Genomic DNA, 247,757 nt, shown 5'->3' on the forward strand with positions numbered 1-247,757 from the left:
ATTTGATTTGAGTTGATTTTAACAGGTTTTTAATTACAAAGCTAATGCATGTTCTCTATGAGAAGGGGAAGAAAGAAGAGAAAAGCATAATAAAAGAAAAGAAAAATCACTTTTTATCTCACTATCTAATATGTACACAGTAGTCCCCCTTTTCCACAGGGGATGCCTGTTCCAAGACCTGCAGTGAATGCCTGAAACCAAGGATAGTACCAAACCCTATATACACTATACTGCACAGTCAATCTTATAACTGAGATGACTACTAAGTGACTGCTGGGCGTGTAGCAACATATACAATGTGGAGATGCTGGATAGAAGGACAGAGGGATGATTTATGTCCCAGGCTGGATAGAACAGGACAGCATGAGATTTCATCATGCTACTCAGACCAGCATGTAATTTAAAATTTAGGAATTATTTCTGGAATTTTCCATTTAATATTTTCAGACCATAGTTGACCATGAGTAACCAAAACCACAGAAAATGAAACCGCAAACTGCGGGGGGGGGGGGGGGGGGGGCGAATAGAGTTGACAGTTTGAGCAAAGAACGATTTATCAATCAGGCAGCAGCTGGAACCAGAAAAGGTTCAGAGAGCTCCACCCAGTAGCATAAGCAGTGAGCTTTTATAGGCTGAACACATAAGTAGAGATACCACCTGATTGGCCAGCTGGGTGTTTGCCTTATTTGGGCATGATGTGATAAGGCATCTGCCTTAATCAGGCACAGTCTAATGGGAGGTTTCTAATTGTATAACCAATCAGCTGGTTGGTTCATTGTGACTGACAGAAGTTGTTTGTTTTAATCAAATCAGTTATAAGAAATGTTTCCAAGTTAAGTTTCTGTGTGCTTACCTAAGAGCTCTGGGTACAAAACAACATTATACTAATTGCCTCCTGCTTATTTTGCTTTACCAATCTGTGGATATGTACGTAATTATATGCATTTTATTAATAAAATTGGTGTCATACTTTACACAGTTGTGCAACCATCACCACTAGATTCCAGAACTTTTTGATTATCCCACAAGGAAACTTCATACCTATTTTAGTTACTTCCCCTTCCACTCTCCTCCCAACCCCTGGCAACCAGTAATTTATTTTCTGTCCCTATGAATGTGTCTATTCTGGACATTTGATACAAATGGAATCATATACTATATGTATTAGTCCATTTTGTGTTGCTATAACAGAAATACCTGAGACTGGGTAATTTATAAGGAAAAGAGGTTTATTTGGCTTACAATTCTGGTACAGCTGCATCTGGCACAGGCCTCAGGCTGTTTCTACTCATGGGGGAAAGTGGCAGGCAGCCTGCGGGTACAAGCAGATCACACAGTGAGAAGAAGCAAGAGCAAGAGAGGGGAGGTGCCTGGGTTTTTTTAACAACCAGCTCTCCCAGGAACTAATAGAGCAAGAACTCACTCAGGACCCCCACCCCACAGAGAGAGCATTAATCCATTCATGAGGGATCCACCCCCCATGACTCAAACAGCTTCCAGCACTGCCACATTGGGGATCAGAATTCCACATGAGTTTTGGTGGGGACAACACCTCCAAACTCTATCATTCCACCCCTGGACCCCCAAAACTCATGTCATGCTCACGTACAAAATAAAATCACTGTATGACCTTTGGTTGTCTGGCTTCTTTCACTTAGCATAATGTTTTTAAGGTCCATCCATGTTGTAGCTTGTATCGGTGTCTCATTGCTTTTTATGGCTGAGTAATATCCAATTTGTAGATATATCACATTTTGTTTACTCATCATCAGTTAATGAGCATTTGGGTTGTTCCCACCTTTTTGCTATTTTAAATAATGCTTCTATGAACGAACATTCATGTACAAGTGTTTCTGTGAACATGTTTTTATTCTGCCTGAATATATACCTAGGTGTGGGATTACTGAGTCATATGGTAATTCTGTATTTAACTTTTTTTTTTGCAGCTGGCTTGTATTTAACTTTACATTATCACCAGCGATGTATGAGGGTTCCAGCTTTTTAACATTCATGCCAACACTTTTTGTTGTCCATCTTTTTGATAATAGTCATCCTAGTAGATATAAAGTGGTATCTCATTGTGGTTTTGATTTGCATTTCTCTAATGACTAATGATATTGAATATCTTTTCATGAGCTTACTAGCCATTATATATATATTCTTTGGAGAAATGTCAATTCAAATCCATTGCTCATTTTTAAATTGAATTATTTGTCTATTGTTGAGTTTAAGAGGTTTCTAAATATGCACATGTTTTGGATACAAGTCCCTTTCAGATATATCATTTACAATTATTTTCTCCCATTCTGTGAGTTACCGTTTCACTTTCTTGATGGTTTTCTTCGAAGCAGTTTAGGTTTCTATTGTGATGAAATCTAATTTATCTATTTCCGATTTTGTGGCTTTTGCCTTTGGTATCATATATCAAATGCATCTGTAATATATGTTAGTAAATGATACAAGGAAGAGATCTAACTTTTAAAAAAAAATACCAATTAATACAGTAACTGTTCACACTATTATTATAGTCTAAATGCTTATATCAGGATATTTCAAAAAGTTTGTGGGAAAATAGAATTGAAAGATAACAGGAATCTTTCCATGAACTTTTGAAGTACACTGGTATATACTTAGGTCTAATATTGGGTCATTGTTGAAGCTTTGTTGGATTTTCTCAAGGTGTCCCCCAAACGGCCTGAGTATAATATTCAAAAGAAACAGTGATACCTAACAGTTTTGCTTCTGCCTCACTTTGAAAAACTAGGTATCTTGCACTCTAGAGAATTTATAAATGTTTGTTGAATTGAACTGAAAACACTTTTAGGGAGAAGTGTGAATAATCATAGGATAGCCAGCACTGTGATCCAGCACTGTGATCCAGCCTTGTTCATATTGTTTCTATTTCTGCTGAGGTCATTGCTGCTCTTGCCAAAACTGCTCTTTCAACACATTTTCAATGCATTGTGAGTAGAAGTGTCATATGTCTGGGCCAGAGTCTGCTGGACCGATACCCTCTAGAGTTTTCTTTTCCCTCCAGCAATGTTCAAAATGGTGGCTGCTCTATCAGCCCAGGTGCCTAAGTGTCTAAGGTTTACAGAGCTCCTCTGACAATCCAGTGGATGGGTGGCATGAGCAAGAAATAAAACATTTTTTTTTAACTTTTATTGTTTTGTTTTGTTTCATTTGGGAGCTAGCCAGTATGGGGATCCAAACCCTTGACCTTGGTGTTATCAGCAAACTTTTGTTGTTTTAAACCACTAAAATTTGGGATGGAACTGAGATAGGAGGTGCTCAGTCTCCCTGGGCTGGGGTTACAGGACATGCCTGTGGGTTACAAGCCATTCCCCAAGGTCTCAGGCCCCTCTTCTAAGCCCTCCCCTAGAGGAAAGTTACTGTTGCTAGTTAGACATATTTTCAGCACCAACAAGGGGAAAACGAGACCACAAGTGGCTGTTTATGCAAATCCAGTGGCTGGGAACGCTCAGTACAGAGGGGTTATATAACCCTAGTAGCTGGGCATGCTCAGTGAAGTGGAGTTTATCCTCTGAATGACCTTCCACCAGAGGTGCTAGAGAGCACGGAATATACTTAAATATGCCTGATGCATGTGACAGGATTTGACCAATGAACATGCTCCAAGAAGAGACCAACTGAGCATATGCAAGACTATGTTACATCACTGGAAAACACTCCCTTAATTGAATATGCATTAGATAGCGAAACTATAAAAGCCAGATTCCGGCAGAAGGCGGGGTTGTTGCTCACTCTCTTGGGGCCAACCCACTTCACCAGCTGAGGTGTGTGTATTTTACTTTGCATCAAACTTACTTTTAGCAGGTGCCCGCTTACTCTCTTGGCCAGCCTGCATTCTGTACTGAACTTTAAGTGTATATTTCTTACTTTTGTGTTAAACTTGGGGTGGGCTCTGCTCAGCCTCTGGGGCTAGGCCACACTCTTCCTGTGGAACCTGTATCTCTGATTCATTATATTAAACCTGTTCTCACTTTCTACTGTGACTCTGCTCTTGAATTCTTTCCTGGGGTAGAGTCAAGAACCTGGTAATAGGATGGGGTGGGTTGAGGCTGACCCAGACCGTTCCTCCAACATCAGAACATTAATGAAGCATAACACGGCCTATTCTGACCATTGTACACTGTGCTTTCTGCTTCTCCTAATTCACTGATCTGCTTTCTTGAATGGGAGGCAAAGGAAGGGTTTTAGGTAGAGCATTAAGAAATTGGCCTGGAAATGCTTTCTCACATGTGCCCTCACTCGCTCTTCTCATATGCATAACAACTTCAACTACATTTTAGGGTAAATCTACCATTTGTATATAGAGGTTGAGTGCTCCAGTGTCCAAAAGGTGAAGTGCCTGGGAAATTAACATTTCTATAGGAAGTAAAAGAAACATTTATTTAGTTACATTAAATTGGTAACAAAACACAGGTTTCAGTATGAGGCAAAACCTTCAACACAGCACAGAAAGATCACTATACAGAAATGTGAGATTAATTCACATTGATAGATATTTACCATTTTCAACCCATTCCATGGCCTTTTATGGTTCTATTAGTGGACATTTACAAAACCCTTGACATTCATGATGTGCCCATTCCTCAAATACACTGAACATTGAGGCCTCAGCAAATTGGTATAAACTTTATAAGAATTAATATTGTCAAAGTGGGCATATATAAAATATGATAAATTGATCATCTGGCAAGTTGCCGTATTGACCTAGAGCTTTTATAATACTAGAGTCTTTATAATCACGACCCAGATGATATCAGAGAAAGAGAAAAGATTAGCATCATGTATCAAAGAGTTTCCAAGAACATATTTTTTGCATTGTTTTGGGGGGTGGGGGGAGGTTTGCTAGATGATGATTAATTAGAATTTCAACATTCCTAGAAGAAATAATTTAGCAAAGGGTTTCAAAGAAAAATTGTTTATCCCTTTGACTCTGTATGAAAAAAAACCTCCTGCAGTGAGAGCACTTTCACCAGGAAAAATCATACAGCTGAGGCATAATGAATTGCTAGTATGAAATAATTACTAGCAAAAAAATTAAGACTGCTATTAAATTAACTCTAAAATTAGTCTACCAACTAAACTGCACTGCCACCATTATAGGCTGGAGACTTAAACATTAGTTGAAAATATCACTTTTATTTTTACCATGTGCAATTTTGATAACCCTCATAGTTTCCAAAAATGAATATAGTTTCAAAATACACCTGATCAGTATGCTAATAGATATATGATCAAATGCCTATACCACATCTAAAGAGTAAACGTTTTTCATAAGTCAAAAAAAAAATACTAAAATATTTACATAGATCAGTTGCTATCTTTGTCTGAAATCCATCTCTCCTCTTCCACCTTTCGTTGGACAAACACACACACACACACCCCGCACTTAAGACACTCTCATGCCATTGGTCTCTCCCAAACCCTTGCATATCTCTATTATGAGTGTTATCATCCTGTACTATGCTTCTCTATGAGAAAGTCCTATTCCCCACATTACAAATTCTTGAAGGCAATGAATATGTCTTAATTATTTTGTATATTCCAAGACCTTTTTTAAAATTTTATTTATTTATTAATATTATTTTTTTACATTCTAAGATGTTGTTGCAGAGCAGTTGGGGAAGGGGGGAAAAGGGAATGGGTAAGGAAATAGGGTGGGAGAAGGAGGGGGATGTGGTTGAGGCCTGTGGCTCCCCCCTCATTCCTGCCGGGGGGACTAGTGGGCTTCCAGCAGTGGTTTGGTCATTGCTGGGCTGGGTGTGGATGTCAGGGGGGTGGCTGAAGCCCTTGGCCCCCCACCACCCCAGCTCAGGGGCCCAGGGCACTTCCTGTGCAGCTCAGTGGTCATCACTGGGCTGGTTGCTGATGTCAGGGGGCATGATTCAGGCCCCCAGCCCTCTCCCCTCCCTGGCTTGGGAGACCAGAAGGCTTCTGGTCCTCCTAGGTGGACCAGAAGGTGTTTATAGGTGTTCTTTGGTGATGTGAGACCTTTACTAGCTAATATCAAATTTTGTCTCTGGTCTGTGGGTATTTTGTTTTTTCTTTCAGTCTGTGTTGGATTATTCACTGTTCCCACCACTTAAACTCTGCACTGAAGCTATGTGTAGTCCTTTGCTTACTTCTAAAATGGGGGAACTTCCTGTGGGGATCAGCACTTGAGCCCTGTGGTTGAGCTAAATTGTTGCTTTGCTGCTGATTCCCTGGGAAGGCTTTTTGTGCAGCTCAGGTTTTAATGGTTGACCTTGTATGTACTTCCAGGTCTTGTGAGTTCTGGTACACTGGGTTGTGTGGAAACTCTGGTCTGGGACTAAGATTTTTCAGCAAACTGCTCCCTCTGCAGATCTGTATGCCTGACCAGTCTCCACTGAGCAGTCCTGTGCTGATTGGGGGGCAAATCAGCTGTCCTTGCTGTGCCCCAGTGTTTCCCCATTGGGTCTCCCCCATCCTCCACTCCAAACACTTCCCATTGGACAGGCCATGTGCCAGACCATTGTGATGACTCACTGGCCTCTGAGTGTCTCTTTTTTTCAGTTGTTCTGGCTCCTCACTCCTGTGTGGGTCCATGGGAATCCTGTTAGTGGTCTTGCTGGCCTGGGGGCCACCAAGGCCCTCTTCTCCCCTGCTGCCTCTGGCAACTTCATCTGAAGGGCACAGTTGTGGCGTTTGCCAGCTCCTGTTCCATGCGCTCAGCAGCTCCAGACTTGAAGTGGCTGGGGCTCCAAATGGCATGAATGGTCCTTTCTTTCTCTCATCGTGGCTTCTCCTGCCTTCATGCACTCTGTAGGTCTCTCCTCCTCTTCCCCTGAGCTCTAGCAGCTCCAGATTGACTGTCATTGCTTTTTAATAGTTGTAAATTGGTTGATTTGTGGGAGAGAGTGATGCTGGGGACCATCTCTTCTGCCATCTTGACAGGAAGCCCTCCATGACCTAACATTTGGAAGGCAGTTAATGTTTGTTCAGTGAATTAATTAGTATCATGAAGTTGTCAATGCACCACTGTTTCCATAAAACTAAATGACAAAATTAAATAGAAGTTATATTAATTGACAGGTAAAATGATCACTTTCTGATTATATAACTGCATACCTGGAAAATCCAAGTGAATCAACTGAAAAAGTATTACAAATAATAGAAGACTTGAGTAAGGTGGCCAGGTACAAAATTAATGTTCAGAAACCAATAACCTTACTATATACAAACAAGAGTCCGTTAGAACTGCACTGTCCAACACTGTAGCCACTAACCGCATGTCTATTTAAATTATTTAAATTAATTAACATTAAATAAAATTTAAATTTTGGCCCATTAGTGACATTAGCTACATTTCAAGCCCTCAGTAGGCACTTGAAATTGGGGGGAAATTGACAATCTGGAACTACTTGTACTTTTAATAGCCTATATGAAGAAACAATTGTAAAAGCCAGGAAAATTCTGAAAAGGGATAATAATGAGAAATAGCCATATCAGATATTAAAACACTTTTTAAAAAACTATAATAATTAAAATGTTTGCATAGACAGATATAAATAAAACAAAATAGAAATTTCAGAAATTTACTTCAACACTTATAAAAATTTTTCTTGTACAGGAAGCCTTTCAAATCAGTGGTAAAAGATGAATTATTCCATAAATCATGTTAAGATAACTTGGTAGCCTTCTAGAAATAAAAATTAATTCGTATAACCACTTCCCTCCTTACTTTAAAATAAATTCCAGTGTAACAAATACTTAAACATAAGAGAAAACTGTATTACAGTGTTGCTTGTAATAGCAAAAGACTGGAAACAACTGAAATGCCCTTTAATGGTGAAATACATTATGGTATATCCATTCCATTTAATACGAGTTAGCCATTGGGAAAGAAAATTTATAGCTGTTTTATGTTCAGATATGGATTATAGAAGAGTATATGTTGTAAGCTGCCATTTGTGTAGAATCTATGTATAGGTGTGTGCATGTAGGAAGTATCTCTGAAAGGGAATGTAAGAAATTAGTTTCCTCTGGAGAGGAGAGCTAGGTAGTTCTGGGACAGGAGTGAGAAGGAGATCTGTTTTCACTGATAATTTCTGTACCATTGAATTTGCACAATATATATGAATTAACTATTTTTAAAATAAGTCAAATAATTTATTATAGAAAACCAAAGCCTGAAGTTTATAAAAATATTGCATCTCCCTTACCTTATTTCCTCCCCTGCCCCAAGTTTATTTTAATTTCTTATGTAAGAGCTGCAGAAAATCTATGGGCAGCAATGTCAGGCTTCAGTGCAGCAAACTCTTCTCGGGAAGGTTAGAGTTTGACAACATAATTAACAAACATTTAGCAAAGTAATGGGGACTTGATATTAATGCACTTAATAGGGGCTTGCTTAGATGTGATTTTATATTATTTAAAGAAGACTTCAAAAAGCAAGTAAACCAAGTCCCTTACTTTGTTTTACAGCAAAAAAATGAAGGGCCAAATTGATCTGTAGTCATTTCACAATGTAAAAATATAAATGGACTAAATGACGAAGTGCTGAACAAGTTCAGAGAATTCTAGGAAGAGGCGTGCATCACAGTGTAGAACTAAGATGTTCTCCAAGCTCTCCCCAGCACTGTAGTATACATGGCACTATGTGCAACTGTCACTGGTGAGATCCCACTAAGCACTGGGCGTCTTCTCCACCTACCCGAACACTTCTGTCTTGCTTTACAGTTTCTAAACTTACGCCCAACAATCTTCAACACAAATTATATCTCATTTGCCAATAGTAATGGAATGGTCTAATTTCACCATTTGCTATTTGACAGCTCATATGATTTAGATCTTTTAAAAAGCGGAGTAATTTTCTCTGGGTATGGACATGATGTTCTTAAAACCTGAAGAAATTATTCTAGAACAATTTTATTATCTGTCAGACTACCCTAGAAAACCTTTGGGTAGAAAAAATATCTGCCATGTAACACAATTTTACATTTAAACAATTTCTTTTTCTTTTTTTTTTAATTAGCAGTTGGCTTACAGTTCAAGACAACCAATTGAAACATAAAGGAAATCTACTGATAGTTAAATTTATTATTCAGTATTTATATACAGATTTCATTGTTAAAACACAGCCTTTCTGAGCCTCAGTTTCCTCATCCATCAAATGGTGATAATAACATCTGCTCTACTGACACTGGAGAATTACTATGAGAACTGAAGATGTGACAGCAATTTGAAAGATGTCAAACAATTTATTTCTGTTTCTTTGGTTGTTTTTTGATTTTGTTTTTTTAATTTTTGACTTTCATCAAACAATTTAAAATTGACCATCATCATTCCTCATTAAAAAAGAGGCAACCAGTCCTTTCTACATCTATCAGACCTGTTCGATTCTTTCTCCCTTTACTGACACTAAGGTCCAGCACTAAATCGGTAGTTTAGCTTCCTGTCCAGGAAAATGAAAATATAAAAACAAGATGCAAAATTCCTTTCTTTATCATTAAAAAATTATTGGAAAAAATTTTTTTTAGAAATATGACATTTTCTTGGTGGGTAGACAAAGTGGTATTCTTAATAAGGGGAAAACAGAAATATCTGAGTATTTGTAAAGCCTATTTCATAGTAGTTTTTGTTTTAATTTTTTGAAACAAAATTTTAGATCTACTGTCTTGGCTTCCTATCAGGTAAAAGGAAGATTTTCTTTTTTTATACTCCTCAACACACATACACACAAACACACACATTTCTTCTCGTAATTATAGCATAATTTTTAGTTAGATCAAAATTTACTGTTTCTATGACTCCCCATATACTGTAGTGGGTGCTGGGCTGAGCCACCCAGGTCCCTCTTGAATTTATCACCCAGCTGGCTGGAAGGGCTGCAGGCAGACAGCTCTCCACTGCCTGCTTTGGAATTACTTCAGCTTCAAACCATGGTCAAGACCCCTTCCCAGAGCAGCTGTCATTCAATGACTGTTCAGAACGGTGAGGAAAGGCCCTTGCTGCAACTTGGGACAATTCTGAAGGGCCAGCCCAGCTTTAGAGCTTCCTGAGGGGTCAGCTAGGGTCTTTGTTTCCCTCTGCCCAATCCTGCTTCCTTGCCTTTCCTTCCTTCCCACGGGTATTGATCCCAAGAGTACTTCCTAATTTACCTCCTGCCTGCCAGTTTCTGTCTCTGAGTCTGCTTGCTGAGGAACCCAACATGTGAAAGTTTGGTACTAGAAATGGTCTGAAAAAGCAACACTAAGATGGGATTTTTGGAGTTGGACCATGTGCCATCTGGGTGGCACTGAGAGCCCCATGGCTGGTGGTAAGGGGAGCACAGACAGCACAAGGCAACAGTGCAATTGCTAAAACTTTCACTGGCACATTGTGCCAGGTATTAAAGCAACGTGGGGGAAATAGTAACTAAAAGGACAGTCAACGTAGCTATTGCTATGCTCAACAGATGCTTTGGGAAAACATAATGAAAGACAAAGAGTGATTAATCGACTTTCAAAAGCTGCATGTGAAAGTCAGAAGGCCTCCTTGGGTAGCATAGGACAAATATCTTTTCTCCTGCAGCAGGGTGCAGAGAATGTTGAGCACCAGGCTCAGAACTTGTCCTAAGGGTGGTTCCAAAAAAGGTTAACCTCTGTTGTTTTTTGTTTTTTCTTGTTTTGATTTGGTTTTTGGCAGCTGGCCGGTACGGGGACCCAAATCTTTGACCTTGGTGTTACAAGGCGACACTCTAACCATCTGACTTAACTGGCCAGCCCAAGGTTAATCTCTTAAACTATGCTATGCTAAGGTCAGGACCATATTTGACAAAGAATAAGAGCCTGACAATAGGTTGGGGGCTGTTTTAATCCGTTTTGTGTTGCTATAACAGAAATACCTGAGACTGGGTAATTTATAAAGGAAAGAGGTTTATTTGGCTTACGATTCTGGGACAGCTGCATCTGGCACAGGCCTCAGGCTGCTTCTACTCACAGCGGAAAAGTGGCAGGCAGCTGGCAGGTACAAGCAGATCACATGGCGAGAGGAAGCAAGAGAGAGAGAGAGAGGAGGTGCCAGGGTCCTATAAACAACCAGCTCTGGCAAGAACTAATAGAGTGAGAACTCACTCATTACTGCCCCCTCCCCCAGGGAGAGCATTAATCCATTCATGAGGGATCCGCCCCCATGACTCAATCAGTTTCCAACACTGCCACATTGGGGATCAAATTTCCACATGAGTTTTGGAGGGCATGACACATCCAAACTCCATCAGGGGCATCTGGGCTGAGGCACCTGCAGAACTGGTCCATCCCTCCCTTAGTTTGGGCTAGTACTCCCCTCTTTTGGAGACAATGCAGAGGCTGCCCCTACAAAACAACACGTGCCCCCTCAGATTGACCTCAACCTCCTATCTTGGCCACTGGGCCAATCTCTAGATTTAAGTCACAAGATATCTCAGCTGGGAAGGAAAGGAACTAGGCATAATAGGAATTGAAGGACCTAGCCAGCAAGTACTGGCAAGAGCCAGGAGAGAACACATGGGACTGGATTTCTGAGGGTGTTGGATCAAGGCAGGCATAACATTGCTTTGAGTAAGAAAGTGTTTATTGTGAGCACTATCCTGGAATACAGGATTCAACACTCTGGCATGGCCCCCCGGATCAGTGTAAACATGCCATTAAGTTAGCTCCAAGAAGCCAGGGTAAAGCCATGGTCCACTCTAAGTGAGGTTGAAGGGCCAGAATTGCAGATGGCAGAAGGTGGGATTACAAGGCTCAGAGAAGTGTGCGTGCTAGAGTGGATATACTGTGTAAGGCGTAGATGACTATTCTCCATGGGAGGGTCCGGAGTATACAAGACTCACCAAAGCAATAAGGCATGTGCTGCTGAGGAGGGTTCCAACATCTCTAAGAATTCAGTGTTAGCTCTCCTCTGCAGGCCAGGGATGAAGTTCTGTCTTTACAGAAGTGGGCTCATTGATAACAATGAGGATGATAGGACACGGACACACACACACACACACACACGCCAGCTGAGTGCAATTATTGTAATGAGTGGTAGGATTGCAGTATCAGCCAAGGAGGCTTGACCTGCAGAGAGTTATGGTTAATGAATGTGGTGTTTTTGGAGAAAAACACATGAGTAGTCAAAAAACGTACTGCTTAATCCGTGTAAACAAAAGAAATCAGAGATGGAGGATAAGGGTAGTCATTCTAACAAAAAGTCAGGATGCTTTGCCTGGTTTCCAGAACTGAGCCAGTTTCTGGCTCCAGAATCCATCAAATGAAAGAGAGGCTGGGTTCCCAGAAAGGCATAGCAAGTATTTGCAGTAATATTTCTTCCCAAAGGAGTCCATGGCCATTTACTTGGGTAACTACACTGGGGAAAGCAGAATATCCAAACATTCTGAGGACTGTTGGACACAGAGCCCGGGTTGACATGAGTACCCCAAGACCTGAGCATCATTAGGGAGCCCTATTTGAGTGGGTCCAGAGCCAGCTTCATGGACATGCCAGGTGTACAGTTACACAGGACTTCACATTTAGAAGGTTCTAGGTGTGGTTTAATTCTCGGTTTAATGCTCTGCTGTGGCCCTCTTGAAATTATTATTAATTTTTTAAGGGACTCTGCATTTTCAGTTTGTGCTGAGCCTCTTGTTAAAAAAACATGCATGTAGTTGGTCCTGGTGGGGATAGATGAGGGGCCTGGTAATTCACAGAGTTCTGGCTCAGGCGTGGCTTACAGTAAATCCACTGGGTCTGCAGACCCATCCATAGTCATTTCCTGGTCTCTGAATATATGCTTGGAATAGACATTCCTGGTAATTGACACAATTCCACACTGCTTCCTTGGCCTGTGGAGTAAGAGTGAGGACAGCCAAGTGGAGAGCTCTGAATCTGGCACTCCCTTACGAGGGGGCGCACACATACACGCATACACACATACTAGGCCAAGAGAGTAAATCAAGAACAGTATTGCATTGCAGAGTGTCTGGCAGAAATTAATACCACCCTTAAAAAACATAAACAATGCCAAAGTAGTGGACCGCATAATATCTACCTTTAGTAGTTCACCAGTCTGTCCCCTACAAACAAGCAAACATACAGAAAACCACAGAATTTGATGGGTAAGAGTGGACTGCTTAAAGCTTAACCAAGAAGTAGCTCTGATTACAGCTACTGTGCCATATGTGGTATCTTTGCTAGACTCCATTTATTTTTCACCAACATTCCAAACAATGCCTCTTTTTCTTTGAAAGTCTAGGAATCCCAGATGGAAACATACATTGCATTTATATGTCAGTCTAGAGCAGTTCTGCAGCCTTTCCCTGTCTCTCATGTCTTAAGAGTACAGAACTCTCATTTTGTGGGATGATCATCCACTTGGGGTGTGTCTAATGTTTCCCCATCCCCAGCCTACAGCCATAGTTTCTTGAAAGGACACAATGATGCTGTGCTCTTTCTTAGTGCATCACATCAGACATGCAATGTCAACCCATCCCACCCCCGGTGATAGTAATCTTGACGGCTTGTCATTTGGTGTCTGCCAATTTTCTCCACTGTAGTCACCAATTCTCCCTTTGCATTTGATTGGTATTTTGTGCAGAGGTATTCTGAGATTATGCCAATAACTGTTCTGTGCCAAACCTCCACCCACCAGCCTTACCACCCATTGATGACCTCGTCTGTGTCAGCTACCACGGACCAGGTTGCCAAATGGTAGTTATCTATTTCCCTCATTCCTTCTGCAATTACTAACTGACATTCTACTAAAAGGAAAAGCTTCCTCTTTCCCTTATTTGTTTATATCATTATGGACTCGTGGATTTTTATTTTAATCAAGGGTTACAGTCCTATACTCTCATCACTTTTATGCTCAAATTGTCCTCAATTTGGCCAGGGGACACCCATTGAAGATGGCTCCTGTGTTCTTTTCTATGGTTTCATTATTCTTTGAGCATCTTAAAATTTTCTGGCACAAGAGGATAATTCTCTACCCCCTGCCCAGTGGAGAATGGTATTTAATACCAAGATGTGGGAAGGGAAGCCAGGCTGCAAACTTTTTTGAAGTTTTCGTTTGCTCCTCACAATGTTTCCGTTTTCTCTACGTCCCTTCTTGTTTCTTTTTTTATCTTTCACACTGGAGACTTTCTGCAAAAGCTTGGCCTCCCCTGTGTCTGTTTGCACGTGAGTGAGGCACTGAACACCTGTGATGAGAAGACGTGAGTGGGGAAGGGAGGGAGAGATCACTGACTGATGGACTTTACTCTAGGGGTTCAGGGTGATCTGGCCAGGTCAATTCACTAAATTTTTTCTTTTCGTGGCTTGGCAAGTTTCTTGTCAGAAGAATACTCCAGTCTCCAGCCTAGAAAGTATATATGCCTGAATTTCAGTGTTCTTAGAGATGAGTTGAGTGAGGGGCTAAGATTCCACTTTTTTATTAGATTTTCACATAACAGTCACATTCAGTGTGGAACTTTAACCCTCAGCTGTGCCTGGTGTCGCCAAGCCTGGAGTCCTCCAGACTTAGCCTCTCCAAGGAATGACTCCCTAGCAGAGGGGATATAGAGGATCTAACCTATCTCTTATATAGATTTTCAGCCAATCCTGTTTTCTGCCTGGTGCCTCTAGCTCCTGAGCTTTTTTTTTTGTTGTTGTTCTTTGATTCTTTGGTCAAAATAAGACTGCTTCTGGATTTTCCCTAGAGATACCTTTAGATTTTTCTTATTCCTTAAGTTAGTGGTTCTCAGCCAGGGGCAATTTACCACCAGAGAACATTTGGCAATAACTGAAGACATTTTTGGTCGTCACAACTGGGAGAGAGGGGGTGCTACAGTCATCTAGTGGGTAGAGGCCAGGGATGCTGCTAAATGCCCTATAGTACACAGGACAGGCATCTACAGCAAAAAATTACACGGCCCAAAATGTCGATAGTACCAAGGTTGAGAAATCATTTAGTGCAAATACTTCCAGCTTCCAGTATTCTGATACTACCTCATTTTTTTCTTCCAGTCTCATTTTATGCTTTTAAAAAATCTTTTACTGTCATTTAAGCATTATTTCCAGAGGTAGTGATAGTAAACATAACTGTTTAGTTGGCACATTTAACCAGAACTCACCTGGTGGTACTTGAATTTATAGTTGTTGGAAGTATTTCAATTCCTGTCTCAAATGCTGGCATAGACCAATGTTTAGTTTCAGGAAGAATGTAAAAGAAAGAGTAAAACAGAATGCATGTGGAATCAGCTAGAAAGGACTTTGTGTCTTATTTAACATTTCATATAGTTGTTCTGAAGGTAAGCAGTTATTTCTTTTTAAATAAAAAAATGCGTAAATAAAAGATACAGACGACAAGAACTACACATTATCAGTTGAAATGCAAAAAATACTTTTTTAATCTTCATAGGGGTTGACCAAAATTTTTGTGAAGGGCATTTGGCAACTTTCCCTGCCCCTCCTTACATTATTGTTTAAACTTCCCATGCTTTTCTAAGAGTTATTGTCATTTCTCATCAATTGTTCTGGTCAGTGGAGTTTGATTAAACTGAAGCTAGACTACACAGGAGTTGCTGATTTACTCTGAATCTTAAGGCGGGCACCTAGTAAGCCCTCGATAAAAAGGTTTAAGAAATTAAGTCTCAGAATACAGAATGAGACTCTCTAGTTTGTACTCAGAGACTCCATTTCCTCCACAGGGGTGAAATTGTCATTTTCTAAAAGCTCTGTGTGCCAACAGTAAGGTTGCACTGGGCATGTTAGTGTTTGGGTCTTTTATTGTGGCATCTCATTTAAAAGTATGATACTTACATAAAGTCCTTGACACATTAATAAAATCATTTATTTAAAGGCAATCAAAATTGTTTTACAAAGTCTAATTGGAAATTGCTCTGGACTAGAAAACAGCTTTTAAAATACCTAATTTTATCATTGTTGCTTTTCCAGTGGGCTTTGGGAAATTAATAATTCCCTATGAAGGAAGAAATATCAAATTAAGTAAAAAAAAATCAATCACTGTGATAACACGGATGACTTTTGCATACCTCTGTAAGGTAAGCTTGGTAAGTTTTTGTGGAACCAAATGTTCAAAATAAGGGTTAAAATGAAGCTTTAAGGAGTAGTTTGTAAATTTATCCTTTAGGATATTTTTTTCTAACTTTAATTCAAGCTTTTTCTTATTTTTAGTCATTAGGGTTTTTTATAGTTAATCACACTGCCCTTTTCAAAGTTTAGTCTTTGGTTGAAAATCATACACATACTTTCCTGACATTTCTGGATGTGTCCTTTTCCATGAAAAATCTCCATGGTTCTCAAAAATGCAATAGAAATACTTTAACAAATAAAACTTGATAAATTTGTAAATTCAACATTAAATAACTTTTCAATTGTGTAAATAATTCCATTTGCTATTATTTGAGGAGACAAATATTTAGGTAGCCTGAAAAGGAAAAGTAAGCCTTAGTCATTATGGTGTTTGTTATAGATAAAATGATTCTGAAACTAAATTATTTAAATAGTTCTTAATGTAAAAGTAAAGGCAAAAACATACCATTTCATGTTTCTCTGATGCCATTTCCCATTCTCATAAAAAATGAAAATAAAAACAATTACATTTCAAATAAAGTATATTGGTTGAATGGGATTCAATTAGTTTTTAAACTATCAGGAATTTTTTTGCTTTTGAGAGATTAGAAAGTCTAGCTGTAACCTAGAGCTGTGTATTTCCAATGATACAGAAAATACGTCTACAAGAGCTATGCTAAAGTCATCTCTTCCAGTCACTTTCATCTGAGACACAGACACTTCCTTAAATTCTAACCTATGGCATGGATAGGCAAAATTATTAAATAAAGGTAATATTTCTATCCTGTCAAGTGCTAGTGGAGTAAATGAGAGACTAAAATAACAAATTGAAAATGCTCCCATACGTGAAAAAAAGAACTTTTTATTATTACTAATAATACCAATTTCTTTGCAAAAAATTAGAAAATGTAGGTGAATTAAAAGAAGAAATCTGTAATCTCACCATTCAGAGAAAACATGGATGATCTGTTTCTATAGCATATATTCTTCTAAGCCACTGTATAACCTTAGGTACCTTGAAAAAAATATGTATATACGTAGGGGAAAAAAACTTTTACAAAGATAGCATTATATTCTGTCCTTTTAAAATAATCTGGGCTTTAGTCCCAGAAGTCCTGACGTGATCTTGTTCCTTTGAAAAGCAAAGCCTGTCATCTGGTTTCTGCAGTTCAATAAAGGGTAGCCTCCCTGCGATGGTCACCCTGGGAGGCAACGGCCAGCAGCTGGGCTATGGCAGCAAGCAAGTCCTGACTAGCAAGTTGGCAGCATCACATGACAACTTGTTCTAGCCTCTCCTTTGTCAATGGCTTTGGCTGCTAATGCTACACAAGACACTCCTCAAGCAAAAGACTAGAAATGTTATGCATCCCTAGCCTTGGAGAGAAACCATAGCTAGCAAGCCAATTCCTTGTCCTACAATCAAATGAAAATAATGTAAGATGACCTCCCACAGGGGTGGTTTCTGCAGTGGTAAACCTGCTTGACTTCTGAAAAGATTGTTAATAATTAAGTAATTATTTTCTTGCCCTTCCCCCTTGTTGAATGACTGTGAAATCTAATTTCTTTCCCTTCTGACAAACAGAAAAAGGAAAGCATCAAATGATCTCGAGAGAGACAGAGGCAAAACAGAGATTGGGCCAGTGACCCAGAACAGCATCTGTATTCGTGCATTCCACTTGAAGCTCCCTGTACAATCCCCTCACCTGTTTAATGCCCATTCCTGTTTCAACCCTCCTAAAAACTGGCAGAAAGAGTGGATGCAGGGCCAAAAGGGTGTTCTCTTTTATCCAGCACAAGCAAACAAGGTGTTATGAACTGAACTGTGTCCCTCCAAAATTCATATGTCGAAGGCCCTTTAAAGAGATAATTAAGGTCAAATAAGGTCAAGGGGTGGGCCCTAATCTGATATGGCTGGGGTCCATATAAGAAGAGAAAGAGAGGCCGGCTCCGTGGCGCACTCGGGAGAGTGCAGCGCTTGGGAGCGCAGGGGCGCTCCCGCTGCGGGTTCGGATCCTATATAGGGATGGCCGGTGCGCTCACTGGCTGAGCGCGGTGCAGGCGACACCAAGCCAAGAGTTGCGATCTCCTTACAGGTCACAAAAAAAAAAAGAAAAGAAAAGAGAAAGAGACACCAGGGGTCACACACAAAGAGGGACAACCATGTGAAGAGGCAGCAAAAGGTCAGCCATCTGCAAACCAGGCAGATGCCTCAGGGAAACCCAACCCTGCCAGCACCTTGATCTTGGACTTCCGGCCTCCAAAACTGTGGGAAAATAAATTTCTGTGGTTTAAGCCACCCGGTTTAAGCCGCCTGTGGTAATTTGTTATGGCAACCCAAGCAGTATTAACACAAGACAAAACAATATCCCATAAAACATTTCCCTGAAGAACTATTTAAGACTTTCCCCTTGATAAGTCCCCTTAGTCCAGCAATCTTACAAAGCACAAAAGACAAATCTAAAGAAGTTCAGTAACTACTGAATGATTAAACTTGGAGCTTGACTATTTACAATCACCACTGTCTTCCAAAAGGTTACATGTTAAAAGTTCTTGTCTGATGTGTGTGTTCTCCCTTCCAGCTCTCTGATAATGCTTTTCTGAGTCATTTCACAGCTCCCTAATTGGCTTTATATTTTCCAAGTGCCAGTTTTCTGATACAAGCTGTTTACAGCCTCACTTTTGGCAGAGGGGATGGAGGGAGGGAGGCAGACTGTTGACAAAAACTGTTTCTAAGAAACTCATCTCTTGTTTTCTCTTGATACAGTCTGTGATGGGAGAAGAGTCCTAAAGGACAAACTTAGGAAACAAAATGTAAAATACCAATTAGTGGTGTGATTCCTTGCAGGGTGACATTCCTGCATCATTCAACAACCATGGATTGAGCTTCTACTCTGTGCTGGGCTCTGTGCCAGGCACTAAGGATTTAGTCATGAATCAGTTAACATTCTAGTTAAGTGTGATGTCTTAATTAACAAACCCTGAGACTAATACTGCTTTAAAACAAAATTGTGTGCATTAAAAAAAAAAAAAAACCTCACATTCTAAATGCACCATAGAGAAGTTTGAAGATTAGAATGAAGAAAGGAGTAGAGGGGATCAAATCTCCAGAAAGTTCAGTGACAGGAGGGAGTAGTGGTTTCCTTAGGAGGCAGACAATGGCAGGCAGGAGACAAGGCTAAGGAAGAGGCAGCCTTGGTGAATAGAGGAGGCCTGGACCTGCTCTCAGTGGTAACCTCAGGGCAAGCCCCAGCTCAGCACAAATGCTGGGCTCTGGCATTTCTTTCTCTAGTAAAACAGTTTCTGACAATGAGATGTGAGGTGGGCCACTCCTCTTGGTTAATTAACACATAACCATGATCAGCACACCTTGCTGTTGTTGGGGCTCCACCAGCCCTCTAGGGAAGAGAGGTAGTTTACAAGGAAGGCTTGAGCTCTCCATTTCTGGGGCAGGAGAAAGTAGTTTTAGTGCATGAATTGCAAGCCTCAGCTAAGCAACCACATTGAATGCCACGCCACTTGCCCACACTAACCTCAGACTCTCCCTATACCAACCCCACCCACCCCCAACCGTGGGACAGAGACCAGCTCTCCAAACACCTAGGATCAACAGAATCCAAGGCTGCTTCTCTGGGAAATTTTCCAGATCTACTCACATAGAAAAGAATCAACCCATAGAAAATTAAGGGTTTTCCTGCTTCAGGAAAAGGGAAATAGAGAAAAAACAGAGAGGAAAAATACTGGCAGTGAGAGATGAAAAGAGTGACGTGGGAATGCACCTCCCGTTGGAGGCCCACCCAGAGCCTTTGTCGCTGCTGGTATCTGCCAATGGGCATCCCAATTTAAAAGCTTAACATGAGTTCAACAAATGGATTTGACCTAGAATTGAGGGAAGAGATTATTCACATTCCCAAAAGATGGGTGGGAAGAAGACACAACAATCACAATTCCTTGAAGTTGTTAAGACATGCGAGCAGATATGGGGTTGATGGGAGGGAGGGGGGAAATGGAGGGGAGAGGGAGGATTCAGTAAAGGGACACAAAAATCAACCACACTGTACATTGATAACATAAAATTAAATTAAAAAATAAAATAAAAACAAACAACAAAAAACCCCCCCAAATTCCCCAAAGACAATGGCTTCTGGGGACACTTGGCGGGTTTTCTGTCACTCCCTAGTTTGAACCTCTGAATCTTACAGTATGGGGGATATGATAGAACTCTCTTAGATCCAAATAAACCCTCAGATTCTATTCCTACTCTTCAAAACAACTACCAGTCCAGTCTCTTCGTAATTCTCATGCTCATCTTGGCTGATTCTGGTTAATTTTATTTGCTTTGCTTTTCACATCTACCATCTCCTGCAGCTGAGTGTCTGTGGTAGACTCTTGTTACAGTCTGTCCCGTGGGTGTCCCAGTGAACCACACCTCCTGATACTCATGCTCTTGTGCAGTCCTCACCTTTTGAAGCTGGGCTGGATCTGTTACTGCTTTGACTCATAACACGTGAGGGAAATGATATTCTGGGACTTCTAAGCCCAGGACATAAGAAGGCCTGGAAGTTTCTGCTTTTGTATTTTGGGGAAGCTGGCCACATTGTAAGAGGTCTGACCACCTTGAGACCATCATGATGATAGGAAGCCCTAGCTAGCCATGTGGAGAGGCCACAGGGAAAGAGAGTTGCCTGGCCAGCCCCCACCTGATATGCCAGGCACGGAAGTAAAGAGGCCAGCTTGAATGGTCCAGCCAGTAGATGCCATACGGAGCAGAGAGGAGCCACCCCTGCCAAGCCCTGCCCAAATTGCAGAAATGTGAGTAAATAAAAAATCGCTACTGTTTTAAGCCACTAAGTTTTGGGATGGGTTGTTACATAGCCATCGAAAACCATCTCTGCCAAGTCATTTCAATCACTTCTTTAAGACCTAGGTTGAGTCGCTTTCTCTGGAAACTCACCTGACAAACTCGATGCAGTTCATCTTGTTTTAGAACTTGATATAGGGTTTGGATTATGCTGTCTTATTCCTGCTTTTATGCAGTTTCATAAATTAACTTCTCCCTAAGATTAATGATAATGCCTAATGTTGAGCAACATGGAACAGGCACAATAGTTGGGAATAATATTATCCCCATTTTATAGATGTGATAACTGGAGCACAGAGAGGTTGGGCAACTTGTCCAAAGGTGGTTCTGTATAAATACATGTCCAAATGTGCTTGTCCCTCTACTGCTTTGGTGACATGAACCCTGAGTTTTAATTGCTAAAATGGAAGGTGATGTGGAGAAAACACCATTGCATCTGCATTCCAGGCAAGAAGAAGAAGGAAGAGAAGAAATTAAATTAAAAGACACAGAAACTGTAGTATATCAGTGATAAGTACTGCCTACTACTGTCATGTAGACTTGGGAGCATTAAGTGGGCTGGTTTTGTGGTTTGTGAGTTTGCGGTGAGGTCTGCGTGAAGAATGGCTCTACCTCCATTGGGATGCGTGTGAGATGACCTACTCTTTTTCATTTTGTTCGTTTTTGTTTTTGTAACAAGCTCTCTCTTATTTGTACTAACTTAGATGGGTTTCTGTCTCCTGCAATAAAATAGTCTCTGGCTAGGGCACCCTCCAAAAGATCACTTCTAGATGACCGAAGAAGACGGCCATAAAATAAGACATTTCAAAATATATTTGCTGGCTATGTAATTTTCTACTCAGTGAAACATAGATTTCCTGACAGATTTTATATTAGCAGAGAAATGAAAGACCATGCCAGGAAACATGAAGTTCTCAGGAAGTAATAATGTTGGTTATAAACATATTTCCTTAATAGGATACAATTTGATTCTAACTCTCATTACCTTTTGACAAGAACAGTAAGACACTGGTTATTTAGTCCATGATTCGTGAAGCTTTCTCAAATATTCACAGCCCAGGGGCGAGCACAGAACAGATGCCGTCATCCATCCTCATCTTACTGATGGGACTCAAAGGGGTTGCGGAAGGTCTGAGATCATGTGGGCAGGAAGTAAGATGCTGGCCTGGTCTTCGGGCTCCTGGTCCAGGACTTTCTCTACCACTGTGTTATTCCATGATGCTTTTTTTTGCTCATGTAGGTGTCAAGACTTCTTTCTGGCCATACAGATCTCCGGGTTCCATGAGAGCCTCTCTAAGGCTAAGTATTTTGAAGATAGAGGTCATTATTATATCATGGTCAGTAAGGGAACTTTTCAAAATATAATGCTTATCATAAGGCATTTGCTTGCAGATGTTTCCTTCTATGACCAAAAGTTTCAGTGCTCTGAGGAGCATTCTAGTTTTGAAATATTTTATTGAACCCACTTCTGCCAACTTTATGAAGATCACTCAAACTACTTTTGCAACAAAGGTGTCCGTGTCATTGAACTTTTTGGCGCTACTAGCAGTGGGATAGCATTCAAATGGGACAACAGGGTAATCTTTATTCACTTCCTGTGGATGTTCTAGAACGTTATTGTGTAAGCCCACACCTGCCTTCTGCTTGTGAAGTGGCAAGCTCAGGGTATTCCTTATACTGCCATAACCCCCTCCCCAAACCAAGAGGCTTATTCAATTTCTTGTATCCTTTTGAAATGTTTTCAACTTAAAATTGCCAATGGAGAAGTTATACATTTGGTTAAGCTCCAACAGAAATTTAAACTTGAGAAAAATTTTCAAGAGAATCTTGTAAACAGGAATAAGCTGTAGTGGCAGTTCAAGTGGCACCCTGACCTTGCAAGTTTGATGTGGGAAGGTCATGTGCCATTTTGCAGCGGTTTTTCCACTCTGCTTTTCTGGTAAGACATGCTATCCTCCAACCTCCCTGGCATCAACCCTAGGATTTGCCCTTAGGCAACCCAAGAATTCCAAAGCTATGGAGTGAAAGGCTGCTGGGCCTGCCAACCTGCACCCTAGAAGTTCGATTGCTGCCTAGTCATCTCTCTGCTGGACAAAGGCAAGGAGCTAGCTCCTAAGTGCATAGGTTTCCATCTATAAATACAGAACAGCGCATTGTCCATTTAACAGAGAGGCTCATAACTGCTTCTTCTGAGTTGACTAGGGAAGATGGTCACAACTTGACAGACAGTGACATTTCTCAGCCTATTTCTCTGCTTTATCTTATTATGCTTTGATCTCAAATTGAAGGCAGGAAGTTGTCAAGACATAAAGATACTCTTCTCTCTTTGGGGCTATTGTCAACAAGTATCCAAAAAGTCTTTGGGTCTGATTTGTGCAAATATGGGAGAATGACACGCAACTTGGTTCATATATTTGAATCAAAACAAGCCTTCCTGGAAGGATCCACCCTGATTGATATCTACTTTTAAACGGGCCTAAAGAATTATTAGTCAGGATACTCCCTTAGAGTGTCTGTTTTCAGGACCCAAATTAACATCAGAATTTCCTCTCCCTACCAGGCTAAGCCCTTCAGAGTGAGCCCATGCTTTCACTGGTCTGTTTCTCCCCGTGGCCTCTGGGGTCCCACCCATTCACCTCAACATTTAAAGCCTGGAACAGAACGTAGTTAAATATCAGAGTTGTCTCTAGCACTGACTATCAGGCTAAAATCTGCATTTCCTAATTCTTCTCCAACTCCCCTTTGTCAATGGAGTTTGGCCCTTAGGGGAAAAGAGACTTTTCTTTTATTCTCTTGAAACTCCATTTATAATTTACTTTCTTTTTTTTTTGCCATATAGTAAAGTATTACCTTGGACCTAAGATGTTAAAGGGACTGCACTAGGTCAGTGTTTTTTAAAACCTCTGCACAATTGGCATTTTGGGCCAGATAATTCTTTGTTGTTGGGACTGTCCTGTACAATGTAGGATGTTAAGCAGCATCCCTGGTCTCTACCCACTAGATGCCAGTAGAATTCCCCCTTCTCCCCACCCACACTAGTATGACAGCTAGAAATGTCTCCAGGCATTGGAAATGTCTGCTGGGGGACAAATTGCTCCCAGATGAAATCTGCTGTGCTTGGTACATGGAGCACAAGATATACAGGGACTTGGCATGTCAGCCTCCTCTTTTCATGACTTTCATGGAACTCTCTGTCAACGACTGGATCTTGGTTAACTTGCAGTAACTCTATCCACTGAATCACTTGCCATTCTGACTGGACTATGGTCCCTCCAGCTCCCACCACTACACTTCCCTCCTGCTGCTCCTCAAGCCTCATCACCTGCACTTATATTTTTCTTTTAATTTTCCAAACACAATTGCATTTTATATTTCAGATATTCCAAGGACCAATAATAGGAAACGCCACAGCCAAAATGCTCAGAAGGAAACCAAGTGAATCAAGAAGAGAAGGAAGAGAGTGGAAAAGGAACACCGAAAATACAAATATTTTCTAGACTCCTCAAAATCAAAGCTTGGAAAATCACAGTGCTTTGCAAAATATCACATTCAATTAAAAAAATAAAAATCATTGGAAGTGCCCTTCTGTGGTGCACCAGAGGGAGGCTCTGCCTGGCCTTGTAAGACACGCTAGCCTACACTAAGGCACCTTGGCATTTGAGATAACAGCAGAAGCAAGAAGGTCACTCTCACCTTCCTCTTCTCCCCTGAAGCAAGTCATAAAACATTCATTCGGGAGGTTCCCTCCCTATATCCAGAGGAAGGGAACGTCTTCATCTCTGAGGACTCAGGGACACAGAGAAGAACCTGAACCAACAGGCCTTGCTACGTTCCCCCAAGTTTATTACCATTAGATTATACCCTCTTTGTTCAATCATACTTCTGCATAACTACCCACTCCATTAAAACTAAGCATAAAGATCCACAGGCTTACTGTTTCTTTGGGTCTTCATTTCTGGAGGCTTCCATGTCACATAAAACTTACATGAAATAAGTTTGTATGCTTTCTCTTGTTAATCTTTCTTTTGTTATAGATGCCTCAGCCATGAACCTAAGATGGGAAAGAAAGGTATTTCTTCTCCTCTACACCTGGGAGCCTCCCAGTGTGCTGCAGTCCAAAGCCATATCAGGCTGGCCCGTTAGCTTAGTTGGTTAGAGTGCAGTGTTATAGCACCAATGCTAAGGGTGCAGATCCCCTTACTGGCCAGCTGCCAAAAACCAAAAAACAGCAAAGCCATATCAATCCCGAGTGCATCTGTGACCTCAGTTAGAACTAACACAGGGAATAGATATGAATTGTTTATAGAATAAGATTAGAAAATGAAATTACATTTAAAATTTGAAAGCAGCATGTTAACAACAGTTCAACCACAGTTCTCCCTGTTCTGTTCCAAAACCAGGGGTCTAGTCAAGATCTTGTACTGCGTGAAGAAGGTACTAGGTACTTACTACCTTTCCTGAAAGGAAAACTTGGCCCTGAGCCCTCTCCAGCCCTTCTTTGCTCTTCTTTTATCTCGTATAATAATGAGAATGGAATTCTCTGGGGAAAGAGGTAGAAGAATTTTCATATACTTAAGTTTAGAGAGAGTTTAGTGTTTTCCAAACTGCAGATTGCAACCCCTTAGAGGTTAATAAAATCAGTTCGGTAGGTTGCAAACAGCACTTTATCAAACAAACCCACTAGAATCTGCTGGCGGATATTGTCTGGAGCTTTGCATTGTGAGGCATATCTAGGAAAGGTCAACCTTGAGTCTGATTTGGAGGAGCATCCTCTCCAGGTCACTCTTTGTCACAGTCAGGTTTAAGGGTTTGAGGAAATTCAGTTTCCACTTCAAGAACTCATTAATCCAGTTGTAACCAAAGCTTTCGCTACCAATCTCATGAACAATCACACTTAGACCACAGCCTTCTTCCCCAACATGGGTGCAGATGGATAAATGAGTTTAGAGCAGTGTTTTCTAATGTGGATTCTCTGAAAAAAAGCCTTCTATAGTCAGATGTTTGAGAAAAAATCTCCATTGTAGTCCTCTCTTGTAGATTTCGGGTGCACATTAGCCTATAAAAGAATATAGTCATGAGACCAGTTTAACTTTGTCTAACCTGATATGTCCCAAACACATTTGACCTTGGAGCCCTTTATTAAACAACCTCTATTAACAGCTCCACTACCCTAGACTCAGCCCTTAGCCTGATACCTACATCCCCTTGGCCAGCCGCAGCTTGCTGCCTCTTAGCATGGCAGCTGCTGTCACACAACATGCAGCCTCAACTCAGCAGCCCACAGCTGGCCCTGACCGATATCTTGATGGAGGTAGGAAGAAAGGTTTACCAAACTACCAACTCTACAATTTTTGAACTTTGAAAATTGGAGTCCCAATCATTACTATCACGCTTCAGTTTTTATTTTGAGAGGATTTTCCATTCTAAGTTGATTTATTCCTACAACTGCTGTTTGTGGAATTAAGTTGAATCGAATCTAGTGGTTGGTTCAGTAGTGGGTGAAGTGTGTTTACTGGTTCTTAAATGGTTTTATATACATCCAGGCAAGCAACGCAGCCACTTGAAGTCCTGGGGTCCTGAGACAGGGCTCCGGTACCGCCCCCGCCCACACCCAGACAAGCAATGCAGCCAGCTGCCACCTGGGGGTCCTGAAACGGAGTGTAGGCCAGCCCTGCACCTGCCCGCAACCAGATCTTAAAATGTACTTATTAGCCACTTGTGTTTCTTTGGGGTGTGTGACCTATCTGCTCAGATTTTTCTAATTCATTTTTAAGAGTTCTTTTTGCAATAAGGATGCTAATCTCTGTGTGTTAAAAGAAGAAGAAAAAGAAAGGGAAAAATAAAAGAAGTAGAGAGTAGAATAATGGTTACCAGAGGCTGGGAGGGGCAGGGGGAAAGGGTGAACTAATGGGGACACAACTGTGCTATCTACCCTAAGCGAATCACTGTGCAGTGCATGCATGTATTGAAACACACTGTACCCCACAAAATAAATATAAATAAAATTGAGTTTTTTAAAAATAAAATGAACGGTTTTATAGTCCTTTTCCTCTTTCTTCACGTGGGCGCTGCACCGTGAAGCGTGACAGAGCACCTGCCTGTGTGAGCACAGCACTGTGAACTCAACCATTTGGGCGCTTTCTCTTTTCTTCATGTTCAAATAAGAGATAAGCCACCCTGGCTAGGCACGTGGACTCTCCCTGGGGTTCACTAATGAACTGCACTTGTGTCATTGCAAAACAGTCAACACTCCAGTCTGCCCACTAGGAACAGGTGCCAAGTGAGGAAACGTTTAATACTTTCCACGTGGTGTCCACTCTGTCAGACAGTGTTTCCAACCAAACGGAGTGTGTTTACGCAGTTAAATCATAGGTCTCGATTCTTCCCTTGCCTTCGGGGCTCTGTCTGGTGGCTGGCTCACCTTCCTCTCTGTCCCTGCATCTGCGATGCCACTGTGCTGCTGAGCCAGCTGCTACTTCTGGTTGAAAACCTAGTTCTAGTTCCCTCCGGTGTCAGCTGGTTTGACTATCTGAAAGCTACTCCTTTCAACTAACGCTTCTTTGTCACTTCAGAGACAAATCCTGCTTTCTAGTGCCTGGCTGGGCAGGGTCCTCCATGCTTGCTGACTGCAGCTGCTGTTTTCTGCCCCCAGCCAAGGGGACGCCCCCACTCACTGGGAGCTGCCCTTGGCAGGAGACTGGAAAGAGAACTGTCCCAGGACTGCAGTAAGTGGAGCCCTGCCCCCGGTTTTTTCTCAGCCCAGCCTGCTCTTTCCTCACCGCATCCCCCAGTTCCCATCTTCTCTTTCTCTTTTTCCTCTACATATTTTCTTCCTGCACATTTAAGCAGCTCCAACCAGTGAAATAATGCCAGATGTTTTTTAACTGATGGGTTCTAGTCATTATGTTCCCAAATTCTGCACATCCCTGCAAAATAAGGCTTGGCTCTCTAAAGGTTTCATTTGTTCATTTTACCAGTAAGTATTGGGTCTAACTATGTACCAGAAAGGTCCAGGATCTGTGAACCAGATTGTGTCATAACAATGCCGCAACCCCTACCCTTGTGCTTACATGCTAATGAGGGAGACATAATAAAACAAGCAAAATATACAGAAGGTTAGTGATGAATGTGCAGGAGAGAAAATAAAACAGTGAAGATGGGATAGAAATGTTGGGGCAGGGATGGGCTGGAGATTCTAGATGGGGTGTCCAGGGAAGGCCTCTCTGACAAGATGGTATTTGTGCAAAGTCTTTAAAGGAGAGTAGGAGAAATCTTTGTGAGAGAAGCGAGTTCCAGGTGATGGGATTCAAAATAGTACACCAAAATATGGCACCTTGGCATTTGAGAAAACAGCAGAAGCAGGAAGATCTCTCTTACCTTCCCCCTACTTCTCTTCTGAAGCAGGTTATAAAACCTAGGAAGGATTTTTCTGACCTTCCCTTAATGCAGGTCATAAGACCCTTGTTCGAGAGGTGCCCTCCCACAACCTGGAGGAAAGAAACACGCTCACCTCTGAAGACACAGGAACTCAGAGAAGAATCTGAACAAGCAGGCCTTGCTAGGTTTCCCCCAGTTTATTAACATTAGTTCATACCCCCTTTGTTCAATCATACTTCACCATGACCATCCACTTCATCAAACCTAAGCATAAAACATACACGTTTACCTGTTTCTTCAGGTCTTCATTTCCTTATGGAGGCTCCTGAGTCACATAAAACTTAAATATATTTGTATACTTTTCTCTTGTTAATCTGTCTTTTGTTTATAGAGGTGACAACCATGAACCTAAGATAGGAAGGAAAGACGTTTCTTTTCCCCTCCATAGTCCAAAGGGCCAGCCCATTCCAAGGCCCTGGGGTGGGAATACATGTGGCAGAGTCAGTGTGGAAAGAGCAGTAGGGCTACTGGGAAGATTAAATGTGCATGAAGAGCCTGGCATGCAGATAGCACTTACTAAATGGCAGCTATAATTATGATAGTCATTCATCAGATATTTGTGGTTGTTGGGTGATAGAAACAGGTACATAGTTACCTGGCCAAGTAGGGCCCCGTCTGCTCCTTGGCCTGAAGGGAATGTTTTATTACAGCCCTGAACACTTCCGAGTGTGACCCCAGCATCCATCCCATCAGCATCTCTAACTTTTCTCTCTCAGAAGGGTCATAAAGTCATTGCCCAAGTGAAAAAGATGTTGATGAGAGAATTTCCTTTGCCTACCAGGGGCAGTAGTCCTTGAGTGTGTTCTCTAGAGTGCAGCATCAGCATTACCTGTGAACTTGTTAGAAATGCAAATTATCAAGCTGCACCCAGCTCCACAGAATTGAAAACTCTGGAATGGGGCTCAGCTATGGCTGTTTGAACAAGCCCCAGGGTGATTTCAATGTGTGCTAAACTTTCAGAATCTCTGCCTAGATGTGTGTTCTCTAAGTCTCCTGAGGCTGGAGAAGCCTTCACTAGGTCACTCGGTCATTTCCATCTCTCTCTATGGAACTGTATTTTCAGAAGGACAGTATGTTACTGTTGTTCTTTTAAGTCTTCTGAGGTGCTCTCTAACTATGGCTGTTTCCCAGGATCTCCGGAGAAAGCCCATCTGCCTCTCTGGACTCATGTCACCGAATTCTGAATAAAAACAGCTCCAACCTGGCTCTGAGACCTACCCAGAGGACTTCCTCTACCCCGGTTTCTCCCTCCAGCATTTGTAAAAATGGCACCGACCACCTCTGAGAGCTATTTTAAGTTTTGTTATTATGGAATTTAAAAAGAAAAAACCAACAAACTTTCAAAATCAAGATTGACCAGGTTCAGATATTCAGACAAGACACAGCATTTCTTTCTTTCCCAGCCCAGGAAGATGTTATTTTGCTGTTTACTGTGAATCAGACAAAGTGTGATGCTCCAGGAACCAAGGCCACTTCCAGTAACTTTTCCATCACTGAGAGGCCAAGTGACTCAATTTTGCATAGGAAATGGGGCAGTTGACCTATAAAAACGATTCTGTTGGTCCTCCACTGTAATGATACAGGTAAGTGTGGGCTGGGGGCAGAAGAGGAAGGAGGAGGTCTTTAGAAATCTGATTTTGTTGCTCCTCAGTTCAAACCATGTGGTAACTTCTATTGGCCTGAGTAGCTATTCTCAAAATTAATTCAAAACAGAATTACCTGGGGCTCTTTAAAATGAAAATTCTTCAGACTCTAGAACAAGTGTTTCCAATGCAGGTGATCCTTCACATTTTTTAAAATACAGGAAATATACACCCTAAATTTTTCTTAACTTGACAGAAAAAGGATTTTCATGGTGCAGGAGCTGCTACCTCCCAAGAACAATCTCTTACCATTCTCCTTTACCATTTAGGATAACTTTTGTTCTTTTTTTTTTGGTAAGTTGTCTTCTCTTCCTAATTTACTTACAGATTTTTATTAGGAACGTCTGCTACAATTTATAAAAATATTCTCAGCATTGATATGATCATTTTTTAAAATTTAGCTTATTGATATAATAGATTACATTGATAGATTTCCTGATATTGGCTTAGCCTGGAATTCCTATAATAAATACTGTATGGTCAAGGATACCATTCTTTGGATATATTGCTAAATTCTATGTAAAATAAAATTTGTTACATTTAAAATTTTTTAACTTTATTTTTATTAAGGTAAATAGTTTTTAAAAGTCAAATAGCTCCATAAAACTTACAATACAAAATAGCAGTCCTTGTCTTACCCCTCCCTATCCCTCAATTTCCACTCTCTAGGAGACAAGCACTTATGACTTGTATATTTGTTTCTTCTGATATTTGCATTTCTATTTGTAGATGACATACCTATACAGCTATTTCAGTTTTTGATATCTTGCAGAGAATTCGACTATTGGATTGTGGGATTTAGCTTCTTTATACACACGAACCCTGCACACACGCACACACACATACACACACGCCCCCAGGTGTACTCATACACACAAAACTTCTCTTCCCCATTCTATGTAGTTATAATTTCAGCTGATCAATATCCAGTCACATTATTATGGCTGTGTAAATAATATTCCCAACTAAGTCATAAAATGAACTATGATTAAGTTTTCTTCATGTACATCTTGGTTTTCTCAAACAGCAGTAATTTTCTCACTTTTTTACTTTCTTAATTTTTCCTAAGTACCAATCACTAATTCACACCAAAACTCTGACAGAGTGAAATCTCATTTCAATGCTTCTAAAATCACATACTCTATCAAATTCATCTTTTTCAAATAGATATTGCAATTGTTTGAATGTACCCCCAAAACTCATATTGAAGCTTGTTCCCCACTGTAACAGTGTTAAGACAGTGACTTTGGTATTTGAAAGGTGGGGTCATTGGAGGTGATTGGATCATGAAGGCTCTGCCCTTGTGAATGGATTAGTGGGTTAATGGATAAGTGGGTTATCACAGGAGCGGCACTAGTGGCTTTATAAGGAGAGCAGGTGAGCACATTAACGCACTCATCTCCTTTGCCATGTGATGCTCTGTGCCACCTTGAGACTCTGCAGAGAGTCCTCAGCAGGAAGAAGGCCCTCACCAGATGTGCTTTCTTGACCTTGGACTTCACAGCCTCCAAAACTGTAAGAAATAAATTTCATTTTCTTTAAATTAGTCAGTTTCAGGTATTCTGTTATAAGTAACAGTGATATGGATTGAATTGTGTCCCCCAAGTTTTATGTATTAGAAGCTTGTTCCCCACTATGACTGTTAAGTGGGTGGGAAATCCTGTTATGGTGATTGAAAGGTAGGGCCTTGAAGAGGTGATTAGTTTCTGAGGACCATGCCCTAATGAGTGGATTAATAATGGTGGTCATGTGCATGGTTCTGAAGGCTTTCAAAAGAGAGCATGTGACAGTCCCTCTGTCCCTGCTGTGCCATTCTTGCCATGTGACACCCTGCATTGCTGTAGAGCCACCTCACCAGATATGTTCCCTGGACTTTGGATTTCCCAGCATCCAAAACGGTAAGCAATAAATAGTGTTTCTTTGTAAATACCTAGTTCCAGGTATTTTGTTATAAGCAACAGAAATTGACTAATACAAACAAGAAATGGACCAATAAAGATATCTGGTCTGAAGCCTTTTGTCCTACTCCTTGTTATATTTCCTCACATATCTGGTGATCCTTGGTTGTCTGCTCATATTTAAGAATGATGCACTAAATGGCTGATTGGGAGTTCAGTGGGTATGGGTGGAACCTGTTGATTGGTAGGCCTCTGGTATCACTGTCTGTTTCATCGGGCTCTTAACAGTCAGGATCTTTAGGTCTTCCCTCCTGTTATCTGGGTCCCCAAAGAGAAATCCTCTAATTTCCTTCCTGGGAGGGGTAAGCATGACTGCTAGCATTCTGGGAAGTAAGGCATAGAAGACGACCAAGGTCCAAGGGCCCACCTTTCTATAATTAATCTTCCTCCTAATCCTTATTTCAGTGTGGTATCCTTGCCTCAGTGTGCCTGGTGTCCATGAATCCAGAATCCCTCTGGTTCAACCTCTCCAGAGAGTCTTCTGTCAGGAGGCAATAGAAGTCCACGCATCATGTGTAAGGTGAGAGAGGTGACCTGGCAGACTAACTGCTCCTTATATTTATTTTTAATTAATTTCCCTGTTTTCCTCTCTTCTTAGATCCCGCATTTTCAGAGGTACTTGATTCCTAAACATTTCTGGGGTTCAACTCACTTCTGACTCAAGTTTCAGCTTTCTATAGTCTGCCAAGTCAGTTACCACTTGTACATCTGTTTTTGAACTTCTAAAATTTTATTGCTATTTTCTCCTCTCTTGTTCTTTTTGTCCTTTAATTTTATGCCCCTCTAATTGTTTTATTGTCATTTTATTAAGGTTTTGGGAGAGAATAGTAGTATATATTATATTTCTGTTCACTATGTGAAGTTTAACCAGAGGTTGCCAGTGTTTCATTTTAAAATTTGCATCCATTCTTAAGTACGATCACTTTATAATTCTCTATTCTTGTAAAATCTTTTATCAGGTTTTATATTACAATTTTACTGGCTCACAAAATGGTTGCCTTTTCATCTTTTCCTATGGCCTGGAGTGGTTTAAACAACATAGGAATCATCTTTGTTAAAGGTTAGATAAAACATGGCTATGAAACCATCTAGTTCTGATTCTTTTTTCAATGGCAGATTTTAATTGCATTTCCAATCTCCTCTATGGTAATTAATGTATTCAGGCTTTCCACATCTTCTTGGATCCATTTTATTAATTTATATTTTTCTAGAATATCACCCATTTTCATTAGGTTTTCACATTTGCTGGCCCAAGTTTTTTGTAGTTTTCTCCAATTCTTTTAATCTTTATTTGTACCGTCTTATATACCTCTTTTCTTATTCTAACTCTTGCATAGTTTTCTTCTCTTACTCTTTTTTTTTTAAGCAGATTCTTGAGGGATTTATCTATTTTATTAATCTTTTTGAAGAGCCACATTTTGATTTTTCCATATATATTTTGTTTGTTTTCTATGTAAGCTTTTTTGTTTATTCATTTCCTTATCCTTTTGATTATTCCTCTTTCCTAATATCTTAAGATGAATTTTTAGTATCCTTATTTTTCATCTTTCTTTCTTAAAAATGAATTCATGTAAAAATATGATTTCCTCTGAGTAAGCTTTCACTGTGTCCCATAGGTTTAATACGAGTTATTCTTTTCTTTGCTTTATAGTCTGCAATTTCCTTTAAATTTCCTCCTTGATCCTGGTATCTAGTAGAATGTTTCTTCATTTTCATATCATTAAGAATTTTTTGTCTTATTATAATTATTTATACCTAATTTTATTGAACTGTAATCAGGTGATCTGTTTGATCTCAGTTTTTAAAAATGTATTTTCTTTATGGCTGGGTACAGAATTGATCTTTAAATTTTTTGTACTATTTCATGGACACAACAAAAAATATTTTCTATTTGAAGAATATAATTTCTACGTATAGCCATTAAACCAATTTTTTGATCATATTAATTAATTTCTTTCTGTCCTTAATTATTTTTTATCTACTAGGCCTAACCAAGTATGGAGAATATATACCGAAGTCTCCCACCATCATTGTATTTTTTTGTTAGGTTGTTCTTGCATTTCTGACTGTTTTTGCCTTAGATTCGGTTTCAATTTTGTTTGGTACCTATAGGTTTTGATTTCTTTTAAAAAAAATTAATAGTACCTTTTTTATTGTCATTACATATTAATCCCCTGTAGTGCTTTTCCTCTAAAATTCTACCATGTGTAATATTAATATTTCTACTTCCATTTTTTTGCTTGCATTTGCCTACTCCTTGATTTTCAACCTTCCTTTATTACTGTGTTTTAATTGTGTTTCTTACATAGGTAGGTTTGGTTTTGTTTTTTCAACCCAATATATCGTTAGTCTTTTAGAGAAAGAATTCAGTTTTCACATTTTGTGTGTGACTGATATACTTCATTTTATTTCTTCCAACTTACTTTTTTCCTGTAATTTATTTTTAGTGTTGTTTTTTTCTTTCTTTCCTTAATTTTAGCTGGTTTGAACACATTATTCCTTCCTTGTTCATTCTGACCTATATTTCTCTACTAGCATTGGAAAACAGATATTAACAGCTATCCTCACCCACAACATCGTTTCCCCCACTGAGATGCTCCAGCTTCCTCCTGATTCTCCCTCACTCCGAGAGTTTTAGAATCATTGTACTTTTCTCTCTCTCCTCCCCTCCTTAGACTCCTGCAATCTCGTTTATTTTTTCCTTTCCTTCCACCACTAACAGTTGCTGTTCTTTCATTTACACACCTGTCCCTCCCCCTCCCCCACTCACACACTCCTCTCACAGCTGTATTTTGCTGGGAATGTGTTTTGCTTTTTCTAAGTGATTATCCTCCCTCTGGCTGCTGGCCCTCTCTAAAGGGGATGTTAGTTTTCTACGTAGGCTCGTCAGGTCTCAGGCTATGATGGCTTATGTGTTCTAAGGGATGAGAGCCTTACAGATAGCAGAGGAAGAAATCTCAGCCTCCACAGGCTGAACCATAGAAGCGGCCAGCACCTTCCAAGGCACTGGCAGGGACATCCTACCGCCCAGAATTCCCACACTGTCCCAGCTTCAGAGTAGAGAACTAAGTCCCCCATTCAGCTCCTCCTTGGCCTCTTGGGGTAGTGACACTGGGCCTGTGTTGACTTTAGCCCTGGCAGACCAACTATCATCAGGAGATGCTGCTGTGATGGTTAATTTTAGGTGTCGACTTGGCTAGAATTAAGGAATACATAGAAACCTAGTAAAGAATTATTTTGGGGTGTGTCTATGAGGGTATTTCCAGAAGAGATTAGCATGTGAGCCTGAGTGGGCTGCATGGGAAAGATCTGCCCTCAATAGGGCCACACACCATCCAATCCACTGGGGGCCAGGACAGAACAAAAACAGAGGAAAAGGCAAATTGTTCTCTCTATCTGCTGCAGCTGGGATACATTCTTTTCTCCTATCTGTGGATATCCGAACTCAAGACTCTTCAGTCTTTGGGTTCTAGGACTTATCACCACGGCACCTTGGTTCTCAGGCCTTTGGCCTTGAACTGAGAATCACACCATCATCTTCCCTGGACCTGAGGCTTCTGGGCTTGGGCTGAGCCATGCTGCCAGCATCCAGTTTGCAGCCTCTCATGAGAATCCTCAACCTTCATAACTGCATGAGCCAGTTGCCCTAAGTCCCCTCTCATAAATGTATATACAACTCCTATTGGTTCTGTCTCTCTAGAGAACCCTGACTAATACAGCTACCTTCCGTTCTGCACCTTTGACATCATTCCCCAGGCACTTGCCCATCCCTTTGGGAGAAAGAACCTCACAATTCTCTCTGCTTGGAACCCACCAAAGTCCAAGGCCTCACACACCCAGCTACCCATAGGAGTTAGCAGCTGTTTGGCTGCAGAAAGAACTTTTAGAGTTGGGGATAGGAAAGACAGAAATTGCCTCCAGGTTGTCATATTCCCAGAACCCCCTATTTGCACCCATGAATTATTTCCATAGCCATTAATCATGCAGGATGCAGGGGAGCCTGAATTAAAAGAACAGAGCGGGAATGAATAGCTATAGCCCTGGTTCAACACCTGAATAGATGCTCGTCCCACTCCTGAGCGTCAGGCTTGTGCATCTGGGAAACAAATGCCAACTACTGTGGACCTACCACATTTTTAGCACCACTGTACACAGAAATAAGAAAGAGTTACTGCACTTTTCCTATGAAAAAAAGCAATGAAAATGGCTTAGAGTAAAAATATAAGTCTTTCCTAACCCTGCTTAATCTGATGAGATATGTACCTGCAATGAAGAATCACTGCTGGTCTCCCCTCAGAAAGTGTAAAGATCAGGCTGGTTCTGGAAAGGAAGATTGAGTGGGCATATTATTAACCTAAATGAAGTCAGGTTTCTGTTTCAATAAAGATTCCCATTAAGGCTGAAAGCAATACAGCTACAGCAGTGCAGCAACAACTACCCGCTGCCTGTAGGAAGATGGGCTTGAATTACACCTGCATGTGCACGCTATTATCACTTTGCAAAAGGCTGTAACTTGAGGTGGACCTCTATGGTCACCATGACCTTCAGGTGATGGCTGCAAAGGAATCCTAGCTTGGATGCAATCAATACTCCCAACCTACATTACTCATGTATCAGCCCACAACAAGAGGCTGACAATGATTAATCAACTAATTATGATAGGCTTTTTTCATTCCGTGGTACATGACTTGTTGAATGTTGTATTTTTATGTTATGTTGTAATGGAAAGGGTATGACAATCATATTTCATTCAAACTGTGTCTAACAAGAAGGGTAAATAACTTTTTTCATCTCCCAGATTGCCAGGGCCTGCCACACTGGGGAAAGCAGCAATTCAAGAGTGTTAATAGATCTGCAACATAACCAGTGCCACTTTAGACAAAGCCAAGTACAAAATGGCACCGCCCACCTCCTCCCCTCCCCATCCCCCTTCCCTTCAGGAGAAGCCGCCTGACTTAAACAGAAACCCCCTTTGCTTCTGCAAGGACGCAGTTCACCACCCCAATCCACATTAGCATAATCACCCTCCTTGATGGTCTCAGCCAGCCCTTGGCACACTATATAAGCTCTACCACCCCCACACCTGGTGCTGTCCCCATTTTCAGGGTAGCCCTGGGCTGTTTCCCACTCTGAGCACAGCCCAGCAGATTTTCTTCCTTTAACAAAGCTTGAACGGTACCTGACATCTCGGCTCACTTTCTTTCAAGTCTTTGTCCTGTTTGTCTACTTCCAGTCGGATGAAAATTTCAATTCTCTCTCTTTTTTTTTAAAGACTTAGGAAAGAGGTCTCACACTGGTAGCCAGTGGGCTGCATCAGCCCTCAGATTTGTTTTATATAACCAGTAGGGTTTTTGTTTTTGTCTTTTAATGAATTCATTGTCAGCCTTTAAAAAATCATTAAATTTAACATAGAAGTCTAGACTTCTAGTTTTTCTTGGAAAAAAAGATTTTCTGGCCAACTTGGGCCCAAATTCCCGCATACTGACAACTGGCAGGACTGAGAGGTGACTGTCTCTGTTAGATGGGGCATGCTCTGTACCATCGGCCCTGGGCCCAACATTTTCTTATTTCACACCCAGCAACTTCTCTTATTTTCATCACCCAACCAGCTGCTGGCTTAGGAGTGCAATCCTGTAGAAACAGTTACCAGAAGGCCACAGTTCTAGTCCCCACTGCACTGGGAAACCCCGGGTGCTAACGTGTCACAGAACAAAATTAGAGCCAATTTAGTTAAAGATCTCAATTGGCCTTATTGCGATTCTAGAAATAGAGTAAGTGTTCCAAATAGCCAAGCAGGAAGTTGATTTCATAGACAGAAAAGGGATGAAGTAGGTAGAAACAAGCAACAAAAGGCGCATTGGTTATTTCAAAGTTACTTTCTTTGTGAGGTGGGAACAGAAAGACAGAACAATAGAAAAATAACTGACTAGTTAACATTAGATTACTTCCGGCTTTTGTGTAAGGATTAAAGCAGATGGAACTTCATTTTCATATCTATTGAAGATTGAAACTGGCCTGTTTAGAAAATTGGCTGTTATCTCTTTCTCCTGACTTCTCAGAAGGTCAGACCACACTCTAAGTAACCTGGAACTTAGCAGGGGTGACTCCATCTTGATTTTTAGTCTGGTCTGTTGGGGCCTAGTGCAGGAATTTAGTCTAAAACAATGGCCTTCAATAATTTTTATTTAACAAACATCACAATTTTCAGCCTTTATTACATATCAGGGAACTGGGGCCAGGGAGGGGAAGTGGCCTTCCTGATGGCATTAGTCCAGTGTTCTTCCCAGTGCACCTGTGATGAAGAAACTAAATACAGGGCACAGACAACAGTGTTCCTGTTGTTCAGTGGAAGGGAAGCTGAAGGGGCAGGTAGGAGGGTGCTTCCCTTACAGAAGTGTCTAGAAGGATGATCCTAATTCTCTTCCTCTTTCCTCAATAGAGAAAGAATGTCACCCACTCCACTTCCTAGTTCCTGCACACCTGTTACATTGGATCCAGATGAGACATTCCAAGAATCCCTAAGAGCTTACAACCTGACTCTGGCTTGGAAAACCTCTGTCCCGAATAGAGTGCTAAGGAAGCGACACATTCTGGATCCCATCCATTTAGTTGGGAAATCTTCCTGATAAATTTAGAGATAACAGAAGGCCCTGGGGGCCTTCCTGTTATTTGAGTCTGTCAACCCCCAGCAAATGAAAACAACATCAGCTCTGTGGATTTAATGGATATAGGAATCACCTGGGAATCTTGTTAAAATGCAAATTATGATTCAGAAGGTCTGGGGAGGGACCCAAGATTCTGCACTTCTAGCAGGCTCTCAGTGATGCTATGCTGCTGGCCCCTGCATTAAGAATGCCCAGACTAGCTAGGATGGGAGGGACCGAAATAGCAGAGGAGTTTATTAAAGCCCAAACTTGCTAATATGGGTCTTCAAAAAGTTGATGGAAAGATTTGTGTTATCTTTTAATTCCGTTTTTCCAGAAACTTTTTGAAGTACCCTCATATACCCCAATTTTTAATGTAACCCTTTAATTAAGTTCATAACTGTACACACAGAATCTATTACCAAAAAAGAAATCCACTAGCCACTCACCCAACCACGTAGAGTCTGAAGGACAAAGGCAATCTCCTATCAGTCCACACAGGTTCCTCCTCAGATGGACAGCCAGTTCCCTTCTTTCTCTCTAGTTTCTCATCCCTAATTCCACCTCTAGGATCCTTTTGGTCTATTATTATTCCCTGCCTTGTCTTCAAGAACCTACCTAAGTGTCCTGGCTTCCCACCTGGGAGCATGTACCTGGTCTTAAAACCTGTGGGACTTTGGGATTCCTCCAACTGCAGCACCTACAAGACAAACATTTCTCTTGCTTCTGTTGGCTCTCTCCCTCCTCTGGCTTTTATTAGATGTACCAAGAACATTTCCTTTTAATTCCTTCCAAGCAACCTACAAAGTATAAGGGGAATAGAAAAGGCAAGGGGTGAGGATTAGGCAAATTCCATCTTGATGCACAAAAATTAAAGAGGTCTATATTCACTCAAAAGGGAACTAGAAGAGTCAGAATTTTAAAATATGGAACAGACAGGGAAATTGGGAACAGTGGTGTGGGGGAAGGATCCCTGGCCTTTGAGTCATGAGATTTGGGTTCTAAATTTATCTTTCCGACTAACTGGCTGTGCAACCTTGGATAAGATGTGGCATTTTTCTTGACACCAGTTTCTTCATCTTTAAAGTGAGGAAACTGGATTGAGCAGTTCCTTTGATCTCTACTCTTCAGTGTCTTCCCTAGCAGCTAAAATAAAATGAACGAAAAAATAACAAAATAGTGTTGCGTCTAAGAAAATAATGTTGCATCTAAGCAGAAATTCAGACACAAACTAGATTGAGTCAATGCATGAAAATAAGAAGGTAAAGAAACAATCGATAATAAAGATAAACGAATAATAAGAACAAAAGACAAAAAATAAATAAATAAAGACAGAAATGGATGAGCTTATAGCCTAACTTTTAAAAAATATTTTAAATTTTCTACTAAAGTGGCCACCCTTTATTCATAGTTATCAGTTATTTGTAAAGTATGTTATTGGGGTAATGAATATTCTATTCTGTAGTATATTGCCATTTAAAAAAATTCTTTTCCAATAAAACATTGAATTATAAAATTGACCACTAATCACCAACATTTTTATTCTAAACAATAGTAGATAGATCAGAAATAAAATTAGGTCAACACAAATAATTTCCTTTGTGACAGGTTATGGAATTTTACATATATGGTATATTCCCTCTTTGAAGTTAACACGTAATTATGTTTGCTTTATGCCAATTCATCTGCCCCAAAATGTTTCAAACTGAAACACCAGAAAGATAAGGCCTGTTTGTAGCTAACTCTCCCTCCATACACATACCAGGCCAGAAAACAGAATTGCCAGGGGCCTACTTCCACTGGTCTCTGAATGTGTTTTGGGGAGGCCTGACCCCTAGTAGTATAATCGCAAAGAGAATATCTCTGTGTCTTGGAGCCATGTGGCTCAGTAAAAACGTCTATGTCAGTGTGCATATCTACCAGCCTCCTCGGTCCCATCACTGAGGGTGCCCTCCCGCATCTAGCCCTAAGATTCATGACCTCTCCTGATGGGTCATCACTTATTTTTCTAGGAATCACCCTTCATCAGCCCAAACCATTCCTACAGGGGGATGCCCCAGCCACTCCACTCAGGGGGTGCCTTGGCCAGGAGGAATGTTCTCTGTACTGGTGGTGTCCTCATTCTCTTCCTTCTTGGCTCCTATACTAGCAAGTGCCTTGCAGGAGAAGGAGGCAGACACCACAATATTCTGACAGCAGCTCAGTTGGACTTCTGGTAGAATTAGGCACAGAGTCCCCCATGCAGTAGAAGGAAGCAGGACCAGATGGACTTCTGGACCTGTAGCACTGCCCCAAGGTGTGAGGCTCATGGGCTTGATGCAGAGGTATACTATTCCCATGCAAGGATGGTGGGACCAAGTATGGTCTATCCAATCTCATAGCTAGAAAACTACTAGTTTAGCCAATAAAAACGTCTGTCTACATCACTTATGCTAATTGACATACCCTCTGGTATAGACTTCGATAAAAATATTTATAATGCTTAAATAACCACTTCTAGATGATGGCTTCCTGATTAGGGTCCTTCAAATGCTATTCATGATCCTTAGAGTGAATATTAGAGTTAATTTACACATATGTACATCACAGTATTTATACTGTTATTTTAAATTAGCAGAGACATATCTTACCTGCAAATTGGACATCTTTGTACAACATGGTGACTGTAGTTAATAACAATGTATTGTATTCTTGAAAATCACTGAGTAGATTTTGTGTTCTCGTCACTTAAAAATAAGTATGTGAGATAATGCTTATGTTAATAAGCTGAGTTTAGCCATTCCACAATGTATATATCTTTCAAAACATCATGTTGTATACAATAAATATGTACAATTTTTATTAGCCAATTAAAAAATTAATTTTAAAATTTGACATCTTAAACATTTCTACCACTCCTATCATATTGCTGGAGAAATTGTGGAAATATGCAAATAAAAGAATACTATTCTTTTTGAGTTTGCATTCCATCTCAATGTTCAGCCATTACATAACATGTATTTGAATAGAGTGCAGAGAAAGGAAGGCACATAAAAACAGGGTAGGGAAAGAAATGACCTGGAGTCTAGGAGGTTGTTTAAGATTGATTAATTTATTTTAGTAGAGCAGAGTTTGCTAAAAAGGACAATGAGGGATGGGACAAGGAAAGGGATGGGAAAGAGATTTGGGATGGGGCATTCTCCTCCATATGCATCCTCTCTGCAAAAGGAGGCCGAGCCATGTTATATAGAAGGGATTTCCTTCCTGGGCTTTGTAGGTTAGATACTGAGTTCATTAAGACTGGATCCTAGAATGGCTAAAATCCAAAAGACTCTGAACGATAAATGCTGGTGAGGTTGCGGAGAAAAAGGAACTCTCATACATTGTTGGTGGGACTGCAAAATGGTGCAGCCTCTATGGAAAATGGTATGGAGGTTCCTCAAACAATTGCAGATAGATCTACCATACGACCCAGCTATCCCACTGTTGGGAATATACCCAGAGGAATGGAAATCATCAAGTCGAAGGTATACCTATTCCCCAATGTTTATCGCAGCACTCTTTACAATAGCCAAGAGTTGGAACCAGCCCAAACGCCCATCATCAGATGAGTGGATACGGAAAATGTGGTACATCTACACAATGGAATACTACTCAGCTATAAAAACGAATGAAATACTGCCATTTGCATCAACATGGATGGACCTTGAGAGAATTATATTAAGTGAAACAAGTCAGGCACAGAAAGAGAAATACCACATGTTCTCACTTATTGGTGGGAGCTAAAAATTAATATATAAATTCACACCCACACACACACGCACACACACACACACACACACACAAAACGGGGGGGGAAGAAGATATAACAACCACAATTACTTGAAGTTGATACGACAAGCAAACAGAAAGGACATTGTTGGGGGGGAGTGGGGGAGGGAGAAAGGAGGGAGGTTTTGGTGATGGGGAGCAATAATCAGCCACAATGTATATCGACAAAATAAAATAAAAAAAAAAAAAAAAGACTGGATCCTAGAGCCACTGCTCAGGGAAAGAACACAGTGAAAGAGGCCATTGAGCAGAGCTAGATCCATCCCTCATCTGTTCACCAAAAGAGCAAACTGAGTTCTTCACCGGAGTCATTCACCTTTGCAAACAACTCAGACCATTGTTCCCTGGGATAGGACAAAGAGCCATTTGAGTAATAGTGGCTGCTTTATCAGTTGTCATAACTCATGCCTTGCCCGTTCTACTAACAGTTGACATTTGCTTTGAATGATAAGGTAATAGATTGAAAGAGCAGCATGGTTTTATTTGGCAAAAACTTCAGGAACACATTCAACACTATTTCCTATTATTTTACTTAATTATCAGTTGGTGGTATCGAGCTTTCATCTATGTATAGAACATAGTGGCATGGGAAAAGCAATGAGAAAAAAAAAAACCAGAAAAAAAAGAGACCTGGGTTCTCATCCCAACTCTACCACTCATTAAGTGTGTGACAGCCTGGTCCCTTCTCTGAACTGACCTCTAGACAAGATGACCTCTAGGGTCTATTCTGGGATACAGCATTCATTCCTTTAACAATTATTTGTTGGGCATCTCCTACAAGTGAAGCATTGTTCTAGGTGGTATCTAGAGGATACAATGGCGGGGCCGGCCTGTGGCTCACTCGGGAGAGTGCGGTGCTGGTAACGCCAAGGCCGCGGGTTCGGATCCCATATAGGGATGGCCAATTGGCTCACTGGCTGAGCGTGGTGCTGACAACACCAAGACAAGGGTTAAGATCCTTTACCGGTCATCTTTTAAAAAAAAAAAAAAAAAAAAATAGAGGATACAATGGTGAATAAAAGAGGCAAAGTCTCTAGCCTCATGGAACCTACATTCTAATAGGGGAAGAGAAATAATAAATAAATAAGAAAATAAGTACACGATATGTCACATTATGTGATACTACTGTGGAGGGAAATAAAGCAGAGTAAGGGGGATAAGCTGCTGTTTTATGTTGGATGGTAAGAGGAGCCCTGCTAATAAGGGGGCATTTAAGGAGAGACCAGAGAAGCTGAAGGAATGAACCAAGTGCTTATCAGAGTGAGGGGTGTGCTAGTAGGGGGAACAGCAAGTGCAAAGGCCATGAGGTAGGAATGTGTTCAGCCTGGTTAAGGCTCAGCAAGGCGGCCAGTGTGGCTGGAGCAGTGTGAGGAGGGGAGTTGTGGGGATGGTCCAGAAGGCTTGGGGCTGGGGACATGCAGGGATTGTAGGCGTGCAGATATTTGTCTTGAATTCTGAGAAACTTGGGAAACCATTAGAGGATTTTTGACCTGAGAACTGCCATGTTATAACTTATATTAAAACAGGATCTCTCTGGCTTCTGACTACAGGAGCTAAAGTGTGATGATGGTGGCTCACACTGGGTTGGTAGAGGTGGTAAAAAGTGGTCAGGTTTTGGATATATCTTAAGGATGGAACCAACAAAGTTATGAGAGAAAGAGAGGAGGCAAAGATAACTCCAGGATTTGTGCAGCTGGAAGAACACAGGATGTTTTCATTTGTTACTGTGGCGGGGAAGAGTGGAATTAAGTTTAGCTTGAGATGGCTGTTAGCTGTCCGAGAAGAGTGGTTTAGTAGCTCATTGTATATACAAGTCTAAAATTCAGTATAGGTTTGGGATAGAGACATACAGCAGGCCCTGACAGTGTCTTGCCAATATCTATTTGGCATACTCAGGCAGTCGCCTTCAACTGGTAGATAGAGCCCATATCTGCTATGGCAGACAGACTCTTAAGATAGCCACCATGACTCCTGCCTCTTGGTATTCTCACTCTTGATGATGCCCTCCCCGTAAACGTGGGACCTGTGACGTGAAGAGAATAGAGCAAAGGTGGCAAGATACGAGTGTGATTATGTGTACGTGACTATGTGATTACGTTCATAAAATGGTAGTGCCATCTCGCTAGAAGTCTTGTTTCCCTTGCTGATGATGAGGAAGCAAGAGGAAGCAAGTGGCCCTGTTGGGAAATCAAGTGTCAAAGAACCGTGGGTGTCTTCTGGGAGCTGAGAGTGGTCTCTGGCCAACAATCAACCAAAAACTGCAGCTCTCAGTCCCATGGCCACAAGGAACTGGATGCTGCCAACAATTGTGTGAGCGGATAAGCAAATCTTAAAAACGTTCCCTGGTTGTAGGACTGTTCTTGGCTTGTGTCTGGAGTGGGGCAGAAGTCCTAGGGAGTTGACCTTTAACTGATGAGTAATAAGAGCTGGGGGACAAATACCCCAGCTGCCTCAACCATTGTTGGGACAAATCTGTGATACAAAGGCCCAAGGACAAGTAGGTCCAAGGACCGGAATGGAGAGAGTCCAGAAACAGATACATACTTTTTTTTTTTTTTTTTTTTAAAGATGACCAGTAAGGGGATCTCAACCCTTGACTTTGTGTTATCAGCACCGCACTCTCCCGAGTGAGCCATGGGCCTGCCCCAAAACAGATACATACGTTAATGGACACTTGATTATAATAAAGTTGGCACCAACGAGTGGTAGGAAAAGAGTAGTCATTTCTATGAATGATGTTAGGTCAATAAGATATTCATGAGGGAAAAGCAAAATGTGACCTCTATCTCACTCTATACACAAAAATCAATTCCAGGTGTATTGTAGATCTAAATTTGAAAGGTAAAACAATAAAGAGTCTAGACAATAACCTAAGAGAATAATTTTGTAGCCTTGGGGGTAGGCAAAAATTTCTTAATCAGGAATTGTGAAGCACTAGCTATAAAAGAAAAAAATTATAAACTGGACAACCACTTAAAATTAGAAATTTCTGTTCATCAAAAGGCACCATTAAGAGAACAAACCATAGAGGGGAGAAATTATTTGTGACACATGTAATAAAGATTGTGTATCCAAGCTATATAAAGAGCTACAAATCAAAAAACTGACACAATACAAAAATGGGCAAAAGACTTGAATAGGCTCTTCATAAAAGAAAATTTAAATGATTAATAATATGTGAATGGGGCTTAAACTCTTTAGTCATCAGAAAAGTGAAAATTAAAACCATAATGAGATATTTCTATATATCCACCAAAAGACTAAAATTTTACAAGGTGTGCAATGCTGAGTGTTATTGAAGATGCAGAGCGACTGGTACAGCTGGTACTTTGGAACACTGTTTGGCAATATCTACTAAAGCCAGATGTACACATCCACTGTGCTACAGCAATTTCACTCTGAGATATTTACCTAAGAGAGATGAGTCTATTTGGTTACCAAAAGACATCTGTAAAAATGTCTTAGCAGGATTATTTTCAATAGCTAAAAAGTGGAAACAACTCACATGTTCACCAGTAGTAGAATGGATGAGCAAAATTGGTGTAGTCACATGGTGGAATGTCATTTGGCACTGAAAATGAACACATGACTGCCTCACACAACCGTGGTGAATCTCACAGTACACTGTTGAGCAAAAGAAGTCTTTGGGCGAAGGGATGGAGGGTGGAACCCGGAGAACTTCAGCTTTATCTCAGATGTTGTCCTCAAGTTACATAAAATGCATTTATATATGAAACAAAAGTGAAAAATTGCTAACATTTGTTAAGTCTGGATAATGAGGATGCGGGGGCTCATGTCATTAGTTTTTGTATTTTTTGGTTAAAAATATGCACCACCCTCCAAAAACGAAAACAAACCAATGTGTGGTGTATGAGGAGAAAGAGTCAGGAGGCCCACACTAAGGCCCATTTATCTTCTCTACCAAAGGCCCTGTTTTTAATACCACACTGTTTCATATCCAATTACTGATTATTTTTGCTTCATTGGCATCTTAGTTCAGGCTGCCACAACAAAACACCGTAAACTGGTAGGCTTAAACAACAGAAATTTATTTCTCACTGTTCTGGAAGCTGGAAAGGCCAAGATCAAGGTGCTGCTGGCAAGGCACCTTCTGAGGCCTCCCCTCTTGGTGTGCAGGCAGCCACCACAGCTCTGTGTGCTCACACGACCTTTCTGTGCACAGTTAGGGAGAGAATACACACAAAGCTCTCTGCTGTCTCTTCCTATAAGGGCACTTATCTCACCACGAGGCCCACCCTCATAACCTCATCTAACCCTAATTACCTTCCAAAGGCATCATCTCCAAATATCATCACACTGGGAGTTAGGACTTCAACACAGAAATGGGGGGGGGGATAGTGGGGAGAGACATTCAGTCCATAACAATTGGCTAATTGCTTCATGCATATAATTCTTAATACCCAGACTAGATTGTAAATTCAGGTCACAGACTGAGTTACATTTCTCCAGTATTTCCCATGGTTCTTTGTATAGTGAAGGGCACATCTTGAAATAACCAATGAACACTTGAGTGATTTATTGATTAATTGGCAGAAGTAAATCTGGTAATTTAAGACAAGACATCTAATGCTCCATGCCACATTTTCCCCATTTGTGTGATTTCTTTCCTGTGTAATTTTATATACATCCCTTATTTCCCTAAGGTTTTGCTGGAATGGGCCTCAGTAAGTATTTGTTGAACAAATGAATGAATGTAGGGGAGATCTACATACAAACTCAAATATTTTCCCCATCTGGCAGATGCAAGACATTTTAAGCTGCATATCTTCCCCTGACTGTCGAGCCTGGAAAAATGCCAAATTTTCATAGAACTAACACTTTAAAGTGTTATTAGCTATTCACACTTTAGCATGATCAAAGAAACTGAAACTAAGTACTGATAGGAGCAGTTTTGAGCCCCAGGAGTCTGAAGGAGGACAATTATAAGGGACCAGAAGGGGAGGCTTAAAGGTACCGAAGAGTAATAATATCTCCTTTGCAATTTTGCTTCAAGCTCCAGAATGTGGGTAAGCAAAATAATAAACAACCGAATTTACTCTTACTGTTTTTATTATTTTATGGCATTGATCTGAAAGGCAGGTAGTCAATTATCACCAGAGCTCTTTCTACCTCCTTCCTGTGGACTGCCTCGGAACATTTATCCTGTGTACTATTAAAGTGCCTGGTTCCTCCCTGTTGAGCCTCCCTATTCAGCCTTTCCAGGGCCAAGGCTGGGAGCCATCAGGCAGAAAGGAGCTGGGGCCAGAGAGCCCTCAAGGTTGTAAGCTGAGCCTCTGCTGAATCCTTGGAGAAACCTGCACTAGAGGTTGTGGAAATAGCACAAGTATTTCTCAGTCCTTTGCCATCTCCACCCACAGAAAATCGCTGGTAGCAGCTCAAGCCCAGCCATGGGGCCCTGGGCTCAGGCACTGTCTAGATGTTGCTGGACTGTCAAGGGCCTGGAGAAGGAAGGGCCTGTCTTGATACAAGTGGCTTCGCTAACTTGGATAAAAAACACAAAACCACAGCATTTTTGTGTATGTTTTTATTTTGCTGCTACATAAGACTGGTACGTAAGACTGGTTTATATTTGAGAAACTCACTTATTAAAAGGATGCCCCCAAGAACATGTATTCTGTGGCTCTCCCTACACTTTAAAGGGTTCAGGAACTATAAATATCAATTACCTTCTCTGTTAACCAACACTGAATTACCCATATCCTGGCCCCAAATTGTTTATTCTGGATCTAATCATGAGGAACCAATCAGGCAGATCCAAATTGAAGGATGTTCTACAAAACAGCCAGCCTAAACTCTTTAAAAATGCCATTGTTATGAAGGACCAAAATAATAATAATGATGAGAATGATGGTGGTAACTGTTCTAGATTGGACTGAAGAAATGTGACAGCTAAATGCCATGTGCAATCCTTGACTGGATACTGGCTTAGGAAAAAAAATTGTCAATATATACGCAGGTACTTCAAAAAATTTATGGAAAGAGTCATATTATCTTTCAATTCTATTTTTCCACAAACTTTCTGAAGCACTCACATAAGACATTATTAGGATGATTTGGAAAACTGAAGTTGAACTGCGTATTAGATATAACACTATCAATACAGACCTTTCTGAGTTAGTATTGTACTGATAGTAACATCATTATGTAAGCATATATAGTTACGGATGTCTTAGGAGACACAAACTAGAGAAATTAGGTGTGATAGCTAATTTTATGCATTAACTTCGCTGCCCACAAGGTGCCCAGGTTAAACATTACTTCTGGATGTATCTATGAGAGTGTTTCCAGATGAGATTAGCATTTGAATCTGTAGAATCAGTAAAGCAGACGGCCCTCCCCAGTGTGAGTGGGAATCATCTAATCCATCGAGGGTCTGAATAGAACAAAAGCTGGAGGAAGGACAGATTCATCCCTTTTGCTCGCTCCCTGCCTTCTTGACCTGGGACATCTCACCTTTTGTCCTTAGACCGGGATTTACATCATCAGCTGCCCTGGTTCTCAGGCTTTTGGACTCAATTATATCATTAGCTTTCCTGAGTATCCAGTTTGCAGATGGCAGATCATGGCACTTCTCAGCCTCGATAATCGAGTGAGCCAATTCTTCATAATAAATCAAACTTTCACTGTCTCTGTCTTTCTCTAGTATACAGAACTAATAAGAGAAAGGTGGATAGGTAGGTAGGTAAGTAGGTAGATAGGTGGATAGATAGATAGATAATCTCCTATTGGTTCTGTTTCTCAGGAGATCCCTGACTAGTACATTAGGGGTGTAGTTTTAGGAGGTCTGTAACTTACTCTCAACCTCTCTGGGCTTGTTTCCTCATCTGTAAAGTCAGGAATATAATACCTTCTTCATACAGTGTGGTAAGGACTAAATGTGAGGACAATATGTGTAAGTTGGTGGTGCACATCACTCTTACTGGGACCCTTGCTGTTGGTGAATTGAGGGCAGGCAGAAAAAGCTTCCTTTTCAGTCTCCTATTTTATGTTTACCATCTTCTTCTAGGGTTCCCCTCACCTTTCTAGCTGGAGGTTGGCATTTGAAAACACGTAGAGCTAGACTCTGGACTAGGCTTGGGTATCCCTGAATCCCTATGGACATTTGTATGAAACTAACTAAGGACCTCTTCCTCCTTGCTTCCCTGAAATGAGATTTCCTATTTTTAATTCACACCTTACCCTCCTGCCTCTACATTCATAATCCTAAACACTGAACTTTTGTTCAACTGTAACTCATTTTGCTTTGGGAAAATTCATAAGGCCCTTGAGCCTGCAACTCAGATTAAGGAAAACTAGAATGTTTGTGGACTTTGCTGATTGATGTCACAAAAGACAACTGTGCCCTTCTATGTCACCTCTCTCAGGGTCACAATCAAGTCAGCAAGCACTTATTGAGCAATCTACTGGGTGATTAGTGCTGTGCAACTAGTATTGGGCCCAAGGAAATCAAAGAGTTTTATAGGAGAAGGAGATCTAACTTATGCAAAAAAATAAAACATGAAGCATCATTCACGGGGAGAGTGAATACTGTTCAAGATTTCTGCAACAACCAAAATGTGATATGAAAATATCCATGACTTTCTATAAGTCACAGATTCTGCTAATTTGCTAAGGCTTATTGCCTACATTCATAATTGAAGGAAATACTAAATTGTAGTTAGATATGCAATTTTTCATGGACCTTTGAAAATCCTCAGATGTCTTGAGAGTCTGTGTACCTCAGGTTAAGAACTCTTGGATTGTTTAGGAAGCCTTTGGCTGTCACTTTCAGAACTCAAATTGGCTTACATAAAGAGAAAATGTATCATCTCACCTAATGGTAAGAGAACAGAGACAGGCCAGGTGTTAGAATCTCAACCCAGTTGTTTCTGATCTCTTCCCCTAACCATTCTTAGTCTATATGCTAGTTTCCCACCTGATGAAAAGATAGCTACACGGGTTCCAAGTGAAGTATCCAAACACGGCAATGTCCACAAATGAAAGAAAGGAACAGCTTCTGAAGAATGCAAAAGCCTTGCCAGAGGTCTCTGGGCAGACCCCCTTCCCCCACAACTCATTGCCCACCCCAACTAGTCATGATCAAGGGGATGAGACCACGATGATTGACTTCGCTGATTGAAACTTCCTGTGAACTGGGGTCAGGCCACCATCTCCTGAGTAGGGGAGAGCTGGGCCTCTGAACAGCACTGAGGTCCTGTTGGGCAGGGAGAAAGGGAGGCCACTGGTACAATCAGCTACAGAAGGGCTGGGTCCAAATCTGAATCTTGACATACTTGGAGGAGGAGGGAGGCAGTTAGAGAAAGCATCACAAACAAAAATGCAAAATAGGATGCAAGAACAGATATGCATTCTATTGGTTTTGCATTCTTTAGGTTGCAAAGGACACAACCTAACAAAATGCAAAAATAGAAACAAAAATCATGCCTGATGTCCAAGGGAGCCAGTAAGTTTACAGGCTGGGCTAGTGTCTATGACAGAAGTTCACAGCCATAGGAGGCAAAATTGAAGAGACAGTTTTATGAAGAGCCTAGATGAGCAAGGAAAGTTTTTTGAACCAAATCTGAAGGATATGGAACAGCCACTGTGGGTTGCTTAGCAGTGGATTGGTGAGTAGAAAGCAATATTTTAAAAAGGTAGCCTGAATTGAGCCAACAATTTTAATATTTTAAAGAGTTCAAGTTTTGTTTTAATTTTATTCCTCTTTTTGGCAAGCCTGGAGTACAGTCAATAAAGGGGTGCATTATCCACAGAGGATTGATTTTTTCGGTGTTTTTTTGGCAGCTGACCAGTACAGGGATTGACCCCTGGACCTTGGTGTTATCAGCACCATGCTCTAACCAACTGTGCTAACCAGCCAGCCCTCTACAGAGGATTTAAAAGTGGCAATAAAACCAAGTGAAAGATGATCTGCTTTTTAATGTCACCATGAATGGGCAATTTGTACATAATGACAGTGATAAAATACTCCTCCCTCACAAAATAGTTTTGGGGTTTAAATTTTAAATAATTTCTGTGGTTATTTTTGAATTTTGATTATATACATGAAAGCTTCAAATGAGCAAATTGTATTACTTATCCATTGATATACGACGTTAATTTTGGAGAACTCCCAGTGATGCTATCTCCTGACACCCACAGACTTACCTACACAGTCTCAGCTACACCAGGATTAATCCAGAAAGGTCAGAATCCTTCTGGGTTTCCACCCAGGCAATTGTTTGTCCAACTCCTGGGTACTACACATATCTGCATTTAAACAATAGAATCAAAACAAACAAGAACACAATGATTGTAAAGATGAAGAAATAGAAACTTCAGTTACTTCAATACTGTTATTCTAGGAGTTTCAAACCACTTGGAATCTCTATTTGTATTCAAAACCAAAATTTTAGCAGTGAAATAGAGCATGAACATCAAGATGCAGTGGTGTTTGTTTTGTTTTGTTTTGTTTTGTTTTACCATTTTTGGAATTGTGGTGAAATTCACATAACATAAAATTAACCATTTAAAAAACATTTTTATCATCCCCAAAGAACACCCATACTCATTGTATTAGTCTGTTTCTGTTGCTTATAAAAAATATCTGAAACTGGGTGATTTGTAAGAAAACAAAATGTATTGCTTACAGTTTAAGAGGGGGGGAAGTCCAAAGTCCAGGGAACACATCTGGTGAGGGTCGTCTTTGTGGTGACTTTACAGCAATGCAGAAATGCATGGTAGAAAATGGCAGAGCAAAGGGAGAGATATTTCCTCATGCACTCTCCTTTTAAAGCTCTCAGAACTACTCCTGTTGCTTGCCCCCCCCCATGGATTTGTCACCCCTCTTTCCTTGGGTGATGGAACCACAGAGGATTACTCAAAGCCCCAAAGCCCATCTCTTCTGAGCAGTGAGAAGCCCTGAAGTGGTTAACTTCCCTGGAGCCCTCAAGCGAGAGGCATCCCTTCCTTGGGAAATTAACCCCAAATTGGGGTTCTCTTCCTGCATTTATTCTCCAGACCAGGAAGTTACAGGAAGAGAACATAGGTGGGGTTTTAGTTTAACAGTATAGGCTGGTAACTTTCAGTGAAACAAGCCAGATGACATCCCAGTAAGGCAATTAAATGATCCACCAACAAAAGCTTGATCTAGCAAACATTCCTTTCTTACAGCAATTTCTAAGTATGTTTACATAACAATCAGTAACTAGTCTGTCCTTGAGCCAGCAACCTTGCTGTGTTAGAATTCTTTATCTTACACCAGAGATTTTATAGCCTGAGGAAAATTTCCTGTCCTTTGCAAGGTCAATATTTGAAACTGCAAGGCTTTGGAAAACCAGGCCCTGTGAAGTACATTTGCTTTAAGAATCCTCTACATACTCCTACTATTCCAAGAATGGATCAATTCATTCACAGGGTTTCAGTCCTCACAATCCAATCACCTCTCCAAGGCCCCACCTTTCAAATACCATAGTAGGATTTCCTACCCTCTCAACACTGTCACAGTGGGGACCAAGCTTCCAACACATTAAACTTTGGGGAGACAAAATTCAATCTATAATACCCATTAAGCAGTCACTTCTCATTTCCCTCTATTGTTGATAAGTACGAATTTTAGTTCAGACACGAAATATTTTACTAATTCTTAAATAATATATTTAAAATTGAAATGTACTCGTTTTTTTTATTCTTGTTATAAACTGTAATGTCATCATCCTGTACTGCAAGAAACAAATATATAGGTATAAGCTTTTCCCTTTCTTCAAAAACATTAATATTATAAAAAATATAATCCATTTTCTTTTTTCCTTTTTATTTTACTGTAATATTTGTTTCATTTAATTTTTATTTTTTAATAACATGACTATATATACAAAGATCAATGTGAATAATTACTGATTTTCTTTTCTGGACATTATTATTATCCATTCCTTTTTATGATTATTACTGAAGATAATTTTGTTGGATAGATGGGGATTGATAAAAACGATTCTGGATGTCAAATAAGGAAGCTACACACCAACTGCAGCCACAGAAATGTAGCATGGTCCCTACCAGGTCATGACTCTTGGCTGTCCCTGCTCTGCAGCTGGAGTTACTCACATACCTTCTCCTCCTTGTTCTTTATTTGTGCACGGGTAGCATAGAGGAGAAAAAGCTTTTTTCCTCCAACCCCTAGGTTCTCCAGCTGGGGCTCTGCAAATTAGACTGACAAAAGACACTCTAAGAAAACCAGAGAAAAAACAGAGTTTATTAACATGAGCAGCATGTTCACCCAGGAGAAACCCACTGATGAGTAACTTGAAGGGGTGGTAAGAACATGGGGTTTATGTAGCATCTTAACAAAGAGCAATAAATTTGTAGAGAAGTGACAAGACAAAGGAAAAGGATTTTAGGTTTCTAAATCAAAGCAAAATGTGGGAAGGTAAATATATGGGGAAACTAATGAAAGGTAAGTGTTGTTTAAATAAGGTTTGTTATGTAGATCCCAATCACACTGTCACTGGGCTGATAAAAGGGTCTGGTGATTAAGAGTTAAGCCTACTTTTAGGCAAATAGTGGGAGAAGGAGTATAGAGGGCTTTTTTTTTTTTTTTTTTTTTTGGCATCTGCTGTTTCTCCATTGTCTTCAGGTCAAATAATCCTTATGCCAAAGTGGCATATTTTGAGGTGGATTCCCTACAGTAGCCATCTCTAGAACTATCTCCACTTAGAAGAGACTGATGCTTCTCTAGCTTCTTCCTTTTCTCTGGCCACCTTACTTCACAGCGGAGCCCAGTGTTTCTGGCTTTTGCTGCCCCTCATTACAGTTTGCAGATTCCCACCCAGAAAACTGGCTGGAGGAGATGAACTGAGCACACTTACCAGAGGCACATCCAGACCCTCAGCCCACAGAGTGGAGCAAGCTCCAGCACACCCCAGCGAATTTCAAGGAGCTTTTTATTGCAGGCACTCTGTTTAGTAGACAGGCATGCCTAAAAATAAAGTGAGAAGGATTGGAAAATATTCTACCTCAACAAACACAACTGAATGTTCCTGCCGTGCCAGAGGCATAAGGACTTCCTGACTATATCTCTATGGGTCCCTTTGCATGTTTACACCCAGCAGCCCTCAGCCTTAGTGATAGATTATTTGAGTCGGTTTGGGGATCTGGATCCCCATTACTGGAGGATTACTTTTTTTTTTTAAGTTTAGGTGAATATCTTACTATTAAAGAGAAAAATGAGATAATATCACCATTTATCTATCCCTAAAGAGCCCAATAAATGTGATAACCAAAATTGGCTTAGATGCTTTCAACTCCCCACTTTGCATACACCATTGCAGTGAACCTCTCTGTATATGAGGGCCAATTCACAGAGGCTGATAAAGCCTCAGCTTTGGGGCTCCTCATTTGTACAAGCTCCTTCCAAAGCTCTGTAACTAATTTCGTATTTATAATTTGTGTTCTCTTTCTTAAACAAGTCTGACAGGAAAAAAACAAATTGTGTTTCTCCTACTATACTGTATCAACACAGAATGCTTCTTTGACCAAATGTGTGGGGGTCATTTACACACACACTAAGCAATGAATTCTCTAATTCAATCCAATCCTGGTGTGATCTACCTGGTGATAGCAACAGATCCCACAGGTTAAGGGCTCAGTCCCACAAGACTTTCCCATCCCCTACTTCAGATGCCAGCTACAAGCTGCAGGTTGTGACTTGCGCTTCTGACCAGCTGGCTATAAACTGGGGTTACCACAACCCCCTCTTTGGTTCTATTAATTTGCTAGAGAAGCTCACAGAACTCAGGGACATACTTACTATGTTTACTCATTTATTATAAAGGTTATTACAAAGGATACGGATTGTCAAGCTAGGGCTGGGTCTGGAGCTCACAGACCCCTCAAGCCTGTTGTCCAGACTGAGTCACAAACACTTTACATGCAGGCCAAGTCCCCAAACCCCTCACATGCCAGGCTAGGTCACCAGGCCCCTCACACGCAGGTCTATGAGCTTGGTAAATGGCAAACAGGTCCTTGGAGCCATAGGTTGGAGAGCATGGCCATTCTGGGCAGATGCCTGAGGCAGATGCCAGCTAGGTTGCAGTGCCACACATGTGCACTAACTCCACCCACACACACATTTGCTTACAGAGAGTGTGCCGCACCACCCCCAACCAGGACTAAGGTGAGGGGCCGTGATTAGACTATTCTATTTTCCCAACACAGATGAACAGCCGGATGGGAGAGATGCATAGGGCAAGGTGTGTGGGAAGGGGCATGGAGCTCCCATGCCTTCTCTTGGCATGCCACCCTCGGGGCACCCTCATGTGTTTTGTAATCCAGAAGTTCACCCAAACCCTGTCCTTTTGGGTTTTTTATGAAGACTTCATTGTGTAGTCATAATTGATTAAATCATTGGCCATTGCTGATCAACTCAACTGAACTGGTGATCAATTCAGCCTTTCTCCCCTCCCCAGGGGTTGGGGGGTGGGGCTGAAAGTCCCAACCCTCTAATCATGACTTGGTCTTTCTGGTCACCAGCCCCATCCCAAAACTACCTAGGGACATCCAGCAACTGGTCATCTTATTAGCATACAAAAAGACATTTATCACTTTGGAGATTCCAAAGGATTTAGGATCTGTGTGCCAGGAGCCAGGGGCAGAGAACAAATATATATTTCTTATTATATCACAGTATCACAACAAAGTTGCCCAAATTATATAAACTTCAGTCCCCTCAAATCCTGACCCCTCCTCCTATATGTCCCTTTAATGAACTTGTATGAGAATTTCTTTTTCTTTTCTTTTTTTTAAAAGATGACCGGTAAGGGGATCTTAACCCTTGACTTGGTGTTGTCAGCACCACACTCTCCCAAGTGAGCCACAGGCCGGCCCACTTGTGTGAGAATTTCTAAGGGACCTACATCCATAAGTGGAATTGTTGGGTCATAAAATATCCACATACCTAATTTGACTAGCTAGTACTAGGTCATTCTTCAGTCTGCGCTCCCACCAGCAGCAGAAAGAATCTCTTATCTCCAGACCCCTGCCAGCACTTGGCACTATCTAGCTTTCCAATTTCCCTGGACCAATAGCTATGTAATAGCCTTACAGTTTTACACAGCCTTAGACTATAAATTGATCTCTCACTGTTGCTTTAATTTGCATTTCTCTAGTTACTATTAATGGGCAGTTTCTTTCATAGCCCTGTTAGGATTTTGAATTTCCTGTTTTGTAAATTGTCTGTCTGTGTATTTTACCCATTTTTCTTTTGGTCTACTATCTTTTCTCGTTGAGTGTCAGGAGTTCTTTGCATATTCTAGAGATTGATTGATCCTTTTTCACTTTTAAACAATTTAAATTGCTTTTCCCAATCTGTTAGCCATCTCTTAAATTCAATTCAACTGTGGTGTCACTTGTTAATGGAAGCCCTTAATTTTGATATTGTCAGACTATCAATTTGCCTTGTGGTTTGTACTTTTGAAGTCTTGTTTAAGGATTTTTTATCCATCTCAGGTTATAATGCTTTTCTCCTATTAACTTTGTAATTTTACCTTTCCTATTTAGGTCTGTAATCTGTTGAAAATCTTCTTTGTATGTGGAGTTAGGGATTCAACTTTATTTTTCTCCTGTCTGTCTCTGCCTATTTTCCCGCCACCATCTACTAAACAAACCATCCACACCCCATTAGCCTGTGGTGCCAACTCTACATTATGCGAAGTTTGTAGGTTAATGCAGAGCTACCTGTGAACTCTCGGTTCCACTCCACTGCCACATTAAAAAAAACTTTGTAGAGTGTCTCAGTACCTGGCAGGTAATTTCCCCCTCTTTATTCTACCATTTCAAGATTGATTTAGCTATATGTAAAAACTTATCTTTCCCTGTACATTTTAGAATAAGTATATCAAGTTTCTTCAAAAAAAAAAAAATACAGCTAGAATTTGGATTGGGATTGCATTGAATTTATAAATTAATCTGGGGATATTTGAAATCTTTATAATTAATGTCATGTAATCCAAGACCAGGTATGTCTGAGGAGAGAAAATTGTGAGCAGAGGTTAAAACAGACATTGATGAACGTCTTTGAAAGGACCCCAAACACTGTCCTCACCACTGGCCTTGTTTGAGTGTGGGGAGGTGGGCTGATAAAAACCTATACTGGCCAAGAAGGAACCAGGTGCAGAGGGAACCATGCTTCACCTGCCCTGTGTGGGCAGGGGCTCTGCAGGCCATATGAGAAGCCCTCTTCTGACATGGCACCAGCAGGACTGAAGAAGAAGCCGAGGAAGCAAGTGTCTCAGAGTGCCACATCCATCCACAGCACGCGGAAGAGAAAGCAGCCAAGTGCACCCAAGCAGCCAAGCTCTGTGGGCTTGCAGAGCCAAAGGAACCCGAGACTGGGATCGAGAGGATGAGAACACGTGGGCCTGGTGACTGGAGGCCATGGGGGGCTTTGGTGCACTATGGTAACTGCCAGCATGTGACTGTGAGGATAGGACATGCCAAGTCTCAGCTCAGTCAATGCCTGTGGAAGGCAGAGGATAGTGGTGAGCAGAACCCCCCTCACCAGTGCCTGGGAGCTGTAGTGCCTTCTCTCTGCACAGGAACTGAAGTGGCCTCCAGGGAGAGGACCCAGGGGGAGGAGAAAACACAGAAATTGACTATTTATTTACAGGAGTCTGAGAGCAAGAGTTTTCTGGAACTGCTAAGTTCAGTTTTGTGGAAATAAGGCTGTGTTGCATTTTATTTTTACCCTGAGATATGGAACTGTGATGGTTATATAAATTTCATATCCACTAAACAGCTTTTAGTTTCTGCAGACTGGATTTCAGCAGTAGAAAAAAATCTGTTAAGGAGGGGCTTGGAGAATTAAACAAATAAATGTGATAGAACTACAGTTAGGCAGGTAAAGAAATTGAGGCATAAAGAAACCAAAAGCTTTGTTTCTCATCAAAGTGAATGAGTGATGGAAAATTGTGGACTATTGTATCATTTCCAGGCCTCACCCTGGTTCTGACTGTAGACAAGTACTGTGAGGGGATTCTGGAATAAACCCCCTGAGACCACGGCCCTGCTAATAGGGCTCTTCTAGGTCGTGGGGCTGAACTGCAGAATGGGGAACTTCTCAGTGCGGACTACTATTTCCAGGGTGACCTCACTGCCACTCAAGAAGCATACAGCACACCGAGGGCTGGCTGGATGTTCTGCTGCTGCTATGCGATGTCCTGTCTCAGATAGTATGTGCAGTCCCTCAGGCAGCCAGGCATCCTGCTGCTGGTCTGGGGAAGAGATTGGTGGGGCTTTTAAATATCCCTCCTTGTTTGTAGATAAAAATGTTCTCTAGGAAAGGCAGATGCAGCTGCCTTTCAATTTTAGTTCTGGTTCTGGAGGAGCTCAGACACACTCAGTTTTAGTTCTGGCAGTGCAGGAGCTCAGAGTGTTTTTGGAGGAGCTCAGAGTGTTTTCTGCCTACAACCTTTTGGTATCACTAGCACGAGTAGACAGAAAACCTCTCTCCTGGCCTTCACCAGCTCTAGGGAAACTGAGGAGTGGAGGCAGGCTGCTTCTCCTCTGAGGACAGCCTTGTCCCTTGCAGTCTTGAGCCATCAGCTGCTGCCCCTGCTGTCCCTTCCAAGGGGACCCTGTTCTGTCATGGCCCCTGGTTGTCAGCACCAGGCACATCTCTCCTCCAAGCCCAGCCTTCTCTGAATCTGTTGGCCGGCATCAGCCTCTTCCATGTTCCTTTCAAACAGGGGGCTCAGGAGCTTTAACTACTTTGCCCTCACCTCTCATGTGTGCTTGTCACACTGCCAGCTCCAGGCCCTTCCATCCAGGCTATTGGTCATTGTTGCTCTGATGCTCCAGTGCCATGGGGGACACAAAGCTTCTCCAGGGGCTCACAGCACCCCAGAACTCACCCTGGGGAGGGAGGCCCAAGTCTTCTCCACCCTGGGAGCCCCCCACATTGATGTGAGGCATCCGTTCCACACCCAGTTGCCTCAGCGATCAGGTGGGGCAGGAAACAGGGACCCCAAACCTACATCCATGTTCTCATCCTCTGATTTGGTACAGTCCACAGGTAAGGATAGTTTTTACATTTTTAAATGGCTGAAAAGAAATCAAAAGAAGAATAATATTTGGGGACACATGAAAATTTTATAAAATTCAAATTTTTGCATCCATAAATAAAGTTTTATTGGGACACAGCCATACTCATTCATTTACTTATTGTCTCTGACTATTTTGGCTTCCATGGCAAAGAAGAGTAGTTGCAATGGAGACCACATGGCCCACCAAACCTAAAATATTTACTGTCTGGTCCTTTACAGTAAAAGTTTACTGATTGACTCCTGGTCTAGGCTGAACCCTTCCTCTCCTGAGAGCTGTATGTAGTGAAAGCTACTAGTGCCCTCAGAATGTTGGGGACAAGCAGGTGGAACACCTCCTACCGCTAGCCTAGTAGCCACGAGAGTTGGGGTCATGGCTTTCATCATTGTACTGGGGACCAATACATATTCCTCCTATGGTAAATTATTTTCAATAGCTCCAACTTCAAAGGTTTATAACCAAACTAATTTGTATGTGTCTTTGGAAGAAAAGGTTACTGCATTCTTGCAATAAATGAACTTTTTTTCAACTTACAAAATAAGTTGATAGACAATTTCCAAGCAGGAAGATGATCTCAAACTAGTTCTAGTTCATCTTTAGATGAATCAGACAATTGGAACCATGAACTCAATTATCAAAAACATTGAGGATGGTTCAAAAATCAAAAATTGTGTGTGTGCATGTGCTGATTAGTTCAACAAACCGGATTGAGAATGCAAGTAGGAGAATTTACCCTCTAGAGGGAGATTTTTATACTTTAAAAAATTAGCAGTGCCTCTGTAACTTCATGGAATAGGAAAGGCTTGCAGGGATGCTAAGAAATGTAGCCACCTTTTGTTCAAGTTTGAGAGAGCTAAACATTACAACATAAGACAGGAAATGTGTGAACTTGTCTGCTCACGTAGGCTTCCAAAAATCCATTTATTCGACATTTGTTTACTGAGAACCCATTATTTACCACGCATTGTACTAGAGGCAAAAAGTTGCAAAGGTATATGCCACCATCTCTGCACACAAAGAAAATACAGTAAAGTGGGAGGGTTTTTTTAGTCGTGAGGAGCAGCCTCACATAGACTGGCTCAGGGGGGATTTTTGTAGGAATAAATGTGGAGCACTGATGGAGTTGGTCTTCCACAGAAGTCAGGAGCGGGCACTGAAGGAAGCAGTCCTGGCAGCAGTGGGACTGGGGACGTCCGTTGGCCTCAGGATGTGCCAGGGCAGTGGTAGAGTTGGAGGGCTGTGTCCATTGATCCAGCTCTGTCCCGTCTGAGCTGCTGCTTTCCCTTGGCCTGAAACTCTTCTTTCCTCCATCACTTCATGGTTTCAATATTTTGCAATTGGGGCTTGTTATGACTCACTGTGGCCCCAATTCTATTCTTCTTGTTTCTAAGCATCCCACCAAGTCTTTTTTTCTTGACATTTCCCTGTTTAAATTTCCAAGAAAGAAAGGGTGATTAACCCAATTTTTATATGTGTGTGCATGAGGTTATGGCTAAGTTGCCAACCAACCTACTGATTGGCTGCATTTGGTTAGGGGTCCACGCTGAACCTATTCACTCTAGGGGCAGGGTCGTCCAGGGCAAAGTCTAACCATTTAAAGCAGGTCCTTTGCGTTTCCCCTAGCAAGGTTAGTGGGAATGACAGATAACATAAATAACTTGTTTACCATGGAAAGAGACACACAGAAAATTAACCCTGTGCTGTGATAACACTATGAGCCAAATTCACTGGGTAAGCTTAGCAGCACAGATGGTAGAAAAAGAAAAGATCCCATAATCAGGTAGGATTAGAGCTAGGGGAACTTCTTGTCAGCAGGGCTTGGTCTTTCAGGGGTGACCAAGAAGACCACATCCAGAGGAATTAGGAGCTTCAGGCCATGGGTTGTATTCAAAGGGTTTCATGCAGCCAGTCAGGCAGGAAGGCATGGGTCCCAGTGATGGGGCCACTGAGAGCCAGTGATTGGTTGTACTATAGGTTCCAGTCCTACAGGGAAGAGCAACAGGAGCTAGGCAGGATCTCCAAGTTGTCTTGATTTCAGAGAAAACCACTAATCCCAGTGGGGAACTGGAGGGCTAAGCAGACATCCAAGATAGATGCTCAATCTTACAGAATGTGGAGTGTGAATGTGTGTGTGTGTGTGTGTGCATGTGTGTGTGTGTGTGTGTGTGTGTGTGTGCGCGTGTACGTGTAGGGAAGAACATTGATACAATTCGGGGGACAAATATCAGACACAGTAACACAAAGGATCAGTAGCAATACAAATAACTTGAGGCCTCCATCTGTCACCTGGCTTATGATCCTGACCAGTGTGGAGGGGGTCAGCAGTGCAGAGCACTATGTCCATGGCTGAGAGGCTGGAGAAAGGGGAAGCACAGAGGAGTGAAATCAAGGCAGTCACCACAGATGACTCTTCAGCTGACCTTGACATAAGTATCAGAAACAAAGGTAGGAAGGTGAGGAAGTTTGGTCAGTAGAACCAAAATGTTCTGGGCCCAAACGATATCTTCCCCTTGGACTTGAAATTACCTACATGGCTAAGAAGGTTGTAAGGGAACCCGAAAGGTAAATTACTCCTGGCTACAACCCACAGACTGAGGACCATGTGGGGAAGCCAGCTGATAGATCCAGTGTCCCCTGAGAGTTGGTAAGAACACGTGAGAGCCTGCAGGGCCAAGTCACTCTTCATTTTCAAAGAGTAGGGCCTATATTAGTCCATTTCTGTTGCTTATGACAAAATACTTGGAACTGGGTGATATATAAGAAAACAAAATTTATTGCTTACAGTTTCAGAGGTTGGGAAGTCCAAAGTCCAGGGAACACATCTGGTGAAGGTCTTGGTGGTGGCAACAGTGACCCAGCAGTCTCATGTGGCAGAAAACGGCAGAGCACAGAGAGAGAAATTTCCTTATGTACTCTCCTCTTAAAGCCCTCAGAACTATGCCCCTGACCACCATTATTAATACATTCACTACAACATGGTCCTACAATCTAATTACCTCTTCAAAGCCCCACCTTGCAATTACCATGATAGGATTTCCCACCCTCCTAACAGTCCCAGTGGGGATCAAGCTACTAATACATAAAACTTGGGGGACACAATCCATATCAGGGCCTTGTGGGCCTTTTTAATTGCTCTTTAAAAGTCTAAGCTGCTTTTGTTGCTTCCATTAGTTTCACCATGAAAAAATTATGTAGGTAGCTGCCCCAGGTGCTTTAACTATCTTTATCTGGAGTCAACAGCAGAGGCTTCGCTGATTAACAAAATGAACGATAGAAATAGCTTCTCATTGGTAAAATTCGTGATCTGTTAATTAACATAAAGGATGTTAGAAATGGGCTTTTACTGTTGAACCTAATGGTATTCAAGACAAACGGATTGGCTAAAACATGAGGGACAACATCTACTCTTCTGTAGCTGGGTGTACAGGAGTCTAGCTAGCCCTTCCTTTGTCTCCTTTTAGAATGGCATCAGAAGCGTGATTCTGAACTTGTCCTGTGTTCAGCCATGAATTCAGACAATTTTGGTTACCTGGTGCTAATTAAAATCTGGTCTTTAGAATATTGTCCTGTGACTCTGAAGAGAGCCTTTTATGTAATGTGTGGACAGAGCACCTGAAAGTTCAGAGAGCTGGAACTTCACTGAGCTTACAGAACCAGCTGCTCAAATGTTTTTGGGTCTTCTTACTAATAAATATGTATGTGGGACAGCATTTGGGTTGAGGCCAACTATCATTACAACATGATAGTAAGTAGGGTTATGGGGAGGTGGGGATACCATGTTGGCTGGGAATAGGCAACCTCAATGAGTAGAAATGGGATAGTCTACTGAGGCTAGACAGCATTCATTCATTCTTCCATTTGGCAAAAATTTCTTGAATATTTCTATTTGCCAGGCATGTAACTGAGGATACAATGTTGCATAAGGCAAACATAATCCCCTCCCTCTAGAAGCCTACAGTCCAGGAAGCAAGTGATCAAGCAAGTAGTAACAATCAGTGCTGAGTATTATGACAGGGAAATACAGAGCAGTGGGGACATGGAGCAGACAGAATATCCAGGAGTGGGAGGCTAATACAGTTCCTTCTTTTTGCTGGAAAAATTCAAGAGCTAGAATTTATCCACAGGCCACTGGACAAATTCCCGAGGATCACTGGTGTGGCCTCACCCTATTACAGAATTTGCACTCAAGGACATTTTTGAGGTCCCATGATCATCTTCTTCCCATCAGTCTGTGGACATCTGGTCACCTCCTATTTTTATCCCAGGGAGTACTGAGGTTCAAATCCCCACAATGCAGTTGGCAGATTCAATCCCCAGAGACAAAGGAGAGAGGCTCTGTGACTTGCCCAAGGGCATTTATTGAGTCAACAGTAGAAATGGGAACAAAACTCAGTCACCTGATGCTGGGGCCAGCTCTCCCTCCCTTGACACATCAGCTAAGGGGGAAAATAACCTTCTGACGTATCAAATAGCTCTGGTCTTTTGATGAGTGAGCAAGCCGATGAGCAAATAATGAGAAAAGAGAGTGTTGAATTTCCCTTGACATAACCCCTTTGGAAAATGCAGCGATGGATTCAAGAAGATTGTGACTTATAACAGGAGCAAAAATATTTGAAAATAGCCTCAGAGGGCTGATAAACAGTAGACCTGGCAATGAGTGTCACCCTGCAGGAAAGCAGAGAAAAAAGAATCAAACATGTAATATCCTAGAATTGTCAGCCAGGCAAGAAGACTGCTCACAATTCAGTTTTTATATAGGTGGTTCAGTGTCCTTTTTCATCCTCTTTGTCATGGAGGGATAAGGGAGAGGCACTTTTTAAACACAGATCACTTAAAGAGTAGTCCCACTTGAGACTTCGGTAAGCTGAATAATGACACATGCCTGATGAAATCACGGTTGCCCGAATTCTTGTTGAGATGAAAGAAAATGATATCTGCCTTTGGGAGTAAAGGATCTGTGATTCACTTTCCTCTGTGGCAAAGAAAGGGACCCAGGAAAAGCCTGGCCTGTGTACTGGAATCTACTGATCTCTCTCACCAAACATCTATGGGAACTAGGAAGGCATCGGCTTTTAAATTTTAGATTGTGAATTCTGGAAGGAATGCAACTGTTATGGAATTCCATATTTATTTTCTTTTAGGTGGAATTTCTATTCATTTCCTAAAAGATTGTAGCTTCCTTGGCCTGAAAGAGTGGCAATACGGTTTCCCTCCACGTGGCGCTGCCCCACACCAGAACAGCTCTGTCTGTTCCGCAGCCCTTCTTTGCTGCAGCGGCCGCACCTAGGAATAGGCTTCTCCAGTCTTCAACAAAATTTTCAAATGGGCATCTGTGACATTTACTTTTATGTGTCAGTTTGACTGAGCTAAGGGAGGCCCAGATACCTGGTATAACATTATTTCTGGTGCATATGGGAGGGTGTTTACAGAAAAGATTAGCATTTGAATCGATGGCCTGACTAAGGAAGATCACCCTCGACAGTGTGGGTGGGCATCAATCGATCTGTTGGGAGCCCAGGTAGCATGAAAAGGCAGAGGAAGGGCAAGTTTTCTTTCTGCTTGAGCTGGGTCATTCATCTTCTGCTCTCAGACATCAGTCCTCCTGGTTCTAAAGCCTTCAGACCCAGACTGGGACTTGTAAAACTGGCTTTCCTGGTTCTCCAGCTTGCAAATATCAGATTGTGGGACTTCTCAGCCTCAACAGCACATGAGCCAATCCCTAATAAATCTCTCTTTCTCTCTCTCTCTCTGTCTTGCTTTCTCTCTCTATGTGTGTGAATACATATCCTATTGGTTCTGTTTCTTTGGAGAACCCTTAGTAATACAGCATCCTTAATACCTTACTGTTTGAAAGAGAAAAGGAGGTTGGAAAGGAAAAGATTTTCCCTTGAACATTTAGTACACTAAATGGTGGACTATCCACTGAAACATTTCTATGGGCTTCATTTTATAAATGCAACCAGCACCGCCTTGTAACACCAAGATCAAAGGTTTGGATCCCCATATCAGCCAGCTGCTAAAAACAAAAACAAAACAAAACAAAAAACTGTAAATGCAACCAAACACAACCTATTAGTGTCATTAAACATATAACATCCAGGCCTCCAGGCAATTTAAGACCAGGAAACTCAGATCTGGAGCTCACTTCACTTCTCTTTTCTCTTCCAGAAGATATTCAAGTACCAATAGATGGATCATATTGGAAAAGAGGAGGGGAGAAAATGTCACTAAAGTTGGTAATACCTTCCCAGTTTTTCAAAGGTTTGTGACATGGAAACACATCTTTCTAAACCAAACTACACAAGAAGCAAATCCTATTTATATGAAAAAACATTCCACTTGACAGGACAAATCCTTTGGTTTTCTGTAGGTCAATTCTAAGGAAGAATCTGGAAGCTAGTCTACAGAGACTAAAGAAGAAGAGCTCAGTGGGGGTTTCTATCTTGAGATCTGCACACCCAACTGCCTATTGGATGTCATCTTAGATGCCTCCAAACTCAACATGTCTAAAGCAGAATCCATTGTCTCCTGCCTCCACCCCTCTAACCCTGCTCCTGAAAGTGCTCTCTGTTTCAGTGATGCCATCATCTTCCATCTGGTGTCCAAGAAAGAAACCAAAGGATCCTCTGGGAGGCCTTTCTCACCCTCTCCACTGTCCAATAAGTTACTACATTACTTCTGCCTCCTAAATCTCACCCATATTTATCCACTTTTCTTCATCACCACTGCCTGCCACTACCCTAGCAGCAGCTCCCAGCATCTCTCACCTGGATCACTGCACCAGCCTCTTAATGGGGTCGTGCCTCCTGCCTCGCCCTCCATCTGTTTCCTACAAGCAGGGAGAGCAATCTCTCTAAAATGCAAATCTGATCCCTTACTTTCCTTCTTAAGATCCTTCAATCGCTCCCCACTGGGAATAAAGGTCAAACAAGGCTTATAAAGAACTTCTTTGTGTCGGCTGGTTTATCTCTTCACAGTCTTGTCTTGCCACTTCTACCCCCGCCTACTCCAACCTTGAGCTAGGAAAACTTTGCGGTCCCAGATGAACCTGTTTTGTTTGCAGTCTCTCCTCTTGGCCTTTGCATATACTGTCCCCACTGTGTGGAGCCCTCCTTACCCTCACTCCTCCTTACCTCATGAACTGCTGCTGGCTCTTCAGATCTCAGCTTAGAAGCCCCTTCTTGGCTTAGCTTGTGTGTCCCAATAGCAAAGCTTGTGTGTCTCACTTCGAAGCTCTTGCCTCACTTGGGAATGCGAATGCCTATTTGTTTACTTGGCTGTATTTGCTACTAAAATGTATGTTCCTTGTATGACATTATAGAAAAGGCAAAACTATAGTGACAGAAAGCAGGGCCGTAATTTCAGGAGACTGATTGCAAGGAAGCCCAAGCAAACTTTTTGGGATGACGGAAATGGTCTATACCTTGATTTTGGTGGTGGTTATACTACCCTGTGCATTTGTCAAAACACATCAAACTGTGCCCTTAAAATGGGTGAATTTTATTGGATAGGATGTATACATTTACCACAATAAACTTGGTTTTAAGAAAAATTAGTGTATGATCCTTGAGGGTGGGCTTATATATAGAACCATGCCTGGCCCATCATAAGTACCTATGATAAGTAATTGTTAAATGACTGAATGGATAAACGAATGAATATTATTCCTTTTTTTCCTTTTTTCCAATTGTTTTATACCATTGGAATAAAATTTTTTTTAAAAAGATACATTAAAAAAAGAGGCTGCTTAGCTAGTTAGAGTGCAGCCTTATAATAACAAGGTCATGGATTCAGATCGCCATATAGGCCAGCCGCCAAAAAAAGGTGTTAAGTTATCACCTACTTTGGCATCCCATCAATGGGATTCAAATCTATTTCAGTGAAACATGTAAACATAAGACCTACGCATGTCTTATGGGGGAAAATGTTTTAGTATGAACTCAGGAAAAGGAGGAGAAGGCATTATACCTACAGCAAACAACAGGTCTATTTGCCCTAGGGGTGGAGCGGGTGAGAAATAAACACTTCCAGGGGGTGGCTAGAGGCAGTTCTGAGTCTCACTGCCCCGAAGCTTCTTTTCTGAAGCCCCAGGTTGATCTGGGCTCTGGATGTACCGTGTCCTGAAGGCTCTGACATTACCCACTTCTGTTCCTTAGCTTCTTAGTCCATCTTCATTCCCATATACCAGGCAGCTCAGGAAAAACAGGGTGGGAGCTCCTGCCCAGACCACTACATAAATGCCTGGACATTGGTGCAGACTACCTAAAAACAAACACCTATTTGGCTTGAGACATCTTTGAACAGAGGCACAGGTTGTACTTGCTTAACAGTGACCTAGACCAGGGTTAACCCTGGCTCACCTGTTCAAGGTTAAGAGCCCTTTCTGTTTATGGAAACTAGCATTGACAGCACCAAGAACAAAAGGATATTCTGAATTGAAAAGGTTGCTTCTTACTTCACTTTCAGTTGAGGAAACTGAGGTCAGAAAGGATGAGAGGTTTGCTGGGCTCTGATGAGATAGCTGGGCCAGGACCTCGTTCCTGTACGGGAGGGCCAGCTGCCAGCAGTCTGTTCCTGCACCACTCAGCTCCCTGGATGGGCGGCCCGTCTTAAAGTTCTCTGCAGAGTGGGAATTGTGCACTCCTTTGCAACTGGCAGTGATTAACCCGGTTTGCTTAGCTGATTTTAGGAAATATTTGGTGAATCAAAATAACAAATCTGAGAATTCAAATTTTCTATCAGATTTTATTATTTAACAAATGAAAAGAACAACAACAAAAACGAATGGACCAATTTTGTGAAGATCACACAAAACTCACCACTATCTCTCTCCTAACTGATCGTCTGCCTCGGAAGGTGGCTGCTGCTGTCCCGCCTAAGTGCACACAAAATACGTCAAGTCCTCTGTCTGTGTTGCTCAACACCACCGCTTTTCCTCTCACGCACCTGGTGCAGACTGTTGAATGAATAAACAGACAACCTCATTTGTAAGTAGGTGGCTTGGAATCCAGAATACATTTTCCAAAGGAAACAATGTCATAAGAGGGTTAGGGTTTCCTGGGCCTGCCCACAAAGCCTAATTAATTTATCACACTGCTGAAAGGCTATATATTTTCAGTAGGAAATAAGGGGGAGAAAAAAGAAGTACCATTACCATGCTAGTCATAAAATAAAACTGAACGAGAAATGCTTGCCTGGGGCAGACCACACTGCTCAGCTCCACTTGGAAGATGGACCCAGGCGGGGCTGGGGGTGGGAGTGGGGGAAGGGCTTTCTCTCTCTCTCTCTCTCTCTCTCAAATGAGTGATCATGCCTCAAAATTAGTGACTTCCTTTACTAACAGCCGAATCTGTCTCTGACAGCTGCTCAGATCAACCAGGCATACATTACTTTCATCTTTAATAAACAGGCACTCTGAAGTCAGTGGCTGGTCTCGATGGCAACCAGGTCAAGTTTTTCCACTGATGTTAAGGACAGAAAGGAAGAAGGAATAGACGACTTTGCTGAGGAGCTGAACCTTTAGATGGTAAAGGAAGGTAGGTGTGGAGTATAATGTACTGTCCTCCATTTTTTTACGAGTCCCTGGCTACTTCTCAGCAAGAACGGGAGTGGCTGTTTTTACCTTCTACTACACGCGGAGGAAGAGGAGACCTGATCAGTGATGTAAGAAACACGGGAAAGGGCTGGCTTAGAGAACATAGCACACCCCCAGGCCTGCACTTCCAAGGAGCTGCATGCAATTGGATGTGACTTAATTCTCATTTGCTGAGTCTGCCTGGTGGTGCTATGTGCTGCAGGGCTTATTTACAGTAGGACGATAGAGACAAAGTGAGGAGAGGTGCCAACACAGATGGTGGTGAGGGCAGGTGGAGGGCAGCACAGGCTTCCCAGAAGAAGTACAGCCCCTCTTCCCCAGCTGGGAGCAGCTGTAGCTCATGGCACTCTTCATCCTCAAGCTCAGCCACATCCAGATTCTGAGCTCTGGGCAGGGTGACTTTCGCATCATCCACCCAGCAGCTGGTCAGGCTGAATCAATAGTCTGTTGATAGTTCATTGATGCAGCATTCACTGGGCCTTTAACACCTGGAGACCCATAGAATTTCCACTCTCCCTAAGCCCTCCTGGGGGGTCAGCTTGGCCTGCATGAGTGGGATCTGATTCACTTTCCTAATCCAGGCCAGGCCCTGACACCCTGACTTGCTCCTGCCTACATCCACTCTCAAGCAACTGAATCATAGTTTATATCCCAAGGGAGGTTACGGCTCTAAAGAAACTGGTCACCTGGAGCCAACCTGACAAGACTTCTCGCTTAATCTTAGCTATTGCCCACTGCTAGAAATGTCTGCTTCTATGCCCCACCAGGGGACAGTTTGCTGTGGGCCCCTGAAGACTAGACTTTGGACCAGTAGTACCCTCTCATGTTACTATCCCAAGGCCTGTCAACTTCTGCTACCAAATTCCTCATTCCTACAAACAAGAGATGCTGCCAAAATACCAGCAAACTTTTTCTCTGAGTCTGAGTGGACTATCATAGAGGTGGTATTTGAAATGGGTCGGGAAGGGTGGCCAGGATTTGGACAATAAGAGAGGACTTTTTCTGTTAGAACCAGGGTCCTTGATGAGAGTCATAGGGCGATGGTGTAAACTCTTTGTTCAAATGAAGTAATCCCAATTTCCTGTCCCCACTCAGCAGGTAGTCCTGCGTGGAGAAATCATTTCTTGCTGGGGCACCTGTTGCACGGACAGGTATTTGCTCACAGCGTCCTCCTGGAGTTGGGTTGTGTAAATTTAACCGACACCCTCCTAGAGTTCTCAAAGTGGAACTTGACAGCCAAATTCTGTGAAAAGGATTGTAACTAAAACTTACTAAACATACTCACTCATTATCTGCAAAATAGATGAGGCTGGAGGAGTAAGCAGGGGTCAGGCATGAAAGGCTCTTGTAGGCCACATTAGGGAGCTTGGATTCCCCTTAAGGAGATAATGTTGAGCTATTAAATGATTTTAATCTGGGGAATAATGTGATCAGACAAGGTTTTAAGAAAACTCCTATGCTGTTGTGGGCAGAGAGGAGGGAGTGGAGGCCTTGGAAACAGAAAGGAAGGAGCCAGGAAGCCACTTCTCCAGCCTAGTTGTTCCGCAAGGGACAAGAGAGTCACAGGCTGCAGGTGCCAAGTGCACAGGGGCTCTGCTTCAGGGTCGCCTCCACTCATACCATCTGTTTTCATTCTACTTTAGGCTGGACTCCCCTTCCCTCTCCTTGTCCCTGCTGTGTCTTCTGTCTGGTCACCCACGGTGCTTTTCCACCTCCACCCTTACTTCAGCCTGCCCTTTCCTTGCCTCTCCTTTTCCTGCTTTCTGCTCTGGTTTTCAATGTGTAGGGAAAGCTGCTTGTTTTGCCCCAGGAAACTCCCCTAACCTGACTGCCAGCTTTGGGGGAAAAGACTGCCTCTTGTCTGCTGGAAACAGTAGGCTGATTTTTTCATCACAGCAGCAGAACACCAAAGGCTGTTGGCCACACCAGTGGATCAGCAGAAATGTCTACTAGGAGTTTATGATTCATTTCAGCAATTCAGTGTGGAATACACTAGAAGATTCTCTTGACCCTCCTTTGACCTAAAATACCTCCTCTACTGGAGCCTGAAAGCCTGCCATTAAGCTAGTCATTCTTTTGTGTTAATCATTACTTTCTCCCAATGGTCTTCCTTTGAACATAAAAATACTTCTGGAATGGAAAACATATTAGCTTCCTCATGCCTTGATATAAACCAAGAATAGAGGGGGAAAAGTACAAAAGGTTTTGAAAGCCTTCCGATGGGACTAGGGTATAAATCTAACTTGACTGGGTACAGAACTAACAAAATACATTTAAATTACAAAACTGCTGATGTCCATATAATTATTTTCTTATTTTATCTTTTCACCTTTTTCATTGAAGCATAACATACATGCAATGAAGTATACAAATCTTAAGTGCACAGCTTAGTAACTTTTTACATATGTATGCACTCTTGTAACTGCCACCAAGATTAAATATATTCCCAGTGCTTCAGAAGGCTCCCAGTGCTTCCTCCTAGTCAATATTCCTCCAAAGATAAGTGCTGTTCTGATTCTATTACCATTGATTAGTTTTGCCTGCTCTTGAGGTGGAGTCATGTGGAGTCCTGGCTTTTTGGCTCAATATAATTTTTTTGAGATTCATATACATTGTCGTACGTATCAGTGATTTGTCCTTTTCTATTATTGCATAATATTCTAGTGTATATACGATAATTTCTTTATCCTTTTTTCTGTTGATAAACACTTGGGTTTTTTCCGGTTTCTGGCTATTTTGAATAAAGCTGCTATAAACATCTTTGTACAAGGTTTTGTGAACATATGCACTAATTTTTCTTAGGTATATACCGAGGGTTGGAATTGTTAGGTCATAGAGCAGACATATATTTAAATTTATTTAAAAAACTGTTAAACAGATTTCCAAAAGGATTGGGCCTTTTTGCATTCCCACCAGCAAATGTGTGAGAGCTGCAGTTGCTCCACATCCTCGAGAACGCTGGGTATTGTCAGCCTTTTCAATTTTAGTTATTGTGGGAGAGAAACATTTGCCATATGTTTGCCTAAGAGAGGTAGATTCCTGAGCTAGGAGTTCTGGGCAGGAGAATGGAGGCCTCACATTAGTGCCAGCTGTGGCAGTAGAGTTCTGATGAACGTTTTTTGTTGTTTTAATAACAAGAAACTGTAGGGGCTAGAAAGCTAGAGGAATATTTTATATCAGTATCAACTAAAAGAAAGCCAATCCTGGGGGCTGTGTCATCAGTGGAGAAAAGGGCTAATTTAGGCTAATTCTAGGAGAATATTCCAGATGGGGTAGACTGAAGACAACACTGCGGATCCATGTCTGATGGCCCAGCTAGAAAGGAATCTCATACAGGCACCAGGATTCTTGGTTGTAAGCAACCAAGACCAGCTTGAGCTAATATAACCAAGTGGGAATGTACTGAAGAATAGCTAGGTACTCACAAAATTGATGGTAGAGTTGAGGGCCATGCCCAGAGATGGGCAGGAACTGAGGAGGGTCTAGAAGGCCAGGAGCAGGCAATTCAGCCTGTTCACTGTGCCTCCCTGCCAGTGGTTCCTAAGGTCCTTGGGTCACTTGTTCGAGGTTCAAAGATCTAGAACAGCTTATCAGGTTTTGTTGAGCTTAGGCCACAAGCCCACCCTCAGGACTGGAAGAGGCAGAATCTGGCCTCTTCAAGAGCTTCCATGGTGGGGAACAGGCACCTGGATTTATACCCCATTGCATTCACAGGAGAAGGTAATTCCATAAAATAAATCAGATGCCATCAGGAAGGGGGAATGGATGTAGAGTAGCCAAAGAAATAGCATATGTTCATTATAGCCCTGCCTTCAACAGAATTAAATTTACACACTCAAGTTAACAATAATAGGGGAGATGAAAGAAAACTGGCTTGGCAAGAAAAGGAAATTTGATTTGACAATAAAAGCCTAGTCGATTTGCTGTTCTCAAATGGACTTGAATAAGACGACATTGTGTGACTCAAAGTTTCCTACTTTGTCATTTTCAGCAAGTCTGAGTCACTCAGGGATCCCCTTGCATTATGGTACAATCTGTCTGAGGGGGTCCTGGGTAGAGGTGGTGGGGACGGCAGAAATTACGGTGAGAAGATCACAGCACAAGTCCTTTATCCCACAGGCCTTAAGCATAGTGCCTAGGACCTCTGAGCTGCTCAAAGACATAAGAAAATATCTGAGACTTGGGGAAAACAATTACAGGTTCCAAAATGCATAAAGAAAATTGCAAACTCTAACTTTTTTAATGCTCAATTTAGCATTGAGGTACCCTTTTCCCACTCTTTGGGGGAACTTCTACCCTCAGCTCAGAGTTCCCTGGGCCTCCAGCCCATTGTGCATTGTTCCAAATTGCAAAGTCATCAGCAAAAATTGAGAGAGACAGAGGGTATGAGTTAAACTAGGGGCAAGTGACCCGGCTTCTCCACAATAGGTTGTCACTTCTTGATCTATATCTGAAGCAAACAAAGTCAGCTCTAGAAAGGAAAAAATGACTAAAGACCTGGTTTGGGGGTCCATTCTTTACTCTGCCAATGGTTCAGTGGAAATAACTCAATGTAGATTTATATCAAGGAAAAATTATGAAAATGTTTGCGTTACCTGAAATTGGGCTATCCTGGACTTTTGGTGCATGCATTTTTCTACAATGGAAAGAATGCTGGTCTGAGTATCAGAAGACCCAAGTATAACCTAGGCTTTATCATGAATTCTCTGTATGACCTTAGGCAAGTCACAACTTTTATTCCTCTATTTCATCTTATGTAAAATGAAGGGGATTGACTAAATGAGCACTGAAGTTTGGTCAAGTTCCATGATCACTGAAATTCTTAAGTAGCTTTTTAACTAAAGGAAGTAAAAAAGGAACCACGTTAGCCTCTCTGACACATCTTCCCTGAGGCCCCACAGAAGACTAAACACATAATAAAAAACATCTCAGTCCAAAAAACCCTGCTCAGTCTCCAAGTTAGTGGAGATTCAGCCTGTGATTAGTAGAATCTATTTTGTCATAATTGAGCAGGGTAGTTCTAGGAAAAAATTATAGCAATGTTTACTAAATGGCATTTATTTCAAAGAACTTTCCTGGATAAACCAGACCACTAAGACTGACATACTGTACCGATTACATAATGGGAGTACCTTCAATCTCCTTCCATTTTAGGAGAATCGGCTCTTTAGCCATCAGTCTAGGCCCCACTATAATTTATTTTCTTTGTGGTAAGTGGCAAACATGTCTAAATTAGTTAAATTACTTTAATATGTGGTTACTTTAAGGATCAAAATTTCTTAAGCACTCTTTCCAAGAAAACATCAAACCACAACATGTGGATTAAATCTCCATTTTCATTTCTTTGTTTCATTTTTAGTTCTTCCAAATGACTTCATTTTTGTTGTTGACGCTAAATCAACTTAAATTTTGGATCTTACTAAATACTCTGATTTTTTGTGCTTATTTTTTGACCAAAATACTTTGCTTTGTTATGCACCCCACCATTAGGCAACACAACTGCGATCAACTCTAAACTGCTGGATGGTGAGCTCTTCACTTTGTCCCTAGCAAGATAAATGACTTCCTTGCCTAACCAACTTCTCAGGCAATAATACTCTGACCTCCTCTCATTCTCTGTCCTTCTCAAAGGAAGCTGGTATGAGTCACGCTGCTGATGCACGTGAATGTAATCTGAGCAGTTTGAAAATGTTCAAACACATTTTTAACGTGTTTAAACAGCACCTTTCCCTTCGGTGTTCATAATCCTTGAAAGTTATAATTACTCCTTCTGGCATCACCTGAAAATATATATGGCACACCAAGAATTACATTTGTCAAGAAACATGACAGTTATGAATAACTAAAAATTATTTGCCATGTCTCACACAGTATTTTTATTTATTTATAGGATCTGTGTATCCCTTGCCTCTTTCAGAAAGACTTTGAGGCAACTTACAAACCACTATGTATAGCATAACTTTAATAAAATAGGAATAAAACCAGGAAAAAAGGTAGTTCTATGCACAGTTTAAAGTCTTCCCAAACAAAACAAGAAGACTTAAAGGAAAATATATTTGATTACACAGAAATCTAAAAGTTCTGTGTTGCGAAGGTCAAGCAGCAGACCAACAGATAAAGGGTTAATACCCACAACAACTGTATTAAAATGCCTAAAAATCCATAGAAGACAAACCACTCAAATATATATTTTGTAAAGGGTTAATACCCACAACTGTATTAAAATGTCTAAAAATCCATAGAAGACCAACCACTCAAATGTACATTCTGTGCAAAGAACATAATTAGGCTCAGAAGAAGAAATACAAATAATAAAAAGTCTTGTGTAAAAAAAATGTGTAACTCTAATTTCTACAGGAGTTTCAAATTAAAATAAGATGACAGTTTTTACCCAATTAAGTGGCAAAAAAAATTAAAAGAGCTATAACATATAGTGTCGTATGAACATTTTGGTTGTTTAAAATTTTTTTTCTAGTTCAAATAATGCTGCAGTAAACATCCACATACACGTATCATTTAGCAAATACATAAATATGTCTATAAGATAGGTTACCAGGAGCAAAACTGAGTTAAAATTTATATGCATTTTAAAAATTGTTAAACACTTCCAATTTACTCTAAAATATTACTCTACATTACACTTAACATATGCAGAATATGAATGTGTCTATTTCTCATTAAACATGCAATTACCATGTGACCCAGCAATTGTATTCTTGTGCATTTATCCCAGAAAAATAAAAACTTATCTTTGCACAAAAACTGTACATGAATGTGCACAGCAACTTAATTCATAGTAGCCAAAAATTGGAAACAATCCAGGTATTCTTGAATGGCCAAGTGGTCCAACAAACTGTGGTATGTCCATATCATGGAGTACTACTTAGCAATAAAAAGTTGATATATGCTACAACTTGGATGGATTCCCAAGAGTTATGCTGAGTAAATAAGCCAATTCCACAAGGTGACAAACTACAGTTGACCCTTGAATAATGCAGGGGTTAGTGGCATCTACCTCCCATATAGTTGAAAATCCATATAACTTCTGACAGGCTTTCTCCTGGGTCATGGCTATGCCCCACTGTGCACCCAAAGCCCCACAGGGGAGGTGCCTTGACATTACTTACCACCTAACTACTAATAGCCTACTGTTTGACAGTCTACTTAATTGTTTTGTTGGGTATGTCATGCATTCAAAAATTTTTCAATATGTTTGTTGAAAAGAATTGACATGTAAATGGACCTGCACAGTTTAAACTCATGTTGTTCATAGGTTTGCCATATGTGATTCTGTCTACACAACAGTTTCTGAAATGATCAAAATATACAAGTGGAAAACAGATGAATGGTTGCCAGGGGTTAGGGATGGGGGCAAGATGGAAGTGGGCATGGCTATAAAGGGGTAACACAAGGGATCCTCATGATGATGGACCTGCTCTGTATCTTGACTATTATGGTCAATACATGAAGCTACACATATGATAAAATTGCATAGAACTAAACACACACACACACACACACACACACACATGACTACAAGTAAAACTGGAGAAGTCTGAAGAAGATTAATGGATTTTATCAATGTCAATATCCTAGTTGTGATATTGTACGGTAATTTTGTAAGATGTTGCCATTGGGGGAAACTAGGAAAAGGGTACATGGGGCCTCTGTATCATTCCTTAGAACCACACGTGAATCTACGATTATCTCAAAATAAAAAGTTTAATTTAAAAAAGATATAAGGTGGATGGATCTATATGATGTTATATGAAGTCTATGATACACTGCTGAGTGAAAAAAGCATGCCACAATATAATAGGAGCAGAATGATTCTATTTGTGATAAACAAAGCCATATATCAGATTGTGTGTGTAAATAAATAGAAAATCTTGGTTACCTCTGGAGAAGAGAGAAAGAAGAGACTTAGTTTTTAGTCCATATTCTCTTGTATTGTCAGTGGTTTACAACTAACATGTCTTACTTTCATGGTTTAAGGGTTTTGTTTTGGTTTTAATTTTAAGAAGAATTTGAATATGCCAATAAGGAGGGCTAATAAATTGCTCAGAGTATGGTGCTGTGGTTTGATGGTCTCTCCAAAACTCATGTTGAAATTTAATTGCCATTGTGACAGTGTTGAGAGGTGGGATCTTTAAGAGGTGATTACATCAAGAAGACTTTGCCCTTATGAATGGATCACTGCCATTCAAGGGAGTAGGTTAGTTATCTTGGGAGTGGACTCCTCATATGGGATGAAGTTTGACCCCTTTTCCTCTGTTTCTTGCACTCTGTCCTCTCTCACCATGTGATGATGCAGCAAGAAGGCCCTCACAAGATGCAGCCCCTGGATCTTGGACTTTTCAGTCTCCAGAACCACGAGCCAAATAAATCTCTTTTCCTTATAATTACCCAGTCTATGGTACTCTGTCATAGCAGCAGAAAATGTACTAAGATTTATGGGGTAATGAGCAGTGTCTCAGGCAAGCTGGTACCAAGGAGAAGCAAAAGTTTCTGTGAAGGCAACAAAGCCAAAGGAGCCTCATAGAGGAGCAAAAGGATGTGGAAGGGGAGTGGATCTGCAATGAAACAGGGCACTGAGAAGAGTATCCCAGGAAGAGTTTAGAAGGAGAAATGCAGAGGGTTGAAAGTAAGAAGGAAGCTGGTGAGGCAGGCTTTTTGGGCTGCCCAGTGGTGACAGGAATAGAACACTGCTTTGGTTTTCTATCTGGGATGAGGGCAGGGAGGTGGTGGCTAGTATCAGGGGCTTCCATTTGGTCCTTCCTTCCATAATAGTCCTCAGGGAACCAATGTGGGGAATCTACCAGTCACTGAGTATGTCTCCTCACACTACACATTCTGGGATGGGGATCACATGGGTCTGTGGTCTCATTGAACCCCTTGTTAGATGAATTCAAGCCAAGACTATCGTCTGATACCCAGAGCCCCTACTCTGAAAGTGGACCCACATGGCATTTCTGGTCTCTGAAGACAAGTGCAAAATAGTTGATGTCAGAGGTAGGGTCCAGGGGGCCTGATAGTCGACCTCAAAAAGGAATTAACTCACAATCAGAGGTCACCAAGCATTTTTGAAAGTAACTTACTGTGTGAGTTAGGGAATCATTATAATATGATCAGTGTCTAACAACCCTCAAAAGAGCTGAATATTTTTCTTTCCTCAGAATTTAGTCACTCTGATAAATGGTCACTGGTTGCATCATGCTTGGGGAAAGTTACAGAGTCCTTTCCTCAAAGGGTTCTGGGTCTGTGAACTGCCATAGGCCTGGGAAGTAGATAATAGGTCATGTATTCACACTATGAAGATGCAAGTTTGATCTCTGTCCAGCAGAGCTAGAATTTTTTTTCCCTGTATATATAAAGAAGTAACTTCGTAAATTGCACATTAGTTCATCTCTAGGAATCTGGTGATCAGTTGGCCATTGCCACATATCCCTGCAGGTAAAACACTCTGATTATGTCTTCATCCTCAGAGCTTATTAAGGAATTTGCATTTACCTTGTCTCTGGTGGTCCGATTAAGACCAGAGAAACCAGTTCCATTGCAGCATCACTACTGTCTCTTCTCTGGCCTTCAGAGGAGGAGGGTCACCTTGGAGCTTTTCAAGGATCCCCCCTTACCAATGTATTTTTTCCTGCCTTGGTGAAGTGCTCCTCAGGTCCTCCCAGGGCAGATGGTTAGGTGGCTGTTGAACAAGCTGTGGGTAATAGGTCCATTCCAGCCTTCCCATTTCTCTGAGTCTGCAAACCCCTTCCTCTCCTACAGTCTTGCCACTCAAAGTGCAGTTCACAGCATCTTGGCATCACCTGAGAGCACATTAGAATCTCAGGCCCCAACCTGGACCTGGCAATTCATAACTTGCATCTTAACAAGATCCCTAGGTGATTTGTTAGCACATTAATATTTGCTTTGCAGTGTTGGTTCCCAGACTTTCATGTTCATCAGATTCATTTTGAAAGCACAGATTCCCATGCCAGAGAAGTTACAGAATTTCACCTCAAATAACCAAAGGCCATCATTGGCTTCAGGCACTGATTAGCCAGTGTAGCAGACTACAAAGACAACTGTCTGGTGCTGGAGCCAATCCTGGATCCTAGATGATGTCCTAGGTCCGTAAATACAGCCTGATGGAGCCTTGCGTATCTTCCCCCTTGGTCTAACACCCTCAGAATCTCCCCCTACATAAGCCCCACTGGCTACTGTCTGTCAAGATCCTGTAACTGTTTCAGTGAATGGGCTATTTTATCCTGGATCATATCTTACATATTTCTCTCTGTGGGCTATGTTGGGATATAATTCTTGCTATGTGACTGGAGGCAAAGAGAGGGAGCGGGTCTGAGGAGAATAGGCATCAGCTCTTGAGGCAGCTGCTCTAGGTGTAGTCACTGAAAAAGTTTTTTGCCGAAAGATACCCAGGGGAATTGAGGATTCAAACTCTCAGCCTCATCCATGTCCCACAAGTGCCTTTCAAGGGCCTGGCAATGTTGAACCTTTAACTGTCACTACAACTTTGTAACCCTTGCCATGAGGCCCAGGGCTTTGTTGTTACCTGTAACAACTGTAGGTCGTCAAGATTCTCTCAAGGTTGCCAAGGAGCCTTGACTCTACACAGGTGTTCTTCAATATACGTTCACAGCTCTTCGCTGATCTTTTTGCCTACACAAGTATATTCTCTCTGGAGGTGTAAGAAGCAGCCAGGACATTCCACCATCTTTAACGTTATGACTTTTGACAGAAAAACTAAGTGCCACAGTCACTTGGTCTTCCAGTGTCTTGTCCACCGCTTACTCTTCATCCCATGCTCTGACCACTGATCATTTGCTTTGGTGTGATTCTACCACGTGCAGGTTATTTGTGTCCATTTCCATCCCTCAAACCTTCCCAATCCCCACAAGGTTCTCCTTTAGCTTCTCAAACATGATCAGCACAATCCCAGAATCCCATTTTGAGGATATATTTCCTGGTGCAACTGCCAGTATCAATTACTGTATCATTGAGGGTACAGCAAGAAACAGGTGGTATGCTAAAATTAGGATAATTTAAAGATGCAACTACTTACAGTGGTATAGATAGGGCACAGGGAAATCACAAGCGAGAGAGGGCAATAACCAAGAGCTAGGGGCAGCTGAGCATTACCACACTAGGAGGAGGGTCATGTGGGGAAAACCCCACAAAGAGAAGCAGTGATCTTCAGCCCAGTGACTCAGCCTGGCCACCTCACAGAGAGGGAGCTAAGGGAATAACCACCTTGACCTCACTCTCTCCCTAATTTTCCAGTCTCCTGTCAGGGATCTCCAGTGGCCAAATCCAGGTGGAAACCAGAGGCAAGTGAGCCAGTAGATATAGTCAACCAAGTCAACCAAGTCAACCTCTTGGATAAAAGTAGATCTAGAGGGGGAAATGCAAAACCTCTAGTAGGGTAGGAAAGACCACACATTTAGTTATAAAAACTGAGTATAATGTGCTTGTATAAAGCAAAAACTTGGGGGGGTTCAGGAGACTAGAGAAAAATCTGGGCTGGTGTATAAATTTGAGAGCTCTCAGCATAGAGAGGAGGCCAGGAAAGTGCATGAGATGACTTTGGCAGAGAGTGTGGAGTGAGAAAAGGTGAGGATCTAAGGTTGAACCTGAGGAACTCTAACATTTAAAGGTAGGTAGAAGAGGAAATTCTGGCAAAGAGACAAAGAGAACCAGAGAGGAGGGAGAAAACCCAGGGGAGTGTGGTAGCTTGGATGCCAAGAAAAAATACTTTTTTTCCAAAAATGAGGTCCACTTTATTGAAGTCTTCAGAGAGGGCCCGTAATACGAAGACTGAGGGGTGCCCATGAGATTTAGGTCCAGGAGGTCACTGGGTTCTTCAGTAAAGCAGACTTAGTAGAGCAGTAGGGGAGGAAGCCAGCTGGAGGATGCTGATGAGTAAACAGGGTTGAATATGGGCAAACAATGACTAGCACAACTCTTCCAACCAGTTTGGGAGTGAAGCAGATGAGAAGAGAGAGGAGAACTGGGAAGAAAATTGGGGGTCCAGGAATGGAATTTTTTAGAATGGGAGTAAGTAAAGCATGTTTAGATGCTGATGAAAAAAACCCACTAGAGAGAAAGAGGCTAAAGATGGAAAAGGGGGATGATAGGTAATATACCTTTCCCAAGAAGATTGGAATCCATGGCATGGGGAAGAGAACTGACCCCTGTAGGAGGAGAGACATCACTTCCATTTTGTTGGAAGGGAAGAGCAAAGATGGGTACAGGTGCAGCTTAGTTTATAGGTGCAGGTGGCAAGAAGTGAGGTAATTCCCACCTGAGGGCTCCTATTTCCTTTGTGAAGTAAGGTCAAAGTTGCCAAGAGTGAGGGGTGAGATAGAGGCTCAAAGCTTTGAGAAATGGACAAAGTTTGAAACGGTCATTTCAGAGACTCAAGGGTGAAGGATGAGAGAACAGTGGCATTCCCCAGGGGTTGAGTTGGTTTGAGAGTCAGTGGAGGTGACTGATAGGCTTGGGGATTCTTCTCCAATTACTTTATTGCCTAGGAGGAGACATCAGGAAAGCATACAGTTGATTGAGTTCTTCCAGGATTTTTTGTTTGTTTTTTGTTTTTGTTTTTTTTCCCAGGTGGGGGTGATGAAAGGACAAAATAGACCAGTAAATTTAGAGTATTGGCAAGATAGTGATTGACATAATGAAGCAATGGATCTAATGTGGCTTCAAAGGGAAACAAAGGACAGAGTGGGTTAATAAGGAAAAGTAGAGTGGCCAGGTGTTGGGAAAATATAGGAAAAATGGTCAGGGCCCCTCAGATGTTCAGAATCTTGCCAAGCATTTGATGTAAACAGGCATATGCACTCAGGTGTTCCTTCGTTATCGTCTAGTGTAATTGCGCATGTGCACCCAGGTGTCCTGGTTTATGGACTAAGTATAAGTATATGGGGGGACATGGGGAGGCCACTACTGCTGCTGGAAACTGCTGCTGCTAATGCCCCTGGGACCCTCTGCAAGGCCACTGCCACTGCGGGACCTGTAAGCTGCTGCTGCTGAGGAAGCTGAGGACTGAGCTCATGTCATCTGCCAACAGCTCCTAGAATCTTTCCCAATTACCTAGCATGGACCTGAGTGTGAGGGGTCTGGTGACCCAGTATGTACCATGGGTTTGGAGGGTCTGAACCCTAGCTCTGACAATATAAATGGAAACTTAGTATAACTAAAATAATAACTAAAATAATGAAACATTTTGGCTTTAGTTATGATTTGCTTTACTTTACACCAGGGGACTAAGGGCTTCAGTATGGTGAGGTGCAGAGCAGGTGGGCAAGCAAACTGGAATGAGTGGGAGATTTGAGAGATGACAAGCTTCTGAAGTATTCTTCCACACCCTACAAGAGAAGCAATGCCCTCTGCAGAGAGGCGAGTTTCACGTCAGGCAAGGAGACAGAGGTTCTCCATGGAGGAGAGGTGCCAGCCGAGAAAACATGGAAGCACCATGGCCCCTGACGTGAGCAGAGGCAGCAGAAGTAACCAGGGAAAGAGCGGGGAGGCTTCGACTTGAACATGTTTGGGTCACAGCCTGTGAAAAGAATTGCCACTAGGTGATTTTGAATCAATGTGTGTGTCCAGAAAGCATTATTACTGCTTTTCAAGGATGTGCCCATGCTCCATCTCTACTTGCCCTTCACTTTGGACGGTGACCTTCGGTGTGTGTGTGGTCTGACTCTGGAGAACAATGCCTAACCAGCAGTATTTCCTCCATGCTCAGGACTGAGCTTGGGCTTCTTTGCTTCCAGCTGCCGTTTGCTGACTCTGGCATATTTACCTTTGTCTCTTTATTTCCTAGTTTGCCAAACTCCTTGGTTTTAAAAGAATGCCCCCCACCAAGGATTGCTTTAAGCCAGCGTTCTCTGGATGGGTTTCTCTCTGTGTGCCTCTCACCCTGTCGTTTGACCTTGCACTTAATATTGTCCTCTAATGACTTTCTCTGTGCTGTCTTTCTACCCCTGCTTCACTTCTGCTTGTTTTCTAGTGACAGCAAAATTCTGAGAGATCTCTGGAATTTTCTCAGTGTCAGCACTGCCTCTAAATATTTGTACCCTCACCTCGGACCCTATTACATGTACGGAACTTTTCCTGATGTAGGGCTATCTGTGCTTTGAGTTAACTTTCTTCTATTTCTTTTCTTTCCCCATTTTCTCTAGCTCTCAGAAATCATTGTATTCCCCATCTAAATATAACATTTCCTTCAAGCTCAATTTAAGCTAGAGTCAAATCAACCTAATACTTGCAAAATGTATGGAGACCCTATTTCAGGGTGGCCTGCAGGAGGACTGTCCAGTCATTAGGTAAGAAGAGTGAACTCCAGAGTTGTTTTCTGGAGTCAGCAACTCTGAGAAGAGACGTCTAGAATTTTCTGTGTCAGCACTGCCTGTAAATATTTGTACTCTCCCCTCGGTCCCTATTATACGTATAGAAATTTTGTCCACATATTACCCTGTATCTTGTCAGTAAGTGGATGAGGCTGGGTTTAGTCAGAGACATCTAAATGGCTGAAATTATCCCACTTGGAGTTTGCTGAGATTACTGGTTTTTACCAAATTTGAAAAAATTCTGGCCAATCTTTCTTCAAATACTTTTTCTACTTCATTCTCTCCTCTCCTTCATGATCTCTCATTACATGTATGCGAGACTGCTTGATACTATCCCACAGGTTATGGAGGCTCTGTTCTTTTTCTTTCAATCTTTTTTTTTATCTCTCTGCTTAGATAATATCCATTGACCTGTCTTCAAGTTCACTAATAATTTCATACGTTGTGTTCATTATGCTGTTAATTCCTAACTAATAAGTTTTCAATTTCAGATATTGTATTTTTCAGTTCCCATTTGGTTTTTTTTCAACTGAAAAATGAAAGTTGATACAGAGGTTCTTTTTTTTAAGTTTCCATATCTCTCTTGAAATTTCCCATCTCTTCACCTATTACATGTATATTTTCCTATAGAGTCTTTTAACATATTTCTCATAGTTATCAAGTCTGTTAATTCTAACATCTGGGTTATATTTGGGTCTGTGTTTATTGCCTATTGTTTCTCTTTGCTATGGTTTTCACTTTCCTGCTTCTTTGCACAATTAGTAATTTTTATAAAATTTACTGATTATTGTAAGCTGAATATTTAGGTGATAAGTTAAGGAGACTTTGGATTCCTTCCTCAGAAGAAAGTTGAGATGTGTTCTAGCAAGCAGTTAAATTACTAGCGCAGTATCTTGATCCTATGGAGCAAGGCCATCCAACAGAACTTCTGTGATGATAGAAACGTTCCCAAGTCTGTGCAGTCCAAAACAATAGCCATCAACCACATGTAGCTATAAGCATTTGAAATGTGGCTAGTGTGACTGAGGAACTACATTTTAAATTTTATTTAATTTCAATTAAATTTCAAAGGCCCATGCGTGCCTACAGGATACTATATTGAATAATACAACTATAAAGATTTGGTTTTAGGCTTTGTTAGAGTGTATCTATTTTGGTTTTGCCTTTATTCCTAGGGCATAGCCTTTAGTCCTGGAAAGTAGTCCTTACTCCTTCTGTGGCCTCAAAGAAAAGCCTACATGTTTTCCAAACTCCTCTACCTTCATGGGAATTGAATTCTAAGTTCCGTCTCCCCAACACAAGGCAACAGCTCTTTTCAGTTTTCCTGCTGTTATTTTTCCCTCTGGGTTCCTTGAAAATGCACAGTTTAGGAGTCAGGGAAGTTTGTACATAACGTTTAGGGGATCCCTCTGTGAGGCGCTCTCCTTTGCGGGATTCCCTTCTGCTCAATTTCCTGCTGCTATGGAAGCCCCAAACTCCAATCTCTGACTCCTCAGCTCAATAGGACTGCCAATTTTTGCTGGAACTCTCCATCCACTGTGGGAAGTAGATGGTGCTGTCGAGGAAAAGAATGATAAATGTGTATCTCACCCCTTGTGATTCCCTTTTCTCAAGGGTCATGTCTTCTCCAGTTTCGGTCTGCACAACCAAACCATGTTGGTTATTTCCCAGAACTTTCAAACAGATTTTTGTTGTTATTTTCTTTTAAGTCCAGAATTTATAATTGTCTTTGGCAAGAGGGTTAGTAGATACAATATATTCTGCCATTATCAGAAGTTGGAACTCATATGAATGGCCAAAATTAGACACTAAAATACTGAGTTTTGTGGGAAAGCCCAGCTGCCTTTCCTCCTGGCATACTCTCCCCTGTCTCTTTGCACCAGAAGGGGCATAATTGCTGAGCGAATTCTGAAAACTCTCTTGAAAAAGTCATACTCTGAAACATTATCAGTTGTTAATAATTTAGAATGGACAATCCTTTCCTGAAAGCAGGCTTTAATACTTACGTGGGTTAATGAGAAAGAACAGGAGGTTCTTTGGTGTATCTGTCTTCTGACTACAAGTGGCAAAAAACCTGTCATGATTTTGGCTAAAGCAAAAAGAGAATTTATTGACTAGACTAGATTAAAATTTCATGATAGGGTTGGCTCCAGGCATAGCTGGATTTAGGGCTCATAGTATTATCAGAACACAGGATTTTTGCTTTTTGGTTTTGTTCCCAGCTTTCAGATCTGCCTATTACAATTAGAATTGATCCCAGCTTCCTGTGGCCACAAGAGAATGGTAGCAGCTTCAGCCTGCATCCTCTCAGTGTCCAATACAGAGGAAAAAGTGAGAGCCTCTTTCCCAGAAGAAGTACCTGGGAAAATCTCACTGCCTGTCATAGGTTCTGCCTGGGTCATGTTCCCACCCCTGGACCAATCTTCTGGCTGTGAAATAGGATGAAACCAGTGGCCTAGGCATGGCTCACATGCTCCACCCCACAGCCAGAGGGGTGTCAATTTCACCAGCTCCTCCAGGACTGAGTGGGGAGAAGTTCCCCTGATAAAACTCCTGGTTCTTAGTTACAAGAAGGGCAGAAACACACTGGGGCGGAAACAACAGAAGCTCACTAAAATTGGTATTGAAGGAAAATAGAACCAAGGTACCTGGAAGGGATTAAAAGTTACAAATTAGAGACACAAGGAGCCTAAAAGAGAAAAGCTGGCTCTTCTCCACTTAGCCCCTTGGCCTAGGGCTGCTGGAAGCAGGTGCTATGCTGTGTCACTGCTTCATGGTTACTGTGCTTGGGGACCCACAGTGAGGGAAATCCATGAAATGTAGATACCATGGCGGTATCTTAAAAAGGTATCAGGTAGAGAATGCCTTTTAATGTGGAATCCAGGCCTCCAATTAAAGGCTTGATCCACTTGCTAAATTTGGTTTGGGTTAAATGCCCACTGACCTCTTGTCCTTATAGCATTTCATTTCTGTGATGAATGCATGGGAACAAGTCCTCCTTTCTCCCACCCTTTCTAATGCTACACAATCTCTATACCATTAGAGGTCTGAATTCTATTTCCGGGTAAATTGGCAGGCTCTCCTCTCAATCCCTTCCATTAGTGAGGAAGCAATTGAAGGGCAAAAGAAGCCAGCAACAATGCAGCAATGCCCCCAATGTTCACTTGGCTGGACAACCTACGACCAGCATCCCCCATGGCTCCAAACCAACTAACCCAATTCTGAGGGTTAATTCTAGGTGTCAACTTGATCAGATTAAGGAATGCTGAGAAACCTGGTGAAGCTATCTTTTGGGGTATGTCCATTAGGGTGTTTCTAGAAGAGATTAGCATGAGAGCTTGAGTGGACTGGGCAGGAAAGACCCACCTTCAGTGTGGGTGGGAGCCACCCAATCCACTGGAGGCCCCAAGAGAACAAAAAACAGAGAAAAAAGGCAAATCCCTCTCTCTATCTGCTGGAACTGGGATACGCTCTTCCCTTCTGTCCATGGACATCAGAGCTCAAGACTCTTCAGCTTTGGGTTCCAGGACTTACACCAAGGGCACCATCAGCTTCCCTGGTTTTGAGGCATCTGGACTTGGACTGAGCCACGCATCCAGTTTGCAGAGGGCCTATTGTGGGACTTCTCTTCACAACTGCACGAGCTAATTCCCCTAATAAATCCTCTCTCATATATTTATAACATATGCATTGATTCTGTCTCTCTGGAGAACCCTGACTAATACAGATTTTGGTACCAGGAGTGGTTCTAAAGAAACAGAATCTTAAAGATGAATTTCTTCAATTGATTTCAGGGCTTTAAAACTAAAAATGCTAACAGCTCAACTTCTTTTTTTTTTTTTTTTTTTTTCTTAATTTTATTTTATCGATATACAATGTGGTTCATTATTGTGGCCCATTACCGATACCTCCCTCCCTCCTCCCTCTCCCCCCTCCCTCCCGACAATGTCCTTTCTGTTTGCTTGTCGTAACAACTTCAAGGAATTGTAGTTGTTATGTCTTCTTCCCCCGCCCTGGTTTGTGTGTGTGTGTGTGTGTGTGTGTGTGAATTTATTTATTTATTTTTAGCTCCCACCAATAAGTGAGAACATATGGTATTTCTCTTTCTGTGCCTGACTTGTTTCACTTAATATAATTCTCTCAAGGTCCATCCGTGTTGTTGCAAATGGCAGTATTTCATTCGTTTTTATAGCTGAGTAGTATTCCATTGTGTAGATGTACCACATTTTCCGTATCCACTCATCCGATGATGGACACTTGGGCTGGTTCCAACTCTTGGCTATTGTAAAGAGTGCTGCAATGAACATTGGGGAACAGGTATACCTTCGACTTGATGATTTCCATTCCTCTAGGTATATTCCCAGCAGTGGGATAGCTGGGTCATATGGCAGATCTATCTGCAATTGTTTGAGGAACCTCCATACCATTTTCCATAGAGGCTGCACCATTTTGCAGTCCCACTAACAATGTGTGAGAGTTCCTTTTTCTCCGCAACCTCGCCAGCATTTATCGTTCAGAGTCTTTTGGGTTTTAGCCATCCTAACTGGGTTTAGATGGTATCTCAATGTGGTTTTGATTTGCATTTCCTGGATGCTGAGTGATGTTGAGCATTTTTTCATATGTCTGTTGGCCATTTGTATATCTTCCTTAGAGAAATGCCTACTTAGCTCTTTTGCCCATTTTTTAATTGGGTTGCTTGTTTTTTTCTTGTAAAGTTGTTTGAGTTCCTTGTATATTCTGGATATTAATCCTTTGTCACATGTATATTTTGCAAATATTATCTCCCACTCTGTTGGTTGTCTTTTAACTCTGTTAATTGTTTCTTTTGCTGTGCAGAAGCTCTTTAGTTTGATATAATCCCATTTGTTTATTTTTCCTTTGGTTGCCCGTGCTTTTGGGGTCGTATTCATGAAGTCTGTGTCCAGTCCTATTTCCTGAAGTGTTTCTCCTATGTTTTCTTTAAGAAGTTTTATTGTTTCAGGGTGTATATTTAATTCTTTAATCCATTTTGAGTTGACTTTAGTGTATGGTGAAAGGTGTGGGTCTAGTTTCATTCTCCTGCATATGGATATCCAGTTCTCCCAGTACCATTTGCTAAAGAGGCAGTCTCTTCCCCAGTGTATAGGCTTGGTGCCTTTGTCAAAGATCAGATGGCTGTAGGTGTGTGGGTTGATTTCTGGGTTCTCTATTCTATTCCATTGATCAGTGTGTCTGTTTTTATGCCAGTACCATACTGTTTTGGTTATTATAGCTTTGTAGTGTAGCTTAAAGTCAGGTAGTGTTATGCCTCCAGCTTTATTTTTTTTGCTCAGCGTTGCTTTGGCTATGCATGGTCTTTTGTTATTCCATATAAATGTCTAGATAGTTCTTTCCATTTCTGAGAAAAATGACATTGGAATTTTGATGGGGATTGCATTGAATTTGTATATCACTTTGGGTAGTATGGACATTTTCACTATGTTGATTCTTCCAATCCAAGAGCATGGGATATCTTCCCATCTTCTTGTATCCTCTCTGATTTCTCTCAACAGTGGTTTGTAGTTTTCATTATAGAGATTTTTCACCTCCTTGGTTAACTCAATTCCTAAGTATTTTATTTTTTTGGTGGCTATTGTAAATGGGCAGGCTTTCTTGATTTCTCTTTCTGCATGTTCACTATTGGAGAATAGAAATGCTACTGATTTTTGTGTGTTGATTTTGTATCCTGCTACTGTGCTGAAATCATTTATCACCTCCAAGAGTTTTTTTGTAGAGGCTTTAGGCTGTTCGATATATAGGATCATGTCATCTGCAAACAGGGACAGTTTGACTTCATCTTTTCCAATCTGGATGCCCTTTATTTCCTTCTCTTCTCTGATTGCTCTGGCTAGTACTTCCAACACTATGTTGAATAGGAGTGGTGAGAGTGGGCATCCTTGTCTAGTTCCTGTTCTTAAAGGAAAAGCTTTCAGCTTTTCCCCATTCAGGATGATATTGGCAGTGGGTTTGTCATATATGGCTTTAATTATGTTGAGATACTTTCCCTCTATACCTAACTTATAGAGGGTCTTTGTCATGAATGAGTGCTGAATTTTATCAAATGCTTTTTCAGCATCTATAGAGATGATCATATGGTCCTTGTGTTGGAGTTTATTAATATGGTGTATCACATTTATTGATTTGCGTATGTTGAACCAACCTTGCATCCCTGGGATGAATCCCACTTGATCGTGGTGAATAATTTTATGTATGTGTTGCTGTATTCTGTTTGCTAGTATTTTAGTGAGGATTTTTGCATCTATATTCCTCAAGGATATCGGCCTGTAGTTTTCTTTTTTGGTTATATCTTTACCTGGTTTTGGTATCAGGATGATGTTAGCTTCATAGAAAGAGTTTGGGAGATTTGCGTCTGTTTCTATCTTTTGTAAAGAATCAGTGTCAATTCCTCTTTGAATGTTTGGTAAAATTCTGCTATGAATCCATCTGGTCCTGGGCTTTTCTTTGTTGGGAGCTTTCTGATAACAGCTTCAATCTCCTTTATTGTTATTGGTCTGTTCAGATTTTCTACATCTTCATGGCTCAGTTTTGGGAGCTTGTGTGTGTCCAGAAATTTATTCATTTCCTCCAGATTTTCAAACTTGTTGGCGTATAGTTGTTTATAGTAGTCTCGAATGATTCCTTGTATTTCAGATGAATCAGTTGTAATATCACCTTTTTCATTTCTAATTTTTGTTATTTTAATCTTCTCTCTTCTTTTTTTTGTTAGCCATGCTAATGGTTTGTCAATTTTATTTATCTTTTCAAAAAACCAACTTTTTGATTCATTGATCTTTTATATTGTTTTTTGGGTTTCAATTTCATTCAGTTTTGCTCTGATCTTAATGATTTCTTTCCGTCTGCTAACTTTAGGTTTGGATTGTTCTTGTTTTTCTAGTTCTTTAAGGTGAAGTGTTAGGTTGTTCACTTGCCATCTTTCCATTCTTCTGAGGTGAGCATTTAATGCAATAAATTTCCCCCTTAATTCTGCTTTTGCAGTATCCCACAGGTTTTGGTATGATGTATCATTATTTTCATTAGTTTCAATAAATTTTTTGATTTCCTGCTTGATTTCTTCTTGGACCCATATGTCATTAAGTAGAATGCTGTTTAATTTCCATGTGTTTGTATAGTTTCCAGAATTTCATTTTTTATTGATTTCTAGTTTTAATCCATTATGGTCTGAGAAAATACATGGGATAATTCCAATTTTTTTGAATTTGTTGAGACTTGATTTGTGACCTAATATGTGATCTATCCTGGAGAATGATCCATGTGCTGATGAGAAGAATGAATATTCTGAGGTTGTTGGATGGAATGTTCTGTAGATATCTGCCAAGTCCAATTGGTCCAGAGTATTGTTTAAATCTTGTGTTTCTCTGCTGATTTTTTGCCTAGATGATCTGTCCAATATTGACAGTGGGGTGTTCAGGTCCCCTGCTATTATGGTATTAGTGTCTATTTCCTTCTTTAGGTCTAATAGAGTTTGTTTTATAAATCTGGCTGCTCCAACATTGGGTGCGTACATATTTATGATTCTTATGTCTTCTTGATGGATCAGTCCTTTTATCATTAAGTAGTGTCCCTCATTGTCTCTTTTTATGGTTTTTAGTTTAAAGTCTACTTTGTCAGATATAAGAATAGCTACTCCAGCTCATTTTTCTTTTCTGTTTGCATGGTAAATCTTTTTCCATCCTTTCACTCTTAATCTATGTGAGTCTTTATGGGTGAGGTGGGTCTCTTGAAGGCAGCATATAGTTAGGTCCTCCTTTTTAATCCAGTCAGCCAGTCTGTGTCTTTTGATTGGGGAATTTAAGCCTTTTACATTGAGAGTAGTTATTGAAAGGTGTTGATTTATTCCTAGCATTTTATTGATTGTTGTTTGGTTGTCTTAGGTGTCTTTTGTTCCTTGCTTTCTGATTTACTGTTTGTTTTCTGTGTTCGTTGGTTCCTTAGGTTGTAGATAGCCTTTTTATTTGTTTGTTTTCTCTTCATGAATGACATTTTTATTATACTAGTGGGTTTAGATTTTTCTTGGGTTTTTTGGCAGTGGTAGTTATTTTTCAGGAACCAAACCCAGAACTCCCTTGAGAATTTCTTGTAAGGGTGGTCGTGTGGTAAGGAACTCCCGCAGTTTTTGTTTGTCTGAGAAATATACTATTTGCCCTTCATTTAGGAAGGATAGCCTTGCAGGGTAGAGTATTCTTGGTTGACAATCTCTGTCTTTTAGTATTTTGAATATATGATCCCATTCCTTTCTGGCTTTTAGGGTTTGTGATGAAAAGTCTGATGTTAGCCTGATTGGGGCTCCCTTATAGGTAATTTGATGCTTCTCTCTTGCAGCTTTTAAGATTCTTTGAGTTTTGCCAATTTGACTATAACATGTCTTGGAGAAGACCTTTTGGGTTGAATATGTTTGGAGATCGTTGAGCTTCCTGGATCTAAAGATCTGTGATTTTTCCTATACCTGGGAAGTTTTCTGCCACTATTTTGTTGAATATGTTTTCAATGCAATCTCCTTTTTCCTCCCCTTCTGGAATACCCATGACTCGGATATTTGAGCGCTTAAGGTTGTCTGATATCTCTCTCAGATTTTCTTCAATGCCTTTGATCCTTTTTTCTTTCTTTTTTTTTTTTTTTTTTTTTGTCTGCCTGTGTTATTTCAAACAGCCCATCTTCAAGTTCAGAGGTTCTCTCTTCAACTTCCACAAGCCTGTTGGTTAAACTCTCCGTTGTGTTTTTTATTTCACTGAATAACTTCTTCAGTTCGGCAAGTTCTGCTACATTTTTTTTCAGGGCATTGATTTCCTTGTACATTTCCTCTTTCAGGTCCTGTATACTTTTCCTCGTTTCATCATGATGTCTAGCTGAGTTTTTTTGTATCTCATTCAGTTTCCTTAGAATTATCACTCGAAATTCCTTGTCAGTCATTTCAAGGGCTTCTTGTTCTACAGGATCTAGAGCTTGAGATTTATTATCTTTTGGTGGTGTACTTTCTTGATTTTTTGTATTTCTGGTATCTTTTCTTTGATGTTTATTCATTGGGGCAGGGGTTTCACAGTCCACAGGTTTGACACTATTGACTGACTAAGATGTTGTTGTGGTTGCCAATTTGGTATGGCTACCTCAGTGACTCCCTGTTCCCTGCACTCTGGCCTGGACTGCTGGGATGCGCCGAGGCACCACAGAGTGTATGGTCTCTGCAGAGCTTCCCCTTCACCTGCAGGATGTCTCCCTGCTCTGTGCGCACTAGGCCGGGCTTGGGATGGAGCTGGGTGGCAGCGGTGAAGCCTGCCTGCTGCTGGATTGCACGGCAGCAGCGTGGACCCTGTGGAGTTCCTGCCTCCCCTGCCGGATGACTCCCTGCTCTGTGTGCACTAGGCTGGTCTGGGAATGAAGCCTGGTGGCAGCGGTGAAGCCTACCTGTTGGATCAGGCAGTGGCGGCCCGCAGGGCGTGTGGTCTCTGTGGAGCTTCTGCCTCTCCCGCTGGACATCTCCCTGTCTCGGCTGCTGGTTGACTCGCTTCCAGCTCCAGGGATGGCGGGTGGGGGCGGGGGGTCAGAAGCCGCGGTCACCGTTGCAGCCTGGGGTGACACACGCCGGCTCAGGCCTCCATGTTTCCACATCTCTATTTATATCTGTAAGGTCGCTCTTGCAGATGGAGTCTTCTCTGGTGCCCAAAGCTTTCCAGTTTTTGCTGATGACTGAATTAGGCTCTTGGGTTCCAAAGTCATAGAAATGAACAATGTACCCAGCAGTAAAGTAAGCAATGCTTTGTTAGAAGAGGAGATAGACTTATGCATCATGAGGTAGCAACAGTAAAGCTAGCACCTCAACTTCTAATAATACAGAGAGTAGTGATAGTCCATGGCATGAACTATTTAAAGAGATATGCAAAATAAATCCATTTGATATTCCTGATTCAATGCTTGTAAAAGGCAAGGGATTCAGTGACTCTATACATAACACCTTTGAGTATTTGTGGAAATTAAAGGAATATAATGACTTTGGCTGGGTGATCCTAGCATCACTGGACAAAGTGAGGAAAGAAAATAAGAGCTCAGGGATGTGAATTCTCAGCTCAAGTGCCGCATACATGACATAAAGTTTCTAAGTGTGTTCCAAGTCAGAATCTTCTCTTCAGTACCCACAGGGCTGAAATTGCCAAAAATCAAACACAAGTCCTCATCATAAGATTGGCTGAACTACGGCGGCAGTTGAATTATCAGCCTGGCAGGGTATCTACTGTTAAAGTGAGAGCATTGGTTGGGAAAGCATGGGATCCTGCTCATTGGGATGGGGATGTGTGGGAAGGCCCTGATCAGGCTGGGGACATGGAACTCCTAAATCGCATTGAGTCTTGTTTGCCAGAAATGAATTCTCCCCACCACCATTCCCAGAGACAGCGGCTTTTCCATCTCTGCCTGAGGGGATTAGCCCTGCCCTGCCAAAGGACACAGTAATGGCTTCCCCTGAGGCAGTAACTGAGCAAGACAATGCTGATTCTCCTCAGGACCCACCCCCGCCATCCATCTTTGATTCTAGACCTATAACTAGACTCAAGGCCCCAGCAGGCCTCTAAAGGTGAGGTACAAAGTGTGACCCATGACAAGGTGCATTATACTCCAAAAGAACTACATGAGTTTTTTACTTACTACAAGCAGAAACCAGGAGAATACATATGGGAATAGATATTAAGGGTGTGAGACAATGGCTGAAGGAACATAAAATTGGATCAAACTGAATTTATTGATATGGGCCTACTAAGCAGAGATTCTGCATTTAATGTTGCAGTGTGGGAAGTTAAGAAAGGTGCTAACAGTTTGGTTGGTTGGCTGAAATATGGATCAAAAGATGGCCCACTGCAAGTGAGTTAGAGATGCCTAATCTCCCTTAGTTAACTACAGATGAAGGGATTCAAAGCCTTAGGGAGATTGGAATGCAAGAGTGGATTTGTCACATAAAGCCTACTCACCCACACTAGGAGGCTACAGAAGACATACCTTTTACCAATACCTTGAGAAATAGATTTGTAAGGGGAGTCCCAGCATCCCTGAAGAGCTCTGTGCTGGCCCTTCTCTGTAGACCAGACCTTACAGTGGGAACTGCAGTCAGGCAATTGGAACACTTAAATGCAATGGAACTGATTGGATCCCGGGGTGGCAGGGGCCAAGTAGCAGCACTCAACTGACAAAGGCAAGGAGGGCATAGTTGCCATAATGGACAGCAGATGCAAAGCAATAGTCAGAATAGTCTGACTCGTGTAGTTCTATGGTGCTGGTTAGTTAATCATGGTGTTACTCTATGTCAAATAGACAGGAAGCCTGCTAAATTCTTACTTGATCTGTATAAGCAGAAAACTTCTAGGTCAAGTGAACAGAAGACTAACCCGAATCATAAAAACAGAGAGTCATGGCACCTCAATCAATTCCCAGACTTGAGCCAGTTTACAGACCCAGAACCCCTTGAAAGAAGTGGTGGCCAGGTCCCCTTGAGGAAAGAGCCTGGTACACTACCAAAAATTTATACTATTAATCTTTCATCCATCCTCCCCCAAGAGGACCTACAGCCTTTTACTAGAGTAACTGTGCATTGGGGAAAGGGAAATAATCAGCCCTTTCAGGGACTGCTGCACACTGGATCTGAACTGACATTGATTCCAGGAGATCTAAAATGTCACAGTGGCCCTCCAGTTAGAATAGGGGCTGATGGGGGTAAGGTGATTAATAGAGTTTTAGCCCTGGTCTGACTCACTGTGGGTTCAGCGGGTCCCCAAACTCATCTTGTGGTTATTTCCCCAGTTCCAGAATGCATAATTGGAATAGACATACTTAGCAGCTGGCAGAATCCCCACATTGGTTCCCTGACCTATGGAGTGAGGGCTATTATGGTTGGAAAGGCCAAATGGGAGCCATTAGAGCTGCCTCTACCTAGGAAAACAGGAAATCAAAAATAATACCATATCCCTGGAGGGACTGCAGAGATTAGTGCTACTATCAAGGATTTGAAAGAGGCGGGGTGGTGATTCCCACCACATCCCCATTCAACTCTCTTATTTGGCCCATGAAGAAGACAGATGGATCTTGGAGAATGACAGTGCACTGTAGTAAGCTTAATGAAGTAGTGACTCTAAGTACTGTACCAGATATGTTGCTTGAACAAATTAACATATCTCCAGGTACCTGGTATGTAGCTATTGACCTTGCAAATACCTTTTTCTCCATTCCTGTCCATAAAGTCCACCAGTAGCAGTTTGCTTTAGCTGGCAAGGCCAGCAATACACCTTCACTATGTGTCTATGTCACAATTTAGTTTTCAGGGATCTTGATCGCCTTTCCCTTCCACAAGACATTATGCTGGTCCATTACATTTGTGACATTATGCTGATTGGATCTAGTGAGCATGAAGTAGCAGCTACTCTGGACTTATTGGTAAGACATTTGCATATCAGAGGATGGGAAATAAATCCAACTAAAATTCAGTGGCCTTCTACCTCAATTAAATTTCTAGGGGTCCAATGGTGTGGGGCATGTTGAGATATCCCTTCTAAGGTGAAGGATAAGTTGTTGCATCTGGCGCCTCCTACCACCAAGAAAAAGGCACAATGCCTAGTGGCCCTATTTGGATTTTTGGAGGCAAAACATTCCTCCTTTGCATGTGTTACTCTGGCCTGTCTACCAAGTGACCCCCAAAGCTGCTAGTTTTGTGTGGGGCCTGGAACAAGAGAAGGCTCTGCAACAGATCCAGGCTGCTGTGCAAGCTGCTCTGCCCCTTAGGCCATATGACCCATCAGACACAATGGTCCTTGAGGTGTCAGTGGCAGATAGGGACGCTGTTTGGAGCCTTTGGCAGGCCCCTATTGGTGAATCACAGCAGAGACCCTTAGGATTTTGAAGCAAGGCGCTGCCATCGTCCACAGATAACTATTATCCTTTTGAGAAACAGCTGTCAGCCTGCTACTGGGCCTTAATAGAAACCGAATGCTTGACTATGGGCCCCCAAGGTACCATGCAACCTGAACTGCCCATCATGAATTGGGTATTATCTGACCCAGCAAGACATAAGGTTGGGCGTGCATGGCAGCACTCTGTCATCAAATGGAAATGGTATATATGTGATTAGGCCCACGTAGTTCCTGAAGGCACAAGTTAAGTTACATGAAGAAGTGGCCCAAATTCCCATGGTTCCAACTCCTGCTACACTGCCTTCTCTCCCCCAGCCTGCATCTATGTCCTCATGGGGAGTTCCCTATGACAAGTTGACAGCTCCCCTGAAGGACAGTTGTAAGGGGAAATCCTCTCAATAAGCAGAACTTTGGGCAGTGGATCTGGTTGTGCACTTTGCTTGGAAGGAGAAATGGCCAGATGGGCTATAGCCAATGGTTTGGCCTGATGGTCAGGGACTTGGAAGGAACATGATTGGAAAATTGGTGAGAAGGAAATTTGGGGAAGATGTATGTGGATAGACCTTTCTGAGTTGGCAAAGGATGTGAAGATATTTCCTTCCTACGTGAATTTCCATCAAAAGGTGACCTCAGCAGAGGAGGACTTTAACAATCAGGTGGACAGGATGACCTGTTCTGTGGGTACTAGTCAGCCTCTTTCTCCAGCCACCCCTGTCATCGCCCAGTGGGCTCATGAGCAAAGTGGCCATGGTGGCAGGGATGGAGGTTATGTATGGGCTCAGCAACATGGACTTCCACTCACCAAGGCTGTTCTGGCTATGGCAACCACTGAGTACTCAATCTGCCAGAAGCAGAGGCCAACACTGAGCCCCCAATATGGCACCATTCCCCAGGGTGATCAGCCAGCTACCTGGTGGCAGGTTGATTACACTGAACCACTTCCATCATGGAAGGGCAGTGTTTTATCCTTACTGGAATAGACACTTACTCTGAATACGGATTTGCCTTCTGAGCACAAAATGCTTCTGCCAAAACTACCATCTGTGGACTTACAGAATGCCTTATTCACCATCACAATATTCCACATAGCATTGCTTCTGACCAAGGAACTCACTTCATAGCCAAAGAAGTGCAGCAATGGGCTCATGCTCATGGAATTCACTGGTCTTACCATGTCCCCATCATCCTGAAGCAGCTGGCCTGATAGAACAGTGGAATGGCCTTTGGAAGTCACAGTTACAGCACCAGCCAGGTGACAATACCTTGCAGGGATGGAGCAGAATTCTCCAGAAGGTTGTATATGTTCTAAATCAGCACCCAATATATGGTCTGTTTCTCCCATAGCCAGGATTCACAGGTCCAGGAATCAAGGGATGGAACGGAAGTGGCACCACTCACCATTACCCTTAGTGTCCCACTAGCAAAATCTTTGCTTCCTGTCCCCACAACTTTATGCTCTGCTGGTCTAGAGGTATTGGTTCCAGAGGGAGGAGGAATGCTTCCATCAGGAGACACAAAAATGATCCCTTTGAACTGGAAGATAAGGCTGCCACCTAGCCACTTTGTGATCCTCGTACCTCTGAGTCAACAGGCTAAAAAAGGAGTTACAATGTTAGCTGGGGTGATTGACCCAGGCCACCAAGGGGAAGTTGGACTACTACTTCACAATCGGAGGTAAGGATGATTATGTCTGGAATACAGGAGATCCCTTAAGGTGTCACTTAGTACCATGCCCTGTGATTAAGGTCAATGGAAAATTACAACAACCAAATCCAGGCAACACTATGAACGGCCCAGACTCTTCAAGGTTGAACGTTTGGGTTACTGTGCGAGGTAAAGAACCACGACCAGCTGAGGTGCTCACTGAAGGCAAAGGGAATACAGAATGGGTAGTAGAAGAAGGTAGTTATAAATAATAACAGCTTCAGCCATGTGACCAATTACAGAAATGAAGATTGTAATTGTGCTCCCTATTGTGTTAAGAATATGTCTCTCTGTATATATACTGTACACATATTAAGCAATTATCTTTGTTTTTGTTCCTCTTATTCTTTATCATGTAGCATAAGACTTACTGACTTCATATCAGCATTTAAATATTGTGAACTTTACATCAAATATTTGCATTTAAGTCATGGGATATCGAGTGAAAGGTAAATATCATCTAAGGACTTTACCTCCTCTTCTTGGAAAGGGATTAACACATTTTACTTGTACACAGGATAATTGCATCATGTTAGATGGAACTATTACATATTGTCCCATTCAAAGATTAAGTATGATTTAAGGAGATAGTATGGACACCAAGTTGACAAGGGGTGGACTTGTGAAGGTTAATCCTAGGTGTCAACTTGATTAAAGAATGCTGAGAAACCTGGTAAAGCTATTTTTTTAGGAGTGTCCAGGAGGGTGTTTCCAGAAGAGATTAGCATGAGAGCCTGAGTGGACTGGGCAGGAAAGATCCACCTTCAGTGTGGGTGGGAACTACCCAATCCACTGGAGGCCCCAAGAGAACAAAAAACAGAGAAAAAAGGCAAATCCCTCTCTCTATCTGCTGGAACTGGGATACACTCTTCTCTTCTGTCCGTGGACATCAGAGCTCAAGACTCTTCAGCTTTGGGTTCTAGGACTTACACCAAGGGAACCATCAGCTTCCCTGGTTTTGAGGCATCTGGACTTGGACTGAGCCACGCTACCAGCATCCAGTTCTCAGATGGTCTATTACGGGAGTTCTCTTCACAATCACATGCGCTAATTCCCCTAATAAATCCCCTTTCATATCTTTATAACATATCCATTGATTCTGTCTCTCCAGAGAAAACTGACTAATACACCAACTAACCATGATGTGGCGGGGAGAGAGGGGAGAGCCTTTTCTCTTCCCCTCCAGAAAACCAGAGAAAACAAAGAAGACCCCAGAGACCACCAGAAAACACCTTGGGAGTCTCCTAACCCACTCAATCCCCATTGGTTGCTCCTAAGCACCTTCTAACTTGAACCTGATAGTTTTAAGTACCCCAGGAAAAGACTTCCCTTAGTAATTAAGAGGATCCCACCTGATTTTTAACCACTGTCTGCACTTTTTAGTATATCACATTTTTCTACAATAAACATGCCTCCCTTTTGCCACAAAAAGTAAAATAAGTATGGATTTTCAAAGTTTAAGGATTTCCATAAAGCTTTTCTACCTTAGAAGTTCCATCACTAATAAATGAGTAACTGAGAAGTAGCTGCTCACAGGATTTCAGGCTTTTTCTGTCACAACAATTATATAAAAAAGAGAGAAATACATTTTTGACAAACTTAAAAATGCAACATGGCAGGTGCCTCCTGTAAAGAATTCCTTACAGCTCCCTTCATACCCATATTCCCTTTGTGACAAACTCCTAGTCCTTTCAGGAAATGAATCTGATCCTTGCTTGTTTTATAACAGCTCAGCTCGCTTCCCTCGGTTTCACCTACAGGAGGAGCAGGTCTTTTGGAGAGCCAACGGCTCATCCTCCTGCATTAGGGTTTTGCAGATAGATTCTCCCTCCCACCAACCACCCGGCTTCTTTAGTTTATCCACTGCTGTCCCACAGCCCTTAGGACACCTGCTGTTGACCTCACTCTCAGCTTTGTTTGTTTTCCGATAAGTTTACTGGCCAGGTGCTTTAATCTTCGGTTTGCTGGGCAGTTGCGTCCGAGCAGTTCCTGTGACCTACACTCTGGCAGAAGCAGACTTCTTCTATTCACGATGGTCTGGAGGTCCAGTTACCAGCAGTGTCCAACCACCGAGGCCAGACAGAAACTTGTTTAGCCGGTTTCCTTCTTTCCCTGGGCTGTTCCGAGACTGACACCCACAGATTGACGAAAACACTGAGAGTTTCTGTGTTCCCAGGAGTGAATCCACCAGAACAAGCCTCGGTCTGTTGCTAAACTCTGACCCTCATTTCCTCCCTGCTCCTTGCCTTCCCCCTCCGCCCTGACCGCCCTTTGCTATAAAGCTATGGACCATCAAGTTTTAATGCAGTGTTGAGTTGTTGATTAAAACAACGTGTTATTTTCTGAATGTCAGACAACATATGACAATAAAGCAGGCATAAAGTATTGGGAAAACAAATGCGTGGCTACTTTTGCATTGGATGCAAGCACACAAATGGCTGAACTTTAAAAGCTTCCATGTTCACGAGAAGTCCGGGAGCATTAAAATTGATGATGGTGATTAGGTTGCCTTTCAGAGCAGCAAAATCTGTATAACTGAATCCTCCTGGGCTTAGCCATTTCCAGCCCAAGCATATTAACTTGGCTCACTGTGAGTCTGCTTTTGTATACACATGCACAATATTTAACCGTGAGTGCAGTGGGCCCCAGATTAAAACCATATTTTGTTAGCACCACATGTTCCAGCCTAGACAGTATTTATCAAGCAGGGGGGGCTGTTGGATTTATTGAAAGAAATGAACTTCACCAAGGTTTGGCAGACAACCCTGACAGGGAGTTGTTATTCCTACCCTGCCTGTCCAGCAGTCCCACCGCGGCCGGTTCAGGTTGTTCACTCACTTTGGGCCCCACTTGCTACCACTTGCTGTCCACTGGTCCAGTGTGCCGACCTCCTGACAGCCCAGGCCCTGTGGGATGTCATCAGCTCCATATCCGTTTATTTGCCAAAGCCCTGTCTGTGTTCCCTTCTTTTCTGTGAAGTCTTTGCTACCTAAACCAAGGTCATTTCTTCTTCCTCTGACCTCTCCAGCCTTGCTATGGGGACAGGCAGCATGGGCATCACTTGGCCCCATGGCAGAAATGCAGACTCTCAGGCCCCATCCCAGACCTGCTGAATCTGCACTTTGGCACAGCTCGCAGGGGATTTGCGGGCACATTGAAGTTTGACAAGTGCTGCTCTACCCCCCTTTACCTTCTCTAGCAGTGGCTCTCAGTGGGAGTCCTGATGCTCCTACAGGGGGTTTGGAAATGCACAGAGGATTTTTCAATCGTCACAATGATGAGAGCTGGGCAGGAGCATTACTGGCATCAGTGGGCAGGGCTGATGCTGGACAGCCTGCAAGTTCAGTTCCATACAAGGGAGAATTGGTTCATATATCACATATATTACTTTCTAAAGTGCTGTCAGGCAGTCAAGTAGGTGAAAAATCTACTTTTACTTATCTGAGCCTAGAACCTAATTCCTTTTTACAAATAAACACAAAGTATTGTTTGCAAAATTTTAATACACATTGCATTTTCTAAGAATTCAACTTCTGTGAAAAGTCAGGGAAAACTCTTCTTTGTTTTGTTCAGAACGTTATGTTTGTGCACCCCTTGGGAAACACACATTCTCCACACTAACACTGCTCACAGTGCAGTCTCCAGGACAACCTGTATAGTCTGCATTTGTAGCTGTCCCGGTAAGAATGATTCTATATCTGACTACTTCATTGTTTTTTTTAAAAAAGCCTGTAGCACTCAGTATTCCTAGGCAGTCTCCCATCCAGGTACTAACAGGCTCGATCTGGGTTTTTTTGGTGTAAATGTACCTGAGCATTTATGTATTGAAACACATTCTTTTATTACAAGTTGCTTTTATTTTACCTCTTCTTTGCATCAGAGTTAAGGAACTCATTATACTACTTTTGAGTTAGTTATATTGTTCCTGTGTAAGTTAGTTATAGTATTCATGAATTCTAGTTCAGGAAAATACAGAGCCCATTTACAACTACTTGTTATAAAAAGAGAGTGTTGGGTCTGATAGGGTTGGGAAGTTTGCTTGGTTCTACATCTTTCAATTGGCCCTTATTACACACTGTCTTGTAATCTTCAATATATTTTTAAGAGACCATGAATCATCTCTTCTACTGGAACATCTTTAGAGTGGGACAGTTTTATAAACTTGATATTCTACTCACCACTTAGTTCAGTGTAATGTACATTGTCTTAGTTCATTCAGGCTGCTATAACAAACTAGACTGAGTGGCTTAAACAACAAATGTTTATTTCCTAGATTTCTAGAAGCTGGGAAGTCCAAGACCAAGGTGTCAGCAGATTCACTGTCTAGTGAGGGCCCTCTTTCTGGTTTGCAGGTGGCTGCCTTCTTGCTGTATCCTCACAGGGCAGAGAGAAAGGGCTCTGGTTTTTTCTTCTTTCTATAAGGGCACTAACCCCACCCTGTGGGCCCCACCCCTCATGACTGTAACCTAAACCTAATTGCCTCCCAAAGCCCCTAAGGCCATAAACTATCACATTAAGGATTAGAGCTTCAACATATGAAATTTGAGGAGGCACAAACTTTTAGTCTTATTGAGCAATAACTAATTGATCACATGACTAGTTTGAATACTGCCCCTACACCTCACCCAACATTCCATTCCTCAAATGCTATTGAGTTCCTACTGTGTGAAGAGCACTGGCAGGCTGGTGACAAAGGTCTTCAAGAAAGGGCATGGCACTCTGTTGCTCATGGGCCAGGCACAAAACCCCAGCCCAACACATAAACTATTCTGATACAGTGGAAGCTGGAAGTGATCCACTAGGGAAACAGAAACAAAATTATATGGGATTATAGAGGAGGAAACAATTCCAGCACGTACATGCACATATACAAATGTGGAGAGGCAAATATATTCATGAGTTCCTTTCCTTAAATTTGCTTTTTTTTTTTTATTGGGTTAGCCACCATTTTCTTTGCTCCATTGAATTGTAAGCTTCTTGACAACCAGTCTCAAGTCCCCTAATTCCTTGCATTGCTGTCAAGCTTCATTTCTGTGTCAAGTGAAACCCCTTCTGTTTCTTGGGATAAATTACACAAGCATAGTCTTCTCAATCATATGTGATAATGGGATTTTTTTGTGTAGGCTAGATTGGCCTAGTAGTCAGGAGATTTAGATTTTAATCTGGTGATAATTTGGTTAGGTTATTTTGCCACTCGGGGCCTCATTTTCCTCATCAGTAGAAAAGAGATGATGGACTAGATGGATGTTTCCAAATTTAGCAGTTCCTGAAGAGATTTTTAAAAAATACATAGTTCACTGGGCTCTACTCCAAACATGTTGAAACGCCTTTGGGGAGGGAGCTGGCTATCTGTAGATTTTAAAGTATATCAGGTCATTCTGACAGGTGACCAAATTTGCTTCTCAGACTTTAATGTGCATACAATCACCTAGGAAATCTTGTTTAAATGCAGATTTTGATTCATCACATCTGGAGTGGGTCCTGGGAGTCTGCATTCTAACAAGCTCCCGGGAGATGCCAGTGTTGCTGATATATGAACCACACTTTGAGTAGCCAGGAATATAGAACTTTCAAATTTCTTTCAGCTAAATATTCTCCATCGGCATCAACTACTAGTGAGTAATGTTATACAACATAACCTATTAAAAATAGTTCCCAGTTAGTATAAGATGACCCACCTAAATTAATCTGTCATTGTAGAGTATGGAATCATTTCCTTTACTTATAAATTTTAAGTGATATTTTAATATAACCTATGAGGAATTTATTCCCCTGAAGTTAGCATCCGAGAATATAGTGCTAAAAAAGAATTTTCAAAAATCTTTAGACCAGAAAAAATTTTTTGACCAGTCAACAAACTTTGAACTGACCTTTAGTGGCACAGATAGCTCAATGCGAGGTGTGATCTGAGCGTCAAAGAAGGAGATTCCTATCCCCAAATCCTCCCCACTGGCTGGCATGTGCCCGAAATTCCTTTACAGGGGATAGAAATTTTCACTCACTTCATAATTACGAACGAGGCTTAAAATACCCTGAGGAGGGTAAATCACTGGCTTTCAATCTTAGCAGAATAGAGGAATGATGGGGTGGACTTTGGTGGAAAGAGGTTTTCATAGGACAGGGTTGTGGGTGGGGGCTGCAGCATGAGCAGAGAAAGACGTCCCAGAAAGGGAAGCGGCGCTGAAGTACACCTGCCTTTCTGCATAACTTTGTCAGAAGGAGGCCCCGCCACTAACCAAAACGATTCCACCAAACTGTCTTCCTCACCCACAGGCCCCCCACCATTCCTTGGTGCTCCGGCTTGAATGTTCGCATCCCTCCAGAATTCATGCTTAATCTTCATCTCCTAAGCAATAGCGGGAAGAGGTGGCGCCTGCAGGACGTGATCAGACCCCGAGGGCTCCTCCGTCGTGACCTGGATGAAGACCCTCATAGACAGGACTCACGGTGCAGTGTGGGGCCTCTTGTCCCTCCACCCTGGCCCGGGGAAGACGCGGCCGCAGGCGCGGGGGAGAGAAGCGTGGCGATGACAGAGGCTGCTGGGGCCTGAGCGGACGCAGGCGGCTGCGGGAGGGACACGACACAGGGTCAGGCAGGAGAACTGACGTGAACACGAGAAAAAGAGGAAGGTGGGGTCAGCTCCCCGGCACAGAAGGGACCGTGAGGCTCGGCTTGCCTCGGCCGCTGAACAGCTGCTTAGTCTCCATGACTCGGCAGCTCAATCCCCTCATAATCTATAACTCGCCAAGAGGTCAGGACTGCCAGTTGAAGACACGTAGCAAGGCCGAGGACATTTATCTTCCCTCCAGCAATTTAGACACTCAGTCTCCCTGCCCCCGCCGCCGTTCCCCCAAGACTTGTGAGCCTCATGACACCCACACCCAAGGACAGCAGCAGGCAGCTGGAGAATCTTCTAGTCTGGCTGCTGCCCAGGTCGTATTTACCTCTAGGCATAGTGACTATCTAAGATCTGGAACAATCTCCAAGAGCAGGGAACAGACTGAATGCCTGATTCATTAAAGCTGGGAAAAGCTTGATCCAGCAACTTCCCTCTCACTGTGTTTTCTTTTATCTCTTAATCACTTTTCCTGAAAAGGGAGGCACTGCAGAGGAGTACAAATCATCTGGGCTATCGAGGCCAGAGGAAAGGAGTTCCAGATTTAAATGGTATCTGTACATCTATAAACCGCATGACCTACTGAGTGTCAATTGACATGCAGAAACAAAGGTGAATGCTCAATCAAAGGAATGTGACGGGAAAACAAATTGTTCTGCCCCACTGAAGCCTGCAGGAGTGCTGCCCGGCTGAGCAGGGCATTCCGGGCTGGCCACAGAGAGATGGGTGGACAGATTGCTGTCCCTATAGAGCCAGGGCAAATGGACTTGTCTTCCTTCTTAGGGCCCTCCAGGACACAGGCTTCCCAATGTTCTTTGAGAATGAAGCCTGTTTGTGCTGAAGGGCAAACGGAATTTTACTTTTGCTTACATTAGAAGGCACCTTAACCAATGAGAGCCACATAATCTAAGAATTTTGGCACTAGAAGGGACTTCAGATCATTTCATTCACACTCACCATTTTACAGATAGAGAAACTGAGGCCCTGAAAGAAAAGAGATTTATAAAAATTCACTGGTGAATTCTCAGCAAAGTTGAGACCAGAATCTAGCTGACTCCTGGACCCACTCTCCTCCCTTCCCCTGCTGCCTCCATGGGGAACAAGGAGGGGTTCCTGGCTTGTTGCAGTTTCCTGAAAGCCCCTGAGTCCTCAGAGCCCACATTCATGTAGATGTATTTCCTCAGCCCACCAGCTGGGGCTGGAGGAGCTGCCATCCACACTGCGCCATGAGGATTAAAGACCGGTGGGAAGAGAGTTCTTGCTGAAGGGTCCATGGCGGACTGACAGAGGGGGGCCTTAGGCTCATGAATTTACACCATCTGCTTGAGAATGCCATTTTCAAGTCTGGGGGAGAAACAGAAGATCTTACTGGGCCCAACTAACCATTCAGCACATGCCAAGTCCATCATGGAAATGAGCAGGTGCAAATGAAACTCTTGGGCCATGACTGGTTCTGCCTCCGTGAGTCATGATCCCACCACAGAAAATACCAGTAGCCTCCTGTGGTTGGACATGAGTAGGGGCTGTGCATCCCCACCTGACAAACTTGCTACCAAGTGGAGCTGCTGCAATAAAAGCAAGTCTGAGCTCAGATCTAATTTCCTCAAATGCACGGATCTTTGTTCAATACCAGATAAAATTAATCTCTTACAAAACTCTATGGTTCAGAAAAGATTTTCCTCTCTCTTTTCTTCCTGCAACCCTCTGCTCCCCCAAACAAACAAACAACAACAAAAAAAAGAGAGCAGAAAAGGCAAGGCAAAAGGTATATCGCTGTCCTAGACCTTGTCCTTTAAAGGGTCTCTCTCTGGCCCTCCTTGGGCATCCTCTCCCCACAGAGTGATGAGTCACAGGGCCCAGGAAATGTGTTCAAAGTCCATAGCCCACATTCTAGACCACTCTTTGGTACCTGGGTACCAAATTCTGGATCCCAGAATTCCCTACCCAAGGGCCCTAAACCCACTTCAGGTCTCTTTCTATGGAGTCTGAGTCCAAAGGATGAACTATCCCATGCTGTGCTCACCATAGTCCGAAGGCTTGACCCACAGGGAGCTGTTCATAAAGAATGGGACATACGTGCGGCCAGGGAGGCGGAGACTCAACAGAAACCACACACCCGGTGGGGTCGCCACTGCACGATCTAACAGCCTGGGCCAGAGCACACGGAACGGGGAGAAGTCCTGTACAGAAAGTGAAAGCTCAACAGAGATCACACACCTTGTGGTACGTGATCCACCAGCCCAGCAGAGTACAAGCTGACCAGAAAGGTGGATCCCCAGAGAAGCCCAAGACCCGAGGCAACCACACACACAAGACACTAGAGGCCAACTGAGCAGTCACAGCGGGAGCCATACCAAATTGGCAACCACAGCAACATCTTAGTTAGTCATTAGTCTCAAACCGGTGGAACCCCCTGCCACAATGAATAAACACCAAAAAAAAGACACCAGAAATACAAAAAATCAAGAAAGTACACCACCAAAAGTTAATAAATCTCATACTCTAGATCCTATAGAACAAGAAGCCCTTGAAATAACTGACAAGGAATTTCGAGTGATAATTCTAAGGAAACTGAATGAGATACAAGAAAACTCAGCTAGACATCATGATGAAATGAGGAAAAGTATACAGGATCTGAAAGAGGAAATATACAAGGAAATCAATGTCCTGAAAAAAAAATGCAGCAGAACTTGCTGAACTGAAGAAGTTATTCAGCGAAATAAAAAACACAACGGAGAGTTTAACCAGCAGGCTTGTTGAAGTTGAAGAGAGAACCTCTGAACTTGAAGATGGGCTGTTTGAAATAACACAAGCAGACAAAAAGAAAGAAAAAAGAATCAAGGACATGGAAGAAAATCTGAGAGAGATATCAGACAACCTCAAGTGCTCAAATATCCGGGTCATGGGTATTCCAGAAGGGGAGGAAAATGGAGATTCCATTGAAAACATATTCAACAAAATAGTGGCAGAAAACTTCCCAGGTATAGGAAAAATCACAGATCTTCAGATCCAGGAAGCTCAACGATCTCCAAACGTATTCAACCCAAAAAGGCCTTCTCCAAGACATGTCATAGTCAAATTGGCAAAACTCAGAGACAAAGAGAGAATCTTAAAAGCTGCAAGAGAGAAGCGTCAAATCACCTATAAGGGAGCCCCAATGAGGTTAACATCAGACTTTTCATCACAAACCCTAAAAGCTAGAAAGGAATGGGATGATATTTTCAAAATACTAAAAGACAAAGATTGCCAGCCGAGAATACTCTACCCTGCAAGGCTATCCTTCTGAAATGAGGGGCAAATAGTATATTTCTCAGACAAACAAAAACTGCGGGAGTTCACTACCACAAGACCACCCTTACAAGAAATCCTCAAGGGAGTACTGGGTTTGGTTCCTGAAAAATAACTACCACTGCCATAAAAACCTAAGAAAAATCTAAACCCGCTAGTACAATAAAAATGGCATTCATGAAGAGAAAACAAGCTAACAAAAACACTATCTACAACCTAAGGAACCAACAAACAAAGAAACCAAACAGTAAATCAGAAAGCAAGGAACAAAAGACACCTAAGACAACCAAACAACCAATAAAATGCTAGGAATAAATCAACACCTTTCAATAACAACTCTTAATGTTAAAGGCTTAAATTCCCCAATTAAAAGACACAGACTGGCTGACTGGATCAAAAAGCAGGACCCAACTATATGCTGCCTACAAGAGACCCACCTCACCCATAAAGATTCACACAGACTAAGAGTGAAAGGATGGAAAAAGATTTACCATGCAAACAGAAAAGAAAAACGAGCTGGAGTGGCTATTCTTATATCTGACAAAATAGACTTTAAACTAAAAACCATAAAAAGAGACAATGAGGGACACTACTTAATGATAAAAGGACTGATCCATCAAGAAGACATAACAATCATAAATATGTACGCACCCAATGTTGGAGCAGCCAGATTTATAAAACAAACTCTATTAGACCTAAAGAAGGAAATAGACACTAATACCATAATAGCAGGGGACCTGAACACTCCACTGTCAATATTAGACAGATCATCTAGGCAAAGAATCAGTAGAGAAACACAAGATCTAAACAAGACTCTAGACCAATTGGAATTGGCAGATATCTACAGAACATTCCACCCAACAACCTCAGAATATTCATTCTTCTCATCAGCACATGGATCATTCTCCAGGATAGATCACATATTAGGTCACAAATCAAGTCTCAATAAATTCAAAAAAATTGGAATTATCCCATGTATCTTCTCAGACCACAATGGATTAAAACTAGAAATTAATAACAAACAAAACTCTGGAAACTATACATACACATGGAAATTAAACAGCATTCTACTTAATGACATATGGGTCCAAGAAGAAATCAAGCAGGAAATCAAAAAGTTTATTGAAACTAATGAAAACAATGATACATCATACCAAAACCTGTGGGATACTGCAAAAGCAGTATTGAGGGGAAAATTTATTGCATTAAATGCTCACTTCAGAAGAATAGAAAGATGGCAAGTGAACAACCTAACACTTCACCTTAAAGAACTAGAAAAACAAGAACAATCCAATCCTAAAGTTAGCAGACGGAAAGAAATCATTAAGATCAGAGCAGAACTGAATGAAATTGAAAACCAAAAAACAATTCAAAAGATCAACGAATCAAAAAGTTGGTTTTTTGAAAAGATAAATAAAATTGACAAACCATTAGCATGGCTAACAAAAAAAAGAAGAGAGAAGACTCAAATAACAAAAATTAGAAATGAAAAAGGCGATATTACAACTGATTCATCTGAAATACAAGGAATCATTCGAGACTACTACAAACAACTATACGCCAACAAATTTGAAAATCTGGAGGAAATGGATAAATTTCTGGACACACACAAGCTCCCAAAACTGAACCGTGAAGACATAGAAAATTTGAACAGACCAATAACAATAAAGGAGATTGAAGCTGTTATCAGAAGGCTCCCAACAAAGAAAAGCCCAGGACCAGATGGATTCACAGCAGAATTTTACCAAACATTCAAAGAGGAATTGACACCAATTCTTTACAAACTATTCCAAAAGATTGAAACGGACGCAAATCTCCCAAACTCATTCTATGAAGCAAACATCATCCTGATACCAAAACCAGGTAAAGATATAACCAAAAAAGAAAACTACAGGCCGATATCCTTGATGAATATAGATGCAAAAATCCTCACTAAAATACTAGCAAACAGAATACAGCAACACATACGAAAAATTATTCATCACGATCAAGTGGGATTCATCCCGGGGATGCAAGGTTGGTTCAACATACGCAAATCAATAAATGTGATACACCATATTAATAAACTCAAACACAAGGACCATATGATCATCTCTATAGATGCTGAAAAAGCATTTGATAAAGTTCAGCACTCATTCATGACAAAGACCCTCTATAAGTTAGGTATAGAGGGAAAGTATCTCAACATAATTAAAGCCATATATGACAAACCCACTGCCAATATCATCCTGAATGGGGAAAAGCTGAAAGCTTTTCCTTTAAGAACAGGCACTAGACAAGGATGCCCACTCTCACCACTCCTATTCAACATAGTGTTGGAAGTACTAGCCAGAGCAATCAGAGAAGAGAAGGAAATAAAGGGCATCCAGATTGGAAAAGATGAAGTCAAACTGTCCCTGTTTGCAGATGACATGATCCTATATATCGAACAGCCTAAAACCTCTACAAAAAAACTGTTGGAATTGATAAATGATTTCAGCACAGTAGCAGGATACAAAATCAACACACAAAAATCAGTAGCATTTCTTTTCTCCAATAGTGAACATGCAGAAGGAGAAATCAAGAAAGCCTGCCCATTTACAATAGCCACCAAAAAAATAAAATACTTAGGAATTGAGTTAACCAAGGAGGTGAAAAATCTCTATAATGAGAACTACAAACCACTGCTGAGAGAAATTAGAGAGGATACAAGAAGATGGAAAGATATTCCATGCTCTTGGATTGGAAGAATCAACATAGTGAAAATGTCCATACTACCCAAAGTGATATACAAATTCAATGCAATCCCCATCAAAATCCCAAAGACATTTTTCTCAGAAATGGAAAAAACTATTCAGACATTTATATGGAACAATAAAAGACCACGAATAGCCAAAGCAATGCTGAGCAAAAAAAATAAAGCTGGAGGCATAACACTACCTGACTTTAAGCTATACTACAAAGCTATAATAACCAAAACAGTATGGTACTGGCATAAAAACAGACACACTGACCAATGGAATAGAATAGAGAATCCAGAAATCAACCCACACACTTACTGCCATCTGATCTTTGACAAAGGCACCAAGCCTATTCACTGGGGAAGGGACTGCCTCTTCAGCAAGTGGTGCTGGGAGAACTGGATATCCATATGCAGCAGAATGAAACTAGATCCATACCTCTCACCGTATACTAAAATCAACTCAAAATGGATTAAGGATTTAAATATACACCCTGAGACAATAAAACTTCTTAAAGAAAACATAGGAGAAACACCTCAGGAAATAGGACTGGGCACAGACTTCATGAATACGACCCCAAAAGCACGGGCAACCAAAGGAAAAATAAACAAATGGGATTATATCAAACTAAAAAGCTTCTGCACAGCAAAAGAAACAATTAAAAGAGTTAAAAGACAACCAACAGAGTGGGAGAAAATATTTGCAAAATATACATCTGACAAAGGATTAATATCCAGAATATATAAGGAACTCAAACAACTTTACAAGAAGAAAACAAGCAACCCAATTAAAAAATGGGCAAAAGAGCTAAGTAGGCATTTCTCTAAGGAAGATATCCAAATGGCCAACAGACATATGAAAAAATGCTCAACATCACTCAGCATCCGGGAAATGCAAATCAAAACCACATTGAGATACCATCTAACCCCAGTTAGGATGGCTAAAATCCAAAAGACTATGAACGATAAATGCTGGCGAGGCTGCGGAGAAAAAGGAACTCTCATACATTGTTGGTGGGACTGCAAAATGGTGCAGCCTCTATGGAAAATGGTATGGAGGTTCCTTAAACAATTGCAAATAGATCTACCGTACGACCCAGCCATCCCACTGTTGGGAATATACCCAGAGGAATGGAAATCATCAAGTCGAAGGTATACCTGTTCCCCAATGTTCATCGCAGCACTCTTTACAATAGCCAAGAGTTGGAACCAGCCCAAATGCCCATCATCAGATGAGTGGATACGGAAAATGTGGTACATCTACACAATGGAATACTACTCAGCTATAAAAACGAATGAAATACTGCCATTTGCAACAACATGGATGGACCTTGAGAGAATTATATTAAGTGAAACAAGTCAGGCACAGAAAGAGAAATACCACATGTTCTCACTTATTGGAGGGAGCTAAAAATTAATATATAAATTCACACACACACATACACACACACACACACAAACCGGGGGGGGGGAAGAAGATATAACAACCACAATTATTTTAAGTTGATACAACAAGCAAACAGAAAGGACATTGTTGGGGGGGGGGAGGGAGAAGGGAGGGAGGTTTTGGTGATGGGGAGCAATAATCAGCTACAATGTATATCGACAAAATAAAATTAAAAAAAAAAAAAAAAGAATGGGACATGCAGACTGGGGTGTCATTAACATGTGGGATAGAGCTGGGGGTGACCAGAGAATGGGGACACTGAAGCGAGCAGGCAGAACTCTGAGGAGTCCAAGAATTCTATATTCAAACTTGGTATTCTGGGTCCCTCTGAAGATTTATTTTTCAAGACAAGGGGATAGAACCTATTCTGTATTATAGTTTTTTAGCTGTGTCTACAGCTTTTAAATATTAGACATATGGTATGTGGGTCTCCATTTGCACTCTTGCCCCAGCTTGCAATGCTGGAGGCAGGCTTTTTGAAGCAAACACAAGGAATAGGTTCCTACGTTTGGGTGATGGGGGTCAAGGGGAGAGTGGTCTCATCCTTGGGGAAATCACACCAGTGGGATCTAGACTCCCCAGTCCCACACTGATGTCATAATTATTGGACTTGCCAGTGTTTATCCCTTATTTATACAAGGCGATTAGTCCTATTAGATTATGCCTAACCAACCAAAAAATCTGCAGATTCCACTAAATCAAGAATTACTTCTAATGCTTTTGTATGCAAATAAAGCAACCTAAATTGTTGACACAGACTAGAACTGACTTGTTTTATCTACAAATTAACCCACCCTAAAGAGTAAAAACAGAATAGGATTAATTCGTTCACACACATATCATATTACTTATGTTAGAGTATTTAAAAATAAATTACCACAAATACAGCATGAGAAACAGCCTTCCAGGGGTCCTCCTTTTGTTCCTAAACTGGACACGCCTGGGGTGGTGGCTGTGGGCAGCAGCCCACAAGATGAGGAATATACCAGGCCCCAGGACCTCAGAACAAGGGCTCCTCTCCCCTGCAGAAGGGGCATGCCAGCCCCCAGATGTGATTTATATAGCCATTTCAGTCAATCAACCATTTTTTCACCAACAAGCCACATCCCCCAGGCCTATGCCCAGGTTTGGGGTTCTAAGATTTTTACTGCACAATGTTTATGCAGTTGCTCTTTTTCTTCGGTGCCAGTGTTACATGTTAAGCAACTTCCCTTTATCCGCACTTACGTTACAGGACCTAAGAATTTCCTGTTTGCATCCACTTAAGGGCCTCCCATGGGCAGGTCTAGCCATCACCCACACACTGATTTTTTAACTCTTTGCTATGGTTACTCTTCATAAAAACTTGGATTACACTAATAATTGCTTTTCAGCATTCTCAGGAGTTATGGGAATGCAATATTGAGCCCAAAAAACAAGATCAGCACTAAAACTTATGACACTGAAAATCTGAGTGTTCTATCTAAAATCCCCTAGAAAGTCCATTAGAACCCCAGGTAAATTAACTGGAAGAAAATCTGTATCATTTAGCACTAGTAGCAGGTACAAATTTTAGGCTACTGATATGCACATTCTTCTTTATTTTTCTATAACTCCACTTAGTTTCTATTTCAGCCTTCACTTCACCAGAGGAGTCAAAACTTACTCAACTACCCAATTCAGGGTTATATCTTTGTCCTGGGGCACTAACAAGGGTGAGTGGGTGGGTGGGTGGGTGTGTGCGTGTGCACGCCTCCAGTCCCCAGGCATCTGTTCACACTGGATTGGCTCCCACCCCAGATCCATTAAAGGCCAGCCCCTCTCTCTCTGCCCCTCTTGGCAGCATGGGAGTTGTCTGTTGCTCCCAATTTACACTGTGGCATAGAGAACTCTGTGAGCTGTATCTACAGCACTCTCTGCTGAGACATACCCCAAATCCATTTCTTTAGGGTCTTGCCACCTGCCTGGGACTCTACCACAGAAGCAAGAAAAGGTCCCCCTCTCTTTAATCTCACAAGCTAATCAATGGGTTCTGTCACTGAGTTCCATTCCCATCCTCCTGAGACACACAATCCCACATTCAAGAATCCCTTAATAACTACAGCTCTGACTTCCCCTCTTTCCAGAGTCCCTAGAGACTGGGGACAGGAACTTCGAGTGGAATATCATGCATTCTCCTAAACCTGGGGTATAGGTCAGAGTCTCTCTTCTACCCACTGCACTTTAGAAACTCAAAAGCCAGGAAAATAAGCCTCTATATCTCTGTTGACCATCTCTTCACTAAAGCAATGAGCACAGACTAACCTTGCTCAAGGGGGCAAGGAGATGAGAGTCAAGAAAGAAATATAGGAGGAGAAAAACTATATAGTATTTCAAAAGTAATACCCAACCATAGTACTTACAGAATTTTAAATGTTTCCATATAGCCTATTGATAGAATTATCTTTCTAAAATACAGGTATGATTATAATCCTCCAATGGTTCCACATTGCCCACAATGGCTATACAAGAAAGATTCTTCTCCATCAGAGAAGTGAAGATATAGGATCACTGAGATATTTGTCTAGAAGACCTACTATTCGCATGGGCAAGGATAACATTTACATGGAATATTCAACCACGAAAACATCAGCTCCTGGACACAAAACTAACAATTTCCCAAACATTTCCAAACTCTGGCTCTCACCTTTATCTACTCCATCAAAAATTCTGGCCTAATTTTAGAAGGTCATGTTCCATATCTTAAATATCCTCATCCCTTTCACACTATTGGCTGCTCCAATTCGGCCAGTAAAAACAAGAGCAACTTAGGATGAGGGCAGTTTTAACATCGGCTTGTCCTTCTCCATGACTTTCATGGGTTACCTTGGTCCTCTACTCTGCCAGACCCAAGGTTCTCTTTTTCAAAATGTGGCTTGAGCACTTCCTTCAAGAACTTCCTCATGTCTCTGATCCTATTCTAATCACACCATGGCTGGCACGAGCAGCACAGATCCTGTCTGTGTTACAGGCATATGTGTTCAGTTGTTTCTTGCTGTCTTCCCACTGGCCCATGAGCTCTACTGAACAAGGTCTGCACCCTCACATCCATAGTAACACCCCTAACCACTTAGCACAAAGTTCTGCATACAGAGGGAAACTAATAATTTATGCAGTTTGATTTCTGGGTCTCCACCCTTGCTCCTGGGTGATCATTTATCAGCAAACAAATTAGTTATCGGTGACACAGTCAAGGTTTCCAGAATGAATCATTTGTATTTCCACGGCTGGAAAAAACAACACACATCACTTTCCTTGCAAAGAAAATTTCAATAGAGTCATGTGGTCATGTCACTGGCAGATCTTGCCTGAGAGTTTTGACACTTGTAACTCTTACCTGGAAAGATGAATCAACTTTTATTTTGATCCACATGTTCTCTAGGTTCCTTTAGCCTAAAGGTGTAAAAGTCAGATAATGTGGTCAACATAATACTGGCAACAACAATGATAAATCAATACATACATAGTCACTGGCTGAGTACCCACCAGCATAACTGTGGGGAGCCAAGCTCTGCCTCGCCCTCTCGGGCCTCCAGAATGCACAGGGTGATGGCTCAGAGGCTGTGCTTACCTTGGCCCGTCCCAGGCACAGCCCGCAGGTGCCAAGGTTGCTTCTCTCTCTTGCAGTGGCCGCTGTTCCTGCTGATGCCCGACACCTGCCTCCCAGCTCTGTGCCTTCGGGGCAGCTGGGAGGGTCCTGCCCTCGGTCTGCCTTGGTCCCCTTCTCCTAGATTGGTAGCTTCATGGGGTAGCCTGGCTCTGGGAGGGGACTTCTTTCCCTCCCTAACTTCTCCCTCACCTCACCCCTAATGCACACTCATCCACCTCGTACTGACCCTTTACCAGCACCAGTTGTAATCTTGCCAGGCACCAGTGGAGGACCTATGTCTCCCCCTACCACAGGGTTTGGACACACAGTTTTTGGAGTCGGAAAGGCTGAATTTAAATTTTGACCCCACTTACACCCAATTACTTCTCTTTTCTGGACCTCAATTTTGTCATCCATGAAATGGGAAAAATAATACCTACCTTCTGGTGGTGGTGTGAGAATTAAGCATAATGTCAATAATAGTGACAACAGCTTTAATGACCAAAGGATGTCTACATGCCAGATGCTGTGCAATGTTTTATATATTTTCTTGAAGCCCAGCATGGTACCTGGCCCAGAGCAGGTGGAACAGCTTCCTTCCCCCTCTTCTTCCTTCTTTTCTTCTTCTTCCTCCCTTCCCTAAGTCAGGTAGGACCTGGGGATGCAGTCTCTGGTTGCTTGTGGGGGTTTTGCCCTCTCTGCAGTATCTTCTCTTCTTCCATGGGCCACTTGGGTACACCCAGACCCCAGACTCTCCACTCACCAGAAGAAGAAGATCTCTTCCCTCTCCTGTCCCAAAAAGGCCAGCTCCATTTCTGTTCCCAGCCAGCTTTCCAAGCTCCATCCCCATATTTGCCCCTGCACCTGGTGCCCTGTTCCTCCAGGGAATGCAGATGGCCAGAAGCTGGAGATATGGCTGGCTCTGTGTCCTCCTGGACCACAGAAGATGGCCCTGAGAGCCCTTTCCTTCTACTTCAGCACAAAGGCAGGCCACAGGCATGCTGCAACACACTTGCTGGCACAGGTAACCAGCGCTGGAGGAGTACAGTCTCAATGGAGCGGGAGAAGGGCAGGAACTGGCTGGGCACAACCACCACCCCATCCTTGGGGAGGCAGGCAAGAGAATGCATTCCTGGGAGGAGAGGGAGCTGCACCCCAGTGTCAGGGGAGGGAGCAGTGGAAGGCCAGGAGTTTGCTGGACTTCAGGGGGTGATCCCATTGCAGGCTGGCCTCTGAAGACCCTCCAACAGGTTTTGCTGCCTTGATGGCTCTGGTGCACACCCCTCTGTTGTCTCAGCAAGGCTGAGGAGCATTGTGGAGATTTTTCCTCTGTTCCATCATGCTTCTGTAAAGTTCCTGGCCAACAACTCTGTGTATTTATTCATACGCACCAAATATCATCCACAACATACTTTAGTATAGATACTTTAAATGTTACTACTAAAACCCATTTCCTTCTTCTGAACCATCCCATTTCCCTCCCACCCACTCCCAGTCTTTCCCAAAGGAAACCATGCATCAAACATTCAAGCCACCCTTATCAGTCCTTACTGCAAGTCACCAGGGCCATGTGACCAACTGTGATCTGATTCCCTGCAGGGTCATTATCCAATTCACATACTTGACCAACAGACCATAGCAGTGGCAGCTTGCACTTTCTACCTGCTCTTCCTGGGCAGGGTTAGGCTGGCTGGTTTCAGGGTACTCGGATTCTTTACTGCCATCTACAGTAAAAAATGGACACCTTTTACTATAGAGCAGTAAAAGCAGAGATAAAGGCTTCAGAATGTGCTTCCAGAGGCTCTGATGGACAGTCTTCATCTCCCTCTGGCCAAAGGAGGTGGTCAGCAGGGACTCACTACCTGGCAAAGGAGAAACAAGGTGGAATGTCCCCAGAAATCCTGAAGTCAGAGGAAGAATACTAACAAACAGGCATTGGGCTTTGACCCAGTGTTAAATGATCTATGTTCACTGAATTTTCACAATAGTCCTGGAGGTTAAGTGCTGTTACTCTCCACCCACCCCATGCAGACAAATAAGTTGAAGTTCACAATGGCTCCATGACTCGCCCATGGTCACACAGGCCAAAGTGGAAAGGAAAATGACCTTGATGCAACCCCTTTGCTTTAGGCAGGACAATCCCCAGGGCCTGGTCTGGAAGGCAGGAATAAGACAGAAAAGAGCTGGACTGCTTGGCATAATAAAATAATAGGGGGTTGCAGAATTGGCCCTAGCACTTAAAGAAAGAGGATGGTTATTGAAGAGAGAAGGGAGCTTCCAGGGAAAACAGGAGTATTTGGGACTTAAGACAACCAGTTAGAAACTTGTAAAAATTGTCTGGTGTGACTTGCTGGCATGGGTTACGCAGAACTTTAGTTCCCTTCTCCTACCACAAATCTTTAGTCAAAGTCAGACGGGTGTGCTGACACCACCCACCATAACACTGATGAACAGATGTAGGTGTCGCTTGGAGAACACAAGAAAGGAGCAACAATAGGCATGGAGGGAAGCAGTATAGAGAGAGAAGACAGTGGCTTCGGCTGGCGAGGTGACACTGGGCCAACCAAGAATCTGATCTGAGCAGGACCTAGGGGGAGGCGGAGGCCACGTGAATGTGAATGCCCTGGGAATCTTTGAACATGCTGGGGGGAGTCTCAATTCCACACATGATTTGGGATGGAGGCTTGAGCCATTTGATCTAGGTGTTAAAGAAAAGCACGATTCCCAGAAGGCTGAAGGTTTGGAACACCTTGTTATACCTCATGCAGTTCTAACGATCACTCCACGAGGTAAAACATATCTTCCCCTTTGTGCCAGTGAGTAAGCCCATGTCATTGAAGAGGTGCAACTCACCTGGAACCCAAAGCCAGGGCCATGACACAGACTGTCTGTCCCACTCTGCTCTGAGAGCTGCTCTCCCACGAGGACTTCAACCTGCCAACAAGATCCATCCAGTCCCATGTGGGCCTTGCTCGGAAGCCCTAACCTGTGCTGACTTTTACGTTCTACCTCATTCTGGGCCGCTGCAGTCTAAGCTTTTCCTGGAGGACTGGCATGTGAGAAGTCCTGGCTCTGAAGTCCAGTCGTGTGGCCTTACCTTCAATGGGACTCAGTTTCCATATCTGTAAAATGGATAATAATAATAATAATAATACCTATTTCATAGAGCTGTTGTGAGGATTAAAAAAAAAAAGTAAAGTACTTACCATACATAGTAAGCTTGAAAAACTTCAAAGTAAGTTGTACTGTGCAACACAGATATTAAAATTATCATAAGAAAAGTCTGTAGATTTTGGAAGTACTAAGAAATCCTGATAGATTATTATCTCTATTGCTATCATTCCAATAAGATTTACATTGTTAAGGAATGTTCCCCAAAACTTTTATAACCTATTAATTAAATACTTTTGTAGCCTCAAAGCAAAACTTAATAAAATCACCAATTATAATTTAGCTATCTACATATTTGATATGCTACCATTTCTCGGAACATTTTTAAATTAATAACATTTATTTATTTCTAATTATAAAAGTCAACCTGTTTATTGTAGAACATTTTAAAATAAAAAATAAAAAAGAGGTAACAAGAATTTTCTGTACTTCCACCATCTAGAGATACTCACTGTTAACATTTTGATTAGTCTTTTTAAAAATTACTTATCAAAATAAAACCTGAATATAAAATAAAAATAAAATACTGAATATATAGTTTTTACACTCATTTTCACCCAGGAAGGCTCGGTGACACCCTCTCTATCCTCTCCCCAAGGCCTGTGCTCTACTGCCCAGGATGCTGCCTCCAGGTCCCTGAAGCCAAGAAACCTTATGCGTTCCAGGTGGGGCTGTGATGTGTGTCACTCACACAGGATGCTCTGCAAGGCATGGGGAGACTGGCCATTCCCCAGCTCTGTGTCATGCTTTGCCACATGGGTCCCAGAGTAGGCTGCACCTGCCCAAATCGTACACCCCCCACCCGTCCTGAATGCAGTTCCTTTGTCTCTGGAGATCAGATCTAAGCCCTGGGGCTGGGCTGGGCAGATGATGCCCTTTGTCCTTATCTCTCAACCTCTGTCCCCCTCTGTGCAAAGCTTCTTCCTCACAGTTTTCAGTTCCCCTAGGTAAAGAGATGCCTGAAGGGCTCACCACACTCAAAGCTAAATCACAGCTTAGCCTGGGCTTGGGAGACTCACTTCTCTCAAGACAAATTTGACAGCATTATAAAAAGGTGAAATAGCCAACGTAAGCCCAGGAAGTAAGCCATCAGTTTAGTACTTTCATAATCTCATTCAAAATAAAAGTTTTACTGAGTGTAGTTATGATCAAAAAGTTTGATTATCTAAAGAAGGTAATTATCCTCTCTCACTCCCTTGTCATCTAATATAAGACGTGTTAATGGTAATTAACCTACACCTCAGAATTCAAGTTATAGGATAGCAAAGGGGGAATGTGACTTAGCTAAAAGAGGAATTAAGATCGCCCAAAGGTGGATAGAGAGACTCAAAACCTCTATGTAGGATAGGTTAGCATGTTTTAGGTAGGATAAGAAGAGTTGCACCATGTTAGGCAAAAGCATAATGTTGCCATTGTCTTTACTGAAAGTTAAACATGGCTAAGAGAAGTGTGTGTGAATGCCAAGTTGACAGGGGGTAGACAGTGGTGGCTTTGTACCGTGACAACTGAGCTAAACAGGAAGTATGTTTCCAAGAGTTTCCTTTCCTGTACAGTTCTAGCTTAGGGTTGACCACAAGAGACATTTTAAATGAGATTTGGAAGGTGGGCATGAAGCAATTGCCATATTCTTTGTACCCTGAAAGTAGCAGCCGGTGAACACTGTCGCTGACGTGCTAGCCCAGCTTATCGGTGTAGGGCAGCACCCAGAACCGCAGCTCCTCCAACTCCTGCCAGATGTCCTCCAACAGTCTCTCTGAGTCCTGGGCCAGGCGCGAGTGTAGCTCCGAGGCAAAGGGCACCAGCTTCTCCCGCAGGTCACTGCAGAACTGAGGTTGGCATTAGTGGAGAGTGATGCACATGTTCTAGTTAGTCCTCGTGGGTTCCAGTTTGTCTTTGCAGTGTGTTGCTTGTCCTTGTTGATATCCACACCTAGCTCCCTTCTCGACTCCCCATCTGGCTGACCCATGGGGACTTCAGGGTCAACACTAGATACCGCAGGGGCAAGATGCCTCTAGACCACCTCCTCCCAGCTCCCACAAGTGCAAAGGGAGGACTCCTCTGTCCCATATTCTGTAGCACTCACAGTGGCTCTGCATCTTTGATTGAGCCCTGATCAATACAGAATTATGTACTGATTACCTCTTAGAGAAGAATTTGTTGGTTGAACAGAAGATCAAATTTAGACTGTGTATTGATTGAAGAGATGGAAGATAAGCAAGAAATAAAAATGTCCCATGAAGATGCATGGAAATATATATTCTCTGCCCCGAAACACAAATCCTGGGTAATGCTGGGCTCCTCAACTCTCACACTCAAATATCCTGCCTGTTCTTCAAATGGGAAGAATGTTTACAAATGCTTGATTATTTATTTATTTGACCAATTAGGTATTGCTTACCTCTCAAGTGTGTCTGTCCCCGAGTGAATTCAAACACATACTAGGTATGGTTCAAGAAGACTGCTTAGGCATTTTCCTTTCTCCCACCCAAACCTTGACCCCAATCTCCTTTGACTTTAATTTTATCTCCCAAACCCCAAAGTCTAGGTTCTGAGGACCTGACTCAGATCCCTGCCTTCAGACTCCCCGGATTTTGCATTCACCCATGTACATCCTGGTATTTGGACCTCAGCCCTCCTGTGGATTCTGGCTTGGCTTGGCCCTTCGGGCCCTGGCAACAAGATCACATCTTGACAGGAGTTCACAGCCCCAGCTCCTACCAAGTCAACTTCTGCCTTTGACACGTGGATGGTGCTTCCCAATGAGAAGGAGGGTTGTTGACATTCAGACAGCACACCCTGAAGCCATCACTTCTTTCGTATGTAAAGAAATACAAAATAAGCATCCAAGAAGTTTGGAGGAAAACATGATCCCTTCCATCCAACCCAACGTAATCAGAAGAACCTTCCTGGATTAGGTGACCTTTGAATGATTAGTAATAATTCAGCATAAATCCAGATATATTTCAAGGTCCAGGGAAGGTAGGAGGGGAAAAATGCTTTAGATAATAGAAAAAACCAGAGAATTGGAGCATGAGGCCTTACATAGATAAAAATCAGTTAAATGATTAAAATACTGTGAAGAAAACATTAGGAAATATAAACAAGTTTCTATTTTCTGTCTAAAAAGAACTAGGAAAACTATGACCACCAAAAATAAGCCTCTGATTCATTAATCACTTAAAACTTGTCTTTCACAAATTTCTTGCTGGGGTGACAAATATCTGAACAGGAAGGAGAGGAAAAACTGGATGAACATAAAATGTTAGTCAGCCTTTCAGCCTGAACCACCATCTTCCAGTAATACACCAAAATGACAAACACAAAGGGAAAGAGGAGAGGCCCCCGAGGTATGTCCTCTAGGCCTTTTAGAAAACATGGAGTTGCTCCTTTGGCCACATACATGTGAATCTACAAGAAAGGTTATACTGTAGACATCAAAGGAATGGGTGTTGTTCTAAAAGGAATGCCCCACAAATGTTATCATGGCAAAATCGGAAGAGTCTACAGTGGTTCCCGGCATGCTGTTGGCACTGTTGTAAAAAAACAAGTGAAGGGCAAGAACTTGGAGAGAATCAACATGTGTATTGAGTATATTAAGCACTCTAGGAGCTGAGACAGCTTCCTGAAATGCATGAAGGAAAATGATCAGAAAAAGAAGGAAGCAAAAGAGAAAGGAACCTGGGTTCAACTGAAGTGCCAGCCTGCTCCACCCAGAGAAGTCACTTTGTGAGAACCTGTGGTGCCTTGGGTTGAATGTCTCCCCCAAACTTAATTCCCACTGTAACTGTTGAGGGTGGGAAATCCTATTATGGTAATTGAAAGGTGGGGCCTTGAAGAGGTGATTAGATTGTAGGACCATGCAGTAGTGAATAGATTAAAAATGGTTGTCATGGGCATGGTTTGGAGGGCTTTAAAAGGAGAGTGAATGAGGAGGTTGGTCTCTGCTCTCTCTGCTCCACCATTTTCTGCCATGTGAGACCACTGGGTCACTGTTGCCACCAACAAGACCCTCACCAGATGTGTTCCCTGCACTGTGGACTTCCCAGCCTCTGAAACTGTGAGCAATAAATTTCATTTTCTTTATAAATGGCCCAGTTTCAGGTATTCTGTTATAAGCAACAGAAACAGATTAATACAAATGGCAAGGAGCCTGAGTTGCTGAAACCTATTCCCTGTGAATTAATGGCATTGTGAGTGTAAAAAAAATAAAAGAACAAGACTGCTGTACTGTAAAAAATAAAAAATAAATAAATAAATAAATAAAATGTTAGTCAGTTGCCCCCAAATTAAGAGTGCACCATTTGCACAAGGATGAAAGAGAAGTCCAGCTCTGAGGCTCTGGCAGTGCAGGCCAGCACAACACCACACCTTCTGGATTTTGTGAGCACTCTTCACAGACTGAGCTGATGAACATTGCCTAAGAATGCATTTTTGAACCCCATAAATAATCTAGGAAAACACACAGGGAAAAATTACTGAAGATATATCTGTTATAAATGAATACACCACCACGTCTTTCTGACAGTGTATGGCATTGGAGATTTTTCTAATAAAAAAATACAGTTTGAAAGAACACCAGCAAAATCACCATTCCCTCTAAAAAACTGTTCTGACCACATTTCTGTAAGACAAGTGTGGTTTTAGGACCCTCTGGACAGAAGGAGGGAACAAACCAGAAATATTTTGCACCAGATAAGATAAAACAGGTATTATTCTAGTCAATACAATCACAATACGTTCCCATGTCCTCACTCTTTAAATATGCTCCAATTAGAAAGTTTCTCATTCACAGTAATGAAAGTTTCTCTCGGATTCATCAAATTAATTAAGCATGCTAGAGGTGAATTGTGTCTAGACTTATTGTAGACCCATCCAAACCACTGTGATCCACCTCAGAATAGCCAAATCCTCATGCTATGTAATCATAGCTTTGTACCTCTGAATAGAGCAGAGATAGAAAGCCCCAGAAATGCAAGAGACACAAGAATATTTTTCAGGAATAACCTGTAGGAAGCCAAGATCCACACAGTTCAGTCTCAGGATGGGGTGGTAGTCAAAGGAATATAGTCCTACACAAAAAAGAATGTCAAAGACTCAGATTCTTCATCTCAGGTTCTTGGAAACCATGAAGAGAAGGCAAATATAGGGCACACAGCAACATTTATGAATTTGCCTTTCTCCTGCGCCCATGTCACTCGTATCTGCTGCATCTGTTCTGAGGCATCTCTCTCTGCAGTTCCCCCAGGCCTCCCTCTACACTGGACCCCACACTTGTGCTATCCTCTCCTTACTTCCTCTCTTCTTTCTATCTCTGATTATGGACTTCACCCCTGTCCCAGTGATTAAGAAAAGGAACAACAACACTTCCTCTTTAGGAGGGGAAAAGAGAGAGGAAATTGGGCAGAGCACTAGGGCATTAGTTTTGGTTTCTGGGAAAGGGAGGAAGGCTGCAGACATTCCCATGGTAACTATCTTTATTCCACCGAGCACCCCTGTGCCAGATACAGATAAGGGACCTTCATTTGTACTGAGACCAAGGATAGAGAACCCAGTTCAGAGGCACAAATGAATCCAGGGCCACAAGTTCATAAAAATCCCATCTTTCAACCATCTTTTGTTGGCTGATGTATTAAACAGGACATGATTTTAAAATTAAGATGAGGTCACATAAAACTTGAGTTAATAAATGCAACAAATAAAAATATCAATAAAATAATAAATTATAAATACTGACATATATATGATTGTATTTCGTTAACAATGTGAAGTAAGTGTGAATTAATAGAGACTTAATGTTACATGATGTGTGGGAAGATCAGATAAGGGAATTTTCTCCCTCATATAAAGGCTGCACCCTATCCTTGACATGGGAAAACCTCATATAATTCATCCCTCATAAACCCCAGGTACTAGGGCCAAACCATAGTACTTCATAAACCCTTGGTACAGGACAGAGTTTCAACATCTGTGAAGCCAGTTTTGTAACTTTTTTTAAAAAAGCAAAATTTTAGCAAAATCTTGTTTTTGCATATTCACCCTGGAGTGGGTTTTTACTTTCCTGACCCAGGTTGTGTTGGGATGAGGCAGGACCCCCTGGGAATGAGGGTTGCTGGGCCCATCTACTCAGCTGCGCAGAAGCATCCAAACTTGTGGAAGAGAAAGGCCTAGGAAGGAACTACAGGTTGGAGCCCCCTCAAATTACCCCAAGTCAAAAAGGTATAAAGAGAGAAAATGGGAACAGCAGGAACCAAACAGCCAGAAGTGGCATTGCTGGGGTGCATTCAGGTAACCTTTTCCATCTATGTTTCCATAAAGGCCTCCCTTACTGAAAGCTCATGCATGCTTCCGTGAACTGGTCAAGCCAGGGCAAGATATGCAGTTTCTGGGAGTGAACAAGATGCCCCGTGCCCCCACCTACCAACCCTCCAAAACAATTCAGCCCAGGTGTGTTTTAAGGGCCCACAGCCTTGCCCAGAAAGCAAACTGATAAAGACTGCAGCTGTCAGACTTCATCCGCAAGCCAGCAAAGACTTTTCCTGGTGGGAAAGTGATGAGAAGGAGAAAAGAGAATAACAGTGTGTGTACACACCCACACCCACACCCACACACAGTTTACAGGCATAAGACTCTAAAATCGCAGTGTGAATTCCCTTGACACCAGCAACATTCTCTGGTCACCTGCTTATCTAAGCAGAGTTCTACCCTAGAGTCAGCGACTTTTTTAACGATAGGATACTGTGCTTTGCTAAGGAGGTATCATGGGATGAAGACAACCCCAGTGATACTACTAATTATGCTACCTTGAGAAAGCCATGTACTTGCTCAGAGCTTCACTTTCCTCATCTGAAGACTGGAGATGATAAAACCTACCTTGCAGGATTTTCATGGATATTAAATGAAATAATATATAAAAAAGCAACTGGCTAGAAGTTCTAACAAGCAAGAGTAGAATTTGGAAAAAGGGCTCAGTTGTTTAGAGAGTGGTGTTGATAATACCAAGACCAAGGTCGAGGATTTTGATCTCTGTACCAGCCAGCTGCCAAAAAAAAAAGAAGGGAAATTTGAAAAAAGGATTTGCTTGACTCTTGCAGATGTTCTCCAAAGGTGAAAAATGAGGTTGGTGAGAAAGATGGTGTTTGGTTGTTGTGAGTCTTTGAGGCCACATCCCTGTGAAGTTTGATTTTGAAATCTCAGGCTTTAGAAGCCTTTGTAAGGGGACAGGTAGTCACAATGCCACATCTTGCAGTGTGGTCTGCAAGGATGCCTGTAAAATACTCAGAGCTTGTTAAGAATTCCCCTGCAGATCTCCCTTCCTGGACTCCTCCCCATCCCGCCACCACAGCCATTACTCATCCAAGGGGAGCAAAGAAGCAATTCCTAAGTACTCAGCAGCTGCCCAGCTAGTTCAGTAGTTTTCCCCAGCGGGGAAAACGTGCTCCCAGACATGCTCGGCTGGAACTGATTGGGAACCAGGCTATGTCGACTGAACAAGTTGAGAAAATTTTGCCTCTAGCTTTGGTAAATTACGACATCAGCTTTTGGCATTTTAAATACAGTCATGCGTCACTTAACGACGGGGATTCATTCTGAGACATGTGTTGTTAGGCGATTTCATCGTGGAGCAAGCATCATGATGTACTTACACAAGCCTCCGTGGTATAGCCTATTACACTCCTAGGCTATAGGGCATAGCCACCATTGTACATGCGGTCCATTGTTGATGGACATGTCATTATGAAGCGCATGACTGTATTCAATTGCTTACCTTAAAAAGTCTCTTGCCATTAATTTCTTTTCTAGAATAAAATAGCCCATTTCTAACTTGTATTAATGTAAACCTTTGAGTAAAAAAGCCTTATGTAATCCATTAAAAAAAACCCTCATGGTATGGTATGGAGATAGCACTAAACTGTTTCTAGGTCACTCATTACTGATCACCAGAAACAATTCACAAAAGTGTTCTGGCCCCCGTTTTCTCATCTGTAAAATGGACTGAGACATCTTTAAGGTTCCTCTGGGCTCTGAGAACTACAGGACATGGGGACAAACAAACTAGAAGCTGATTCTACTAAGGGCCTGTCACCTGTGGTTTCTGCTCCTTCAAAGGAGTGGGGATTAGCTGCCATTTAGACACAAGAATGCAGCTCTCTGATTACTTTGGTATCTGTTTTCACAGGCATTGGACCTGAACTCCGCAGCCAGTGAGACCTGATTGGACCTCTCCTCTCCTTTGAAAGTAGGCAGGCCTGGATGATACCAGATACCGCAGAGGCGTGGCCCCGCACCAGACGTGGCTGCCGCTAAACCCCATCTTGTCGCTTGCTGGGTGTGTGGCCTTGGTTAACCACAAACCTGCTTTACCGCCTCACTGGCAGGCCCGCTGAAAGCCATTGCTTCTGAGCCAGCCCCTAAGGGATGTGATTAGAAGAGTTATTTAAAATGCTAAGATGTTGCATTCCTAAAGCCCTGGCTCTAACCCAGAGGGACTCCAGGCAAGGTGGCTGGTCCCAGATACTTCATTCCTAGGTGAAATCAAAGTCACCTGGTATTCTTGGGATGGCAGGGCATGGAGAATGGCGAGTGAAACTAGAGTTTCCTTGGCAGTAACCGAGGTGCTCCAAGCAGGTGGCAAAGGAAGAAAGCCTTGGCTTTATTTAAAGGGGCAATTAAAGTTCAGGGAGGAAAGGAAGTGTTGTTATTCTTAATTTTTCACACTGTCTCTGACCCCAACCTCCATTCCACAAATGACCCAGGATATCGTTTGCTGCCAGCAGAATTATATAGATACCTCTGAAAAGCTATGAATGATTTACAAGCTGGGTCAATAATTAAGTTCCCCAAGAATGTGTTCAATATATAACCAGCCTTAACTCTTTAAATCTCAGAAGACATGCTCCCCAGCCTGGCAAGAGACTAATGGTTGGAAACAAAACAGAGTCTCCACAGAGATTTGAAATGCTTGGAGGTAGTAAGATGTTTCAATCCATTCTTTGAATCTACTCTGACAAGTAGATTGTGTTTCCCACCTAGTTCTGTGATTATTTTGAAGACAAAAGAAACACGGCTTCTCTGCCAGCTCTACTATGGACGGCCGGGTGATTTTGAGGAGTCCTGGACTTCGCTGTAGCCTCCTCAAGGATCTCCTCGATGGAGATTTTAATCAATGGTAGATCCAGACTGTTCCTAAGGGAAAAATAACCGTTCATTTGGGGAGAGGAGTTTAGAGCAGGTTCTTTTTGCCTGATCTGTGAGAGGCACAGCTCCAGTGGTCTACTCTCGTTAAGGGGTCAAGGCTAAAACCTTGAAAGAGTTAGCAGTATGAGACTGAGCATATGTGTAGACTAGAGAAGTTCAGAGAAGAAATTTGCCGAGAAGAAAGAAGGCCTCTCAGGTGGGACAGGCTGGACTCGGCTTTGAATGACGGGTGGGTTAGGGGCAGGATGCCTCAGGAAGAGACAGTAGCTGCTTTCACACAGTCATTCCAGCAACAAACCCACGCTGAGTCCTACCTTCCATGTGCCAGACATGGGGCTAAGTGGTGTGCCTGTTATGGGCTGAACTGTGTCCTCTCAAAATTCATATGTTGAAGCCCTAACCCCTAGTACCTCAAGATGTGACTGGATTTGGAGGTAGAACCTTTTAAAAGGTGATTAAGTTAAAAAGAGACTGTTAGGGTGGGTCCCAATCCAATCTGACCGATGTCCTTATAAGAGGAGGAAATTTGGACACAAGGAGACACCAGGGATGCGCATGCACAAAGGGAAGGCAGGGCCACCCTCTGCAAGCCAAGGAGAGAGGTCTCAGGAAAAGCCAAACCTGCTTCATGACACCTTGATTTAGGATTTCCAGCCTCCAGAACTGTAAGAAAATAAATTTCTGTGGTTTAAGCCCCCCGTCTGTGGTATTTTGTTATGGCACCTTGAGCAGATAATACAATGCCCCTGCTCTCCTAGGTCTTGAGTCTGTTGAGGAGGACAGAACACAAACAACATTATTTAATCAATGCATTAGTGAGAACTATGCAGGGCATGAGGAAGGACAAGGACAAGGTGCTTTGAGAGTATCAAAGAGTGAAACTGGGCGGAGGGAGCACCCCTGAGCCTGGGGCCCAGCCTCAGAGGGAGGCTGGCAGAGTTCATTATTTTATTATTTTTGTACATCTCTTTTAGAACTATAGGGCTTCAAGATGCTCTATTTTGCCCTGAGTGACAGATCCGGTAAATGTTATTCTGTAATCAAAATATTGTCTGAGGACCAACAGCACTGGCAACTTCCAGGAGCCTGATACAATTTCAGAATCTTGTGACCCAGACCTACTGAATCAGAATCTGCACTTGAACAAGACCCCTGGAAGCCTCACATGCACATTTAAGTTTTAAAAGCACTGATTTGGAGCAAATTAGGCAAAAAGAAGAGCTGAGAAGGGTTATGTAGCTAAAAGCTGGCTTAGTACTATTATAGCCAGCTCAGTGCCCACTTCTACTCACTGGGCGGGAGAACAGGCCTTTGGGACACAGTGAGGTGGTTTAGGCAGTGAAAGAGGCCCAGGCTTCTGCTTCATGACTGAAAGGACAACACGGGTGCCCCTCCCTCCTAGGTGCTGTCATACATTCTCGGCCTTTATCCATGCAAGGCCAAGGCCTATATGAATATAGATTATGCAAAGAAAGCCTATACAACATAAAAGAAAAAAATATTTATTTTTCCAATGAACAAAGGGTAATTGGCACTTTCTAAAAATTGTCCTTGGTAGTATATGCCACATACGTAATTTTTCTTTTGATTACTTTTCCAAAGAGGCTGCACCAGGATTAGCCAAGATAATTTGCTTTTGAGGGTCAAGCAGCAACTGTTCATGGTACCTACGACTCCCACTTTAAGATCAGTGAGAGGTACTAAACCAAGAAAGAGATTCTGAGTAGATGAAGCCGTACTTGATGCCTTGCTATTCTAGCTATCATGTGACCCTGGGCATGTCCCTAATTTCCCAAAATAGAGAGAGTAGACTATAAAATTCTGCATGTTAGTTCTAATTAAATACTCATTATTGAGTAGAAGCATGGCAGCACAGCTTAGCCTGGCTTGACTAATAACGGCACCATTATTATCTCTGTGCCACAATTGAGGAGACTTTGAGATTTGAGAGGTATGGCCCAATGTCATATAGCTAGAAATGGCAAGCCCAGACTGGCAGCTGCCTGGTCCGTCCCTCTCAAGAGCCCAGAGATGGTTAAACCTGATATTGTGGCCTCAATGCACCCAAGGCGCACTCTCCCTTCCAGGGCCTCCCACTCTGCCTTGAAATTGATGCTCCTACCTTTTAAGACAGAATTAGAAATGAACCAGATTTACAAAGTGTCCTCATCTACAATTTATGTTAGGAGAGTAATTGATGTTCGCATCGTTTATCCACTATCCTTCCGACTCATGGCTGACATTTAAAATTGTGTCCCATTCAGTCTTTGCTCTCCTTTGCTTCTGAACCACTGGATTTTTCATCTCTTCATGTCAACAACAACAAGAAATCTCAAAGTGAGATAGTAAAACAAACATCCCACTGACTCAGACTATAAAATAACTACTTTCTCCCTCTCTTTCCCTACCCCTATTCCCCCTCCTCCCAGCTCCTTTATTCAAGTGCTTCAGGCTCCCTCCCAGTCTGGAGAATAAGTATACACTTAGCCTGGGTGAAACAGAGAAGGTTGAAACTGGAAGACTGAATAGATTTGAATTAATTCAACTTTCTCTCAAACAAAGGCATGTCAGAGAGTTCAGCAAAGGTTAGGCATGCAGAGAATGCTACATTTCCTGGTATCTTCTGATTAGCTTTTAAGAGACTTAATGGAGATGGAGTATTGCTGCAGCAACAATCACATTCCTGGAGAGAAGCAGGAAGGACAGAGCTGAGAATCCTGAGCATTAACCCCACCAGCTCACCAGCCTCCTTTGCATCTGTAAATTTCTTCTCTGGCTCCAGTGACATCTGCATAACCCCAGTGTTCAGTAACATGTAAGCTCCTAGCACTTCCCATGCATCAATTACCCTTAGCTGTGTATCATACCTGCTTCCTGGGAAAGAAATTTGTTATCCCAATTTCAGGAAAGGGAAAATTGCTGCACACACACAGTTCTCAAAACAATCTAATGTGGCAGCTACCATTATTATTCCCATTTTGCAGATGAGGAAACTGAGGTCTAGACAGATTTAGTAATTTTCCCAATAGCAAATAATAAATATTGGAATGGGAATTAAACCCAAATCTGTCTGACTCCAGAGCCAGAGCTATAACAAGAAGTAACATTCCGGCCTTACCTCACTTCTTTGTTTTACATCTACATTTCCACAATTGCAAGGTAGCAGAGAGAAGCAAAAATCATCACTATAAAAATGGCATGTGTGTTCCCAATAACCACTAGGCTTCTTTTTGACCATCTGGTTGGCCAAGCAGCCAAGCAGTTGCCACAGAAGTAAATATTCAACCAACTCTGGTTTCTTTCTTTCCTCAGACTGTGAACTCCTTCTGAATCATGTATTTTTATCATATAAAAATAATATCATTTAAATTCATATCATCTCATTTTTATATCATATTATCATATATATTTTTAAATTTTTTATATTCCTCTCAACGTTGTCTCATTGTAAGAGAAAAAAAGTGGCTTATGATATGCTGAGAATTTACCCTGGGCTATGTCAGCTATGTAGCACATAGACTACCATTTAACCCCTCCCACATCCCACCAGACATCATTCATTGATCGCGGTACCCTTCCCTAGGAAAGCCAGCAAGAGCCTCAGGATCCTTCTCAACACAATACTTCATGCAGCTACTATCAATCAATCAATCAGAGCTGATACTCTAGGTGAAACCTATTCTCTCTTCCTTGTCCAAATTCTTGGCTGGGTACTTTCCCATGGTCTTGGTTAAATGAGCGTTCACTACCCAAGTTTGAGTTATGAGATTAAAAAGAGAAAGCAAACATCATCATAACACAAAAACATTCACTAAAGGAACTGACCGCTCTTCTATTTCATCCCTCCTCAGCCATCCCTCACTCCCCTTTTCATATTAGCCAGCACCCGACATAATAATGAGTTATGCTCTCTGTCAACTATTTTGCATAGTGTACATGCAAAAATGCAAAGAGATGGCAAATCTTGGAAAATATAAACTTTTTGTAAAGCGGGTGAAAGTGTTCTTGGCCAACTGCTCAAATCAGATATATGAAGCCATTAGCAAACAAGAATCTGGGCAAGTTATACCAGTTAACAATTGAAGAAGAGAAAATCTGAGGGTGATGACAAGAAATGAGCTTCAAAAGGTATCATTTGAATATCAAAGGATTGAACTGAAACTCTTGGGAAAACCGATAAAGCCCTGGAATATTTTTGCAAAGAAATTACCTTGTTTATGTATGTACTATGAAAACCAAACATACACTGAAGGATTGTCAGAAGACAATTACGCCAAGAAAAACAATCAACACTCCAATAGTCAACATCTTTGGTTTGTTCTAAAAGTCAGAGCAAGATGTGACTATAACTTATTTCAATTCTACAACAGAAAAAATGAAGTTATTTCCACGCACAAAACTAAAGTTTTGTTTTTCAAGATGGAATCCTAATGGAACCTTTCCTCGCTGTTTGCTGAGACAGGTTGTCCCCTTATAAGAGAATCCAAGTGAGGAGCTGTCTCCCAGAACCACTGATCCCTGCGCAGTAAGGGCCTCGTGTGTCTCCTTTTACAGCCCCATGACCAGGTAGGTCACTGGCGCTTGGTTTTACAAGTGGAGAAACTGAGGTCCAAAGGACACAGCTAAGGAGTGCCCGATCCAGCGTTCCGCCCTGGTCAGCTTTGACTCCCACAGCCAAGCTCTGCCCCATCAGCTGATTCCCAGAGGACTGATGACTGTCTATTGAATAAAGCAGGGAGTGACTGGATCAATAAATCTGAATCCCACCTACCCATCCACCTGGAAGGAAAGAGGAGCTCCCACAAAGGCAGCCCTGCAGGGCCTCTTAACGCCATCACCCCGCTGGATCCTCTAGCTGGCCCAGGGCCCCTGCATCTCGCTGTAAGTCTCTTCCTCCAGTTCTGCTTCCACTCTCAGGATCTGCTCAGGGGGCCTGAACTTCCTGCTTCAGGCCCCTAGTGAATGGGCCTCTCCTGGCCTGGTCCCTTCTGTCTCCTCTCCCCAGAATATCACTTTCCCTCAACCCTCTAAAATGAACCTGATCTGTGTTCTGCTCTGGCCCCACCCTCATCTTCTGCCAGGCAGTTGGCGCCAGAAACTAGTTCATGCCAGTTTCTAGTCCCACAGGGAAGGGCCAGTGTATTGGCTGCGCCCATAGACGTGGCTCTGGCTTTTATGGTCTAACCCAGAAGAGCCGAGGGAGGGAGACAAGTCAGGCAGGGAGAGGGAAGGAGGGGCCCTCATTTGCCAAAAGTGGGGAAGGGAGGCTGGCCAGAAGACTGGCCCAAGTCAGATCTCCACTTCGGCTTTCATAGGGGATTCAGAATTTGAGATGGAATTTGGAATTAATTCAGGGAATTTTTTTCTTTCTTGCTTGCTTTCTTTTTTTATTGGTTTAAGCAGAAAAAACTCAGTCCAAACCTGTTTAACAGATGAACCAACTAAAGTTCTCAGAGAGAGTCAGTGATTTGCTGAGGTCACCCAGAAACTTAGAGCCGAGACATGGTCCCAGAGACCCTGAGGATCAGTTAATTTAACATTTTCTTAGTCACGTCTCTGATGTCACGTGTCCACATCTAATAAGGAACTAAATTCCTTAGTTTCCCAGAGGTGAGTATGAGAATGGTGAGATTGGGACTGATTAATTTTGTGTAGAATTATCTGCAAGTAAAAATTTATCAAGAATTCACAGAAAGATGTGTACCATCTCCTGACCTATCTTCTCTGGAGGATTCCTTCCAAAATTGGTTGGGGCAAGAAAGTGAAAGTCAAAGGGAGCCTTCTGGGTGAGGGCTCCTGGGGGCTATTGCTGAAGGGAGAAAACTGAGGGCATTGAGTAGACAGAATACCGAGTGCGGCTCCACAACTTACTAGCTGTGTGACATGAGCGCATGACCTAACCTCTCTGATCCTCAGTTACCTCATCTGTAAAATGGAGATAATAATAGCCATCTCAAGGTATCGTTGTAAGGTTTAAGTCAGCTAATACATGCAAAGTTCCCAGAGTAAGGTTCAATCAAAGACAGACTTCTTCCTACCCCATCTCTCTAGGGTCTCATTCCTCCACGTCTTAGTCCAGCCCTTTACAGATGCTTTCTCCTCCACCATTGTAATGCCACCAGCTTAGGGTGGAAACCATGATGCTAGAGGTAGGTAAGAGGCAAGAGGCAGAAGGAGCCAGAGTGGGCTTCTTCTGAGCCCACCCACTGTGTGACCTCATGACTGGTAGTGGAACAAGCCCTTCTGTTAACCTTAAGGAATGCTTTTCCTAGACTCGACTTCCAGGCTACCAAGCAGACCCTCTCAAAAGTCTCAGTCCCAAAATCTCATTTCCAAATAGGCTCTGCTCTAAAACCAGCTCCCACAAATGCCATCAGCATCCCCTGAGGAGGAGGAGGGGGGCTCTGGGATGCCCAGTCAAGTGGTCCCATGCCTGACTCCCAGGCCAGGGAACCAGGCGCCCGGGTGAAACCACATTCCAAGGTTTGACTGCTATTCACAGTCAAACACAAACACTGAGCCAAAGTAGGTAGACAGGTGAGATCGGGAGGGGCCCCAGGAGGAGAGGAGACACCAGGCTATAGCATTTCACTGGGACATCTACTGCTTGAAAAGAAAGGGCCTGGGCCTGGGTCAATGGCCTGGATCTGTGTTCTTTGTTGGGCCACCCTCTACCATGAGTCTGTTTCATTATCTGTAACCGCAGTTCTGAAAGTGCTGTCCACTGAACCCCGGTGGCAGATCACGAGGTCAAAACCGACTTCATAAGAATACTAAAACGGTCCTTGTTCTCTTCACTCAATCTCTCGCAAGTGTTTGGTGGAATTTTCCCGAGGCTATGTGATGCTCTGACATCATCAGTGCTCTGATGGATGATGGAATGTGTCTGCCTTTTCCTGTGTCCTCAAAATTTCCCCACTCTATTTTCTAATATTGTAAATATCCATAAATAGACCCCATATACCCTAAAGTTCTAATTTTTAAGATCATGAAGTGGCCCTGGGACCAAGAAGCTGCTCTGATAAGACCCTTACTCCGTGGCCCCTGCCCTCTGGACGAGCAAAGGAGTTGCTACCTCTTGCAATCAGGGTTCCACTTCCTTCCGCCTCCAAGAACGCAGGAGCCTGGGGAAGGGAGGCTGGGACGCATCCAGGGAAACTGGTGGAGCCATTGCAGGAGAGAATGGCGGCCCAGGCAACTCTCTACAGCAGCCAGTGGGACACCAAGCGAAGACAGGAGCAGGGTCGGCCAGAGGTTCCAGGGCCTAGTGATGACACTGAGGCCTCACCGTTTACATGTATGTAGGTCACTCGTTCCACTTGGTGGGTCAACCCCAGGCTCCCCACAAGCTCTTGATTTTAGCAGTTGTGAATTCAGTGGGCGAGACCTCGGGATGAGCCTCCGTCCGACACACCCTTACAGCCACTCCGGCTCGGGATTCCCCGTGGTCATTCTCCCCTCGCATTTCTCTAGCCTGCTCTCTTCCAGCTGCCCCCACCACCCAGACCAGCACTGTCCAACAGAGGTAGAATGTGAGCCACTCACGAGCTTTCTTTTTTTCTTTTTTTTGTCTTTTTCGTGACCGGCACTCAGCCAGTGAGTGTACCGGCCATTCCTATATAGGATCCGAGCCCGCGGCGGGAGCGTCGCTGTGCTCCCAGCGCCGCACTCTCCCGAGTGCGCCACGGGCTTGGCCCAGAGCTTTAAAATACTCTAGGAGCCACATTTTAAAAAGTAAAAAGAAACAGGTAAAATTAATTTAATAACTTTTTATTTAAACCTATATGTACAAAATATTATCATTTCCACATATAATCAATATAGACCATTAATAACGAAATATTTTCCCTTCTTTTTTATACTAAATCTTTGAAACTCAGTATGTATTTTAGACTTTCTGTACATCTCAATTTAGATATTACATTTTCATTGTAAAAACATGATCTGAATATAGATATAAGATTTATACCAGAAAAAGTAGATTCACATACCCAAGTTGTTTCAAGCATATTTAAAAGTGTTTCAATAACTTAATAAAGTACATATCAATTTTTAAATTTAAATTAATTTAAATAAAATTTATAAGTTAGTTTCTGGGTTGCAGTAGTCACATTTCCAGTGCCCAATAGCCACATGTGGCTACTGGCTAACATACTGGCAAGTACAGATTGAGACTATTATCTCCCCAAACCCTGCCCACTCTTTGTAAATTAGCTGTATTGTGTAATTAAAATAAATATGGGAAAGCAACATGTGCTTATTACTAAAAATTCAAACATTATAGAAATATAAGCAATAGGACATAATACACCCTGTATTCCCACCCCTTATAGACAACTATTGTCAACAATGTGGTATATATCTTTCCCATTTTTTCATTTCTTTTATCTCTCTCTCTCCATATATATATACTTACACTCACTGTTATTAATAATAATTTTTATAAAAATGGGATAATTCTACTTATTTCTTGCTTCACTTAAGCACCCTCGTGTCATATGCAATACTAGGAGAGTGAACAGGTTGATGAGATCTTGCCCTATGAGGCTCACATTCAAGTGAAGCAAAAAATAAAAATAAATAAATAAACAAGGAAACAAACCAGATAAGCAGATAAGGTTATTGTGTGCACTCTAAAGAATGTTAAGCAAGAAAACGTGTTGGGGAATGGCTTGGGGGCTCCTTGGAGAGGATAATAAAGTTCCCTAAAGAGGTGGCATTTGAGTTGAAAGCCAAAGGACCAGAAAAAGCTAGTCATGTGGAGATCTATGCAAAGATTTCTGGGCACCAGGAAAAGCAAGTGCAAAGGCCCTGTAGCAGGAACTACACATATACTTTTGCAACTTTTATTTTCATTGAATGCTATGTATTTGGACTATTGATCCAATAAGTGTAGTATATAAGTGTACTATTATGCTTTTTAAAGTCCATTTGTTTTCCATACAACGAAAAAGAAATTTCCCTCTCACCCAATTCCTCAGTCCACTACCCCAGATAAAACCAGTTAATTATTTTGTGTAATCTTCCAGAAAAATCTCTATGCACATATCTATCTATTATCTATCTTTTGTACAAATAAGACCAAACAATAAACATCATTTCAAACCTTCCTTCTTTTACAAGTTAATACATTATTTTCGAATGGTGATTCATATACGTGTCACTAAATTTAAAAGGTACAAATGAGTACACAGTGAAAAGCAAGTCTCTCCTTTCCACCCTGTTCCCTAGACACTAAGATCCTCTTCCCAGAGGCAGACACCATCACCATCTTCCCATGATTTCTTCTCAAGGTGCTTGCTATTACCTGAATTACGTGTCCCCCCACAATTCATATGTTGAAATCTGAACCCCCAAGGTGACAGTATTAGGAGGCAGGACCTTTGGGGCTTGATTAGGTCATAAGGCTAGGGCTCTCATGACTGGGTTTAGCGCCCTTATAAAAGAGACCACAGAGTGCTAGCTAGCCTGTTCCACCAAGCGAGGACACATCTAGAAGGCGCCATCTATGAATCAGGAAATGGGTCCTCACCAAACATGGAATCTGCCTCCCCTCCTTGATTGTGGACTTCCCAGCCTCCAGAACTGTGAGAAATAAATTTTTGTTCTTTATAAACCACCCAGTTTATGGTATTTTATTATAGCAGCCCACAAAAACTAAGACGGTGATCAAAGCATATACAAACATACACAAGTACTTCAAAAAGTTTGTGGAAAAATAGAATTAAAAGATAATATGGATCTTTCCATAAACTTTTTGAAGTACCTTCATATATGTGTCCCTATGTTTACACGCAACTAGCAGTGTGCTACACCTGCTATCATTGGTCTCCAACCTCACATCTTGGCAATGGTGCCCCATCTCTGCAGGTCCATGCCACAACCCATTTAATTAAGCCCCTGTTGAAGGACTCCTGGGCTGTCCCTCCCTCTTTTGCTACTTACAAACCATGCCACAATGACCAACCCTGTTCAGGTGTCCTTTCACAGATGGGGGACTATGTACTGTAGTCCCCCCTTGTTTCAAGATGCCTGAAACCTCGGATAGTACCAAACCCTATAAATACTATGTTTTTTCATACACATTCATACCTACGTTAAAGTTTAATATATAAATTAGGCACAGTAAGAAATTAACAAAAATAACTAATAATAAAATGTAGCAATTATAACAATATGCCAGGATCACTACTCTTGTAGTTTGGGGCCATGATTAAGTAAAATAAGGGTGACTTGAACACATGCACTGCGATACTGTGACAGTTGATCTGATAACTGAGAGGGCTACTTAATGACTGGTGGGTGGGTGGTCTCTACAGCATGGAGATGTGGAAACACAGGGCAAAGGGATGATTCACATCCCGGCTCGAGATTTCATCACACTACTCAGAATGGCACATGATGCAAAACTTAGGAATTATTTATTTCTGGAGTTTTACATTTAATATTTTTGGACCTTGGTTGACCATAGATAACTGAAACTGCAGAAGGGGAAACTGGGATAAGGGGAGGCTACCGTATCTGTATCCTGCAGTATTCCATCATGAGGAGGTGCATGATTTATTTAGCCAATTTGCTATTGAAAATCACTTAGGTGAGTCCCAACTTTTTGTGTAACAGACAGTGCTGTAATGAGCATCCTTGTACATACCTCTCTTAGAATAATTCTATACAAAGAAATGATTAGGTCAAAATGAATTTGAATTTTAAATTTTTATCAATATTGTTGATTTTCTCTCCAAAGAGCTTGTACCAACTTACATTCCTCCCAACTATGTTCGAGTGCCTCTTTCCCTGCAGCCTTGCCTAAACTGTTTACTATAAAACCTTTGTGGTCTTTGAAAAATATTATCTTTCTATTAAGTTTTAATTAGCTTTTATTTAATTATTCATGTGATTGGCCATTTTTCTTCATGCTTATAAGTCATCTGTATTTCCTTTGTCTGCTGATAACTGTCCATTACCCTGTCCTTTTTTCTATTGAGTTGTAAGTCCTTTTCTTATTGAGTTGCAAAACTATTTAAAAATATATTTAGTAAATTAGCACTTTATCTCGTGTGTGTGTGTGTGTGTGTGTGTGTGTGTGTGTGTGTGTGTGTGTACATATCTGAAATATGTTTCCTAGGCTTTTATTTGTATTTTAAATTTCTTTACGGTAATTCTTTGTTATGCAGAAATCTAAAATTTTTATGTAAACTTACTGGTCTTTTATGGCTTCTAATTATCTTAGATGCCTTTTGGAAGTCTGGATCCAGTGTGAGATTATTAAAATTTAAATTTTTTCTATTTATTTCTAACACTTTTATCATTTCACTTTCTTATACTTATGCTTGTGATCCATCTGGAATTTATTTTCGTATAAGGAATAAGAAGGCAGCGATGCATTTTTTAATGGAGTGGTTAGTTGTTTTTTTTTTTTTAACCCAACACCATTTGTTGAATGTCTTTTTCCCGTTGATTTTGAAGCACATTTGCTAGGCCCAGCCACAGTTTCAAAACAGCATCCATATTGGGGCTAGACCCTGAGACATGGCGCACACTGCGATGGCTCTGGGCGTGGAGCGGGCCTCTTCTGAACAGTGTGTTAGTGTTCGTGCTCATGGTTAGCTCTCTGCCCCGCGCAACAGCAGCAGCCTCTGGTGTGCCCGCGTGCCCCTCCTCACTGGAGCTCCACACCACCAGCCTAAGGTAGCTCCAGGTATTATGTGGCAGCCACAAATGAAACTCTTAATTAAAACATCATTCCAAAATGAACATGGTTAATGATATAGGAAAAGCAATATATACACCTTCAATCACCAATTTTGAAGCAAAAACTTAGAAGAAAAGGAATTCAGAGGCATCATAAACTGAGGCAGCCGGATATAATAAAAAGTACCCAGGGTGGAAGGCCAGAGAGCTGGCCTCTTGTTCCAGCTATGTGGCCTTTGACAATTTTTCTCCCTTCTCTGTGCCTTCCCTTTCTCATCTATTGAATATATGCCGTAATATATAAATTACGCTAGAAAACCTCTGAGGTTCCTTCAGCAATAACACTAGAGATTCCAGAACTGCCTTGGTGCCTCTTTCCAATTTTTTTTTTTTTTTTTTTTTTTAAAAGATGACCGGTAAGGGGATCTTAACCCTTGACTTGGTGTGGTCAGCACCACGCTCACCCAGTGAGCGAACCGGCCATCCGTATATGGGATCCGAACCCGGGGCCTTGGTGTTATCAGCACCGCACTCTCCCGAGTGAGCCACGGGCCGGCCCCCAATTTTTTTTTTTTTTTTTTTTTTTTTAAAATCAATTCCCGTGGAATACTTGGTGAGATTCTCAGAGATGACTCTTACCCCCTGAGGGTCCCTAGTCTTTACTTTCCTCTGAAAGCCTCGGGTCAGAACTCTAGAATAAAGCCCCTCTTTATGTTGTCATTTTCAAAAGCATTTTCAAAAATTTCTCATGAAACGGGCAGAGTCTCCACCTTCCTGATTCTTATACTGTGAAAGCAACAGTAAATTAGCATGGCCACCCCAACCTTAATAAGCTTCCATTTCAGCCAAGAGGCTAGACACAGACAAACTCAAGTGTGTGTGCTCCCTGGAGAGCATTTGATACATGGAAAAAAGGAAATGCTAAGTTTATCTCTTGCTAATGGAAAGAGGCCACTTCTCAGAGACCTTCGATGCAGGCTGTGTAACCAAGCAAAGGACGCAGAATGTAGAAAATCCAGGTTATAGTTGTTTCTACACTGAAGCAAACATATAGGGGAGTTCTCAAAGCAGTTATTTCACAAGAAGTTTTGGGAATTTGGAGCTTGGGAATCATTACTACCTTTTCTTTTTTTTTTTTTTTAAGGATTGTTTTCAAGTGTCCAGAAGTACACATTCAGCACACAAGGCAGGCTAACATTAGAAACCCAGAGCCTTCCTTTGACAAGCCTTGGCTAAGGTTCATTTGCACAATGGGCTGCACAGATACCGATGAAATTGCGGAGAAGAAATGGAGATCATTAAATACTATAAATCTGATGTATGTGAGTTTCAGAGCAAGTGAAGTTTCTCTTTAGACATATCTGTTAGGACTTTACATTTTCAGATAAGATAGAGAAGTAAAAGAAAAAACTGAGAAGAACCGAGCCTCAATGTCTATAGATCTTGAAATTAATAACCCATAACTCATATTCCAGTTTGTCCAAAAAGCTTCTAGACTCCACGTTTGTGAATATAAGCATTCAGTACTCAAAGACCTAATTTCTATTCATTCCTATTGTACAGAAAAAGGCCTGGAAGGGCTCATTTCAAATGAGCGGCATTTTGGGGAGAAGGCTAGGGTGAAGAGAGAAGAAAGGGAATGAAAATGTTCACTTTTTACTTTATCCACTTCTGTGTGTTTTATTTTTTATTACAAATATTTATTGCCTCTAAGTGTGTGTGTGTTGGGGGGGGGCTTGTTGGTTTTTTTTCTCTTTTCGTATCTGGCCAATACAGGGATCCAAACTCATGACCTTAAGGTTATAAGGCTGCACTCTAACCAACAGAGGTAACCGGCCAGTCAATTCCCTTTAAATGTTTTTAAAACATTTAAAAAGTCCACATTCAGCCATGAGATGCCATGTGTGGGGAGAAGGGTTTGGCTAGAACTGCCTCCAGTTCTCACCCAGAGCCTCTGGTCTCTGCTGAAGGCCACCCCTGTAAATGGGTCTCCCCAGCTTCTCTCCCCTCTTTCTGTAGAGATGATTTGTAAATAAAGTTCCTTTGCTGACCTGCTCTTCAGGTTGAGGTGTGAGTGGGAGGCCAGAAGGGCAGTGTAGACAATGCTCCTGGTGGGCTGGGCAGGGAGCTCGGCGGTAAGAGAGCCAAGGTTGGCTGGTAAGGTCATAGCTGGAGACGCCCACGCCTCTGTCTTGAACCAGACTCTAGAAGGGGAAGCACATTCAAAGCAGAAGACCCCTCCTTGGACAATGAGGCAGGCCCATGAGTATGTCAACCTGGCAGGTCAGTGGGCCGTGAAGCTGGTGAGTGAGAACCCAAGGAATGAGGAGGGGGTCAGTAGGAGAGTGGAGGCAATTGGGCTGTACTAACAGGAGGGCTTCCCCTGCCAAGAGGCCAGGGAAGCTCAGGGTGCAGTGGATTACTTGCTAAGAAATTCCCCAGCATGGAGCACTGAGAGGGGTTCAAGGTGAAGAGAACAAATTAAATCTCTGACTCCAGCCCCTGGTGACTGTGTGTGACTGAGCAGTCTTCTCGGGGGCCCTGCTGCCCAGCTAATGGATGTTGATGTTACTTTCAGGTGCAATAAATCTCTTTTCTCAATTCTGGGTTAAATTGTGCCCTCCAAGCAATTTTTCATTTGCTGGGAAAGAGGGAACAGAAAGGAATGGAATTTATGTGGTTTAATTTGCATATAATTAACTGGTGCCTTTCTCCCACCCTCCAAATAAAAGTAACATCAGCCATCATTCCACACGCATCTTTGGATGTTTTCAGCCTGTGCATTTTGCATGTACAGATACACACAGAATTCTCATCTGGGTTAGACTTTCCTATGCTTATGCTGCCTTGACAACCTTGCTTCTTGTCAGAGTCGTTCTCTGATACCTTCTTACTGCTTCCACCATCTTCAGCCTCAAATCCCATATCCAAATATTGAGCCTGGATATTTGAGATAGATCTGTAACTTGATACCCAATATCCATTTTTTTTTTGATACAGAAATTTCCCATATACTCCCCACCCCCCACATGCATAGCCTCCCCCATTATCAACATCCCCCACCAGAGTGGTACATTTGTTACAAGTGATGAACCTACACTGACACATCATTATCACCCAAAGTCCATAGTTTACATTAGGTTCACTCCTGGTATTATACATTCTGTAGGTTTGGACAAGTGTATAATGACATGTATCCACTATCACAGCATCAGACAGAATAGTTTCACTGCCCTAAAAATTCTCTGTTCTCTGCCTATTCATCTCTCCATCCTTCTTGCCTAACCCCTGGAAACACTGATATTTTTACTGTCTCCATAGTTTTGCCTTTTCCAGAATGTCATATAGTTGGAATGATATAGTATGTAGCCTTTTCAGATTGGCTCCTTAAGCTTAGTAATATGTACTTAGGTTTCTTCCATGTCTTTTAATGTCTTGACAGCTCATTTCTTCTTAGCACTGAATAACATTCCATTCTCTGGTATACCATAGTTTATTTATCCATTTACACTGAAGAACATCTTGGTTGTTTCCAAGTTTTGGCAATTATGAGTAAAGCTGCTATAAACATCTATGTGCAGATATTTATGTAGAAATCAGTTTTCAATTCTTTTGGGTAGATGCCAAGTTGCACGATTGCTGGATTGTATAGTAAGAGAACATTTAATTTCGTAAGAAACTGCTAAATTGTCTTCCAAAGTAGCTCTACCATTTTGCATTCCTACCACCAAAGAATAATAGTTCTAGTTCCTCCACATCCTTGTCAGCATTTGGTGCTGCCAGTGTTCTGGATTTTGGCCACCCTAACGGGTGTGTATCTTATTGTTTTAATTTGCAGTTCCCTTCTGACGTGTAATGTTGAGCATATTTCATATGCTTATTTGCCATTTATACATCTTTGGTGAAATGTCTGCTAAGGTCTTAGGCCTGTTTTTTCATTGAATTGTTTGTTTTCTTGTTGAGTTTTAGGAGAACTTTGTGTATTTTGGATAACAGCCCTTTATCAGATATGTGTTTTGCAAATATTTTCTCCCAGTCTGTGGCTTGTCTTTTCATTCTCTTGACAGTGTCATTCTCAGAGCAGAAGCTTTTAATTTTGATGGAGTCCAGCTTCTCAATTCTTTCTTATGTTGTATCCTTTTAAAACTTGAATCTGAGGTTACCAACCTTCTACTTCAACAACCTGTCTGAAACAACTACTGAAGCAGTGAGCACATGGCTGTTGACCTCATCAGTGTCGTCAAGTTGATGACACTGACCATCCTTCTTCCTGGGTTTGGGTGGACTTGGGGACTTTTAGATAGTCTCTGATATAAACTCATAAAGTCCTTGCATAGAACACCTACCTCTGACTTCTACCTCATAAGGGAGACAAGCAAAAACTGAGCAAGTGCTTGATGTCCTGCATTACCTCCATGAAACCCTTACAGATCCTGAGGACCAAATGCCCTGACAAGGACTCAGACACAGACGTTTGCTGCCCAGGATGACGGGAGGAATTTAACTTTTGTGAGGAGTTGGTACTCAACCCTACCCCATCCTGCCAAGTTCCCAGTCCCATTTCTGCCCTGTCTCTCTCTGCCATGCCCCATCCAAGCAGCAATTTAACCACAAAGTCTTGAAAGCTAACTATAAAACATCAGAGTCAGCAAGGTCTTCAGACCTCCCCCAACCCAGCATCATTGTCTCAGGTGACCAACCTCATGGTTCATCCATTCGCCCAGATAAAACCTGGAACATCGTACCCTGGTTGAATAGGTGATAAAGAATGATTTCCACCACCACCCGCCCCCCTTTCTTGTGTCTCTCAGGAAGCTGAGCTAATTCAAAAATAAAAGTTGCCAGCTGGTAAATATCTTGGAACTGTACTTTGAAGCTGAGGTAATAAGCTTTTTGAACACACTGCGAAATAAAGGACAAGGGGCAAATTCAAAAAGACTTCTGCACAGATTCTGTCTTATCATTTCATGCCATAGTTTTCACATCAGATGTCTAAGAGCTCATCAATCTGATTATGGTACCATTAGTCCCACATCCAAACTTGATTGGCCACTCTGGTCTCATTTCTTACAAAGATTAATTTTAGATTTTTCTCAATAAGGATTAAATGTCAACCAAAATGTAGTACATGAAAAGTGTTGTTAACATTATTATAATAACAATTTATGCTCCCTTTACATTAAAGCATATAACACATTTACCTACAATGTGTGATTGAAACCCTTTTCTTCCCAACCCTTAAAAAAAAAAAGCAAAATGTGCTGATGCTGAATATGAATGGAACATTCTGTCAAGAGTTTTTTTGCAAATGCTGCTCCACTTCATGCAAAATCAAATTTATCTCCACTGGATTAATTGGTTCAGGTCCACACAGTTGATAAAGATGGGATGTTAAATCCCTTTGAGAAATGATAACTTTTTGGAAATATCCATTGGATTCCCACACTCTTCTATTTGAACAGTCAAATGCCCTTTATGAATTAGCAATGAGATCTGACAGAACTGATTTTCCTTGGGAATTATATGTGATGTTCTATCTTTAACCAGAAGCTTAAAAAGTGTGATAGATCCATGCTTTAAATTAAGTCTGCCTAAGACCTCAAGAAAAAGTTCTCATCAAAGGAACCAATGAAATTGCAAAGATGAGGAACAGACTGAAGAAATCCTGGCTAAAATTCCTAATAGACAGTAGTTGCCCTGTTATTCCTCTTTGCCATGAAAGTCAGGTGTTTCTGTGATGGCTTAAAAAAGGAAAAGAAAAGAAATGACAAATACATACTTCCATGTGATCAGCCAGAGACTAGAGGAAATCCCGAGTTGCTGACACTGAAGCTAACCTAAGCTTTTACATTCTGATCCATTTCTAGAAGTGAAACCTCAAAGGCAAAGCCTGGGGTTTTATCTGACAGACAGAAAAATTAATTAGAAACATCTTCAATTTACATTTTGGAAAATGAAGGAAAGTATCAAAGAAAAAATTAAAGCCATTACAACCCAGGAACCTAGAAATAACTTCTAATATTCTAATATTATAGGTGTTTTCAATCAATATTTTCGAGAGAGATAGATCCCTGTGTGTGTGTTTTTAACAAAATTGAGATACTACCACATATAAATTTTACAACTGATATTCAGTAGAGTGCTATCGCTATAGGGCAAACTGTGAGAGGCTGTTGCCTTCCTCTCTAACAGTGATGGATGCCAGCAACCCCACAAAGCTGCAGGTGCAAAATGGCCTCTATGTTTCTCTTCACACACACAGGCTGATAGGATGAAGTAGATGCAAGAGTTAGTGTCCCAAGGTGGAAATTAACGTTGCTATGAAGCCCTTCATCTCACAATAGAGTCTCATCAGGTTTGCTATGGTCGATTAGGCAAGTCCTACACTTAGCAAGAATGGCAGTGTCTGGCCCTGGGGAGATGTGACTGAGGAACCTAGTGGCTGACACAGGAGGAAATGGCCATAAGGAAGAAAGCCCTCCTGCCTCGACTGTGAGTCTTAGGACCCCAAGTAGGGAGAAAAGAGAACCATCCTGAGCAAGGTTTACCAGGCACAGAGTCAGCCACTCCATTAATATCATTCCCTTCACCCCTTACGAAGGCCTTGGAAGTAAGTATGGCATACATAGTCTTATTTTGCTGCTAATCAAACTGAGGTTTGGAGCCCAAAGTCACCAGCTAATAAGTGGCAGAGCCTTGATTTAAACCCAGCTCTCCCAGTCACTGAGCCTCTCCCCTGCTCAACACTGTCTTCAGGTACACAAAAGTAACTCCAAGTGTCTGGAGAAACTCCCAGTCCAACACCTGATCCATTTATTCACTCAGTGACCACTAAGCACCTACGATGTGCCTGGCATTGTTCTCAGTGCTGGCAATGTAATAGCGAACAAAAACAAAGCCCTTGGTTTGCACGGGACATAGAAAATAAACATACTTATATATAAATACATATATGCCTCTATATATGTCTGTGTGTAAATACATATACTGTCTATAAAATATGATATATGTCAGGTGCAGATTTTTAAAACAGGTAAAGATAAAGGGGATAGAGAGTGACGGGGGTAAATCATCTATCAGTTTTCTGTGGCTACCATAACAAATGACCACAAACTTGGTGGCTTAAAATAACAGAAACTCATTCTCCCACAGATCTGGAGGCCAGAAGTCCAAAATCAAAGTCTCAGTAGGGCTGTGCTCCCTCCAGAGGGTTAGGAGAGAACCCTGCCTTGCCTCTCCCACTTCTGGTGGCTGTGCTGGTCCTTGTCCATCTTGTTATGGCTTCGCTCCAGTCTCTTTCTTCATCTTCACGTGGCCTTCTCTTCTGTCCCCCTCAGCCATTCTCTTATAAGGATGCTTGTCATTCGATGTAGGGCTCAGCCAAATAATCCAGGATGATCTCATCTCAGAATCCTTAACAATTATATCTGCATGGACCCTTTTCCCAAATAAGGTCACAGTCACAGGTTCTGGGGATTAGGGTGCTGACATATCTTTTCGGAGGGCACTGTTCAGCACACTACAGCTCCCGTTACCATTTCTTATGAGGTGTTCAGGAAAGCACGCCCCAATAAAAGGACACTTGAGCAGAGACCTGACTCAAATGAGGAGCATAGGGGACACCTGGGCAAGTGCTCAGAGAGAAGAGCAAGTCCAAGGGCCCTGAGGCAGGAGGGTGCCCCACATATCTGGGTAACAGAGAGGAAGCCACATAGTTGGAGTGGCAGGAACAAGAGGAGAGTATATGAAGAGAGGTCAATTGTGATGAATGACCTTGTTGCCTTGAATGACAGCGAAATGTCCTCTCTCTGAAGGTTACAAGCTATTTCCATGTGTGGCCCACAAGATGCCCATGGATATAATGCTTACTGGTGTGAGCCACGCGGGAGAGCACACTGCCAAGTTTCATCAAATATCCCAAGAACATTTGGGCAGAGTGAACTTTATTATCAAAAGATAAGTTCTAATCTACAACTATATTCCTGCTGTTTTATAAATTGACACCTCTGAAAGAATTTGCCTGACCCATGTGTCTGAGCTAAATGGTCTCCTTCTGTGTTTTCCTAAACACTTCACACGTGGTGGCCCCACTCATCATGATGTGCTGTGTCAGCTTGCCACGGTGTGTCTCCCAGCCTAATCTCCTCACTTTGTGAGGACAGGAACTAATTCATTTTTATATTCCCCACACCTATACAGCGTCTGGCATACAACAGGCAAGCAGTTAATGCTGCTGAGTGAATGAATGAATGAATGAATGAATAGTGACAGTCACATTTCATCCATGCTTGGAATGTTACCCAATCACACTCCAAAGAAACTTTCAGCACTGAAGGGTTTATTTTAACCTAGGAGTAAATGTAACTAAGAATACATTTATCCTGATACTTGGAGAGGGAATAAAAGAAGCTTCACTTCCTATTAGTTATCACAATCAGGGCACTAGGAGGTGGGAGGCCTAGGTTCTAGCTCTATCTTTGTCATTAGCTGTGTGACTTCAGGCAACTCACTTAACCTCTCTGAGTTCTGCCCCTCCTTGCCATCTCTCCCCATAGTAAGAGGAGACCGGACCTGATGAAATATAAGGTCCTTTTTCACTCTAAATGTTTCAGGCCTCTTTGGTTCCCCATACTGGCCAGCCACCAAAATAAATAAATAAAAATAAGAATAAGTGCTACAGGCCTTACATGAAGTCCTAGAAGGTAACCTGGCATTGCAATTACTTATTTAAATTCAAAACTTGCTCTGATGGTAAGTCTGTGCTCTGGCCAGTGATCTCAGCCAACCGTCCTCAACAATCCAGGCCCTTTCTGAACATCCAAATTGAGTTTGAGAACCTACTCTGTGATTTCTTTGCTTATTAAATCTCATTTGGTTCTGCTAAAGCCCTGTTTCTCAAACTTTTCTGCTGAACTATCCACAAAAGCAAAAGAAAGTGAACGATTCATTATTCCAAGAAAACCTGGAAGCAGGTCTGGGAGCTGCCCTCCAGAGACTAGAAACTTATTTAATGTTTTTTTAAAGTTTTCCTTGTTTTTTAAGAAATTTATAGTTAGATCTGTGTTGCATATTTAAAATTCATATGAATTTCGTATTCTACTCTACAAGTATCTGCTTATTTAAAAAATAACGTTTTTTTCCCCAAAACCTTTGAGGGATAAACCACTCAGCGTTTATCCTAGGTGGAGGAATGGATGATATGGCACATCAAGCCCTGAAAGAGGCATTCCACAGTCTGAGAAGAGAGCTGGAATAACCGTAATAAGAATAAATCCCAGAGGAGCATCTGCAGTCAGGAAACAGCCCCAATTGCCCTGCGTTCCCCTGCCTCCACCATGCCTGATACTCCACTCTTTGCTGCTCTGATAAAATGAAACTGGGTGGGACCTTGGGAAAAGTTTACAAAACATTAGTGAGAGTAAAATGGGAAATAAAAACAGAGAACGGGAAGTATGGACAGGCTGGGTTGGGAGGTGCTGGTCTGATCTGCTCATGGCAAGCTTGTTCCCAGACTTGGTCTGGTCCATTCACAGTGGTGATCCACATTCAGCCTCAGTCATTTTCTGAGTCCCAAATGGAAGACAACCCATGAGCATCCTCAGCTCAGTCCTGGCAGGCCCTGGCCGGCCTTGCAGCCTCGAGGCTTCTATTCCTTAACTTCTCACCTCATTCCCCTGCTCTAGGCTCAGGCCCACCCTGGGCAAAATTGCTGTGTAGACTCAAGCTCCCCTTCAGTGACTGGGTCTCCTGGTTCTGCCCCAGCCCTCTCCTGGCTTGTGTCCAGGACAGATTCCACAATTGGTTCATAGTGAGGTGGAAATGACTGGCAGCTTCACATTGAACCTTTCTCCTCTGACCAGGGATCAAAGCCTCAGACTAGAGCATTGAAAGTGAATGTGGCCGGTTAGCTCAGTCGGTTAGAGCAGGGTGCTGATAACACCAAAGTCTAGGTTTCGATCCCTGTTCCAGCCAGCCACCAAAAAAAGAAAGAAAGAAAAGAAAGCGAACCTGAAAGTCCTGTGGAAAGGGACCCTTCTACGGGACAAGTGGGGGCTGAAACCTGCCCACTTCCACCCACAAAGCCACGGCCTCGCTTGTTGTGCCATTATCTCCATGTTATCTCCATGTTGTGCCACCAGACGAGGCTGCCTGCAGAGCTACCACTTTCTGAGTTGCACTAAGGTACCCTGCAGGGTGAGGTGGTCCATTCTTTATGGATTGTCTTCCAGGAATTGTGAAGCTTTGCAGGGATTAGAAAGAGGCCTCTTCTGGGCACACACAGCCATGGCAAAGGTGTCCCCCTACTCCTGCTGGAAGCAGCCCTGCAGGCACAGTTGAGCTGGTGGAGGACAGGCTGTGTCTCTGCCCTACAAGCCCCCTCAGCTGCGGGCCCTTGTGCACATCATGACTGAACAACTGAAGCATCTGGAAGTCAGGGAGCTTTCCTGGTACCTCAGAAATCCCACCACACAGGGGCAGGTGTTTTTTCTGGTCATCCACATAGACCTCGTTCTAGGCATCCCTGAACCAATATCATGGATTACCCTTGAGTTTTTCCTCATTGTAAGAAAATCCTCTTTATGGCAGAAATGAAGTTTCTTTTTGCCTAGCTGTTTTTAGTCCTGGCTCCAAAGCAAGCTTACTTTTATTTCTTCCACTTCTCATAATGTTGGCAGAATATGCTTTTCTCATTTTTCTCTTATCTGAAGGCTTTCATCTTCTTGCCATTCCCCTTTTGTTCTTTTCTTCCTAGAAACTTCTTTTCTTCTTGCCATCCCTGAACACCTCCTCCAAGAAAAACAGGCAGCTCTCACCTCTGAGCATTTACCAAGAAGTTTCCAGGCCACATGGATGTGTCTCCTTGGGAAGGGAGGTGACCCAAGAGAGGACTGGCTCCTTGGGGGCCTAGGGAGGCCTCAGGCCTTTCCCTGGGCAAACGTCATAAGGACAGTCAACTGGGAGTAACTAGGTTTCTGGAGAAAGCCTAGAGGCCGTAGAAAGTTCTTCCAGACAGTTCTCCCCACTGTTGCCATAGACACCAGGAATAATTTCTTCAGCACTGATTTGCATAAGGCTCTGTCAAATGCTGTTTTGAATTACAAATGAAGAAGAACATTCCCATATACCTCACTAAATACGAATGTTAAAAATGGCAACTAGAAGAGGTAAGATAATTTAGAGAGTTTTGTGACCTGAACAATTTATTACTACAGTTTTGGTTGGAGATTTGGGGACTATGGTAGATAAGGTGAGAGAAAACGATGGATGTTCAGTTGTTCTGAAATATACTGAGTATACTTCTTTGCAAAGCATAATCGAGTAGAAACTTGACAGGTTCCTTGGTGTCCTTAAAATGTAAACTTTATATGAATCATGCAGAATGTTATACTGCCTTCAAGTTATTCCTGGTATGTTACACGACAGAATACCTTCATTAAGCTTGGCTTCTTGATTAGAGCAGAAAGAGAGAATTTAAGACAACTAAAATACAAATATACACTTTTTACAAATACAATGCAATAAAACTCTATAAAAAGGAAAGCATGGAAATGATAAGCAAGGAATGCAGGCTGAGGATCTTCAGGGGTGGGGAGCAGCATGGGGAGTGACATGGGGGTGGAGGAACCATACGAATACAGTTCAACATAATTTCTTTGGTGGGGAGGAGGTGGCTGATTCCTTGTATGGAGATTCCAGTATGGAGATTCCTTGACCCTGGTGTCACAACGCCACATGGGGAGTGACATGGGGGTGGAGGCACTATACGAATACAGTTCAACGTAATTTCTTTGGTGGGGAGGAGGTGGCTGATTCCTTGTATGGAGATTCCAGTATGGAGATTCCTTGACCCTGGTGTCACAACGCCATGCTCTAACCAACTGAGCTAACCAGCCAGCCCCCTTATTGTAAATTATTATAATAATCTTAGCTTTTGTTTTGGATGGTGGCTTCACAGACACTCGTCGCAGTAGTAAAATGACGAAATAACCAAGGAAACAAAGAAAAGGGGGAAAAAAGGAAACTGACAAAGTCTAGAAATGTATACATATATAAAACATTGGATTTCTAAACCAATACCTAAGTGCCCACGGTAGACAGTTTCTTGTATATCTTTCCAAAATTTTTCATCTTGGCATTTTAAAGCGTATTGTAATTCCCCATTTAAAAAAAGGAATAAAGAGTACACGGGTACACACACCCAGAGAAAACAAGGCTCTGTAAGTGAACTCACCGGTGTTAAGAGATTGTAAGAAGAGGCTCTCCAGTAACTTATAATACTTATATAAAGATTTTGAAACACAGGGTAGAGTTAAATCTTAAGCAAAGGGCCTGAAAACCATTAATAATGGAAACCCACAGCTTCCTCCTGGCTCAGTTCAGGCTGCTCTCCCCTCAGAGCTGTTGGACAGACAAGTCTCAAAGCCACTCCTGCCCGACCTAGACACCTAGGATTAGATGGGGGCAAGGCAGAGGGGCTGGTGAGGACAGAGGGCTCTGAACAAAGCTTCATCCACTTCCCTACCTTCTGGAAAACGTCAGAATCCAACAGAAGAGACACTGAAGTTTCTCTTTCTGTAAGAGAACTGGGTATAAAAACCTTTGTAAGTCTAGACCCCAAATGAGCAGAACGTATTAATTCCTCATTCATAATCTCTTCCTACAAGAAAGGTCCCGCTCAGTCCTTTCAAATGGAGACCACAGCTCTCGATCTCTCCGCAGGCTACCCCTTTAGGTCCTCCAAGGAAACGCTCACCCAGCCTGCTCCCGGAACAGCTCACTTCTTCAATCTCATCCTATGGAAGTCACATGTCTCACACAACAAGCTTGACCTGCATGTGGGAAAAGTGGGCAAGAAGTGGAGATGAAAGAGGAAATTACACCCCTAGTGGTTACAGATGAGGAAATGACACGAGGTTTCATTAAAAATTCATGGAAAGGGGCCGGCCCGGTGGCTCACTCGGGAGAGTGCGGTGCTGATAACACCAAGGCCATGGGTTCGGATCCCATATAGGGATGGCCGGTTGGCTCACTGGGTGAGCGTGGTGCTGACAACACCAAGTCAAGGGTTAAGATCCCCTTACCAGTCATCTTAAAAAAAAAAAAAAATTCATGGAAAGATTCGGCTTATCTTTAATTCTATTTTTCCATGAACTTTTTGAAGTACTCTCATATTGCTGCCTAATCCAGGTCATTGGAAGTCTGCACCATCTCCATGGGTCCCATTCCCACCAACTAAGTCGCCACCATCTCTTTGATGAGCTATTAGATTTCATTAACATTTCACCCCATTTGGATTGTAATGAGTAGTGTGCTGGTAAATATGTAATAATTGGCTCCATGGGGGAAAGTATCTGTAACATGTTGATTTCCATGGCGTAATATGCTCACTGTGGCCAGTTTGAAGCTACCCGTTTGATGTCACCAGATGCAGAGTGGGGAAATGATATCACGATCAGCTCTTGTGAGCCAGATTGAGCTGGCTCCCTCACACCACTAACTGTGGTGCTTTCATTATAATCTATTATTATTTTAACAAGTGGCTCTACAATTGGCCAATATTTTACAGCCATTCCTCAGTTTCTTCATTTTTAAAAATGGTAAAATAAGACCCACTTTTCCAGATTATTGTGAGAACCAAAGTGCCAGGCACATAAAGTTTTCAAAACATATCAGTCCTGCTTCCCTCACTTCTTCCCCCATTTTTCCCCCTTCCCTTCTTTTCACATTTCACCCTCATTCCTCTTCCCTGTTGGATCCCACCAGGGACCCAAGCCCAGGGAAGTGTTACTTGATGCCCAGGAGATGGAGACCTGCTCCAGTCAATGGCAAGCACGAATACTGAGAGGACATTTTCTCATAGAAAGATGTTGGCAAATTCTATATAACATTGAGGTCTACACGAGGAATGGGTCTACCTGTAAAAGGCTCTGTTTGTGTATGGCATTCCCCATAATGATGCCCTTAGGAATCCTTGTGAAAACAGGTTATGAGTCCTGCCTGGTGACAGATCCTACACAACTGAGAGCTCCACATTGTGGTGGATTCTACAGTAACACTGGGACCGTCTTGTACCATAGATACTATATGAGTTTAATAGGGTTTTGTGAAGTTGCCCCTTTTCCTGTGAAAGACATTTTGTGAGAAAGTGTGTTCCCAATTCCAAACCTATTTAACCCATATTTAATTTGACCTGTTAATATTTGGGGGACTATAAATATATAAAGATACAGACTTTATGTTAACAAATGAAAATTATAGGAAGTTTAAAAGTTCTTCCTACATTCTTCCTCCTCCAATAATGAAGTTATACCTCTTTTTCTTCAGAATCAAGTTTCTGGAAAGGGTGGTGTACCCTTTCCTCCACCTCACTCAGTAGCCCACAGAGGCAGGTTCTCACTCCACCCATTTCCCTGACATGCCTCTGGCAGAGATCACCCAAGGCTTTGGTAATGGTTGTGAATACAGATCAACAAATTCTTTGATACTTCTCACAGAAAGAGGTGGAGTGTGATTCCCCTCCCCTTGAGTGTGGACTGTACTTAGTGATTCACTTCTAGTGAATAGAATATGGCACAAATGATGGGTTATCATTTGCAAGGTTAGTAAAAAGACTACAGTTCTAAATTGAGTCACTCATATGGAGAAAGCTATGACTCGAGCAGTGCCTTGGAGAGGCGCACAAGGGAGGACCCAAAGCTTCCAGCCACCAGCCATGTGAGTGAGCTGTCTTGGAAGTTGAGTCTCCAGCCCAAGTCAAACCTTCAGAGACTGCAGCCCTGATTGACAACATGACCATGAACTCGTGAGAGACCCTGAGCTAGAACCACCCAGCTAAGCCACTTCTGGATTTTTGGCCTTCAGAAACTGTGAGATAATAGGCGTTTGTTGTTTCAAGCTGCTGTGTTTTGGGGTAATTCATTATACAGTAATAGGTAATACAGCTTTCTAGATAGAGGACAGATGCAGTAGCTGTGCTTTCACTCTTTACATGATTCAAGTTCTGCCATGCATGACCCTTCTAGAATCATGAATCACTCCTTCTTCTGTATAGTCCCATCTCTCTTATCAATCTCTCAGCCTCCTCCTCCCTCCCTGGGATTCCCAGTGTTCTGTCCTTGCCCTGTTCTTTTCTCCAGACCCATACATTGCCTAGCTCCTAGACAATTCCAGTTGGATATACAGTGCACACTGTATTAGTTTGCTAGGGCTGCTGTAACACAGTACCATAAACTGGGTGGCTTAGAACATACACTGCCTCATCCACTGTCGTGATTTCGATTAACACTTTCATTCCTTTGAAGGCAGGTGACAACTCAAACTCTCAGCAGCAAATGAAGGATGTATTGCTTCACATAGTTGGGAAGGATACTGGCTGAAGTAGCGCAGAGAATTCCTGGACTATCTGTAAGAGTTTGGGCCCTGGGGACTAGAAACCAGGACTCAAGACTGCCAGGACATTTTATCTCTCACCACCTCTTGTGCCTGCTTGCTTTGGTTTCTCTTTGAGTGGTTGCCAAATTCTTTTCCTGCTATAGATAGACTTTGCCTACAAGCTGGAAAAGACAGAACCTGAGATCACATGAGGTGGTGAAGTATTTCTCCAAAAGAAAGAATAGTGGTCATGTTACAGGGCACACTCAGCTCCTGGCTGAAACTCCCCCAATTGTTACTATATTCACCGGTCCAGCTGCCTGCCCCCAGACAAAAGCAAAATAATCAAAAGTCAAATGCTGGTGAAAATGGAAGTCAGCTTTTATTCAGGAATACCAGTGACTTGAGGAAAGATATTAGGCTAGCCCATCTCTCAGGTAAGCTTGAAGGAGGATGGGCAGGCTAAAGCCATCTTAAAGACTCAGGTTTACTGAGGGGTTTTTTAAGAGGGGGTCGAGGGAACGGAAGGTGGGAAATGAAAAGCAGGAGGGAGGGGCCCGTGAGCAGCGAGGGCTTCATGCAAGGTCTCAGGTACAAAGTCTCACCAAGACTCATCCTGTTTCTGTTCCTGTCCTTGCTGTTATCTCAGGTCCTGCTGGAGGGGTGGAATCAGCACAGCTTTATTGATGTCTTCCTTGGTTTCCCAGTGTCTGGATAGTATGTGCAATTCTGCAGTGCCAGGCTGGCTGGAAAACAACTTTACATACATGTAACTAATGTCATCTTGCCCCATAACCAAGGTCCAAAATATCAAATAACCATGGCAAAAGAGAGAACTCAGAGAAATACGTGCCAAGAAAAAAACTGTGTCTTTCAAAAATCTTTTAGAGCCCATGTGGTTTTAGGTCCCAACATGGCTTCAGTCCTGCTCACTCCAACGATTTCCCCACTGTCAATACTTCCTCCATTTCTATGAAACAGGACAGATGACTCACCTTACTCCTTTGAGTTGGATCAGGGCATAGTAGGAGTTAATTTGGAATGGAACTATTTGACATGACAGAGGACATAGCTTTTGGTACCTGGCTGGAGTGGCGGAAGGACCAAGGGCATTTGCTTATCGCTTATTTATTGTCTTAACAGTTGATTGACAACAGATGGCTTACTCAGAGTTAGCAAGCTATACATTAATTGGTACATCAATAGTTTTAAGAACTTACATGAATCCTTTGTTTAGGAATAGGATGTGTCATCCAGGTCATGAACCCCTCCTTCTAGGCTGTGAATACTTTTAGAGAACTACTTGTGTAGCCAAGACATTTCCTCCTTTTGATCGAAATATTCCTCATGAAAGCATTGATGATCAATTTCCTGATTGAAAAGGTCTTACTTTTCTTTGCACAGATCCCTTGGCACTGGGAAGGCCCATTCCTAGGTAGACTGATCCCTAAGTACCGGGAGTTTATTCCCAGGTCCTCATGTCCCATGTCAGGGGGAAAGGTGAAATAGCAGTTAGGCCAAATTAGAGCAACATCAAGGGGGGTTAGGAACTTAGAAGAGAAATGCTATTTTAAAACGAATGTTTCCAATTGTATCCTGTTATAGAGACAGCAAATTCTTATAAAACTTATACAAATAACCATACTGCCCCAAAAGTCATAAGGATACTCACAAACAGTTTTCAAATTTTGGAGCAATCAAATAGTGAGAAAGCAAATGCTTCCATCTTTGTTCATAAAGTATATTTTACCACATTGCTGTAAGTTATAGATAGCCTAAGAGAGAAAGTTTCCTTAAATCTGGAAAATGAAACATTTAAGTAAAGAACCAACAATGAAAGTTACAAAACATTATCAGTTATTTAACTTCATGTAATTAATTTTTGTTTTCCTTGATCTTAATTAGCAGTTTTATAAACCCGTCAGATTTCTTATTAGAGTTTTGAAAAACTTTTATTCTGTCCATTGATCTTAAAGTTATTTGAAATCTGTGTTTAAGAGTACTTGTTAGAGTCTCTTCCATGAACCTGACTGCAGATGCCGTTAGAGAAAAATCAAAACTTATTGCAGTTTTACTAAGAATCTGATCACTACTTCAAGAAAACCTTGTTCTAATGTAGGGGAAATTTAGTTCTGAATCAGTTATCTTTTTAATATCAAAGTTCAATTTTTAGAACAAATTAGCTAATTCCCTTTTAATTATAGCAAACTTAATCACACACAAAATTCTTTCATAAATTCACCCTTCACAGACCATTATTACGACTCACTGAGACATTCAATGACATGCTTTAGACTTTCTTTGTCCTATGTTTCCTCTTTCTTAAATAACCAGCCATTTTGCTCTAGGACAAAAATTTGCTACACGAGATGCTTTATTCACACAAAAGTATTCTCTTTCTAACCTTCTCAACCACAACTGCATCTCCATAACCATAGCTTTCCTCACATCTCCTCTTCTCCTACATAGTGATTCCTTTCTCATCATCAAGACTTAAATTAGTCTCATTTATCTAAAACTCGCATAATGAAAGATCATTCTGTTTTACACTGGGTTCATCACTTCAGCTTTAAAAACCTTGGTGGAGAGCTAGCCCCTTCCACCTGGAGGCAGGCAAAGAACAGAGAACACCTGGGGTCTTTATGCAGGAACTGAGGGCAGCATCCCCCACCAAGAAACAAGCAAGAAACAGATCACTCTCGGAGTCCTAAGCAGGAGCCGAGGGCAGCATCGCCTGCCAGGAAACAGGCAATGAGCATGCCGAAAACACCACTTCCTTGCAGGATACCTACCACAGCCACCGCCACTGCCATGGCTGCCACAAAAGCAGCTCAACCCCACAGCAGTAGCCACAGCTACAGTGCAGGCAGCCCACCAGACACCTGGCTACAGTGACACAAGGAGAGTCACCACTGGAGACAGGAAAAAAAAGAGGACGTCTCTCTCCTCAAAGCCCACTCCAGCATGATAGAAAAACCAACCAACTGCTCTACCATGCCCCTGCTTTATTTCTGATTTTAGTCATTTCTGTCTTCTCTCTTTTTTTCTTGGTCAGTCCAGATAAAGGTTTACAAATTTTGTTGATCTTTTTAATGAATCACTAAAAAAAAACCTAATAAGCAGTCTACACAGCACCACTGATGTAAATATGTTAATCAAACATTAACTTTACACAATTCTTTCAGAGTATAATAATCTTTATATATATTGTGTAACTTGTTAAATATGTAACTATCATTCATTTTCTTTGACACTCTGTTACGGGAGATTGAAATCAAGCTCAAAACTCATTTCTCATTATCTGGTTTTTTTCCTATTTCTTTTCTGTATCTCTTCTCTTATGACAGTTGAATTTTCTAAATCAGATAGTTAAGAACATTTTTGTTTTTAAGAGTTCACCATAGGGCCAACCCTGTGGCTCACTCGGGAGCGCAGCGGCGCTGGGAGCTCAGCGGCCACAGGTTCGGATCCCATATAGGGATGGCCGGTGCGCTCCCTGGCTGAGCGTGGTGTGAGCGACACCAAGCCAAGGGTTACGATCTCCTTACCGGTCACAAAAAGAAAAAAAAAAAAAAAAAAAGAGTTCACCATAATACATTTCCATATTTTATATATATATATAAATATATATATAAACCAATAAAAAGACCTCTAGCATACTCAAATACAATGCTATTTGACCAGTAAACCCACACAGATAAATCTGAAAACTTTTCTCATAGTGGTCTGATTTCCAAAAAAAAAGCCTCTACCTTTTTTTCCTTCAGTTCCAGTTTCAAATGAGATTCGGGTTAAATATTTGTATTTACACTTAGCTAATACTGGCTGAATTGTATAAGAAAAACAAAATGTCCAAGTGACCTTGATTTTTTCCCCAACAGCCTTCTGTTTTAACACTTACAGAACTCTGTGCACAGAGAGACAGATTCTGTCCAGAGACTTAGCCAATTTTAACTGTTTCTGTTTCTCAAGTTCGCCTAGAGAAACTCAGAAAAGAAAACATTTCCTTTTTGGTCATTAGGTCTTTCATGACCTAAAGGCACGAACTTGTTACTCAAACCTGAACAGACAGAGCTCTCCCAAACAAACAAAGCGCTGGCTTTTATGGCCTTGAATCAGTTCTCACACCCAAAATGGTACCTTTTAACAAACAAACGGTGTCTCCCACCCAAACGGTAGGTTTAACAAACAAACGGTGTGGAAAGAGGACTCCCAGAGATGTCTGACCAGCTCACCAGCTCTTGGAACCTGTCAGAGCCCTCACTAACACTGCCTTCCTTCACCAACCAAAAGGCAGGAATCAGTGGTTACATCACCGCTGGAAATCAGGAAAAGTCCCCAAAATCTCAGCCATGGGGGTGGCCTACCACAGGCAGCTGGTATCCACAGGTGGACCCAGCCTCACCCCCACAGAAGTGGAGGGACTAGGCCGCCAAGGCACTCAACTCCAGACCTGGATCACAACTGTTACGGGGCCTCTCATCTCCTGGCTCAGGCTCCCCAAAATTGTTACCAAACTCACGGGTCCAGCTGCCTGCCCCCAGACAAAAGCAAAATAATCAAAAGTCAAATGCTGGTGAAAATGGAAGTCAGCTTTTATTCAGGAATAGCAGTGACTTGAGGAAAGATATTAGGCTAGCCCATCTCTCAGGTAAGCTTGAAGGAGGATGGGCAGGCTAAAGCCATCTTAAAGACTCGGGTTTACTGAGGGGTTTTTTAAGAGGGGGTCGAGGGAACGGAAGGTGGGAAATGAAAAGCAGGAGGGAGGGGCCCGTGAGCAGCGAGGGCTTCATGCAAGGTCTCAGGTACAAAGTCTCACCAAGACTCATCCTGTTTCTGTTCCTGTCCTTGCTGTTATCTCAGGTCCTGCTGGAGGGGTGGAATCAGCACAGCTTTATTGATGTCTTCCTTGGTTTCCCAGTGTCTGGATAGTATGTGCAATTCTGCAGTGCCAGGCTGGCTGGAAAACAACTTTACATACGTGTAACTAATGTCATCTTGCCCCATAACCAAGGTCCAAAATATCAAATAACCATGGCAAAAGGAAGAACTCAGAGAAATACGTGCCAAGAAAAAACCTGTGTCTTTCAAAAATTTTTTAGAGCCCATGTGGTTTTAGGTCCCAACATGGCTTCAGTCCTGCTCACTCCAACAGTCAGATGGAAATGACATGGGTCCGACACATAGGCACACAAGGAGAACACCTTGTGAAGGTGACGGAAGAGAACAGGATGGTGCAACCATGAGCCAAGAAACCACCAGGACCTAAGAGACGAGTCTGGAACAGGTCATTCTATGGTCTGTGGATGGATGACTCCACCCCTAAACAGCCTTGTGCTGTCTCCTGAACTCCAGACCTGTACATTAACTGGTTCCTAGACACTGGACACTGCATTAGTTTGCTAGGGCTGCTGTAACCCAGTACCTGGGTGTTACAGCAGCCCTAGCAAACTAATGCAGTGCTCTAGACTGGGTGGCTTAGAACAATAAAATTTATTGTCTCACAGTTCTGGAGGCCAAAAAGGCTCAAATTAAGGTGTTGGCAGGGCCATGCTCCCTCTGACGGTGCTGGGGAAGGATCTGTTCCAGACCTCTCTCCTGGCTTCTAGTCATTTCTTGGCTCATGAATGCATCACCCTGATCTCTGCCGTCATCTTCTCCTGGTGTGCTTGTCTGTCTCTGTATTCAGCTTTCCCCTTTTTATAAGGGCACAGTCATATTGGATTAGGGCTACCCTGATGACTTATCTTGATTACAGCTGCAAAGATCCTATTTTCAAATAATATCACATTCTGAGGTAATGAAGGTTAGGATTTCAATATATGAATTGGGCAGGGACACAATTTAACCCATAATTGGTATAACAATACTAGTACAGAACCCATTGTCTTTGCCTGTTCTTATCTCCCTCCCTATTTCCCAAACTGGTTGCTTTCCCTGTATATCTTTTCCCAGTTGTAGACATCACCACATGCCCTGTCATTCAAACCAGAATCTTCTTTTTTCTTCTATATCCAAGCATTCATTAAGTCCTGCTAGGCCTATACCTTAACTGTTTCTTAGATAAGCCCTCTTCTCTCCAATCCTGAGGTGACACTACTTAGGTCAGGTTTTTAAGATTTCACATCCAGATGTTACAAACACCTCTTAAATGTCTCTTTACCTCCAGTTGTGGCTTTCTGTTCTGCCCACTCCACTCCCTCCTATTCCACCAATCCATCCAATACCCAGAAGCCTGCATGATCTGTCCAAAATACATAGGTTTTTTTGACAACTTTCAGAACTTTTTCAATAAGTCGCAATAATGACCAGATAAAGCACAGAGTTCTTGGTAAGGTTCACCAGCCCCTGACACTGTGGTCTCTTCACAGCCTCACCTCTGGCATTCTTTCCTCCAAACTGGAATGCTTGCAGTCCCCCTAAGATTGGGCCTCTGTTCCTCCCCAGCATCTGCCTCATTGTTTAAGGCTTAGCTCAAGAATTTCTCTGGGAAGTCTTCCATTCCTGAACCCTCAGTTGCCTTGCTCACAGACTCTCTGTGGGCACCTTTATAACAAGCCTGTGCCCCTTTCCTAGCTCTTCGTACCAAGGCTGTCACCAACTACTGTCCCAGATCAGCAACTACACCAGAGCAAAGTTCCCCCCCAGAACCCCACTGTATTAGTCCCTTGGTTGCTTATAACAAAATATATAGAACTGGGTAATTATAAAGAAAACAAAATTTATTGCTTACAGTTTCTGAGGCTGGGAAGTCCAAAGTCCATCTGGTGGTGGAAACAGTGAACCAAGGGTCTCACATTGCAAGATGGTGGAAGCAGAGAGAGCAGGGAGAGAAAAACAGACTCTCATCTTCTTTTAAAGCCCTCAGAACCACCCCCCTGACCACCATTTTTAATCCATTCACTATGGCACGGTGCTACAATCCAATCACCCTTTCAAGGCTCAACCTTTCAATTACCGTAATAGGATTTCCCACCCTCTCAACAGTCACAGTGGGGGCTAAGTTCCTAATACATAAAAATTGGGGGACACAACTCAAGCTTCAGGGAGTTTGGGGACATAATTTAATCCACTATACTCACTAAGTGTGTGGGGCTCCCACCCTGCTCTGGGGAAACTTCTGAGTGTCTTGATGGACATTGTGAGAGAGATGCCAATCAGAGTGATCACTCAGGCCCCATACGAGGCTTGGACACAGATGGGCATTGACCCTGCTGGGCAGCAGTGGGTGAGGTCTTACATGCTGTTCAAGTGAGGCCTCTCTGGCACCAATGTAGGCACCAGCTGGCAGAGGCCCTGCTCAGACAAGGAGAGGCTGCGCACTTGTTAGGCGATGATGACTCAGCTCCCATGGGGCTCCAGGATCTGGCCAGTGTCCTGGAGGCTTTTGCTGGGTTTCTCTCCCAGCTCTTCCCAGTAGAAGCTCTCTCCCTAAGCACCAGTAATAGAGGAGTTAGAACATTCTGTTCCTGTCATGTAACAATGAAGTGGTCTTTTAGACCACAAGCTCTGGAAGGACAGGGACTGTGCCTTCCTTTGCAGATCCCATACTAAGCACAGACAGGGACACATAGAGGGTGACTATACCAGCAGCAGCCATCTATTGGGCACCATCTATGTGCCAGAAATGGTGCTAAGAGCTTCATGTGTACTCAATCTTTTAATCTTCACAACAGTTTCAGGAGGTTAGGGCTATTTATCTCCATAGGTGGGGATACTGAGGCACAGAGAGGTTATGGAATTTGCTGAGGTTGTACATCTCATAAGAGGCAGAGCAGGGATCTGAACTTGGGCTTTGTGGCTCAAGAGCCCACATGCTTAGATTTTATATTCTATGGCCTATCAGCTAATATTGGTTAATTTTTATGAATAAAATTAAGATGTTAGCATCTTAATTTTATTTAAGTACACACAAAGTCACTTTTGGGGTTACTTAATCACTTTAAGGCTGTAGGTTTTCATCCTCTAAAGCAGCTAAAACTTGAAACCACTGTCAGGGAAGCACAGGCGATGGGTACTAAGAAGCCATAAAGAGAGGAACCTACAGTGTTTCTCCTTGAAGTCCCCAACCGAAAGCCACAAGGGCAAAGGCTCTGACGCAACAGGATAGATTTGGTGGAGCTGCTTCTCACACGGGCCACTGTCGTGGGCTGAATTGTTCCCCCCAAAAAAGATACGTTGAGATTCTAACCTCCAGTACCTCAAAATGTGACCTAATTTGGAAATAGGGTCTTTACAAAGGTAATCAAGTTAAAATGAGATCATTAAGGTGGGCCCTAATCCAATACAACTGGTGTCTTTATAAAAAGGGGAAACTTGGACACAGACAGCATGCACATGGGGAGGGAGAACACCATATAAAGTGAAGGCAGAGCGAGCGGTGGTGCATCCACAAGCCAAGGGACGCCAAAGATCACCAGCAAACCAGCAAAGTGAGGAGCAAGGCATGGAGCAGGTTCTCCCTCACAGCCTTCAGAAGGAACCAGCTCTGCTGGCACCTTGATCTCAGACTTCTAGCCTCCAGAACTATGAGACAGTCCATTCCTGCTCTTTGAGTCCTCAATTTGTGGTGGTACTTTGTTACGGCAGGCCTAGGCAATTAATACAGCCACTCTGTAAGTGCTCCTGGGTGGTAGGAGGCAGGATTGACATACCGATGGTACATGATTCTCCTGATCAATACAGGGAGGCCAGCAAGGGATGAAAAAGCAACAATGGCAGGGGTAAATCGTATAAATCCCTGGGGGCTGAGGAGGGCTTCATAAGGTCTCAGGCGTGACTACCATCTTGAAAGATGGATTAGATGGGGGTGAACCAAGAGGAGAAGGCTGCAGGAGGAAGGCCCAGCAGGAGGAAAGGGATAGAGGGCAGGTTGCACAGGTGTCCCGAGAACGGTGAGTAGACCAGCATGACTTAATGCAGGGCTCTGGCAGAGAAGAGTTTGGATGGCAATGACTTACAGAAATGAAAACCTTAAAATATAGCATGATTCCATCTGCTCGAGATCAACACAGAGTGCATATAACACCGTTTATTCATTAAGCAACTGAGCTTAATGCTTACTGTGTGTGTGATAGTACACCATGTGTGCGCATAATTCATGAAATCTCAAGACAAACAAAATGCTGAGATTTCAGCCAGCCTTCATCATTGATGACAGATGCAGCTGATTTGATTTTCCAATTTACTGCCAACTTTTAGTTAAGCTGAATGATTTCTTTCAATAGTCCTAGTACTAAACTCCTCTGAATACTTTGAATAAGGAGATAAGGTTTTTATTAAGGGACCCCAGATTTGGGTACAGGAAAGTCACCTAATTTTATAAACATGCAAGTACTAAACATACAGAGTTACCATACCTAATACTATAAGTTAGAGTATTTTGAAAGGAAATGATCTTTTCACTACAGCCTTCCTAAAGTCCTTCTTCTGGTAGAAAAAACCAGAAATGAAACCCAGCCCTCTAAAAAGATTTCTTTTTTTTTTAATTAATGAACGTCAATTCTCATGTTAGAAGTTTATTAAATGTCTTTTTATGTCCTCTTTAATCTTTTCATCATCACCATCTGTTTCATTCAGTTCTGTGACTGTCCAGTTATACTGCTAATTTAAATAATATTTACCTTTCCTTTAGTCAATATTTGACGTATTTAGTAAATGTTATACTATTATACTGCTTAAATATTTATTAAGCAGTTAAAATTGAGTCTTTACCTCATTTAATATTTATCTTTGAACAGGCCAGGTACAGCATAGTCATAGCAGGATCCAGAACTTATTTTTAGTCTACTTGACCAGAAGTCATTCTACACACCTAGAAAGGTATTGACCAAAGCAGTTCAACAAAGAGGAACCTACCTGTACATCAACAGGAAGCCTGTTTATTAATGACCCCAAAGCCAAACTTTGTTGGAAGAAACTAGGTAACATTTAATTAAGGTTACAAATTAATTTGGAAGCATAGGCTGAGTATGTCAGTAAACTCACACCGATTTAGTGCCTGGAACAATTCTTCATATTCTATGTTTCTTTTTCAGGTAAAATTCTGAAAATCCAGTATTCTTTCTCCTATAGCCCCAGTGAGTCAGCTTCTGTGTGGCCAAAGCAAACTGGTAGAAGGTAGGAAAAGAGACGTAAGACTTACTCCCTTGACACCAGTAAGTGCTTCAAATCCCACTGAGAAGGAAGGAAGGAGAAAGAACCCTACAAATAGCCTGTAACCCAAAGGTCGTTCATCCTGCAGACATTTGGGGAGTATCTACTGTGTGCCAGGCACTACACCAGGTGCTAAGCCTACGATGTTAAACAAGACAGACCGGGTTCCTGTTGCCTTTGGGAGGAACAGAAAATAGTCAAACAAGAAAAAATTCAGATGCTAATCATTACAAGAAATTTTTAATAGGATAATTCAATAGGTAACTTGTGTCTCTGGATTTCAGGTCAAAGAAGACCTCTCTGTGACAGCTAAGTCTGAAAGACTAGAAGGATCCAGCCATGGGAAAATCAGGTAGAAGAGCATTCCCAGCAGAGGACATAGTTAATGCAAAGATTCTGAGGCAGGAAAAATTTTGGCAGCTTCTGGAAATGGAAAGTAAGTCCATTTCCCCCCCCCCCCAAAAATGTGCACGATGATCATGTACTATTTTACAACGAGAAAAAAGTGCTATTTTGGAGAAGAGTTCATATCCTTCAACACTTGTGGGTGAAAACAAACAATGTAAAATTGATGATCTTGGCTATATAAAAATAAAAAATACAAAAAAAAAAAAAAAGGAAAGACAAACGTTTAAGGTGATTTTGTTTGAGGGCAAAATTATTTTTCTATATGATCTTCTCTGTTTTCTAAATTTCCTTGAATTAACATGAATTGTTTTTATGATTAGCAACAACAACAACAACAACAACTTGAAACTTAAAATAGTCCTTTCTCTCCTCTCTGCTTTTTTTTTTTTTTTTTTTTTGGTGGCCAGTACGGGGATCTGAACCCTCGACTTTGGTGTTATCAACACTGCACTCTAACCAAGTGGGCAACCCACCAGCCCACTCTGCTTTGACACTCCCCAAATGTTTTTCCCCTTCCCACCTCATTCAGGAGGTGTGCATACATGGGCTCTTTCCAAAGCCACTGCAATAAACAGACATACCTGAGGGTATAAATATATATGCATCGGTGAGCATGTAAATACCAATGAACCATGTACTATGTAAATCATAGTAGCTGTAAATGCTGATTAATAATGGGCTGTGCTATCAGCCCAGCGACCACATCGAGCAATTAGCACCTGTATGACACATGAAAGGAAAAAGAAAGGCAATGGTGAAGAGGGAGAAGAGATTTTGATACCCTGGTGGAAGGGGAACTCCAGCAGGGAGAGTCACTGAACAGAAGGGGAAAAGTTAAAGGTTACCTATGGCCATGGGTCTAGAATTCAGAATCACAAGAAAACTAGGGTTTGGGGAGTCTCACAGATTGGATTCTCTGGGAAACGGATTCTGCAGGAAATTTGCAAGCAGGTCATTTGTTGGTTTTGTGGGTTGAATTGTGTCTCTCCGAAAGATAGGCTGATAGAGAAGATAGACCTGGCTCTGAGAGCATGAACCAGCTTTAGAGACCTTTGCCCAACCTCGCAACCCATCATCCAATTCTGTCCAAAAACCAGAAAAAAAATGCAGCCTCTGTTCTGGCGAGTGACCTCCCCTGGAGGATGGAGAACTCTTCCTTTTTGTCACCTTAGACCAGCCTTCTGTGACTCAGTTTTTTCCACCTTACCCAACCATGCCCTTTTCTCTCTGTCCCCTACCTAGTCCCAGCAGACAAAAAGATTTGCTGAATTTTCTCTTTTGTACTTTTCTGTGCAACTTTTTACAACAACACACATTCTCTCCCACCACCTCCCAGACCGCTGCTGAGGCTAAATGCTTGGGAACACCAGGGCCTATGTCTCCTTTTCTCCACATGGCAGCTCTTGAAATATTTGACACATTTTATATTCTCCCTAAATCTTCTTTTCTCCAGGCCAGATATCCCCAGGACTAGGTAAACTCTAAGTTTCTGTCCACCTGTACAATTCAGTTACACTAAGAGATTCCTTGATTGTCTTCTCATGACATTGTTTCAAACATTTAGTCAATCATCATATATTTATTAAGCATCTATTTTGGACCAGGAACTTTGCTAGGTTCTGGGGCTACCACAATACACAAAAATTCCTACCCCGTGAGTTTATACTGTACAGGAGAAAAGGTGAGGAAAAATCTCTCCGGTACAAGTGCAATGAATCGGCAGCTGAGTGAAGAGGTCAAGAGCACAGGACTTGAGTCGTACTGCACAGGTTCGAATCTCGTCGCGACCACTAACTAGCTGTGTGTCCTTGAGATACTTAATCTCTCTTGACCTTAGTGCCTTCATCCACCAAAAGGGGATAACGACAGCACCTACCTTAAAGTGTGATCATGAGGAATTAAATGAGTTTATACATATAAAGCTCTTTAAATGGTGCCTGGCATATAGTAAGGACTCAGGGAAAGTTTTCCATGATTATTGCCATTATTATGACTGTGAAATTAAAGATTCTATGGGAAAGAAAGGCATCAAGGATGATGTTCAGGATTCCACCTGATCCACTAAATGGAAGGGAGAGCCACTGACTGAGATGAGAACTCAGGAAGAGGAGCAGGCCTGGGGATAGGGGATAAGTTTGTTTTTATACATCTTAGGTTTGAGGGAATGGTAAGACAGGCAAAAACAGTTGATCAGAAGACATCTGGATATAAATTTCTGGAGCTCAGGAGAAAGGTGTGGATTGGAGTTAGAAATTTTTCTAATCTCTCAATATCCTAACTACCCTTTTCTGAACACTCTCCATGTTCTTAGCCTCTAAAAATAAGGTATCCAGAATGGACACAGAAGTTCAGATGTGGTCAGACCAGCCCAGAGTACACATACAGATAGGAAGGAGGACAGACAGAGCACTTGGGAGCTGGACACACGAAGAAAGTGATATTCCATCCCTGCCCTAATGGAGTTCACGGCCAGTACCTCAGTTATTACTGAGGTGGGTATAAATTTCTGTCTATAAAAAGAAAAACAAAGTTCTTTGTTTTCTTAGATCTTAATTTCTATTAGGAGCACCCTCCTATTGGGTGGCAGAAACTTAATTTCTGTCAATTTGGGTTCCCCTTGTCCTTTGCCTGGTGCTGTGTCTAGGTTCCAGGGTATCTCCAGAGGCATTGAGAAGGAGGTCTTGGAACCCTACTGTCATCTGTGCACACTTGCAGCTAGTGAGGGAGCCAAGCCATCAGCCTCTCTGCTCCTCATTTACAGGTCCACACCAGCATCCTTCCATTCCTCTCCTCCCACAGGGCTTTTCAGGTCTAGGATTCTTTCCTCCTCCCCATGCCCCACCTTCCTGTCTTCTACGCCTCTCGGAGGTGGTCCCAGGGAAATGCTAGGAGGCCAGCAGAGGCCCTGCCTAGATCAACACATGACAAAAGCCATTTCTATCGTAGGTCCTCCAAGGAAGGCCAAGCCCAGGGAGGGGAAGGGTGAAAAGCAGCCCTTTATCAGAGACCCATGTTGTCTATTCACCCATCAATTCCTCTCCAAAACAGGTCCCCAAAGTAAAAGAAATACTGGAAAATAAAAACATGTTGTAGTACTTCCAAATATCATGCCTCAAATAATTCACCCCATTTCTGCCCTTTGAAAGTATGTGGGTCCACCCATGAGGCTAGACTCCAGAAATGAATTGATTCTCATATTTTTAAACCTGATCTCCTCTGTCCAGTGCCAGACTACTAGTTCCATGATTTTTCTTCCATTCTGATAATTCTCAGCACTCAGAACTTGGTGCTCTGGCTCAGTCAGCTCTCCTCCTGCAGTGTGTCCTGATGTTTAAGGCAGAAGGGTGAAGTGATCAAAACCAGAGGCAAGTAGGAAGATCAGAGTACGTTTGCCACAATCCAGGTAAGATGGGAGGAAGGCCTAAACTAAGGCAGGGCCACTGGGTGTTCAATCCCCTTCCCTTGGGGGGATGCCAAGGCCACTCCAAGGAGCTGGATAGAAGGTATAGTGCTGCAGTCAAGGCTGAGTGATCAGAGGAATCAGAAAAGCAAGCAGTAGGTCAAGCAGGATTCGGCAAGTTGTATGTAGATATGTCTAGTGACTTACAGTGAGATTCTCAAGCAGGTCTGGCAAGTGCATGAATTGCATTTAAAGAGGTAACATGAACAGTGATGGGAATGGAAACAATGGAGAGGAGACAGATTTATCTACAGACTTCTATAACCAGTTGGAGAGCAAAGGATCTGATAAATTAAAATTTTATATTGTAGGGGAGGAAAAAAACTCTTCTCTAGCCTCTTCTAAGAGGACCTATGAATTAAACTGACAAAAGACAAGTTAACAAAAGAAAGGACATATAAATTTTATCTGATGTTAATTTCTTAATTTATTTTACATGCACAAAGATCTTCATAGAAAAGAAATGAAAACCCAAAGAGGCAGTTAGACCCAGGGGCTCATATACCATTTTAACAAAGGGTGATAAAATTTGTGGAGAAGTGACAAGACAAAAAAAAGGGGTTTGAGATTCTAGGTTGATAAATTATAGGAAGGTAAATATATGGGGGAAACTGATGATAGATAGGGTTATTTTAGTAAGGTTTGTTTGTGCAGATCCATCTTAGTGCCAATTTTCTGTTTCCAGTGATAAGGGCTGTTCTCCTGCCCCTACAGGAGAGGAGAGGGGGAACACCTTCACAAAGGGAAATTTATGTCCTGTTTTTATGCAGATAAGAGGAGCACACAGAGCTCTTTCTGCATTGGCTCCTTCTAAATTGCCTTCAGCTCCAAACAATGCTTATGCCAAAATGGAATATCTTGGGGGGGTCATATTCTAATCCCCTCCAATATTCAAGTCTGGGGTGGTAAGAGGAATAGGAGGAACATGCCCAGGTTTTTGACTTGGAGCTTGGTGGGAAGTTGTGGCATTCACTAATGCAGAAAAGAAAGGAAGTGGGCAGGGACAGGGAGAAGATGAGAATAGGTGTAATAGAGAGAGGCAGAAAGCACAAGCTGGAATTATGAGACTGTGATGCTAGAAGCATAGGAGATAAAGCAGTCCTGAGGTTACTGCTCCAGAGGTTATAAAGGTCCAGAATGTGGTCATGATATCAAAGAAGACAAAACTCCTTGGAAATGAGTAGATCAAGCACCTGAGAGCTGCAGGAGTTGGATGGGTTATCCACATGGACACAGAAGCTGCCCAAGGCATAAGGCCTCTCTTCCTGGCATTGAGGCCATGCCAATCTGTAATTGCACACAGCAAATTAGCTATCTCTCCCAGCTTTTGTCATCTGAAACAATCTGTGAACATTCCTTTCACATTACTCTTCAAGCTGCTGATGGAAATAAAAACAGGTCTGAGACAAACACGTACCTTGAACATACTAGGGGAGTTCCAAATACGTTTTTACAGTTATGAAGTATTTTCTTTTACATAATTAGGAAGAAATGTCAAGACAACGTTCTGTGTATTCAGTCAACAAACTTCTCACCTCCTAACTCTCCCATGACAACTGGATCATAAGGCATGACAGACGGAGGAGAGATCTATTTATCTTGTGGTTTATTTCCTGTATTTTATAATGTGTAGGTAAGTCATATCTCCCTGAATCTACTGACCCCAGGTCCTGTAAATATTAAAAGGCTGCAGTGGATTGAATTGTCTCCCCAAAGTTTAATGTGTTGAGGGCTTGGTGCCCGCTGTGACAGTGTTAATAGGGTGGGAAATCCTATTATGGTCATTGAAAGGTGGGGCCTTGAAGAAGTGATTAGATTTGAGGACCATACCAAAGGGAATGGATACAAAGGCTATATGTCTCCCAATAAGATATATGCAAAATGCAAAAAAAAAAAAAAAAAAAGGCTCTTGGGCTTTCTAGCTGTGATGCGCTTTCTGTTGCACTTAGACCTGAAAACTCAAATTTCATTTTCAAGTCTAGGGTGGTAAAGGGGATGGGAAGGTGAGCAGGGAGGTAGGATGAAGGGGTGCTACTATTATAAACAGACTGGGGTGGCAAGGAGCCTCGAAGAATGAAGACAAATTGAGTCTGAGGAGCTGAACTCTTGCCTAGGCCCTGCTCTTCTTAAGTCTGTGAATAGGGCAGGTCACTGAACTTTGGTTTCCCTGTCTACTAAGTGGGGATCTTACCAGTTTACTATGCCTGGCTTACTAGGTTAACATGGAAACAAAGGTGAAACAATGGATGGGAAAGTGCTTTGTAAACTCTCAGCCATTAGAAATGTGCATTCTTTTTATTAGGGAAGAAACTGTCAGGGCTGCATTTCAAAAATCAGGAAGACTGTGTGGCATATTGACTCTGCCCATTGCTATGCATAATCCTTCCCATTGGTAAGATCCTTTGAAAACCGAGGGATTTCTGAAGAGTAACCAGAATTACTCTTCAGAAAGAGAAAACTTTCTGGTTACTGAGAAAACTTTCTCCTGCCATTCTAACCTACGCTAGGCCTCTCTAGGCCAATCTCAGCACAAAGTGGCAGTGAAAAACATCTGAATGCAAAACGTTTTACAGAGTCATTTTACATTTCCTGGAGGTCTCAGGGCAGAGGGGTGCAACCCAGAAGGAGGAATGACGCTCCTTCAACATAGAGGGAAACATCCTCAAATCCTCTGTAGACAATCCCCTCCCCTAGAACTGTCCTGAAGGCAGCTACTCCCCCAAATACCTCTCCTCTTTCCCTAAACTCGTGCCTTCTCCGTTTCCGCTCTCACCTCTCACTTGGCTTTTTCACCCGTATATGAATAATTTTCTGATGCTCCTTTCCACCCATAATCCAAACAGCCTAACACAGCCCAACAGCTCAGTTTTGAAGGTGCATTAGAGGAAAAGTTGTAAATACTTACTTTTTCCCCAATGACACTTAATTTTCCAGCTGCCTCTGCCCTGAGCCTATGTATGTGCTGTGGAGATTTAAGAGGGTGGCAAGAGGAGAGGTAAAGATCTTGAAGACTTTGCCTCCCACTCTCCTTTAGCTCCTAGGGACAGCTTGCTAACTAACTCAGGAGAACCTCCTGCTCTCAAAGCTGGAGTCCTTGGGTAAGCTGTTGGCCCCACGCTGTGGCCCACTCCTTTCTCTCCCCATAATTACAACTGCTCTACAAGTCTGGGTCCCCAGCCAGGTAAATGGCTCATGCATTGTCCAGTAAAGTTAAGACTACCAGTAGTGTGCTATGGGCTCTGAGGTATTCAAGGGAAATATGACCCAACTCTGCTTTGGAGAAGTTTCAAATCTATTAATCCAGGAGAGTAGTGTTTCATATGTTCTAGTACTCAAAGAACTGTAAATCTGGATGAGACTTCCGGAGAACAAAGTTCAGTCCTCTGCCTATTAGCAGGAAATATATCTTTAATTTACACGTAAAATCCTTGAGGGTTGGCCAAATTAAGTCATTTTCACAGGGTCACACATTTGTCTGGGATAAGAACTAGATCTTCCCCTAGACTTTTGGTTCTCCATAAGACAACATTCATGTATTTTCTACTCTTCAGAAAGTAATATAGGGGCAAAAGGAACTTTCCTTTCACCCTCTGAAGATTTGATTATTTGAGTCTCTGGAATAAATTTAACAGGAGACAGATTAACAAGAGAAAAAGGACATAACAAATTTATTGCATGCATATGCATAGGAGCCTACCAAAATACAAGACTCAAAGAAGGGTCAGTCAGATGGTTTAAGCTTAAATAGCATTTTGAGCTGCAGAAAGAAATAGGGGCTTGGAGGTTCCTGGAAGGTGGTGGTGACAAGCTATGGGAGGGTAAGGGGAGGAACTGCACTGGAAACAAATGTTGTCTTGTTATGCAGGTAAAGCCCCTCAGGTAGCAGCCCTCAGAAGAACAGTGAAAAGTCAGCCTGGCATGTTGTCCTGGATGTGGAGACATTTTAGTCTCCTCTCCTATAATAGTGTTAATCTTCTCTGGTTAATGTAGATTCCAGGGAGAGGGTTCTTTCTTTCTGGAGGAACTTCCCTTAGTCAGATAAGGGAAACTTCAGAGAAAGCCCCTCCCCACACTGTGGGAGAGAAAGAGGATAGAGAGACATGGAGAAAAGGAAAAGTCAGAGAGACCTCGATTCTGAGGCTGCTTCTCTAACTGTAAAATATTCAACACGTCAAAGGGCCATACTTTGGGGTACCATTTTCTGAGCCCCAATAGTAGCATTTGCCTTCTAAAACTGTCAAGTATGATGTTGTGAAAATTGTCCGCTCTATCATTTTGACTCCCCTTATGATATTTGAGTCATCCCGAGCTGAGGCACTAAAATCCCAGAGCTGTTTCTCCAAACCAGTGATGAGCCGATCACAGAGGATGAAGTGGACTCCATTCATCTTGATGACGATAGATGTACCATTAAGGAGGGGAAAATTAATAAACAGCAAATCAGCAATTCGACAACAAAGGAAAGATTTTGAATGTATTAACAGGATTTTCTTTTCAAAAAAATGTGGCAGGGTGAAAAGAGGAAAAAGCAGGAAGTGTCCTCGAAGAATATAAGTACAAAGACATATTGATTAAGAAATGTGGGTGATTCTATGAAATAAATGTAAAAGAAAAGCCAGGTCAGGTTAAGACTCTGCCACTTCAAGGAATTAGAGAAGATAAAGATCCCCTTTCCTCCTTTGGGTCTCTCTGGCTGTCAGGCAGATACTCTCTCTCCCATCACACACACACACACACACACATGCATACACACACACATATGCATACACACACATATGCATGCACACACACACATATGCATACACACATATGCATACACACACACATATGCATGCACACACACATATGCATACACACACACACATATGCATACACACACACGCACACATGCATACACACACACACGCATATGCATACACACACACGCACACATATGCATACACACACACACACGCATGGAGTGAATACTGTGAATGCAGCACAAACCACCGCATCAAAGCTCATAATCATTCTCTTTCAAAGTTGCTCAGGTCTGAAAGCTCTAGCTACAACTCCAGAACTTCAGAAGGTTTATTTGAAGAGCTGTTCAAATGCTACAGGCTACAAAAACCTCTGGACTTTTCTACTGCTTGCCTTTCACTTCAGTTGAAAAGTCCTTTTCTTCTTCCCCTACCTCGCTGAGAGGGCAGTCTGTGATACCACTGGCAGTTCCCAGTCGGTGAACACTGGACTGCTGTTCAATTAACCAGTAACTTAAATCTACCTGCTGGACTCCTGGGTGTCAGGAAAACACCACATCAGAAATTTGCCCTCGTGGAAGGGCTGGCCGGTTAGGTCGGTTGGTTACAGCGTGGTGTTATAACACCAAAGTCAAAGGTTCAGATCCCCACACCAGCCAGCCAGCAAACAAATAGATTCAGGTCTACGTGGGCCATACTTTCCTTGACTCTCCTCATAGCATCCTTTGTCCAACACTCCTTTTCTTTTCTTTTAAAGAATAGATTTATTTTTTGAGCAGTTTTAGGTTTACAGAAAAATTGAGTACAAATTACGGAGTTTCCATATACCCCTACCCCCCACCCTTCCCAGTTCCTCTATTATTAACATCTTGTATTAGTATGATACATTTATTATCATTGATGAGCAAATAATAGAACTGTATGAGCAGAAAGGGGGTGATTTCTTTTCTCTCCATAATAAAGGGTCACGGCTGACACCTCTATAACAAAAGACAGGTTAACAAGAGAAAAGAATAACAAATTTATTATGTGCACACGTATGAACAGGAGTCATACAAAATATGAAAAGTCAAAGAAAGGTCCAGGCGGTTGACACTTAGATACCCTCTTCACTGGGAGAAGGAAGTGGGGAACTGCAGACAATTCTTTTGAGGGTTCATAAATTATTATTAGGGAGATTGAACGGACCCAAAAACAGTTAACTTGTTAACTTGATCTCTTTGAAATCTGGATGAGCCCAAGAAGCAGACATTATGTTGTGAAAAAGTCCATCCAAGGCATGGTTGTATTCCTTGGTCTTCTCTGCAATAGATTTCAGGAGGGGGATGGAAGGCAATTGTGTTCCTCTTTAGGAGTCCAGTCTTTAGGTAGATAAGAGAACTTCAGAGAACAGCCTCATCCTGTGCTTTGGGAGAGATAAAGGACTAAGAGACAGAAGGGAGGAAGGTCGCAGAGAGACCTTAAGTCTGCTTCTTTAGTTAAGCATGTCAAAGCACATTTTGGGGGGCATCATTCTCTATGCCCAAAGAATACATTATTTTGAACTAAAGGCCATAGTTCACATTAGGGTTCATGCTTGATGTTGTGCATTCTCTGGGTTTGGACAAATATATAATGGCATGTATCCACCATTACTGTATCATCCAGAATAGTTTCACTGCCCTGAAAAATCCCCTGTGCTCCACTTACTCATCCTTCCCTCCCTCCCTCCCCCTGAGCCCCTGGAAACCACTGATCTTTTTATTATATCAATAATTTTGCCTTTTCCTCAATGTTATGTAGTTGGAATCATATACTAGGTAGCATTTTCAGATTGGCTTCTTTCACCCAGCAATATGCCTTTAAGGTTCCTCTGTGTCTTTTTATGATTTAAAATCCATTGCATGAATGTATCACAGTTTGTTTATCCATTTACTTATTGGAGGACATCTTGTTGGCTTCTAAGTTTTGGCAAATATAAATAAATATATACAAAGCATGTGCAGGTTTTGGTGTGGACATAAGTTTTCGATTCATTTACGTAAATACGAAGGAGTGCAATTGCTGGATCATATGGTCAGAGAATGTTTAAGAAACTGCCGAACTGTCTTCCAAAGAGGCCGTGCCATTCTGTGCTCCCACCAGGAATGGATGAGAATTCCTGTTGCCCCACATTCTCACCAGCACTCGGTGTTGTCAGTGTTTTGAATTTTAGCTGTTCTAATAGATGTGTAGCAATATCTCATTATTGTTTTAATGTGCATTTCCCTGATAACGTATAATGTGGAGGTGGAGTATCTTTTCATGTGCTTATTTGCCATTTGTATATTTTCTTTGGTGAAGATGTCTGTTCAGTTCTTTTGCCCATTTTTTTTATTGGGTTGTTTGTTTACTTATGGCTGATTTTAAGAGGTTGTTTTTTTTTTTTTTAATGTATGTTTTGGATAACAGTCCTTTATCAGATACATGTTTTGCAAATATTTTCTCCCAACTCGTGGCCTGTCTTTTTATTCTCTTAAAGATCTATCTCTTTTTCTAAATTAAAAGTGTTCTTTATCCTTTTCCTCCCTGTTTCCTTAGAAAGGTATTCTCTATCTGTCTGAAAATTAGAGAAAATGGAGCTGCTGTGTCAAAACTCTCAAGGGCCCTAGGATGGAAGCCAAACAAGCCTGACAATCCCATTCCTAAGAACTGACTACTGATAACTACAGCACTGGGCCCAGGAAATAAAAGCTGCCCCAGCTTCCACAGAGCCTAAAATGGAGCATCATGTAAGAATCTGGAAGCTGGAAGCTTAAAGCAGATTTTAAACTCTCAGAGAGAGAGAGAGAGAAAGAGAGAGAGGAGAGAGAGAGAGAGAGAGAGCGAGCTCCAAGCACAATGGTGAGTGTAGCAGTGCTCGGTTGCCACCCACCCCTGCACCTGCACCAGGCCAGGAAAATCTGTGGCTGAGAAGCTGCTGGGCCAGCTGGTCCTCATCAGCCCATGAACACTGCATGCAAAAAGAATCAATAAATCAAATCTAAGCAAGTTAAAAAGGGATATGGTTACATCTTACAAATTAGTTTATTATTTTCCACATTGGCTCATCTCTGGATTACATTAAAAAAATTGATGGTGTTATCTAACACAGCCCAGGCTACCAGAAAAGACCACATGTGCAGCGTCAACAGCAATCACACTTGCACAACAGCACTCAGAAACACCAGGAAAGTAACCTAAGGAACAGAGGCCCAAGGCACAGTGACTCCAAAAGAGAAGTCTGAAGTCTCTGCTCTAAACTTCACAGTCTCACAGTTGCCCTGATTACCCTGTGGAAACAGGACAAACTTGTTGGGTAGGTTTTACCCATTTGTTGACTTTTCACTACTGCCAAATATAGGTCTAGGAATTGTGTTGTATCTCCCACTTACTCTCTTTTTTGAGCCTCTCTCTATCAGGCACAGCAGAATAGAAGGAAATACCCCTTTTATATTTTAATGAGAGGAACCTATAAAATCAGCTGTAATGGATCTAGTCTGTCGGGCAAGGCCAAGAGGATTCACCGAAAAGGTGAACCGCTGCCCTCCCAGCCCCTACCTACATAATTCAAAATAAAAATAAAATTAATAAAAGTAGGAGAGTTTTTTAAAATTCCAATATTTCTTATGATGACTACATCAATACTACTATGTTTGTGTACTAAATAATGTGTCCTTCCCAAAATCTCATGCTGTCTGTTTGCCTCAGCTGCTGGTGACCTCATCATGGGCTTGCGGCTGACATCAATGATCCCATATAGGTTCCTGCTACACTCTGGGGTCCATCCAACAACTACCCAAAACCCAAGAATGAGCCAGCCCAGTCCTGGGGTTATCAAAGAGTGCTGAAAAAGACCCCTCATTGACAAACATCAATAATCCTTAGCTATTTTTCATCATCTGCCCCCACCTCTTCTATCATAAACTAAACAAACTTGCTATGTTGACATGATGTTTAGTTTGGTAGTAGCTGAGGGGGCAAGGGTATCCCTGTGAAGTTTTCTTTGATAACCTTCTTTCAGGTAGCTGACAAATCTATAAAAATAAAACATTTGTTAATAAACACTACCAAGTTTTCACATATTCTGGCTTCTTGGCCATTTGACCAGTAAAATGTAAAATTTTGAAAAGATAAAGTAAAAACTTTTTAAAAATTTTTAATTGACACAATAATTGCACATATTTATGGGGTACAGTGTGATAATTTGATACACATATATCATATGATCACAGGATCAAATCATGGTAATTAGCAGATCCATCAACCCAAACATTTATCATTTCTTTGTGTTGGGAAAAGTCAAAATTCTCTCTTCTAGCTATTTCAAAATATACAATAAATTATTAACTATAGTTATCCTACAGTGCTATAGAACACCGGAACTCATTCCTCCTCTCTAGCTGTAATTTTGCATGCGTTAACCACCTCTTCCTATCCCCCTACCCCCTACCCTTCTCAGCCTCTTAATAACCACTATTCTACTCTGTTACTATGAAATCAACTTTTTTTAGTTTTCACATGTGAGTGAAAATTTGCAGTATTTCTCTTTCTGTGCCTGGCCTATTTCGCTTAATACCATGACCTCCAAGCTCATTCAAGTTGCTGTGAATGGCAGGATTTAATTCTTTTTAATTGCTGAATAATATTCCATCTTGTTTTGTATACCACATTTTCTTTATAAATTCATCTTTTGATGGACACTGAGATCAATTCCATATCTTGGCTATTACGAATACTGCTGCAGTAAATATGGGGGTGCAGGTATCTCTTTGACATACTAATTTCCTTTCCTTTGTATATATACCCAGTAGTTGGATTGCTGGATCACACGATAGTTCTATTTCTAGTTTTTTGAGGAACATCCAGATTGGCTGTACTAATTTGCATTCCCACCAACAAAATATCCCTTTTGTTCACCTCCTTGCCAGCATTTGTTATTTTTTATCTTTTTGATAATAGCCATTCTGACTGGGTTGAGATGTTATCTTATTATGGTTTGATTTGCATTTCCCTGATGACTAGTAATGTTGAGCATTTTTTCATATGCTTGTTGGCCATTTGTATTTCTTCTAAAGAGACAAATTTTTAGATACTTTCAGGATTGAGAAATACTAATTTTCTACTCTGCCTTGAAATTGTAATTTCTTTTTTTCTGGAAAGATTAAACCTTCGAACCGCTTTGCAAATCAATCTGCTTTGGCTTTGTTTTCTCCCTCTTTCTCTTATCCTGCTCACAGTTCTCCCAATGTGCATCGACAGTTTCCCTATTATGGAGTCACGAGCCACCCAGCACTCCAGACCTCAGCCATCCAGGGCAGGGACAAAGTAGGGCTCTCTTACTGCTGAGAACGCAAAAGTAAATGCAGCCCGGATTTGCACAGGAATGAGTTACTCACAGAAACCTGGGATAAACTGGTTTCAGAAATAATCCTCTAGCCTGACAAGCAGGTTGGTTCAAGTACTGCTTCAGCTACAATGAGTGAGTGAGTCAAGTTAGAAGTCCTCTGCCTATAGGATCTGTTTCTGGCCAGCAGGACAATTATCTGCTTAGATTTAGAATGCAAGGTAACCTTCACCATCATAAATGGCCAGTTCCAGATCTCTCACCTCAGGAAAAAACTCTTAAAGTTGTTGTCCATGAGGTTATAGAATATTTTTATGACAGTCCCACTAGCTTTGTTGCAGAAGGGAGCGATTCTACCCAAAGCTGCAGGGCAACTTAATCAGACTCAGCATAAGACAAAGAATTTTATTCTCATTTTTATCAGTTTGCTTACTAAAATTCTGATTGGTGTGACAAAGTACTTACATAGTAGAGAAGCTGTTTATTATAGCTGACATTCTGACAAAATAGCAGCAGGGGGCTAATCTACCAATGTTATTGGGTAAAGAATTACAAGATGAAGCAAAATTATAAGTAAATGTCCCACTGATTTCACATAGCTTAATATACTAAAATTAATGACTAGGACCTAGTGACGCAATTAATTTTGATATAATGCCCAACATAGAGTGTAAACTTACATGCTAAATGCTCATCTCTGTGCTTACCCCTGAACAGCAAAAACAGGTGTCTTAATGATTTAGAGCCTGAGGCACCAGACCATTGTGCATAAGATTTATCTCTTAGCCAATTTCCCCCAAATCTTTTGGAATGCAACTGAATGATGCATTCTGACAAAAATCTCAACCACATCTATACTTAGAGGATAAAAGGGTTCTTTTTCATGCTGAGGAAATTAAAGGATTGCTAAACAAAAGCAGATTCCACCCTAAATGCCTAGACTAGCCAGCCACTGCAGCAAAGGTGATAATTTGGGCATTCGTTCATTGGGGATGTTTAGTGTTTCAAGAGCAGAGGTAATATTTCAAAACAACCACTGCTCCCACCACAAGACCGTCAAAATGTAATTTATGTATAAAATGTTGACTATTTTAATACAGATTTGTTTTTTCATAAGGATTCAGTAGCTGTTGAAGTATAGCTGTAAAATTATTGCAATGGCCTTTTTTGCTGATTCTTTTTACCCCATCAAAGCAACTGAAACTCTGTCTTTAATTTTAAAAAGGCATTCTAAAATGTCCAGGTTCTTAAGCCCCAAAGGAGAACAAGGCAAAGCTAAGCCCTTCACAAACAGTAACAGAAATGATCTCATTAAGCACCGCTGTCCAAACAAGTCCACTCTTCAAACAGACCAGGCAGTGAAAGATCGAATGGAGGTGCTGGTTTCTATTTTATCTCCACCTAAAGGTTTTTCTTTTAAGCTGAAACTGAAGCTTATGTTCTATACAGAGCTCACTTGTTTTAGAGGGAAAGAAAAACATTCCAAAGAAATTACTTTAAAAACTAAAAATTATGGTTTAAATAATGTTAACACCATTGGTCATAACCTGAAATACAAAATCAGCAACACAAAAAGACCCTTTAAATGTTCATACTGATTTCCCTGCTGATTTTGGTTGCCCCTGCTACACAAGAACTCTCTGTTCACAGTTGTTTCAGGGGGAAAACAAACCTCTGTACCACTTAACCCATTAGGAGCTAGTTAGTAATTTGTGTGACTGGTTCAATTAAACAAACATTTTGTATGTCTACTAGGTGCTTGGGATACATCAGTGAAAAAAATTAGACTCACTCCCCTTCTGGAGCTCACATTCCGGTGGGGGAAGGCAAACAATGAACATTATAAAAAGTAAACTGTCCAGCATGCTTGGAGGCATTGGGACTCAGAAAACGATAACCCCAAAGTATGGCTCCCTGGCATGCTGAGTACTTTGAACCAATTAGATTGGAAGGCCTCAGAAGCAAGTTCTCTCTGAATTTCTCCTGCCCTCCTGTCTCCCTCCCTTCTTTCTCTCCCAAAGCAAGTCATAGAAAGCAGAATTTCTCTTCCCCAAGGCAGTTCATAGAAATTAGAACCCCTCTCCCCCAAAGCAAGTCAGAACTTAGAAAAGTCATTCTCTCCCTTCTCCCTTGATGACCCTCATTCCAGAGGGGTCTCTGTCTTTTTGATAATAGTCTAACTGGCATGAGACGATATTTCAGTGTGGTTTTGATTTGCATTTCCCTGACGCTGAGTGATGCTGAGCATTTTTTCATGTGTCTATTGGCCATTTGTATATCTTCCTTTGAGAAATGCCTATTCAGCTCCTTTGCCCATTTTTTAATCAGGCTATTTGTTTTTTTACTGTTAAGTTGTTTGAGTTCCTTGTATATTCTGGCTATTAATCCTTTGTCAGGTGCATAGTTTGCAAATATTTTCTCCCACTCCTACACTGTCTTTTCACTTTGTTGTCTCTTTTGCTATACAGAAGCCTTTTATTTATTTATTTATTTATTCCCTTAAAAAAATTTTTTTTAAATTTTAACTTCTCAAAATACATTGTGGTTAGTTTTGATGGCCGTTTACCCGTTCCTCTTCCCCTATCCCTCTCTCCCCTCCCCCCATCATATCTGTTTACTTGTCTTAAAAAGTTCAAGGAATTGTGATTGTTGTGTCTTCTTCCCCTCCCCATCCTTTATTTGTGTGTTTATTTTGCAGAAGCCTTTTAGTTTGATACAATCTCACTTGTTTATTTTTCCTTTTGTTGCCTGTGCTTTGGGGATTGTATTCATAAAGTCTTTGCCCAGTCCTACTTCCTGAAATGTTTCCCTTATGGTTTTCTTTCAGGAGTTTTATACTTTCAGGTCTTATATTTAAATCTTTAAGCCATTTTGAGTTGATTTTGGTATATGGTGAGAGGTATTGATCTAATTTCATTCTTCTACATACAGATGTCCAGTTTCCCCAGCATCATTTATTAAAGAGGCAGTTTTTTCCCCAATGTCTGTTCTCAGTGCCTTTGTTGAAGATCAGTTGGTTGTAAGTTTGAGGGTTGATTTCTGATTCTCTATTCTGTTCCATGGGTCCGAGTGTCTGTTTTTATGCCAGTACCATGCTGTTTTGGTTACTATAGCTTTGTAGTATAATTTGAAGTCAGATAGTGTTATGCCTACAGATTTTTAAATTTTTTCCTCAAGATTACTTTGGCTATTCAGGATCTTTTGCTGTTCCATTGAATATTAGGATGTTTTTTTCTATTTCTGTGAAGAATGTCATTGGTATTTTGATATGGAGTGCATTTCTGTAGATCACTTTGGGTAGTATGGACATTTGCACAATGTTAATTCTTACAATCCAAAGCATGAAATGTCTTTCCATCTTTTTGTGTCTCCTTTAATTTCTTTCAGTAGCAATTTGTAGTTTTCATTGTAGAGATCTTTCACCTCCATGGTTAAATTTATTCCTAGATTTTGTGTGTGTGTGTGTGTGTGTGTGTGTGACTATTGTAAATGGGTTTGCTTTCTTGATTTCTTTTTCTTCTAGTTTGTTGTTGGAGTATTAAAACACTACTGATTTTGTGTGTTGATTTTTGTGTGTTGGATCCTGCAAATTCACTGAAATCATTTAGGAGTTTTTTTGTAGAGTCTGTAGGCTTTTCTATATAGAGAGTCACATCATCTGCAAATGGGGATAATTTGACTTCATCTTTTCCAATCTGGATGCCCTTTCTTTCTTTCCCTTACCTGGTTGCTCTGGCTAGTACTTCCAATACTATTTTGTTGGTTTGTTTGGTTTTTCCAATACTATGTTTAATATGAGTAGTGAGAGTGGGCATCCTCGTCTTGTTCCCATTCAATATCATCACATTCAGGATGGGTTTGTCATACATGGCTTTCGTTATGTTTAAATACTTTCTTTCTATACCAAATTTGCTCAGAGTTTTTATCATGAAGGGATGTTGAATTTTGTCAAATGCTTTTTCTGCATCTATTGAGATAATCATACAGTTTTTATCCTTGATTTTGTTGATGTGGTGTATCACATTTATTGACTTGCATATGTTGAGCCATCCTTGCATCCCTGGGATGGATACCACTTGATTGTGGTGTATACCTCTTTTGATGTGTTGCTGTATTCTGTTTGCTAATATTTTATTGAGGATTTTTGTGTCTATGTTCATCAAAGATATTGGCCTATGGTTTTCCTTTTTTGTTGTATCTCTGTCTGGTTTTGGTATCAGGGTGATGCTAGCCTCATAGAATGAGTTTGGGAGAATGACCTTTGTTTCAATTTTTTGGAATAGTTTGAAAAGAATTGGTATTAACTCCTCTTTAAAGGTTTGGTAGAATTCAGCAGTAAAGCCATCTAGTCCTGGGGTTTTCTTCCTTGGGAGACTGCTGATGACTGCTTCAGTCTCCATTGTATGTTATTGATCTATTCAGGTTTTCTGTTTCTTCTTGGTTTAGTCTCGGTAGTTTGTATGTGTCCAGAGATTTGTCCAAAGAAACAAAGAAGGAACAATCACAGTAATACTTTGAACATTCAGAAAGAGAGAACAGAACTGTGGTTATTAGAGGGAGGAAAGGGGGAGGTGGAGTGGGGTTAGGGAGAAATTGGTAAATGGACATTAAGAATGAGAACATTTTGAAATGACAAATATGCCAATTATACTGATTTGATCATCACATATTGTACATAAATACTGATAGTCAACTCTGTACCCCACAAATATGTATAATCAATTATGTTTCAACAAAAAACAAAACAAAGCAAAACAAAAAACAAAGTTATGTCATACTTTAGAGCAAACGGGAGGAGGACAGAGAGCTTTTCTTCTGTATCTATTCTTCTTGATTGCCTTCAGCTGCAAATAATCCTTACTGGCATCTTTTGGGCTGGCATATTCTGCTACCCTTCAGTAGGAGTCTACAACCTTCGGTGGACCATTCATCTCAAAGTATCGTACACTTAATCCCTTCAGAAAGGTCACTTTCCTAACTATCACTACTCTATTTAATATGCAAGAAGAGGGGACACACTGTAGCTAAGACCTATTCGAGAATAATGGCAGACTTCACTGACATTTAGCTTATATAACCACAATAGCTCACAAGTTTTATGCTTCCAGTCAATAAGGCAAATCCAGAAAAAAGCCATGTATCACAACAGGGACTACAGAAGGAACTAAGGCAAAAGTTGCCAGGTGCTATGAGTGGCTGAAGCAAATAATCAGAATTCAGCCTTTTCCTGTACCATGTGGGATGGAAACTTTATACCACATAGTCATTTTGCAGTGACACTGCCATTCATAACTAGTAATACCTCCCCAAAGACATGGGGAACATAATTCTTCATTTGTGTGTGTGCATACATGTCCCATATTTAGAGATTCCTTTACAAACTTCCTTATTTAGTCTTTCCTCTCCATATAAATGGTACCAACATCTGCCCAGTTAGCAAAATTAGAAATCTGAGCATCATCCCTGACTCACCCATTTCCTTCATCCAATACCAAGTCCAATAATTCTTCCTCCAAAATACTCATTTCTGACTTTTCCTCTCCATCTTCAATGTTACCTCTTCTTTTACATGAATTAATGGAGTATCCTCTTAACTGGCTTCCTGGCTTCCACTTGAAATCTCCATTAGCCCAATCTCCTCAGCAAAAGTGATCTAAAAATATGAATCGCATCATGTCATCTCTCCACTTAAAATTCCTAAATAGTTTCTTATTGCACTTAGAATAGAATCAAACTCCATCCTGTGGCTCTAAGATTCTGCATGGCTTGGGCCCTGTCTGTCTCTCTGGCCTCCTCTCACAGAGTTCCCCCTAATCACCGCTCCCCAATCCCTGTCCTTCAGGCAACTCTGTCTCACCTTTGCCTCTGTATTGACTCTTGCTTCTGCCTGGAATGCTTTGCCCTGGTTCCCCTCAGGGCTGGCTTCTCTTCCCTCAGGTTTATGTTTAGATGTCACTCCCGAGGGAGGCCACCCTGATCCCTACCTGAAGAAGGTCCCTCCCCCATTATGCCCTATCATGGCATTCAATCTCTTCATAAAACTTATCGGTCTGCAATGATCTTATTGAGCTGTGTTTTCTTGCCTGCCTTCCCCACTAGAATGTTATGTTCATAAAGGTGAAATAATAATAACTAACACTTTATTTGTGCCAGACACTGTCTTAAGTGCTTTATATATGCAAGCATAGCCAAGAATCTTCCAGAAACAACACCTTTTGTTTTTTAATATCCAAACTTCATACAATGTATGTATCTCTCAATACAGAGTTTGTTTATGTAGTACTTACGAGCCCAGAGAAGGTACCAGAGGAATCTACATGCAGGTTATGATGCAGTCTCTGGATGTTGCTGATGCTGAGAGTGACCTCAGAGCCTCCTGCTCAGGGTGAGTCGTGCTCTGTCACTGGCACTTGTCCTGAAAGTATTTACCAATGCTTTCCCTATTGAGCTATTATTTTTGCTTGAGCTGTACAATAAGTTCTAGAAAAGTTGATAAAGTTTTTAAGAGAATTGTGGATAAGAATTAAAGGAATAAAAATGGTGATAACAATGGAAGAGACATTACTACACATAAAGCAACTGTTTTAATTTTCCGGTGATCAATATTTTCAATATTTTGCCTCCTAATGTGATCATTGTTTCTCATATATAGGTGTGTGAGGGGGAAAAAAAAACAACACTTCTTCTATGCTGTCTTAGGTTGACTGATTGGGGTCTGCAAATTAAATTCACAAAAGACAGATTAGCAAGAGAAAAGACAGATTTTTATTCAAGTACCTATGTGGGAGTTCACAGAAAAGTGTTACTCAAAGAGGCAGTTAGAATTTGGGGCTTACATACTGTACATCTTATTAGAAGATAGAGAGGGGCAGAGGGGCACTTTCTGGGAGAACAAATGACTTTTTAGAAAAGGGAAGTGGAGAGAAAGAGCACTTATGAAAATACAAATGACTTTTTTGAAAGATACATGGGCCCTTAGAAGAATAGATGAAAGATATGATAGTTTATGACAATGTCCGGGTGTGATGCCAACTTCTCAGCTCAGAAAAGGAAGATCAGAGTCACTTCTGGGAAGGGGATTTATGACAATTGAGTTCTTTTGGGAGGCTCTACTTTTAGGCAAATAAAGGATTTCAGGAAATGAAATGCCATCAGCTCGAAATAATTTGTATGCCAAAGTGGCATATTTTGGGGTGGCATATCCTGATCCCCTTCAGGTGTCTTAATGAACTTTAGTTATGCTTTAGGAAATTGGTTGGGGATTTGAAGCTGATGTGTAATATATTATAATTCTTCCCTTTTAAAATAATGTAAAGTAGAGCTCAACTGGCATCTTCACATAGATTGTCTAATTTTCAGATGCAGATTACTGATCTTTTATAAGAGATGCTGGTATTAACTCATTTCAAACAAACATCTGTCTTATGTGGTAGGTAATTTTACTCACCTTCTCTCTTTCTGTGACGCATAGAAAGGCTAAGTAGAATGCCCAAGATTTAGTGGAAGTAAGTGGTAGAACTGAGACCTGAAACCAGACATTCTATCTCCAAATCAGGATTCTTAAACACTATCAAGGCTGCAAGGGCCTCTCCCAGGTGAAAGTCCACACCAATCTTATGCATTATATACCCTGATGCCTGACAGGGATCAGCACATAGTAGATGATCAATTCTTACCTGTCCCAAATGAATGAGTTAATGGATGAGTAAAAACACACTAATTAAATTTTGCCGTAATAACTGGCCTGTAGGGCTGACCCCGTGGCGCACTTGGGAGAGTGCGGCACTGGGAGCTCAGCGGCGCTTCCGCCACAGGTTCGGATCCTATATAGGGATGGCCGGTCACTCACTGGCTGAGTGCGGTGCGGACGACACCAAGCCAAGGGTTGCAATCCCCTTACTGGTCACAGAAAACAGAGACAAAAAAATAAAAATTTTTAAAAAATAAAAATAACTGGCCTGTGATCTTCAAAAGTGTCATGGTGCTGAAAGTCTCTGGTTGAACCATTTTCACTTAAGGCTTACCATAAATCTGGATTACCCTCTCTCTCTTAGTAAGATATTACTTCTGGAACCATAATTGAAGCAATAAGCAAAGACACCCATGTAACCAACAACCAGATCAAGAAATAAAGCACCTTTTTTTTTTTTCTCAGTCACTCCAGTCACTTCCTAGATACAAGGATTATTCTGACTTTTATTACCATAGACTTGTTGTAAAACAATATATAAATGGAATCATAAGATATTCCCACTTTGGTTTCTTTTTGGCTAAACATTATAAGTCGTGAGATTCATTTAAATTATTATATATAGCAGTAGTTCATTGTTTATCACTGTATAGCACTCCATGGTATAAATATACCACAATTCATCCATTTCGCTGTTAACACATATTTAAGTTGTTTCCAGTTTTTGGCTCTTATGAATAAAGATGCTACAAAAAAAAAAAAGATGCTGAAAGTCAAAGACTAGGGAAATCTTCTAGATTTACAAAAACCAAAGAGACATGACAACTAAATGCAATGAATGACTCTACACTGGATCCCTTTGCTTGAAAGGCTGCAATTGAGGCAACTGGCAAAACTTGAATAAGGACTGTGGATTAGATGGCAGTCACTGAAGGGACTGATAACCCACCTGAGTGATGCAAAGATTACTTCAGAGTGAAAACATCTGAACAACAACAGATGTAGAAAGAAATCTTATCTGGCTTTCCTTTATCAGAGCTTTAGGAGAGTCCAATGCCACACTCCTCTTCTCCCCCTGCCGCAGGTCTCCAATCAGGGAGACTTGGCCTCAGGCACCAGACATTCCAAAAGATTGTGTATACAAGCCTCATTTGAACCTTCCATCCTTTGAGGCTCTAAACACCCTCCCCCCTTATTAAGTTGATATATAAACCCCTATCTCTAGCTGTTCAGGGAGCCTCTCCATTTGAAAGCTGCCATATGCATAAATAAACTTTTTCTTGTTTGTTAATTCACAAGCCCCCACCATTGGAACCTAAGATGGTAGAGGAAAAAGTTTCCTCCCAACATAACCTATCAGTGCTAACTTTTTTTTTTTTTTTTTTTAAGGATGACCGGTAAGGGGATCTTAACTCTTGACTTGGAGTTGTTAGCACCATGCTCACCCAGTGAGCTAACCAGCCATTGCTATATGGGATCTGAACCCGTGGCCTTGCTGTTATCAGCACTGCACTCTCCAGAGTGAGCCATGGGCCGGACCCTAATTTCCTGATTTTGATGGTTGTATTATGGTTATGTAGGAGAGTGTCTTTGTTGGGAGGAAAATTGGCTTCTATGAACACTTTTTCCATGATGTCTATAGGAGTTTTTTGAAGTTATGAGGTGAATAAAGAGGAATGGACAAGTTATATGGTGGCAGAGGGATGGGTAATGATGGCCATATATCAAGGCTAGTGGCCATGCCTGTCAACAGAGCCAGAGTTGGTGGAATCCAGGGGAATTTCCTCCAGGCTCAGACCCTTGAAGTTCAAGTGCTTGAGGCCCCCATGTGGTAACAGCCAATCAGGAGAGGAGCTTTGAGGTAGAACTTTGAGGTGACTTCCCCGTATCCCCACTGTGTGCCATTAATGCCATCTTCTGTGCCATCTAATCCACCTGTGTTCCATAGAGTGAGTCTGGGGTGAAGTGGGGACTGGGAGTGTTTGAAGAAACGGTCCTGTGTAGACAATCGATAGGCACTAATAAAGTCCATTTGGGGGTACTCTGAAGATCATTGCCACCAAAACAGAATTTTTCTTTCTGTTCCCAAAGGTTTGCTATCATACACTTACCTGGGTTTTTCTCAACATCAGATGACAAGGGAAGGTGTAGAATCGACCAAATTTATAACATAGTTTGATTTCCATGACAAAAGACTTAATCTGGGGAAAAAATTAGATTCTTGGCTCTCTGATTCTCTGCTGACACTGAGATAAATGCTACCAGTCTCAGGGATTTATTTTAATTCAATTTCACATATTAATATGATGCAAAGAAATCATTAACACCTCCACTGTACCTTTGTTCTCCAGATGCTTCTCTTTCCTGCCTGGGAATCTTGCTGATTCCCACAGATTAGCAAGGGTGGCTCTTAGTTTTGATACACTTAAAAGGCCAGTGGGGTTTCTAATTTCTTCTTCATCTCTTAGTATCAGCCGTAAGTTTATGTTCTCTTTTTTGAGTCTTACTTTAGGCTTTATTTTCACTGGGGGGGGTGGGTCACCATGAATCGACCCAGGTCCTGTGCCCATTTAATTATATTGCCTAACTTTCTTATTTAGATAAATCTTTCAAAGTCATAATAAGGCATTTTAGATTAGGAGACCTATCCATACCAGGAGTAGCCATTGTGAACTGGGCTGTGAGGGGTGAGTCTTTCCCCTATTGACAAATACAAGCTGGAGGTTCAGAGTCAAGTTCCAGACTACCCAGCCGTCTGGCACACAGACTTTTATCTTCATTATTAATCTGCTTTTCTGCAGAACAAAGGCAAGGACATTAATGTTGACACAATTCAAAGACAACTCCTACAGTGTCTGTGCTTCGTTTTGTTCAATGGCTGGAAATGCAGCAGGCCCCAAGCTCAGATTTCCAGCCTCCAGAATTGTGAGACAATACATTTCTGTTGTTGAAGCCACCCAGTTGTGGTAATGGTAACAGCTGCCCTAGGAAACTAATACATCAAGAAAAGTTTATTTAATCGTGATAATCCCTCTCTCCTTACTTCCTTGCCACTTCAGAACGTGTTATGACCTGATCTTTGAGGTCAAATACCACCAACTATCATAACCAAATATCACCAAATGCCCAAATACCTCTCCCGGTGTTAGTGTGTTACTCAAGGCTGTCCTTTCACCAGGAGATGTAAGATTTGTGCACTGTGCACAAATCCCACACGTCGGGATGGCTCAACTCACAAAGACCACGAGACAGAGACTGCTGCAATCGAGCAAGAGGAGTTTATTCCAGCATGCTGGGGTCACTCAGCATTCAAGACAAAAGTGACCCCGAGCTCTTAACACAAGCACTTTTTATACAGTTTTTTAGACAGACTTTGGCAACAGGATGAGTTGTATACTGCTTACAGGTTATCAGAGGTGACCTTTGGATTTATTGGTGGGCTTTAGCGGGCTGGCACACCGATGAGCAATAGTGTATTTCCCAATCGTTTATCTTCCTTGTGGCCAGGTGGCCTCTAGATGAGGAACTGGTCAGTTCTTGGAACCGGGTGGTGATTACTCCCTTCCTGGAATTTAGCGTGCCTGGGCCTGCCTTGACTTGCCTGGCCTCTGCATATCTGCTTAGAAGCTGCCTTACTTAAAATGGCATTAGTTATGTTTTCTTGTTTTTATTAGTACAGAAGCAAATTGCGCATGTTAAAGTTATATTTTTCTTTACAGAGAGCTTGTTCGCAATGTCACCTTTGGCTACCTTCACTGTCCCACCATTTCCTTTCCATCCAGGGCTTTCACTCAAAACTTGGAAAACTTACCTTTCTTTTCCCCTTGCCCGGGTCTCTAACCCCCTACCCCCCACCCTTCATCCGAAGGCAAATGTTCTATCTCCCTCGAAGAATATGCTTGGCTCGTGATTCCTTCTGGCGAAACCATATTACTCTCTTCTCTATTCTCTCTGAGCCATAAATTTATGCTTTTCAGGGTGGGCCTTCCACAGCCCATTCCACAGCAGATTTATTGCCCTCTCCATCTATCTTTGGCACTACTTAATCTGCTGTATTTTAATTGGCTAATAAAACTCTGTGTGCCACCCAGAAAAATTCCAGAGCAAGCAATCATCTGGGACATTCTCTCAGCAGCCAATTTCTAATTATTTATTCAGGCCCAAAGCCTAATTCCACCCCTGAGTGCGGTGGTTCTGAGCTGCTGCACTCCCTGTTTGTGGAGCTGGAGCCAGAGCACGGTGGGGGCTCGTGGGCAGCACCTGGGGTCCCCTGTGAGCACATCCCTGGACAAGAGACTGTCGCTAAGAAAGGATGGTGTGAGTGTGTGGGGGAGGACTCCTCTGTTGTCACAGCAAATAGGAGGACTGGCCTGGGGCTTTACTTTGTGAGACTCCGTATTGCTCAGAAATGAGACTGGCACAATAAATAAGGAAGTGTCACCGACTGTCATACTTAAGGAAAAAAGAGACTAGTCAATTTGTTTTATCGGGACAACTGGGTAGCCGTTTGGAAGCACATTTACATAGGATAAATTCCATGTAAATGAAAACATTACTATAAAAATGAATTTATAAAAATGTTAGAATACACCAAGTTCAAGGGTTTAGATCCCCACACCAGTCAGCTGCTAAAAAAAAAGTTAGAATAGAACATGGAAGAAGTTTGTATATCCCCCAAATAGATTAATTCTTTCTTACTATGACACAAAACCTTAAAGGAAAAGATTAATAAATTTGACTATATAAAAATTAAACATTTTCCACCCCCCAAAAAATTTTTTTTTAATTTTAAACATGTATTCCTTGACCAAAACAAATCATAAATAAAGTCAGAAGATAAATGACAGATTGGAAAAAATTGTATCAATAAGAAATATCAACAACCAATAGAAAGAGGTGCAAATATATAAACAGTTTATTGTAGAGAAATGAGTAGGTCTTAAATATTTTTTAAAGCCCATTATAAAATAAGTGAAAATGAAAATTACAGTAAAATACCATTTTTCACTTATCAGACTAGCAAAAACATATTAGTTCAATTTCTCTGAAGAGCAATTTAGTTGTATCTATCCAAAGTACAAATATATACACTCTTTGACCCTAGAAATATATCTTCCAGATATGTGCACACACAGGAAATAACACATTGTATAAAGGTTAGTTACAAGGCATTGTTCATAACAGCCAAAGAGTGAAATCTACTTAAATGTCTATTGAAAGAGAATTGATTTAATAAACTATAGTAAATCCATGCAATCAGATACTTTTTAGCTATAAGAAAAGAATGAAGAAGTTCTTAGTAAATCAGTATAAGAAAATCATGCACAAAAATACAAATACAGGGTTCAGATCTCTGTACCAGCCAGCCACCAAAAAACAAACAAAACAAACATGAGCACATATCCTAAAACACAAATACACATACCATACATGTGTGCAAGGCAGACTGCCAAGTATGTAAAAAAAATGATGAGAGGGAATAAAAGATGTCTCTATGACTTACTTATGCATAAAACATCTGGAAGTATGAACAAGAAAGAAATAACAGTGGTTACTTGTTGAGGAGGACAGGAACTGAATGATGAGGGGTAGGTGAGAGGGAATCTTTCGTTTTATGGCTTCTTGTACTTTTTGATGTTTGAACCACATGAATGTGTTACCTATTCAAAAAAACTAAATTAGAAACAAAGCCTCCTAGGGGGTGGGGGAGAGAGGATCCAGAGACTAATTACACACATAGTGTGGTATCCTGGCAACCAACTGTCACCAAATCCTCCTTCCCTTCCTCCAGAGCCTATCACAGTGATGGCAGCATCAAGAGTGGGAAAGAGGAGGAGAGGGGAAGGAGGGACAGATCCGGCCTGATCTCACCATCCTTGCAGTTCTGCTTTTGACATTATTGTCAAATGGAATTATGCACACAACAGTATTGTCAAATGAAATTAAACGCAAAACACTGTGTTTATACATGTGAAAGTGCTCATTTGCTAATGAATATTTTGCAGCCCTGTTTTGTCATTTCTTTATGTTTAAAAATATCCCATCAGCCTAAAATAAAGGAAGTGGCCTGGCTTCTTTGGATTTCTGAGAAAACCTACCTACGGGTCTTGTCACATCTCCCTTTGTTCTTAAAACTTCCCTGAGTGCTGATTCCAACCAAATTTAACTTGGACACAAGTATGATATGGGGGCCCTCACCTAAGACTCGTCCTGGGCTCTGCACTCTCCCCAGGGGACCCTTCCCTCTAGGTACAGCTAAGGAAGTAAATAGAGGCCACATACTGCTTGTCCAAAGTATGCATGCTCTTTCTTGGTGATTCAATATTCACAAAAATATTTAGCAAGAGACTGCATGGTAGGTATTTTCATATACTGAAATCTTACCCACAAGATTTTCTGAGGCAAAGCTTCCATTTTGTTTTCTTTTTTTTTAGTGGCTGGTTGGTAACATTTTGTTTTCAATATTAGTCATTAACGAAATGTAAGGGATGGGAATCTGTTAGCAAGGAAAAAGAATTTGGTGTCTTAAATAACAAAACAGTGTATCAGGAAAAAATACTGAAATCAGAATTCCCCTGGAAAATTCACTTCCACTGGCAATAAATACTGTTTATTTAGGTAGTCACAAAACACAAAAATTATTTAGGAACTGGAAGGAAGGATTGAATGTTCCAAAGAGGGGGTAAACATAAGGTTCTATGAAGCATTGCTAGAGAAAGCCTCTAGCTGCTGTTTTTGGCTGGAGTCACCAGTCACAAGGCACTTCTGAAGCATGATTTTGAGTAGAAGCCATACCCAGGTACCGATTGGTTTGGGGAGGAAGCGCTAGGCCAGAGAAGAGGGTTTCAACAAGTTCTAGGAAAAGGGGGAGCAGGAGCCCAGAAACTTAGCCACTGCATCCATAGCTCTGAAGACTTGACAGAAGGGGCCCTCTACATAAACATGCACCAAGGCCCCAGCTCACCTCCTCACCCACTTGCTCTCTCCCCTTGGCACCCTCTCCAGGTTCTAGCCCTGTTGCACTGCTGACCACTGACCTTCCAGGGGCCATCACAAAAAAAACTACAATCATTTAGCACCTAAGATATAGGGCCTTGACACTGGGGAGTCACAAAGGTTACAATGAGAGGTCCAGGATGCAAGAAAACGCCCAGTGGGGTTCATTCCTGTATGGGCAGCCCAAATCCTCAGGTCTTCATAAAAGCAAATTACTGTGGAGATGGAAGGCACTCCTTTGGGCCTTAATTGTCCCCCTCGGCCTCTGGGGTGGAAGATGAGCCTTTAAAGGGGCTAAGTTTGTCCAATGGGAAAAGAGTTTTAAGTGTCACACCCTGGGAAGAAAAGGCTGAATGGAAGTTCAAAAGGCTCATCCAAATGGCAAATTGAAAGGAAGTCAGAAAGCACAGGTCAGGCACCAGGAACAAGTAAGGCCTTGGGAACTTTCTGTAACCTTTCTGATTTCCTCATGCTTGCTTCTTGTATTATCTATCTATTATCCTGCCCAATAGCACAACTTTTAAAAAACCCTTAAAGCGGAAAGAGCCTGTGTGTTTGCTTTGAGAGCAATAGTTAACCAGGGGGTGGGGCAACCTGAAAGAGGAAGGAAAACCAGAGGAACAGGGCGAGCAGGGCAGCTTTGGGAGGGCAGATGGCTATCACAGGAGGAGGCAGAAGCAGCTGGGTCTGTGACGTGTCCCAAAACTTAGTATGAAGGGTGCGGTTGTTCCAAAGTTTTTATTTTTACATCCTTATACATTTTTTTTTTCTTTAAATTATTTTTTATTTGTCTATAACCGACTTTGTTCCATAAAATATTGAGGTAGTTTATAAGATATAAGAAATATATGCTCAAGAGTTCAGATCCCTGTACTGGCCAGCCACACACACAAAAAAACCAATAAAATATAAAGTCAGGTGCAGGAAAATATAATTTTTTTTTAAAGGTCAAGACTAGGAGAAAATTAGAACACATGTCCACATAAGGTCTTAGTCTGTTACTTACCCAAAGGATCAGATTTGTCTCTGAGCTTCTGGGCACCTGAAGTAGAAAGAGAAATCAGATGGGTTACCTGGCTCCCATTGTCTGTGAGAAGACAAGCGAGCAAACAAACCACGGCCGAGGTAAAGTTCTACCTCTAAAGGTAATTCTCTTATAGAACTTCGTAGAGGGGTAAAGAGTGATACGGTAAACAACACCTTTAGCTGTGATCTACAAAAAAGTTCACAAAGCTGCCACTCATATGTGCTAAGAGGATGACCCAAAACAAAACTCACCCATAGCATTTCCATGGGAACCCTCCCCTCCTCAACTAACCAGGAAGTAGCAGAATCAGATTTGGAACTCAGGTCCTAGGAGATCAACTCCTGTTTGTTTTTTACCCCCTTTCATCCAGCTATTGCCTACTCCTCTTTAGGTCTCAACCTAAACTTCACTTCCTGAGAAAGACCTTTTCTAACCTTGGGCAGCATCCCAGATTTTCTCATCACATCTGGTGTCTGTCTTTACCAACAGATTGAAAGCTTGTGAGAGCACGAACCATCTGGTCATCTCAATAGATGCTGAAAAAGCATTGGACAAAATTTAACAACTAATTATGATGAACTCTCTCAGCACACTAGACGACAAGTAAACTTCCTCAACCTGACAAAGGATATCTGAGAAAAGCCTACTGCTGACATCATATTTAATGGTGAAAGATTAATGCTTTCCCCTGAAAATCAGGAACAAGGCAAGAATGCTTACTCTCACCGCTTCTATTCAGCACTGTACTAGACGTTCTAGCCAATGGAATAAGGCAAGAAATAAATAAATAAGTAAATAAAAGGCATCCAGACTGGAAAGGAAAAAATAACACTAACTTTATTCACAAATGACATGATCCTCTATGCAGAAAATCTTAAGACATTGTTTTTTTGTTGGGGTTTTTGAGGTTTTTCTGTGTGGCTATCCAGTACTGGGATCCCAACCTTTGGCCTTGGTGTTATCAATACTGTACTCTAACCAACTGAGCTAACTGGCCAGCCCAAGAGATTGTTTTTTAAAATCTATACCTTTTAGTAAATATGGCATAGATGGCAGATACAGGTTAATTATATAAAAATTAACTGCATTTCTATAAAATAGTAATGAAAAATGAAAAATGAAATTAAAAAACAATAGAGTAAAATAGCATCAAAATGTGAAATACTTATGGATACATTTAACAAAATATATGTAAGACATGTAAACTGAAATCTGCAAAGTATTTCTATGAGCAATTAAGGATGATCTAAATACATGGAGAGACATTCCAGGTTCATGGATTGGAAGACTCAATATTGGTAAGATGTCAGTTCTTCCCAAATGGATATGTAGATTCAAAACAATCTCAAATAAAGTTCCAGAAGATTTTTTGTAGAAATTAACAAACTAATTTTAAAACTCATATGGAAATGCGAATAGCATATAAAAGCCAATTATTTTGTTTACAATTTTGAAAACAAAATTGGAAGACTTATACTACCTGATTTCAAGACTTACTATAAAGTTACAGTAATAGAGATGGTATGATATTAAAATCTTTATATCAGAGAGTGAATATTTTTTGGCTTTGTAGTTTCTGTTTTAACTCTGCCTTTGAAAACAGTCATAGAAACTACTTAGCAGAGTAAATGGACTTGTCTGAGTTCCAAAAACTCTTTATTTACAAAACAGGTAGTCGGCCACATCTAACCCTTGGGCAATGGTTTGTCAACCCCTGATATAGACCAGCGGAACAGAAGAGAGTCCAGAAATAGAACCACAAATATGTAGTCAACTGATTTTCAACAAAGGTGCCAATGAAATTCAGTGGGGAAAGGATAATCTTGTCAATAAATGGTAATAGAACAATTGGATGACCATTTGGGAAAAAAAGGAACCTGAGCTTTTACCTCCCACCATATACAAAAATTGACTCAAAATGGATCCTCGACATAAATGTGAGAGCTACAACTATAAAACATCTAGAAGAAAACACAGGTTAAAATCTTTGTGTCCTTGGTTAGGCAAAGATTTCTTAGATATAACACAAATGCACTAGTCATAAAAGGGAAAAAAGATAAATGGACTTTATAAAAATTAATCTTTATACCCAACTTGAAAAGAATATGACACTGAATATGCAATAAGCTGTGACTGACAGACTGAAACCTTGCTCTTAGCTGTCCTGGTGACCTTAGAGGACAAATTGTTTATTTAAACCATAAGTTTTAGACCCTGGGATGAGGATCAGAGGGCAAGTAGTTTGACAAGAAGCACCAGTAACAAAGAGGGGAAGTAAGACAGGAAAGGGGAGGAAGCCAAGAAAGTATTGAATTTACCACTGTGGGCAACTGGAGGCTTAATCCCACCCTGAGTGACAGTGTAGACCATCCCAGAAAGTTATCCCATGTACTGTTGGCTGAGGGGTGCTCCTGGGGCTGGTGGCTTCCTGTCTACCCCACAGGCAGGTGTAGGGAACAGCCTCAGCAGGAGAGTCAGGGTCCTTGCCACTGACCACCATCGGCATGTAGTGCAATAGTGAATGCCAGGGATGTAAGGGTGGGACACCGAGAGCATCTGCTACACATTGCAGGAGGTGGGAATCTGGGTTTCTTATTCAAGGAGTACAGCAATATCAGCCACACGATATACCTTTATCAGAAGACAAAACAAACTATGGTTTAAGAGAAAGATGATGCTTTCTGGGGCAGAGGCCTAAAAGAAAATTTTCTCATGAGTCCTCAAAGAGTGAATATTGTAAATCAACTTTAGCAAATTAAAGAATCTGTTCAGGACCTATGCCTAAATAAAATATCAACCCCACCTCCATGTAGAGATAGATCAAGGAAATAACTGCAAGTGAAAATGAGATTTTCATCAGAAAACGACCTGTGACCATCTAGATGAGTGAGGCCCGCGTGCTGTGCTATGGGGCAGGCTCGCCACCAGTGTAGTCCGGGAACTCTTGTGGTGATTCTTGCCAAGCGCTTTCTGTGGCCACACAAAGGCAACGAGGGTAAACACCCAGGGACCGTCTGATTCCTTATCAGGCCATACCCAGTTTTGTCCTTTGCTTATTTCACTCAACATCAAAACATACATGTTTCCTTAAATCAAAAAAACAAAAACAAAAGAACTTCAAAAAATCTTTATTGGTTTCATAAAACTCTGTTACTTGGATGTACCATCATCTGATTAACATTTCCCTATTCTGGATGCCTTAGGGGTTTTCCATTTGCCCCTATTATTTAAAAAAAAGAAAGAAAAAAAGAATTTGTCAAAAATGTTGAACCTGAATACAGTCATAAGGAAACAATTAGATAAATACATGGACATTCTAAAGACAATTAGCAAAGGCACTTCAAAAATGCCTGTATGATGAAAGACAAGGAAAAAGGCAATGCAGAGACAGAATGTTCTGGATTTAAGGAGACAGAGAGGACAACTAAATGCAATGTGTAATCCTCAAAAACAGCTGTAAAGGCCATTGTGGGTAAACTTGGGAAAACTTGAATATAGATTGTATATAATATTATTCTATAAATGCTAAATATTGGGGATGTGATAACATAATGTGCTTATAGAGAATGTTATTGTTCTTAAAATATACATGCTGAAGTATTGAATAAAGATTCATATGCTTGCAACTAACTTTCTAATGATCCAGCATAAGTAAATGTGTGTTTGTACAAATATGCATATACATAACACACACACACATATACAGACATACAGAGCAATAAAGCAAATGTGGCAAAATGTTAGCAACTGGTGGGTCTGGTGAAAGACACATCGGTTTTCATTATAGTATTCTTTCAACTTTTCTTTATACTTGAAAATTTTCAAAATAAAAAGTTGGAGGAAAATTCAGTACAGGCAACAGAATGATAAATAAAGAAATAAACTTGTACAAGTATCATACACTTAATTTTGATTTTATGGGAATATTTGACTTCAAATTACCACCAGCAAGGAAGACAAAAATTTTGTGGTTTAATAACCTAATTTTTTTTTTAGCATAGATCCCTAGATTGAAATTCCAAGCTCAGAGAATACACACACTTTTAAGCCTTCGGTAGATTTTGTGAAATGCTTTCCTGAACGAGCTACCCCATTTCCTAGTAATCATGCTAATGTATAACCTCTCTTGCTGCCGAGGCAGAAGAGGGTAGAAGAACATCTGAGAGAAGGTACTTGTGTGAGGCTGGCAGGTGGCATTCTCCGAGCCAGGAGAGAGACAGCCCAGTTCTTTCTGAGATACTTTCATGTTCCTTTTACTTCTGAACTAGTGACAAAGGATCTGGCAGTTCTTCCTCGTGCTTGTCTCCTTCTCTGTCCTTTTCCACACTCTTCCTCTAGGGATGAAAAAACTGATCACACTCAGAGGAGAGGGCAGGAGGTGAACAATGATCACTCTTGTCTTCTCTGCCTCCTCTCTCTCTCTGATGCTAATTTCATAAAGGAGTATTTTGTGGGGGTGGGGGGCATGTATTGAAGGTCCTGTGTGATCACCAGGGCAGGTACTAAGTCCCTAAAATTATACTAAATTCAATATTTGTATATGTCTGTGGTGGTTAATTTTATGTGTCATCTTGCTGGCCACTGGGTGCCCAGCTGTTTGGTTAAACATTTTTCTGGGTGTGTCTGTGAGGGTGTTTCTAGACAGGACTAATTTGGATTAGTGGACTGAGTAAAGCAAACTGCGCTCCCCAGTGTGAGTGCGCCTCATCCAGTCTGTTGAAGGCCTGAATAGAACAAGAGGCAGAGTAGGGGAGAATTCACTCTCTCTGCCTGATATCTTCAGACTGGGACACTGGTTTGCTCCTGCCTTAAGACCTGGACTCAGGATGAACTCACACTATCAGCCCTCTTGGTTCTCAGGCCTTCAGACTCAGACTGGAGCTATATCGCCAGCTCTCCTGGGTCTCCAGCTTGCAAGTGCGGACCTTTGGGACTTAGCCTCCATAATCACCTGAGCCAATTCCTTAATTCCTTATAGTGAATCTCTCTCTATATATACACACACACATATATATGAAATGTATATATAGAATATAGAAGGGTACTTCAAAAAGTTCATGGAAAAATAGAATTGAAAGATAATACACATCTTTCCATGAACTTCCTGAACTACCTTTGTGTGTGTGTGTGTGTGTGTGTGTGTGTGTGTGTGTGTGTGTATGCATATCCTATTGGTTCTGTTTCTCTGGAGAACCCTAATACAATGACTCAAATGTACAAAAGTCAAATCAACTCAGAGAAGACCAAAAGGAAGGATATTCCATTTCAGACTTTGTAATTCTCCATACAGGGCTGTGGGACTCAGTCCTGCTAATTTAATATTTTACCTTATGCCCTTGTCTTGTGCAAGACATTGAATGAGAAACTGGAGATGTCTGAATGAGCTGCACATTCATCCCCATCTCTCTCATCTGTCACAAATCCATCCCATCAACTCTCCACAGCATCAAATCCTCATGATAGTTAATCCTCTTCAGTCCAAAGAGAACCTCATGAGCCATATGTAAAATACAGCCTCATTTTCTTTTTCTTTTCTCTGTTTAATTATTCACTTCATTTAGTTTTATTTTTCTCTTTCTCATTGGGTAAAGACAAATTTGTATTTGGGTAAATTAGTCTAAGGTCTAATAATAAAGGAAAAAGACTTCTCTTTGACATTTATTACTATGATGAAAATTCCCAAATGCACCCTGAACTGCTAATATTTACTTCTTATTACAAACAAGCTCAGATCTTTTCTCTCATTGAGTGCCTAAGATGACCCCTCTTTCCTGCCAAAACGATTCCTGTTGGTTTTCTGTTTAAGCTATTGCTGGGAGAAGCAGCTGCCAGTGTCCTAAGAAAACAGCTGGCCTTGGGAACTTGCTGGCTTGGAGTAATTGGTGTGTGTGGTTCCAAAGAAACTCAATTGCATTACACTCAGCTGTTGCAAGTTGTACATTTTCACATGTTTTTTTCCAGGATGTTCATCTCAATCACAGCTGGATTCCAGTCTATGGCATTACTCTTCCAATCTGAAAGTGCCTCCTGGGGTTTTTCCTGATGAATCACTTTTTCTAATGGGAACTATTAATGGTTTTCCTTTCCAGCATTAAGTGTTGATAACCAAATGAAAGCAGTGTCAATGAGACTGAAAATATTTCTTTTCAAAGGTCTCATAAACCACTTCATCTGGCACATCAGAACTGGCTCTGCCCATATGAAGGACAGGATAGATTCCATTTTCTCATCCTGCAAAAGTTAAACAAAAACTCTGAGGCCGTGCATGGCCCTTTAAAGCAGCCAATCATTTTCATTGCTTTCCTCTTTTTTTGTCTGCTCACATCTAATTCAAAAGTGAAATCATTTTATTATGAAGCCTTCCCTTTTTCTATATTGACATATTAAATATACTTTTGGAAATGGAAGTGTTTTTGTGTAAAGTAAGAATCAGCTGAGAGTAATGCTTGGCTCTCACCAGACTAATGTGGTTTAGTGGATTTTGTGCACTCACAGGAGAATGAAATCCCCTCACTCTAAACTGGTTTTCTGGCCAAGTCTGAACATTTAATACATTGTAACTCAAGTGGGTACTTCAGGGATCCCCATCAGCTTGTGAAATGTTTATAAAATTATATATCTCATGTGTCAATTGCTTTCAATAGCCACTCATTTCCCACTATTTACATTAGCTGTTAGTTCCTAAATATGATTCCTCCCATGGTTGGTGGTAACTTACAAAGTCTGTTTCCATTTCATTTTCTTGTTCATTTCTTCATCCCAAGGCAGTCTCTTTCCAGTCAGGGAAAGAGCAAGACAATGTGGATATCATGGAGGCTAGTATCTCCATTTTACAGGGTGCTATTGAGATCCAGAAAAAGCTTTCATGTTGGATAATCAAGTAAAGATGATACTGTAAACATTTGTGCAGAGCCTTACCATTTTCTTTCATCTGACCCTCAAAAATCTCATGAAGTATGCAAGACAGTTGCCATTAAAACTTCTTAAATAAAACATAGGAGAGACACTTCAGGAAATAGGACTGGACACAGACTTCATGAATACGACCCCCAAAGCACAGGCAACCAAAGGAAAAATAAACAAATGGGATTATATCAAACTAAAGAGATTCTGCACAGCAAAAGAAACAATTAACAGAGTTAAAAGACAACCAACAGAGTGGGAGAAAATATTTGCAAAATATACATCTGACAAAGGATTAATATCCAGAATATACAAGGAACTCAAACAACTTTACAAGAAGAAAACAAGCAACCCAATTAAAAAATGGGCAAAAGAGCTAAGTAGGCATTTCTCTAAGGAAGATATACAAATGGCCAACAGACATGAAAAAATGCTCAACATCACTCAGCATTCGGGAAATGCAAATCAAAACCACATTGAGATACCACCTCACCGCAGTTAGGATGGCTAATATCCAAGAGACCATGAATGATAAATGCTGGCGAGGTTGCAGAAAAAAAGGAACTCTCATACATTGTTGGTGGGACTGCAAAATGGTGCAGCCTCTATGGAAAATGGTATGGAGGTTCCTCAAACAATGGCAGATAGATCTACCATATGACCCAGCTATCCCACTGCCAGGAATATACCCAGAGGAATGGAAATCATCAAATCGAAGGTATACCTGTTCCCCAATGTTCATCGCAGCACTCTTTACAATAGCCAAGAGTTGGAACCAGCCCAAATGTCCATCATCAGATGAGTGGATATGGAAAATGTGGTACATCTACACAATGGAATACTACTCAGCTATAAAAACGAATGAAATACTGCCATTTGCAACAACATGGATGGACCTTGAGAGAATTATATTAAGTGAAACAAGTCAGGCACAGAAAGAGAAATACCACATGTTCTCACTTACTGGTGGGAGCTAAAAATAAATAAATAAATTCACACACACACACACACACACACACACACACACACACACACACACACACACACACACACACACACACACACACACACACACAAACAAAACCGGGGGAGGAGGGAGACATAACAACTGCAGTTCCTTGAAGTTGATACGACAAGCAAACAGAAAGGACATTGTTGGGTGGGAGGGAGGAAAGGGAGGAGGGAGGGAGGTTTCGGTAATGGGTTACAATAATCAACCACATTGTATATCGACAAAATAAAATTTTAAATAAATAAATAAATAAATAAACTTAAAAAAAAAGAAAATTCAAAATTGTCATAAGAGAAGAGATACAGAAAAGAAAGTAAGGAAAAAAACTAAGATCATAATGACAAATGAGTTTTGAGCTTGATTTCAATCTTCTGTAACAAAGTCTGTCAAAGCAAATGAAAGTTACATATTTAACAAGTTATACAACATATATAAAGATTATTATACCCTAAAAGAACTATGTAAAGTTAATGTTTGAGTAAAATGTTTACATCAGTGGTGCTTTGCAGATTGCTTTTTTTTTTTTTTTTTGATTCTTTACAAAGATCAACAAAATTTGCAAACCTTTATCTAGACTGACCAAAAAAAAAAAGAGAGAGAGAGAGAGAGAAGACAGAAATGACTAAAATCAGAAATAAAGCAGGGGTATAGTAGAACAGTTGGCTTTTCTATCATGCTGGAGTGGGCTTTGAGGAGAGAGATGTCCTCTTCTTTTTCTGGTCTCCGCTGGTGACTCCCCTTGTGTCACTGCAGTTGGGTGTCTGGCAGGCCACCTGTATGGTAGCTATGGCTACTGCTGTGGGGTCAAGCTGCTTTTGTGGCAGCCGTAGCTGTGGCAGTGGCTGTGTTGGGCCACCCACAAGGAAGTGGTGTTTTTGGCATGCTCTTTGCCTGTTTCCAGGCAGGGGATGCTGCCCTCGGCTCCTGCCTGAGGACCCCATTACATGTTAATCTCATCAAAAAAACACCCTCAGACAAACATCCCAAATAATGTTTAACCGAATATCTGTGTACCATGGCCCAGTTCAGTTGACACATAAAATTAACCATCACAGTTAACAACTCCATAATCCCACAAAAATCTCCTTTAATCCCCTGACTACATGAAATGTACTGGTATCTAATCGCAATTCTGTCAGTAACTTTAACATCCCTGACCATCTGCTGACCCCACAGCACTGTAAAAGGCATGAGCATTTCCCTCACATTGAGAGCACGGTAGGAACGGTAGGAAGTAACCATTGCACATAACTATGTTAAGTTTTTTTAAATTTTGAGCAGCACTAGTGCACTATTTCTCCACAAACCACTCAGTCTTTCCTCAGGAGACCTACAGACAAATCTTTCTACAATGTAGAGGCATAATTTTGCATATGCCCAGTTATATCTATAGACTAAACTCTTTAAAGGGATTTGCTGTGTCAAAAAAGATGTGCACTTCAAATTTAATAAGTATTGCTAAATTTCCTTCTATAAATGTTGTCCCAATTAATATTGCACCAACATATAAAAGAGTGCTTTGCCATCTCAGTGTTTTATCAAATATCTGGATTGTTGCTTATCTGATATGTAAAAAATATTGAAGTATAATTTAAATTTATGTATCTCCTAACACACACACACACACACACACACACACACACACACACACACACACACACACACACACACACATATATATTTTTGCAGCTGGTACAAGGATTTGAACCCTTGACCATGATGTTATCAGCAGCATACTTTCCCAAGTGAGCCAACTGGCCACCTGTATCTCTTATTTTAAATGGTGAAACATTTAAAAATATATATTTAACAACTCTTTGTATTTCTTTTTTGTGGATTCTTGTCATAGCATTGTCCCACTTTTCTACTGGGTGGCTATTTATTTTTCTTATTGATTCATAGAAATCAGAATGTTAAGGAGGCTATTATATGTAACATGACTTGCAAATATTTTTCCAACTGGTCATGTGTCTTAGGACTTAGCATATAGTAGCTTTTATGCAAAAAAAAAAATTTTTTTTTTTCAAAGATGATGGTTAAGGGGATCGTAACCCTTGACTGGTGTTGTCAGCATCACGCTCTCCCAAGTGAGCCATGAGCTGGCCTCTTTTATGCAAAATTCTTAACATAGTTGAATCTATAGTTTAGAATAATTTTATTTAATAATTAGGGAGATTTTGCCCTCTTTTGAGGTGTTAAAATAATTTTCCTATGTTTTTTCTAACTTTTTAAAATCATTTAAATCTTTGAGCTTTTTAAAGAAGTGTGAGGTGTGGATACAAATTTATTTTCTTCCAGATAGCTACCCTGTTGTCTCAAACACTTAGTGGCAATTACATCTCTTCTGCGAACTTTATTTAAACTATAGTATTACAACATAGAGCAAGGGCAGAAAAACTACAGCCTGAGGGGCATATCTGACCCACAGCCTGTTTTTTGTAAATATAGTGTTAAACAGTTCTGCCCATTCATTCATATAGTGTCTAGGGCTGCTTTTGCACTACAACAGGCAGAGTTGAGTAGTTGCAACAGAGATGGTCTGGCCTGCAAAGCCTAAAATATTTAACTTCCTGACTCTTTAGAAAAAAAACCTTTAGGGCCGGCCCATGGCTCACTCGGGAGAGTGCGAAGCTGATAATGCCAAGGCCACGGGTTCGGATCCTACATAGGGATGGCCGGTTAGCTCACTGGCTGAGCGTGGTGCTGACAACACCAAGCCAAGTGTTGAGATCCCCTTACCCATCATCTTTAAAAAAAAAAAAAAAACCTTTGCCAACTTCTAATATAGAAGAAGGGGGCTGGCCAGCTAGCTCGCTGGGGAGAGCGTGGTGCTGGTAACACCAAGGTCACGGGTTTGGATCCCCTTACTGGCCAGCTGCCAAAATAATAACAATAATAATATAGAAGAAGAGAAGGATGAAGAAAAGGAGAAGGGGTGGAAGAGGAGGAGGAGGAAAGAAGGAAAAAGGCAAGAGCAGGAGGGAAGGGAAAGAGACGATGACATTCTGAAAGTAAATTGTATTCTCTTGGTATAAACTGTGAAGAGAAAAAAAATATTCATTAGGAGAAAAAAAATCGAACCAAGACTGTGGTTTTATTTTCCACTTGTATAGTCTTCTTCCTTGGTAGAACCTGAGGAGCCTTATTTTGGTTGTACCCCATATTGTGGTCCACTTCACAAAGACCCATAAATCTCTCATCATCTCTGCCAGGCTAGGTCAGAAGTCCCTACAGAGCCTGCAAGTCTCATGCTTGTTCACGTACTTAATGAGGTGTGGGACGGTCTCAGGAGACCGAATGTGAAAAGCTGGGCTTCTTCTTTTTTTAACATATTCCTTTGGCATAGATATCATGTGATACTACTTTTGGAATCTCTTTCTTTCCTATAATGACTGACCAAAGAAACCTTCTAAACTGGCTTTTATTATTTTTTTTAATGTGTTGTAACAAGACCCGAAACATTTTTTTTCCCAGAAAGTATAGTGTTTCTTCCTTCTGCATATTAAACAAAGGAATTCCCACTCCAGTGTCTCAGTAGGTACATTAGTCTGTTTCTGTTGCTTATAACAAAATACCTAAAACTGGGTGATTTATAAAGAACACGAAATGTATTGCTTACAGTTTCTGAGGCTGGGAAGTCCAAAGTCCAGGGAACACATCTGTAGAGGGTCTTGGTGGTAACTTTACTGATGCAGGGTATCACACTGAGAAATGGCAGATCGGAGAGAGCAGAGACAGACTCTCCTCTTCTTTTACAGCCCTCAGAACCACGCCCATGACCACCATTATTAATCCATTCACTACTACAAGGTCCTACAATCTAATCACTTCTTCGAGGCCCCACCTTTCAATTACCATAATATTATTTCCCACCCTCATAACAGTCACAATGGGGAATCAAGCTTCTAATACATAAAACTTTGGGGACACAATTCAATCCATATCACCTCCAAAAGATTCCGTTGAAATCCAATCCCCAATGTGGCAGTGTTGGGAGGTGTTTGGGTCATGCGGTGGATCCCTCATGAATAGATTAATGCCTTGGAGGTTGTGGGGTGAGTTCTCACTCTATTAGTTCCCACAAGAGCTGGTTGTTTAAAGGACCCTGGCACCTGTCTGCCTTCTGCCTTTTGCTTCCTCCAGCCATGTGATCTCCTTGCCCTGCTGGCTGCCCTGCCATTTTCCACCATGAGTATTAGCAGCCTGAGGCCCAGGCCAGATGCAGCTGTCCCAGTATCATGAGCCAAATAAACCTCTTTTCTTTATAAATTACCCAATTTCAGGGATTCTGTTATAGCAACACAAAAATGGACTAATACAAGTATTGTGTCCAGTTCTAAACTCCAAAACTTAAGAGGCATATAAGAGTCCATACTTTACTAAAATACTAGAAATAAACACTGTTATGTGAAGAACATTTACATTTTTCTTTTTTCTTTTTTTTTAATAGGATGACCAGTAAGGGGATCTTAATACCTGACTTGGTGTTGTCAGCACCTCGCTCTCCCAAGTGAGCTAACCGGCCATCCCTATATAGGGATCCAAACCCGTGGCCTTGGTGTTATGAGCACCGCACTCTCCCAAGTGAGCCATGGGCCGGCCCTACATTTTTCAAAGCATCTTTACATACACCATTTGTATTAGTCCATTTTGTGTTGCTATAACAAAAATACCTGAGACTGGGTGATTTATAAGAAAAACAAAATTTAGGGCTGGCCCGTGGCTCACTCGGGAGAGTGCGGTGCTGATAACACCAAGGCCCCGGGTTCAGATCCCATATACGGATGGCCGGTTCGCTCACTGGCTGAGCGTGGTGCTGCCAACACCAAGTCAAGGGTTAAGATCCCCTTACCGGTCATCTTTAAAAAAAAAAAAAAGAAAAGAAAAACAAAATTTATTGCTTATAGTTTCTGAGGCTGGGAAGTCCAAAGTCCTTCTGGTGGTGGTGACAGTGACCCAGGGGTTTCACACTACAAGATGGTGGAAGCAGAGAGAACAGAGAGAGAGAAAGACAGACTCTCCTCTTCTTTTAAAGCCCTCAGATTCACGCCCCTCACCACCATTTTTAATCCATTCACTACTGCATGGTCCTACAACCCAATCACCTCTTCAAGGCCCCACCTTACAATTACCACAATAGGATTTCCCACCTTGTTAACAGTCACAGTGGGTGCTAAGTTTCTAACACATAAAACTTGGGGGATACAATTCAAGCTTCATTGAGTTTGGGGGGACAGAATTCAATACACTACATTCTGCCCCTGGCCCCCCAAAACTCACGTCCTTTTCACATGCAAATACATTCATTTCATCCCCAAAGTCTTAATTTGTGTCAACACAAAAGTCAACAGTTCAAAGTCCCATCTGTGAAATCAATACAAGTTATCTACTTCCAAGATACAATGGTAGGACAAACATAAAGTACATTATCCCATTCCAAAAGGGAGAAATAGGCCAAAAGAAAGGTGTAACAGGTCCTGAGCAAGTCTGAAACCCAGCAGGGCAGGCATTAAATCTCAATGTTGGTGAATCGGGTACCTTGACTCCCTGTTTGACCTCCTCTGCATGCTGGTGTGGGCATTGGGTCCCCAAGTCCTTGGGCAGCTCCTCTCCTATGGCTTTCCTGGTCTCAGGTGATGCTTTAGCTCTCCTGGGCTGGTGTTGCATGCTGGCAGCTCCACAGGTCTGGGGTCTCCATGGCACCCTCATGGCTCCACTAGACATGGCGCTGTTGGGGTTTCTCTGCTGCAACTCTGACCCCATGCTTCCACTCAGCATTTCTCTAGTGGAGGCTGTCTGCGGTGACTCTGCCCCTGCAACAGATCTCTTCCTGGGCCCCCAGACATTTCCATACATCCTCTGAAATCTGGGTGGAGGCTCCCAAGCCTTCCCAGCTCTGGCATTCTGTGAGCCTGCAGACCTAACACCACATGGACGCCGCCAAGACTTCTGGCTTGTATTTTCCAAAGCTGCAGGTCCAGCCATACCTGGGGCTAATTTAGTCACATCTGGAGCAGCCAAAGCAGCTGGGGTGCTGGTGCTGGAAGCAGCTTCTCAAGGTGGCCCTGAGCAGTGAGCCCATGGAGGGTGCCTCAGGCCTGTTCCCCAAGACCATTCTGTCTCCCTAGGCCTTTGAGCCTGAAATGGAAGGGTTGGCCCCAGAGGCTTCTAAAATGCTTGCAGGGCCTTTTTCTCCTTCTCTTGATAATCCCTTTCCTTTGTACTAATCTTCTTAGCTAATGGTCACTGGGCTGCACTATTGCATACTCTCTGCTTTTCTACCACATGGCCATGCTGCAAATTTCCCAAATCTTTACACTCTGCTTCCCTTTTAAATTCTGGCTTTACATCATGCCTTTTCTGCCATAACTCAGTGTAGGTTGTTAGAAATAACCATGCAGAGTCCTTAATGCTTTGCTTCTTGGAAATTTCTTCTGCCAGATACGCTTGGTCACAACTCTTAAGTCCCACCTTCCACAAAGTCCAAGGGCATGGACACAATGCAGCCAAATTCCTTGCTATGGTGTAGCAAGGGTGATCTTTTGTCCAATTCCCAATAAGTTCCTCATTTCTATCTGAGACCTCATCATCCACATGGTCTTTACTGTCCACATTTCTATCAACATTCTGGTCACAGCCATTTACCCAATCTCTAAAATCTTCCAAACTTTCTCTCATCTTTTTCTCTTCTTCTAAGTCCTCCAAACTCCTCCAACCTTTGCCCATTACCCAGTTCCAAAGCTGTATCCACATTTTCAAGTATCTGTATAGCAACACCCCACTCCTTGGTACCAATTTTCTGTTTTAGTCCATTTTATGTTGCTATAACAGAATTACCTGAGACTGGGTAATATATAAAGAACAGAGGTTTATTTAGCTTATGATTCTGGGACAGTTGCTTTGGGCACAGGCCTCAGGCTGCTTCTACTCATGGCGGAAAGTGGCGGGCAGCCAGCAGGTATGAGCAGATCACATGGCGAGAGGAAGCAAGAGAGAGCAGAGAGAGAAAAACAGACTCTCCTCTTCTTTTAAAGCCCTCAAATCCACACCCCTCACCACCATTTTTAATCCATTCACTACTGCATGGTCCTACAATCCAATCACCTCTTCAAGGCCCACCTTACAGTTACTGTAATAGGAGTTCCCACCTTGTTAACACTCACAGTGGGGGCTAAGTTTCTAACACATAAATTCAAGCTTCATTGAGTTTTGGGGGGACATAATTCAATCCTCTACTCCATTCTATTTGTCTATCCGACTCTCAGAACAATCAAATAGATACGACTATCCATTTCATAAATGAGAAAACTGAGTTGCAGATAATTTATTTCATTTTTACCTAAATTTATTTATTCATTCCTTATATAGTTGATACATTCACATTATTCAAAATTCAAAAGTACCTTAAGGTATACAATGAAAAACTTCTTTCTACCTCTCACCTCCATTCACCCAGTTTCCCTTCCCAGAACCAGCTGCTATTCTTTGTTTCCTTTATATCCTCTTGGAGATATTGCATGCTTAAGCAAGCATATGTAACTATGCATGCTTTTCCTCCTTTTCACAAAAATATCTTAATATATTCATTGTTCTGAACCTAGCTTTTTATTTTTTACCTAATAATATATCCTGGAGATCTTTCATATCAGTATATAGTGAACTTCCTCTTTCTTATGATTTCATAGTATTTGATTGTATAAACATTTATTTTAGCAGTCTTATATTGATGAACTTTTAGGTTGCTTTCAATTATCTTTTTAATTTTTTGAGGAACCTCCCTACTGTTTTACCCAGCAGCTGCACCATTTTGCATTTCCACCAACAGTGCACAAGGGAAGGCAGCTATGCTCACCACTATACCACCAACGCCTACTAACAGTGCACAAGGGTTCCATTTCTCCACATCCTTGCCAAACTTGTTATTTTCTGGTTTGGGGTTTTTTTTTGTTTTGGTGGCTGGCTGGTACAGGGAACCAAACCCTTGACCTTGGTGTTACAAGGCCATACTCTAACCAACTGAGCTAACTGGCCAGTCGTTGTTATTTTTTTTAAGTTTATTTATCAATATTACTATATATATATATTTTTTTACCTTCTATGATGTTGTTGCAGAACAGTTGGGGGGAGGAAAGACGGGAAAGGAGAAGGAAATAGGGTGGGAGAAGGAGGAAGGAGGAGGAGTGGGGTTGAGGCTTGTGGCACCCCCCTCATTCCTCCATGGGAGACCAGGGGGATTCCAGCAGTGTCTTGGTCATTGCTGGCTGGGTGCAGATGGCAGAGGGGTGTAGCTGAAGCCCTTGCCCTCTCACTGCCCCAGCTCAGGAGCTCAGGGCACTTCCTGCCGCAGCTCAGTGGCTGTCGTTGTCAGGTTGCGTGTGTCAGTGCAGGGTGGCCGAGGCCCGAGGCCCCCCTCCCTTGGAACTGGTTGTGGGTGTTGGGGGAAAGCATGGCTGAGGCCCCCAGACCTCCCCCATCCCTGGCTTGGTATCTCAGGGGACTTCTAATCCTTCTAGGTTTTACAGGTGTTCTTTAGCGATGTGAGACCTTTTCTAGTTAATATCAAACTTTGTCTCTGGTCTGTGGGTATTTTGTTTTTTCTTCCAGTTCTGTGTTGGATTGTTTGCTGTTCCCAAACTTAAACTGCACTGGAACTAATTTGTTGTCTTTTGCTTACTTCTAAAACTGGGGAACTTCCTGTGGAGACCAGCACTTGAGCCCTGTGGTTGAGCTAAATTGTTGCTTTGCGGGGGATTCCCTGGGGAAGGCTTTTTGTGCACCTCAGGTTTTAATGGTTGACTTTAAAGGTGCTTCCAAGACTTGTGAGATCTGGTACACGTGGGTTGTGCAGAAACTCTGGTCTGGGCCTGAGACTTTTCAGCGAATTGCTCCCCATGCAGTTCTATATTCCTCACCAGACCCCATTGAGTGGTCCTGCACTGATTGGGGGACCGATCAGCTGTCCTTGCTGTGTCCCAGTGTTCTCCCAGTAGGCCCATCTCCCCCACTGCCTGCGCTCCAAACACTTCCCATGGGACAGGCCATGTGCCAGTCCCTTGTAGTGACTCACCGGCCTCTGAGTGGCTCCTTTTTTTCAGTTGTTGTCGCTTCTCATTCCTATGTGGGTCCACAGGGACCCTATTAGTATTCTTGCTGGCCTGGGGGCCACTAAGGCCCTCTTCTCTCCTGCCACCTCTAAGCAACTCCATCCGAAAGGCACAGCTGCAGTTTTGCCAGCTCTTGCTCCATGTGCTCACAGCTCCAGCCTTGAAGCAGCTGGGATTTGAAAAGGTGCGAGAGGTTCTTTCTTTCTCTCATCTTGGCTTCTCTTGCCTTTGTGTGCTCTATAGGTCTTTCCCCCTCTTTCCCTGAGCTCCGGCGGCCCCAGCTTGGCTGTTGTTGCTTTTTAATAGTTGTAAATTGGTTGATTTGTGGGAAAAAGTGGCACTGGGGACCGTCTATTCTGCCTTCTTGACCAGAAGCCTCAATCGTTATTTTTTAATGAGTAACTTTATGCATGTATCTGTTGGATCATTTCTATGTTGGAGTTATTGAGCCAAAAAATATGTGCATTTAAAATTTTGAGAAGTGCTGTGAAATTTTCTCCATAAGATTAGACAGAGATTTTGGATGACTTAACCAAGACTGCAGAGCTAATTTTTAATGGATTTAAAGTCAGAACAAATGTTTCCCAACCAGAAAAATAGGAGGTATGAAGAATGGCATAATTGCATGTTTGGGGGACCACTATCCTTTGTGAAATATAGTTAACTGAGGCAAGAGAAAAGAGGGAGGATTTACCTCTCCTGCTGAGTCCATTGTTCTCCATTACCTTTTGTACTTGTTCACTGAACCCCAGAGCCATGTGATGAATTAACCTTAGCAAGCCCTACAAGGGTTTACCTCCTGCCAGCCTGAGCCCCTCTGTCTCGTACAATACTGAGATGCAAGTTCCCCTGCCTGCACCAAAAAGTTGAAGAAATTAAAGTCGTCTACCTCAAAAAATAGAAGGCTAGGAAGAGAAGGGTAATGAGTTGATGAAGACCCTCAAACACTTTAATGGTCATCAAATATACTCTCCTGGCAAGTTGTACCTGCACTAAAATGCTTGCTTTGCCTCATGAGCCACTGTCCTTGGTGCTGATGATACCCCTATGAGCTGAGGTGTGATGGCTTTTCCTATTCCTGGGGTATTAAAGAATCATATACAAACCGTCCCAGGAATTCCGAACCAGGGGAGAAATGAGGAAATCAAGGAAATGAGAGGCGAAAGGACAAGGGCTACCTAAAGAGGCAGAACATTTGTTGGATGGAGAAGGAAGAGGGATTGGTATATGATTTGGTATCATTTACAAATCATCATAGATACTGAAAGATAATTCTGTGCCCCCTTCATAATGCCCCCCATACATATTGCCTTATGCTCTCCATTACTGTATGCATATACATCCCCTGAGGATTTAAAGAAAAGTGAGGTTATAGAAAGGATCATGAAAGAGTTATGTGGAATTTCTTGAGTGGGCAATTTTAGAAATAGGATGGATTGCCATCTGCCTGAGCTGGTTTAACTGTAATCCTGCCAAAGGCTGAGAATAGACTGGATAACCTCCCGAGATGCCCACAATATTTGAAGTTAGGACTTCAATGAAAACATTCATCCTTCTCTTGCTCTTTATCTTTGTTTGAGCTTCAGGGAAGCCTGGATTTAAACTAAAGTAACATCACAGGCTGCACTGATTATTTTATCTTATCTAAAGTCAGTTGCCTTCAAGTGTTGTTTTAATACACACAAGAAGTTAATAACTTTCCCAAGCTGTCACGTCTTTCCCTAGCAGCATAAAAGTGTAAAACAGAACATAAATTCAATAAATTCCATTTATTCCTTAATGCTGCACTGCAACCGGACAATCTTCCATTCACATGATTAAGTTTGGAAAATATTTATGTTTTGGTGCAAAAAGAAAAAGAAGCATTTGGATTTATATAAAATTTAAGTATAAAAAATATAATGTTTTCACATTTTTATACTTGGTTTTGTTTCACTTTTTAAATGGTGGATTTTCAAATTGGAGAGAACTTATAATATTGCAGATTAGGCCAGAGATTCCATAAGTGCTGGAATGTATTTTCCAATATTTTAAATGGCCTCACTGGCAACGTAGTTGGCTTCGTATGCCTGGCTGTGATTATGTAACTATTGCTGATACAGGGACACACAGGTTTCAACCTTTTCTGTGGTTGGGGAGCTCTTGCCTATGAGCAGTCAAAGCAACATCCAGATGTCAGGTCACTAGACAGTCTCCAGAGGCTCCTATCAGTGTTATCTGTCTCCAGATAGGGTGAAATTTCCCCACAAGCCACTAGGAAAGTAATATTCTCCCCAAGGGTTATCTGATTCTGCCCATGGGCATCGACTCATAACCCCTCTGATATTCTTAGCTTAGGCAATGCCTTCAAGTTCTACATCAGATTTCCCTGTTCCAGGGCTGTGACTCAGCTCCAATCTAAAATGCATTTGAAAAAAGGAAACATTTAGGGGAAATAGTATCATCCTTTCTTCTAGATCACTGTTTCTCAACATTTTACTTTCCTTACACACAGCTAACACAATGATCACCTCTCATCACACTGCAGTGATTCTCTGCCAAAATGTAGGGGGGAAAGGCAGGAGGACACGTACCTTTCTGCTCCACCCAGAGAAGCTTATCAAAATGGTGAGAGGGGTGAACTTTCTAAAGGTCTCCAAGTTTCTGATATGTCCTCTTGGCTGGATACCTTCCATGTATCCTTTCTTCTCCCTTTCTGTACACTAGAAGGCTAACAAGCACTAGCAGACTCCCTGTGCCTGCCCTTAGCTTCTAGTTGGATTCAGAAGAGCTCCAGCAAGAGATCAGAGGGAGTGGGTGAAGATTTCAAGGTATTTACTTCCTTGGCTGTCTGTAGGGGTGTGACAGGCTGGATTCATCTCTTGCCTAAAGGTCACCACTGCTGAGAGACAGCCTTCTCTGCCCAACCTCTGTCTCCAAGCTCTGTTCTGATAATGGCTCCTTCCCTTCATCCCTTTCAAGCCTAGGAGGATAACCGTATCCCCTGTTATTAGCCCCACAGTACTGCAGTAACTTATGGTTTCCCTACATCCTACATACACTTTTGTAAAGATTCCCTTTATCAACTGAAGTTATCTTCCCTTTTCTGCAAGGTTCCTGACTGGTACAGTCTCCACCTCCTATCCCTAAAGAAACTTTACTTTATTCCAGCTTTTGACTGAAGGAAAATACAATCATCCTCCACAAATGACATTTAGGTCAGTAATGGACCCTGTAGACAACAGTAGTTATACCATATAGCCCAAGTATGTAGAAGGCTATGCCATCTAGGTTTGTGTAAGTACACTCTATGATGTTCTCACAATGACAAAATCTCCTATCGACGTATTTCTCAGGAATTATCCTTGTCATTAAGCACCACATGACTGGATATGAATTACCCACATGAATAATATGTCTCTATCTTTCAAAAACCATTGTTAAATATGTGGTTCAATGTTTCTTATAAAATTATCTGCATGATAATTTTTTGAAACAAATATTTTTTAAACTTAAAATATTTTATTTTATGGAAATTATCTCTCTTTTATCAAATAATGATAATTCTATAACATATAGCCTTCATTCCTGGACTACTAGAAAGGTCACAGCTAAATTTATAAGTAAGTCAGGATAAAAACATTAGCTTAGATATTTGCTGTGTCTATTTATCCTTCCCTCTCTATAAAATTTAATGGTCTATTTTCATCTTAATGGTCTGGTTAAACATATATCTTTAATTGTAACTGTTTTGATATCAGAAAGGCCACATGTCACAAACACAAATGTTTGTTATACGTCCTAATAATTACTGATTATGTCACATGTTCTATTGATGTGGGCGATTTTTTAAAACATGAAAAAAGACTCAGCATTAAGGCTCTTCCAATAAGCAAACACACTAGGCAAAAAATTTCTGTGTAAAAGAAGTCTAAATTGAAATGGAATAGATGTGTCAGTCAAACATTTGTACAGAGATTCTGATTAATTGAAGTTTTGTTTCTTCGTTAACCATACATCTTTAATTTTTTAAAGCAAGTTAACTTAAAAATCTGTTAAAAGTATCTGTATTAGTCCGTTTGTGTTGCTATAACAGAAATATGTGAGACTGGGTAATTTATAAAGAACAGAGGTTTATTTGGCTTATGATTCTGGGACAGCTGCATCTGGCATGGGCCTCAGGCTGCTTCTACTCATGGCGGAAAGCGGCACGCAGCCGGTGGGTATGAGATCACATGGCAAGAGGAAGCAAGAGAGAGAGGGGGAGGTGCCAGGGTCTATTAAACAACCAGCTCTCATGGGAACTAATAGAGCAAGATCTCATTCATTAAGCCCCCCACCTAAGGAGAGCACTAATCCATTCATGAGGGATCCGTCCCCATGATTCAATCAGTTTCCAACACTGCCACATTGGGGATCAAATTTCCACATGAGTTCTGGAGGGGACAACACATCCAAACTCCACCGGTATTCAAACATTATAAACCTACTAATCTATGGTGAAATCTAACCTGATAATTATGAGAACTTAAAAAGAACTTTCCCATGTTCCTTATTATGCTTTAAGTCAGACACAAAAAGGCACCTAAGAGAGTTCTCTTAATGAAAACAGCAAAGGTCTCAGAACTATGGCCCTTAACTCTAATGCACTTATTATTTTCTAGAACATCTCCATGCTTGACATTTGATGGGAAAATGGTATGTCTTCATAAATGCTTATGAATTGAGGAAGAAAAATTACAGTCAAGTTTTGAGGAGCATGTCCAGAAAAGCCATCTGTTTTACATTTCATTTATGATTTGAGTACAGTCTTATTCTGTTAACATTTTTTTTAAGTGCTTAGTATTTTCACAAAATCATCCACAGAGGATTAAGTTAATGAGATAGAGGAAAGACAAAATCAGAGTTAAAAACAAGTGTCTTCCCAGTGGGGCGTTGCACAAGGTGAAGCGGAGAGGTGCGGCAGGGGCACCTGATTGTGGATATTTCTCTAACTAGCTGGTTAGCAATTTCACAAGTAGGAGAAGCAATGAGGTGGACCCTACGAAACAATACAGGAATATGAACACATGATCCCAGGTGCAGGGAGGGCATGGGGCTTAAATGACCATGCTAAAATAAGAAAAGTTGAAGATTATATTTTGGTAGTCAGAAAACTGCAACTATTCAAAGAAACATTGAAACAAGAGTGCTCCATGAAAGCCACTCTTGTAATAAATATACAAATTAAGTGTGATTTAATGTTTATTTCCCTTTTTAAAAGTTTTTTTTAAAATAAAGTTTAAAGATAGAAACAGTTTAAAGAATAATTTTTTTTTTTTTTTTTCAGTTGGCTGGTACGGGGAACCAAACCTTTGACAAGGCTGTGCTCTAACCAACTGAGATAACTGGCCAGCCAGTTTAAAGAATAATAATAAAATGAACATTCTTGTACCCCAAACCCAGTTTAAGAAATGAACACTTGCAACACCTTGGAAGCCTCCTGTATGACTCTCTTGAAAAACATGCCCTGCCTGGCATGGGTTACCACCATCTGCATTTTGTAATAATAATTCCCCTGCTGTTCTTAATAGTTCAATCATATATTGTTTAGTTTTGCCTGTTTATAAAGTATATATATTTGTCTCTGACATTTTTTCAGCTTTATCTTATGTTTATGGGATTCACTCCTGTCATTGTGTACAGCTAATAGTTCCTTTGTTTCCATTGCTGTGTGGTATTCCAGTGCATGAATGTAATACAGTTGATTCTTTTTTCTTCAGATGTGTAGCGGCTATTCTTGGATATTTTCTCTCCCACATCGACTTTAGAATCAGTTGTCAAGTTCCTTAAGAAACAAAACAAACAAATCCTTATCGGGATTTTTAGTAGAATTGTATTAAACCTATGGATCAATTTTGTGCGAATTGGCCTTATTTTTATTTTTATTTTTATTTTTTTGGTGGGTGGCTGGTATGGGGATCAGACCCCTTGGCCTTGGTGTTATAATGTGAATTGACCTCTTCATACTATTATGCACTTCTATCTATGAATATAATATATCTCTCCATTTATTTAGGTTTTCTTTAATACCTTTCAGAAAAATTTTGTGATCTGGCACATAAAGACTTTAGTGATTATATTCATTCCCAAGCACCGTTTGTTTGTTATTGCTATGCTAAACACCTTTTTCATGTGTACTTTTTAACTATTGCTGGTGATAATAATAACTGTAGGAATCGTGATGATGAGAACAATAACTAATGTTTGTTCCATGTTCACAGTGTGCCACACACAGATCTACATGCTCTACACTTACAGCAGGCCCTGAGATGTTAAATAATGTGCCCAACATTACACAGCTAGCAACCGGTAAAGTCAGGGTGGAAGAAAGAAACTCTGGCTCCAGAATACATGTTCTAAACCACAACACCCTGTTCCTCTCTACACTCTTGTATTAATTTCCTTAGTCTGCCATAACAAATTACTATGAACTTGGTGGCTTTAAAACAACAGACATTTATTCTCTCACAATTATGGAGGCTAGAAATACAAAATCCAGCAGGGCGGTGCTCACTCTGAGGGTTCTAAGGGAGAATTGTTCCTAGCCTCTTCCAGCTTCTGGTGGCTTGCCCTGGCATTTCTGGGCTTGTGGCTACATCATTCCAATCTCTGCCTCTGTCTTCACATCACCGTCTCCTGTGTGTGTCTAATTTCCCTCTGCCTCTCCCTTGTTACAAGATGTAGGGCCCACCTGGATAATACAATACAAGTTTCTCTTCTCAAAATCTGAACTTAAACACCTTTTTCTGCCATAAAAGGTAATATCAAGGCTTTTACTATTTAAGGTAATATTTATAGGTTCTGGGCATTATCTTTAGGAAACCACCATATCTTCTGGGAATCACCATTCAGACCATTAAAACTCCATAGAAGATCAACTGACTGTTGGATATTACATATAAATCCAGCAACCCTGCTGTACATTCTGTGTTTTAGTCCATTTTGTGTTGCTATAACAGAAATACCTGAGACTGGGTAATTTATAAAGGAAAGAGGTTTATTTGGCTTACGATTCTGGAACAGCTGCATCTGGCATGGGCCTCAGGCTGCTTCTACTCATGGTGGAAAGTGGCAGGCAGCCGGCAGGTACAAGCAGATCACATGGTGACAGGAAGCAAGAGAGAGGAGGTGCCAGGGTCTTTTTAAGCAACGAGCTCTCACAGGAACTAATAGAGCGAGAACTCACTCATTAATCCCCCCTACCCCAGGGAGAGCATTAATCCATTCATAAGGGATCTGCCCCCATGACTCAATCAGTTTCCAACACTGCCACATTGGAGATCAAATTTCCACATGAGTTTTGGAGGAGACAACACATCCAACCTCCATCATTCTGATCAATTCCAATAAATATATGTTGATTCTTTTGCATTTTCATTGTAGATAATCACATCATCTGCAAATTATCCAATCCTGCCTTTTTTTTTTGGAGATTCCATTATTTTATTGTGCATGCCACCCTGTTATCATGATTATTGTCACAAACAACAACAAATGTTTAGTAGTATCTATGGGGTAAAAGACATGATACTGAATGATATGAGGATCAAAAGGATGAAAAAGACATAGCCTTTGCCATCTCAAAAGCATAAGAATTGGGATATGGTTAATATACATGAAAAACATATAACTATTAAACAAAATGGAACAAGGTCATGATTACATTTGCAGACTGAGACTTCATTTAAAAGAATTGCTTTTCTTCTGCGCCTAATTCATGGGCATGTTGCATCACCCCAGATGGGCTATTTGGTCATGATTCACCACTCTCTCCTTTTTTTTTTTTCCCCCTTATTTTGAAAAATGGCCAATGTCTGATTTCCAGTCTGTGGTCTGAGTCACTAGTATAATGATATTAGAAGTAAATGGGAAAAGAAAAGCAGAAGCTTTCCGTGGAACAGCAGAGTGAACGACAGCTATCTCCACCTGCACAGCTTCTTGTCTCCTTCACAAACAGACGACTGAGGCCACAAAAGACTCTGAAGTCTTCCCAGAAGCTGATTGCCAGGATGGTAATTCTGAAGGAATATAAGACAAAAAGTTAACATGTTAACTTCTTCTCCAGGAAAAGAGCAAAAAGTTAAGAAAATTCATTCTTAAAAAATATAAGCATGAAATTTGAATTGAGGAGATATTTTCAGCCTGACTTTCAATTGTTTACAGACAATTTTGGATTAGTTTTAATTTAGCTAATCCTTCGGATGGATTACTACACAAAAATTTTTAAGTGGTTTGAAAACAGGTTGTACAACACAATCTATTTTCGTAAAAAAGAAAAAAGGTATACTTATGTACAGAAGAGACTGTCAACTGTGATTATCCCCAAGTGTTGTGATTTTAGTTCATTTTTATTTTCTTCCTTTCTTGAGGAAGAAAATAACAGCATTTTCTATAATGAAGATATATTACTTTAATAATATTTTTTAAATATAATGTTTAATACAATTTTTTAAAAAATATGTTACTATGTGACCATTGTGTATATGTCATGGCACTCTACAGAAAGCATATTAGCATGATACTAGTCACACCTGTGAACAGGGAGGAAAGGGACCCAGAATTGGGAGGATGTCAGATAAGGTCAGTCTCTGAAATTGAAAATAGAATTCCATAAAAATAATGTCATATAGAGAAAGAAGATCATTGGCCAATGTACTAATGTCGAGACTGGACTATCTCCCAAGTTGCTTCTTGAATTATAGGAAGTTATATCTCAGGAAGAAACGATCTGTTCCTGAGCTTGCATTATTAGCTCTATTTTCAACCACAGTTTCTCTGCAGGAACCTTCCTTAGCCACATATCCATAGATCAGATGGACGTTTTAGTTACATTAGAAAGCATCATCCATAAATCCACGAAACTAGGCTCATGTAAACTATAATTGGTCAAAATGCACTGAAGGGCAACAAGAGGATGCCACCAACCTCCCTCTGAGTTGGGGCTCTCCATTCTTTCCTGAGGACACTTCCAACAGCACACCCGACACGGGGCACCTTGGCTCTAATTCACACGAGTGAGAGTGCCAAAAATCAAACCCAATATTGAGTATCAGCAAAGCAGAATTCCTTTATATTTTTAGATAAAAATAAACATATAGACATGTTAATATTTTCTCCCTATGCTCCACATCATTGTCTGGGGCCCCCATGCTCACACCCCACTTTAGAGAATTCTATTGGAAGAGTAAGGAAGGGGACAAACACTGTCACCTGTAAGTCAAAGCTTCACATGATCCACTACATAATCACACCAGCTACCCCATACATGGTTCAAAGTCTGACCTGAAAACAGGTTCAAGGAAGGAAAGAAACGTGCCACGTCACCGAGGCTAATCGGGGCACAGCTGAAATCTCAAATGGCTCCAGCCAGCTCTGCATGCGGGTCTCCCCACCTCACTGGAAGTCACGGCCAGGTGGGCTGGTCCAGGAAGACTCTGCCTGAGGGAGCCCTGATTCGGTCTTGAAGCGTAACGTGAATCACAACAGCTAATTTGGGGGACAGAGGGCAGAAGCATACAGAAACCAAGAAGGAAGGAGTTCACTGGATTGGGGAAATGAAGAGTTTGTGGAAAGAGGGGGGATCCCGCATTTGCGGTACAAGCGAGCCTGTGGGACTCAGTGCAGAAACCAGCAATTGGATCAAGTCTGAGGACACGGAAGTGAGAGTGGTCTGGGTGGAGGCTAAAACCAAAGTGAAATGGAAAAGGAACTTGAGAGCGAAACGTGAAGAGAGGAGGGAGATGAAGGAAGCCAACAAAGAGACGTTTGTGTGTAACGTGGAGAGTCAACACTGTTGCAGGAAATCCTAGGTCAAACTTTAAAACAGGCTAAAATAAATAGGTCGCACATCAACACACACGTAATATAACCCCATCTGAATTAGCCACAAAAAACACATAAACCTAATTATTCATTCAGGTCCCCCACACAGAATGTCGTCATTGCTTTGAATTTTTATTACGTGGTCAATAAAATGAAATATTCAGTAGTGAAAGGCCACCAGAAGCAAAATGACTATGTATAACAAAACAAAGGTAAACAAAATCCTACCAAATGATAACAGCATTTGAGAGGGTACAAATGTGGGGGCTAATCCAGCTAATCTAAGGGAACCGTCTACCCACTGCAAAAGAATGTGTTCGCATTCCCAGGTCACATGATCACAACTAAACATGCTAAATAAGGCCAGGATTTTTTAAGATTTGGAGTTTTGGCCTTAAATTTGGGGAGACTTCTCTCCAATTTATGACTCTGAAAGGATCCCTAAGGAGGTTTTGGTGAGCTGTCCTACGGGTCTCAGAGATGGTTCGGGATTTTGGAGACGTACCTTTGCTTATTATCCCAATTCTGAATTGGAAAAGAGCTAATATACATTGCTCTGAATATAAATATGAATACAAGACAAAGAGGCTATTTAGGCCAAATTTGAGAACTGCAGTCTGGAAAACACAGACTCAGGTTGCCCTGAATGTGTGCTCTATTCAGTAGCAGTTACAAACTGATTTTTAAAGGGAGAAATGGAGAAGTTGAAGAGCAGTTCCAAAATTGTTTGCCAAGAATTTACATTGGTTTGCTAAAATAAATTAAGCTACTAATTGGCTATACATTGTTCTTGTGTCATAAATTCCAGGGACTTTACAACAGTGAAAGAATGGGGGTCATACTGGACAACTTACAATAACATTTGGGCAATCTATACCTGATGGTAGTGGCAGCTTGTCTACTAAAAACATGCTTTTTAGCAATTATCCCGGACATGGGCTAGGGGGATGTGACTGAAGTTCCATGCTCATCTCTCTCTAGGCCGGGTAAGTTTTAGCAGGACTTACATTCCTTAGATTGCTCTAAGCCATTTTCCTTTCTCAGTATCCAGCCCTTTGCCTATCACAGTGCCTGAAATGCCACTATTTAGGAGTCTCCTTTTGGCTCTGGAGACTTGTCCTGTATTGAAATATTGCACCTTAATCACATATTGCTTTTCATCTGAACTTGGTGAGAACAAGAGGTAGTGGAAAGAATTCCCATGGGACTTGACATAAGTTAGACACCCAGGAGTGGTAAACGGTAAGGAGATGGAAAGACAACACTGAAGAAGAAGCTAGGAGGGCCTCATAGCAAATTCTTCGACTCACAGTTTTCCTTGGGTCTGGATAATCCTTCTTCTGACTGATGAATTCATCTCTGGCTATACCCAGTCCAAACTACCACTTCTTGGTAGATCAGATAGACTTCTTGGTAAATACAGGGGAGAGGTACTGGCAGGGGGTGGAGAGGGTAGTGGTTCTTGCAGCAGAGGTGAAAATAATGTAGTCTCATCAAGCCAGAAGAGACCTCACAGAGAGCCAACCACATTTGTATTATCTATGTTAGCTTCTGCGGCCTCCTCTTTAATGTATTTGATTAATTAGTCTCTGGGTTCTTTCTCTTTTTTCACTCTCTTCCTGGTTCTGAGAATCTGACAGAGAAATGAACGTGTCTGAGAATTGACAGGACTTGTATTAAATCCTGAGGTCCCTCGGGCAACTTCTAGAGACAGAACCTGTTTTAGTCCGTTTTGTGTGGCTATAACAGAATTACTTGAGACTGGGTAATTTATAAAGAAGAGAGGTTTATTTGGCTTATGATTCTGGGACAGCTGCATCTGGCACGGGCCTCAGGCTGCTTCTACTTATGGCTGAAAGTGGCAGGGGCAAGCAGATCACATGGTGAGAGGAAGCAAGAGAGAGAGAGAGGAGGTGCCAGGGTCCTATAAACAACAAGCTCTCACGGGAGCTAATAGAGTGAGAACTCACTCAGTACTCCCTCTTCCCCCAGGGAGAGCATTAATCCATTCATAAGGGATCCGCCCCATGACTCAATCAGTTTCCAACAGTTCCACATTGGAGATCAAGTTTCCACATGAGTTTTGGAGGGTAAACACATCCAGACTCCATCAGAACCCATCTCCACAGTGTGTGGCTTTTGAGAGGTTTGGTTCAGTTTCCAGATATTTGGGGGAGACTCCCTAAGACCAGGAAATCTGTGTTATGTAGTAGGCTGTTTAAAATGCATATACAAATAAATAAATAAAATTAAACACACATACACACACACACACACACACACACACACACACATAAGTAAATAAATAAATAAATAAAATGCATATATAATTTGTTGGACTTTGTTGGAAATTGTGCCAGCACTGAAAGTTAATTGACAGATATTTGGATAGTAAATACAAATACTGCTGAACAATACAAATACTTGGCTCCTCAAATATGTTTGATTTGTTGGGATACATGTGCTGGTCTTTAAATATTCTATAGAACAAGATGATGTATGTTAGAAGTCAACAATCAACACAAGGAGACAGTAATAAATAAGTACTCCTGAGAAATCTTATAGTCAAAATTTTGATGTCTAATCAAATAGGAGGAAGAGATCTTAGATTCCAGTTGTCACTTTTGAAAGGCTTATGAGCTCACAAGAGGCCACCTGCTACCATCGAAAGGACATTGGCTTGGTGTTAAATCAGGTACCAAATCCCTGCTCTGTGACATACTATCTGTGTAACTTTGGGCAAGTTATATAACTTCTCTGAACCCCAGTTTCTTCATCTGTAGAATGGGTTGTTGAGAAGATTAAATAGAAAATGTAATTGAGGTACCTAAAAATGACCTCTCCTAGTAGATGTTTGCTATGAACTGAAAGTTTGCATTTCCCCAAAATTTGTAGGTTGAAGCCCTAATCTCCAGTATAATGGTATTTGGAGGTGGGGACTTTGGGAGGTAATTAGGTCATGAGTGTGGAGCTCACATGAATGGATTTAGTGCCCTTATAAGAAGAGACACAAGATCGATGATCTCTTTCTCTCTGACATGTGAAGACACAGCAAGAAGGCAGCTGTCTGCAAATCAGGAAGAGAGCCCTCACCAGGAACTGAATCTGCCTACACCTTGATCTTGAACTTCCCAGCCTCCAGAACTGTGAGAAATAAATACCAGTCTATAGTATTTTTGTTATAGCAGTTTGAGCTAAGACAGTACTGTGTAATAATAGCACAGTAAGACAATATTTTTTTGAAATCTTAACTGCTATTTTTTTCCCAGCTGTATTTTCTTTACCATTTGACGTTTGGCCCCATTCAGATACGTAGGTCACAATGTAAGGTATATGATGGCAGAAGGCAGAGAAAAGAGACTTATCTTCTCAGCTTTTGAATTTCAAAAGCCAAGGCTCTGGGGCTGGCTCGTGACTCACTTGGAAGAGTGTGGTGCTGATAACACCGAGGCCATGGGTTCGGATCCCATATAGGGATGGCCAGTTGGCTCACTGGGTGAGCATGGTGCTAACAACACCAAGTCAAGGGTTAAGATCCCCTTACCAGTCATCTTTTACAAAAAAAGAAAAGAAAAGAAAAGAAAAAAGCTAAGGATCTGAAGGAAAGGAATGGACAGATGAGATTTGGGTGACTATAGGATAAATAAGCATGGCTTCCCCTCACCCCAGCCTGGAAGGATTCACTGGGCTAGGGGAAGGAGGCTACCTTTGAAGGCAGGGGTTTGTGCAGGGCTGAAAAAAGGAAAGGTAGTATTGAAAGTCTGCATAAGGAGCAGTTAGACCTGTTGGATATCCTCACACTCTCTCCCTGCCAAGCCAAGCAACTTTTACTCCCTAACTCTGCCGAAAAGTAAAAGGTTTAATCTCTGGAGGATTAGGATATAAAAGTTCTAGGTTTGGGCATAGCAGATACAGGTGAAGGTATGAGTATATAGGTAAGGGACTATAGGGGAAATGGGGATTTAATGAAAGTTGGAGTTTTGAATGAATCTTCGAACCCTCTTCCCCCTTTGGAAATCAAAACATTGACAACCTGGCATATACTCCCAGGGAGAATATTAGAGTGTACATTTCTGTGGAAACTGACTAGCTCAAGAAAAACACCTACGGACACTGACAAGACATTTGGGATTTCTCAAAAAAAAAAAAAGATTGTTATCTCTCTTCAGTGAATCCCACCATCAATGAGTCCTCTCCTCCTCTTTCCTACAGGCACCTAGAATATCTGATCAGCTTTTTGAGTACCCTGGCTGTCTAAGGATTACCAGACATTTGGGGAGAACTGCTAACAGGAAGACAGAGAACAAAGAAAGAAAACAAAGAAACAAAAGAAACAAAAGAAAAGGATCTTGGAGAAAACAGATAATACAGGGAATAGAAAAAAAAAATTAAAACATTGTCATAAATATCTTCAGGAAGCAAGAAATATAATTCACCTACAAAAACAATAACAGAATACTATGGAAAAAAAGAACAATCAGAAAACAAGAAATAGGGCTGACTGGTTAGCTCGCTTGGGAGAGCGTGGTGCTGATAACAGCAAGGTCAAGGGTTTGGATCCTCATACTAGCAGCTGCCAAAAAACAAAAGAAATAGTTGTTAGAAATTTAAAATATGATTAGCAAATTGAAAAGACATTAATTAACTAATTAGAATTTAAAGTTTAATGTATTTTACAGCAATAAAGGAAAATATAGGGAAAAAAAGATAAGAAAATCAGAGGGTCAATTGAAGAGGTCTACAATCTAACTAATAGAAATTCCAGGAAAAAAAAAAAAAGAAGAAACTAAAGGGAAGAACTCATTAAAGGAATAACAGTATTTATCAGAACTAAAATAGTTTATATCTCATGTAAGTTATTATAAAATTATTTATTATAAAATTTATTTTAAATAATAAGTTATTATTAAATTTCAAGTAAGTTATTATAAACTTTCAATCATCAGGGATAACCAGAAGCAAAGTTAACAGTCAAACAACAAAGTGGGAATAAATTATTTGTGGTTCATATCAAAATAAAAGGCCACTCTTTTTAAAATATAAAGAGCTCCTATAAACAATAAGAAAAAGATTAACGAACTACTTTTAAAAATTGTCAAAAGCTCTCATAAAAGAGATTTTTTTCCTTTTTATTTATTTATTTATTTATTTTTATTGAATCATAATTGATTATAAATATTTTGGGGGTTCAGCATTGACATATGTTGATCAAATCAATATTACTAGCATATATATTGTTACAAATCATACTTATTCTCTATGCCCCTTGTCCAATCTCTCCCTATTCCCCCTCCCTCCCTGCTCCCCCCCAATTACCCTAGATTTCTTCTCTCCTTCTGAAAGAGTAATGGTTACTCTGTTGATTTGTTGCCTAGATGATCTGTCCAATGCTGAGAGTTGTGTTCAGGTCCCCCAATATTATTGTAGAGCAGAAGCTTCTTCTGTCACTAGGGAATGGGCTTTGTGGCGAGAGAGATCCTCTTCTTTTCTTTGTTCTCTGCTGGTGACTCTCCTTGTGATAATGCACTCCAGTGGCTGGCGGAACATCTGTGTGGTGGTTGTGGCATCTAGTCACTTTAGTGGCAGCTGTGGTTATTGTGGTGGCTGTGGTGGGCCACCCACATGGAGGTAATGTTTTTGGCATGCTCATTGGTGCTAGCAATGTGCCTGGTTGTGTGGGGGGAGTTCCAGTCCCCAAATTCAGGCCTCAGAACCCCAAGCAGGCCCCAAGACACTGGTGGTGTGCCTGGTTGTGGGAGGGGGTTTTGGTCTCTGGCTCCAGCCTCAGGACACCAGGCAGGCCCCAAGGTGCTGGCAGTGTGCCTGGTTTGGGGAAGGGATTCTGGTCCGCAGCTCCATACCTCAGGTCCCCGTGCGGGCCCCAAGGTGCTGGTGGTGTGCCTGGGTTGAAACTAATTTGTTGTCCTTTGCTTACTTCTAAAATGGGGCAACTTCCCGTGGGGACCAGTACTTGCGCCCTGTGGTTGAGCTAAATTGCTGCTTTGATGCTGATTCCCTAGGGAAGGCTTTTTCTGCAGCTCAGGTTTTTTTTTTTTAAAAGGTGACCGGTAAGGGGATCTTAACCCTTGACTTGGTGTTGTCAGCACCACGCTCTCCCAAGTGAGTGAACCAGCCATCTTTATATAGAGATCCAAACCCATGGCCTTGGTGTTATCAGCACCACACTCTCTGAAGTGAGCCACAGGCTGGCCCTTTAATGGTTGACTCTATAAGTACTTCTGGCTCTCCAGAGACCCAGTGCACCTGGGTTGTGCAGTAACTCTGATCTGGGCTTGAGTCTTTTCATCAAACCACACCCCATGCAGTTCTATATTCCCTGCCAGTCTCCTCTGAGTGGTCCTATGCTGATTGGGAGGCAGATCAGCTGTCCTTGCTGTTCCCCAGTGTTTCCCCAGTGGGCCTTTCTCCCCCAATGCCCATGCTGCAAACACTTCCAATGGGACAGGCCATGCTCTGGTCCCTTATGATGACTCACTGGCCTCTGAGTGGCTCCTTTTTTAGAGTTTTTGTGGATCCTTGCTCTTATGTGGGTCCATGGGAACCCCATTAGTGGTCTTGCTGGTCTGGGGACCATCAAGGCCCTCTTCTCCCCTGCCACCTCCAAGCAACTTCACAAAGGACACAGCTACGGCAGTTGCCAGCTCCTGCTCCATGCGCTCAGCAGCTCCAGCCTTAAAGCAGCTATGGCCCAAAATGGTCAGAGTGGTTTTTTTCTTTCTCTCATCGTGGCTTCTCCCACCTTCATGCACTCCATAGGTCTCTCCTCCTCTTCCCCTGAGCTCTAGCGGCCCCAGCTTGGCTGTTGTTGCTTTTTTATAGTTGAAAATTGGTTGACTTGTGGGAGAGAGTGATACTGGGGACTGTCTACTCTGCTATCTTGTCTGGAAGCCCATAAAAGGGATTTTAAATGACCCTTAACATATGAAAAGGAAACCAACTTCACTCGTAATGAGAGAAATACAAATTAAACCTCACAGATACCTTTTTCACCTATAGGATTAACAAATAAAAAAGAATTTATAATATCTGTATTGGCAAGAGTATGGGGAAATAAGCACTCTTCTGCACTGCTGGTAGGAAGATATTTACTTCATCCCCTTTTATACACTTTTGAGTTTTGAGCAACATGAATGTGTTACCTATTCAAAATATACATATATACTCCCTATCCCACCAAAGATAAAAAGACGATTCGAAATGCTTCTAGAAAAAAAAAAAGTCACATACAAAGAATCAGGAATTATAGTGACAGTCTTCTTTGGAACAAAGAAGACAGAGACTATGCCTTCACAATTTGAAGGGAAAATAGTTTCCAAACTAGAATTGTACCCAGAATTCCTATCAATCGGGTGTAGGTAGAAAATAGACACTTTCAGGCCTCCATGGTTTTAAAATTTTTATCTCCATGTACTCTTTAAAAAAAAAAACTACTAGAGGGTGTGAGTTACTAATACTCTACAGGGAAAAATGTATAGGAAAGGATTACTATATTTACTATTTGCATAAAACATTCTTACAGCCATAATAATATAAACTCTAAGTGAGGAATTAATTTCAAAAGTGGGTGTCAACTCTCCGGGACGTTGGGTAGAAAGGAAGTATGGGGTGGAAACAGAAACAGGAAAAGAGCTACGTCCTCATCCTCTGTAGAAGGAAGTCAATGGAGATCTAAAATTCAAATACCGAGAAATAGCAGTATAAGCATGTCATTTGGAAACCCAGGTGAAAATAGTAGAAAACAAAAACTTAAAATGTTAAAGAAGTTTGCCTCTTGGGGACAGGAATCGGGGATGGGGAAGGAAGAAACTAGACTATTTTCATAAAAAATAAAAAATATGTACATTTATTACTTTGTCAAAAATAAAAATTATATTTAAAATTTTCAATGAAAAAGTTTTAAATATAGCCTTAGAAACAAAAAATTGCTTGGGGCTGGATGCTTAACTCAGTTGGTAAAGTGTGGTGCTGACAACACCAAGGTGGTGAGTTCAGATCCTTATACCAGCCAGCCACCAAATAAAAAAGTAAGCGTTCAGTAAATGATTGCTATTGTTATTTTATAGTAAGAATAGTCTTGGTAAAGGAAATCAGGATTATATTGTTTCTGAAGCTTTTGCAAAATCAAGCCCTCACCTCACCAAGTTGTTAACAAATGGATGACGTTTGCATGGAATCCATAAGAATAGAGTAACAGAGCAGGAATTTAGTGGTCAGTGTTAAAACTGTACTGCACAGTGCTGGCGGGTTAGCCCACTAGGGAGAGTGTGGTGCTGATAACACCAAGGTCAAGGGTTTGTATCCCTGTACCAGCCAGCCACAGGAAAAAAACAAAAACAAAAAAAAAAAATGAAAAAAACCTGTACTGCACCAAGGCCAAGATCCTGGAGAGACAGAGATACTGGGATGCTACTTGCTGGCAATTTGTGCCCTTTGAGAAGCAAAGAAAATTTATTGAACATCACCAAGGCCACCTCCCTGCCCTTTCATTCCTTGATCCTCTGCTCATCATACAGTATTATCATAAATCATTCATCCTTCTGGTTAGCTTGAAGGTAGGTGCAAGTGGTCTGGTGACTGGAGAAGAACTAATCTTTACTGTGAACTAATTGGTTTGCACAGTAGCCTTGGGCAAGTGTATTTGAGGCATAAGAACCCCCCTGTGCTGATGAGCAAAGCATGTATTGAAGAAAGTGAGTTTGGAACATAGGGACCCATAAAGGTGCTGTCTTCTGTGAGACTCTGAGCAGCCAGGCAGCCTCCCCAAAATTCATGGCTTTCTTATCTATGATGAGATCCACAGTATACACCATCCGAAAACCAAGTGTGCCTATCACCAAAATATTTACTGTGGACCACAGCCAAACCCTTGTTCACATCAATTGATGCATACTCTGTTTATGGTCTTTGTCGGTCCTACCTGTCCTCCCCCCATTTCTCTGGGAACCAACTGTGGCCCCAAATCAGAGGTGGGCATGTGACCCGGGTAGCTAGTAAGTATGTACTCGGGCCTTCTGTCACCAGTGATCAGGCCAGGGATGGAGACGTGATTCAAGGTAGGCCCATCACAGTCCTGCCCCAAGAGTTTATCCAGCTGCAGCTGGGTTTGGAAAGAGAACCATTTGCTGCTTGGGTCACAGATGGGTCACTGCTATCGTAGAGGTGCCTGTGGCTCTGTTGCCTGCTGTGGAAGGAAGGCCCTGTGCAGAGGAGGAGGAGGCTAAGTGCAGAGCTGGGGGGGAGGGCTGGCAGCAGGAGCCCGCTCCAGAACACCAGCCACATCCCTGCCTTTCCTTGTCATCGGAGCCCCAAATTCCCCAGTTTGTTTAAGCGTGTTCAAGCTGGGTTTCTGCCCCTTACAACTTCTGACTAATACAATGTGTGGCTGATTCTCAAAAGAGTGCGGAGGTCATTTCTTCTGGATCGTGGCCTCCTGTAGAATGTGTGCTCCTGGAAAGCAACATAGGCAGGCGGTGAAAAGCAGGGGCTTTGCAGCGGGCTAGACCTGGGTTTAAAACTTAGTTCCAGCATTTACTACTGGTAGAAGAGCGGGTTATTACTAACTTCTTAAACCTAAGTCTCTCATACATATTAAAAGAGCTGACACGTGCAGAGCACTCAGCACGGTGCTCGGCACATAGCTATTTTTCATCTTTTTATCTCCCGTGTCTACCCGAGAGGTACTCATTAAATGTGGAATAGAGATTGCTTCATTTCCTTAGAGGAAAGAGATGCTGCATTGCTATCTATGTTCATTGCTGCACTGATTTTATTTGCAAATTTCAGAAATGTTCTGAATATTTATGGGATTGCTGAGGTCAGTGGTTTAAATCACTACTCGTAATATAACTGTGAATAATTGGACTATGGTTAATAAATACAGATGGTCCTAGACTTATGATGGGGTTACTCCCCAATAAACCCATCATAAATTAAATGTATTGTAAGTCAAAAATGTATTTAATACATCTAACCTATCTAACATTATAGCTTAGCCTAGCCTATCTTAAACATGCTCAGAACACTTACATTAGCCTACAGTTGGGCAAAATCATCTAACACAAAACCAATTTTATAATGAAGTATTGAATATTTTCATGTAATTTATTGACTACTGTACTGAAAGTGAAAAACAGAATGGCTGTATGGGGACTCACCATTACCAAAGACAGCTGAAAGCACACTGGGCCTGAAGAATGTCTGAAGCCTTGATAGAAGCTGGATGAAGGGGATGTTACAGTGACAGGGTCATCAATTTCTCTCTCTTTTGATGAGGCTCAAGAATAGCTGCGGCTCGCTGCCACTGCCCAGCAACTTGAGAGATACTGCATTGCATATCGCTAGCCCAGGAAAAGATCAAAATTCATAACTCGAAGTACTGTTTCTACTGAATTCATATCGCTTTTGCACTGATGTAAAGTCAAACCACTGGAAGTCGGGACCATAGTGTGTGTGTGCACGCATGTGTGCGTGCGTACGTGTGTGCCTGTGTGTGTATCATGCTGCCCTGTATCTATAAATAGAAGTTAAAACAAAACGTTCAGAATTCTTAGTCTAGAAAACTTCCAGATTAAAGGAAGTTTTTAAACTGAGGTTAAAGCTTTATCCACTTAGTATATTGTGACCAGCCATCCCTGACTCCAAGGGGCACACAACGTAGTGAAAACTTCTGGGAGGAGACCTCAAGAAGGCCGAGAAGTAAGGCAGAGTTGAATATCAGAGGTGGCAGAGTCAGGTGAGGCAGTGCAGGGATTACCAGGCCTTGTTTTGGCTCCAAGCAGAAGTTAGTCATTCAGTTTCGATCATGTTAAAAGGCCTGGACTCCATTTGTGAAACAAAATACCAGTATAAAACTGAGGCGTTTATTCAAGTGGCCAGAGGACTGTTTATAGCATTGGCTCAGGGAAATACAGCTGACCGACCTTAGGCAAGTCACTTAAACTCTCGTGGAACAAAGTTTCTTCTCTATGAAGTGAGAACTGTGATTAAGACCACTTAGGAGGTTCTTACATTCAGAGATGAGAGCTCTCCTTTTCCTGTTAGCTAGGCATTGAACCAAGACATCCTATTAAGCTTCAGTCTTCTTGTGGATTCAGTCTGATGACTACCTGTCAGTCCAAGAACTGGGTTTTCCAAGAACCCAGGATAACTGCAACTGGAGTCCCAACACAGAATAAAAACAACCCTTGCAGAGTACTTTCTTAGTTTTTTAATAATGTCAGATATGCGTATCATTGTTTTCTCAGAAGTTTAGTTCAAGACCAAAGTCGTTGAACTGACAAGCTCTCATCCTAAGGCAATCTACTCAATGCTTGGTCTCCAGCCTTGGTTAAAAAGGTCTGTTCTACCAAAAACTGGAATCTTACTCAACAATAAAAGGGAATAAACTATTGGAACATGCAACAACTTGGACAGATCTCCAGGGAATTATGCTTAGCAAAAAGTGTAAATCCCAAAAGTCACATACTGTATAATTTTATTCATAAAATATTTTGAAATGACAAAATTTTAGAAATGGAGAACTGATAGGTGAGTGGTTGCCAAGGGTTAGGGACTGGGATGGGAGAGGAAGGAGGTGGTTGTGGTTACAAAAACACAAGGCACCCTTGTGGGGATGGGTGTGTTCTGTGTCTTGACTGTGATGGCAGATACACAAATCTACACTTGTGATAAAATTGCATAAAACTAAATATACACACAGAAATGAGTGCAAATAACACTGGGGGAATATAAATAAGATTGGCGAATGGGGGGGAAGAAATGGGGAGTTGTTGGTCAAAGAACACAAAGCTTCAGATAGACAGGAGGAATAAGATTCTAGATCTATTGCACAGCAGGGCAATTATAGTCAGTAATAATGCACTGTATATTTTGGAATAACTAACAGTAAATTTCAAGTGTCTCACCATAAAAAATAACAAGTAATTGAGGTGATGGATATGTTAATTGGCTTGATTTATTCCTTTCATATTGTAAACATATATTAAAACATCATATTGTACCCATAAATGTATACAATTTGATCTGTCAATTAAAAATAATACTAATTTTCAAAAGACACTGTAAGAACTATTTTTTTAAAAGATTGTTGGATTAATGTCAACATCCTAGTTGTGATATGCTATAGAATTGCAAAATATCACCATTGGGACAAACTGGGCAAAGTGTACACAGGGTCTCTGTATTATTTATTACAACTGTGTATGTTTACAATTGTATCAGTAAATATTTCTTCTTAAAGAAAGCTTTTTTTTTACATCACTAGAACCAGGAAGATGAAGCCCTTTCTTCCTAATCTGAAGAAAGCGTTCTTACCGTGAGGTCTCACTTGTCCAGATCACTTTTGCTCCCCATTTGTGACAACCCTGAGACCACAACAGAGGCAAGCAAGCCAGTTGCCTCAGTTCCTATCTTATTTGGGGTTAATACTAGTCAGGAATATTTAGATCTCATTTTTATAAAACTAAAAATTGTTCATAAATGCAAAAGCAGCAACATTTTATGAGATACTAAATGCTACGTTTCTGAATTGAGATGAGGAAATGGTGCATAGAAAGATTTTAAGCAACCCTGAAAGAAACCCTACTCACATCACGAAGGATCCACTAAAACAGTTCTTTAGCAGTGACATACTAGAAACATTTAAATTAGATTTATCCCAAATACACAAATTAGGAAAGACAAAAAAAAAAAAAAAATAGGCACAGCACAAAGGCAATTAAAAATAATTGTAGGGGGGTACTTCATACAACAATATTAACATATAGAAAACTGAACACAACAAATGATTTTCTAGGAATATAGGAATTAGTAAATTTGACTCTAAATGAATAACCATGGAATGAATGGAGAAATTGACAAAGCACATTAAAAAATTACAAGTCCAGATGATTTCATATATGTGAATTCTCTGAAATCATCAAGAATTTAATTCTTATCTATGCTATTTAAAGCATCCCAGAGCACAGTAAAATGCAAGCTTCCCAAATATTTTTGACAGCCAACGTAATACTGAAAACAAAGATAGGAAAAAATTACAAGTCAATCTCAAAACATCATAATATTATTTAAAAACACCCTAAATAAAATACTACCAAGTAGAATTTAGCTTTAGATCAATAGAATAGTATACCAGACCAAATGGAGTTCATTTTTAAAATGTAAAGATGGTTTGACATATAATTCTATTAATATAACTCAGGGTCACAAAGATTATGTTTTGTAAACATGAGTAAACTAATTATCCTGATTTGATAACCACCTTTTGTACACATGTATTGATATTCAAATCTGTACCCTACAAACATATATAATCAGCTATGCTTCAATAAAAAAAATAAAAGAAAGAAAGAAAGGAAAAATGTTACGTGTTTGCATTAGAAAAAAGAAGTCATGGACTTCAGCAATGTTCAGAATTGAATTATTTTGTGATATTTTCTCTGATTTCAATAAATGTTCTAATGCCTGTATGTGTGTGTGTGTGTGTCTGTCTGTGTGTGTGTGTGTATACATATATATATATATACATATATACATATATATATACAATTCAACATTAATTTTTTTAAAGGTGAAAAATCATATCATTTCAAGCAATTCCAAAAAGGCATTTAATAAAATTCCACATAAATCACCAACTTAAAACTGAGAATATGTTTGTAAAATAGTAATAGAAGGATATTTTAAACATGATATATATATACAATTTTGAACTGTCAATCAAAAACAAATATAATAGTGTGATATTTAATAATAAAATATAAAAACCATTTCCATAAATATAATGAGCAGGGCAAGGTAATCGATTATTTACTCTTGTTGTAGGAATGCTAGCCAAATCAATTAGAAAAGAGAAAAAAGATGTATAAAGTATTGGAAATAAGGAGACAAAATTATCATTTTCAGAAGATGTAATTCCATCTGAAAAATATGACTGAAATGCAAAGGTATTAGAACTATTATGAGAGTTTGATTAGGTGGTCAGGTTGACATAAAAACACAAAGCTTTCTCATATGTTGACAATAACCAGGTAAAATATACATAATAAAAAAGATGCTATTCACAATAGAAACAAAATGCATAAAGCACTTGGTAATTAGCTAAATGAGTTATATGCAAATTATAAGAAAAACTAAAAGACACCACCTTAAGAAAATATAAATAAGTGAAGAGAAATGCCTTGCTCACACTGGTGTACTGCATATCTATTTTTGTCATACTATTTGTCATCATTACTGTCATTGCCCCCACACATCCACCTCCCCCCCCCTAATATCCAGGCTCCAGCTTCTGGAACAGCTACTGATTCCTTTTCTCTGGGTTCCCTGCCCCCCATGTGCAGGTATATTGGGACTGTCACTCAAAGTGTCCTGCCCTCCTCCAGCCAAGGGGTAGGTAAGCTACCCAAGTGAGAACCGTTGAATTCTTTTTCAGAATCTGAAATCAGAGCAAACACCTCAAAGATGGAAAGCTGGTGCAGCTGAGGAATGCGAACAGAGTTGTGTTCAGCTGGTTCCAAATCCCTGCGGCAGCTCTGCTTCTTCCCATGCCCCTGGTTCTTTAGTTTTCCTTCACACCTGTGAGCAACCCCCAACCCTCTCAGAAATTCCTTTATCTTTTCCTTTAAGTCAACTGTCTTCATTCAGCTGCTGTAATGAATAACCATAGGCTGGGTTGCTTAAACAACAGAAATTTATTTCTCACAGTTCTGGAGGCTGGAAAAAACGTCAAGGTGCCTGGCAGATCCAGTGTCTGGTGAGAACATTAATTCCATTCATGAGAGCCCCACTCTAATGACCTAATTAATTACCTCCCAAAGGTCCTACTTCCTAATGCCATCACACTGGGGATTTAGGCTTCAGTATATGAATTTTGGAGAAACACAAGCATTCATTCCTTAGCATCTGCAAAGTCTATATCTGATTTTTTCAACCAGAGAACTGTGACTGGATCAGATATTATAAAATATTATAAAGGTGTTCATTATTTCTAAATTAATCTATAACTCAATACAATACAAATCAAAATCATAACAGAAATGGAACAAATTGTTCTTAAAATTTATCTTGCAAAGTGGTACTAAACTTTGGCTGCACATTAGACTCATCCAGGGAGCTATTAAAATTCTTTTCCCAGGCTGCACCCCAGAGCAATTGAACTGGGACCTCTGGGAAAGGGATGAGGTTTATTGAATCTCCCTGAGTGATTATGATGTACAGCCAAGATTGAGAACTACTGCTCTAGAAGAATAAGCATCTAAGAATAGCAAGAAATTTTAGGAAAGAAAGAAGAATGGGGCGGTTTGTCCTTTCAGCAATCGAAGTATATTATAAAGCTGCAGTAATGAAAACAGAATAGTATAGTACTAGCACAAGCACTGACCGACAGACAAATCAATAGAACAAAATGTATACTCAAAGAGTCAAGTATGTACAATTTAAAAGATAATACAGGTGGCATTTCAAGTCAGTGGACAAAAGATAGACTACTCATTAAATAATGTGATAACTAGCTAACCATTTGGAAAAATAAAACCATTAAAATAAAATCTAGATTTATCAAATGCTAAAATAAGGAAATTAAAACTATAAAAGTATATTGCTTGTGTCCTGTGCAGTATATATTCATCTTTTTTTTTTTTTTTTTTTTTTTTGGTAATAGCACCCTGGTTTTCCTTGGGAAACTTCATCCGCAATTCCAATCCACTTAATTGGGGATTGGCATTTCCTCAAAAAATTAAACATAGAATTATCATATGATGTAGCAATGCCACTCCTAGAGATATACCCAAAAGAACTGAGATCAGGGCTCAAACAGATATTTGTATACCCACATACATAGCAGCATTATTCACTACAGTCGAAAGGTGGAAGCAATCCAATTATCCATCAATGACTGAATAGATAAACAAAATGTGGCACATACATACAATGGAATATTATTCAGCCTTAAAACAAAAGGATAGGGCCGGCCCCGTGGCTCGGTCGGGAGAGTGTGGTGCTGATAACACCGAGGCCACAGGTTCGGATCCCATATAGGGATGGCCGGTTAGCTCACTGGGTGAGCATGGTGCTGACGACACCAAGTCAAGGGTTAAGATCCCCTTACCGGTCATCTTAAAAAAAAAAAAGCCAGAAGGACATTTTGACATGCTACAACATGAAATGAACCTGATGACATTGTGGTAAGTGAAATAAGCCAGTCACAAAAGGACAAATATTATATGGTTCCACTTACATGAGGTATTAAAGTACCTCAAACTCAGAGACAGAAAGTAAATGGTGTTTGCCAGGGGCAGGGGGAAAATGGGGTGTTAGTGCTCAGCAGACAGAGTTTCAGTCTTACAAGATGAAAAAGTTCTGTAGATAAATGAGTAAGATGGTTACAGACCAACGTAAATGCACTCAATGCCACAGAACAGTACACTTAAATGGTTAAGACGATAAATTTTATATTATGTGTATTTCCCACTCCAATAAAAAATGTTCTGCGGGGAAAAAAGTTTTATTTATTTATTTTAATTTCAAGATTTCCCTTTGTTATTGTTGTCTGGGAAATTTGATTTTATGGTGAATCATTCAAGAATGACTCTGAAACACAAATGATGAGAACATGCAGCAAAATTTCCTAGATGTCATTCTTCATGGTTGCTTTTCTAGTTTGTAATCATCAATCATTCATATTTGTTATCATTGTTTAAAAAGTAGGAAGAGTCTAGTGGGGAAAAAAAGAGCAGAGCCCTTAAAAGTATCAAAGGGGATCTTTATATAAGGTCAATCACAAATGCAATTATGGGAAATCAGGTGGTGACATCATATCTTAAATTGCAAATCACTTCTTTGTGGGGTAATTTTCCATACTGGAATTTTGTTCCACATTTTCTCAGCAGCTCCATTTCACTCCCAGAAGCTGCTTATAAAGAAGCTAGTGGCCCAATCATGTATGCTAGGGACCTAAAATCTGAGAGGATTCACTCAGCTAGCCAAGAACTCTTAACTACAGGTGATCTGGTTTCTTTCTCAGGGCTGAAACAAAGCACTGAAAATATTCCCACTCAAAACAGAAACTGCAATCTAAAAGGAATCCTCTTCCTTTTCTTTGAAAATGAGAACACAAACAGAAATATGGAATGGGACTTGGATTGCCTTACTCTGTGGTTTAAGAAAGGAACTGTAGCATATATAAAACAAAATCTTGGGCCAGGCCGTGGCTCACTTGGGAGAGTGTGGTGCTGATAACACCCAGGCCACAGGTTCAGATCCCTATATAGGGATGGCCAGTTGGTTCACTTGGGTGAGCGTGGTGCTGACACCCAGTCAAGAGTTAAGATCCCCTTACCAGTCATCTTTTTTAAAAATAAAAATAAATAAATAAAATAAATTTTTAAAAAAATCTTCACCAGCATTAACAGTCTGCCAAATACTTTATTTTGAAACTATCTCTGCTTAGCATAGAATATGATCAGGACAGAAGAGAACTAACACCAATTTCTTGTCAGAAAATCCGAACACTCAGCCATCAGAAAGCAGGTAAATGCCTTCCCTTTATGTCTGTTTAAATACGTACTGATGTTTATAGACACAAAAGTGCCATTGTGAATGCAGAATAGGACCTTATGTAATTCGATCCAAGGAACTAGATGACTTTGATAAAGGTCCCCATTTACAACCAAACTCAGTAAAGTTGTTCAAAAGCTTTGCCAAAGGAAAAGGAAAATTCTTGATACTAAAAACAGTTATGACTGACTGCTCTCTGATCACTTATGCTTCTGTTCCAATAGAAAGTCACACCATGTGTTTCTAAGATTTGTTTAGACTAGTTTTGGTGATTTCATGACAAAGGTACATAAAAGTGTTGTTGTTTAACTCTGACATTTGGTGAGAGATTTCTTGAATAAATTAAAGAAGCATGATACATTCATATTTCTGAGGTTTTTAAGATATTTTCAAACATTACACAGAAGTACTACATCACAAGAGTACTATCAAAGTTCTGCCTAGTCTCATTGTTGCAGGTGATTTTAAATTTAAATTATTTGTTCTGGTCATTCCACTATACATGGGCATGTATTTAGAATTGAAGTAGCATACGGAGTCTAATAAATGCTGGTCCTTGCTAAGAAACTTTGGAAATCCATCTAACAACAATGTATTGCTTCTCAGGTTATCTTCAAATCACATCTAAATTCTAAAATCAGGTGTCGATGCAGGCAGCAGCATAAAGTCCTTGGAGGCCACAGCTGCTTGTGGCCCCAAGAACAGGCTGCCTGAGGAGCGGCCCCTGAGGAGCGGCCCCTGAGGAGTGGCCCCTGAGGAGTGGCTGCTGGAGGCCTTTTTGCAGGCCCCCCTACACTGTTCCTCAGAATGAGCATCTCAGGCAGGTACAGTTCTGTCAAGTGAAAGGAGGAACCTGCCTCAGTAGAAGCGTCTTGATGGCAAGAATCAATAGAAGTTGAAGAGAATGAAGAATTCCCCTCTCCTGGACACGTGGGACACTTCTTTTCCTTGAAAAGAAGCAGGACCATGTCACTGTATTTAGGGCCATGGCAGACCTGGCCCTAACATTTTGTGTAAGTAAATAGAAAATACTTGAATGCCATGGAAAGACAATGAGGTGAATATAGGCAATGGTTTTATGTAGCACTGGAATCTGGAGCCAAATCACAGGTTTTTAGAACCACTAAAAAAAAAAGGATCGCTGCCCTTGAACATTTGCCCATTTGAAAATGCCGGGGAAGCCACGTGCAAGTACAAACTTATTATGTTGAGACATGGAGAGGGTGCTTGGGATAAGGAGAATTGTTTTTGTAGCTGGGTGTATCAGAAACTTAACAGTGAAGGACTGGAGGAAGGGCGGAACTGTGGAAAGAAACTCAAAGCACTAAATTTTGAGTTTGATTTTGTATTCACATCCATCCTTAGTCGGTCCATCCACACAGCCTGGCTGATGCTGGGAGAGCTAGGGCAGGAATGAGTTCCCATGGAAAGCCCCTGGCATCTAAATAAGCGTCACTATGGAGTTTGATTGGTCTGAATAGGGAGAAGATGGCTTTGAATCACAGTGAAGAACAGATGAGGCTCTGGAGAAGAAGCTACAACGTGACCCCACATCCCACTGGCGAATCTCATCCTTACTACCGTGAAATCTACAATGACCAGAGGTGTAAAGTATGCAATGGATCAACTGCCACAATCTGAAAGCTTAAGGGATGTTCCAGGAGACTCCTTCCCTATTGGAATGAAAGGATTGCTCCTAAAGTATTAAGTGGCAAAACCATTCTGATATCTGCTCGTGGAAATAGTGGCAAGGCACTCCTGAACCATCTGGAAGGTATCTCAGATGAAGACATTATCAACAGTACTCTTCCTACTGGAGTCCCCATTCTCCTGGAACTGGATGAAAACTTGTGTGCTCTTGGGCCTCACTAGCTTCTGGGTGACCAAGAGGCTATCCAAGCAGTCATTAAGAAAGTAGAAGGTCAAGGAAAAATGAAACAAGCTGAAAAATAAAGCGTTGGCTAGGAATACATGCAAAAGGAGTGATGTGCAGTGTGTTATAGGTGCTGATTTCTTTCTTTTCCCCCCTGATTTTCCGTATTTTTTCAGAGCTAGGCTGTAGGGTAGAGTTTGTATAAGTAACTTATCTTGGCACAGATAAGGCTTTAGGATGCCTGAGTGCTTATCATAAACCTTATGAGTTAGCTTTTCTGCTAGCTTTGTTTGAATTAGTGACCAAACTAGTCACCAGCGGGGTTTAATCAAGGTCATAGGTTTCTTTTTTTTTTTTTTTTTTTTTGGCATCTGGCCGATATGGAGAGCTGAACGCATGACCTTGGTGTTAGCAGCACCATGCTCTCCCGAGTAAGCTAACCAGCCAGCCCCAAGGTAATAGGTGTCTGAGACGGCAGAGTGCCAAGTGGAGATGAAGTTTAAGGTAATAATCAGTCAATAAATCATTATCGAGTCACTGTTGACAGGCACTATTCTGATAAGCAGTTCGCTTTTATATTTAATGAGATTTTCTGGGATGATAGTAAAGGATAGTAGTAGATAATATGAGGGTTTTCAAAAAGTTCATGAAGAGATTAATATTATCTTTTTTTTTTTTTTTTTTTTTTTTTTGGTGGCTGGCCAGTATGGGACTTATTATCTATTAATTCCATTTTTCCCATGAACTTCTTGAAGTACGCTTGTACACTAGACATAAGTATTTATTACTAATCTTTTCCTCTAGGAAAAGGGATCCTTTGATAGTTAAGACCAGAGGCCCCTTAAATGGGAAAGTCACAGATGGATTCAGACAGGAAAGCCACCAACCACCACCACAACAGTGACAACAAGGCCCTTTAACTTGTCTCTAATCCAGAGACATCCTCTTTTTGACATTTAGTAGAATTCCTTTCTGGCCAGTAGAATGAGCAGCATATAGACAACCAAGGCTGTTTATGTTCTCTTTTTGTTTTGGTTTGGTTTTTTTGAACTTTAAACTTTGGGTACTTATAATTAGTTTAAAAATAAAGTTCTATGACTAAAAATGACACACACACCCCAAAATAAAATAATATAATAAATGCATTTCTAAGAAATTTTTGGAAGTTTCCATATTTATGAATTTGCAAAGAAATATCTCTGTGAGTGCAAAAGGTCTGAAGTGGTTTAACTGTCATGCCTTGTAGCAACTGGCAGGTAGTCAGATTTGTGGGAACCTGACATGTCCAAAACTGAACTCATTACCTTCCCTCCACAGACACTGCTTCTCCATTCAGAACACCTACCTGCCAAGTCTCTCTCATTATAACCCTGGGAGCTGCCTTCCCCTTCTCTCTGCATCTCCAATCAGCCGTGAAGTCCTGTCATTTCCATGTCAGGAGTGTGTAGGTGTCCTACCCCTCTTCTCCACCAGAACTGTCTTCCTCTGACTCACAGCATCTGTCCAAGCTGTGCCTCTCTGCCACCATCTCTCCACCCTATGGTTATTCTCATCTTAGCCTTCTAAAATGTAGATCTGCTCATTTTGCTCCTCAGTTTAAATCTTTGGCTGGCTACCCTTTGTAGATAAAATAGAACTTCCTGTTCATGACCCATAAGGCCTTTCACAGTCTGGCCCAAATTCAACACATTTCAGCCCCATTTCCAGCCACCCTGGATTGCTCGCCATTCTTTGAATCAACAACGTCTTTTCATGCCTCTGTGACATTTTTGGGGGGCGGGGCTTGGTGTCTGGATGGTACAGGGATTGAACCCTGGACCTTGGTTTTAGCAGCAACACGCTCTGACCAACTGGGCTAACCGGCCAGCTCCACCTGTGTGACTTTTAACGCATCTTCCACCCACTCAGTGTAGCCGTTAAAGGTGTGGATTCCAGGTTGCTTCAGTTTGACTCCCTGCCCAGCTACTACTAGCTAAACAATCTTAGACGATTACATAAATTCCCTGTGACCTGGGTGTGTTGTCTATAAAATGGGCTTGGTGGTAGTGGTTCCTATCCCATAAGGTAGTTGAGAGAATTAAATGAGTTAATATACAAAATCTTAGAACAGAATCTGACACATGGAAAGTGCTTGAAAACATTGGCTGGCATTATTTTCTATTAATGTGTGAAGATTTTGTTGACCCGTTTGTGAGCTCCCTGAAGGCAGGAATTGTGTCATATTCATTTCTGCGTTCCTGCTGGTGTATGACTGAGAATAGGTGTTCAATTAAAGCTGAGTAAGTAAAACAGACAACAGAAATATCTCCTCACCAGAGTCACTGGGGGAGGTGGAGGGCAGACCTTTGATACTATGTTAGGTCACAGAAGGGAAGGATGAGGGGGTTAGTTGGTACTATTTCTAAAAAGGCTGGCCTCTCAGGGCTGCCCAGTTCTCATTAGATAGGCAGCCTCACTATCATCGGTAGCAGTGCTTCTCAGCCCTGACCATTTATTAGAATCACTTGGGAAGATTTTTAAAAATAGTGATGTCTGCCACCTCTACTGACCTAGGAGATTCTGATTTAATTGGTCAGGTGGAGCCCAGTCATCAGTAGTTTTCAAAAGCTCCCCAGGTGATTCTCGAATGTCACCAAGTTGAGAAGCACAGGTCTGAGAGTGGGTACGGGCAGCTCTACTCTCACAAACCAGCTAGCTGGCAGGGGCTAGTTGATTCAGACATGATCCTAACCCTTGGCTTCCAATCCTTGTGCCTAGCAGAGGAACTCGCATCAGGGCTGTGCTTGCAGATAAGTAAGGTCACTTTCCTCCAGTCCATTGTTTGGATTTCTACCCAACCCCAAAAGGGCATTGAAGTGCCTCTGCTCTGAGTTCACATGACTCTCCTTCTCTGAGGGCATGTAGAGCCAAGAAGGGCACCCCTCCTTTCTGAGCCACTGGCAGGCTGTGCTCCCTCAAGCTGGAGAGTAAATACTTAAGTTGTACAGATAGAACATTCTGCTTTGACTAAAAGATGAGTGAAACGGTACCATAGACTGGAAAGTGTGCTAACTACCATAGCAGGGTTTGGTTGAATGGACACGTGGGTTCATGCTGGAGTTGTCTGTATCCAGCACCCAAGACACCATTGTCAGCAGGTCACAATCCCAGTCCTGGGACTGCCAACTTGCTGCAAAGCCCCTGAAAGCATCTCTGGACTTCAAGAAGATTGCATTTTTTGGAGGTACTTTCCAGTTTGAAAATATGAAGCTTCCATCCAACTTTTAAAAATTCCATGATTCAGAATACTTTCTTTCTGTGAGCTTTTGTAAGCTTGCTCTCCTACCCATGAAAAATTGGGCTTAGTACTCCCAAGCTGAGCCTACAAAAATTAATGCAAATTTATTGTTATTACTTTAGGAAATACTGGGCATTTGTTATATTCATTCCCTGTGTTACTTGGTTGTCATTTTTGCACCCTAGCATGTTTTATGAAGATCTGAAAAAGGTTTCTCTTCTTAATGATAGATTAGCACAATTGATTGTCTATTGGTAGTTATTGCTCATCTTAAATGAGATTGCAACAACTTTGAACTCTTTGGCGGGGCTTAGGAAAGAACCAGTGACACAACCCTCGTTGATACATGAGGTGAATGCAATCAGGAAACAGGGTTTCCCCCTGTAGCCTCATCCTCACCACTGTGTTCCTCAGCATGTATTCAGTTCCGTATTTACTTACTACTTGCTTTCTTATTTGTTCTATACCTCACTCCCCAGAAAAGGATTTTGAGTCAACTTATAGAAATATGCATTACACGACATTACACACAAATGAGGAATTTGAGGTAGAGGACAGATAAGGGTAGAAAAACCCCATGAATTCATGGGTAGGATTTAAGGATGTTTGTCATGGGGTCCTGAAAGGAAGGCACCATGATTAGAAATGGAAGCTAAGCCGCCTATGCATTTAAAACACATGACTAAAGCAGATGTACTGAGCGCTGAGGAGAGACTCTCACATGAGTCCTAATGAAGGAAGGGGCTTCCAGGTGAAATATGGCTGTTGCCGTCGGCATCATCCCTGTAACAAGAGCACCAGCAAGTTTCATATGTCCATTTCTTATGATTTTCATCAAGACAAGTGACACAGCAAGTGATTATTTAGCAGAAGTAATTTTGCCAGCAGCTAAAATAGTGCTAACCAAGTAAGCAGCTCTAAAACAGAATATTTATTTTTTTAAAAACCCTGAATATTTAGAGGAATAGATGGACAACAGCCTCCATGAATATTATTTCTTGTAACTGAGCTTTTTGATAAGGACTGAGCAGAAAATAATCATGGCAGCCACCAGCTACCAGTCACTAGTCTCGATATTTTTCTATGTATTCCTTTATTTAATACTTGCAGCACTTCCATGTGGGCAGTGCCATGAGCGTCATGATCACCTTTTCACAGAGGAGGAAACTGAAACTGAAGGATGTTAGGTCACTTGCCCAGGTCACTCCACGGTGAGCCCATGTTTTGTGGCTCCTTGCTTTTGGCCACTGCACTACTGTAGCCTCTCTGAGAGTCTGGGCTTATCTCTGACAGGATCATGGAATGTTGCTCTTCTGTTTGCTGTTAAAAACAAATGCACAAGCTTGGACACTTAATCAAGCACAGGGTAAAGCTGACATCATGTCATTAAAATAAAGGAGCCCACTCAGGGCTGAAGAGCAGCCGGTATGTCCACACTGAGGTGAGCAGATGGCATACTTGTGGGCCAGACCAAGGTTCGCCTCTGAAAACAGTTTCAGATCTTCAACATGCAACAAAATTGGTGATGCAGGCTGCAGAGTTCCATTGTTTTTAAGCAGGACATGAAGGGACCCAGTAAGAGCATAGGGTTTGGGGGTGGGGGAAAGGTGGTGAAGGACAGAACTAACCAGACTGTACCCCACAGCCCTCCCCTCTCCCCCATCTCTACCCTGACCCAAGTTTCCCTTTTGGGGTTTACATGTAAATTCTAATTCAGGAAAAGTTTCCATGGCAAAGCAAGTTGAAAATAACTGTTCTGTGCTATCACAACCACCGTATTTTTTTCAATCCCTCAAATTATCGTTTCCTTCTGATTGTGGAATCAATATGTTCATTGCTAAAAATATGACAAAAAAGTACAAAGAAGAAATTATAAGTTACCTGTAATCCTACCATCTCTCAATAACTACAATTTGCATTTTGATGTACATTTTTCCAGTCTTTTTTCTATACATTTATACAAGTATTTGTGGTTGCAAATATATATATATATATATTTCAACCAAGTTGTTTTATAACTTGCTTTTTCATTTAATAATATGTTGTGATTAATCATTTCTGCAACATAGTTTTAAAAATAACTACATAGTATTCTTCAGATGTACTATACTTAATCAGTTTCCTATTATTGGATATTTAGATTGTATCTAATGTCCCAATTATAAATAAACGCTCGTTTATAAACATCTTTGTACCTAGATCTTTGCCTGTATCTACATTTACTTTTATTTATTTATTTTTATTTATTTATTTATTTATTTATTTGTCTTTTTCGTGACCGGTACTCAGCCAGTGAGTGCACCGGCCATTCCTATATAGGATCCGAGAGCGTCGCTGGCGCTCCCAGCGCCGCATTCTCCCGAGTGTGCCACAGGCTCGGCCCTATCTACATTTACTTTTAATAAATTCTTAGGGGTAGGATTTCTGGGTAGATTTTGTGGTATGCCCCCCGGATCCTCCCTTCAGGACTGAAGAACTCATTTCCCCGCTTCTGGGAGTTGTTGACTGTTGACAAGTCATACTTGAATGCCTTTTGAGGAACAGGCTTCATGAAAGAAGTTGCCTCTCTCCCAGGGGCAGCTCACTTCCAGTGATTGTCCGTGTGGAGGTGCAAAAGCCCAGCCTCCTTTCCTCAATTCCAGACAGCTCTAAAGGGGCATTCCCAGCTCCAGCTCCAGATCCCATGGGAGCAGATGAGGACTTTGCTGGGAATGCATCACAGCCCAACGTCTCCTTCTGCCCAGCCCTGCTTCCCTCACGCCCTCAAGGTTGTTGATCCCCAGGGTGTTCCCAGTAAGCTTCCTGCACACAAATCTCAGGCTCAGCATCTGTTCCCCCAAGACAAAATGTTATATATATTTTAATATGATTTTATATAGTTTAAAGATAACAGGAAAGTATGCTCTTAAATAATGCAAATTGGAGGGCTTATCTGAAACTTGAAAGAAGCCTAGAGTGAGCAGGAAGGAAGTGTGAGTTGAGGGTGGAGAGTTTGGCAAGGGCCAGACATAAAGGGCGTGGCAAGCCTCTTTTGTATTAGAGGCTTGGCAGGAAGTAGATGACACATCCAACTGGGTAACTTGAGGAGAGTTTAACGAAGAGTCTTGTGTACTAAGGTGTGGGCAGGGTTTAGTAAAGGCAAAAAGGTATGAACATCATTTTGGG

At 41.5% G+C, this 247,757-nt stretch overlaps 1 pseudogene; it reads left to right on the plus strand.

Moving 5' to 3' along the window:
• The first annotated feature begins 135,306 nt into the window (after nucleotides 1–135,306).
• Nucleotides 135,307–241,395, plus strand: LOC134379121 (bisphosphoglycerate mutase-like; annotated as a pseudogene).
• The last annotated feature ends 6,362 nt before the right edge of the window (nucleotides 241,396–247,757 follow it).

The sequence above is a fragment of the Cynocephalus volans genome, chromosome 5, assembly GCF_027409185.1.
Source record: "Cynocephalus volans isolate mCynVol1 chromosome 5, mCynVol1.pri, whole genome shotgun sequence".
Lineage (NCBI taxonomy): Eukaryota > Metazoa > Chordata > Mammalia > Dermoptera > Cynocephalidae > Cynocephalus > Cynocephalus volans.